This window comes from Tasmannia lanceolata, unplaced genomic scaffold (genome assembly GCF_043159265.1).
Source record: "Tasmannia lanceolata isolate RefF3 unplaced genomic scaffold, GAP_Taslan_0.1 ptg000037l, whole genome shotgun sequence".
Taxonomy (NCBI): Eukaryota; Viridiplantae; Streptophyta; class Magnoliopsida; order Canellales; family Winteraceae; genus Tasmannia; species Tasmannia lanceolata.
The window spans coordinates 58,593,879-58,850,808 of NW_027518714.1; the positions used below are offsets into that span (position 1 = coordinate 58,593,879).

Here is a 256,930-nt window from a genome sequence, read left to right on the forward strand (position 1 = left end):
CACAACGGCGAATGTTACAGGAAACACATTTTTCACTTCGACCAAGTAATTTTTTGCTTCGACCAAGTAAATTTTGGCTTCGAATATCCTATTTTGGCTTCGAGTACCTGTTTTTGCGTTGAGAAGAAGAGGGGGAGATCTCGAAACCCTTTTTAAGAAAGATTTGACGAGGCAGAAGGTTGATGGGTCCAATTTTGTGCATTTCAAGCAAAAAAAACCTTTGAATTCCCTAAAAAATGAGAGAGAGAGAGAGATGATGTTAGATGGAGTTTTGAAATATATATATATATATATATATATATATATATATATATATATATATATATATATAGAGAGAGAGAGAGAGAGAGAGAGGGAGAATGAGATTTCAGGCTTACCTTCTTACGTATTGCCGGAGAAAAGAGTAGGTTTCGCCGGAGAAGAAGCACTTCAACTAGGTTAAAAACAGGGTAAAAGTAAAACTGTAAAAAGAAGAAGGGAAGCAGAATAAATGTACTGAGGTGCATTTTGGTCCTAAAATTTTGATTTTTTATAAATCAACATTTATTCATTTTTTTTCTCAACAAGTGACATTTTTATGTCAATAATGCAACTCTCTGACACGTAACAGTAAATAACCCTTCATATTATTCATACCCAATCTTTAGGTCCTCCACTTAGTTATAAACTGTCATTTCAGTTCAGTACAACTGTCATTAGCCTACAAACTAATATTCCCTTTCTAGTAATCCTAAAAGACATCATACTATAGTAATTACCGATGATTTTCATTCTAATTACAATTAGCCACTAATGTAATCTTTCATCCACGCAGGTTGCTCCCTCATCCTCGGTTCCTTCTCCTGACCCTATTGTCCCACTTGGTTTTCCACTTTCTCAGTAATCTTCTACCTCCCCATTACCCTGTTTCATTCCTTGCACAAACTCCACTCTATCGCTATCACATAGCCACTAAACTACCTAAGCATGCATGGCTGTACATGCACCTTTAATGGGATTTTTCAAGTCATTGGGGGGTCATGCCACCCTCATGCTATAGTGCCTCCGCCCCTGTACACATCCATGGAGAATTAGTTTAATTTGCTACTCATCCTTTTTTTATGGTTTCAACTCCTTTTGCTTCCTTTTTCCCGTTGCATCTTCTTTTGTCTCTCTCCCTTTTCTTCTTCTCTTCCCACACTTGAATTGTCTCTTTCTCCTTTTCCCAATCTTTCATTAGTCTTTTATTGAGTAGTTGGCAATAACACATCAACTTCGGTGTCCCACTCAACTCACTTTTATTTGATATGAGAAATTTTCAAATGTTAGGGGTATATTCGTCCATCACCAAAGCTTTATATTCAAGCTACTTAGCATTAATTGCCGTGCAGTCGAAAGTGGCTCGAATAATGATATTTATGCTTTTAGTGAGTGGCTTGGCTTGGCTTGCCGGGTAGAGCGCGCCGCTAAAGCCGCCAAGTGTCAGGTTCTTTTAAAGAGCCGTGCTCCTCCCGCAGTGGAAAGCGAATCTGTTCCCTGTAAACCGAACACTTCAAATATGTGGGACCCTCGCTTCTATTCTAATACAGTAATACCCATCTCCGCCTGAATAAGTAGGAAGCATGGCGTCTAATTTTTCACTAGGCCTTTTGTTGACTACTTACGAAGTTGGTAGGTTATAGGCATCCAGTAATTTTTTTACTAGGTTTAAGTATTTAGTTTAAGCCATGAATTTCTTTTCACTATGTTTAAGTATGGGCAGTGATAAATCTACCCCCAAAATGATAAATCGACTCCCCATGTGTGTCTATCTCTCTCCTCTTTCTCTCTCTAACCCAGAGGAGAGAGAAAGACACATGGGGAGTCGATTTATCACTCCCCTTAAATATTTAGTTTAGGGAAATGATAAATTCGCCCCTTTTCTTTACATGGGACAGCCAGCTCTGAATGTGGCAATCAGGCATTAAGGCCTTGTTTGGCAACCGTGAGAGAGGCATAGGGAAAGTGAAGGGGGAGAGAATTGATCAGAGGGTATGACTGTGAGGAGGGTGAGAAGTGATTGAAAAACAAGGAAAGAACTCTCTCTACACTCATGCTCTCTGAATTCTCTCCATCTCCCACCACTTGATAAACTTTTATTTCGTGGAAAAAACTTTCAATGGTGCAAAAGGTAACCTGTAGGTCCAAGGGGTGATACTTAAGTGTGGGTAAATCGTTTTAAAGTAAACCACAACCGGGGGCTGTTCCATTTTATAGGAGATGGGGAAACTTGTACTAAAGTTTTAGTATTCCGGTGGCTCAGTGTTCTAGAGGGTAAACGTATAGCTTTTCTTAATTGTCCTTGTATATACTTTTTTTTTTGAAATGGCGAGATTTTATTATTAAAAGCGACCCCGGCAATGGCAGTCGTGGAGGCAAGAGATAGCATACAAGAGAAGAGAATGAGACAAATACAATATTCCTCAAGGGGGTATAAAGTTGAATATCTCTAGCGACTCTCTAGCCACTCCTTCGCAGGCAAGGCAATCCGCTTCTCCATTCGCCGACCTCCTTATATGATTAAAACGAACCGAGTGGCCCTCAACCCGGTCTTGAATCTCATTAATGAGCTCTGAAAATCTCCACGAGCGAGGAGCGGTGCCTTACAACCATCTAATAACATTGAGAGAGTCACCCTCAACAATATCTCTGTGTGACACCATTTTGATACCTTGGTGAATTGCCCTCACTTCTGCTTCATTCGAGTCCTTGAAGCCAATCGGACATGAGAAGAGCCACTTAGTGATGTTGCTCTCATATCTTAAAACACCTCCTATACCGGAGGGCCCCAAATTCCTCAAACTAGATCCCTCAAATTTTAGTTTCAATATCGAAGGATTTTTGGGGAGAGCTTTCATAGAAAATGCTACGCATCCTATAAAAAAATTGCTTAAAAGGCCCTTAGCTCATAGAAAATGGCTAAGTGCCCTTATCTCATGGAAAAGACCAAAATAGTCATATTTCGATAAAAATGACTAAAACATCGTATTTTATAGACATCCTATTTTAGATAAATGTGCTTTACACATTTTTTTATGAAAGGGGAGTGATAAATCGACTCCCCATGTGTCTTTCTCTCTCCTCTAGGTTAGAGAGAGAAAGAGGAGAGAGATAGACACATGGGGAGTCGATTTATCCATTTGGGGAGTCGATTTATCATTGCCCTTTATGAAATAGGTCTTTTGGCCATTTTCTATGAAAAGGTACATTCATGATCTTTTCTATGATGGGCATTTTGGTCAATGAGATAAGGGTGTTTCAGTTAGTTTCCATCATTCCATGGGATAAGGGTGCTTTAGTCTTTTTTCAATGAAATGAGGCACTTAGGCCCTTTTCTATTAACAATGGGTATTTGCTTATTTTCTATGAAATAGGAGTGTTTTGGTCATTTCCTTAGACATTTGTACACGTGATATTTAATCTTGAGCTTCATTTCCCTTGTATTACATCATTTAATTGGTTGTTGAGAGCATTTTGAGAATTGTAATAGGCTTTGATAGCTTGTTAAGTAACAAAAAACAATGCGAGTTCGTGCTATTATCAAAACATGATCGTGCGACATTAGTAGCAAAAATATTGATTTATAGTTACTTCAACTGATAAAAAATAAATAATAACAATAAAATTAGATTATTCGCGAAAAAATTTTCATTGCTATTTTATAAGCGACAGACTATTTTTTTCAAATGGTAAAGAGTTAAATTAATAAGCTCCGGAGAACACCCGAGCGATCGAGATGAACAAGCATACAACGAAAAATACAAAAAAGGAAAACACCAAAATAATCGGCATTACAATATTATCAGCGGATTATAACCGTCGCTATTGTCTAAGACATATAACCCCTTTTTTTGTTTGGATTTTAGCGACGGACATTTCCGCCATGGAAAGTGCGGTTACATGCAAATATGCGTATAATAAGTCGGTAGAGAATAATAGTGATGATTATAATCAACTTGAGACTTTGTTTGTGTGAGGAAAAATTATTTTTATTAATAAATTTTACATGACATAAAATTTCCTTCATAATAGATGCAAGGGCGCCCTTGCATAAAGGGCCAGAAAAGGGCCCTTGATTGAATCCACATGACTTTCGGTAACCTTTTAAAATCAGTTGAGGAAGTAAATTCGATTGCACTTAATGATGTGGATCCAATCAAGGGCGCTTTTCTGGCTCTTTATGCAAGGGCACCCTTGTATATATATCATTCGTAAATACTCTATTATTTACAATATAAATAGTATTTTTGTGCATTAGCCACCTCTAATCTGATCTAGGACGCTATGACGATTTTTGTGGGAACGTATGGGTCCATTCCTGTACGATTCTGAATCCTAGGACATGAATCCGCATCGTGACCACTGGATCTTGTCTTTTTGCCCAAGTCCTGTCCCATTAAGTTTGGAAGGGTCCATTGTCACCCCTGGTTATATGGATGCATTTATTTGAAAAATGAGGGTGGGTCAAATGGGAAAATGGGGTGGCGAGTGTCTACACTAGACACTAGTGCAAACCAATGAAGAACAAGGTATGGAGTTGTTAAAATTAGGAATTGGAATCGGCATCCTATTAATATATCTCTTGAAATGGAATCGAAATACAACTAAAATAATAAAAATCTAATTCTAGAAATTTCTAATAAGAATTTCATTCCAACCGGAGCAAAAAACCAATTCCAACATTTTCCCCATGTAATTCCTATGTACTTTTAACTATCTCGATACTAGTCTTTCAGAGGTGCTCCCCTCTGTTTTAATATATTTAGCATCATTTAAAAAAAAAAAAAAAAAAAGTGGAGCAGAATCATAATAGCCGGAAGCGCGAAGAACAAGTCGAGGTTGATTAATTTCAAAACCGACCGGGATAAATCTTTGAATCTACGAAGGGGTGTTCGACGAATCCACGAAGAAAAAAAGTAGAACGTAAGAAGAAACAACTTCTTCCTTTACTGTTCCGGAAAATAAAATTTATTCAAATAGTCAAAAGCGTGCTACAAGCCATGCACGATAGCTTTAAATAGAATGCAATACTTTTACTCTAAGTAAGACTCCTCTTTGACCATAGATCTAATCTAATGATAGAGATTAAACTCCTAAACAACTTAGGCATACTTGTACTCAACTTCCATTCCTAAATTCTAGAATCATCAACTATTCCAAATATATCAGAACTCTTTTTTTACAAAGCAAAAGAAATAAAGAAACGTAATGGCATGCTAAGATTTAGGAACGATAGGGTTTTTTATTTTTATTTTTTTCATCCTTATCCTCTTGTGGCAAAGAGACGTGAGGTAAATGGAAATTTGGCCACGTCATTCCCTCCACTTGTGGAGAACTTGACCTCGAGTTCGTTGGTGTTGTCTTTATAGCATCTCCAACCTCAAAGACTTTGGCACATTGATGCTTGGCCTTTTCTCCACTGTACCTTACATTAGCTTCAATTGGCTTCTTTTGCTTCTTCTTAACACCTTTATATATTTGCTTCTTCTTCTCCTTCTTGGATTTAGGAAGAGATTCCTTTATCGTCAAACACGATTGCCCCTCCACTTGAGAAGCTTTGGAGTCATTTTCATCCGCCAAAGGCTGAAGTGCATAACTCTTGTTTTTTTGACGAACAACGAAGACGTTATCTCTCCCCTTATAACTTGAATCCCTGTCAAATTGCCAAAGCCTCCCTAACAAAAGACGACATGTATCCACATTGTTAACATCACAAACCATTTCATCTTTAAAAGCACCAATTTCAAAAGGGATTTGACATTGTTCAGTTACCTTTTTTTGTTACCCTTTGAAATTCATTCAAGCTTGTAGGGAGTAGGGTGTTTCTTTGTCTTTAACTTGAGCTTCTTTACCATGTCCTTTGACACGTAATTTCCATGCTACCTCCATCAATGATGACGTTGCAAACCCTTTCTTTGACCATACACTTGCATCTAAAGAGATTGTTGCGTTGTCTAAATTCCTCTACTTTTGATGTGCACATCACACGATGTATCACCAAGGATTGCCCAGGAGCATGATCGTCTGTAATTTCTTCCTCTTCATGCTATTTTTCATTTTCTTCATGTTTGTCACCAATGACTAGATTCGTTGTACGCCGGCCACCTTGGGGACAGTGATTGGATTTGTGACCCACTTGGTTGCACTTATAGCATATGATCCGTTGCTCGAACTGTGACTCGTACGGATCCCGTCGTGGAACTTGGGTCGCTCTCGAAGTACTAGGGACATCCCCACGTCCTCTTCCTCGTGTCGAGAATGCTTGAGCAAATTTACCCACCCCAACATGAAGATCCAAAACCACCTTCTCTTTTGTCATTGAAACCGTCGTCTGCGATGTCTCTACAGCGGTCTAACTCACGTAAAAATCTCTCTAAGGCGAACGGTTCAACATGGTCTCAACTTGTTCGGTCATCTTTACTGCCTCAAACAACGTCCAAATCGGGCGGAGAGCAATTTGATCATGGATCGCTTGATGAAGGCATCCTTTGTAACGTGCTACTCGTTGTGCCTCGGTCTCCGAAATATCATTTCTAGACGATAGCCAGTAGAATTCTTCCGTATAATTTCAAACCGATCTACTACCGTGGCGACAATTCTGGTATTGTTGAAAGAGTACCTGATCATAATCAATGGAAGAAATCTCTCACGAAGGATTTGACACATTCGTGCCCATGTCCGGATTGGTCGCTTTTCCATTCTTGTACGAGAATGTTGTAGTTGTTCCCACCATGCCGAAGCACTACCCTTAAGCTTGATGGCCACAAGTTTTGTCATTTTCTCCTCGGGAACCTCCATGTAGTCGAAAAATCTCTCGACCGCCGCGAGCCAATTAAAAAAATCTTCGATGTGCAGTTGGCCATTAAATTCAGGCAAATCCACCTTAATACGATATTCGCGATCACGAGCCGTTGTTTGCGGAATACAACCACGGGCATGTCTTGGGTGGACGATGTCGTCGAATTCCTCCTCGCTAGAGTAATCATCATCGGGAAAATAAGTAACTCTTCTACGGGGACGTTAAACTCTATTTAAAGCTTGAGCGTCCCGTTGTCGATCACCGTCATCGATTTGGGGTTACTCGCACTCAATAGGATTCAACTGTGCCAATTGCTCCGCTATTTGATTAACGGTAGCTTGTAGAGCGTTGAACATCTATACCATCACGGTCGATTGATTTTCTCGTTCTCCGTGGGAAGCCATAGAAAGTAGCAAGGCTTTGATACCACCTGGCGTAACCGGAAGCGCGAAGAACAAGTCGAGGTTGATTAATTTCAACACCGATCGGGATAAACCTACGAATCCATGAAGGGGTGTTCGACGAATCCACGAAGAACAAAAGTAGAACTAAGAAGAAACAACTTCTTCCTTTACCGTTCCGTAAAATAAAATTTATTCAAATAGTCAAAAGCGTGCTACAAGCCATGCACGATAGCTTTAAATAGAATGCAATATTTTTACTCTAAGTAAGTCTCCTCTTGACCATAGATCTAATCTAATGATAGAGATTAAACACCTAAACAACCTAGGCATACTTGGACTTAGGGCTGCAACTCGGGTCGGGCGGGTAGGGTTTTGGAGAACCCAACCCTACCCGAGAAATATCTCGGGTCGGGTCGGGTCGGGTTTTTTTCGGAAAACCCATGATTCCCAAACCCGGCCCTACCCATGATAAATCTCGGGTCGGTTCGGGTCGGGTCGGGTTTTCTCACGTTGACGCAAATTTTTAAGGAAAATTCTTGTTTGGCAAGGCAACTCAACTCATAGAAGCAGAAATTACACTCACATTACACTTGACTCAAACAATGATGTAATTACACTCACATCACACTTGAATCAAACAACGATGTAATCAAACAATGTTGTAGCTACAATCAAACAATGCTGAATCAAACACTTGAATCAACTCAACTCATAGAAGCAGAAATTACACTCACATACAGTAACAGTGGGTGCGTGGGTTTTCACTTTTAACTTTGGGATAATTACATTTACACCCCCTCTAGTTTCTGACACATCCACTTCCACCCCTATAGTTTAAAACGTGACAAATAGACCCCTGTAGTTTCAATTTGTTTAAGGTTTGCCCCCTCAGCTGAAGGTTCGTCCATAGATTGAAGGGTTAGGATGATCCGATGGAGCTGATTTTTTGGGCACACCATATCTATGTCAGGACCCATCAAATGAACGCTTTGGATCATCCAAATAATGTGGGCCCCTACCCGAATCCAAACACTACCAAAAAATCATCCAAATAATGTGGGCTCACATTGTGTGGATGATCCAAAGCGTTCATTTGATGAGTCCTGACATAGATAGGGTGTGCCCAAAAAATCAGCTCCATCGGATCATACTAACCCTTCAATCTATGGACGAACCTTCAGCTGAGGGGGCCTACCTTAAACAAATTGAAACTACAAAGGTGTATTTGTCACGTTTTAAACTATAGGAGTGGAAGTGGATGTGTCAGAAACTAGAGGGGGTGTAAATGTAATTATCCCTTTAACTTTTAACTAACAATAGAAAAAAATGTACATACTATAACTTATGTAACTCGGGTCGGGTCGGGCCCCTTCAAACCCGGCTCGACCCGAGATTCATGCGGGCTTTTGAATGGTGAACCCGGCTCGACCCGAAACCCATGAAACCTAAACCCGACCCAGGCTATTTTCGGGTCGGGTCGATGCGGGTCGGGGTAAACCCGGCTCGAGTTGCAGCCCTACTTGGACTCAACTTCTATTCCTAAATTCTAGAATCATCAACTATTCCAAATATATCAGAACTCTTTTTTTTACAAAGCAAAACAAATAAAGCAACTAATGGCATGCTAAGATTTAGGAACGATAGGGTTTTTTATTTTTATTTTTTTCATCCTTATCCTCTTGTGGCAAAGAGACGTGAGGTAAATGGAAATTTGGCCACGGCACCGACTTAAGTGCTTGATTCTGGCAATCCAAAAGCACCTTTCCAAAGTACCTTCTATCTAACCCATTGATTTGAAAGCGATAGGACCCACTTTTGTTTACTCATCTTCCTTTAGTTGTAAGAAAGAAAACACTAGAACAGAACATGAAAGCTGATTTGTTTTATCTGTGCTTTATACCATTGTCTGAATAAAATCCGAGATCTTGCAAGATCCTCTTGTCTCACCCTGAGAGAGAAAACAAGAATGGGGATAAAGAGGATATAGTTATTAAAGGTCCTCTCATTTATGTCATCATCTCCTATTCTCTCTCATTACTGTTTCTCTTTGAGGGTTGCATGTCTCTCAGGCATAGGTTCGCCTCTATTACTGTTTGTTTTTCTTAGCTCAGCATGCATGGCTCAGAGAGACTTGTCCTCTAAGGTATGCAACACCTCATCTTCTTACACGTACACGTGGCTAAAAGGGTATCCGCCACGTGTACTTGGCTTGAATTTTACTCTTCCAATGGAATGTAAAACGGGAGTTTATTACTTATCTTTTCAGTCGTAAGAGGCGTGCCTTGGAGAGGTTTAATTTTTCTTTGTGTTTCACATGCAATGATGGTGATTATGATGACGATGGAAAGAAGAAACTTTCACGTCATGTGAGTGAAATTTATTTTCTCGGAAAATCGTTTCCGTATTATTTTTCCTTTAATTTCTTCCTAGAGATTTCCAATGATTATAAGTAAGGGGAGGCGAAATTGGCCGAACCGAACCGAAACCAAACCGAAAATTCAAATTTTGGTTCGGCAGAACCAAACTGATTCAAATTTCGGTTTGGTTCGGTTAAACCGAACCGAAACCGAACTGTTGCCACCCCTAATTTTAAAGGAGATATATCTTGTTACTAACCCCAACTTTAGACACCCATAAATTTAGACATACCGGAAAATGAGATTTTCACTCCCTTTTTGTTGTTGACTTTTCCTAAAATGAAGTCATTTCAGTGAGAAGACAAACAAGAGAGTGTGGAAAAGCAGTGAACGGGTTTTGAATATCAGTTTCAGTTTCATGGCATTAAAATGATAAAAAATCCCATTAGATTTGCATTGGGCATATTTTTGTAATTTTTCATGAGCAGGGTATTTTAGACTTGTAAGATTTGAAATCCAAATCCAAATCCAAATCCAAAGAGCATCCAAACAAGAAATTTTTTTTGAATTTAGATTTGAAATCTAAATCTTTACACGGCAATCCAAACCACACTATTTATAAAGTTATGAATTTTAAGATTTCGGATTTCAAATCCAAAGATTGTCGAATTCCAAATTCAACTCTAAATCCAAATCCAAGGAGTCCAAACGGCCCTTACTTTTCATGCCTAATGTAAGTGTTCGTATCAATCTTTGTTTCATGGGATTTGCTAGCTTGTCTCCATTCACGCGGTGGCTGATCTGACGTGCGACTGACCAGCTGCGAAATGCCTTTTGCTATGGACCCTAGCAATTCCCCTGTTTCATATATTTGGTTTTTCCTATCAAAGGAAAGGAAAGAAGATGGCATGAATAATTGCAATCCGACGTCAAAAGCCGTCCTATCAAAGGTTAGGAAAAAGGCTAAAGTTAATACCGATTCACGACATGATTTAAGACAATGGAGTGGGGAAAGAAAGAACGTACACAAAAATGAGAGTGCCGTATGTCTTTGACCCAAAACAATATTAAATGAAAGGTAGATCGTCCTCTTCAAACTTTAAGGAACCAGAGTTATGTGGTGTAAATTGAATACATCGCCAAGACAAAAAAGGATCTCGTTTTTGTTGGTTGGTTAGAACTTAGAACTCGGAAGGAAAGGCCTTTTGTCGTGTTCAACATGTAAATTTTCTAAATTCAAGAGGGAAATTATATTCTCGCCCCCCTATTGTCAATAATGACACCCTTCTCTTTGTTTCTCGCACTCCTAATTAGATAACTATTGGGACTGTTTGGATGCCTGGAAATTTTATCTCTAATTGATGTATTCATTGAGAAATGGAATAGAATTTTCCTTGCTTTAGGCCCAATTTGGACACACTAGAGACTGGAAAAGTGTTTTTTTATATGGAAATGGTTAGATTTTGCTATAAAAAAAAAAGATAAAAGGAAAGAAGGTTAGATTTTGCACAACTCACAAAATCCTAAAAGTAGCTAATGAAAGACGGGTTTAATAAAATGAGGGTGTCGTTGTCTAAACAAGATTGACTATATCATTTTCTTTTTAAGAAAGCAGACAATAAGGTGCTCAATTTACCTAAAAAAATAGGGGACTGATATTCCCCCCTTCCTTCTTACGAATAAAATCTCCCTCCCTCCCCTCTTTAACGTTACCTTTTAAGTTTTGAAGGCAGAGAAAAACATTAAAGGGGGTGAATTTATCCTCAAGTACTGAATCATTCTCAAACCCTAGCTCTGTTTGGTTGCCCGGTTTTTTTTTGTTCCTGGGAGTTTTGTGGGAGAGTAAGTTAAATTTTGGTCCCATCCCATGTTTGGTTGCCTTTTAGCACTAGGTTTATTTTAATCCTACTCTTATAATGATTACTTGTGGGGTGAATTTTTTAATCCCACTTTTGTAATGATTTCCTTTTCATCCCATCCCAAGATAACCCCAGGAACAAAAATAAACTCAGGAACCAAAAATAAGCTTGAGAAGATTTTTTTTCTACCCAACAGTTCAAGCAACCAAACAAAGGTTTTTTTTTTCCCACCATATCTCCTAGGGTATTTTTTTCTCCCACATAACCAAACATGGGATTTTTATTTTATCAGGATACTTCTAGGACTTCTTTTTTTCCCACCTATCTCCCTGGGTATTTTTTTCTCCTACATAACTCCCAGGAACAAAAAAAACCCAGCAACCATACAGAGCGGGGGGGGGGGGGGGGGGCCTTACATAGATAGGGTGTGTAGAAAAAAAATCAGCCCCATAGGATCATCCTAATACCATTTGCAGAGGTTAAAAATGGATAGATTTGTGGGAGGTTTATATCTGTCCATCTTAACCTCCAGAAATGGAAGGGTTAGGATGATTTTATGGGGATGATTTTTTCTACCCACCCTAATTATCTTTAAACCATCTAAATAATGCTTTGGATCATCCAAAAAATGTGGACGCACATTGTTTTTTGAGCTTCGAGCGCAGATAAGCTATATGTGTTTCAGTGCATAAACAGTTTTCCAATAGGGTTTTGCTAAGGGCACTCGTTAAGGAGCATTTAAAGCACCTATTTTCATGTACCCACGCTTTTATCCTCAAAACACATTTATTATTAGAAAACAGTTTCCCACAATTTCATTTATCTAGGGAAACATTAAATTTGTTGTTTATATGCCGGAAATACAATTTCAACATGAGAGGTATGTGCATTGGGGGAGGGTCTAGTTTTTACAAAAATACCCCATTATGAGAAAATAACAAGAATACTCCTATCTCATAAAAGATAATAGCCAAAGTACCTTAACTCATTTTCCATGAGATTGAAATATTTTATTATTTTATATGAGATAAGTTTATTTTTGTCATTTTTATGAGATAGTGTATTTTGTCATTTTTATGAGATAGCGTATTTTGTTCATAGGATCGATGATCCTAACCTTCCAAACTATGCATTTTTTTTTATATTGTGGTGTCCATTTTAAACTTCCTCAAATCAAAGGGTTAAGATCATTCTATGGAGAAGATTTTATGGGCCCACACTATCTACATCAGGGGCCAACAAATGAATGGTTGGATCACCCAAACAATGTCGGCACTAGTATTTTTTTCATTTGTTAGGGGTGTGCCTAGAAAACATTTTTCATAGGATGATCCCAACCCCCAGATCTATGTTGTTTTTTTAATATTGCGGTGTCCGTTTTAAACCTCCCAAATCAAAGGGTATCATCCTATGAAGAAGATTTTATTAGAGAATAAAATTAGATATGAATTAGAGAATAAAATTAGATCTGAATTAGTTTTTACAGGCCCACACTATCTACGTCAGGGCCCAACAAAATGAATGGTTGGATCACCAAAAAAATGCGGCCACCAGTATTTTTTTCGGGTTGCATGTACGTGCAGAGCCGTCCACCATATAAATTCTCTTGCATTAGATAGGGTCTTTTTTTTTCTTTTTTTTTTTCTTTCTATGAGATATAAGTATATTGTTATTTTTTATGAGTGAGTGGTACTTTGATCATTTTCTATGAGATAGGGCCTTTTTATTTTCCATGATATATGAGTATTTTTTTATATTCGAAGAGGTAGGTGTATTTAACACTTTCTATGAGATATAAGTATTTTTGTCACTTTTCATGAGATATAAGTAGGGGTATTTACGTTATCATTCTTGTTATTTTGTCATGGTGGGGGTATTTTTGTAAAAACCAAACCCTTCACCACTAAGCCTCTTTTGATGAAATTGTAATTGTGGAAATAAAGTCTGGATTACAATCGTTGCTCATAATAAATGTGTTTGAGGATATAACTATATAAGCGTGGGGGTGCATGAAAATAGCCTTAGCTTAGGGCTAACAGTGCCCTAAGCTAAGGCCACTCGTTAGCTAAACCCTTTCCGATATTATATATCATTTTATAAGTATTCTTGTCGTTAATATACACTGTCTGGTAAATGGCAAGAGTGCAAGACAGGGAGGGGGTTTGTCAAGGAGCTTTCTCACACGTCAAACCCACAGATAAGAAAGTCAGAAAGTGGGTCCCACACGAATGGTTCGTATCTAATAGGCCCTGCGGGAGAGCGGGTTCCACGTGTCTCAATATTACTGGTTTCCTCACTTAAAGCGTCACTTTTTGACGTGAGTCGTGACGCACTTTCCTTTTTTGTCTTTTTCTTTTTCCTTTTCGTAAACTACGGCGTAACACCGTGCCGGCATTTATCGGATTCTCTGTTTGAATTTGAAGAAAAACATTTCTGGTGGAAATTTTATTGTTGGAATTTTTTTTCTTTCTACACTGTAGATGGGAATGATATACTTGTGGTTAATTCAGACCCTAAGTTCCCAACATTGTTTTACGATTGAATTAGCTAATGGACCCTCTGATCAAGGTGTTCTCCATAGCATTGGTCGGCTATTGTTTTACGATTGAATTAGCTAATCTGATCATGTAAGTGAGGTAGAAGTGGGGGCACGATAAGTGTCTTTTAGCCAAGATAGTAAAAGTGACTTTATAAAAATAATTTTATTTTATAAAGGCGTGTTCCTAGCAAAATCCGCTTCAGTTGGATGAGCTTGGGTTGAACTTCGATCCATGCCCATCCTGCACTCAAAGAAAACATTAAAGGTCCCGGAGTTTGGACTCCGGGAAGACCCTCCTGTGTTCAAGTCAGAAATCGGCACAATAGGAAATCCCGGCGCTTTAGTTGTTAGATGCGCAACTTTGAGTGCAGGGGTCCTTTTATAGAGTCGGAGTCTTAGGCATTTTGGAATACTTGCCCATGTTGGAGTCTTTCCTGATTGGTCGACTTCCCTAATAAGTCGGTTTCCAAGGCACTTTCTTCTTTACTCAGAATTACTAATATTGGAGATGAAATGACCATTTTTAACCTCGCCGTAAATAGGCCAGTTCACTTCCCTTCAGTTCAGTGTGGAGGCCACGTGTCATGAACTTATTGGATGGCGGTAATTTTTTCCCCTAACAAGGCGGCGGCGCTTTCCATTTTATTAAAAACATATATGGGAAGTCGCTAAATTTTGAAAAAAAAAAGAGAAAAAATAAATAGAAGAATGCTGTTAGGATATCAATTCCATTTCTATTATCACCTACTATTTGCAAAATAAAAAATAGAGAGAGTAAAAGTTAGCAAAGAAAATCCCATGAATTTAATTACTAGAAGGATTCAGATGTTATTTATCTTGAATTGGGTATTTTACTGTTAAAGTAGGTGTTTATGATTAATCAGATTATGACATATTTCTTAATAGTTAAGGTAGATTTGTTTTCTATTTAAGCTATGTAAGATTTCTTATTTAAGCCATGCAATTTAAATTGCGTAATGCCAATTAAGAAATGTTTACTAAAAAGACAAAAAAATATGAGCTGTAACATTGCAATCTAACTACAGGATTTTGGAATTTTTAGGAATATTATAAGTGTTAATCTATAATCTAATGGGTGCTTAATTTTTTTTTAAATTTTTTAATAGGTTTAAATAAGGCTTCAAAAGTTGGAGTTTTTTCTTAAAGGTTGGAGATGAAGAGAAATTAGTTGGTTATCAGGACCGTCCGATTAAAAACAAAGTATAAGATGGGACCCACATCTAAAAAATGAGAATAGAGGGGTATTTTGGGAAAAAAGAGGTATGAGAATAGAGGGGTCTTTTCTGTTGCTTAACCACAGAACATAACCATAGTTAGTTTGGCCAAGCAAGAAATTAACCACTTTCTAAACAATATCTGAGAACCCCATTTTCCCTTTACAGATAGAAAAAGGCCCGAAAAGAGGAAATTGTAAAGAGAGAGGGGCGACGAACGGTTCGTCAACGCAGTTTGACTGTTATTTTAACGATAAGACGAGTGTAAAAAGGTAAAAATGTCGAGCAAGAGAAGGTGTTCTTTTTTCTTATTTATGTCGTTCTTGTTCTTCTAAGCTTCTTGTTAGAGAGAGAGAGAGAGAGAGAGAGAGAGAGTTTTTTTGTTGATGCGATGAGAACGAGGAGAGGATTTTCATACCCTAAAATCCCACTGAGAGAGGGAGAGATGAAGAGAAGGGAGTTCGTCGGAGAAGAAAATATCGGCCGGAAAAGGACGAGAACGGAGAGTGAAACCGCCGGAATATCCGATTTCTTTGAGGAATTACCGGACGATCTTATCGTCTTTATCCTCTGCAAGCTCAGTTCTACGGCTGGATCTCCTTCTGATTTCATCAACGTTCTCATGACGTACATCTTCTATATCTCCTTTTTCCTTTTCATGTCTTTTCTTTTTTTCTCCTGCTAAGATTGCATAGAGCATTGTTCTGAAAACAGATTATAGGCGATAGAAATTCAAAAAAAAAAAAATGAAAAAGAAAACAGATCATTAGCGATTCTTATCGTTTTAAAAAAAAAAATTAAAATTGTTCTGATTCTTTTGCAGCGGATTTTCATCTTCTAAATTTAGAAAATTTGTTTTTTCTTTCTTGTGATCGGAAAGTTCTAAACCTAGGTTCTCTCTATCTGGAACTAAAGATTTTGTCTTTTCTGTTGTTGAAACACAGATGCAAGAGATTAAAAGGATTAGGCCTCCATCCTATTGTATTGTCTAAAGCATCTCCTAAATCCTTTGCCGTTAAAGCCAAAAACTGGTCGGAATCCTCCCACCGGTGCCTGAAACTCTTTGCTGATGCCGGAAACATTGAAGCCTGTTATACTCTTGGCATGGTCAGTCTCTCTCTCTCTCTCTCTCTCTCTCTGTGTGTGTGTGTGTGTGAAAAAATGGAGTTTTTATATGCTGTAAGCCCTTACAGTACTGTACGAACCACACTATAGGATGATCCAAACCGTCTATGTGAGGATCATCCTTCTGATCTATAGAGGAACTGCATATTAGGTAAGCCTCGTAAGATCAGAGGGCTAGGATCATCCTATTAGAAATTATTCTCAGGGCACAACCTATTTACGTTGTATTTCATCAGATGGACGGTTTGGATCATCCTATGATGCATTCCGAACAGTAATTAAAATCTTCGAAAAAATGAATATAAAGAAATCACGGAAGAAGATTGTCTAAAAAATCGGATTCTTTTGGCGCAGATCCGATTCTACTGCCTGGAGAGCCGAGCGAGCGGCGCGGCACTGATGGCTCGAGCCGCGATCGGCTCACACGCCGCGGCTCTATACTCGCTGGCCGTGATTCAGTTCAACGGAAGCGGGGGAACGAAAAACGACAAAAACCTCCGAGCCGGGTTCGCCCTCAGCGCGCGAGCCGCGTTCCTTGGCAACGTGGACGCCCTTCGAGAACTCGGCCACTGCCTTCAAGACGGGTACGGAGTCCGCCAAAACATCGCCGAGGGGCGCCGATTCCTCGTCCAAGCCAACGCCCGAGAACTCGCCTCCGTACTCTCCACAACTGGCCCACTGATGACGTGGCACCATCCCCAACCTCCGCTCTGCCACGTCAGCGGGACCTTCTGTCCGCTGCTGAGTGATTTCGGCTGCAACCTGCCTGCGGGAGAGGCGCACCCCGCGAGTCGTTTTTTGGCGGAGTGGTTCGGGTCTCGGGCCGGGTCGGATCCGGGCTCGGGCCTAAGGCTCTGTTCCCATTCGGGCTGCGGAAGGCCCGAGACACGAAGGCACGAGTTTCGTAGGTGTTCCGTGTGCGGGGCAGTGAACTATTGCTCACGAGCGTGTCAGGCTCTTGATTGGAAGCTCAGGCATAAGGTCGAGTGCGCACCCATTGAACAGTGGGTCGATGACGCGGACGATGCTGACGTGGACGAAGATGACGTGGAGGATGGAATGCTATCTGACGTGGATGAGGATGACTCCGTCGTTCAGCAACTCGAACGGTAACGGTAACAGTAACGGCGTTTAAAGTTTAAACTGAAGAGATTAGAGTTTTTTTTTTTTTGTGTGTGTGTAGTTTATTTAGGAAAATAACTGAGAGCCTTTTTTGTGTACTTTGTAGAGAATTAGGAAAGTGGAAACCGGAAACGGCGGGTTTAATTAATTTCAAATAAAGTTTTTTTTTTTTTTTTCTTCTATTTTTTTTTTTAATTTTATTTGGGGGGAGGGGTTCTTGGGAAAGGGTTTTAGCAGAAGGATGTTTTTTTGAGAAAGGGTGGCTGTGATAACGACCGCCCTGTAAGCTGTAACACACTCTGCATTTCCATGCCGTCTACCAGACTGGCAGCGAACCTCTTTTTCTTTCTACCTGTAATTTTGAAGTGAATTGAAAACCACACTCTCTTGTTTCAGTAATAGCACTCCTTTGCTTTGTAATTTTTAGATTTTTTTTTCCCGTTAGGCTGTTGTCGCTTCTTTTGGAGTTTCTTTTGGTTTTGGGAGCGGGGAGTGATAAATCGACTCCACATGTGTCTTTCTCTCTCCTCTAGGTTAGAGAGAGAAAGAGGAGAGAGATAGACACATGGGGAGTCAATTTATCCATTTGGGAGTCGATTTATCACTGCCCTTTGGGGGCAAGCTAATGCTTTACATATGATACGTGTGTGCATGCGATGGTAGCAAATAACAAGATCAAGGTTGAAATGGAAAATTACATCAACGGTTCATATTCATTGTGGAGAATGAAGATAAATCGAACCGGGATAGAGTTTTTGGGTTATTCCCTGTCCTCAAATGACACGTGTAAGGTTCGGATTATCTACACGTGGCACGCATGCACTAGATTAGAGTGTGTTAAAGTAACAAATGACAACATTGGATGCCCTCTCTCTCTCTCTCTCTCAGAAAAATGACAAAGGGTTGTGGGGGTGTGCATACCAAAATAGGGGTTGTGAAAGTTTTAGGTGTCTGTGTCTTATTAAATAGATGGTTAAAATGGTATGTGAGTGGCAGCTAATTAGCTTTGCGTTGGGGTTAAGTTAATTGTAAGATGGGAGAAGGGATTTCTTAGTTGGCAAAGAACGTTTTGATATTAAGAAGAGAAAGAAAGTAGTAAAAGGAGGAATCCGAGGTTAATTTCTTTATGAATTATGACTGCCTTTTTACAACTTTTTGGTTAGTCAAAATTCTAATTTGGGAGATAAAAAGAGTGGTGGGAGTAAAGGAGGAATCCGAGGTTAACTTCTTTATGAATTTATCACAACCTTTTTACTACTTTTGGGTGCCTTAAAATTCCAATTTGAGAGTGGATTATAGTAATCAGGAATCGGATTCCGCATCTTTTTCCGAATTCTGATTCCCTTATAAACCAAAAGCAAAAAATAATTTATAATTATGATGAGAAAACGGTTTCTACACACAAGTGTAGATAAGTTATCTACACACTAGCTTAAAATGCAGTGGAGGCTCACATTGTTTGGGTGATCCAAACCATTCATTTAATTGGCCCTCACATAGACAGGGTGTTCACAAAAAATCAGCTCCATAGGATCATCGTAACCCTTCGAACCGTGGAGGCAAAAGATGGACAGATTTGTGAAGGTTTATACACGTCCATTTTACCTCCACAAATCTTAGGGTTGGGATGATCCTATGGAGCTGATTTTTTGTGGACACTCTATCTTTGTGAGAGCCAATCAAATGAATGGTTTGGATCACCCAAACAATATGCCTTCTACTGTATTTTAAGCTAGTGTAGATAACTTATCTACACTTGTGTGTAGAAACCGTTTTCTCAATTATAATTATAATTTAATTTAATCTAGAAAAAGTTTCATTCCAACCGAGGCAGAATCAGAAATACCTCCTCTTGAAGCAGGAAATTGATTTTGGCAATTTTCTCCATTTAATTTCTTTCGTAGGTAAGCTAGGGTTTGGCGGGACCCCTAACGGTTTATTAAATAAAAACAAAGATATTATATTCAAGCATGCAAAGCACGACCCCTATCACATAAACACAAAAGATAAGAAAAACAATAGGAGTCCGATGAACCCAAGTGAAGAATGCTGAGCACTACCCCTATGTGTTTTTCCTCGGAACCTAATGCCAGATTTCTCTTTCTGTAATGCTGGAGTCAAGTGAAGAATCCTTCTCCGAATTTGTTGACATGCCGCCATATAAAAACAATGGGGGGAGGACTAAGTTGTGTTTTGCTTGGAAAACATTGATTCAGGTGGAGCCCCACCTTTGAATATGTGGGCCCCAACAGTTGCACCTGAATTCATGTGCCAATTTTGAAAATAGAAAGACCTAACATGGGATGATTGGAGATTAGTTAGATTTTGGTTGTGATGATTATCTTGTTGATGAATCGAGTCAAAAAAGGTTGATAAACAAAACAATGAAGGAGCAACAACCAATTCCCATATTCTTCATTTACTTTGCATATCCTTCAACTTCATGTCTCCACAAATGTAACATGATAAATGTAAACATTAATATATTATTAGACAAAACCACCACCCCTAAGTGCTTAAATTTTTTAAAATTCTCAAAACATAGTGCACCTTTCATCTAGTGGGTCCCTCCACGTTGACAACGAATTGAAGGGGCCCACCATGTGTGACGAGGGAATAGAAGGGACCCTGCCAGTTAATGAGCAATTGAAGGGACCCGCCACTTAGACGGCCAATCAAAGGAGATTGGAAAGGGCTAAGGTTCTTTCCTGCGGCTCTGACTAACCAAACATGATGAATCAAGCTAACATTATGTGGAGGACCCCGTCGTGCCATCTTTAGACGAAGATACAACCTTTGATAGTCCTTCTTCAGCTTGAATTCGGGACAGGTAGTTTGAATCTTAGAGAAAAACTTAATTTGTTATCTTATATTTGCTTTCTGTGAAAAAAAAAATCAATTACAGTGGATGGTTTCTTGGCGTAGAGCTTGTTTCCCACCACATCTTGAGAAATTAGTAGGGTATTTCTTTACAAAAGTTGTTCTCAATTTCATATGTGGCAATTCCACCAATATCTCTTCGCTAGTTCGGGAAAGAATCAGCAAGAATCAGAATTGAAAGGAGCTGTGTTTGAGATTGTTTCCATTGACACATGTTTTTCCTTGGGGGTTTGTTCCTTTCCACAAAACATAGGCGTAAACAAGTTTTACACGAAATTTCAGAAATGGGCGAAAAATTTGGTTTAAGCCCATTTTACGTTGAAAGAAACACAGCCTCAAGAAGGGATTATTTTGAACATTTAATTTTACGTACCTAGATGGGTCACACTTAGAGTGGAATAAATTAATTTGATTTTTTTTATATAATTTTTAGACTTTGCTTTCTAGTTGTTTGGTATGGGTGGGAGTCTTAGAGATAAGGGTTACAATATCTAGATTGGCTTGAGTAGGAGTTTTAGAGGGAGTGGCAAGTGAGGTTTCTATCTCGAAAAATAACATACAAGTAGCCTTTTTTTAAAGGGAATAAAGAAATGTATCTCGGAAATTATGTCTTTACACACGAAGGAGGATTAACCCTTCCCTCGAAGTCTGTTAAGAGGCTGATCTTCGCTCTAAGAAGATCAATCACGTACTGAATTGATTTAGGTATGTAGCAATTGGTATTAGAGAAGCACGATCCCATTTCGTGTAGAAGAAAATTGGGGGAACAATTGATCAATGGGAGAAGACAATGAGAGAGATCAAAATGCACCTATCTTCTATGAGTTCACCAATGTGATACTTTCGTTGAAATGAAATTAGAAGTACCTACATGTCTAAAGAAGCTAAGTGAAGAGTTCAACGGGAGCACTTTAGAAGGCTTGCACAGTGAAAAAGAATCAACTAAACAAAAAAAAGGGGAGAAAAGAAGAACGGAGAAAAAACAAATAGAAGAAAGAAAAAAATATATAAAAGAAACGAAAAAATATATAAAAGAAATGACATCTATGGTTGGAAAAATCTCTCATACCTCTCAAAACGTCTAATGCAATAAAAAAGATCCTCATACACAACTATCCACGCATCAAAATCTCAATCATTTCAGAAAAAAGCATGGCAAAAGAGCTTTAGTGAACAACACAATGAGGTCAATTCGAAAATAGAGTTGCCTCAACTCTTAATTATGACATGCAAAATGGTACTAATTACAAGACACAGAGATGATGAAATGAGTGAGAAAGAAAAAAAAAAGTGAAGAGAAGAAGATCTCCTCAAACTCCTTAACAATTGGCCATGCTTAATCTCCAAGCTTGAGGACAAGATTGATTTTAAGGTGGGTGGAATGTTGCATGCCTAGATGGGCTCCACTTAGTGCGGAATAAATTATTTTGTGCTTTTACACGTTTTGGACTTTGCTTTCTATTTGTTTGGTATGGCAAGGAGTCTTACAGATAAGGATTACAATATGTAGATTGGGTTGGGTCGTAGTTTTAGAGGAAATGGTAAGTGAGTTTTCTATTTTTCATAAATAACATGTAAGTAGTCTTTTTTTTTCCAGGGGAATGTGGAAATTTATCACATAAATTGTGTCTTTGAACTTGAAAGAGGACCGACCCTTCCCTCCAAGAGGGTCAATATGTTGAACTTCCCTCTAAGAAGATCAATCACGTTGCAAATTGATTTGGGTTCGTAACATTTATGTGCCTATATGATTTAGACCATTATTTTCTTTGGCAAAGATGGAAGTCTTAAGGAACTAAAGAAAGTTATGGTTCAGTTCTGTAATCACTTCATGAAGAGGCTAAGGTTTGAAACCTATATCTGAAAATGTCTTCACTTAATAAGCATAGCAAAACTCAATTTTGGGTGATATTTGTTGGCTGGTTAAAACTAAGAATAGGTGCTTGGAGAGTAAATTGTGTGATGTGGGTCGGTGTTGATTAATTCACGGATTTGTAAGAGTAGGAAAACATACTAGCTTTCTTCGGTTTCAGGGTGAGTCTTTTAAAAGCCAAGAAAGCTGCTTCAGATGACATCTAACATGAGTTAGCCTGGGTTGATTGGTAGTTGTGTTCCACATTTGATTTAAGTGTTTGAGATGGGTTTTGAAGTCTTGACATAGAGTAGCTTTCAAAGAAATAAACAATGGATTATCTTCATAGATGGTCATCCTTAAAATCACATGCTATCAGAAAAACTGCTTAATGTCAACGGAAAAATAAACCGTGGTTATTGATCCATCGCTATTACATATCTATGACAACCTCAAATTTTTTTTTGTCAAGCTACAATTGGCTTTAGCGATAGATCTTTCTTTTGTGGAAACTAATTTCACTAGCAACGGCCTAATTTTAGCAGCGATTATATTCCTTTCTTAATGATCCGATTATTTTCTTCTTTGTTTAAATAAAAATAATCAGTGTTAGCTATTTTCGGCCGCCATTTTTCCATCAAAATTCCATTGCGAATGCCTTTAGGGACACCAATCTTTTCCGTCGCTAAAAGGTGTATTGCTTGTACAACTGTTTTCAGATCACTTGCTTCAGCATTGTGGTATATCACATAGTGAAGATGAAGGGTTTACTACCATGGGTCGAAGGGAAATGCAACAATGGGACTCTTCCTTTCTGTTTTTCGACGCCTAGATGTTAAGATCTCAGCTTGAACGTCATGTTGATCAGTGTCCAGCGAGGAAGATGCCAGGAAATCATCGCATGAACTGAAAACTCAATTGTAAATTTACCTCATGTAATCGACATTTCTCAGTTTATATCTTTTTTATGGCCTCTAATAGAGCTTCATGCCACCTCTAATAGAGCTTCATGCCACCACTTTCATTTCTATTTTTTTTCTTCTATAGTTCTATATGCTTCTTTTTCCTCAAAATTTTGTGTGCCAATGTGGATTTTTGTTTGATTCCAAAAATTCAATGCAGGGGTGTAATCAGTTCATCCCTAGGGTTGAAAAGAAGAGAAGAACCGACTTCTTCCTTGGGCTCTTAGTGCATGTTTGGCGTACAGTTTAAAACACCGTTTGGCGTTTGAAACACCGTTTTGGGGCCAAACGGCCGTTTGGGAGTGTTTGGGTGTGCAGCCACCGTTTGAAACACCGTTTTGAACCCTCAAAACGGCGTTTTGCAAACGGAGGGGGGGAGGTCCGTTTGCAAAACGCCGTTTTGAACGGAGTTTTTGGGCTGCGGGTTTTTACGTATTTGACCTCACCAAAACCCATTTTTACATATATGCATGCGACTTTATGCGTTACGTCAAATACCAAAAAAGTTGGGGTGTTAATATCATTCTTGAGGATACAAATTTGTTAAATTGTTAATATTTAATTCAAAACAAGGGGCTGCTGATATCATTATATGATCTCTTAATTTTGATTTTTTAAAGACAAAAAAATTAAAAGAAACCCTAGTTTCTTACTTTCTTCATCTACTTTGCAAAGTTACAAACCCACTCGTCCGCCTCACTGCTTCAACGCCTCCACTCGTTCGTCAAATCCGGCCGTTAAGAAGAAGAAGGAGAAGAACCCCAAAGGTATAGCCATTTTTTTTTTTGGCAATGATGTTTACTTTTAATAGTGTTTGAATGAGATCCTAATGACCTTTTAATATTGGGCCTAATGAGAGAGTAGTTGAGTTACATTGAAGCCAACCAAACAATGCCCTTTTTGGTCATTTTACCACTAAAACTCCGTTTTGGGATATTTGCAACCAAACACACAATACCTCTGTTTGCCGTTTAAAACACCGTTTTGATCTGGCCAACCAAACATGAAAACGCCGTTTGGCAAAACACCGTTTTGCAAAACAGCGTTTTAAACACTATTTCAAACGGTACGCCAAACACACCCTTATTGGACTTTAAAGAAGCACAAGGCGTAAAGTTAAAATATGTAGGCCTAACACAAAATGAATACAAAAAGGCAAAGTGCGACAATCAAGCACTAGACATTCCGTCAAATAGTAATAAAGACGAACAACCACTAATGCAATTATGGAGAATAAGAAACTAAAAGGAAATGCTCACTGGCAAGGATGATTCCCTTTCTTATAGCGTTCCAGATCCTTGGATAAAACTACAAACTAAGGTAACTTGAAACTAAGATAAAATATATCCAGACATTTTTGTTTAATAGTTAAGGACCTCTTCTCTGGACAAGATGATCTCCTTATCTAGTTTCCATCATAAAATCACTCATAACCAAGGTTTTAAATTTCAACCGAAACCAATATTTTGGATTTCGGTCAACACCGAAACCGAAACGTTCTGAAACTGATATTCCCGAAACGTACCGAATTTCGGTTGAAATTTTGGCAAAATTTAAGATTAAATATTAATTTTTTATTCCTTTACAGAATTTCAGCCAAAATTACCTTAGCTTGAGAGAGAACAGAGTCGTATCATTATAATTATAAAAAAACATATGAGAATTCGTTACACCAGTGTTGAGTTATCTTTATTAAAGGATAGCTACATAAAAAAATCATAGAAGAAAATTCGTGTTTATGAAGAAGTTATAGATAATTAGTACAGCTAATTAGTAAATGGTCCACTTAGAGGTTATTTGATTGCAGGATAATCTAACCTTGAATAAGATTTTGTCCCAAATTACCTATTGAAATCAATGGCTTATCCTGAAATAGTTTTATCTTTTGTTTGTCACCTTTATTTTAAATCATGGAATTATTTATGTTTGTTGTTTGTTAATTCCATGTTGTACAATATCTAAATTATCTAGAGCAATGATAAAGTAAAAGGTGCCCTTGAAGGAGACAACGGTATGGGTGCCCAATCGGGTCACTCACCACAATCGGACCAACCTTAATACACACAAAATGGGCAAAATACCCCTATATGAAAAATGGGACCTATGTTCTTATCTTTCAAAAATGACTAAAATACATTATCCCATAAAAATGAACAAAGACCCCTATTTCATAAAAATTTATCAAAAAAACCCTCATCTCAATGAAAATGGCCCTATCCCTATGAGGTATGGGTGAATGAAAGATGAGGGTATTTTGGTCACTTTCTACGAGATAGGGTGCACGGATAATAAATTGCGAAAATGCCCCTTATCCCTATGATTTTTAAATTGGTCTGGACCCACTGTCAATAATTAATATGAGGTGTATTTAGTGGTTGATCTAAGTAGTTAGGAGTGATAATAAATAACTTCCCAGTTTGATGTATTGAATCATCACAACCCTAATTCTAGTTTTTATGTGGCTCCAAGCATCCGAATGACATTCCCCAGAAGGTCTTGATGCCAACTCGATGCTAGGTTTGGTGACATTTGATGGTGGGTCTATGCAACTATTGAAGTTACTCACTGACCAAAGTGATCATTAAGGGTTATATAGTTAATCATCTCATCCTTATTGAGACATGGACAATTAGTGTACCTCCAAGTTCAATTGATTAGTAGTTTGTTAAATTGATTAAGATAATTAGAGTTCTATTATGGTTGAGACTCTAAAAGTTCTCTATATATAAATATTTTAAGTTGGTCTCTGCTGCTTTCTGAGTATAAGATCTTTACCATCAAAGATCAGGTCAGTCAGAGAGAGTAGAAGATCAAGCCCAATCTGATCTCTACTGTAGCCCATAGCCCATTGAGACATGTTCATAATCCCCCCACGTCGGTGTCTACTACCTTTAATGACACCATATCACGGTAACCAGACTTAATGCACAAGATATAATGATTTGGATGTAGAATCCCATCAAGGAACATGTAACATGTTTACAATGATCAGAGGGTTTCAATTAGTGGGCAACCACTAGGGTTTCAAATGATTTTTCCTGTAGAGAAGGTAAATTGAGTCCACCATTACTTTTGGATTAGCCATTTGCTTTCCCGTTTTCACAGAGCTTTCTGGCGCTTCAATGACTGAAGGATAGGCTCCTTAACCTGCCACAAGGGTCAAAAATCAAACCATAAAAGCTAAATCTACATTTCAACCGTACAAGTTAAATCTACATTTCAGCATTTCCCCCCCTTTTTTTAAGCAAGCAACATGAGACTATGAGAGAATGCAGTCAGTTTTATGCTGGAAATAGAAAATAAAAGTGGAAAATCTCCACAAATAGGAGGGCTAGGATTGCCCTATGTAGGAGACCTCTAGTATAGTAGTATGTGGTAAGGCCTAATAGATGAAGGGGTTTTGATTGCCCTATATAGGAGATCTCTAGTATGTGGTAAGCCTTAATAGATGAATAGTTAGGGCCACTGGACCCCACCAATATTCCCACGCCAGTATTTTCCCTTGAAAAATACAAGTGTACCACCATACAGCTACTTTTCACTTGATCCGAAGTTCCCATCATCGTCTAGAAAGCGAAAAACAAGCTAAGCCCCCCTTCATAGACTGAAGAGCTTCACCTATTACCAAATTTCCCATGGGTGTATCAATACATAGAAAAGTTACCTAAAACAGGCATAAAAGCAAAATTTACGCCCATTTTCCAACTAACGAGGAGTAAATTGTTGAAGAAATTTTGTTTACCAATTGATCACGAAACAAGCCAAGTAGGGGTCATGTTGAGGCCAACCCTAACCCAACCCAACTAAACTAGCATTCCTTCAACCGTAATCCAACCCAACTCAAGCCTCCGGTATAGGAGGGTTAACCTAAACCCAACCTGTCTCTTAATCTCTGAACCCTAATCCATTCTAACCAGTGTATTCAAGGTCGGGTTGAGTCTGGCCTGGATTAAAATAATAATAATAATAAAATATAAGGGATTTTCAAGCATTGTCTGTAGCTGCTGTCAGATGCAACAGACCATCCGCGAAATGCCTTCTGCGATGGACGCTAGCAAATCCCTTTATATAAAAGAACTTATTCCAAATATTTTGAAAAGGGAAATGATATCTGCGCCATAGTGTTTTGATAAACATGCGTTCCACTGACAAACAAGTAGAGCACATGTTTATCAAAACACTTGGGCGCTTAAATCATTTCCCTGTTGAAAATCACAATAAAATTAGGAGATGGGTCGGGTTCAGGTTAGGCTGGATTGCCTGAGGCCTCAACCCTTATCCAACTTGAAATTAAATCGGGTTCATATCTCAATCCAACCCAGTAAGAAAACAAACACCATCAAATAAGAAAGTGGAGGTCTAAAAAACGGAAAATGAGATGGTTGATAGGTGGGAACGTACCGTGCTCGCTTTTCTTGACTTCTTATCCTGCGTGGAGCGACTACACATGGTAGCGTCCGCATCTTCGCCCTGAGGGATCCTACCGTTTGCTCCCTCCTGCTCGTTTCGAGCTACACAGCTCTCTCGAGACACCGCTGGCTGAAGGAACAAAAAAAAAAAAAACACGTACGGCATTAATCCGTATCTAAACCGTTTTTCTAATATGCAACATATGGTGTGCTTATTTCTTTAACATGTAGTTTACGTGTGAGAATTTGAAGGAATAATACACGTTTCATGAGGAGGAATGCTATCAAATTCAAAAGTACATTAGGCTGCTGGAGAGTAGAAATAGAAAGGGAATAAAAGCAGAGAGTGTTGGTTATTAAAACTAACCTGGGCTTTGCTCGTGGGGGTGTTGTTGCCCTTCTCCCGTGTCTTCGTCCACGACGTTTGCTCGCTGCGAATGGATTCGTTCTGGCACGTGTTTGATTTCCCACGTGTGCGGGTAAGATCTGACCCAATGGAGTATAGACCACCGCAAGTGGACGTGTTCTTGTAGTTGCTTTCTAGTGTTCAGAAGACTCTCAGTAAATTATGTTTAAAGATAGAGAAAAGAAAACACGCCTATTTGATAGATTATATTTCCACTCCTCTTGTTTGTCTTTTCCTAAAAATGAAATCCAGACAGGAGAGGCTGAAAACATCATTTTCTAATGTATTGATTTGTGTGTACGTATATACACCAAAACTTGTGTATATACAATCGTCACCACTGTTCATTCACAATTAGGCGCTGTTCGTTTGGGATTATGACAACCGATGGTGAGCCCCCATCCCGATTATTGGACTCAAATTACATTCATTTTGACTCCAATAATCAGTCCGAGCCTCCGAGGGCTCACCATTGCTTATCATAATCCCAAACGAACAGGACCTTAGATGGCAGAGCAGTGTGGACCCATCTAAGCAGAGAGTGCAGACAGCAGTGTGGACCCATATAAGCCATAAATGATCATGTCCGGGCAAGCGTACACTGAATAATTGCTGTATGCACTGTATAATCGCTCATTTTGCTTAGATTTTAGAGCAATTGATGAAAGTCATACGGGTGATTTGTCACATACCCATTGCGGGAAAGTCCAAAACGTTGGCTTTGCTGTGCAGTCCGTTGCTGTTGATCTCCGTTCCCTGGTCAAAAGTGGAGATTTTATGTAGAATTTAACAGATAAATACAAAATAGATAATCACATATCTCTCTCTTTCACTCAAGCGTGCTGCTGTTCATATTGAAAGCAAAGATGTACTCTCTCTAACGCGTGCCTATTGTTCACATTGAAAGAAATTATGTATTACCGAGATTTTGTTGTCTAATAAGGCTTTCTTGACTTCCGTAAGCTTCCTGTCAGTTGAATCAGAGTGAATGACCCTTTTACCTGCAGGACAAAACAAAAAATAATAATCGATTTTCAAACGCATCCCAGGAATAATTGAAGGTTAACGTTAACTTTTCAAAATGACTTTCGCCTTCCGATAGATTAAATTCACTCATTTCCTGAAGTGAGACTAATCCATGAATTTATTTTACATTCATTACACTTACCTAGTCTTCTATTGCTAATGCCCTCTACAAATCCTTCCTGCGCCATCTTATCTATCAGCTTCCGAACAGTATTCACGTTAGCTTCCCCTTCCATCTTGCTCTGTAGTTTCGCTACCGACACATATTCCATGGGAAGTGCATAATACAGAGCCTGCATCCAAGGTTCAATCATTTCATACTCGTAGACAGTTCATGCAGGACATATGGTGTAGTGCACCTTAATTTACCTTCATGTACATGAAATCCTCGTCGATATTCTTGGTGGATTTTTCGACACGAAAGTTGTCTTGCAAATCAGCCTCTTTCTTCACAATTGATGCGTCGAGATCGATTTTCTGATGCTGTAGCTATTGTTAGTGAATAATGGAATTTGAATTAGCGGAATGAAAGAACAGAGAGATGTGATTTAGCACACCTTTCTCCTGTTTATGGTGTATGTATCCCTTCCAGCTCTTGATAGAAGCTCTTCTTTGGTAAGTTTGTCCATGATATCTGAAAGCAAATCATAAAAAGGAAAAAAAATACTTGAAATTCATGTTGTAGAAGGAAAAAAAAAGAGTGTGGATCGTCGATATTTTCTTCGGTTGATTAGATGTAACAAAACCAGTTACTGCAATTAACGAATTGTCTCGTTCTCCGATTACCTTCAGTTAATGCCTGCAAATAATTACTAATAGTTAAATACATTGCTGCGAAAATAGTATGTATTCAAAAGGCCATAAAATGAAAACAAAAAAAAATGATTATAGTTTTATAGAATGAATCCCAAAGGCTACTTGGGTTAATGGTCATCTTTACCACAGATATGTCTGGGAAATCTTACCACAGATATGTCTGGGAAATCTGAAAGAACGTCAGCAAGATCAAGAGTGTCGGTATGCCGAGAAGCAATCCAGTCCCTTACACGAGCCAGCTTTTCTTCGTCCTCCTCAGGGTCTTGAGTATCATCATCTGTCAAAGAAAAGAAACCCAAATTCAAAACATTGAACAGAAACACCAGCTATTATTCCATTTTCACAGGAAAAAACATTTAACCTGTTTGGAATGCAAGAAAAATATTTCTGATGGAAAAACATTTCCCGAGATAAGTTTTTCTTTCTACGATTTAGAAGGAAATAATATGATTATGGTTAATTTAGAGGGATATCATTCCTAAATAGAAGGTCCCTCTAAATAATGTTTGAAATTGAATGGGATTAGTTCAAGTTATCTTTTTTATTGTGTAAAACAATTAGGAAATTTTAGAAATATTTTTTGTTTCCAAACTTTTCCAAGAAAGTTCAAACAGGGCCTGGATCAAGGTTTTAAATTTCAGTTTCGGTACCTATTTCGGACCCCACCGAAATCCGACGAAATTTGGTATTAAGCTTCCAAATTTCGGACTAAAATTCTGAAATTTCGGACAGATATTCCAGCCGAAATTTTGTAACATTTATTTTTATTATTTTTAAATGCCATTTTCTTGAAATTTCGGACTGAAATTACCGAAAAATCTGGTATTTCGCGAAATATCAAATTTCGGATTTCGGATTTCGGATTTCGGTCGAAGTTTAAAACCATGGCCTGGAGTAACAAAATAACATCTGGAAATTTTTTTTCCTCTTAGTAAACTGAAACTTACCTTCATGAGCCATGCCGTTATCTTTACCTGTCCAGAAGATTTATTTAATTACTCCCTGTAAACAAACTGTCGCTGGGATAAAGAAAAGAAAATTACCTATGGGTGCCACAACGTATTGATCTTCAGGTGAATGGTGAACCTGAGAAGCGTTGCAAGGAACCTTTGTTATCTTCCTCTATGTTTTGTTAAACAACCAATAGCTCCACAAGCTTAAGCTTTTAGAGAAAGGCGTTATTTATCTTTTATACTTTAACACTCCCCCGCACGTGTGGCCCACTTGGCAAACACGTGGCACATGTAGTCCCACTTTGGGCCGACCATCACATGTGGATTTTTGCTATCAGGGAGGTTTGAACTCGATACCTTTAGCTCTGATACCATGTTAAACAACTAATAGCTCCACAAGCTTAAACTTTTGGAGAAAGGCGTTATTTATCTTTTATACTTTAACATGTTTCACTTAACAAGAAAGTGGGTACATTAAAAGAATGAGAGAAAATGATCCGGTTTACTAGCAATACGTGAATCTCATCAGAGTTCACTGCAATGTCCCTATTGGTGAACCTTATCAATGTTCCTATCTTGGGTTTTTCTAGAGGTGAGGCTGGATCAAGTGGGCCTACTTTGATGTCCCTATCTCACAATTCATTCCTCTTGGGATGACAAGACTGCGGTTCTTACTGTTCGGAACTGAAAATTTTGTTTTTTCAATCTTGTTTTGCCTTCTAGAAATTCGAACTCTTAGGCTCTAGCTGCAGGAAAAGAAAAGAAAGGAAAATAATCTGACGTGGAACACTGGAAAAGAAAGGAAAAGAAACTGTGAGAAAATTCCTTTTGTGAGAAAATTTCGTTGTTCACTTGGCCGAGAAAGAAAAAGAAAGTATGCAGGCAAAGTGGTTTTCTCAGGAAAGTGATTTTCCCATCCTTTTGGTGAGAAAATTTAGAGGGAAAGTGCAAGAAAGTTGGTTTTCCACGTCATTATTTATATTTTCCACCTATGTAATTCCGCTTTCCTGAGAAAACAAGTGAACGGCGGAAAATGTCAAATCATGTCCAATCACGGAAAAATTTGGCTTACTTTCTTCTCCTTTCCTTTCTCAAGAAGACAAGTGAACAGAGCCTAGACTATTGGGGTTTCCAATTGTATCTTTCTTTGTTCTTTAAGGTTTGTTGAAGTATAAAAGATAAATAACGCTTTTCTCCAACAGCTTAAGCGTACGTTAAGTTGATATCAGAGACAAAGGTCTCGAGTTCAAACCTCTCGGATAGCAAAAATTCATATGCAATGGTCGGCCCAAAGTGAGACCACATGTGCCATGTGTTTGCCAAGTGGGCCACAAGTGCGAGGGAGTTTTAAAGTGTAAAAGATAAATAACTCCCTTCTCGCTTAAGCTTTTGGAGAAGTTGGTAAGTTAACAAGGTTTATTCGACATCTTACCTCGCTATCAGTGGAGGAAGAATCATCTCGTTGTAACGAATCCGCTCCCAAACTGACATCATCGTCTTCTATAGCATCATCATTCTCGTCCTCACAGGGATCAAGAACGCTCTTAACCTGCAGAAGTAACATCGTCAAACACAAAACGATGAAAAACACAAGCCAAAGCTCCCGTCGCTTATAGATTGGAAACAGAAGTTCCCATCGCTTACCTTCAGAGCCAATACGAAATGCTTGCTGTTGACGTTACCCACCTCCATTTTTAAAGGATTTTTTGTCCAGGGATTGCTAGCTTCTTGTTCGGTGCAGCTTCTAAAGAATGGAGGCTCGTAATCTGCTGGCTGAAAGATCACTCAAAAGTTCTTTTGTCGTTAGTAATACAGTACCCTTTGACTGCATGCGCTAAAGCAGATGTACGCCAGTAATGGCAAAATATACAAAGGAGATTATAAATGACCCACTTCGTTTAATAGGACGCCCCACAATTAGTATTCATATCATTATATGAGAAAGACAAAAGGAAAATGAAGTGTAGTGGCTCTTTGGATGCTCATGCATCAATATTACAGTGTGAACGCACAACCTATAAATACAGTACAGGCACGCTTCACTATATTACCCTGAGCACGCACCACCAAGGATTGAAATTTCTGTTTCACTTTAGGTGAAGCCGAAAACAAAACAAAATTTTGGTGGCAATTTCAATTTCGATGAAAATCTTATAATTTCGGCAGAAATTTTTAGAGGGAAATGATTTCTGCACTGCAATGTTTTGATAAACATGTGCTCCACTTTTTTATCGTGTAGTATTTAAAAGGCCGTCAGAGGAATATTACTGTTCTGAAAAAGCTCTTAAAGCCCTTTGAATACTACATGACTGACAAGAATACTACATGACTGACAAGTAGAGCGCATGTTTATCAAAACATTGGAGCGCTGAAATCATTTCCCTTTTTTAATTTTGGTTTCTGTTTTAAATCTCGGTCCTGGCCAAAATCTGAAATTTCAGTCCAAATTTAAACTCCCAGATTTTAAAACCATGCTCACCACTTCATAACAATCTCTTTCTAAACTGCAAGATTTTATATGATGTCTGGCATTATAAAAACCAGTATTTTTAAAAAGTACAATACAGCCAACACCATAGGATGATCCAAACCGTCCATTTGTTCGCAGTCCCTCTATAGATCGGAGGGTTAGGATCATCCAATGAAAAAAAAATTTAGGGCACAACCTAATTAGGTTGTGGGACAACAAATGGACGGTTTGTATCAGCCTGCGGGCCATTTACAGGTTTATACAGCCACACATCCCACAAAACCTTTATAAACTGCTATAGCAGAACACTTGAAGCTAAAATTGAAGTACAAATTAGCTTTTGCATTTAGACATTAAACGCCCGTGCAAATAAAGTCAGTGAAAATTTTGTTCTCAGCCAAAAATTTTAAAAGTTTATGAATGGGCTGGTCGGTCTGTCTTTGGAAAGGGGTGTGTTTAGGTACCAAATTCATCTTTTTCCCCTCATTTTCCAAGCAAGTGGAAATATGTTACCAACAGATGAAAATGGAAAGGTAGGAAGTTATAATACCGTCACATCGTCGTAGTACAGGAGCTTCATTATAACAGTCCGCTGCCAAAAAAACGTGTTTTAAGCATTTTATTCAATTGTAGCTGGAAATAAAGCTCAACCTGTAGAAATTTGTAACATTTTTTTTCAAGTTTTAGTGTTTTACCTCTTCTGGCATGCCATCGAGGGTCCTCATCAACTGAACCAATGTGCGAACCATTTTACAAGCAGAACTCCTGAAAATACAGATATGTCAAAATTGGAAAAAAAATAAAAGAACAGCAACACTAGTTTCATCTGCAGCAAGTCACTACAAGGAAATATACCTCATCTGATTTGGAGTGATATCCATGGTGTTAGACTTGAATGTGGCTCCTTGTTTTTTGTTTCCGATGCGATTGATGTTCATGGACACCTCTTCGCTGTCGGAACTGGAATAACTGAAAGAGACTGCAAATACATTTCTCCTATGCTCAATTATTTTGCTTTTGGTTGTAGATTATCTATGCTACACCCTCCTTCATAAACTAAATATCATCTCTTCTCATTTCCTTGGTTTTAAATTTCGACTTAGGATTTCGGTGAGGACCGAAACCCAAACGCCGAAACCCAAACCTACCGAAACCAAAATTCTCGAAATTTACCAAATTTCGTTTGAAATTTTGGAAATTTGGTCGAAATTTGTGTTAAAATAATAAAATTTTATTCCGTTAAAGAATTTCAAAAAGAAATTACCGAAATTTTACATAATTTTTTGGGACAAATTTTTGACCAAAATTTTACATAATTTCGGTCAAAATTTTGTCCCAAAAAATCGTTTTGAGATCTAATACCAACCCGAAATTTCGGTTTCTAATAAGTCCAAAATTTTAGCAGAAACCAAAATTTAAAACCATGCTCAATTCAACATCTTTAGCCAATGAGACAAAAGTTTAAAAGAAAGTGGGGGACTACAAAAAGGAAAAAGTGCTTTCAGCTTATTATAGCAGTGGGACCCAGAGAGATTGTGTGGGCTAGGGGTGTAAATGGATATTCGGAAATTCAATTACCGTCCGCATCCGAATCCGTTTAAAGCGAATATTATCCGAATGCGTTTCAAGCGGATATTATCCGAATCCGTTTATGAGATATCCGGCTCTTAGCGGATGCGAATCTGATAAATGATATATCCGATCCGTTTAACATCCGAATCCGAGAAGTAAATCCTTTTTATTTATTTTTAATAATGTCATTAATATTTATTTCTAGTAATGACACACTATCTTTTGTTTCTATAAGAAAAGTGAATTTTCTTTTTAGAAAAAATAAAATAATGACAAAAATAGCCCAGACTCATTGCATCAAAATAATCCAAACCCATTCCATCGTATACCAAAAAAAAAGGAAAAACCCAAAGACCACTACCAACACTATCATCCACCCCCATCGCCTCCCTCTCTCTCTGTGCCTTTGTTTTAAAAGGAAGAAGAGGATCTCATATATTTTAGGGTTTGAGAGTTAATTTTGTGAAGAGAATGTAGAGGTCTAGTTTTAGGGTTTGGAAAATTCATTCGAGTAAGTAGGAGAAAAAAGATAAAATGCTGCAATAAAATATTCGAATTTAACGGATAAACGGATACGGATAATATCCGAATTCGAACAATATCCGACGGATACGAATTCGGTAATAGATATTAAATATCCGTCGGATTCGGATTCGGATAGTGTATACTGTAATCGAATTCGGATATAGCCATATCCGCTCTGAATTCGATCCGATTACACCCCTAGTGTGGGCCTCAATCCTCGTACATGTTTCATAACAGAATGCCGAGAAGTGGGCATAAACTTACAAGAATACTCCTCGATCATTGGACCTTCGATTGCTTCACAGACGCAGAACAACAGCGTTTTCAGGTACTTTTTTTGTAACGCGTCGTAAACACCTAAAAGAGGGGGGGGGGGGGGGGGGGGGGGGGCGGCGATGATGAGCAATTTTCACCCGAATCCAAGCATAAAAATCTCAAGCACAGAGAAAACCATCCATTGATCAGTTGAACGATCTCAAATACCTTTCTCCATCCAGTCAATCAACCTTCGAGATTCTGCGTCCATAGGCATCAGCTTCTTGATCTTCATCTCTGTCATCCATCACAAAACTCAAGAAAATTCCTTACGATATTCATTTTTTGTAGAGGAAAACGCAAGGAATTTTAATAAACGAAAAGCTCACCTAAGGCAGGGACCGATTTATCGTTGAAGTAATTCTCTGGAAAAAGACCTCTGATATAGCTGATATTGAATATCGCGATCCTAAGCAGGTTCCTCGTCTGTTCATCACATAAACCTCAGAAAAACGCTAATGAACAATTATTTCCAATAAATCTAAACAGGAAACCAGCTCATCAGTCGATTTTACACTACTCTGTCGCAGGTTTCACAACTGGTGAGAAAATGCAGGGATCGAGAATTTTTCTTCTATTTCAGAAATCAATCAAATATACATAAATCTGTGACTTCGTGAGATGAAATTACAGTAAAAGTGACTCTGTAACTGAGATTTACCGAATAGAGGTCATCTACACATTTTTTTTTTTTGCATCGCAGGTCATCTATACAGATATAAACTACAGATCTGATCAAAGTTCTCGGAAAAAAAATCCACTACAGATAATCTACGATGATTCTACTGAAATTACAAAAAGACAGCTTCTCAAATCGATTAAATCGTTATAAACTTCAGATCTGATGAAAATTTCCGGAAATTGATTGGATAATGGCAATCACGAATATTCAATAGAGATTACCGTAGGCAGAGCTTCACATTCGATTTTCATAAACAGAAATCTCTTAAAATCTGTATAAGCTTCAGATCTGATGAAATTTTTAGAAAACCGATCTGAGAAAGGATGTGTAGAAAATTTGGCCTAAAATTACAATCAACAAACATAAACAGCTGTAATCGGTATTTAAGGCTAAGATCTGGTGAAGTTATGAGGAATCAGAGAGTTTTTTTAACTAAATCACCGCAAAAAAGCTGTCATATATCGAAATTCAAACAGAAAATGAGCGTTTAAACTAGTACATGTTTCCGATCTAAAGGAAACAGTCATAAATCAATCAAATAAACACAAATCTAAAAAGATCCACAGAAAATCATGCAGAAAACAAGCTTCTAATTGAAATTCAACGATCAAAGAAATCAGTAAATGCTAAAGGATCTAATAAAAGAGAAATTCCTTGAATAAATTGAAAAATCCAGGAGTATGTTTACCAGCAGTAGGGAATCCTGTTCGGTTATTTCAGCCTCCTTCACTTTCTGTGCTACAACCTAGACGAAGCAAATAAGCGAGAAATTGAAAACAAGAATAAATTAATGCAGTAAAAGACGAAGGAATGAGAAAACTTAGATAGATTTTTCGCAGCTCACCATTTTTTCGGTTTCTGAAAAAAAACAGAGCGCTGGAGCTTGAACTGAATTTTTTTAAAACTGTAGTAGATCGCGGGATTGGGCGCCAATTTATAGCCCTGAAAAAACGCTATGAATCGGCTGAAATGACATAAATGCCCTCCATTGTGTGGGGGGCAACATTAAGCCGTAGCTTTCATAGTTGTGGGGAATGGGGACCACTTACCACCGAGTGGGTGGTGGACCCTAGTCCACGTAGAACTGAGATCCCATTCACTCATTCAAGGCTACTAAAAATCAAAGGTCAGGAAAACACCCTTCAATATAGTGAGGATTATTTTGTTAGCCTATGTTAAAATTAGCTTGTGGGCCCACACTCTCTATCATTTGAAATGGGCCCTTCTTTTTCTTTTAAGTATCTTTTGCCCATGACTGCTAAGGTGCACCCCAGCTACACTACTTACCAATCCTTAGACCTCCTTTGTAAGGGTGTCAATTTTGGCTCGGGATCGGAGGCTCACTCTAGCTCGGCTCGAATCCTTAACGAGCCGAGCCGAGCCGGCTCACCAGGCTTGTTAAGCTTAACGAGCCGAGCCTAATTTAGGCCAGGCTCGGCTCGTTAAAGGTCATTAAGAATTTAATATATTTAAATATATATATATATATATATATATATATATTATATATTAATTTATACATTAAAAGGGTTGTCCAGGGAGTGAAAGGGGGGGGGCAAAATATGTCACTTCATTTTTGGAACTCCATTTGTTACTAGGACCATCCCCCATAGTGTAAAAAAAGTAGTCAAATTATACTAGTAGGGCTGTCCAGGGAAGATAAGGGGTGTGAACATAATATAACCCGAGCTCGGTAAGGCTCGCGAACCGCTCGTGAGCCTGGCCGAGCCTGGCCAAGCTCGGCTCGGCTCGGCTCGGCTCGGCTCGTTTACACCCCTACTCCTTTGTTTTGGATTTTGAGAATTGATTTTGAGTCAAAAATATGATAATCGGACTCAATATTGGGTTTACTTTTGAGTCCAATAAGCCGTTTTGGACTCAAAATTGATTTATCAAACTCAGGCACATGAATTTTTGCCCAACAAGGCCTAATGGCACCGTTTTGCAAACATTGGGATAATGGCATACATGGGGCCCACTACACATACATGTTTTTGAGATCAACGGTCTCGATTGCAAATAGTGGGACCTTAGCATGGATTAGCAGTTATTTAGCACCATTCATAACAGGTGCAAAAATCGTAATGGCCAATTTGCAAACAAGATCGACTTAAAAATATCTTATTAGGTCCGATTTTGTTGGTATAAAAATAGGAGAATTTTAGATGGTGTGTATTTTTTCAAAAAGTACTGTACAACCCACTCCGTAGGTTGATCCAAACCGTCCATTTATTGAACCATATCGTGAATGGGTTGCACCCCCATAAAATCATTCCCATACGCCCTCCGATCTTTAGGGACTGCACATTATGTAAATCTCTCCCGATCGGAGGGTTACGATCATCCTATGGAGCTGATTTTTGGGAGACAACCTATCTGAGCTGTGGTCCAACCAATGGGCGGTTTGGATCATCTTATGGATAAGATCAGAGGGTTATGATCATCCTAGGATAATAAATTTTGGGGCACAACCTATCTACATTGTGGTACACCAAATGGGCCGTTTGGATATAGCTCTCTAGATCAAAAGGTTATGACATCGTAGGGAACTGATTTTTGGAGCTCAACCTATCTACCGCGTGGTTCAACAAATGGACGGTTTGGATCATCCTACGGAGTGGGTCGTGCAATACTTTTTGAAAAATACGAGACTAGCCACGCAATAGAAGTAGGGGTGCAACTCGGCAACCCAAGGAACCCTTTTTCCAACCCGAACTAGACCCGACTTGAATTCAGCCCGACCCTATCTGAGTTTTGAACTTTAAAAAAAATCGATAAAAAATGTCAGATTACCCAAACCCTCAACCCGAATTCAACTCGGGTTGGGAAAATGTAACCCGAGCCCAACCCAACCCACCCGACTTTTATTTTTCGGGTTGATCAACTTGACCTGAGTTGCACCCCTATCTAGGGGTGCAACTTAGGTCGGGGCGGGTTCAACCCGGAAAAATGCCGGGTTGCGTTGCATTCCATTGAGTCGAGTTCGGCTTGAAAATCCTAAACCAAGGTGCTTCTGGGTTGGGTTCGGGTTGACGTGTTGGACAGCCCAATCCGGAACAAAACCTGACTTTTTTATTAAAAAAAAAAAATCCTAATTTTTCATCCTCCCTTTCGAATGAACGGGTGTCAGTGAGTGGAGAGGCGTGGGAAGAAATAGGGAATGAATATGATTTTCGCTCCGCCTCCATCTCCCATTCTCGTTCTCTGATTCCTAGGGTTTGAGTCTTGAGAGAGCTCAACTTCCACCTCTGCAAAAAGCCAAAAGCGAAACATTAAACCCTAAATCGCATTGTAAAACACCATCCGAGACTCATTTCAAAGTTTGATTCTGTAGCTTTTGGTACGTGCTTAGTCGGCCATAACACAAATAAATAAGATCAAAAGGAAGAATAGGAAAGATGATAGTTGATTAGAGGCAACCAGGACCTCCTAACGGCTCGGCTCGAGAGGAGCCATTACACTCCTAGAAACATAGTTTCTGATTTTGCTGTAAATTCTCTTATCTTTATTAATGATAAACATACCATTTAAATACACCATCTTCACCCACACGTGTATACATTTTAGCGATACGTGAAAAATAGCAATACTAAAAGATAAAGCAGAAATGAGAGAAATCAGGAAACTAACAACAATCACAATCCTAACCGCAAACCACAACTAAAATAAAATAATTAAAAAAGTCTAAAAAGTTGGGAGCGTAAAGAGGGCCCTTGCATCTATCATTCCTCTATGCATTTATATCTAAAACCCTAGATTTTTGACCTAGAAACCCAAAACGAGGGATGTCTTTAGCTGTAATAACCGGGTGAGCCCGACCCAACCAGATCCGACTTGAGAGCCGGGTCGGGTCGGGTTAGGTTTGGGATATTACAGATTCGGGTTGGGTTCGGATTGACCTCGACCCGACGCGACCCGACCCGTCCCACTCGAGTTGCACAGGGTAGACGTGAAAACTAAACAGAAGAAAATATTTTCAGTAAAAAGATTTCGACGGGAAAAACAATTCAGCACATAAGAGGCTGTAAAGGAGAGGAATAAGGGTTTAGGGTTTTGCAGCTTTAGGGCAACAATCTATCGATCAAAAACGATGGCGACCCAAGAAGAAGAACAAGAACCAGCAATACCACCTGCGGTCGATGAAGAACACGACAAGGACGAGAAAAAAGAAGAAGAAGAAGAAGATGAAGAGCTATCATGGTCGTCCGATTCAGAGATTGGAGACGCTCTCGATTGGTTAGATTCGAGAGATAATACCGAAGGGGAAGGACCTTTCTCTCTCGCGTCGAGGCGTCCCAACGCCCACGGAGGCCTCCTCGCTCGCCCTCTCTCTTCTCCTCTCCAACCCCTCTCAAATCGCAACCAGAAATTCACTAACCATATCCGCGCCTCACCATTAGAGGTCAGATCCCTTTATTCTAGGGTTTTTCTTATTCAGACATAGTTTAGGGTTTTATATTGTATTTTCTTTTATAATGTTGAATTGCATCTGCTTGTTAAATGGAGAATTTTTGGTGTAGGAATGGGAGGGAAGGTTGAATATTGGAATGTCAAATTCTGTAACGACGGCGATTAGGGAAAGCGTTCGAGGGATGGCGATTGGGAAAACTCGAACCACTGAGAAAGCAGACCGTGCCACTGTCGAGCAGGTTCATTTAAATTCTCAGTTTTTTGGAACCAGTTTTTTAGTTTTATTTTTAGTATTTTCATTGTTGTTCTTCCTTTAGAGGCAAATTTTTGTTGGTGTCCACTTTCTTTCTATGATTTAGAGGCAAATGATATAATTATGGTTAATTTAGAGGCAAATGATATAATTATGGTTAATTTAGATGGATATCATAATAAATTGATGGGCCCTCTAAACAAAAGTTGAATAGGGTTGGTTTAAGTTATCCTTTTTTTTTTGTATGTTAAAAATGTAGGAAATTTAAAAATATTTTTCCTTTACAATTTTTTTCCAGAAAATTCCTACAATCCAAAATGGGGCTTAGAGACTTTATTATTTCGCAGAAAATTCGAATTCCAATTCAAGATTGTAGTTTATGAGAGCCTGGCTGATACAAGAGGGCTTTATATCATTTCATGGCGTCTCACTGCACCTACCAATGGAAGTGGGTAGGTGAACTAAATGTAGTTCATATAAACAAGGGATCATATCCCATTATCTAATGCATTAGGGAACACAACTGAACTCAGTGAGGCTGTGGATGTAAATTCATGAACTTGATTATTTCAGTATATATCTTGGTACGTATTGAAATTTTGGTGCTAGCAGTGCTATCATCTCCATTATCATCATCCCCGTCATTATGGTCTGTGAGGATTTTCTAAGCATATTTCATGTTAGGAAATTTCCAGAATCAATTTTCATTTCATGAATGATTACTTGCTTAATAAGTCATGTTGAGATTCTAGACTTCCAGGAGATTTTCTGAAAATGAACATCTACTAGATTTTAGTGTGCCAGAGAAGGTGTCTTGAAATGACAACCCAACGCTTCTCCCACTCAAATTCTATTAGCAAGGTTAACTTGCATATCACTACTAGCAAGGTTAACTTGTATGTCAGTACTCTTCCATTTGAATTAGAATTGGCGTATGCTTATATGTTACTATGTTACTCTTCCGGTTGGATTATATTTTTTGAAATTGTGTATGCATATATGTCTGTACCATTCCCATGTCAAATGCTGTCAGTGTCACTAACTATCATCTTTTACGATTTTTTTATATGATTTGGTAATTACTTTTTAGTCAAGGCTACCATCATTAAAGAGTAAAGACTGTATCCTTACAACTCCTTTTAGTTGAACACGGTAAGAGCGACCTGCCAAACATGATTTGATGTCTTAATGGGATATTGAAATCTTCCTCTTATATTTTTTAGGTAAACTTGCATTATGCTTACTCCCCATTTGGATTTTATTTTGGGAATCTGCATATGTCTGTATGTTGTATCGTACTTGTGTCAAATGTTGTCTCTGTATCCTCTCACTATCAACATTTAGGAATTTCTTTTATATGGATTGTTGACTACTTTTTAATCAAGGATGCCATAATCAAAGACTGTATCCTTATATTCCGTTTTAGTTTATCATGGATTTTTTTTTTTTTTTTGTATTTATAATTAATTGCTGTGTTTCACAGGCCATCGATCCAAGGACTCGCATGGTTTTGTTCAAAATGCTGAATCGTGGTGTGTTCCATGACATCAATGGCTGCATTTCAACTGGGAAAGAAGTATGTTTTATGTTACTATCTATGAGTTTGGGCTTCATCTGAATTCCCTGAGGTTCTTTATTGCTTGTTTTTGTAGTCAGTTAAATCTTATGGCAAAGACTGGTTTCATATTTGGTTTTGTTATCTTCATCAATAAAATAAAATAAAATAAAATGCACCACACGGTCTTGGTAGGTCCTCTGCATGTTTGAGTTGCTTTCAGTATGATTATGCTCTTGATATTTGTTTGGACAGGCAAACGTTTATCATGCTACAAAAGCTGATGGCCAGGAGTTAGCAATCAAAATATACAAAACTTCTGTTCTTGTATTTAAGTAAGTTAATTTAGCCTTTTTCTTCTCATCATCACAAATCTGTATTTTAATGTCTATGTAGCCCAGTCATAGTAGGCTAACAGGAAGTGACTGTTACTTCATGTTAAACACTTAATTTTATCCCATGATGCTATGACTCTGAAATTACAAAATTGAAATTTTGGACCACACAAGTATTTTTTCTGTGACCTGACTGTATAAATTCAGTATGCTGTAGTTACCAGCATTGAGTAGTAAATTCTTATTAGTAGTCAAACGACTCAAACCCGCAATCTCTTATTTGGTCAGTACTCAGTTTGAATATAGGTCTGTGCGTACTATTAAAAAAATTGTGTTTTTTTTTGCCTAAATGGTGCAACAACTTTAAAGTAGAGAAAGAAACAAGATGTGACCAAGATGGTCAAAGGAGAACAAAATAAAGGAAAATGCAAGGGCCAACTTAGCCAAGATTCTATCATTCACAACAACAAAAAATGCCCTTGATCAAACATGCATGAATTTCCCAATAAAGTTAGACTGTTGAAGTTTTCAGTCCTTGATTACACAGCCCCATTCACCATGTGTGAGGCACAACTTCACAAATGTAAGTGGGAATGGCAGTCCCAAAACATTAGTACTGCTGTTCTTCCCATAGGAAAATTCCTATTAAAAATATCTCATATGTTTGAAATATTTTAAGATGATAAGGATGAGAAGTTTTTTGTTTTTGTTTCTCTTCTAGTTCTGTAAGGGGGACTCCCTCAGTCTTCTTTATTATATCATACTACCATTCAAAAAAAAAGATAAGGATGAGAAGTATCTGATGTAATATATGAATCTGATCCAGCTGCAAGCATTCCCATATCGAAGAGTCGTAATGAGAGGGGTCGAGTGAAGGCTTTTAGAGGGGTTTATTTATAATCTCATGACATCATATGAACATAGCCAGGGTGCTGTAAATGATAGGGTTTGAGTTGAGTTTTCGAAGGCAGTTTCTTTATGATTTGTATGGATTTTTTTTGTATGTCTAAAGTTTCTGATGATAAGGATGGGAAGTTTCTGATGCAGTGCGCGAACCTCTTCTATACCTAAGATTCCCATGAGAAAAGTCATAATGAGAAGTGCTGGAAGAGGATTTTAAAGGGATTTATCAGCGATATCATCATGAAATCATATCAACATCAGTAGGGGGTTGCAGAGTCCATGGATTGGGCTGAGATTTGATGGTGGTCCAATTATGATTTATTGGTATTTCAGTAAATTGAATTTCAGATTATATTTAAGTAGGTTTCTGTAAATGCTATTAGGAATAAATGTGAAATTGTGTTTCACTTTTATTTCTTGCTAGATAGGAAGTGACTTTTAGTGATAACTGGAGGCTTGCAGGCTAGCATTACAATGCAATCAAGGATTAAGCTTACTAAGAGGTTTAAGTTATATTTTGGTTCTTCATCACTTAGTCCCCACAAATCTCTCCTTGCATGTTAGGTAAATCTGGGGTTTCTCGACTTATTGCACGTGCTGGCGTTCTGTTGGACAGCCAGCATCAACAAGATCCTTAGGTTGACCATTTACTTATCAGACATAAAATCATTATCAATTACTGCACTTTGTCCCTTTCTAGTACCAAGTTTATCGACCATCTATTGCTTCATTGTAGTTTTTCCCGTGAGCTCTAGCATTTTGTTCTTGACGTATTTGGAGTTTGTTGGACTCATGGGCTACATCGTAGACCACATTGAGTCGTGGTTGTTTGCCCATGGCCTCCTAGGGGCAAGGTTTCATGGAGTCTTTTTTTGCCGTTGTCGTCCTCTGGCTGATTTGGAAAGAAAGGAACATGAGAATTTTCAAAGGTATCTCAACGGATGTACGTAGTTTACAAAGGCAATTTTTCTCTGTTGTAGTACAAGGGGCTTCAAATCATCTTTCTTCGAAGGAATCCCGATGGCTTCTTTCTATGGATATTGGGAGGAAACTAGGACGAGTAGAAGCTTAAAGGAGGGCCGAGGAACACTCAAACCCCCCACGCCACAAAAAAAAACACCCACAAGGAAAACTGAAGTTGAACTCCGATGATTCGAGTATCAGTAACTCCGGACTGACGGCCATTGGGTTCCTTTGAGAAAGGATAATGGTTCTACGATTTGGGCTTTCTTGGGGCCAATTAGAATAAACGAGCGGAGGTACATGCGATTCTTCATGTAGTTAAGCTTTTGGATATTTCAAAGTTATTTCAGATGGTCATTGAGGGAGACTCTCTCAACTTGATTAGGTGGCTGAGAGAGGACACTAGATACCTGTGGAGATTTGCAGATCCAGGATTTTTTGGAGGATCATCGAGTTGTGCTCAATCATGTTTGTTTATGTTTGTTGATCACAACTAATTCAGAGGCTGATGCTTTTCTGACCAAGGAGTGGGTTCAACTGATGGAGCTATATGACTTGGTGCTTTTTTAGCCGCCGGGTTATCTTTTGAATACTCCAGACACATGCATCGAATTTACTGTTGTTTCTTTCTTTTCTATTTTAGATGTTATGTACTTGACCCCCTCAGTCATTTGGGCTTCGTCCCTTCTATTAATAAAATTTCATCATTATTCAAAAAACGTTATGTTTTGGTTGTTTTCATGCGGCTCTTATTTAATGTAAGCAAGTGGCTGGTAATTAAGTTACAACCACAAAATCATGATTAAACCTTGGATTATTCAAGTTAATATATTAGGAAATTTTAACCTAATTTGTTTCTTATCAAGATTTGTCCCTAAAGTGTATTTTTTCATGTCTTTTTTCCTTTTCTTTATTTTTACTTCTCATGTATGGACCATCTCGGTCTCTCTGTTCTTTGCAATAAAATTAGTTACCATTCAAAAATAAAATAAAAAAAATCCCTAAAGTCCGTTAATATCTGAAATCGATTATTTAGGCTTTTGCATTTATTCTAATCCAACAACATCAGGATCTGATCTATTGATCTAGCTGCAAATTTAGTGAGTTTCTTCAAATCAGGGTCTGAACAATAAATCACAAATCTTTGAAATTTTAGGACACAACTATTTTTGAGAATCCAAAGACTGCAAAGGATGGCTACTTTGTAAACATGAAATCTAAGGAAATGGAACACAATTTCCCAACGGATGAGTTCAGAACACTGTAAGCAGTGGATCAGTGAACTAAGTCCCCCAAATCAGTCTTAATCTCGAACAGATCCTAAAATCTAGCAATATGGTTCCAAATTCTGTAGGAAACAAGCTTCGTAGATATCTTCAAGCCCTCTACATGAAGAAGAAGAAATCAAGTAGTAGTAGCCAATATCTAGAGAAGAAAAACTCAGCAGAGGATGATATACTTGGCGCTAAAACCAGAAATTCCCTATTGGCTACAATAGGCTTCAAAAAAAGTCCCATAGAGCTTTCCATATCCCATGTTTATATGGCAAATAAGGTATAGGTTCTAGGGGGGCTACTCCTCTTTTTTGTCGATCGAGCCGCTCTCCCTCATTCCACTCGTCCAGCCTCTATTACCCAATAAGAGAGAAGTCTAAAATCCGTAAAATCCTCTCAAAATCTATTGCCAACACATGTTCCAAAGCACACTAAGGGGGGGTTAGTCGCGCGGGATTGTTGGTGACTCTGGGAATGCCTAGGAGTCTAGGACTACGGGTTATTCTGGGAAAGTCCAGGGGATTGTTGGTCACTCTAGGAATGACTGTGACTCCTCAAACAGGGATTTCAAAGTGATCGAAGATTCCAAGTTTTGGGTCCCACTTAAAATGGGTCGAAATATTTCTACTAACATATATTGATTTTATGATAAATTATATGATGGGTGGCCATGAAAACACGTGAAGTTTGAAAAGTATGGTACGGCCCACTCCATATGATGATCCAAACCGTCCATCTATTAGACCACAACTTAAATAGGTTGCGCCCCAAAAATCATTTCTATAGGATGATCCTAACCCTCCGATCTGTATATGTACTGCCCTAAAATCATTTATGGAATCTTCTACAAATCGGAGGGTTAGGATCATCCTATGGAAATGATTTTTGGGGCACAACCTATTTAAGTTCTGGCCTAACAGATGGACGGTTTGGATCATAATATGGAGTGGGCCGTACCATACTTTCCAGGCTTCACGTGTTTTCACGGCCACCCATCATATAAATTCTCCGATTATTATATGAAACTAGTTGCAAACCCGTGCGATGCATGGAGTAAATCTTACATCAAATAGATCGGTTGAGTAGATAAGATCAACCAATTAAAACAATCCTACTTATCATGCCAACCATAAACTCTTTATCACTTATCTGGGAGGAGTCTTAATAAATTAAAACTCTCTATCCAACAGTTTTTTAGTAATCCATTAAAAGCAAATATAAACGTTGAATGGGAGAGAATATAGTGGGGGTGCCACATGTCACACTAGCGCAGGCACTAGCTTTCTCAAGTTCCACCCTTTTCGACAGAATTTGCATCTCGCCTTTTTTGTTAAGCGCCTGGAATTTAGGAGACTCTTTAGGTGAAAATCCCTCCCTCCCGACTACCGCTACACTTGAAAGTGGAGGGGAAAAGTCTTCTCTGACTAAGGGGGTATTGTCCAAGTCCTACGTAATGCACTGAAGTTGCGCACGACTAACCCCCCCCCCCCCCCCCCCCACATAAGCAGGATTTTCAGCCCAAATAGGAACAAACTTAGAGAATTCCAAACAAACTTAGAAAATTCCAAAACATTGCCCATCCCAGATAGGAACAAACTTAGAAAATACCAAACATTGCCCCAAAAAAACTTCACCCAAAAAGGCAAGGCTATGGAGCTATCCAGAGGGCTTGACCCCATGTTGGCCCTCTGTTACGATCAACTGGTATGTGCTGATGTTAGCACGATGTCATCTGCTAACATCATCAATTCAGCACAGTTGGGCCCTCTTTTCTTTCTCTTTTCTCTTGTAATAGGTATTCCTTTCTTGAAGCAGAATTTCATTTGCGTCATGTTATTATGTGATTTTCTGACCTAACAATGTATTTACAAACTTTTTGGTATCCCAACTACTTCAGGGATAGAGATCGATATGTACAAGGTGATTATCGTTTCAGACATGGATATTGTAAGCACAATCCCAGGAAAATGGTAAAGACGTGGGCAGAGAAAGAAATGAGAAACCTTATGAGGTAATATAACCTTTCCTCTCGTATTTTCTAACTGAAGATGCAAATTGTTTTGTAATTTCTATGATGGTCGTGATGGCCTACAGAAGTCTTTTAGGTAAAATAGCCTATCTTCTGTTTTTCTGATTGAAGATACAAATACATTTACTTTGTTTTGTAATTTCTATGATGGAGGTGAGGCTCCCACCCTCTTGTTTCGGCATGTTCCCACCCCGCTATCCATTTTATGCTCATAGGTAACAGATGATGAAAGAAACTGAAATAAAGTGAGACATGAAAGGTAAAAAATCAAGGGGGTGGTATAAGCTTCCTTTAATGCAAACAATTATTGCCAATCCAAGAGGGTAATGCCCATTACATTCAACCCAGATGAAACTATTAAGAGGGGAAATGTGCTGGGCTCCCCTGTCATTTTATCCATTCTGCTAAAAATTTGTTGGTTATGGAGGCTCATCTGGCAATTTTGAAGTTCTAGGCTTTTTCTTGCTCTTCATTTTAGCTTGTCTTAAATGAGTATCTACTTCTGACCTTGCTAAAACTAACATAAATAAACATGAAACATAATTTAATCCCCAACAAACTTCTACGAGTCAGATGATTTTCTATTTATGGTTGCGGTGCGTTATATGGAAATGAAGACCTTTGAGAACAAATATTGGACCAGAAAGAAACGGGAAAAAGTAGAGTCTAAGTGCTGTATGGCAATGAGAGGGTCATGTAGATCTGGCATTTTTTTTTCAATATTTGTCTTCAAAAGATGATACGGAGCGCTTTCATAGAATTTTCCATTCTACAGAGTACAGACCATGAAGGGGAGATGTAAGTAAAAAGTTGTGTTTCTCATAGGCTCCGGCTTATACCAAAGAGTAGGTTCTTCGTTGTGGATAATCTTAATAGATCTGGGGCTTTCCTTTACTGCGAGGACAGCAAGTACAATGTCAAACAGGAAACTAGGAGTTATTGTAGGACGGAGCTCTTGTTTTTTATTATTTATTATTTTATAAATTTATTTGTATCAAATAAAGGTCATGCACAGCTTATATCTAGGCATCCCATGGAGAATAGCATTAAACCAGTCTTTGGTAAGGAGAATATAAAGTGGGTGGTGACAAAACCAGAACCAAGGTTCTTGGGATTCTGGCATTTTCCTGCATGACTGTTGGCTAATCAACTTTCTTTAGAATTGGTCAACACCCCAAGAGAAGAACTTGATTTCCATAGAACTTAAGGTTAGGAAAATTAGCATCCTTGGTTAGAGACAGCACCAACTTCATCTTTAGAAATTTTGGTTATGCCTAGCATGGATCGAAGTACCAGTATTGAATGAGACATCATCTCGACTGATAATTATTCGTATCGGTTGAGACCAATATGATATTAACTGATATTTAGAGGTTATGGAAATATTGCACCATATCCATATCGGTTGTGGCCGATATGATAATCATGCTTAGGAACAGATAGATAATCATGCTTAGGATAGGAATTTCCTGAATTCTTCTATATATGCTAGAAACCCACACATGTTCACTGATCTTTTAGTTTTTTTCGTAAGATATTACAGTGCTTAAAGGAAGGACTCATTTCCATATCTATATGTGACCATGACACTTGTTTAGTGATTTTTTACATAATGATTAATGATTCAACGATTGGTCATTCTGCTGTGTTTTGTGTGATAAAATACTTCAGCAGAATTGCAGCATATTTTTTAGAGGGAATTCTGTTATCCATATCCAGCAATCTTCACAATGCCATCTAATTGTATATGTGAATTCTTGCCAAATACAACATGAGATTCTTTGCAGCAAAAATCTACCTGTAACTTATCCTAATGCAATTATTTTGAGTGTAATATCCCTGCCTTGTTAGTTCTTGCCAAATACAACATGAGATTCTTTGCAGCAAAAATCTACCTGTAACTCATCCTAATGCAATTATTTTGAGTGTAATATCCCTGCCTTGTTTGTTTATTTTACCGTTCTTCTTTGTTTGGAGAAATATGAAGATTTATTACATATAGTTTCATTTCTGAAATGTCATTATTGCTCATTTTTCTTTTTTTCTCTTTGAAATGCATTTTTGTGAACTCTGTAGGCTAAAGGCAGCAGGAATAAGGTGTCCAACACCGTATCTCTTGAGGCTTCATGTTTTGGTCATGGAATTCATAGGTATTGAGTTTCATGTGCTTCATTAGTTTCCTTTTGTTCTCTTTTTTAGTAAGTAAAAAATTCTAATGAAGCCCTTCGGAATGTTCTATTGTATTTCCTTCCATTCAAAGTCACTTGAGATTTAGGATGCCATGGTTGGAACAGTATCACGTTAGTTTTCTCATCAAATTTTTGTTGCTGTGGTTTTATTATTTGGTTAACTTTTTCTTTATTTTGTGAATTTGGAGGAATAGCTTGCAGAAATTGATTGAATTATTAAATGTATTTTTATAATTTTGTGTGATACAGGAAAAGCAGGTTGGGCTGCACCTCGTCTTAAGGACGCGGCTTTATCTGAAGACAAGTTACGTGAAAGTTATGTTGAGGTATGGCCATTCTCTATGTTTTTAGTTATGCAAAATGTACATTATTAACTAATTTTTAGATGATGAAAATGAATAGTTTGAAAAAAATTTCAGACCTTACTATGAAGTTTCAATGAATATGACTGCAGGAGTTTTAGACATTCTGTAAAATTCAAATGAGAAGCATTGATAACTAGCCATTCTGGTAGCCCTGAATTTAAAAACCATTAATGGCTTCTATATGGAACTTTATACGGCAGGACCTTTGTTACATATTATTGAATCCTTTAACCATAATTTGTAGTTCCCTACATGTTTCGGGCTTTGTATGTCATGGAATGACTACTTTATTTTCTAGCTCAGATTCCCTTTTCTAGTATTTATTATTTATATTCAATTTTAATCAAAGCCACTTTACAAAATCATTCAAAAGTAAAAGTTATTTTTTTTTTTGAATGGCATTCAAAAGTAAAAGGTTAACTAGGGATTTCTAGAAAGAAAACTATGGGGTCTCGGGGCAAATTTTTTCTATTAAAAAAAGGGCGACAAAAGAAAAAAGTTAAGTCCTTCGCTTTACATGCAGTTGCTTTTTCTATTTGATTTCCTTCAGGTGAGTGACAAGCATGTAATTTCATTGTTGCTCCTACTTTGGGCTAGTAGCTAGAACCTGATATTATTGTGTTTAAGAAACATCATTTTCTCCATTCAATGTCAATAAACTACAGACATGCTTGTATGGTGCTAGTTTCTATTGTTTGCTACAGCAATAATGGTGTCATTTCTGACGTATCAGAAATAAGTTGGTATTTTGAATGGCAGATTATTATGGCAATGCGGACATTATATCAGAAGTGCAAATTGGTGCATGGAGATCTAAGTGAATATAACATACTTCATTTTGAGGTAACAAGCATTCACTCATCTTTTCCCAGGATGGATGCCACTGCCATTTAATAGTATTAAACCATTCATGCTTCTAAATACTACATTAGTTTCTTCCAAATCCTAGCGGTGCAACTTGGGTCGGGCCAGGTTGAGCTTTTGCTAAAAATGAATTTGATTCAACCCGAAACCGACCGAAATTTATGATAAACGCTCAGCCCGAAATCCCAAAATTGTCCCGAGTTGCACCCCTACCAAAACCAGCAATTTGCAGTATCCCATGGTTTGCAAATGTTTTCCAGGGCCACTTATACATTATCGATGTATCTCAATCGGTAGACCTTGATCATCCTCATGCCTTAGATTTCCTACGCGAGGATTGTCTTCATGTTTCTGTAAGTTGACTTTGACTGGCATGGTTAACAAATTTCACTTTGCAAGCTGTAAAACAGTAATTAATGCAATTGTACAATTATGGCCGCAGGATTTCTTTAAAAAACACGGGGTAGCAGTGATGACAGTTCGAGAACTGTTTGATTTCATAGTTGATTCATCTATTGGTGATGAATCCGTTGACAGCTATCTGGAGAAGGTTCACTTATTTATTGTACCATTTATGGTTTTGTTATTCTGTATCCCATCAAATATTGATTATCATAAGTATAAATAATTTCAGGTTCAGCAGAAGATTTTGGAAAGAGGACATGAAATATCCCCAGAGGATGAAATTGCAGAATCTGTTTTTGTGCAGGTAATCTATATAACATTCATGTCTTTCACTTCTTCCTTATAAGCCAATTGTATTAGTCACTGTTTAAATCTCGTCCTGGATGTTTGCTTCCGTCTCTTCATATTTCCTGGACGCATGCTTCTCTCTTCCGCCATGCTTGGGGTTTTTTTTCCCATGGAATATCAGTTTTATCCGGAGGTGGGAGAGGGAGAGAATTGAGAGCGTATGAGTGGGGCGAGGGTGAGAAGTGGCCGAAGATCAGAGAAAAAGAAAAACTCTTCTCAAAATAGACTTTCCCTCATTTTTAGCCACTTCGCACTATCTCCTCACCATGCCCTATCCATTCTCTCCCTCTCCCACCTCTCTCACCACTTTGTAAACTAATATTCCGTGGAAAATAAATTTTCATTGCTGACAAACATGGCCTTCATATCATACTTCATTACGAAATTTCCTTCCCAGTTTTCAAAATTGAAGTGATATCCCCACTCCATTGTTTTGATAATGACATTCTCTATTATTAATCCCTTTTCTGATTGGCTGGCTGCTGGTAATTGGAACAAGCCAATCAGAAAATATGTAAAATAAAGCTTGGAGTGCCATTATTAAAACAGCCAAGTGCAGAGATCATGCCCCTTCTTTAGAAATGTCAAAACCACTGGTCGCGCAATGCTCATGATACTGTATATATGAGTCCAATGTCGATTTGCTTCAATTTCTTATCTGACCCACAATTGAAATGTAGACTTGCCTAACCCATGTATAATTTGTTAATCTATGTTTCAGTCATTCATTCCAAGGGTATTAATGGATGTGAAGAACTGTGAGGATCACATAGATCGGATTACAACCGGCAAAGACACTGAAGGGATTTACTATCAGACGGTAACTGGCCTCAACCAGTTCCTTACTAGTACTCCACAGCAACAGCAGGATACTATTGAAAACAACACTGGGGAGCCTCTGGTCAATCCATCATTGAAGACTTTGGAAAGCGGAACAGAAACAGAGACAGAAGATGAGAACTCGAGCGACTCGGAAGGGAGCCGATCATCATCTGAAACAGAAACCAAGGCACCTGCCGATAGAAAAGCAGCTCGGAAAGAGAACAAGAAGAAAGTGAAGGAAGAGAAGAGGGAGGCTCGAAAGACAAAAGTCCCAAAGGCTGTGAAGAAAAGGAAGAAGAAGGTTGCTAAATCCAAGCATAAGTAGTACACAGATTTTCGTCGATTCTACATTTCAGCTGCTAAATAGCAGTAGTTTTGAGTAAATTTTGTTTTAAGCCCATTTTACGTCGAAAGAAACAGAGCCTTAGGCCATGTATGGTGACCGTGACGGAATATTAGGTTACTAAGTGGTGGGGTGGAAGATAGGGAGAGGAATAGAGAGGGCACTAGTGAGGAGATGAAGTGGCTGAAAAACATGGCCTCTCTCACTCTCTGAAGTCTCAATTCTCTGCCTTTCTCCCACCGCTTGATAAGCTAATATTCCATGGAAAAAGTTTCATGGTTCTCAAAATTTTCTTACATATTATTTCGAAGCAATTTTGCTCCCATATTTGTTTTGTTAATAACCTACATTGGTCAGTAAAGTTAACAAAATGAGACAATAATAGGCAAGTGATATCTGCACTCAATTGTTTTAATATAGGCGTCTCGTTATATTAAACAGTTTTCCGATTTTCTGTTGATATTTTCTTGGGAATGGTATCATCAAATTGGAAAATGTGGCAATGCCCTTGTTAAAATAAGGGAGTGTGAACATCCCGTTCGTATGATAACGAGCTACAAAAATCAATGTCTTAGGTATTTTTGGCAGAACCCGAAAAGAACCTTGATGGAGATCACCTTAGATCATCCAATGAAAGTTTTCTCTAGGGCATTTGGCCGGACTTGTTGTGGCCGCTGGTCGGACCAACGTATCCGTTCGCGTTTTCACGCAAGAGAGCTGTTGTTTTAGAATTTTTCCTATTTGAAAATAAGATAATTTGAAATTAATTTAAATTATCCTTAGTGTCACTTTGAGATGTAATAATATTATAACCAATATTTGCAAATATGATCATATGTAATGTTGTCTCCATTCACGAGGTGGAGGTGGCTGGTCTGACATGTGACAGAGCAGCCATGAAATGCCTTCTGCATTGGACCCTAGCAAATCCCATGTAAATAAAATCGGACAGAGACAAGCAGGGGCGGAGCCAGGACTTTACACTTTGAAGGGCCGGACTAATTTACACTGCCCCCCAATGGTCATTGTGGGGGGGGGGGGCGCATGGGGTCATTAAAGTAACCAAGCATTAATGTACATGCCATGAAGCCTAAAAGTGATTTTGCATGTCATGGGTGTTGCGTGGGGGGTGGGAATGTCCTCCTCATGCTATATGTGCCTCCGCCCCTCAGACAAGTTTATATGCAAATGATTTTTAGAGGTATTCAGAGAGGCTCTTAATTCTCCCCCAACTTGTGAGAAGATAACAATCTACCTCTGCCATGGGCTTAATTCATGGCTTATTTGTTTCATTGCCCAACCTCCACTTCATAGCTTGTTAGTAATTGTAACAACTAAGAGGGGGATGAGGATATTGGATCAAGGGAATGTTGCATTGCCCAACCTCCACTTAATTGCTTGATAATGAAATTATCATAAAATTCTTACCCTGCACAATTCAGTCCGAATATCTTTGTTTGAAAGTCCTTATTATGTCAACCAGGTTATGGGTTCAAGGCTTCAAGCGCCTATATTATTTTTTTTAAAAAAGAGGAAAATATACCTTAAATTCTACATAGATGATAGAACTTGAAAACTTTGAAAATGAAAAATATTTCTAAAAGTTCCTACTTTTTTTTTTCTACACGAGAAAAGATAAACATGAACCAATCCAATTCAAAGTTTATTTAGAAAGACCTTCAATTTCCTAGTCATATAATTTACTTTAAAATTACAGAAAGATTCCCGAGAAATTCTTTTGTCAGAAATGTTTTTCTCGCAATCCAAAGACGGCCTCTGGAATATGGTTGGAATTTATAGTCTTTTTACGCAGTGAAGATGATCAAGGAGCAAAAAAGTATATTACAGATGCACCTATAGAGATTTGAACATCGCATACCAATCTCCATTTGACCCCCTCTGTTCGTCCTAATAAGCACATTACCATTTGGTTAAGAAGAATATAGATACCCGGCCCTAATATATGGAGGAATTGAATTCCCAAGTGGTTGGAATAGCTTTTTTTTGTCAATCCAGCCATGAGCTTCTCAATGATGTAATAATCCATTGGAGGCAAGAATTCCAAACTCCCATGAGTACAACGGAGTGCAACCATGGATGCTGAGTCTTATTGAGTAGTCATCATACAAGATCGGTGTGGCCCATATGACCAACAATCTGTCTCATGGTAGTACGTTCTTGTCCAGTACTCTGTTGATAGTTAAAATCTCCATTAATATAATGTCAGAGCTATAATTGTAGAATGACAAAGCTGCAAGGTACATCGAATAGGATATAATCATCCATGCTGAATTGTGTGAGAACAAAAGGAAACAACTGAGTAAGAAAAAAAATTGTTTTATATCTATCGAAGTACTGAAAAGGAATTGAATGCTTAAAATCACGGGTTGTTCCTATGAGTAATTTTTCTTTCTTTACTTTGTCTTGGGTTAGCAAGAGTCCCATTGATGTTAAAAGTTTTATTTTAAAACATTTAAAATGATGGATTTATTTCCTACAATTTCTATCTTTAATTGCCAAAACTGCAGATATGTTCTCCAAAATAATCAGCTGCCCATGGAGCCATTGAAGTAGACAGTGATGTTGGGATAACCAGCTGTTCACTTTGATTTTCATCCTTCATTCTTGTAGAAAATATGTCCCTCCCTTGTTTTCATTTGACTTTCAAGTTCCATTTTTCTACTGTTCAGCATAGTATACACTAATTTGTAACATTATCAGTCACAGAGCTGGTCCAGGGCCAGCTGGAATCCTGTCTCTTTTAAGTGTTGATGGTATAGAGAGGAAAATTCATCTTGTAAAAAGGTGTGTGTCTAAACTTAAAACAGAGGCGATAGCTTACGGATCATAGTCTATAGACATGATTATGAATGATGAGATGAAGGTCCTGAATGTCCAGTCGTTCCGAAGACATTAACCATTAAACCTATGTATGAAGAGAGGAATGCTAGAGTTTTGAGTACTGATCTTAACTATCATCCCCAATTAGGAGATAACTCTAAATGTATCAAACTCCTCCACATCACAAATTTTCTTAGAACAGTGGAGGTTGCTTGGACATATTGAATGTGATGAAAATTTGGATTAGGATTTTTCAGAATTATCCCACAAGGTTAAGGCCTAGAAATGCTTGGAGGTTTCCAAATAGGGGATGCATGAAACATAATCTTTACGACAATAAAGGTAGCCCAGCAAGATGGATTGGACACTTCCGCTCCAGGGCAAACCAATTCAGCAGTTCCAAAGAGAGAGAAACAATTCTGCAAACCATGGAACTTGACCTTCTATGCCCGATCCATATTTTTTAAGCGAGTAAAACAGTACTTTCTTACCTGCATCAGTTTTCAATGGTAGAAATATGGAGCTGCTCTGCCGACAATTTTCCCCAGTTTGCATCCACAGTGAGGAAGCGTCTCCTCATGAGTGTGTTCTATAAAAGTTTGGGGAGATTCATTGATATTGACCATTCTCATGAGTGTGTTCTATAGAAGTTTGGGGAGATTCATTGATATTGACCATTGGTGTGAGTTGAGTTTGCAGGGTTAAGACTTAAGAGAGTAGGCATAGGTAGGAATTTCCGGCAGAGGCTGATGACTTCCTTTCAAATAAAAAAAATATTCAAATAATGTAACTCAAACTAAAAAATAAATTCATTAACAAATAAATTTATTACTTAGGCCCCCGATGTATTCGGCTTCGAATCATGTAAAGCAACATGTTAGTACGCCAGAAAAGCATGAGTTTCGTTGGACGTAGGAAGACTAGGCGATAGGCAGTTGGCGATAACCCAATTTTGGCTACAGGTTTGATCAAGGGATACTCTAATAAGCGACACCAGTCCTCGAAAATTGGAAAATAACCCAATTTGGCTACAGGTTTGACCAAGAGATGGGATACTTTTAACAAGGGGCACACTGTTAGCGAAAGACGTGGAGGTCGGGACCCGGATCCCAAAACCTGATGGGGAAGATGTGGAGCTTGGATGGATCCCAAAAACCTTGGCGTAAGGTTGGTTCCCCGAAGATTGGGGAACTTGTCATACATCTCTTTCTCTAACTTGTCATACATCTCTTTACTAAACTGTGGCGCGTAATATTCCTCAACATATTGCTTTTCCTCCAAATCAATCTCTACAGTGCTCTTCCTCCAAATCAATCTCTACAGGTGGGACCGTGGGTCTGTTGAGATTAGGAAATACGGCCAGAGAGGGTTGAACTGCAGGCTGTCTGGAAGTAGAGGCCTTGCCATTGATCTGAACTTTCATATCGGCTATTTTCTCTTTCATTCCTGCCATCTCTTGCGTAAGGTTCTTTATCATCGCTTGCATGTTTACTAGGATATCAGCTGGGTCAGATTAACTTATGGTAGATTAGGTAACTCAGACGAAGAGAGTAAGGGTATTCTAGGTGTAACAGGAGAATCAAAGTGGCGGATGAGTCTAGATACCGAAGAAGGTCTAGACCAAGCAGGTTTTCATTGAATATCTCTTTTCGGAGCGATGATTGCTCTCGTGATCAAAGGGCTAAGATGAGCTTTGGGGTTACGTTGGGGCAATCCAAATAAATGGTTTGGATCTTCCAACAAGGTGGGCCCCTAAAAACTCCATGAAAATGCAGAAAAAATAAAATGATATAGAAAAAGGATGAGAAGGAAAGAAAAAGTGAGAGATTGCACAACTATAGATAAGCCACGCCCCCCACACATTATCCCCATCACACGATTTTGTTGTTTTCTGCATTGTAAAAATCTTCAGAGAGTGGAGGGTTAAGATTGTCTGATTCGTGCAAAGCAAATGAGTGGCTCGAGTCTTTAGAAAAAACATACTATTGAAATTTAAATTATAATATAGTTGGGGCGATGATATTTTCACGCCTTACAATACGCATGCGTACTGGGGGATATCATCTCCCTATAGTTAAGTAGGTAACAATTCTTTAACTTTGTTTTTTTGATTGGCAAGTTGGAATAAACAGGACCCCTACCAATGTACTGGATAAATAGAAATACAATCTAAGATACTGACTCCGAGGTGTCCATTTGTACAATCTTAGAGGGGAGAAGGAATGAGAGAATGGGAAATAGTCTCTTCTTTACATAGACATTCATCCTTTGACAAGTAATCAGCAGCTTGATTTGCTTCCCTCCATGTATGGGTTTTCTTGCACACAGAGTTGAGTGAGTAGCTCACATGTTTTAAAGAGAGTGGGAATTTTCCTCCCCCATTGACGATTTTAACTGCAAACATAGAGTTCGACCCGATCGATGGGTTGGTTTTTTTCCTCCCATTCAAGATCGTGGATGGTTTCTACAGGAACAGCTTTGGAGAAGAGGACAATTACCTCACTGTTTGTATCTCTGAAAATCTCACTAATGGATGCTTCATCTCCCACTAGCGAAGCTTCAGTATTACGCTTGAGGGAATCTCCATCGGGTGGGTTCCAATTACATTGTTTTGGAGGGTAATCTTTTTTGGAAGAAAAGAAGACCCAGGTTTTGATCGATCTCACTGTCAGCCTCACTTGGTTCATCTTTTTACAGAAGGTTGAGAAGACGCATGTTTTTCCGCAGCCTCATCTCCTAATTATTACACCTATGAAATCTGGTCTTTTTTAAATAAGTTTCATGCGGTAAAAGATTAGAAATGGCCGCATGTAACCAGACATGCAGTTATTAAACCCCTGAAGTCTTTAGGGATTTGGGTATTACTTTGGCAAATAAACACACCAAGTTCCCAAATCAACTCAACAAGTCAACCAGACTCCCATTGGGTCATCTACGCCTATGTACAACAGGTATGTTACCTGCACAATTAGAATTACCATGTAAAGTGGTTTCTAATCACTGATTCCAATATTAATTGTTCGCTATTATATTTTTTTATAGGTTTGATGTATCCCGAGAAGCTCTATTTTTCCAATAGACATCCACTCCAGAAAGCCACCACGCAGAGAGCTATGAAGAAGTAGGAGTGTGCTGCCAGTGATTCTGATGGGTTTTGATGCTTTTGCAAACGCATAGAGCCAAGGGTGGCAAACTGGTTTAGGAGTAGATGACCCTCAAACATGAATCTGGACGTGTCTCATGGATGCTTGTGAACTATTTTGGCTCTGAGGCTGCCCTGGGTTCCTAAATAAATTTAGTGTTAAAAAAAAACCCTATTTCATCTTTGCTAAATTTGGTGCTGGGAGTGTTTGGGGGATATTTCAGTGAGACTGAGACATGGGAATTTTCCTTTACACATTACTCAATCAGTTTTGGAATCAAAATTGCATTTAATTTTGAGCCTGAAAAGTAAAATCTATTTTGGGACCCAAGTAATTCTTGGCAAAATTGAGCGAATGCTTCACAGCCGCAGAATCAATTTTGGACTCAAATTGATTCTACATCCTAGCAAAAATACACATTGGGAGATAGAATTAGCTTGAGTCTAAAAAGATTCTACACAGCGAACCCATCGCCTCATTTTGCCCAAGAATCAGTTTGGAGTTTGGACTCAGTAATGAATCCCTGTGTCTGTACATACAAAGAATTTTTGTCTGTTACACTCTCCCATCTCTTTATTTATTAGTTATCTGTCCATCTTTGTTCCAATCAATTCTGAACAGAAATGAAGAGGATGATCAATATGGTACAACAGACATCCAAATTGTTTTCTTGGGCTTCATGTAAATCTTCTCTGCCCTCCATTTATTACTGGATCATGATTTTCAAACATAATTACAACGGTTTGGGCCATACCCTTTTTCGAACATGTACATGCACAGAATCGTGATACATTTTCACGCACGCATAATTACCTACAAGTAGGGACATCAATATTGGGAATGTGAGCAAATACAATTGAGAAGGGAGCAACATCTGATGAGTTAATCTTTACAGGATGCAAGGAAGGGATTTGTCCATCCAAAGATACATCCAAGATGTTGCCATTTAGCAGCAAAGTTTCGTTGTGCAAGTCTCCATCCTATAGTAATCAGGATTTGGTTTGAAGGTGGTTGTGTTGAGAAGCCCAAGTTTCCACCAATTAAACTCTATCTGCAATATATTTTGGTGTTGTATGTTGATGACCAAGATTTTAAATTTCGGTTTCGGTACCTATTTCGGACGGATTTCGGTGAAATCTGAAATTCGGTATTAAGCTTCGAAATTTGGGACTGAAATTCCAAAATTTCGGACCTAAATTTTGTAACATTTTTTTTATAAAAATATGCCATTTTCTCGAAATTTCGAACCGAGATTTCGGACTTGCATATCTTGCATATCTCCTACATAGTAGTTTGGTACTAATGCATACACATGCACCAGCTCCGGCTTCTTTTGCATCTAGGTCCTTACATATTTATAGCAAGAGAGTGATGGGTTGTACAAGTAAAAGCTATGCATATCTCCAACACACGTAAGTTTAATAGTAATAACTTGCATATCTCCTACATAGTAGTTCGTACTGATGCATACACATGCACCAGCTCCGGCTTCTTTTGCATCTAGGTCCTTACATATTTATAACCTACAACACAAAACGAAGCAAGAGAGTGATGGGTTGTACAAGTAAAAGCTATGCATGTTTTAAAATAATGTCTTGTACCTACGCATTTAGATTGTCTGGATAGAGAGTGATTATCTCGCATTTACTAACAGGCGAGACTTCGTTTCAAACGACAGTTGTGCTACATAACACCAGTGTAAGAAGAAACGAGGATACCAGTGACAACGATTTATTAGTTGACTATTCCCCCACACCACTTTACTAATTATCCGAATGAAAGCAAGGACAGGCATCCAATAACCTGTTATTATGCAGGAAACCCCTGCAGCAGCAGAATTCAGTGCACCGACGTTCATGTCATGAGTACTCAACGTTGGGTCGAGGAAAGTCCTTCTTTTAATAGTTCGAGAAAAGCCTTAATCAACTATGTTTATTTTGAACCGCCAATAACAGATGGACAAAAGATTTTTCTTACTGTTTTTATTGTCGAGGTCAACATGGTTGGACGGAATTGTATGGCGTTGGGCCTTTGTTTCAGCTTGATGCCATTTAAATGCACAAGCCCCTCTTGAAAGCACTAGATAAACTATGGAATTCAAAGTCGAGGACATTTATTTTATATTAAGGAAGCAGTTAGTCCCGTTTAAGGTTATTCTAGTATCTAAATCTTGCTATCACGGAGGTTGATGAGATAGAGCTTCTACCGACTCAAGATGCAAATGAGGAAAAATAAACATTCCGTTCAATACTCCCACTATTGATTGTGACCCCTACAATTTCATCTACCTCCTCCCTACGTGTCATCCAATGCTACCAATGATTGAGAATCTTTTAAACCAAATATGTATTCCAATTCTAGTTACTTAATCCACCCTACTTGCCTAATCTACCGTACAAGCAATCCAATAAAGATCTCCTAAATCCAACTGATTTATTCTACTGTAGCGGGACCCACTAGGCACGTAACATTCCACCTGCCTTGAAATCAACCTTATCCTCAAGGTTGGAGATTATACATTCGGCAGTTGGTGAAAAATGAGATTTTACGCAGGACTTTCCAAAAATCTTGTCTCTTCTCTTCTCTTTTCTCGCTCTCTTTCTTCTTCTTTTCGTCTTGCCATTTGTCATCATTTCATATGTCGTCATTAATGGTTTAGGTAGCTCCATTTTGAAACCGATCTTATCATATTGTTCATCAAAACTCCTTCGGTGTGCTTTTTTGGAATGATTTGGATGTTGACGGACGGATGGTAGCGGATGTGAATCTTTTCGATGGCGTTGGACAGTTTGAGAGGAACGATGGACTCTTGGGCGACACCATTTCTTTTGTTGGCTTTTCACCTTTTTTCCATCTGATTTTTTTCGCTCTTCTTTTCTCCCCTTTTCCTATTTCCTCTTTTTTTTCATCACAAAAGCCTTCTCAACGTTGCTCCCGTTGAACTCTTCATTCAACTTCTTCAAACATGGGGCTCTTCTATCTTCACACCAAGCGATACTGCCAACTTGTTGAAATTAGCATTGGCATTCATATAAGCTAGATGCCTTTTCATCTCCTCTTTTATCTTTATCCCATCGAGGATCATGCCGCTCTGATACCAAATGTTACGAACCCGAATGGTTCGTAACTTGATTGATCTTCTTAGATGGAAGATCGGCCTCTTGATCCGCTTCGAGGGAAGGATCAGTCTAAACATAGAAAGATCTAGAAAGATCTTAAGATAACAATGGAAATAACTAAATAAAGACTAATCTAATCTTGGCTAGTATCCAAATTAATTCTAGTTACTTAATCCACCCTACTTGCCTAATCTACCGTACAAGCAATCCAATAAAGATCTCCTAAATCCAACTAATTTATTCTACTGGAACCCTACCTGCGCAAAACTGGTTTCCTATTGGTTATAAAATGCGGGCCCCCTTGAAAACCAATATATCTTTTTACTTTAGAAAAATGACAATTGAGCCGAAGGTTTTTAAAGTAAACAAAAGATTTTACTATCGTGTCCCCTTAGCTTTTAGAAAAGTTATCGGCTTTAACTTTGACTTCTCCACGGTTCTCCCTCTTCGACTTCTCTGGTTTCCTTTTTTAACTACTATCCAGATAACCCAAAAAAAATGAAAAACATAGAGAACAGAGATATAGGGTTTCAAAATAGGCACAAAGGGTTTCAAGATCTAGGGTTTCTTCTCTCATTCAACAAAAAAAAAAAAAAACACAAAGAAAAACAAAAGGATAAGAAGCTGGAGCAGATCTAGGGTTTCCGACCTCATTAAAAAAAACAAAATTCAAAATAGGAACAAAGGGTTTCAAGATCTAGGGTTTCTTCTCTCATTCAAAAACAAAGAAAAACAAAGGGATAAGAAGATGGAGCAGATCTAGGGTTTCACACCTCATTAAAAAAACAAAGAAAAATAAAAGGAGAAGAAGATGGAGAAGATCTAGGGTTTGACGAACTTGATGGTGGAGAAAATGGAGAAGATCTTGGGTTTAACGAACCTGGGGTATTGAAACTCCCTACTTTTTTTTCAATACACGACAGGTTAAGGGGACACGACTGTCATTTTTCAAAAGTTAAAAGATATATATCTGTCATCTCGGCCCCGTCGTTTCAGTTAATCGACCTCTTGTTGTGATGTCCCACGACTGGACAATGAGCCATCTTTCCAATTAAGATATTAAATTGAATTTATCAGAAGGAAAAAATAATTAATTTCAAGAGTTACTTATGAAGTCAATATTCAACATATAATTTAAACTGAAAGGTAAAGACATTTATACCAGATCGGGTAAATGATCGCCATGGCTGGGGGAGCAATGTCGTCGGTAGTCTAACATAAAGTAAGAGAGATACATAAAGTAATATATGAAATGAAATTATTATTTACAAGTGATAAAGAACAAAACTAAAGACTTACATGGCTGAGGTTTGATGTCTGTAAATAAGTTAAGACTTCGGCTAACGTTTTATCTGTTTGCATCACTGCTTCTCTGTCATCTCGGCCCCCTGTCGTTTCAGTGAAACGACCTCTTGTTGTGACGTCCCACGACTGGACAGTGAGCCATCTTTCCAATTAAGACATTAAATTGAATTTATCAGAAGAAAAAATAATTAATTTCAATAGTTACTTATGAAGTCAATATTCAACATAAAATTTAGACTGAAAGGTAAAGACATTTATACCAAATCGGGCGAATGATCGTCATGGCTACCAAGAGTGCAAGTGGTCGGTCGTGGGGGAGCAACGCCGTCAGTAGTCTAACATAAAGTAATATATGAAATGAAATTATTATTTATAAGAGATAAAGAACAAAACTAAAGACTTACATGGCTGAGGTTTGATATCTGTAAATAAGTGAAGACTTCGGCTAACGTTTTATCCGTCTGCATCACTGCTTCTCTGTCATCTCAGCCCCCTGTCGTTTAAGTGAATCGACCTCTTGTTGTGACGTCCCACGACTGGACAATGAGCCATATTTCCAATCAAGACACTAAATGAAAGTACTCAAGTAAACAAAAAGCCCTAATATCCTATGATTTGTGGACACGGACACGGAGTGTCGGACACAGCAAGCTCCCAAAATTTAGAAACGGGGACATGGCTAAATTAGAAAGTACATATAAACATAATTTGTGGAGGCGGATTCGTGTGCCGAGTTTGGACACGGATACGAGGCATCTGACATGGCAACCCTAAAAATCTAGAAATAGTATCACACTCTTACACATGCATGCATATAATGTTCTACAACCTGTAATCAATGAGTCGAAATGTTGCGGATATTCTATTCAGTATATTCTGTCCTACTTAGCGGTTCACAAAATTTGTTCATCATGGCGCTTGCGCTTTACTACGAAGTTGATGGCTTCTTTTGAACTATTTGGTTGAAGGGTTGGAATTGTGCAAACCATCTCTGCTATGTTTGGTTTAAAGTGTGAATGAAATCAGGAAAAGAAAAAACATACTTCTATCGTAGGAAGGGGATGGGACATTCAACATGTGAAAAGAAAGTAAAACAGGAAAGTAAAAACACAGTTCTTAAAATTAAAAAATCCATATTACATCAGAAACATTAGCATCTCCAAGACTCCTTTTATGGATCCAAGAAAGCAGAAAAGAGCAGAAACCATAAAAAAATTTGATAAAGTATCATACTAACCTTAATTCTAAAAAAACTATCATCATCGTCTCACCCGCACCGAATATCAACATATGATCACTGATCTATAGGGGTGTCAACGGATCCACTTCGGGTCGGATCCACCGATGTCACAGTCACGATCCATTCAAATTCCCTATCGGTCGGGTCGGATTCGGATGGTTTTTCGGATCCTACTTTCTACGTCAAGATCACGATCCATTTTAATTCGGACCGTCCATCGGAGTGTCCTATTTTGTCCCACTAAACTAAGTAAACAATTAATTTTTAAAAAAAAGAGTTCGAATGGCAGTCCTCTTTTAGTGTGTCTCTATGCATTTTCTTCAACTAAATTAAAATTTTATCTATGTTTAATCTTTGTGTAAAATATGCTTGTAAACAATAAAACTAATCAAAATTACATACACGAATATAATGTATAACTATTATCAAAGAATATGATGCATGACAATAACATTCGGTAATAAAAAAATGATGAACTAATAATATATTCATGACGGCATATATGTTCAGTAGACTGGCATGGTGAAAGTAAAAACTAAGAAAGTGATCAGGAAAAAAAGACTCACCATGATAATCCTCATCAACATGACGTGGATCCATCCAAAAATAGTATTGCTCTTTTAAACCGTTTCTAAATAGTATTTCATTAAGTGATAAGAGAGGTTTTGACCAAAATACCCTTCATAAAACGGTTAGCACTAACAAAATTTCATTAAGTGATAAGAGAGGTTTTGACCAAAATACCCTTCATAAAATGGTTAGCACTAACAAAATTTGGAGGGTATTTTTGCAAAACATTTCGGATCGTGACTATCCAATGGGCATATGTGGCGTGCCCATACCCAATCCGAAATTTTTCGGATCCCAGATTTGATGATCCGAAATATGCCCATGGATTCCATTCATATGGTTAGATCCCATGGATTCCATTCATATGGTTAGATCCCGTTCATTAACGTTCGGATTCGGACGATCCATCGAACGATCTTGATCCATTGACACCCCAACTGATCTAGATCATGCAGCACAAGGCCGTTCTTATGATGTCTTGATTAATGATTACAATGTTGTCCGGGAATATAAGCATCAAAATTTCCATAATTATCCAAAAAATTTGTTTGAATTGACAATCCAAATACATTTTACAGCATCTAGTGAAACCAGAACATAGTCATGCAGAAACAAATCCAACAAGAATGTCATAGCTTTGGATTTTGATATCAATTGGAATATTTGGTCTCCAATATCAAGAATTGGAATACCTCAGTATAAAGAATTGCAATAAAATCTTGAATGCAAATATATTTTTCATTCTATACTTCGAAGAAAAAAAAATTAATCCTAAGAAAGAAACTATTAGCAATCTGTTCTTTTACAGATAAAATAATCATTTAGAAATGACCTCTTAGCGTACTGTGAATCCGCAAGTCTAATGTCCTTTTTGAGAAAAAAAAAGAAATCAAAGAAAAACCCAAAACTATATATATATATATATATATATATATATATAGAGAGAGAGAGAGAGAGAGAGAGAGCAAAACGTGATTTCATATGCTAATATATATATATAGAGAGAGAGAGAGAGAGCAATGTGTGATTTCGTATGCTAATATATATATATATATATATATATATATATAGAGAGAGAGAGAGAGAGAGAGAGCAATGCGTGATTTCGTATGCTAATTTATAGGGCGGAAAGGGGAAGAAGAGTTATATGTGATATGGGAAATGAAAGCAAGAAAGAAGAGATGGAAGAGGGTTGTGTGAGATATAGAAATGAATGGGCCTTGTTTACAACCACAACAAAAGGGTTATGTCCACAAAAAACACCAAGAGCCTTGAACAATAGTGTACTCGAGGAGTCTTCATAAAAAAAACAACTAAGAAAAACGCTCTGACCAATCCCATCTTACCTTGATGTAATCAAGGATCTAATTCCTAACTCTACAGCCGATAAATTTGCCTTTGTTTTCCATAATTTCTCAACAATGGTTCTGATTTGGAAGATGATAATTACCTTTTTATAAGTAAACTTTCCAATTAAGACATTAAATTGAATTTATCAAATGAAAGTGCTCAAGTAAACAAAAAACCCTTATATATCCTATGATTTGTGGACACATGGACACAAGTGTCGCGTGTCGACACGGATACGGGTGTCGGACATGACAAGCTCCCAAAATTTAAAAACGGGGACACGGCTAAATCAGAAAGTAAATCATGATTTGTGGACCGTGTGCCAAGTTTGGACACGGATACGAGGCATCTAACATGGCAACCCCTAAAAATCTAGAAATAGTATCACACTCTTACACATGCATGCATATAAAGTTACTGCAACTTCTAGCAATACATTAAAAGTGTCTAAAGGAGTGTCGACAAGGGTGTCGTGTCGGACACAACACGACGAAACGTGTGTCGGCAATAAATTCAAAGTGTCGGCCAAATCATAGCTTATATCACTTCAGAGCGTCTCTAACACACTGATTTGTAGATGAAAACAATATTTAACCACCGACATTCGGGCTTATGCAAAAATATTAAGCAGCTCCCTACTGAAAATAATATAATTTGTTAACAAAATCACAAAAAATAGAAAACAACTCTGCTCATCAAAGCATAAAAACAGAGAAAAATCATACCCTTTATTTTTTTTCCTATATCACCTGTTCCTTGGAGAGGGTACTCCTGAAAAAAAAAAAAAAAAAAAAAAAAAAGAAGCAACCAACAAAGAAACAAGATGGTATTCCACCTGTTACTTTTGTATCATACGAGGACACAGAAAAGAAACACTTCATTATTAAAATAAGATGGAAAATGTAAATCCCTAGGGGTGCAACTCTTGGCCCACTACTATTGTATCAGATGCGGCACGGTAAAGAAGCTCTTCATTATCAGAATAAGGTGGAAAATATAGCCAACCAAAGCGACCAATCATCCAACCCTATCCTGACCCGAATCTCAACCCGATGTAAGAAGACCCGAGAGATTGTGAGGATACAATCACAAGGCATGAGACGATAAAAAAAGCAGTTGATCATGATCAAATCTTTAAACCCAATTGGGTATTAAGCATTTACATGTAAGAACTGAATTCCTTGCAATGGAATTCAGATGAGAAACAACTACAAACTAAAAGAGAAAAAACAGAGAAAGCAACTACAAACTAGAGCATTCGATCAGAAAAACAGATACAAACTAATCTCAAAATAGAAAATGAATAAAATTGGTTCTTAAAAACAGGAAAAAAAAAGGACGAAAATGTAGAACTTACTTACTTTCTTTCTTTTTCTTCTTCTTCTTCTTCTTCTTAATTGCAGTGGGTTTGGATGAAGGTTGAACCAAGCGACGGATGATTGAAGGATGGTGATCGAACATCAGAGAGAATTTAGAGGCAGAGGGGGTCAAAGGAAGGAAGAGGGAGAAGAGTGAGGCGGCGGAATGCAATTAGGGTTAGGGAATGTTGGAGGATTTTGGCTTTTATAGTTCTATTACTATTTCCAACTGCAACTCAGGTCGAGTTGAAGCCAACCGGACCCAACCCAAAACTCTAAAACGGTCAACCCGTGGTTAGATATTGGATTTCCTCACAATCGTGGGTGGATGACGAGAGAAGGAGACAGTCTATCATTTTCTGATTTGAGTAGGAGATTGCCCGGATTTCCAGGTTTTAGAAATCTCAGGATGGGCTCCTAAATGAATTGTTTGGATCTTTCGACAAGGTGGGCTTCTAAAAACTCCATAAATGCAGATATATAAAATGATTTAGGAAAGAGGATGAGAATGAAAGAAGAACAAAGAGATGGCTCAACTGCAGATAAGCCACGGATGATCCTTCGCTTTTATTTTCGTTGTTTATAAGTGGATGGTTAAAATGAAAAACAATCGTCTACCTTCAACATAAAAATTAGGGCTGGCAACGGGGCGGGTCGGGGCCGGATGTTGGGGTCTCCTACCCCTTTCCCTCTGCGGGGAATTTCCCCCCTCCCCTTCCTCTCCCCTCTGCGGGGATGGTGGGGAATCCCCCTCCCCTCCCCGCGGGAAATATCTAATCCCCTTCCCCTCCCCGCATCCTTCGGGGACAAAATCCCCGCCCCAACATTACCCCCTCTTTAGTCATTGATACACTAATGCTGGGTGTCCCTAATCAACTTGATGCAATTTCAATATATAAAAATGTTATAAATTAACAATCGATAGGCTAACTGTTAATTAAATTAGCAAGAGATTGGTATAAGGAGTTTGTCTTCTCTTCTTTATATATTGATTGAAATGCTGGGCAGCAACGAACGTCCAGATTTCACTTGTTTGCTGTGTTTTTTTACTTGAAGATTTAATAAGAGAGGGCAGATCCATATTCGGTATTTGTGTGTGGACGATGGATGGATGGACCCATTGGACCGACAGTAGCTGTTGTTGGATGATGGGATTTCCGCACATTGCTAATTGGATTCGATCCAACTTCAATTTTAGATCAAGTGGTATCATAGCCTCCCACTTAGAGTACCCAACATCCAAACCCCATTTTGGATCATTAATTTTGGGAAATGTTATGAGCACTACTGTATTCTGATGATCGCACTCCTGACTTTATTAAAAGTAAGGTATGGCCCGCACCATAGGATGATCCAAACCATCCATTAGATGGTGCACACCCTAAATAGGTTGCGCCCAAAAAATCATTTCCTTAGGTTGATCCTAACCCTCCGATCTGTAGAGGTACTGCATGATCCTATTCCTCTATAGATCGGAGGGTTAGGATCAACCTATGGAAATGATTTTTGGGGCACAACCTATTTAGGGTGTGCCCCATCTAATGAATGGTTTGGATCATCGTATGGTGCGGGCCATACCATACTTTTAATAATAAAATGCAATTTATTTTGGCTACCGATGTTGGCACTACGATTTTTTGATAATTGCATACACTCACTCACTCAGCTTGTCTTTATTATTTCAACATCTATCAAAAGGTTATTATAGTTCCCAAAATGCTCTCAGAAGCTAATTAAAAGGAAAAGACAAGCTAAGTCTATGTTTGGGGGAATCTTGTAGCCGATCCACAGAGTTTCTAGTAGTTTTCCTAAAAAAAAAAACACTTAAAAATATACAAAAAATGGCATTGATTAACGGGGCGAGGCGGGGCGGGGCGGGTCGGGGAGGGGACAACTCCATCCCCTTCCCCTTCCCCTCCCCGCACCGGGGAATTTTTAAAATCCCCTTCCCCTTACCCTTACCCTCTCAAATCGGGGAATCCCCTCCCCAAACGGGGCGGGGCAGGGCGGATCCCCGCTTTTTCGGGTGAAATTGCCAGCCCTAATAAAAATCTTCACAAATCGGAGGGTTAACATTGTCAGATTCGTGCCCCGCAAAAGAGTGATTGAGTCTGAAGAAAAAAATATACATTATATATATGACAATGATAAATTCGCACCCCTGTAACATGATTTGACCCACGTACCCTCCTTTGAAGCGGTGCAAATTTACCTTCGCCCTGTGCATATAGTATTTGATGTTTAAATTAAAATATAGTTAAGTAGCTAACAGTTATTAACTTGGTAGTTTGTTAATTAAATATTATGACTTGTATTTTTAAACACACATTATTAGATTAATTATGAGCAATGATAGATGAAAGGGAGCCCTTGCATAAAGACCCGGAAAAGAGCCCTTGATTGGTTCCACGTCATTAAGTGTAACCGAATTTACCTTTTCAACTTATTTGAAACGGTTACACCAATCAAGGGCCCTTTTCCGGCTCTTTATGCAATCGCTCCGTTGCATCTATCATTCCTCATTAGATTATATATTATATTTCAAAAATATTTCTTTACAAAATATAAAGTTTCTAAAAATTATAATTAAATGACTTATTACAAAAAAAAAATCCAATCTAAGATTCCAAAAAGGGATTTGCTAGCGTCCATCGCAGAAGGCATTTCGCGGATGGACTGTTGCATGTGAGCTCAACCACATCATGAATGAAGCCAAAATCTGCTGATAAGTGAGCCCCTGTGGCTGCTCTCAGCCTCTCACATGCAACAGCCCATCCGCGAAATGCCTTCTGCGATGGGTCTAGCAAATCGCTTTCAAAAATCAATGATTTGGATCCTACCACTAGTCAGAGTCATGGGGGAGAGTTACAGCAGAATCCGAGTATAGATCAGAGTGAACCCACATCTAATGTTCCTATAGTTGATGATATTGTATTAGAGCCTCAAGTCAGAAGGTCTAATAGAGAACGACGGCCCTCCAAAAGATATCAAGAAGACTATGTGATGCTTACAGATGGAGGAGAACCAGAATGCTATCAAGAAGCCATAGAACACGAGCAGAAGAGTCAGTGGCTGAAAAGTATGTAAGAGGAGATGAAATCCTTGCATGAGAACAACACTTTTGAGCTGGTAAAGCTGCCCAAGGGCAAGAAAGCACTCAACAATAAATGGGTATTCAAGGTAAAGTCCGAAGAAGGAAATCCATAGCCAAGGTACAAGGCGAGACTGGTTGTGAAGGGTTTTGTCCAGAAGAAGGGTATAGACTTTGATGAATCCTCTATTAGAGTTGCCCTCAGTTTAGCTGCTTCCCCAAACTTGGAGGTTGAACAACTAGATGTCAAAACGGCATTTCTCCATGGTGACTTGGAAGAGGAAATCTACATGAAGCAACCAGAAGGGTTTGCAATGAAGGGCAAAAGAGAATCTTGTGTGCAAGTTGCAGAAGACAATGGTACAGGAAATTTGATTCATTCATAAAGAATCATGGATACACAAAAACAAATTCTGACCATTGTGTTTTTGTTAAGAAATTTCCTAGTGGTGACTTTATTATTCTTTTGCTCTATGTAGATGATATGCTTATTATTGGGCATGATACTAACAAGATTGACAGGTTGAAGAAAGCACTTAGCAAGTCTTTTGTAATGAAGGACTTGGGCCCAGCAAAACAGATACTTGGCATGAGGATCTCCAGAGACAGAAAGCACGGAAAATTATGGTTGTTACATCGAGAAGGTGCTGAAAAGATTTGATATGAGCAAGGCAAAATCAGTGAGCTCTCCACTTGCAAGTCATTTCAGACTTCGTTCTAAGCAAAGTCCTACAAGTGAGAAGAAAGTGGAGGAGATGAAGGGTGTCCCTTATGCCTCCGCAGTTGGCAGCCTAATGTATGCTATGGTGTGCACTAGGCCTGATATCACTCATGCAGTTGGAGTTATCAGCAGATTTCTCTCTAATCCAGGCCATGAACACTGGGCAGCAGTGAAATGGATGGATTTTGAGGTATTTGAAAGGTACTTCCCAAGGATGTTTATGTTTTGGCAGTGGTAAGACCATACTAGAAGGCTACACAGATGGCATGTGACGTCGATTCCAAAAAATCCACATCAGGGTACTTGATGACTCTAGGAGGAGGGGGCAGTGTCCTGGCAATCAAAGTTGGAGAAGTGTGTTGTGCTATCTACCACAGAGGCTGAATATATTGCTCTCACTGAAGGGGGCAAGGAATTACAGTGGATGAAGCAGTTCTTGAAGGAACTAGGTCACAAGCAAGAGAAGTATATTCTTCACTGTGACAGTCAAAGTGCTATTCATCTGAGTAAGAACGCTACCTTCCATGCAAGGTCCAAGCATATCGAGGTGAGATATCAATGGATTCGGGACGCATTGGAAAAGAAAAAGTTTGAGGTTGTGAAGATCCATACAGACGATAATGGTGCTGATATGATGACGAAACCATTACCCAAGGAAAAAGCTTGATTCTTGCAAGCGGACAGTGGGTATGGTGGAGTCCTCCACCTAAGTCGGGAGGGGGAGATTGTTGGGCCCGGTCCCTCCTTAATGGAGAGCCCATATGTTTTGGCCCATCTTTTTTGCCGTTAGAGATAAGCATCTCTTTTCTTATCTCTAGTGCACACGGAAAAAAAATGTGAAAAGTAGCGAGAATAAGAGAGAGAAATAGAGGGAAGAAAGCGGCAAGCTTTGCCGGATCACCCGACGGTCAAATCAGCCCCGATTTGGACGAGATTTCAGTATGTTGTTCCTCGCGACAAGGGTTACAAAGTGAACGGTCCAGATCGCCGAGAAGTCATCTCTAGTGGGTAATTCTATAAACCCACTTTTGGTGAGATCTATCTACTTTCTCTTTAATTACTGTTGAAATCCACCTTTGGGTGAAGTGTTCTATCATTATGTTAGCCTCTAGTGGATCTAGAGAGAACTTTTGTATACCCAATATTATTCATAGTGGAGATTTGTTCGGACTACGGTCCCGTGGTTTTTTACCCCTATAATGGGGTTTGCCACGTAAAATATCGTGCCTTTATTATGTGTTGGTTTGATTGTGTTCCTCATGCTTGATTACTATTAATATTTAATATCTTGTTTGATCTACATAAAGATGGAAAAATAAATCTTGTAATACAGTGCTGTTCATTATATTTTTCCACTGCGTTTGTGAATCCGTGTGTTCATGGCCAACACTGACTAGAGGTATTTTTCCCAATACTTCCATGGGGCATAATTAGACACGATGAAATGAAACCGATGATAGAACAAACACCTGCTAACTTTACCTCAGTAATCAGAACCGGGATTTGGTGTTCAGGGACGGAGCCAAGGGGGGGCGATTGGCCCCTCCGGGAAATTTGAGAAAAAATCTAGACGTTTTGAAATTACCAAAAATGCCCTTTGCACTCATTAACTTTTCAATTAATTTAGTCTTTAGAAAGGGCAGAGGTCGTTTTCCGAAGGACATATTTGGAACTAGGCTGCACCTGTAGCCCTTTGCCTAACAAGAAACCTTGTTATCCGGTCAAAATTGAAACGATGCTCCCTCGTTGGTTTTAAAAAGGTGGTTTTTTAAGGTCTTAAAAAACACCTCTGCTATAGATCGGAGGGTTAAGATCAACTTATGGAATGATTTTTGGGGCCCAACCTATTTAGGCTGTGGCCCATCAAATGGACGGTTTGGATCATCCTATGGTGAGAGCCATACCGTACTTTTAATAAAGTGAGGAGTGCCATCATCAACATACCGTAGTGCTGATAACATTTACCTAAATAAAAAGGCTTATTATTGGTTCCCTGATTGATAACAGCACTCCACTTTTGCTAAATTCAACACACTCAGTTTTTTTATAGTAACACCTTGTTATTCTGTCAAAATTGACCAATACTCATGGTCATGGGTTTTAAAAGTGGGAGTTTTTAAAATCTTTAAAAACACCTATGCTGTTTTTATAACAGCACCCATGTAAATAAAAGGCTTCTTAATGGTGTGTTGATTTTGATAACAACACTCCACTTTTGTCTTATATGAAAACATCACATAAAAGTTGATTTTCAATGCTGATTTTGGATCCATTTTTGTCTAAAATTTTAAACGCGGATCTTTGTGATTGTGGTGGATCATACAATACCATTTGAGCCTGGAAATTTTTCTAGCCCTCAAGCAGTTCTGCAAGTTGTGATTGTGTGGAACTATTCTTTAGGCTTCGTTTCTTTCGACTCATAAAATTTGTTTTACGTCCATTTTACTTGAAAGAAACGGAGCCTAACTAAAAAATGAGCTTGAAAACTTAAAATATCTGAAATCTCCTACATGGGAACTGTAATTGAGGTGCACAAATTTGATGAGTTGTTTGCCCCCCCTCGGACAAATCCTGGCTCTGCCCCTGGGTGTTCTTATCTGGGGGGCGGAGGAACATGAGATTTTGCCATCCCAACCCACATAATGATTCCGGCAGCGAGGATCACGCAACCTAATTTCATATTTAAGATCACTGTTTTTCTTTTTCTTTGAAAACTTTAAAAAAAAAAAGCAATCAAGAATAATAATTACAGTGATGCCTGAGCTGACCACAAATCAATGCATGAAATAAGGGATAAAGGGTCACGGAGAAGAAATGCAATAACATGTATGGGCAAATGCAACAGAAATGAACACAACTAGCCTTTCAGGAAATTACGCTAACGTGATGAGGGCTGCTAGAAGGACACCAGGGCCATTAGGCTTAGCTATAAACTTCATAATCCTTGAAGTTATAGACGTAAGTTTGAGGGCTCAATCCAATTGATGGGCTGCATATTTCACATGAGGCTCAGAGGATGACCCTTAAACTATTGTGCCTTCCTGAGCTTAGGAGTAGCAGGCCTACCACCCAAGTGTTTGGTACATTTCCATGTTGTGAGCCGCCCAACATTTTTGCCAATTTACGAATCAAGGTAGGATTTTTACTCTCAAATCTCAATGTTAATAGAAACACCCATTCACAACATCAAATACACATTTTAGAGGAGACAAGAAAGCTTTACTAGGAAAGAGCATTTGAAAAATACAGTACCATTCACTGCCAAAACATCATCTTTCCCGTCTTTTTCTTGGCACCATCTTTGTTTATAAAGATGAAGGGTTGAGAGGCCATACAACCAACGGACCAACCTGTCCTCATCAATGACTGTTGATGGTTGAGCTGGCAATGTTATGGGTTGATTCTGGCATGTCATATATATCTGCATCTACCATATCTCATCTTTATACAAATTGGAATTTCTCTTCCCCTCAAAATGATTGAATTCTTCTTCTTTTCCTTTTATTTTCATCATCAATTTCAATCCTAAAGAACCCTTGTTGATGACTATGGCAAGTTGGCAACCATGCCTTCTCACCTCTGTCGATTGGTTGCATCTATACTCTTATCTGCAAATGGCTTTCGAATTTAAATATGATTATTTGCAAATAATGGTGGTAAGATAAAATTAAAATAATCTTATTTTCAAATAAGGAATAATTTTGTTTCCTTGCAAATAATGGAGTCAAGACATTTATTATAAGCAACCCCACAGATTCAAACAAACCCAGAGATTCAAACTCAAAGTTCCCTGAATGCAGAAGAAAATGTAGTTCTCACTTATTTGTATTTTTACAGTGAAAAAGGTAAATTTTATAGGAAGAAGACATATGCTGTCCAACTGATTTATTCGCACCATATGCTTTGAGAGGCCTGCAAAAAAAAAAAAAAAACAAGCAAAAAATGAAGTTTAATGGAAAATCAAGCCATCAAATATGCAATGAATTTGGACTTTTTTATTTACTTGATCAGAAGGTGAAAGCTTAATGAATATGAAGGGATTGAGGTTTGACATATCCTACCCAGCCAAAATAGGGTGCCTTCTCGCCCTCACTTTCCCTCTTTGAGGATTTGTCTTCTTCATTGCTTTCCTCAGTATGCCACAATTCCCACAAGCCTTCAACATTCTAGATTTTTTATAATAATTGAGAAAAATAAAACTAAGATATCAAATTCCACAAACTTGTGTACAAAATATAAACATATAAAACTATAAAAGTAATAAAAGAATTACAAGAACATAGTTATACACCATACCAATCGAATTGTATGGGGATCTCTGCCTTTCAACACACCATCCGAATCCTTTTTACTACATTTTCACATCGCAGGTAAGAAAGATACACAAGGCAGACGAAGCTGAATGGATCCCAGAGAAACACAGGTAATGAGCCATTTGTTTAATACATAAAATGCAATACATGCCGAAATTACCCACAAAACCCAAATTTAAAACCTTGCCAGTGAGGGCACCCTTGAAGTTGGTTTTTGCAAGGCCACCCTCCATTCTATCATTATAGAGCAGTGATGGAATGAAGGACGCCATTGCAAAAAATAGCTTCAAGGGCTCCCCAAAGTCAAACTCGTTTCCACTTTTGTGGTGACATCCACTTTTTTCGGCCTCATTATCATAAATGTACTTTGCTGAAATTGACCAATGGGAGCACCCTTGAAGCTGGTTTTTCCGAGGGCGCCCTTCATTCTATCATTCCTCATATTTTTAAAGTTTTCCTCATATTTATAGTTGCGCCATATCCGTTGCTTTTTTTGGAACCGAACCTAACCCGGTTTTCAAATCACAAAACCCAACCGGTTTTTTTATTAGCCAAGTTCCAGGTCACACCCTTCAGAAAGACCCCCGATATGAAGGGTGTAGCCCCTCCCTCATGCTATAAGCACCAATTTGACTGAAGAGATGACTTGCTACTCTAAAATATAAAAGACCAAGTAATAGTCATATGTTCTACCATTTCTAGTAGCGTCTGTTTGGATACCGGTAGCTACCTTGTAGATTAGTGGTATAAGTAGTCAAATAGGTAGGAGACAAACATTTGATTTACCTAGAATTTACCTTGTAGAATAGTAATAAGTAGTGTTTGGTTGCAAACCTCATAGAGCAGTGGGAAGGGGTGTCATTACCAAAATTTTCCAAGCCAAATTCTTCCCTTTTTGATAAATTTTGCTTGGAAAGTATGACGAGGGAACATCGATGTCACATCACCCAACTAGGGCTGCACATGGTTCGGTTTAGAGAAAATCCAAACCGTAATCGAACCGATGAGGCGTATAACAGAACCGATTTTGATCGGTTCGGTTTGGTTTGATTCACGGTTTATCCAATTTTTGGTTCAAATGAGGCTTTTATGTTGCATTTATATCTAGGGACTAGGGTTGATACCCTTAGGCTCTGTTCACTTGTTTTCCCGGGAAAGGAAAAGAAAAGGTTTCTCGGGAATCTGACGTGGCATTAGGAAAAGAAATCCAGGGAAATTGTATAGGTCCCGCGCCTGTTCACGTGCACAGGAACTTGCAGGAAAAGGTTTTCCGAGAAACTGCTTGCCCACCTTTTTTCACTAGTTTTCCCGGGAAAGCAAATCCGACCAAAATAGTGGGATTTGGTTTCCCACACTTGTGAGAAAAGAGACATTTCCACATCATTTTTAACAATATCCATGTCATTATCTGACATTTTCCACCTAGGCTTGTTACTTTCTCAGGAAAGCAAGTGAACACTAGAATTCTGTCTTGTCAAGGTCTTGTCAAGAAAAAAAGAGGTTGTTTTCCAGGGATTTGCTTTCCTGGGAACGCAATTGAACAGAGCCTTAGGGTGACTACAATGATAGAGTTACCTAGACTACCGAAAATGGCAAAAACGCCCTCTAATAAGGAGACAAAAGAAACGAGGTGCAATTTTGAGTTAAGGGGGGCGGCCAAAGATGGGCATCTATAGGGGGTGGCCAAAATGGGGTGTCTACAGTTTTCCATCACTTCGGCTCGGTTCATTTTCGGCTTAAAACTCAAAAAACGTCAACCAAGCTGATATGCATATCGGTTCGGTAAAAGTCTTAACCTTAACCGAACCAATGCCTAGAAAAACCGAACCGAATGGCTGGGTTCGGTTCGATTTATCAGTTTGGACGGTTTTTTGTGCAGCCCTACACCCAACATACAATTATTAACTTTAAAACTCGTATGGTAGTCTCAAGGGATTTTGATGCTAAATTGGCTACCAAGCACCATAAAGTTGAAGAAAAGTGCATTTTTTTTCCTTGGGAAATCCTTGAGGATCCCAGGCATGTGGCAACCAAACACAGCCGCATGGATTTGCTAGGCTAATTCTCGAAAAACCATTTCACAGCTCACTTTTGTTGGAGAGAACAACGAGCATGCTTAGTTTTTTAAAAAGATTTACTTTTTGAGCAAATTTTATCTTGTTAATTTAATTAATCTGAAGTGGTGGTTCTTGCTAGGCTAATTCTCGAAAAACCATTTCACAGCTCACTTTTGTTGGAGAGAACAACCAGCATGCTTAGTTTTTTAAAAAGATTTACTTTTTGAGCAAATTTTATCTTGTTAATTTAATTAATCTGAAGTGGTGGTTCTCTCCTACAATAGTGTGCCGTGAAATTGCGTAGCAAATCCCTTTCTAATAACACGGAAAATATTAGAAAAGAGAGAGAGAGAGAGAGAGAGAGAGAGATCTTATATGATCTTTGAGAGTGTTAGAATATGTGGGATCCAACGGTTGGATTGGGTTAAGATCTCACCATTGGATCATATTGGAGGTAGATTGGGTAAGTTGGCTAAATGAACCAACTAGATAAAAAAGGCAATGGATAATTTCTCAAATTTACTAGAGAGTACTTGCACATATTTTTCAAGAAAAAATAGCGTGGCCCACCTTGTATGAAGATCCAAACCTTTCATATGGATCACTACAGCGTAAATAAGTTGGGATCCAAAAATCATCTATAAACGATGATCTTAACCATCTGATCTATAGAAGGATGGCACATTATAAAAACCCTAGAGATCAAGGGTTGAGGCCATCCTTTAAAGATGAGCTCTGGGGTTACATTGGAGCAGTACAAATTAATGGTTTAGAACTTCCGACAAGGTGGGATTAGAACAAGATGAACTGGAAAGAACAACAGATGGCACAACTATACCACCCCGGCGCCCCCCCCCCCCCCCCCCCCCCCCCCCCCCCAAAAAAAAAAAATCATCCCCATTGGATAATCCTTCCCTTCGATTTTTGTTGTAAGTGGATGGTTCAAAATGAAAAATCAATTGTCCATCTTCAACATAAAATCTTGGGCACAACCTAAGTTGGTTGGGGTGATTCAAATCAATGATTTGCGTCTTACGAGGGAGAGCCCCACCATACTTTCTCTTCTTTTTTTTAAATACATGCCCATCATAGTTAGCAAAACTCCATTCGGCAAAAAAAGGATGGGAAAAATTCAAGTTCATTTACAAAATGTTTTCCTCAAAAAAGGAGTTTTTCACTAAGGGGCCGTTTGGATACTCGGATTTTAGAATCCAGATGTTTAATTTGAAAGCAGCGTAAAAAAGGGTTCATGATCACGCTGTTGTACGCTGTCCTGACAGCGTTTCTTGGATTTTAAATGAGAAATTCAAGTTTTAAAAATCTCTCCTGCATCTTGAGATTTCTAGAACCCTGGAAATATGGGAGGATCTACTACTCTTTTGCTGACGGAAAGAAGGGCGTGTAGTAAAAAACGAGTCAAAATGATGGCTGGTCCACTTCTTCTCTTGTCTCTTAGCTACAATTTTGAAGAAATCCCAAATTCTAAAATCAGCGTATCCAAACACGGCAACTAATTTTTTTTTAAAACTGTATTTTACACAGACAACCCATAAAAAACAGCTTTTAAAACCGTGTTATGCTAAACTATGGTGCCGAGTCTCCACATCTCTTCTTTCTCTCCTCTCGACTTCTCTCTCCTCTCGTTAGAGGACCAACGCATTGGGCCCCAAGCATGCTCCCCAGGCATGCTTCCACTTTCCCGAATACCTATTCTCTCCTTTTTCTATTTCTCTCACCTGTATATCCTGTAAGGCTGTAATGTATATATCCTCGTAACTACCATCCTTAGTTCCTTACCATCATCTTTATTACCATCCCATTTGCCACCATTTAAGTATTGAAGTGAGGCCTCTTATACTTTTTTGTTACTGAGGGTTGAACTCACTGGCTATGAATTCTCTTGTTGCAACCTGCAAGAGATTACAATGAATAACCGGTGTTTAAAAAAAAAATTATTGTGAAAAAACCTAGTCTCTCCTCGTTTTGGCGCCTCCAGCTCCTATTGTCGTCTCAGGCAAGAGTTCAGCGACCGCTTGCCTTCTTATCATGGTTTTAAGTTTCGACCAGAAGTTTCGGTTCGGTCCAGACAGAAACCGGGTATACCCTAAACGTTACAAAATTTCAGTCGAAATTACGGGAAATTTCGTATGAAATTTAGGCCACGTTTGGATACCCACAAGATTTAGATTTGGATTTAGTTGACATTTTGAACTGGATCAGATCCTAAAAATTTCCAAATCAGCTACGACAGTGCGAAAAATTCCAATTTTCAAATCTTTTTTCCAAGATATTATTTTGAAATCAATATTTGTGGCAACTTCCTTCACCATTGCTGCTCCTCGACGTTGCTCCAACAGCAGCGAGACATCCCTCCTCTCTCTTTCTCTCTCTTAAAACATGTTCATGAAGATGATGGATGTATTTTGTATCCAAAACTCAAATCCAAATCAAAATACAAATGCATGAGGTATCCAAACGTGCCCTTAAGGAATTTCACCCAAAAATCACGATTTTTTCATTATTTCCGGTCGTCGAAATGTTGTATGAAATAAAATATTATTTTATAAGTTTCATCAGATTTTAACCAAAATTCACCGAAACGCATTCAGAAACCGAAATTTGAAACCATACTTCTTAGTTCTTACGTCTCCTCTCTCCCTTTTCGTTACCTCTTCTCTCTCCCTTTCCCCACTCACCTTCCGGTTACGAGCCCCTCATTCCCCTTCTCTTTTCTCTGTCCCACCCCCTATATAGGCACTGCTCCCTTCCCTCTCTCTCTCTCTCTCTCTAGCTCTCTCTCCTTTTGCTTATTACCTCCAGTTGGACAACCAGGGCGTGCCAATCCCAATCACAGGCACAACTATAGTCCCCTGTTCATTTCTCTGTCTCTATATTTGCCCTCTCATCTCGTTCCCCTTCTCGTTTACTACATTTCTTTTCTTTCCATCAATATAAGGCCACCGATACCGGCACTACAATGCTTTAAGAAATGCACAAATTCAGCTTGCCATTTCTTCTTTAATTGGTTTACTGAAATCATTTTGGGAACCATAATAACCTATCTCATCTATTTAAATAATAAAACGCAACACTGTGCTTGTGCGATTCTTAAAGCATGGTAGTGCCAACATCAGAAGCCTAATATCGCACAAATTTTTTATTTCCCCAAATCATTCCAGAATTTTTGGATGCTTTATTTCAGAATCTGAACTTTGTGCCCGTGCATGGAAAACCTGAAACATCAATGAAAGAAATATTAAAAAAACGCCATTTGTGATTTCTGTAATAGCCAATGTAACAACCAGTGCCATGCTCAAGTCATTCACATCTTGGACATAACATAACTGGAGACATCATCAGTGGCTTCTGATCTCCATAATCACTAATCACATCTCAGCACAAACACAAAAAAGAACTTACATTGAGCATTGAAAACCAAATTCACATAAAGAACAGGAACCAAAGACTTCCTGCCATGGAAGAGAGCAGAATTCACTAGATGTAAGGGAGAGATGGATAACCTAAGTAATCAGGTTTCAACCACCTAATTGATATTATTGAACCATCAAAATAAGGCTTAGAGGGGTTAAATTCCATGGGGCATCCTTTCAGACTCAAAATCGAATCCTGCAATGGATATCTCAAACGCCTGCTAACTTTAGCTCAGTAATCAGAACAGGGGTTTGGTGTTCTTATCTGGGAGGGGGTGGAGGAACATGAGATTTTGCCATCCCAACCCACACAATGATGCCGGCAGCGAGGATTACCCACCCTAATACGTCATATTTAAGATCACTGTTTTTCTTTTTCTTTGAAGCCTGAAAAAAAAAAAAAGCAATCAAGAATAATAATTAGAGTGATGCCTGAACTGACTACAAACCAAGGCATGAAATAATGGATAAAGCTTCACAGAAAAGAAATGTGATGACATGTATTGGCAGATGCAAGCAACAGAAATGAACGCAATTAACCTTTCAGGAAACTACGCTAACGTGAAGAGCTTAAACATGTGGGCCCACATGCAGGGCCTGCATGAAGAGGCTCCCGGGGCATTGTTGTGTCATTTTTCTAACTTAAATATCCAAAAAATAAAAGCATTCCCTCACAAACAGTGAATCTGCAGAGATCTAAACTTCCGGTCAAAACAAACATTCGAATGTCATTATTCTGGAAATAATCTATTGCTGGTTATATTACAAGAGAAAAGATGTTCAATACCTACAGACAATGCATTCATAAAAAGTGAATCTGCAGACAAACAGTGAATCTGCAGAGATCTGAACTTCCGGTCTAAACAAACATCAGAATGTCATTATTCTGGAAATAACCTATTGTTGGTTATATTACAAGAGAAAAGATGTTCAATACCTACAAACAATGCATTCATAAAAAGTCGCAATAGCTGTCTTAATAAGACCAGAATTAGCATCTCAGATTAGAATGTCTAAACAAACATCAGAATGTCATTATTCTGGAAATAATCTATTGTTGGAATTTGTTGTTTATGTTACAAGAGAAAAGATGTTCAATACCTACAGACAACACATTCATAAAAAGTCGCAATGGCTGTCTTAATAAGACCAAAATTAACATCTCAGATTAGAATGTCCCAATTTGTACCCCAATTCTGTAGCATGAGATGTCACTAAATATCGGTGAATTTTTTTATGTGTCTCATGATACAGCAACGTACTTGTACTTGGGCAAGATGTTTTATGTTGCCGAGGTTTTTTGTTGGTAAGTAGGCAACAAATAGGCTACTCATGTCTGACATCATTATAATCACGCATCAATCATCAACTATCAAGAAAGAGCATAAATTGAAACATGGACTTAGCCTATTCCCATTTTCACATATCAATTGCAACTTGGTACAAGAGCAATGGAAGGCTTGGAAGCAACGACTGCACTTCTCGCTGCAAAAAGGTAAGTTAATCATTGCTAACGCCACTTGGCCGAACTGCTGATATTAGCAAATTGTACAGTCAGGTTTTCCTAAGAAAGGTCGATTCGGTACCTGAGTAAATAGGCTGATTTATCCTTCCTTTTTTTTGAAGATGCGTCACTTAGGTACCTGAGTAAATAGGCTGTTTCTGGAATTTTTTGAAGCCGGTTGAGATGTCTTGAGGCCCTTCAACAGTGGCAAAAATGCCTTACAGTTTGTTTTTTTTCAGAGATGTGTCAGACCTATTCATGTCGTTTTTTATGAGAAATATGCAATGGAGGTAGCCTCACGGAGACCCCTAAAGTGTTGAAGGAGCTGGATCATTTTTACAGTCCCCATATTCCACCCCCCCGCCTCCAAATCATATCTTTTGCCCTACTCCCATTCCGAACATATTGGATGAACATGGAATATTGTTGTGTCTGAAAAATACGATGGCTGAGGATGCTGGACTGTTTAATGGGTATTGCTGCCATTTGTTTATCATCTATCCTTGGTACTAAATACCCTCAAGCTGCCACAGGGGGGCTCTGCAAGGCCTCGCCGACTGAAAGGACAGCCATGTCGTGTCAATGGAGAACTTAGTTGATAAAACTTCATCCTTATCAGATCGGTACAAAATCGTGTTTTGATTCTTGGAACGGGACCATTTTAAAGAAAGGAGTCCCTGGAAAGTTATTGCGACCTTCCAGATGTCCTGCAATCAGTCAAAACATGGATACATCTGCGGTTAGAAGTAATCCTAGTGGTGGATCAGTCTTGGGAACCCATGGTGATAATCCAACTCAACAAATCACTAATGTGAAGCTGTATAAGACTCATTGAATCATTGATCATGGCTATAAGGAAGTTTGTATCGAAGGCGACTCAGGTGGTTATCAATTGGCTGGAAAAACGATTTAAACCTCCTTGGAATTTTACATATAATATAAGTATAGAGAAAAAATGAATATCATATTTGGTCTCCATGATTGTTTTTTTAATCTATCACCCATAGAGAAATAAATCTTAATTATTCCTTATCTAATTTTGGATAATCTTATAGAGATTTTATCGTATGGCATTATATTTCAATTTTTCAAAATTGTTTTAGTTAAGGTCATTTTATTCCTTTTGGCTCTTTCTTGAGCCCTCTTGCAAGATCTATTTTCCTACCTTTTTTTTTTGAATGGTAAGGAATATTATTATAAGAAAGGAGGGGAGACCCCGGGCGACTGAGATGGTCAATACAAGAGAAAATAGTAGCAACACAGAAGAGATACATAAAATCACGAGCCCTCAAGATAGGAGGAAGTCATACAACTCTACTCCCTCCCTATGCACACCGACCCTGACTAGCCTATCTGCATCGCCGTTCGCGAACCTCCTTACATGCTTTGTTAAGTGATTAATGATCCTGTTGTTGGCTCATGAATCTCGCCAAACGAGTGCGCAAATCTCCACGGATGTGGGTGACTCCCCTTCAGCCACCTAATAAATTAAGGCCCTCTACTACCAGTCTGTCCATCATGTTACCTTCTATGATCCTTACGCCTTGGAGGACCGCTTGCACTGCCGCCTCTTTGGAGTCCATGATCCCAATAGGACTTGAAAAGGTTTGATGTAGTTACACCCAGTTCATCCCTCCGTACTCCTATTCCTGTTGGCCATTAATAAGGCTAGATCCATCAAAATTCAATTTCATTTTACCTGGACCAGGAGGGTACCCAAGCAGGGGATGGAGTCATCACTTGCTTACTACTAGTACACATTTCCCTCCATACATGCCAGAGGTACAAAACAATTCAAAAAAGAAAAAAAAACATGCCAAAGGTCAAAAGCTCATACAAACCTGAAACTCGGTAGGGTCTTTACCCAAGCAATGGTTAGGGAAATCACCATAGTATAGATAAATTGCAAAGACTTTACAAAGCCCTCAAATACCCCAAAGTTCCTTTCCTACCAAAGAATCCATAACGGTGTTGCCAGCAATACCATCTTCCAGAGACTCTTTCCTTTCAATCGTTAGGGGAAATAAAACGAACTGTCCAATAGGTTGCTCAACCTTGCCAGAAAGACCCACAATAGGCCAAATCTTCTCAAGATCTTGCACCAAATTTCTCTGCAGTGAAGAAACATATGGTCTACTGTCACACCTAACTTCACACATAGAGCACAATGGTTCACTATAAGCATATGACGATTGCGCAAGTGATATGAATGCCTAGCATACCAATCCCAATCCTTTTTCTCATACCGATCCACACGCACCAGAAACCCTAACTAGGTAAACGGAAACTTATCCACTGCACTGCCAATCTTTCAATTGACTCAACAGGGATATGAATGCCTAGCAGCCTGGATTGGCGAAGTTTGATCTCTGACAGGTTACCAATGAATCACATTAAAAACAAAAAAAATCAAGAAATAAACTCCTCACATATGCATAAAGACCACCCTCCTTCTCATGAAGCCTAACACGACTGCCAACTTATGGTATTTTTTCAGCGGAACTAAGAACATAAGCAGGAAAAAAGAGAATTTTGATGGGGACCACATGCATGAAGAAATTAAGGTTAGCAAGTCTTTGTCAACACGTAATCTTAACCCTTAGTAAAGTCCTGAAATGAAGACACAAAAGATGGAAGGCCAGTTTTGTCAATTTTGACTAGTTTGTCCGTTGTCAAAAAGTCATTTGTGACAAAAGACCCTTTCTATAGGTTTTCATAACCCTAGGACCACAAGTTGATATTTAATTTTTATTTAAAACTCCTTCAGAGTTATCTTAGGAAAAACTATTATTAAGAGTCAGTTTCCTATTCGATTTGTTTCTTATTTTGGTTGATTGAATTAAATACGGTAGTTTACTATTTCCTATTGTCTTTTGTTAGAGAATATTATAATCAGGAATATTAGCCAATCCATCAATTGAATCCAGCTAGCTTGTCAAGTCCGGCTCTAGCTAGTAGATCAGCCACACAATTGGTCGACCTCCAAGCACTATCATTGTAGTTGTCTTCCCTCCATGGAGATTTAGGAGTACTTATTTAGAGAGATGTGGGATATGATTTTGTGGAGCGTACTTTTTCTCATATCTACCGTGAAAGGAAGTCAAGAGCTGTCACGCTCGCTAATTTTGGAATCTCGTGTACAGAGTTGTTAGTATGGATGAGATGCCAAGTTTGCATCTTGTTGGATGCACTCTAACTTTCTCATTTTTTTCCATTTTTGGTTCCTCGCGTATCTCCTTTTTTATTAATATAAATATAGGTTCAAAAAATTACCAAACTAAGAAATCCCAACAACAGTCTATTATCCAACAATCATACCACTTCATTGTAATTGATAATGAAGAACAGTCCGGAGAACCATCTCAGGATAGTTGCATCAGAGTAATGTGCTCTAAAATAACAAGACATATCCTCCATTGATTATAAAAACTGATTATTAGTTAGATAAAAGTTCCAAAAGGATCAATCTTTCAAAAAAAAAAGGTTCCAAAAGGATCAAATATGCAGCAAAAAAATACAAGCCACCTTCTAAGGATCAAATTATTGGCTTTGCTGCCATGGACTGGAACTTTTACCTTCACATTTGAAGCAGAAGATCCTGCTGCTGCTACTTGTTGATTGAAACCTTGCCTCTGAATCTCTAAATGCAACTCAGGAGCCTAAATAGATGAAAGGACTTGTCAATTACAATTTTAGATATTGGAGGTGCAATAAAAGTTCCCAAAGGATCAAATATGCAACCGTGACAGAATAATGAGGTCATAAGTCTATAATTCCATCGAATGGGGACATATGGGTATAATGTGTGTGTGCGTGTGTTCATCGTGTGCACAGGTAAATGTCTATGTGGATAAGAGCATATATCATGCATGCAAAGAATTGAGTCATACTGCAAGATAACGTGAAGCAAATGCATATAATAAACCAATATTTGGTGCAAGTAAAGCAAATGATAATATATAAACTGAAGTTGAGAATATTCATATGAGTCTACCAACCCAATACCAAAGCACTATAAACATGCCTAAAAGCAACACAGAGCAGATTAGGATACAAAAGATAACTGAGATAATCTGTGAGCCCCAAATAGCTTTTGACGACAGGAGCAAGATAGCATCTAAACAACTTTTGAGGACTATAATTGCCGAAAATCTGTGAGCCACTAAGAGCTACACCTAAAGACACCTCACAATCTCAAAATTAAGCACCTAGTGATGGCCAATAGTTATTTTTTGGTAGGTAAGCTGGGATTGAACCTCCGACCTCCAGGTTGAGAGAGAGAGAGAGAGAGAGAGAGAGATCCAAGAAGAAAGCTGTATTTTTTCCTGAATGAAAAGACCATTCAACTTTGGGAACTGGTTGAATCTTCAGGCATTTCTAGCTCAGGTGGTTCGTAACAAATACTGAAATACATCGTATGGCTTTGAGATTTTTTTTTTCAATGGTTATCGGCTTATTGCAGTGAGATTTGAGAAATCAGCCCTCTAAAGCACCTGGGCTGACTTTTGACTGGATGGCGTTCAGCATAGCGTCATATAAAAAAAAACTATTAAGTGTTGATGCAGTCAAACAGCTTCCAAATCTATTTGATTTGGCCCATTTAACCTAATTTAAGCCACATGAACTCATGTAGAGAGCTCCCTATAGTAATGCTCTATTGACAAGGTTTTGGTTAATTGTAATGCGGCACTAGAGGGGGGAGAGGATAGAGAAACATAAATTAGACCTCCATTTTTATCCATCCCAGAAGGCTCCAGTTTGGACGTTCTGGGAGGAATGATACAGCAATCTACAATAAACCCAGTTAGCCTGTTGATCTGCCATGTGGCTGTTACAAAAGATTCATGCAACATGCATAAACAAGTTTCACTTATCATGAATTCTCATTACAAATGCTTTTTGTTTCCAGGATATGTTGAAACTCCGGAACATCTTGGACTTATCTTAGACACACTTGACTAGAAAATTTGCCATAAATTTTATTAACATGAGAAACATAAAATGTAAAACAATAGTAGCTAATGATAACATGTTACAAAATATAGTATATAGCATCACAATAAACCACAAGAAGGATCATGAGATACCTTTGCTGATACTTCTAAAGACTTGAGGTAAAGCTCGTTGGTAGGATCCTATGAGAAGAAACACTACTTTAAGTTCCTTTACATATAAATATGCAATAGTGAATGTTTACATGACCAATAAAAATAGATAAAAGGTGTAATACATCAGTATATAACTTCAGAAGGCTTTAAGGATGCGTATGACAAAGCAAATACCTCATCTACTGCTTGCTTGAAATATTCAGATGCCTTATTAAAAGAAACTCTTGCTGCATCAAAATCAGGAGTAAGAAATGCATGGGAAGTGTAAGCATTGCCTAAGCACCAGAGAGTATCGTGCTTCCTTGGGCTAATTTCCAATGCCGCCTCCAGCTTTGAAATAGCATCTACATAAGTATTTAAACAAAAAAAAATTAGTAAATGAAAATGATAAAATATATAGAGAAATTGATGTAGGGGCAGACCTTCATCTCAGAGGACTGAATGAGTTTCTTTTATGTTTACATTTAGGCCGTGGTTTTGTCTGAGTTTTAATTTTGTTCTTAGGGTTATGTATGATTAGTTGTTGTTTAACTGGTGGGGACCATCAGCCCACTTTATAAGTTAAGTCACTTAAGATATAAAGGTGAGAACCATTATTACACTACTTAAATCACTTTAGTTATAAAAGTGTGGAGCATATCACATAAGTGAAGTTTAATTACGTAGTTTGGGACAAAGGTTTTGTTGAGTTGAGTTGAGTTGTGTTTTTATTTGGGGGCTTCAATTTTGAAATCTTTAGATTCGTAGAACTTCTTGGAGATCTTCCACCAATAGAATATTCTCACCATTGCCAAAACAAATAGATAGGCGGGAGGAGAAATATTGGAACACAGTCTTCCTGTTTCTCCATAAAAGGGATTTATCATCCACCAATTCCTCGAGCCTATGACATATGCCAGGATTTTAGTATTTGGAGTATACAACCCTAACTCATAATTTATCATTGTTGAAAAGTCTCCACCACCATTTTGCAAGAAGAGCAAAATTTTGGGTTCTAATATTCTTGATAACAAGACCAACAACATAGGACAATGCATTGTCTCTCAAATAAACATATGATCTCTCATTAAAGTTTAATAACCATTTCATAATTTCCGAAGTATCAAATTGATTCTATCCTCCACAAAAGGATTCTGTACATGGACAGAAAATGGGTTGGAATGTTAGATGGAGACGCGTGAATTAAGGTGAATCTTTCGGGGAAAGAAAGGAACTTGCATTTCCAGAATTCAAATAAGATGATTCTTAAAAGCTATTTAATCAAAAGTCGTCTGAGATTTAGAGAGCATTTGGGCTTTACACCACAACCATTCAATGTAATCAAAATATGTATGTTCACTTTGGAAAATTCCTATGAAGGCAATTCAATAAGGGGTGGACTTCTATAATTCAGGATTTCTTTTGCTTTTTTTTTAACGGTATGATTTTTATTTTTTTTGCTCTTGTTTGTACTTTGGTTTCTTCTTATATTTGGTTCAATTATGCTTCATTAAACCAGTTCATAACTTCACACATAATTCCTGATATAATGGGAAACTAACAAAGTAACTGATTCTAACTTCCAGTTATTAAATCAGTTCAAAACTTCACACGTATGCCATCTTTTTTCGCATTCTTTTGAGCCACTTTGGAGAGCATTAGTGTAGTATTCTAATGTAAGAAGAACTGTCTCATAGTAGCATGTCTACTAAGAAAGATTTGGCGTGGAAACCTGTAATGAATGTGTAGGAAAATCTTAAAGGATACATTACTTGTAAATTTTGTGATATGCAATGAATGGAAGGCGTGAATGACCTCAAAGGCTCAAACATCATTTCATCAAAACACACCAAGTGATATGATCATGTAAAAAATGTTAATCAGATGTTACAAAGACAGTAAAACAAACTCTTATCTGATTTCATAAGTAAAAGACATCAAAGAAATGAACCGGTTCCAATATTAGAAGAGAGCCCGTGGAAGGAATTTGTATCCGCACGTAGTCAAGTCTGAGGATCCAATGAATGGTTACTACAATTGAGATTTATATTGGGTAATATATAGAACCAAGCAGAAATGAAGAAGGCAACCTAGTAGAGATTAATACAGGGTATCTTGAATGACAGGGCAAGGTGGTTGTCGCTTGTGTAATACCTACTGCCTACTCGAATGACACTTAAATGGTAACACATTGGGATGTGATTAGGCATCTTTTACAATTAGAGACTGGCACTTTGGATTTAGTGCAATCTGCTGAACATCTTTAGATGGCTATGGCCTATGAGGCTTTTCCCCCTAGGCACTTCCCTCCAGAATTTCAGATATAGACCATATATTTTATTTCCTATGCTGGAGATCGCATTCTAATATACCTAGGAAAGGGAAATTAGAATGTGGATAAACTTTCTAACCTCGCGTGGATTTGGAAAGTCCATTCTCCGATCATAGAAGTATATGTTAGAGTTGTAATAGGGATGCATTTTGGATCTTAGAAATCTAGGATGTTTTCTTCTTTCTTTTGTTAGTAGAAATATATTCCATTTGATGAAATAGAGGCAATTTATACATCAACATCCAGATAGAGAGACATAGAAACTAGGCATTTTCAATAAATAAATAAATATTTGAAAAAAAATTATTGAAAGAATTTTCAATAAATTATTGAGTATGTAATCTACTGCTAAGCAGTCCATTTTTCACTAGTGTCAGTGACAGAATGCAAAAAATTTAGAAATAATAAGTTGATTTTTTCACCCCCAAGACTACCAAACACTGAAAGCACAAATTGTTCAGCCGACGGAAAGACTAATACCTATCATCAACTTCATCGACTCGGCCATGGTCTGAAACTGCGACAACTCAAGAAGCGCTCCTCCCCACCTAGTAAGGTTCTGAAATAAATAAATAAAATAAAATTCAGAAAATTTTCAAAACTGATAAAACTCATAGATAGATAGATAGATAGATAGATAGATAGAATAAAATAGAATAGCCTTTGCATAGGACGTGGTCATTGAATCTATGTTGGGTTTTTTTCCTTTTTGCTTTCTTTGGCAAAGCCATGTTTTGATATTTGCACAAACTTCCCTTGTCTTTTATTATTTAAACAACTGTCAAATGTTATTTCGGTTCCCAAAAAGCTCTCAGAAGCCTATTAAACAAGAAAAAGACAAGCTGAGAAATTATAAAAACATGGTAGTACAAATATAAATAGCTACATATAAATCGATAGATTAACGTTTGCATAGGACGTGAACATTGAATCTTTGTTGGGTTTTTTGCCCTTTTACCTTTCTTTAATTTTTATTTTATTTTTATTTTTATATGTATGTTACGGTTCTATTCATGTTTACAAGTTTCAAAAACACACGGAAGCTGCTAAAGATTATTTCGTTTTTTTGTATGCTAGGGTTTACCGCATGTTTTCAGGTTTCAAAGATATGAAAACTGTTGAAGAAGATCTTTAAAAACACCAATCCTGAAAGCAACTGACCGAAACCCAAAACCCTAAAACATAAAACCTAAACCCTAAACCCTAATCAGAGGAATGAATGTTAAGAGTCAAGAAACGGAAGATTAGAGAGGGAAAAGGGGTTTGTACACTTACTTCTGCATCGAGAGGGTCTTTGGCGAAGCTGGCCTCGGCGGCCTTACGAGCGTGCTCGAAGAAGAAGAGACGGTCTAAGTCGCTCTGTGGTATTTCCATGGCTGCCCTGAAAATAGCACAGACAAATTCTAGGGTTTTTGGGAGCAATCGAAGGAAAGGGATTATTTTTAGTAAGAAACACGGTTTGGACACGTGGCTCTTACTTGGGGTTGGAAAGTGGAAATGTTCGTTCCTGCACTACTATCCTTTGTTTGGTTGGAATGGGAAACGGAACATGACTGTCCCTGTTTAGCCTCCCAGGATGGAAATATCCCTCGGGGAAGATTTTGGTAACCCCAGTATTCTTCCAAAGACGGAAAAATCCTCGAGGGAATATCTCGTAGTTCCCATGTTGCACCCCCATGGATGGGATGGGTTTATAAGGGTTTGGGCACCCTCCCTTAACACTTAGCCTTTTAAGGGTGAGTTCTACCCGAGTCCCAACAATTACGGTACTAAGTCAGGGCCAACCAAGATAAGGGACTAGGTGTGACACAATCTGGTATATGGGACAGGCTTTGAGGGCCTAGCCTAATGTATTCAATCAATCCTGCGGGGTTTGGTGCATTGGTTAGGTACCACACATTTGTTACGGTCCTAAGTGGGACCTAACCTGGTATGGGATACAGCTTTAAAGGTCTTAGCCTAACTCTTTTTCACTAGTCTTGGTGCTTTTGGCATCAAAAAATCAAGGGAAGTGATATATCAGCCCCTTCTGACTACTTGGGACACCCAACAACAGTGTATCAATGACTTCTGATGTACTTCATGTCAGAAGGATTCGATGGGGCTGATTGGGCGGGTGTCCCAAGTAGTCATAAGGGGCGGTACTACCCAAAATCAATTTTGGACTCACAATCAATTCTCAAAATTCAAAACACACCGGGCTTAATCCACAGTGGAACTCGATTATTTGCTGTTCAAGTCCAAATGAGATGTTAGAACTGGGTGAGTGATTCTGAACAAATCATGTAACTTTTTTTTCTGATAGGTAAGATGGGATCAAACCCACAACCTCAAGGTTGAGATACAATGCCTCAACCATTGAGCTATAGGTCCAGCCCTGAGTACATGTAATTTTAGTGGAATGGGAACCCTACTGGTGAGTCACGAGCCTAGTAACTGATAATTGATTGGATCAAGTGATAACATAGTGACCAAAGACATGCCTGCCGAAGTGTTGACGCCCCTCTTGGTTCCTCACTGAAAATGTGTGTTTCAGTGAGATGCCTTCGGTGCTAGCAATGAGATGCCTTTGGTGGTAGCAATAAGAATGGGATTGTCTTCTATGGAGGGAGATAAAGCTCCTTGCCCGGATGGGTTTTGTATGGCTTTTCTCCAATCTTGTTGGAAGTATGTGAAGGGGGATGTCATGAGATTCTTTCATGAATTCTTTGATGGGCTGGAGCTAGATTGTGGTACATGTTTGACTTTTATCGCACTCATTCCGAAAGTAAAGGGTGCGTCATCTATTGGAGAGTTTCGCCCTATAAGTGTTGTTGGATGCATGTATAAGCTTTTGGCTTACAGATTGAAGTTGGTGATGCCCTTCATAATTTCGGATGTTCAGTCGGCTTTCGTTTCCAAATGTCAAATTCTTGATTGTTCCCTTATTGCTAATGAGACTATTGACTTTTATGTTAAGTGTGGAAGAAGTGGTGTTGTATGTAAGCTGGCTATGGAAAAAGCATATGACCGGGTGGAGTGGCATTTTCTTGATTATGTTATGGGTAGAATGGGCTTTGGTGGGAAGTGGAGGGGTTGGATGGCGAAGTGTATATCTTCTCCATGGTTCTCTATTCTTATCAATGGTGCTTCTTTTGGATATTTTAAATCGTCAAGGGGCTTAGGCAAGGGGACCCCTGTCCCCTTTTCTCTTTGTTATGGTTGCGGAAACTCTCAATGGTTTGATTGCGAAAGGGAGTGCTAATAAGCTTATTCAAGGTTTTTATGTTGGGGATAAGGAAGTGGAGGTTACTCATCTTCAATTTGCGGATGATACCTTGCTTTTTTGTTCGCCGGAGGTCAAGTCGGTTCTTTATCTCAAAGCTATTATCAGGTGGTATGAGCTGATTTCGGGTCAGCGTGTTAACTTTCACAAGTCAAAGTTGTATGGTGTTAACTTGGATTATGAGCTTTCTCTTTGTTTGGCGGGTATTATGGGCTGCAAGTTGGATTACCTCCCTTCTTTTTATTTGGGTTTACCATGGGGCTCCGGGAGACCTAGCAAGGCTAGTTGGGTGTCTATTGTTGAGAGGGTGGAGAGGAGATTAGATTCCTGGAAGAGGAACCTTGTCTCTCGGGGTGGTAGACTTATATTAATTAAAGCGGTGTTGACGAGCATCCCGGTTTGTCAGTTGTCGGTCTTTAGATGCCTGGTGAGTATTGAAAAGAGAACCGAACAGATTCAGCGGAGATTTCTTCTTTTCTTTTTCTTTTTTTTTTTTTTTTTTTTGGGGGGGGGGGGGGGGGGTTACTCAGAAGAAGCAGGGAATTTCATTAGTGGGCTGGAAAAAGGTTTGTTTACCGGTTAAGGCAGGTGGTTTGAGTATTAGAAGAGTCAGAATTGAGAATCAGTCTTTGTTGGGCAAGTGGTTGTGGAGGTTTGTCGAAGAAGAGAGTGCTCTTTGGGTGAGAATAATTGATAGCAAGTATGAAGCAGATGTGTCTCAATGGGAGTCAAAAGATAGATTTGCGTGTAAAGGTTGTACATTATGGAGGGACATTTTGGGCTTTTCCTTGGAGTTTCACAAGGGTATCAGATTCAGGGTGCATAATGGTGATCGGGTTAGATTTTGGTTGGATTTGTGGTGTGGTAAGGATCGATTGAAAGACTCTTTTCCGGATCTATTTCTGGTGGCGCCGGTGAATGATGTTTTGGTCAAGGATTGTTTTGTGCGAATGAAGGGGAGAGTTATATGGGCGTCTGCTTTTAGGTGTAACTTCTTTGATAGAGAACTCTCATCGGTTGCCAGACTGTTTGATGTTCATGAGAGGTGTTATATTAAGAGGGATGGGGTAGATGTAAGGGTATGGATTTGGAGCACTTCAGGTGAATTTTCATCTAAATCTTTTTATAATCATTTGTTACCTTCTCCTGATGCTCCTATTGCTAGAGTGTGGTCTATCCCAGCACCTCCATCGGTTGTCGTTTTTGGGTGGGTGGCTATTTTGGGGAGAATTCAAACAATTGACTTTTTGAGGGCTAGGAAGATGATCATTATCAATTTTTGTACCCTTTGTCATGAAGATGGGGGAGTCTGTTAGCCATTTGCTTCTTCATTGCAATTTTGCGAGAAAGGTGTGGGGTTTGGTGTTGGAAAGGTTTTGTGTGCGATGGGTGTTTCCGAGAGATATCTCCCAGGCTCTCGAGAGTTGGCAATATGCTTCGTGGGGACCGAAAGGGAAAATTCTTTGGAGGATATCTTTTCTTGCCATTATATGGTCGCTATGAAGAGAAAGGAACGCTAGAACATTTAGAGGAGTTTCTAAAAGTGCTGCCTTTGTTGCTTCAAAAGCTACGGCGTTAACAATTTCTAGGGCTAAGTCATTGCCTCTTTTTAGTTTTGTATCCGCCTATGACTTATGGTATGCGTGGTTAATGGTGTGCTCTAGTGTTGAAAGCACTAATAATATTCTGCAAGACTGGGTTCCACCGGAGTATGGCTCGAGGAAGGTTAACTTAGATGGATCTAGCTTAGGTAATCCCGGTCTGGCGGGTATTGGAGGGGTTTTAGGGGAGGTTATTTGGTCATTTGCCGGTTCTATTGGGATTACCGATTCGAATGAGGCGGAAGTGTGTGCGGCTCATCAAGGAATTAAGCTTCTTGTTGGGGATCAACTTAATAATGTAGCGGTGGAAGGAGATCCCATTAATGTTATCCGGTGGTTATCGGATTCTCATAAGTTTCCATGGAGATTCGCGGACTTTTTTAATGAGATTTTCGATATTATTGGTGAGACTCGGGTGGCTTTCAAGCATGTTAGAAGGTCGGCTAATGAAGTGGCGGATTCTCTAGCTAGAAGAGGGGCTGGTTTAGAGTCGGTGGAAATTAATGATTTTCTGCCTCCTTGATGTTGTTTGATTTGTATATGTATCTCTCCTTTGTACTCTTTGACCACCTTGGTTTTTTAAAATGAATTTTACCATTCAAAAAGAAAAAAAGAATCCGGGTACAATTCTTCTAAAAAGATGTGGTAATATCAACCCCATTTAAGAAATGCCCCACTCATTGATCAAGGGGCTCTCTGTATACCTCTAAAAAAATTGCATATGCAAATGGTTTTGAAGTTAAGTATGAATATTTAGTTTTAGAAATTTCATTTTGATTTGCTGTAAAAATTAACTTCTCCAACTAAAATGGGCATTGAATAACAATGATGTTTCAGTATAATTCAGTTGACACTGGCAATACGAGCAAATGTAGAATTAAAATTAACGAAGGATCATTCGTGTACTTTAAACAACATGACAGAAGACTACATTTGGTAGACTTCAACCTCCGATATTCAGCAATTCAGTAGAGAGAAGCATCACCTCCTGGAAGAGAGACATCAGAGACATGAGAATGTAATTACTAAAGGCCCTGTTTGTTTTGGATTTTGAGAACCGATTATAGGTCCAAAATGGATTATTAAACTCAAAATTAAATGTAAATTTAAGTTCAATAATCAGTTTTGGAATCACAATTGGTTCACAAAATCCAAAACAAGCAGGGCCTAGAGTGGCAGAAGATACATTCATGTCGCTACTGATTATCCATGCAACGAGGTCAAAGTGCAGCTGACACAAGAAAAGTTCGGATGCGTTGTCACAATTCGGCCTTTATTGAATCGGGTGCAGATGCTGCATAAACAAAGACATAAAACTTATCAACTGAAAAGCAACATAAAGGTAAAATAACTTTCAGGATGAGAGCTACTACTACTTGTAAAGTACATTTGCACATGAAATGGATATTAACTAGGTAGGGCTGATAAAAAATTTTAAAGTGACTTGGCATAGTAGGATCATCTGATCGTGGCATCTATTTCCAACCCTAAAGCATGTGCCTTTCTACCAAGTGCTGGTCAAAGGGGGATAGGCACCTTGTATTAATGTATAAGTTTGCAAAGTATGGTGGGGAAGAGCTGTTCTTGTTAATCGGGGAAGAGCTGTTCTTGTTAATGAGGGTTAACGCTTCCCCATAATAGAAATCCTACATGAACATGGGAATAGGTATAAGTATGCATATTCCTTGAACGCACACATACTATATATAAATATATGAACATGGTATTTCCACCCTCATTCAAGCCATCCACCCCATTCTTTTTGCCTCCTTTAGATAGTGACTGACTAGAGCACAAACCAAAAACCTTAATTAGATATTTCCAATCAGTGTCCCCAAGGTGGCCGGCGTACGACAAATCTAATCATTGATGATGAACATGAAGAGGACGATCAAGAGCATGAAGAAGAACAAAATACAGAAGATCCTATTCCTACTACTTGTGCTCCAGGGCAATCCTTGGTGATACAACGCGTGATGTGCGTATCAAAAGTAGAGGATGACCCCAAAGCTTTTCAAGTGGAGGGGCATTCATTCTTGATACTAAAAAAATTCCTTTGCCAAATCCAAGAAGAAGAAGTACACATACAAAGGCGTCAAAAAGAAGCAAAAAAAGCTTGCTCAAGCTAATAGTAAGTACGATGCCGAAAAAGCCAAGCATCAATGTGCCAAAGTCTTTGAGGTTGGAGATGCTATGAAGACAACACCAATGAACTCGAGGTCGAGTTCTCATCAAGTGGAGGGGAATGACGTGGCAACATCTCCATGTTGCACATGTCTCTTGGCTGCAAAGGATAAGCGCAAGAGGGAGATAAGTCCTCCACGTTAGTAATTTAGGAATATGAGTCTAGGAATGGTTGCTAACGATAGATGATTTTAGATAGGAGTCAGTAATAGCTTTTGGATCAGATCAAATCAATGGTCAAAATTTATCCTAGTTAGAGAAGGAGTTAGTGGTAGGAGTTTAGAGTTTTGTTTACGGTAGGAAGTTAGAAGCTTTATTTATAGCTACGTGAAAGGCTTGTTTTCACGAATTTACACTTGTTTTGAATACTTTCTTCTTTCTTCATTAGAAAGTAGGTTTATCTTGTTCTTTGTGGAATCAAAGAACGGCTCTTCGTGGATTCGACGAGCACCCTTCGTGGATTCGAAGGTTTATTTCGATCGGAGGTCGACGGCAATCAACCCCCGACTCGCTCTTTGCGCTTCCGGCTACGCCACTAAATGGTTGATGAAGAGAGGTGCTCATGATCCATAGCCATAAACCCAAAATTGTGCCATAGGAAGTTTATGGAAGGATTTTTTTTATGGGTTTGGAGGATAACATACTAAAATATGAAAGCTAGGGACTGATCTGTACATTTTTGTAATGTTTAGTGATAATTGTTGAATCAGCTGCTTTTAGTTCTATACACACTATGTTTTCTACAGGCAAGACCTATGCCCATCTTTTGCCCCAAGATAATGCTACTAAATAAAATGGACATAAAATTTGTTTTTATGTTGTAAACATGAAAATAAAACAAATTTTGCGTCCATTTTTACGTTTCGACATAAAATGAGCTTCGATGTAAAATGGATGCAAAATTTGTTTTACACCCAAAAAACACATATTTCGAGCTAGTACAACAAAGTTAAGGCTCCTACTTGTAAGTTGTAACCACTTCAAATGTAAACATTTAGCATCCACAAGCAACTCTTGCACACAGTTTCTTACATGATGCCCTATGATTAATGCATAGAAACAGGAAAAACTCAGCAACTTCTCATAAGGATCACTAGTAGAATCAATCTACTTCTTTGATGAATTGGATCATAGCTATTGAAGACCTTGGGCATGGAGACTGAACCTTCTTTTTGCATAAAACCCCAATTAGGGCCAACTCCGGCCTCTCTCTTAGTCTTTTTTTCCTTTTCTTAATAAGAGCAGACTCCCCCCTGAAAAGAAAGGAAATTGGGCTTATTTAGAAGAAAATGACGCATAAAAGAAGCCAAAATGGCTAAACTACCTTATGTAAAAGACTAATAAACAGAAAAACACCAATGACAAAACCAAACTACCCAACATCATTGGTACTAAGGAGTCACAAAGCCGGTGCACAGATTCCCAGGGGATGCTTCTGCATCAGCCTCGAACCCTCAGACACACGTACATACATGTATATGCATTTACGTAGCCAACAAATTTGAATTTCACATGTATGAATGTATGTATGCTTGTAAGAAATAAAGGAATCCATAGTTATATCTTGTAATAGAGGAATTACTGGACCTTTCTCACTATAATGGGTCATGAAAGTCCCAAGTTTAACTATATTATTGAACAACAACAACTACCGCCTTACGGTTCATGATGAAGGAACGAGCTCCTCTTTCTCACGGATCCCAAATGAGTAAGCACTGGTGGGTCACTCGAAGAAGATTATGTACTGCACCTCGAGTAAACGAACCAGCTTTCTTGTAGCTTCATTGTCTTGTTTCCACATGTTAAAAAACATTTGTCATTGAAAATTCTACAAATTGAAAGGTTAAGAGAGGATTTTTGCGGAACCACTTATGTATAGAGGGGGGTGGACCAATAAAATAATTGTTTGGATAAGTGGATCATCTAAATGCGTTAGGTCCACCCCCCTCTGTACTTATGTAGAGAGGGGGGTGGACCTAATTTTGGTATCCAAAGAGGTTACGGTTCAAGTCACTTAACGCATCATGCATTGGAATGGGGAAAAAATATGGAAAAACACAATACCGTGGAAAAAAGGTTCTAGGGTCTAGTCAGTTTGCAATTTTCCTTAAAAACTAAGAAAACTTTTTATTTTGAAAAACATTTCATTGAAAATTAGTTTACAAAACACAAGAAAGTTCATTTTCCATGAAAATTTTTCCCACTCAAGAAAGAACATTTCCTCATCACTGCTACATCACATGCAATTATACCTAGCTAGGATCCTGTCCATTGATCTTGTAGAGGCTACTTTAATGGTCTCGATCCCTTCTCGAACGGGCAACCCATGCATAGGATCACGACAGAGGAAATCAATGCTCCCTATTCTTGGCAGAACCCAGAATGAGACTTGATGAATCAAGGGACTAGGATTATCCGGTGGAGGAGAACTCAATACCATTTGCCTGTCCTTATTGTGTCTATTTGGATCATCGGATCTGATCCTGTAAACAAAATTGCAAAATTCTGATGGGATCAAGGCCATTGCTTATGGTATAGGGTGGCATGTAGGTGAGAACTGAGAAGAGCATCATGAGGCGACTCAAATTGTCTTGATCCTGTCTCAGAAGGACATCCCATGCGTAAGATAATGGACAGGGAGAACCAATGGGGACCCGTTCTTTCCTGACCCTGAATCATTTGATCAAGGTGATCTCAACCTCATTTGGATGGCCTTATGTGACGATCAATTTTCTTCATGGAGAATATATGACTCCTTTTGCCTGGACCTAGGTATGCTTATGGAGCTGCTTCAAGCTCTCGCAATGCTCAAAGGAAATTAAGGGATATTTCATATTTCTATGCAAACATCTCCAAAAATTTACTAGTGAAAGATACCTTCGTGGTCAGTCCCCGTGGCTGGGACTTTTCAGACACGCTTACACTCATCCTATCTGTGTATATTCAGTGGTTTGTGGTCTGAGATGGGGTGAACAGCTATCCTATGATGTGGTGGTTTAATAGCTAATCGACCATTCCTTTTCTGTTTAACTAGTAGGGAGTAACCTTATGTTCTACTATTTCAAGTATGCTCGTGTGCCTTAAAGCTCTTCCGCAATCCCATTATCTGCTTCGACAAAAACAACTCCAGTTTTTATTCTGAGACGACTTATATCCAAAGGCACTGGAAATATTGTGCTTTTATCTGCAGAACTTAATGAGGTCATTGGTCGAGGCCTCGTGAGGCCTTGATTATAGGAGATATAAGGCTTTCTACAGTGTGTTGGGAGTGTGAGGTTAACCTCAAGCAACTTGGGGATTGTCGCGATTCCATTTAGACAGGAGCTGCCTTTTTGCTGAGGCAATTTCCATCATTCATGGATCGTTACAATATTAAATGTGACTTGATTTTAGGAGATTGATGTCTGTGATGTGGGTTATTCTGGCATGAAATTTACAACATTACCAGTTTCTTCGTCGCATTTGTTGGACCATACTTGTTATTTCTAGACTTTTGTGATGGGCTTATTGGAGTTGTTCTGCATTCCAAGTTCATAAGAGAAGACGTAAATAATGGACTACTATGCCTTTAACGGCTGGAGGCACGTCTTATGTTTTTCTTTTAGACATACCATGTTTTTGTATTTAAAATTTATGTTTGTGCTAATTTACTGGGATAGAAGCATCTTTTTTTTTTTTTTTTTTTTTTTTGAGATGTTCATTTCAAGTTTTAGGGGCCTAGCCTAACGCGTTCAATCAGTCGGGGGGGGGGGGGGTGTGCATTGGTTAGGTACCAAACATTTGTTAGGGTCCTAAGTGGGACCCAACCTAGGGTGGGATATAGCTTTAAACCTAACTCTTTTCACCGGTCTTGGGGTTTTTGGCATCAAATAATCAATTTTGGACTCACAATCAGTTCTCAAAATTCAAAACAGACTAGGCTTAATCCCCAGGTGAACCTCTGCTGCAAATGGAATGAAAAACGAGAAAGGCAGCGTTGATTGCAGCCCATCCCTCGATTGAAAGCTCGGATCGAACCCACAACCTCAAGTTTGAGATACAAGGCCTCAACCATTGAGCTATAGGTTCCAGCCCCGAACACATGTAATTGTAGTGGAATGGGACCCCTTGATGGCGAGTCACGGGCCCAGTAACTGATAGTTGGTTGGATCAGGTAATAGTTTCAGTGAAATGCCTTTGGTGCTAGCTAGGACTAAGAAACCGGGTACAATTCTTCTAAAAAGAAGTGGCAATATCAATCCTATTTAAAAAATGCACCACTCAATGATCAAGGGGCTCTCTGTATGTCTATAAAAAAATTGCATATGCAAATGGTTTTTTGCAAATAATTGTCACAATAGGTTTAGAAATTACATAAGTGCTTCCAAAAAGGTCTTAATGTCTCATTTGTAAATAAGATTAAATTAAAATAATCCTATTTACAAATAAGAACCAACTTTGATCAAAATGCATGCAGGCCCAAATTTTATCCCATTCATCTTCATGCACATGTACCTTGTCTCAACATAAATATGCTAAGGGGCCTTTTGGATACGCAGAATTTAGAATCATGGGAGACAAGGGAAGAAGCAGAACATCAGTTTCGCTTCTCTTGAGAATTCTGGATTTTAAGTAAGAAATCCAAAATTTAGAAAGCTCTCCCCATCCTGAGATTTCTAAAACTTGAAAACATGAGATGATCTCCAACTCTCTTGTTGGCGAAAAGAAGGGCGAGAAATCAAAAAACGACATACGGTCTCCTTCTCTCTTCTCTCATCCAGGATTTTGAGGAAATCCAAGATTCTAAAATTTGCGCATCCAAACAGCCCCTCAATGTTTATCATCGAATTAGTACTGATGCTCCCGAGTCCACTTCCTTTGACCTAGGCCGAGTTCTCATTGAAATCTGAATTTTCTCCTATCAAGTTAATCAATATACCATTGACTCGGCCCCCAACTAACCAAAACTGACCACATCAATCATTGATATGACCTGCCTGTGCCTGGAGTCCTGGAGTCTCCTCTTTGCGTGTGGCCAAGTTCTTACCAGAGTGTGACTTAAAACAATTGAAAATACAGAAAAGGAAGTTAGATGAATGCGAAGCATGCTCTCCAACCCCATTTTTGGTTCAGAGGTTATCTAGCCACCATTGCACCCTAGTTCCTCAATCCAACAACCAAAGGGTTATACAACTTACATCACGCCCTTCCAAAATTCGAATGGCCGACTTTAGTGAAAATAAATAAATAAAAGAAGAAAAAAAGCAAATAATACATGCATGGGAAGAATTTGACATTTACACAGAAAAGATTGTGAAGCTTCTTGAGGTCCCAACATCCAATAGCCTGAATTTCATTTTGATCTTCTTTAAAAATTTACTTCTCCAACTAAAATGGGCATTGAATAACAGTCTGATAGTAAAATTCAGTTCACACTGGAAGTAATCTTTCACAAGCAAATGTCGAAATTAAAACTAATGAAGGATCATTCATATACTTCAAACAACATGACAGAGGACTACATTTGGTAGACTTCAACCTCCATTATTCAGCAATTCAGTAGAGAGAAGCACCCCTTCCTAGACGAGAGCCATCAGTGACATGAGAATGTAATGACTAAAGGCCCCATTTGTTTTGGATTTTGAGAACCGATTATGAGTCCAGCACTGATAAATTAAACGTAAACTTAAGTTCAATAATCAGTCTTGGAATCACAGTCGGTTCTCAAAATCCAAAACAAGCAGGGGCCTAACTATACCAAGAGAATGGCAAAACATACCTTCGTGTCACTACCGATTATCCATGCAACGAAGATCAAAGTGCAGCTGACACAAGAAAGGTTCGGATGCGTTGCAACAATTCGGCCTTTATTGCATCAGGTACTGATGCTGCATAACAAAAAAAAAAACAAAAAAGACATGAAACTAATCAAATGGAAAGCAGAATAAACATTACAGACATTTAAATCGAATCAATGTATCATTAACAGTTGCTTCTCAAATGAGGCCTCATGTGAATGCATTGCGTGCTTAATAAGTTTGTAGCCAATTCATCATGTAAATAAATAGGGTGTATTACCAATGGACAGAAAGTAGAATTAGAGGATATGCAATCATGAAAAGAAATTATTGAAGGCAAATGAATTGCTTGCTTAATAAGTTAGTAGGAAATTCATCATATAAAATAAATGGGTGTATTACCTATGGACAGAAATACAGTACAATTGGAGGATGTGAAATATTATTTTTGAAAAGTTATTTATTGAAGGCAATGTCACACTAAGTAAAATAACTTTCAGGATGAAAGCTACTACTACATTTGCCTAAATGGATATTAACTAGGTAGAGCTGATAAATTTATTTAAAGTGACTTCGCATAGTAGGATCATCAGATCGAGGCCGCTGTTTCCAACCCTAAAGCATGCTCCTTTCTACCAAGTGCTGATCAAGGGGGTAAAATCATCCAAGGTTGATAGGCACCTTGTATTAATGTATAAGTTTGCAATGTAAGAGGGCGAGCCTTGGCTCAACGTTAAGGTTGCTCCATTGTGACCTGGTGGTCACGGGTTTGGGTAACGGAAACAGCCTCTCTGCAAAGCAGGGTTAAGGCTGTGTATATCTAGCGCTCCCCAGACTCCGCAACGGCGGGAGCCTCGTGCACTGGGGCGCCCTTTTTTTTGCAATGTACGGTGGGGAAGAGCTGTTCTTGTGAACGAGGATTAATGCTTCCCCATAGAAGAAATCCTACATAAACATGGAAAACAGGTATAGCCTATAGGTATACATACTCCTTGAACACAAACATCAACTTAACTCAACTCAACTAAGCCTTTGTCCCAAACTAGTTGGGGTTGGCTAATGAATCCTCGAACACATACATACTGTAGATAAATATATAAAGATGGTATTTGCACCCTCATTCTAGCCATCCACCCCAATCTTTTTGCCGCCTTTAGATAGTGACAGACTAGTGCACAAACCAAAAACCCTAATTAGATATAACAAAGAAAGAGCATCAAACATGTATGTTTACTAAGCAAAAATAATATAAGAGGAAACATGAACCCAAGCAGCTCAGAGAATAGATGGGAAGAAAAAATTCTTGATTTTCACAAAGAAAATCTTCCAAAAGAAGTGGAGATGGTAAGAAAGAAAAAGGTCCCAAGAGGCTCAGAGAATAGATGGGAAGAAAAAAATTCTTGATTTTCACAAAGAAAATCTTCCAAAAGAAGAAAGAAAAAGCTCTCTCTCTCTCTCTCTCTCTCTCTCTCTCTCTCTCTCTCTCTCTCTCTCCCTCTGCATATCCTACCCCTACCTCATGGAGGAGAAACTGACAGCTACAACAAGTAGCAAAAAGTGCATCCAAGAAAACTCAGACGAGTTGCCCAAAATGAAATGCCTCAAGACGAACCAGTTAGACATCGTTGAAAACTGAGATGTCACCGGCAATGAAAACCAAGCCCTTCAAAAGACCTCGTGGTGCAAATAGTAGGCCCAATAAGAGGCATATTTGCCCATTTGTATTTATTTACATGTTTTAGTTTTCCATGTTATTTAGTTTCTAGGATTTTATTTCCATGTTTTTAGTTTTAGTTTTAGGATTCATAGCCGACCCCAACTAGTTTGGGACAAAGGCTTATTTGAGTTGAGTTGTAGTTTTAGGGCTTTTATTTTCCATGGAATTTTATTCCCATCCCAATGCCTATATATAGGCCTCATTGTATTAGGAATGGGAAGTTTTGGATGATTAATTGAATTGAGATTCTCCCCTCTAAATTCCTCTCTTTTTCTCCCATCTAATTCTTCTCTTCTACTACTTCTAGTTCTACTCTTCTTCTTCTATTCTCTTCTTCCCCTATTCTTCTCTTTCTTCTACTTTCCCTTCCCGGCTCTACATCACCTCGGCTCCACCACGAAGAACTTTGAGGAACAGATGCAATCTCCCAATGAGAACAATAAGACCAACACCCCACGCCACGCTCCAACCAACCCCTCCACACCCCCCCCCCCAACAAAAAAAAAAACGCACCCACGCCTTCCGCCATCTTGGTTGAAATTCGTCGAATCCCAGCCCATTATCAGATACCTTCTAGAAGCCTCTAGCGACAAGCTCCACCTGTCTGCCTCCCACCTCTTACAACTACGACGTGATGGAGTTTTGGGATCCATGAGGAATAAAAGAACAACAAAGCCGGGTTTGGATTTTTTGAAGGCCCGATCTACCATCCCACACTTGTGTAGGCAGTCTGATTTTTAAGAGTTTTTGTGGCAACCGAAACCAGACCCGACGATGTAGGGACACCAAAGTGCCATGTTTTCTTTGCCCCTTATAGGGTCTCTGTTTATAAGAGTTGTAAAATTGGAAACAGGAAAAACAAAAACAAAAAATAGATAGAATCATTCCTAGTGAATTTCTTTTTGTCTTCATTTTTTATCAGCCAAAAACTTATGGATATCATTATTTTCTTAGTTTTTTTAAAAATTTCATTTTTCAACCACTTAGAGCCGAAGGAAGAAGAACGTATAAGAAAAGGGAGAAGGATTGTTGTGAGGATGTCTATGCAATTACAGTCCCTATAAAGAGAGAGAAACAGAGAAACAAAGAGAGGGGGGAGGGAGAAGAAGAGAGTGTGGCTGTAATCTCAAAACTCTTTTCTCGGTATTTTTTTTATACGAGGAACAATGATCAACAAATCATGCTCATGAGCTTTGATTACTATCATGGCAGAGTAACACATCATCTCCAGTGATAAGGACTCAATAGAATTTCCAAAACGTTAAGTTCTAAAATGGGTTCTGGAACACGGCTGTGTGAAGAAAACTTTCTGGCCACATATAAATGCCCATCGAATACATGCAAGCAACATAGACCGCAAATGTTTTGGTTATTTCCAAAGTACGCAGGGGATAACTAACACCGAATGATGGAAACTTTGAAAACATGAAGAATCATTCACTCATTTCATAGGAGCAGCTATAATTTGGTATTTCATTCAAATTCAGTGACTTTCCATTTACAAAAGGAAGAAATAAAGTAAATCAGTGACATCAAAAAAATTAGAATTAGCTACAAAATAATGCAACTATTATTTGCAAAACATCCATGCTTAAACGAATGGGGAAGGGACATAACATAGCAGGTACATCAAGCAAAGAGCAAAGGGGATGTAGCAAAAGGAAAAAAATGATAGATGTACAGATGGGAGAACTATAAATGAAATTGTGAAAATAGGCGCTGTTCACATAAATGTGAAAAAAGGTAAATGAATAGTCACCTCTGCCCTTTGGGGTGATTACATGTACAAGGTCATCCACTGTAACATTATTTCTTCCTTTCTTCCTAATAAAGGCCCTAATAGAAGACAATTGTACTTTGAGATGTTGAGAATAGTATCAAGCAAAATAAATATTATTTTCTCCATGTAGTTAGAAACACCAAGTGCAATAAATGCTGATCCATAAAAAGGAAAACAGTTAGTTCAGAAAATGACAATTTTCCCACATGCAATAAAACAGTTGTTTCTTTCTGTTGAATATCATGTAAGAAATGACTTCATTCAATTAAAGGCATTTGCAACTTAAAAGAACGGTTGGGTATATGGATATAGTGAAACGGAAATTTATGGAATTTATATTCAAGGTTTAGCTAGTTCAAATGGCTTTTAGCATTTTACTAGCAAGTGTCAAGTTCTAACTTCTAAGTTGTCAAATTCGTTTCGTTTCGTCCGAAATGGATGAAACTACTCGTACTATTTAGGTAGAAAGACCATAAATGAAATGTATCAGTTAGAAATTCATTCTATACCAGTATAATTCATTCTATATTATCCATTTTGGTCAGTTTCGGTAAAAGTCTGATTTTTTTTTTTTAATTAAGGTTTTGCGGGTTTTTTTTCTATTTAAGCCTTGTTTATAACTGTTCTAAGGATATTCTGTGCCTTTTGCCCCCTCAAACATATGAGAGAGTTCAACGCATGAAATTCCCACTATATCAATAATTCCCAAAATACTCCTAAAAACATTCTACATTAAAGTGAGGAGTTGTCTCTAACAAATTTTCATATTTTGAATTATTTTTTTTCCAAATGTTAACTATATAAAAAAAAAAAATTGGTAGTAGTGTCTTTTTTTAACTTGTTGAATTTTCATGCTAAAAAGATCAAAGGCCCGTGATCGAGATGGTTGAGAAAACAGAAAACAAAGCAATAAAATAAAATAAAAATATCTGCAGCAAGAAAGATCAAGGCGGTAAATAATAAAAATCCCCATAGTCGATCTATCGACTCACTCAAGCAAGAGGCTCCATTCCATGACCTTACTCTCGATGAGTGTGTATCCTCCTCGATGAAGTCTTTCTATTGGTTTATCAAGAAAATTCTGCTGAAATTTTGTATACATGATACAAGGTATCAACTTGTTTACCCCTGGAGGTAGGAAGGCAGAGAAGACAAACATAAGCCACAAGTACAATATAAGGGATTAGTGGAGAAGGTAGTGTGAAAGCTGGCATGTTATCAAATTAATCTCTTAAGGTAGTCAGAGATATTCAATGTGCATCTCTCTGCAGTGTGATTAACAAGCTTGTTCCCTTCTGTGAAAATATGTAAACTTTTATAATTTTTCTTCGACAGTATATTCATAATACCGGTGTATGAGAAGTACTCTCTCTCTAGCATCCATAAATATATTGTCACAATGTGTTTGATGTCTACTTTGTAGATAAGTTCTTAAAAAGGACCCAAATTCCCACACACAAAATCAACAAACTTTTCTACTCTTTCGTTGGACATTTCAGAAATGTCATTCCATAGACATAAACCCCGATGCATGGAAAAGCAATACTATTGGCATTAAGAACCAGTTGCAGAAATATTGCAAGTAACCCTTTTAAAAATGGACAAATACAACCCAACAACGTGATAAAATTTCTGCAGAGATCATGCATGTCGCCCTAACTCTGAAAAAAAATCCATAGAATAAAGTGGGAGCTAGTCCTAATTCATATGTATGTATGTGTGTGTGTGTGTGTATACATGTGTGTGTGTGTGTGTCTAATATCTAATACATATGTATATATACTCTGATAATAATCAAAATTCTAATGCGACATAGAAAACAATAAACTTGGAAAGGAAGAAACCTGCAGTGAGCTTTCATTTCATCCCTCCACCCGCATTCGATAAGCCTTTCCCTTAAAAGCTCCTTCAATTTCTCCTTTTCTCCACTTTCGATCAACTAGGAAAACACCAAAATCCACTTCATAAAACCAACAAAACCAATCAAGAAAGAGAATGAAAAACCATAAGGGCCGGTTTGGACGCCGAGAAGATTTTGATTTGGATTTCTCACATTTGCAGCCCTTTTTGCATTGTAATTTGGATCGGATCAAATTCTTGGATTTCTAATCCAGCAGCTAACAGTGAAAAAAATCAGATTTCTAAATTTCCTGTGGAAATAAGAAATTGGAAATCCACAGATCTGGCAGTTTCCTTCACCCTCTTTGCTCCTCAACCTCTCCCCTCCACTAGGAAGTACCCCCTTCCCTCTCTGTCTCCCTCTACATGAGCTAACCGATCTATTCAATTTGTATTCGAAACTCAATTCCAAATCCAAATACAAAATGGGAGGTATCCAAACGGGCCCTAATCTTAATTCCAGCATCTTCAAAAAGTCGAAAATGTCAGGAAAATATAGCTTATTATCATTCTCTCTATTAGGTAGTACTAGTATCCTGGCATAATAAATAAAGAAAATAGATAACAATACTCTGAATCCTGAAGTAACTGAAAAACGAACAATAGCTTGTTTTCTTTATATGATCTCTCTTTAATTTCAAACATCTAAAAAACACTAAATCCCGGCTAATTAAATCCACAAAACTGATTAGGGAGAAGGCAGAAAACCCATAAGCTCAATTTAGTACAAACTTAATGATCTGGGCCTTTCCAAAATAGGAGATAAGAATTATAGCTAATCATTTTTCTCTTCATTTTCAATCAACCTGAAAACCCATTAGCTCAATTGAGTACAAACTTAATGATCCGAGCCTTTCCAAAATAGGAGATAAGAATTATAGCTAATCATTATTCTCTTCATTTTCAATCAACTGAAAAAACATAACTCAATTCCTAAAACCAAAAAAAAACATTAATAAACAAAAAATAAATAACCTCAAAATAAACAAAATCAAGCAAACCTCATTCTGGCGAAATGAAAAATAAAAATAAAATCAGAGCCTTCTAAAAAAATTGGAATATCAAAAAATAAACCATATTTTCTTTCTCTCATCTTTACTTTCCATCAACTAAATAGAAACACAAAAGATTAATTCATAAAACCCAAGAAATTAAATGGCAGTTTCCATCACCCACAGACGCTAAACCCAATAATATAATTCCCAAAACCCTAACCCCAATAATATAATTCCTAAAACCCTACCTGTAATTTAACAATTTGAGTCGTCTAAAAATCAGAAGATGAGATAAATGGGTTACTTTCTTTCGCTTCTATTTTAATCAGCTAATGGAAAAAAACACCAAAACCCAATTACAAAATCCATAAACCCAACTGAAAAATAGATAAGACTTGGAATACTAAAACTGAAAGATTGAGGAAAATATGTAGAAAAGAAAACGAAAAGAAGTAGAAAACAAAACAAAAACAGAGCAATTCAGGGTCTTTTTTATTTCTTTATTTGTTTTCTTGATTCGGGAGAAAATCAATAATCAAGACCCCTTTTTCATATTTTGGAATAAAGTACCTTTATATTGACGATTTCTTGAAAGGTTGGCTCCTGTTCCCGATCATCATCGGCATCGGGCGTAGGTGGGCGGTTGATCGAAGCCCTCCTTAAGAAAGAACAGAGGATGATTTAGAAGATAAAAAAGGGTCCATGTGTTCTATAACTGAAGATACAATAGCAACTTGAGGCAGAGAACTCACATCTTAGAAGAAAATCTGTGGATGCTGGGAGAGGGTTTTTGCATTCGTTGTGGAATCGTATTTCTGATGTCAGCGCATTCGTGTTTTTATATTTGCACGGTCCTATCCTGTAAGGCTGTGACTTCCTGTCTTTTCTTTTTTTACTTAGCTCGTGAGAGGTTGGTGTGAACTAGGGGTGGACATGGGTCACGGGTCGGGTCCAACCCGAAGAAGAAACGAACCAAACCGGCCTATTTGGTTCAGTTCGGTTCTGAAAATAGGTGATTCGGTTCTGCGTTCAAAATTTTGGAACCATCAGTTTTCGGTTCGGTTCTGGGTTTGTGATCCTGATACCCACATAACCAAAGTGAAGATGGTTACAAGTTTTGGGATTATTTTAATTTGCCATTTACAGGTTTTATGATGGGCTTTACGACACAAGATTGCAACTCTTAAATTCACTGGCCATAAAAAGAGACGCACTTTCAAGGACAACTGAAAATCTTCAAAGCATGATTGATAATTTTGATTCGAGAGTACCAGATGCATGGCTGAATCCATACCTTTGGATATCTTTACTAGTTGAAATGTCTGATGCTGTTAGAAATGTTATTCAACCAAAAACAGTTGGGTAAACCCCGTATCAAACCGTCGGTTCATTTCCGTGATTCCATGGTTCTAGTACTAGTTCCTAATATTGGGAACCGATGGGGATTGGTTCGATTATGAGGATACCCCGGAACCAAATCATGTCTACCCCTATTGTAAGCTGTAATAACCTTTTGACATACATTTAAATACTAATAAGAAGCTTTAGCGCTGATATCAAAATATTACGTTGCTGATATCATCTCTCTACAAGATATCGAACCCCCCCCCCTCCCCCAAATACACACAACGAAAAAATGAGGATTTTTTAAAGGACTTAAGTGTAATTTTCTAATTTTTAAGGATTTGCGTCAACTTGGTAGCTCGTTCCATTGGCATCTATTCATAGTCCTTTTGAATCAGACGATGTATGATTCCATTGATCCATTAGGTTGATCCTAACGAAATCCATAATGGTTAGCTCGAGCTCAGTTCAGCAAAATTGAGAAATGGAAGACATACTCCATGTCTGTCATGTCTTGATACTGTTGGGTGTAAGACTGATATACCAGTTAGAGGACATCCGCTGTGAGTGGGTTGAGAAAAAACAGAAGTTTGCACACTTCATGGCTTGCCTCTCCACACTAGGCTATGAAAGCAGCCTACGTGCTCATGGTAGATTGATTGTTTTAAAACGGGGTAAATTTTAAAACCTTGAATTCACGAGGGTGCGGGTAGTAGGTGCCATACCGGTCATGGCACATTTTCTCATATACCGACCTATTTAGCAATCTGAACACTGGAACGAGTTGTTATGGCAAATTGCACTTCTTTTTTGTTTAGATAAATCATTGATTAAAACAGATGATCGTGAATGGTTCTTCTTTTCCCCCTGCAATCGGAATTATCCAAATGACGGCTGTTCTAAGAGGGCAACGGAAGCTGGGTACTGGAAAGCAACAGGAAATGATAGTTTAATAAAATCCTGGTCAGCTGGAGTGAAATCCCGGTCAGCTGAACTGACCTTGATTGGGATGAGGAAAACACTTGTTTTCTACAAAGGGCGCGCTAAAAAGGGTAAAAAAGGCGACAAGAATATCGGGTTACTGAAAATGCCCTGGTTGGTAAAAGTGATGGTGCACAGGTGAGAATTCTCTTGCATTTTCTTTTCTTTTTTTCAAGGAAAATTGAATCTTGTGCTTTGATGGTTAACTCTAATTGGTCCTTATGGTGGATCTTCATTTCAATTGGTGAAAATTTTAGTTCAAGCAAATCTTGTTGCAGATCTCTTCTTATGGTGGATCATTTCAATTGGGCTTTCCATATGATTAATTATATTTTTATTTTCTTATCCCCATTGTATAAAACTCTCTCTGTGTTCTGTATTTACTATTGTTTAGGTTCTGATTTATAGATTTCATGATTATTTCACTATTTCACAGGCTTTCATTCGTTCTCCGCTTTGTGCAGGGAGTTTTTGTTCTCTGTCGTCTATTCGATAAATCGGATAAGAATCTTGTCAATTCAAACTGTGATGAGATGGATGCGAAAAATGGAGATTCAGACTTTGATAATATAGAGCGGAGTGACTTATCCCCCACCACCTCAACCATGTCTTCTTCCGAGGAGACACAGAATGCAGGTGGTGCTGTTGTGCAGTTTGAAGCAGCATTAAATCAAGGAATTCCAGTATTGGATATTCAAGAAAAGCCACAACCCTTGCCCGGGTCAATTGCTGAGCAACCAGTTAATACTGAGATGTTGCTTGCACATAAGGCAGATAACAGCACTTATAATCCTTCAATGCCGGAAGAGATCCGGTATGAAAAAAATATGGCTTCTGATGAAAAAAATTAATGAGGCCGATGTCGTAGCAAGCGAGGTGAGGAGAAATTCCTTAATATATTTTTCAGTTTTACCATTTTTCAGGGGTAATTTTCTTAATTTCAAAACAAGCTAAGATTTTTTTGAGATTAGGGGGCAATTGCCCACTCTGTCCCCCCTTGGATCCGTCCCTGCTTAAAGCATTTAGTATTTAACTAAGATATCTATTATAATATAGCTGGATGCGGGTTTCACTGTTCACGCCCACGTGGACAGCTCCCCCATCCCGCAATTATCCCACGTGGCATCTTTTAGATTTAACGCACACAAGAAAATAAACACCAATCTCCTATTATCGCCTATAAAATTGTTTCCTTCTGTCTCACCTACCTCCTCACAACAGCCACCTTCTGCCTCTTCCTCTGACCAATATCCAGTACAAAAAAGGGCAGGTCCCTTCGTATTGGTATCAGTTCTTTTTTTAACTTTATTTTTATTTCCGTCTTATTTTTTCCCCAGTAGCATCTCATTTGGAAAATTATTTTACAGTTAGAAGAACATTGGTTTCCTGATAAAAGTATTTGTTGCAAATAATATTGAAGCAATTCGAAGTGGGTAAAGTAATATCTTGGATTCCTTCTTATTTTTATTCCTGACCTTCCATCTATTAATTATTTTCCCTAAGCTATTGTCGATGAATCAGTTTGATAAAAAGAAACAGATCCTATCACAAATAGTTTGCATGTTATATGGTTTTTTTTTATGATATTTAGTTTGAAGGCATCGTCATGCAAGGAAACATTGGGAGACAGTGATGGTAGGAGGTACAGAGGTTTCTGTGCTGATGAAATCCAAAATTAAACCCCTCTCTCTACGCCCTCAGGAAGATCCCTCTATTTTACTGTCGTATTTTCTTCTTCTCAATAGTTGTAACTCTCTCTCTCTCTCTCTCTCTCTCTCTCTCTCTCTCTCTCTCTCCATGGAGGTATCTATGTGTTACATATAGTGCATTTCTCTTTTGTAAATTGCTATTTTAATTTGATTTTATTTATTACTCTGTCTGAATTTTTTCCATCCATAGTTGGATCAAGGAAACGTCCTGCAGCACCTCCTACAGGCATTTTGCAGTCTTCGGGGGTCGCTACCAGTTGTTCTTAAAGTCGTGGTCCAGGAGGTGAAAGAAAGGAAGGATGTTTTCCAGGTGAAGATCGAGTGATTTAGAGAGAGACAAGTGGGTTTTTTCCTTCCTTAGTCATTGTTTCTCTTCTCCAATTTGCTGCTCTCTTTTTTGTAGGATTTAAGGTGTTTTTGGTTTGGGAAGTGTAGGTTTTGAGAAAACCAGTGTTGGGTTTATTGTTCCTGAAGCTTCTAACTTTCTAACTGTAATGGAATTATATAAACTAAATGAAAAGATGTTTTTCTTAATCCTTTATCTTGGGTTTTTCTGTGCAAAATCCATTTGCTATCAAGCTCTGGTGGCATCCCATAGGTGGAACTCTCTTTTGACAAAAAAACTATCATATTGTAAATAATGAAGTGCAAAAATCAAAGCATAGGATTGGGGACCTGTGGATGTCTTCTCCCTTAATATCACATTAATCCAGTATGTGATTTGTTAGCGTCCATCGCAAAAGGCATTTCGCGGATGGGCTGTTGCATGTGAGAGCAGCCACACAGGCTCAATTTTCAGCAGATTTTTTTTTCATTCACTAGGTGGCTGCTCTCACATGCAACAGCCCATCCGCAAAATGCCTTTTGGGATGGACGTGAGCAAATCCCATCTAAGATTTAATTTTTTTGAGTTTTAGTTAATTAATGGAAAACACATACAATCTGCTCAAAGCATTGGCCTGTGGTGATTATCTCCCATTCATAACTACTAGGCTCAGTACAAAAGCATTATAGGCCATTTAATCTATTGTTTTTTAATTTAGATCATCACATAAGAAAACATAATTTTTAATCTATGAAAGTATGGACATGTAAGTGGTCCTAAACTCCTAATTACACTTTCAAAAGCTTCATTCATCTGCTTAATAGCAGCTATAAAGCTCCATTGGTCGCAAAGACAAGAATACCTTGGTTGGCTTTTGCTAGAGGCCGTCTTCCATGTAGTCGACGACTAATGTTACAAATTGCATCAATTGTATGTTCCAATTTGTCCGAAACAGAGGTCTCTATCTTTAGGTAGAAGAAGAAATAAATGTGTCAGTGACTGTCATGTTGAATGATGCTCTTCATTTGATTTTGCGTCCTCAGGTAGCGAAAGTTGTAGCAATTTTTTATGGAATCATTTACCCAGAACATATGAAAATGCTTTGGAACCGTTTGAATTGGCTATTGTTCTTCCTTGCATTCTCTTTGGCCTTTTGATTATAGAACACTACAATGGGATTTATGCATATAACAGTAGCTCAGCTCGGTATGGATTACAAGACACATGAGGAGATCTATATAAGTAGCAGTGGGTCCATGCCAAGTGATGATTGTTTCCCTTAACAAAACAATGATCATTCAAGTGAGTGTCCTCTTTTCATCATTGTATATGTCTGCATGCATGTATTTACGTTATTGTTTATGTATTCATATTTGCTCATGTGTGCGTCTGCGCGCACACACAGCTTTTAGAGCCATGAAAGGTCTGGCACAAGATATCATAGAGAAGCAGCATGTTCAAGCAAACCTATGTTTAGTTCCACTTTCCTTCACATTGCATGTTGCTATGTACACCCAGAATAGAAGGGAGTCATATCTAACACAACTAAAAAAGTTGACTCTATAAGAAATAAAAGGTCACCACCATATGTGCTTTTATCAAAATCAGACCAAATGCATGTATATAGATAGGATATATTGGCCCTCTCAAGGCTAAATATTGTGTGCCGCTGCAGTCGAAATTTGCAAGTTGAATAGCTTGGTCCTGTCAAGTCATTTTTTTAAAATGGTTGTCATGCCTTTTTTTTCATTTTACTAATTTTTAATTTCATCTATTTTTAAATCAGTTCTAGGATGTGGTTTTAGTGTTTGCTTACTTGGTTCGTCGCTCTTGGTTTTTTTTCCTCCTTCTCTTTTCTTTTAGAGTATTTGTGCTTGACCTATTCCTTTTCTTTTAGGTTATATCCTTTCTCTTTGTAATCTTGAAAATTTGTTATATTTAACTTATTTTTATGGTAGAAAAATGTTTTTATCTTACACTAATTGCTCCACCCATCTGTTTTGTTATTTAATCAACTTTCAATTTCTATCTAATCTTAATTAACTCCCAACCCGTGCATCCCACGGTTGGTCCCACTAGTAATATGTATACACACATATGCACATATATGCATTTTATTAAAGAAATAACGTCGAAAGTGTTTTATGTCTAATGGGAAATGCCTAGACAATGACACAGAAGCACACCATGGCCGATAGGACAATTACTCGTGCACCCTGCAAGCGGACCCAAACGCGTAGCAGAGGTCTAGTTTCCATGCAGTGCAAAGAGGCAACGATCATTCCACCTATGCTGTCCTCCTGCGAGATCCAACGTCTTGTCATCATTTTTTCTTTTACATCCCAGACATGTCTGGCTACGAGGATTAATTTTAATCATAGATTAGTGTCTCTAAGTGGTGAGAGAAGGGGTAGGGCGAGTGGGACAAGGAGTGAGATATGGGCATGGTTTAAAATTTCGGTTTCAGTAACCGTTTCGGACATTCGGAAAACCGAAATTTTGTAACGTTTTTTTTTTTTAAAATAAAAATTGCATTTCTCGAAATTTTGGCCGAAATTTGGTAAATGGCGAAATATTTAATTTCGCCAAATACCGGTTTCGGTCGAAATTTTAAACCATGGATATGGGAGGTCACGATAGAGATGAAGGTGACAAGTGATTACAAATCAGGAAAAAGTCGATCACATTTTGAGTAGAGTTTTTGATTCATGATTCTAATTTAAACCACTTCTCACTCCCAGAGGCACTAATTTCTTGACTTTTAACCACTTCACCTGCCCCACCCCACCCTACCACTTGGAGACACTAGTTTATCATGAAAAAGAATTCATGGCAGCCAAAGCGTGCCCTTAAACGGACTCTTTAATGCTCTGTTTGGTTGCCGGGTTTTTTTTGTTCCTGGGAGTTTTGTGGGAGAGTAAGTTAAATTTTGGTCCCATCCCATGTTTGGTTGCCTTTTAGCACTAGGTTTATTTTAATCCCACTCTTGTAATGATTACTTGTGGGGTGAATTTTTTAATCTCACTTTTGTAATGATTGCCTTTTCATCCCATCCCAAGATAACCCCAGGAACAAAAATAAACTCTGGAACCAAAAATAAGCTTGAGAAGAATTTTTTTCTACCCAACAGTTCAAGCAACCAAACAAAGGTTTTTTTTTTTCCCACCATATCTCCCAGGGTATTTTTTTCTCCCACATAACCAAACATGGGATTTTTATTTTACCAGGATACTTCTAGGACTTTTTTTTTCCCACCTATCTCCCAGGGTATTTTTTTCTCCCACATAACTCCCAGGAACAAAAAAAACCCGGCAACCATACAGAGCATAAAAGAGTTTTCTAAAATTGCCCCTTGCTCCCTTTGATTTTCAAAATGTTTAAAGATGGCAAGAGCATATATTTTTATCTTCATATAACTACTATATGGGACACCAGTGTATTTTCATGGACAATGTGTAAAAAGCCATTAAGGCCACGTTTGGATACCTCATGTTTTTGTATTTGGATTTGCATGAGTTTTGTATACAAAATACATCAATCATCCTCATGCTTATGTACGAGAGAGAGAGAGAGAGAGAGAGAGAGAGATGTCCCGCTGCTGCTACATCAAGGTTGAGGAGCAACAAGGGTGAACGTAAGTGCCACAAATATTAATTTTCAAATAATATCTCGCATAACTGAGTTGAAAATTGGATTTTTTTTAACCGTTATAGCTGATTTGAAAAATCTAAGGATCTGATACAGTTTTAAATCACAACCCCAAATGTGAAAAATCCAAATCTAAATCTTGTGGGTATCCAAACATGGCCTTATTTTGTTTCCTCTATGGACTCAACACCATGTGTACGGTATGTGTAAGGTCGAGTTTTGTACGGTGTTTCTCTGTTGTTCCAACAGTCAGATGCAAGTGCAACCCTTGATGTTTGCTCCCGCGATAGCTGACTTTAAAGAGACTGGCTGTGTACGGTCTGTGTGTAAGGGGCCACGCACATTGTTCCCTATCTTTTTTCTCATCTCAATGATCCTATTGACCAAGGACAGCCAAAAAGGCCTATTTTATAATGCACACAAAATCCGGATACCCGAACACCAATGCCACGTGTACCGTGCATTGTAGCCGTTGTTTGATTCATACCGCACCCTTTCCCCTATCAATACATCATGGTAAATTCGCACCCCTTGTAAGATAATTCGCACTCCTTGTAACGTTAATTGTGGCAGACTTTACGTCAAATCACGTTAACAGGAATGCGAATTATCCTAGACGGGTGCGAATTTATCGTTACCCATACATGAAATCTAAAATAGAAATAACGTGGGCAAATCTGTAATTTCACCCGCCTCCAAAAACCTACAAAAGGCCAGGTTCGGAGTATATTTATATAATAGTAGGGAAAGCCACCCCTCTCTCTCTTGGCATGAGAACGAAGAGAAAATGTCAGAAATCTCCATCCAACCTCCTCAAGATGAAAACCCTAATCTCCCAATCCTCCCTCCTCTTTCCGATTCTCAGACACCAGAATGGGAGAACAGAGCTCAAGCATGGCTTTCAACGCTTCCCAAGCGTCGGAATGTGACGACCAACAAGATCGAAGCCTGGTTAGACTCCAATCACTCATCCCTCCCTGAACAAATCAAATCCCTCCCTCGATCAGACCTCCACGCCCGCATTCTCGCCATTCACAAACTCCTCCGTCGCCCTAATCAGGTCTTAATTCCTTTGTTTTGATAGAAAATGCTACTCTCTTTCTTTTTGGGTGAAAATTCCACAAAATATAAACTAACAAAATATAAACTAATTCAGTCTCCCCTAGGTGGGACCCATCTAGGCACGTAACACATTGATTGGATCGTGGTAGCTTGTTCGGAGTTCAATGACATGCCATGAAAGAGGCTTTGAATAAATGGTGGGGTGTCTTTATAAAAAATAGGGGGCGTGGATATCATCTCCCTTTTTTTTATGGTGGTCCAATCTGGAATTCTCTTTTGATTTATTGACCTCGACTATGAAATCAAACCTGTTTCCAAAATTTTGTGTGGATTAATTTTGGTTTCACTGTTGCAACAATTTCACTGCTACTTTATGCCTTCTTAGACAGTAAATAAATATGTTTACTTTTTACCTATCTTTTTATTTCTGGATTTAAATGTATTTTTTATGGATTTATTTATGGTAGTAAATGTGAATTGTGAAGCCTAGAGTTTTAGATCGAGGACTTAATTGCTACCTAAAAGCATGACGTGAGCTTTGGTAATCACCCGTAGCGAATCTTGACGAGTGTTATGATCATAAGATCAGGATCAGAGTTATCATAAGTGGGCCGCAGTTGATTTAATATTTTTATTGTTGGTCGCATTAAGTAGGTCAGTCAATCATGGTTTAACCTGCATTATTGTAATAATTAACTTCCATTTTTTGAATTTTATGAAAATATTGTAATTAAATTGTATTTTGACCTGCATTATTTTTATAATAAATTTTCATCATTACTGTTTTTAATCTTTCTCTTCTAGTTTATTTTCGTTTTGCCTTTTAAATTTGGCTGGAATCGACTTTATTTGGATTTTTGGAATTAATGTTGAATTGATTATGCGTTTTTCGCAGCTTTGTAAGATTTATGATTGTTGGCCAACGTGAGTTGTATTGACTTCAACACCCCATCAAAAAATAGAGGGTGTTGATATCAGCTCCCTTTTTTAGTGGTGATTCAAGATGGTTTTGTTTGGATTTGAGGAATTAGTGGTACATTGAATACCTTTTTTTTTCCTTGTCAGCTTAATGCGCTTGAGAATGTTGATTGAAATTGTGTGGATTAATTCTGTTTTCATTTTGGAAACACTCTTACTGCTACGCTATGCTTTTGTTGGTCAGCAACTAAATGTGTTTACATATTTTCATCCTTTTATTTTTGTATTTATTCGTGGTAGTAAATGTGAATTGTGAAGCCTCGACTTTGAGATTGAGGACTTAAGTTCTACCTCGAAGCATGATACGAGCTTTGGAAATCACTAATGGTAAATAACCAAGTTGTGAAACACTCGTAGCGGATATTGATGAGTGGTATAACCTATGATTTAGCCGACACCTCGAATTTATTCCTGACATGCATGTCCTGCCGTGTTCAACACGACATGCGTGTCCACCTGTGTTGACACTCCTTTAGACACTTTTAAATGTACTACTATAAGTGTTAGACTTAATGTGGGTGTGTGGACACGTTTTTGTGCCGTGTCAAGTGTGACATTCTGTTTTATTATTGCATATTGTGTTTACCTCTTTTATTATTAACTCCTCTTTTATTATAAAGTATTTTTAGCTCTTCTTTAACTAGTATTTGGTGCTGGATCATATATATACTTTCTATTTTAGCCGTGTCACCGTTTCTAAATTTTGGGGGTTCGCCGTGTCCGACACTCCGTGTCCGTGTCGACACACGACACCCATGTCCGTGTCCACAAATCATGGGTTATAACCGTACGATCATGATCTTAGAGTTATCATAAGTGAGCCACAGTTGATTTAATATTTTCGTAGTTGGTAGCATTAAGTAGGTCAACCACGGTTTAACATTCATCATTTTTATATTTAACTTCTATTTTTTAAATTATTAGAAAATATTATAATAGATTTCTATTTTTACCTGAATTATTTTTATAATTAATTTTCATCATTATTTTTTTGTCTTCCTTGCCTAGTTTCTTTTGGTATTGCCTTTATGTGGATTTCGTACTTTTTGGTCTTGCTTTCTATTTGTATAATTTGGTTGCAATGCATTTTTATTTGGATCTGAGGAATTAATGTTGAATTGATTATGCTATTTTTTTTGTAGCTTTGTATCACCTATGATTGTTGGCCAACGTGAGTGGTATTGAATTCAATGTGTGAAAGTACATGGACTTTGTATGTTTGAGTCAGTTCCTTTCTTGTTAACTTGGCAATAATCTTGATGATTGGAAAAATAAATTGCATTGCATTATAATTGTTTTTTGGGTTGATAGGTGAATATGATCACCTTCCTTGTCTTTTTGACTGGCCCGGCTTATGGTAATACATGTGGAACCTAAAGTTGTTTTTTTCAGCAATCATCTATGGAAAATTTATCAAAATTTTCTAAGAGCAGATCATATGACCATCTGATCAGGATTGGGAAATAATGGGAAACGAACAGCACTTGATTTAAAATTAATTTTGGAGCTGGTGGACATATGTAGGGCCAGCGTTCATCATTCTGATCTTGATTGGATGGTCATAAGATTCACATACCGATAGAATTTACTATGGGATTTTTTTTTTTTTGAATGATTACTATGGGTATTTCTCATCAGTTCATTTCTTCCATTTATTTCTTTATTCGGCATTCAAGTCACTTCGATTTCTTAGGTCACACAATTGTTGTTCTATTTCTTAGATCACACAATTTTGTGCATGTGAAGAAAGTGTATCATTGATTCCTTAAGGCGTTATGGTTTTCCCTATAGTGTACTGGTTACTCATTTAAGCACAAGTGCTTGAATTTATGTTTGTTCACATATGAAGATTATATTTCATTAGTAGTCATTTGCTTTTGGTTGCAGGTACAAGATGAACCTCCGCAGCCTCGCTTTCAACGTACTGATCAATGGCGACCAGTATATTCCTGGTTGGAATCGTTGGATACAAATGAGGTGGTTAAAGCTAAAGAGATCGCTGATTGGCTATCTGAAAACCCTAGGGTGAAAGATCAGTTGTATTCAAGACATTCTCGTTATCATTTGATGCATTACATCCAGAAATGTCATCTAAAGATATTGAGGAGAAGAGAGAAATTGAAGGTATTAGTGACAAGTTACCTTTTTTCTTCACTGCCTTTATTTTCTGCTTTAGCAAAGTGATCTAGTGATTAATGATGCAAGAGGTGCATTGAAAAGGTTTCACTGACACCAGTACAATTTATTGGTCTATGCTGTGTATGTTTAGGATTTTGAAATCTATGCATGGGACATATATGAGTGGCCTAAGCGAAATAACAAGTTGTTGTTGACATTCAAATGCTATATAGACTTTCACAATTCATCTGCACAATGTAAATAGTATCTCGACAAAGATAATCACATGTAAGGGGTTGACATTATTGTGGCCTTAATACTTTTTGGTTGTGAAGATCCTATATGTATTCCTATTGGTTTTATGTGTATGTATGCATGCAAGGGGTTGGCATTACTGTGGCCTTAACTCTGGTGGGACTCAACTCTAGTCTACAACATGAAAAAGGGAGCAACTAATGTAAAAGGGCAACTTGATGCCGAATTGAGCCCTACAAGTGCTTCAACTCCTTCGTGAAAGAAGTATAACAAGAAGAGTAGGGAAGAAGCTCCTACATGAGCCCCTCACTCCCTCGCAAAAGAAAACCTTGTTGTAATAATAATTATGGGATTGGGGCTGATAGTTACATTTTAGTCAAAGTTGCTTCGTGCATTTCTGCGTCCGCCACATTTGTTGCCGTGCGCACAGGCACAATTTCAGGGTTAAATTGGCGTCATCTGGGACTATCACCATGAAAAAAGGAGTTACTCTTTTGAACTAACCAAATGATTTGGTTTTCTAAAGATTGAATGTGATGAAAGGGGGCTGCTCTAAAGAGGTGTGCTAACAAGCAATGATTCCAAGCTTCACGATTTAGTGACTGAGGATAGAGCTCGTCAAAGGTGGGGATCAGCGGCTTTGTGAGGTGACAAGTGACTAGGACTCATTCTCCAATCCTAGGCCATGAAGAAAGAACAAACATTATTATCTTTTCGTAGGTAAGCTGGGGTTTGGCATTCCCTTACTAGTTTATTAACGAGTAAAAATATTACAATCGATTGTATAATTCTTTTGATCGGCCAGTGATACAATACTAAGGAGACGCGGGGGGGGGGGGGGGGGGGTGATTGGGATGGGGATGCTATCCCCCTTACAAGGGCAATCCAATTTTGACAGGTAGTCAGCTGTGGAGCGTGCTTTCCTCCAAATGTGCATGATTTTCCATGCTTTGAAGTTGCGGAGATTTTCTTTGATTTCTTATAGCAATGGGGTTTTTCTCCAAGGGCACTTTTAGTCGCCTTTGATTACATTCACTGCAAATAGAGAGTTCGGTTCTATCCAAATGTCTTCAATTTGATACTCTAGGGTGAGGCGTATCTCATTGTGAATTGCGTTGAGCTCCAAGTCATATATTTCCTCTACGCTCGTGCTCGTTGAGAACATGCCCCTAACACATCCTTCATGGTCCCTAATTACCCCTCCTAATGCTTCTTCCTTTCCTTCAAGAGAGGTGTCAATGTTCAGTTTGAAGCTTCCTTTTTGTGGTACAGGTGCTTCTTTTCTGCTCTTATACTTTGGTGATTAGCCTCTTGCTGGGTTCTCTCATTATCCTTGTATTCGAGCTTTAGGTGGCTGAGTCTGGCTTTCACATTTGCAAGGATTTCTACTAGAACTTCCTTCTTATGCTTGCTTTTCTTTTCAAGGATCTGGGTGTTTCTTTCAAGCCAAATATCATAGATGGATGCCGAGAAGGCAAGTTTTTTGAAGATTGGACGGGCCGATATATGTATTACGGATCCAAGAAACATTATTGTAGGCAGCCATCAAGTGGTTAATGACTGACAGGAGTCATAAATGTATTTGTAGTATCAATCGAACTCATTGGGTCCTCTTGGTATCATGTTTTAGTTGTTGAAGTTGAGTGAGCAGCTGCAAGCTGCGTGCTTAAGATTGTTTGGCAAATTTGTGTTTTAAACTCATCCATACTCCAACAGTCATTGCTTAACAACTTGAAGTAGAAGTTCCTCACTAATACTTGCCATAAGCCAGCTAAACGCTCTGTGATTATCATTTTCATACTAGCTGAAGAACTTAAGATGGGAATGGGGGCTTTAGAGAAGGTATAATGAAAGATGAAGGATGCTCAATGGTTCCGTCAGATGACAACTGCGAAGGAATGGGATATTTCAAAAAAGGTAGTTGGATTTTGTGCCTCGGAATAAAAGAGGACACATATTGGTGAAAATGTAGATGAAGAGGATGGAAGAAAATCTTTTATTTAATATTTCCTTTTCCGCGAGCAGTGTGAGGCTATTTTGGCCCTCCTTTGTTCTTGCTTCTTGATATCTCAACGAAGTTATCTGGAAAAGTTGCTATTTATTATGAAGAGAGGGAGGGAGGATATGATTCCTAGATCATCACAAATTAGTGGGACAAAACCACAACGATGCATTAAAAAATAACACAATACTACACGACAAGAATGCCCCTGAGTTATATGCACAATTCTGCACGGGTTTAGGATAAAATGCTAACATGTGAAACAATTCACAAAATACAAAGATATAAAAATAGGGGAATGAATTCTCACACCGGCAATAATCTCGCAAATTCAATTGTTGTTTTCCACCATTCACTGATTGGGGCAACCTAGACGGAGGAGGGAGGGAGGGAGGGATTGAGGCCACCTCTCCCACAACCAACCTCTTTCTTGCCACGTCTCTCATAGACGGTCTCTCTTTCTCTTCGTCTCATTCCTTCCTTCCAAACCCATTCTCATTTCTCCTTTTCTCTCTACAATGTTATTCTCAAAACCTTAGAAAGACGACCTGCACCGCTAAAACTCCTAATCTCTTTAATTGCTTCTCTTTTCTCTCTTCAGACTACGATGAAACCCACTTCTAGAGCTGTTTCATTTTCTTCTTTTCTCTTGGTGAAATGTCACACGAATCCAAGTGAAATTTCAATGATGCGTTCTTCGAAAAAGGTTGAATGCGGACAACACTCAAATGGACAAACACGGATCCCTTCGTCTCCGGCTCAACGATCTAAGTCTCCGCCACCCAAATTGGAAACTAACAACTCCTAGGAAATCTCAATCAGATATCCATAACCTAATGACTCTGACTCAGTTGGAGCTTTTGTCTAACCAACTCATAGGTCCTCTTCCGACCATGAATGGTGGGACTCACTTGTAGATCCTCCTCCTCAACAACACTTCTCCAATCTTTTGGCACTTCAGGCCGTTTTGTTGGACAACCCTTTCTCATCTTGGGAAATTTCAGCAGCCTTAACAATGCTCAGATGAAGATGTCATATGTATGCATCCTCGGTGGGGTCTATCGATCAACACTAGGGAGGAGAGATGGAGCTTGAGACAGGCGTGAGGAAGAAAGAGGGAAAGAAGTAGAGTTAAGAGGAGAGGAGGGAAAGGAACATGAAAATCGGAGTGAAGGAAAGAGAGGTAGAGAGGAGAATGGAAGGGGAAGAAGAGAGGAGGGAGAAGAACAGAGGAGGCATTTTCCTATCATTATTTGTTTTTCTTTTAACTAGCTAGGGAAACTAATATCGAATTTAGGGGAGGAGATTAAAGATCATGAGATTCTAGTGGTGGCAGCGTAGCGGCTCTGTGAAATAGGGCAATCGGAGGCGATCTGATTCTTAGATCGCTTTGAAACATGGATGAGTTGTAGGAAAACACCTAAGGATAATATCATCTCAATTTGGTGTCAATCGGATAACACAATCTCAAATATGGTAGGTTTAAACTTTTGTAGAGTATCTAATAACAGATCTGAAAAAGAGATCGTATGACACAATCTGACCGTTGAATCTTCATGTTTTTTGGATATTGGATGACTCATCATATCAAATTTCTGTGCAAATCTGATCTTCCGATCTTCAATTTGGGTTAGCGCTTCCCGTCACTTAACTGTCCCAAGGAAGTTTTCCTCTGGGTCTAGGTTTCCCACCTAGAAGAACAAGCTTTACACTTGCAAGGAAAATGGGTTTCACAATTCACACCACCATACAATAAAACAATTTTTTTTCTTCATCAGCTCTTTTGAAAAGTGCCTTAATGCCTTACATTGATGGGCATGAGCATCCCCATAAAAATGATATTGGAGTAGGAGTAGGTTTCCTACCCATACATGTTTTTTTTTTAATTGAAGGCTACCCATACTTGCTAACCACTTTGATTCCTCGTTGAACTCAACTCCTCTAGTTGTAATCAAGTACTAATTTAACTGAATTTCCAAATAATTCTTGGACTTTTATTTAAAAACTCTTCAACCTCCTAATTAAAAGAAGATCTCTAAAATAACTCCCGTACACTTCAATTACACCAAGTGGACCCTCATATATTTTTACAACACAAAAGAAAAGTCTCCTCATTCTCGAAAATTTGGCCTAGGCCAAATTAAAAAAAATGCTAATTCTGTCCCGCTCTTGCTACTGGATTGTGGCATTAATGCTGGGTAGGTGGTCCACATGGGCTTTGCTTGGTTGTGAACATGCTTGGCACCGCTGGGTTTTTTCTTCAGGTTTTGGATGGTCTTCAATCTTTGGTTTTCAGGTGAGCATTTAGATCATCTTTTCATTCATTACGTGTTGACCGAATCCATTTGGGCAATTGTGCTTCAACTCTCTGCGGGTGCCTGTGCAATCCCATCTCATATTGAAGACTTGTTCGAGGGCTGGGGGTTTGCCTCTTGTCCTAGAAGGGAGTGGAAAGTCTGGACTTTATCCCTTCTAGCCTCTATGTGGGTTATTTAGAAGGAAAGTAATAACCTTATCTTCAAGGGATAGCCAAAAGCAGCCAGACATTGCTCCACCAATTATTCTCCTTGCTAATTCAATGGGCCAATGCCTTTCCAGAATTTAGAAGCATTGGAACTTGAAAGCAACTCTCTAAGAAGATTTTGGTATGTCATTCGCCTCAGCTGGATCCCTCCGACTATGGTGGCTCCCAACTTGACCCTCCCTCACCCATGTTATGTTAACTGTTAAGCTTACCTTTGATGGTCGAGTTTGGGGAATCCAGGGGCATATGGGGTTGGAGGTCTTTTTTGTGCGAGTCAGATGGTGGGACCAAATGGGCTTTCTCTGGTCCTTTGGATCGCTTAGATTTGACTAATGCAGAAGTGCTTGCTGTTCTGACTGGCACACGTCTTGTGGAGGAGGCGGACCTTAACTGTGTTATTGTGGAGAGAGACTCCCTTAATGGAGATGCACAGATGCGACACTAGCCATTTTGGACCGGTTTAAGGGGTATTCGATCATTATGCATCATGTTTGGGGGTCATCCAATAGTGATTGAGACAGGCTTGCTTGAGCTGGAGTAGTGGATAAAATCTCGATTGAGCTGTGTGATTTCTCGCTCCTTGACTTTTTTTCTTTGTTTTTCTCTTCTTCCTACTTTTTGTTTGTCTTGCACCTTGTCACCTCAGTCTTTTTTATTAGTAAAATCATCACCATTAGAAAAAAAAGAGTCCAAAAGAAACTTCTTGGTTATCCATATACATTGATTCATGCATATCTTTGTACTGTTGTGTATGCTTATCAGGCGTCATCCATATTATACATGTAATGATAACTACAAATCTATGTACTCTCTTGTATACGTATGTGAGGCCTCATACATACTTGCATATACATATGTTTACATGTTATATGGTTGTGTGCTTTACATACCTATGCAAACGAATGCAGTTTAATACTGCATGACTTTGCACTGCTTAGAATTCTGCAGTGAGTTCAACTTGTAATTGACATGATAAAAATTTATTTCGCATCGGATTTGTCATTTCAGACCAGAAGTTATTTCTTTTGATGTTATTATTCATGAAAATGCATACTAAAGGGAGGATTCAGGGATAAATGTATGTTCTCTTAAAGGCTCTCCTTTGTTATCATTCAAGATAAAAATTGCTTCCTCTTTCATTTGAATTTCTACAGTGTTTGAAGTTTTTGTTGTAAGGTGTATATATGTGTGTGTGTCTATATATATATATATATATATATATATATATATATATATGAGGAAATGGTTTGTGAGCAGCTGCTCAGATAGCTTATCCGAGCATGGATTTTTAAAACAAGGATGGGCCCACATTTTGGGGGTGATGATCCTAAGCATTCATTTGGAAGACCCCATCATGGATGGGGTGTGTACTAAAAATCAGCTCAATTGGATCATCCTAACCCTTCCATTTGTGGAGGGAAAAAATGGACAAATACAGTTTGTCCACAAATCTGCCCATTTTTTCCCTCCACAAATGGACACCCTAAGATGATCCAATGGAGCTGATTTTTGGTACACACACCTATCCACGATGGGGCCTGCCAAACGAATGCTTAGGATCACCCCCTCACCCCCAAAATGTGGGCACACCCTTGATTTGCATGATCCAAAGCATTGATTTGGATGGCCCTTACATAGTTAGGGAGTGCACAAAAAATCAGCTCCATAAACCTTCCATTTGTGGAGGGTAAAAATGGGCAGATTTGTGGAGGTTTATAGTTGTCCATTTTTAACCTCCACATATGGAAGGGTTAGGAATTAGGATGATCCTATGGAGCTGATTTTTTGTGCACACCCTATCTATCTTTGGACCATTGATGTGGCCTAAGGTTGGAGAAGTAGAGGATAGAAGGGAAAAGAGAAGGAGAAGGGGAAGAGATTAGAAGAAAGAAGAGGGAAGACAAGAAATTAGAGGGGACAAATAGGAGAAGACGAATAAGAGAAGAAGAGGGATAGGGGAGAATCTCGGTTCTCAATTCATTCATTCATCATCAAAATCTGAAAACCCTAATACATGAGGGCCTATATATAGGCAATTAAAATAACATGGAAAATAAAATCCTAAAAGTTCCTAGAAACTAAATGGCATGGAAATAAAAATCCTAAAAGTTCTAATGGGGAAATATGCCACTTATTGGGCATACAATACGCATAATTATCCCCTTATTGAAAAGAACTTGCCTCGAGTTCTAGTCCGCCTAGATCAAATGTGTAAATGACCCATTCGGCATTCGGGCAATAGGAGTAGAAGGTCGTCGAAGTCATATCTGATATAGGTCATCAGAAGCGGTCCATCCGGATAAGTCCGACAGACAGGAAAAATGGCAACCCGGTTGAGGTCAATCATAGACTGTAAATGGTCACTCGTGGTAACTACATGAAAGATCTCGGCCTTATCAAATGTAAAATCCACAGGCATCACCCTATCCACATGAACGTCTGCCAAAATCTTCTCTGTAATAGTGTGACCATATGTAACATCGGTATCCCCATGCACCTCACATGTATCTATATGTGTCAAGCCATCACCTGCATCCTCAAGATGATCGTCCAGAAGGTCATCACCCACAGCTATCTCATAGGGCTCTATGATGTCAAACTGGCAATCCTCATGATGATCATCATGTGCACCGAAATCCTCGGTCTCAACCTCTACAATCATCTTGATTGGAGCATCGCCTGTAAAGTCAATATTGTCACTGTGCTCATCTACTATAGAACCGGCATCCTTAGTCGCAATGCTCATCATGGCCCCGATGTTTGCAATCTCTGCAATAGTCTCAAACTCAGTACGCCTAGTAACTAAATTATCAACCTCATCACCAAGAACATCTGGACCATCACTAGCATCAACTGTGTCTGGCATATCGTGGGACGACATCGGTCGTGGCATTTTCCTCCCCTTCTTGAGATGTAACCTCATCAATAGAGGAAGAAGGAGACGGGTAGGTTGAGCATGAATTCCTGGTAGTCATGGCCTCCCTAGGAACCTTAAGCTCAAAATGCTTGTTAATTCGATTCAAGGTTACCATCATATCAGTCATCATGTCTAAGTGCTGATCCAAAGTAGCTTGAATGTGTCGTTCCCAGTCACCTCAGGGTTGGACCTGTCTTTGCCTTTGATGATATCGATAATAAGCCTTTCGAGCATATACCTTCGCCAACTCATCACAGACATCTTGCCATTGACTAAAATAAGGCATGCCTAATGCACTGCGCTCTCGCAAGAACTGTCTCCATTTCACCTTGGCATCTCTGCATATTGTATCCTTGACTCGACATGGTCATTTGATGATCATAACGATAATACATTAATACTTATGGTATACATCAAGAGGCTTGATCCATTGTAGGCACACAACATCGTAATCTCCATAGGGACAGTAATAGCAATCGCAACCATAAAAATATGGAACCCATGGTGTAGTCATGGTGGGGTGAATCAATGTTACATGGCCCAAGATGGAATATGTGGGAATCAGCTGCAAGATATGTCGGCGATGTCGAAAGAAAACAATGCTTTTCGCGGATCGTCGATCGGATGTCGGAAAGTTGCCGATCAGATGATGAAATGTGATCGACGACTGAGATTTCTCCTGAAATTGTGTTGAAAGTCGCTGTCTGTGGCTGAAAATGATATGGATGTGCTCTCCTTTCTACGTGGAACAACTTCCGTGTAGAAGTCACCGACAAATTTCGAGCGAAAATAGCAAGAAAGTAGAGAGAGAAACTAGATGGAGAGAGGAGAGAGACTAGAGAGAGAAAAAGACAATCCAATTTCTGTGTTTTTTTTTTCTGATTTTTTCCTTTTTTTTTTCTTTTTCTTTCCTTCCTTATTTTTTCTCACCTTTGTTTCATGTGAAAGAATCTGTCACGTACAAATTCTGCCACAAAAGTGAAAAGAAAAGGGGCCCGGGGGGGGAGGGTAATTACCTTATGAGTTACCCTTTACCCAATGGGTGTTGAGAGTACCTTTTAACCGGATATCTTGCCTTGCTTTAGTAGCTCTTGCTATGCAAGATATTTCATAACTCTATGCTCCTTTAAGTAGAAACTTGCCCTTTTATTTCCAAAAGCTAACTTTTTTTTCTTCAAAAAGTCAACTTTTCCCTTTTTTCTAAAGGCAGATGAAACTTGCCTTTTGTTCTTGACAGCTGGTAGGACCAACTTTAAAGACCACTAAATAAGATACGGTAAGTTACCTTTGGGCAACTTGTCTTTTTTTTTAATGCTAAAATCTGTCTTCTTTCCACTTTCAGCACACAACAGCAGTGCAAACCCGAAAATATACAGATTTCCGGATGAAGAATGCCATATGAGATGGGAGGTTTCTTGGTGGGAAGGTTTGAACTAACAAGGGCTGAGGATACAAGAAGGAAACTGGACTGATTTATTGGGGAAAGGTTGCTGTTTTTTGGGTTTTGGGGACTGATTATAAGATAGCTGATAATGAACAGGGCGATTGGGGTTTAGGGTTTTAAAGACTGTGGTGGAGGGGTAGTTGTATTGCAATCGGTTTGGTCTAAAACTAATGGGACTGGGGGTAGTTTAGGAAGTAGTTTTGGGTTGATCTATAGAGGGCTGAAACTTGTCATGTCTGGCTATCAATTTGAACCATGAAATTGGTCCTTGGGTATCAGATTTTGGGGGCAACTTTCAACCTGATGCGAGAGATAGGTGGAGAGAAATAGAACTGAGTTCTTAGGATCTTTTGCTCTGATACCAATTTGATGTGATCCAGAGAAGGGAAATATAAGGGAAGAGAATAAGAGTAAAAGGGAAGACAAGAAATTAGAGGGGAGAAACAGGAGAAGAAGAATAAGAGAAGAAGAAAAAGGGAAGAAGAAGAGGGATAGGGGAGAATCTCGGTTCTCAATTTATTCATTCATCATCAAAATCTGAAAACCCTAATACATGAGGGCCTATATATAGGCATTTAAAATAACATGAAAAATAAAATTCCTAAAAATCTAAAGCATGGAAATAAAAGTCCTAGAAACTAAATGGCATGGAAATAAAAATCCTAAAAGTTCTAATGGGCAACTATGCCACTTATTGGGCATACAATACGCATCAACTGTCCAAATGAATGCTTTGGATCATCCAAAAAATGTGGGCCCACATGATTTTTAAAGCTCAAGCTCAGATAGGCTCTCTCTCTCTCTCTATACACACACACACACACACACACACACACACACATACATATATATATATATATATATATATATATATATATATGAGGAAAAGGATTGTGAGCTTGAGCGTTGGAACATATTCGTGAGCTTGAGCTCAAAAACCATTGAGGCCCACATTGTTAGGATGATCCAAAGCATTCACTAGAAAGGGCCTTACATAGATAGGGTGTGTACAAAAAATCAGCTCCATAGGATCATCCTAACCCATCCATTTGTGGAGGTCAAAATGGACAGACCACAAATCTGCCCATTTTTGCCCTCCACTTTTGGAGGGGTTAGGATGATTCAATGGAGCTGATTTTTGGTACACACCCTATCTATGATAGGCCCTTGCAAATGAATGGTTTGGATCCTCACAGAAATTGTGGGACCCATGTGATTGGTGCACTCAAGCGCACCATTCCTTATTAGAGCTTGAGCGCACGAACATATTCCTATATATATATATATATATATATATATATACATAGAGAAAAGTGTTGGTGAGCTTAAGCGCCCCAATCACATGGGTCCCACATTTTCTGTGGTGATCCAAACCATTCATTTGCAAGGCCCTATCATAGATAGGGTGTGTACCAATAATCAGCTCCATAGGATCATCCTAACCCCTCCATTTGTGGAGGACAAAAATGGGCAGATTTGTGGACATATAATGTCTGTCCATTTTGACCTCCACAAATGGATGGGTTAGGATGATCCTATGGAGCTGATTTTTGGTACACACCCTATCTATGATAGGGCCTTGCAAATGAATGGTTTGGATCACCACAGAAAATGTGGGACCCATGTGATTGGGCTCTTAAGCTCACCATAAGTTTGGTGAGCTTAAGCTCACCAACACTTTCCTCATATATATATATATATATATATATGGGCTTACTGTTCCTGTGCTTGAGCGCATCTGCGCTCGAGTGTAGAAACAGGGTGGGCGACTCTCTTAATAGATGGGCAGATTTGTGGACAAACAGTATCTGTCCATTTTCCCCTTCACAAATTGAAGGGTTAAGAGGATCCAATGGTGCTTTTTTTTTTGGTACACACCCTATCTATGATGGGCCCCATCAAATGAATGCTTTGGATCCCCCAAAAAATGCCGTCCCTGTTTTCTGCACTCGAGCGCAGATAAGCCATCTGCGCTTGAACTCAGAAACAATATCAATATATATATATATATATATATATATATATATAATATAATAGAATATAGTGGATCATGCAACATCTCTCATTTTGAATAGATTTTGTTGAAGTTATAAATTTCTCCAGTATCTTGATAACCACTTAAGGGGAATCCATATTGTGAATAATTTTTTTCTTATTGAAACAGGGTGCTCCACTCCAGGGTGCTCCACTCCTCACCGCAGGGATTCCTATGCAGGTCTCTAACAATAGGGTGACGACTCCAGAAGTTCCTCTTCCATGTATGGTGTTGTGTTTTATGTTATACATTGAACTGTTCATTTTCTCCTAAAACTTGTTTTTGACATGAATATATAATTACGATGCTGAGATTTTATGTTGTTTTTCTACTGCTTTTCTAGTGCCCTAATGACTGGTTCTTCTGAATGTACTATTGCACGATTGTTGGTTTCGCCCAAGTCAATATACTGGTGTTGGGAAACTCATGAATTGGAATCATTTTTGTCCAACATAGAGTCGTGAAGAATCTTTAATGTTATTCCTTTGTTGAACTTTTGGTGAAAGAATTAGTTTTATCAGAAATTGTACATTAGGATTTTAGTTTTGTGGGCATTTTCAGGGCCCATTGGTTTCGTCCAAGTCAACATACTGGTGTTGGGAAACTCATGAATTGAAATCATTTTTGTCCAACATAGAGTCGTGAAGAATCTTTAATGTTATTCCTTTGTTGAACTTTTGGTTAAAGAATTAGTTTTATCAGAAATTGTACATTAGGATTTTAGTTCTGTGGGCATTTTCAGGGTCCATTGGTTTCGTCCAAGTCAACATACTGGTGTTGGGAAACTCATGAATTGGAATCATTTTTGTTCAACATAGAGTCGTGAAGAATCTTTAATGTTATTCCTTTGTTGAACTTTTGGTTAAAGAATTAGTTTTATCAGAAATTGTACACTAGGATTTTAGTTCTGTGGGCATTTTTAGGGCCCATTGGTACTGCAGATGCAAGTGAAGCTGAAGTGCGAGCGGTTCATCCGGGGTTAAAAATCTTGGCTAAGGAGGATCTGAATAGGGTATTCGTTGAGGGCGACTCTCTTAATACCATAAGGTGGCTAAGTGGCTCTCTTGACCCACTGTGGAGATTTGCACATTTATTTGACGAGATCAAGGATAAAATTGGAGGTTCGCTGATTACCTTCTCCCATGTTAGAAGATCATCTAATAGTGTGGCCGATCAGTTGGCCAGAGAAGGAGTCATTAAGCAAAGCTTAGAGTTGTTCGATATTTTGCCTCCTTGATGTCTTCTCTTTCTTGTTTTTTCTATCCTTCTTTGTATTTTCTGCTTGCTTGTATTTTTTGGGATGACTTTCTTGGTCATCTTCTTTTAAAATGAAACTTGCTACCATTAAAAAAAAGGATTTTAGTTCTGTGTGAAAACGATTGATCTAGGGTTTGGAAAAATGCAAAATAAACGTAGAAAATGAAAACACGCACACACAAGAATGCAAGATTTTTATGTGGTTTGCCAATGGTGCCTACTTCCATAGGTGAAAACAATCAATGAGCTTCCACTTTGTGAAGATCACTAAGTTACATCAAAGGTCTATATAACTCGGTTTGTATTTAATATTCCAATCCTAATCCCAATATAGATATTTTTCCCTAACATGAAAACCATGCGAATTTCACATTACGAAAATATCCCTATTATGTGCTATGGGGAACTGTAATAGACACCCTTGCAACCTTTATACATGTGCCCTTCGGGCACATATTGTAATTGTTGGGGGCCACGGGAGTAGGCGTGGGATAAAATCCAAGACATAAAAATAAAAAGTTCTTTGTGTGCCCAAGAGAGTGCATTTTCCCAAATATGAGTATCTGGAGAAGGCTACCCGTACTAAGATTACTGTATTTGATGCAAAGCTTATGATCTTGTAATAAACATGAGAATCTTTGCTTAGGTATCTTCTTTATAGCAACATGCTTCTCCCAACCTTCCTATTGGTATCCTCTATCTTCTATTTGAGAAGTTATATGGTGTTTGTGCGTGTATTTATGTGGAAATACAGGTGCAAAGAAATTATAGTGGTCGAGTGGGACTCACCCATTTACTTGATCTAAGCAATTTATTTATTGGTCCTCACCGTAGATAGGCTGTGCTCCAAAATCTTCTCCATTTGATGATCCTTACCCTTTGATTTGTTGAGATTTTTATACTATTGTTTTTTGAACTTCTTCAGCCATCCATTTTACACCAAATATTTTAGAGGATTTGGATAATCCTATGGAGACACGACCTATCTATGATTAGGAGCAACCAATGGATGGGTTAGATTATCCAACTAGGCACTGTTGCCGGGGTCACCATACTACTTTCCGACCCGCGATCCGGGGTCACACAATTCCAAACACGGTTCTTTTGCGTTCCGGATTGACAAAAATGACGACCCATGGGAGAGAAAGAGAGAGATGTGCGTGCGCGCGCGCCCGCAGAGAGAGAGAGAGAGAGAGAGAGAGAGAGAGAGAGAGAGAGAGAGAGAGAGAGAGAGAGAGAGAGAGAGAGAGAGAGAGAGAGAGAGAGAGGTGTTGAGGTGTCCCATTTGCAATTCACAGATGATACTCTTCTATTTTGTTCTCCTCAAGTTTCTCGGATAATGAATTTAAAGGCCATTCTTAGGTGTTCTGAGTTGACCACTAGTCAAAGATCTAATTTCCATAAGTCAAGAATGTTTGCATTGAATGTTGACCCTCAAATGGCATTTGGATTAGCTGGTATTATGGGTTGTCAATTGGACCAACTGCCATCTACATATTTAGGTCTACCTCTTGGGATGGGCAGACCTTAGAAACAAAATTGGGATCCAATAGTTGAGAAAATTGAGAAACGATTAGATACTTGGAAGAGAAATTTGGTGTCCTGGGTGGAACAATTACTCTTTTTAAGGCCATACTGGCTAATATTCCCATATATCATCTCTCTCTCTCTCTCTCTCTCTCTCTCTCTCTCTAAATGCCCCATGAGCATCGTGAACAGGATTGAGAAGATTCAGAAAAGATTCCTTTGGGGGGGGGGGTCGGGAAAAGATTCCTTTGGGGGGGGGGGGGGGTCGGATGAGAAGAATTGCATTCCTTTGGTTAAGTGGGAAGATATATGCAAGCCCATCAAAAGGCGGTGGATTGAGAATAAGAACAATCAGAGGTAAATACGTCGTTTCTGGGAAAGTGGCTATGGATATTTGGAGAGGAGCAATCCCAACTTTGGGCTAAAGTGATTGGTAGAAAATATGGAGCCAATCCATGCCATTGGGAACCCAAAGACAATTACAGGAAGCAAGGGGTTACGGTTTGGCGCGACGCCATGCGAAGCAGACACCAGTTTAACCAAGGATCCGGTTTCTGGGTTTATTTAGGAGATCAGGAGATCTAATCAGGTTTTGGAGTGAGGAATGGTTCTCCTTTATTCCTCTAAAGGAAATCTTTCCCAGTCTGTACGAAGCAGCGTCGCACAAAGAAGCTTTAGTGAAAGACTGTTTCGAAAGAAGTGGGGAAAAGGTGATATGGAAACCGAGTTTCAGGAGGAACTCCTTCGACAGGGAAATGGAACTCGCGTATAGGCTTCTTGAGATTTTTTTTTTAATGGTAGGCTTCTTGAGATGTTAGAAAGTCGTTACATCAAGTTGACTGGGTAGACAAAAGGGTATGGATCTATGACTGTATTGGGGTGTTCTCTGTCAAGTCTTTCTACATCCATCTTGTGCCGTGCTTTGCACCTTCCATCAAAGCTAAAGTGTGGAGGATCCAAGCTCCTCCCAAACTATGTACCTTTAGCTGGGCTGCCTACCATGGTCGGATTTAGACGCTTGATTTCCTAGTGGACCATTGTTCCTTGTGTATAGAAAGAAGGGAATCGATCAATCATATATACATACACTGTAAGGTAGCTAGATTTGGAGCAGTATTCTATTTAAGCTTTCAGACCTTCTGGAAGGTTGGGGGTTGGTGCCATGGAAGGAGAAGGGAAAAAGTGTAGAAAGACGTCCATCGATTGGTATTTTTCCCTTGTGTATATTCAAATTCTTTGTGGTTCGTCTCGGCTTTTGACCTATGGGAGGGTTAGAGGGAGGTGTGTCAAAGGATAGAAAGATGTTCATCGATTGTTCAAAATTGGGAGGCTCCAGCTAATGGGTTACCGAAACTTAATTTTGATGGATCTAGCATGGGTAACCCAGGTAGCATGCATAGGTGTTGTGCTAAGAAGTTCTAGCGGTGATGTTATTTGGGCCTTTTCAGGTCCTATTGGCGTTCCAGGTAGTGAGGCCAAGGTTAGAGGAATCCATCAGTGAATAAAGTGTTTGAACCCCGATTGGATGGATAAGGTGATATTGGAGGGAGACTCCAAAAATGTCATTCGGTGGCTCAGAGGATCGGTTCTTCCTCCCTGGAGATTTGCTCAGTTCTTTGACGAAGTTCAAGACCGGGCGAAAGGGTCGTCAATCATATTTATTCACACTAGACTGTCTGCTAAAGCAGGAGTTGGAGATGTTTGATTTCCTCCCCCCTCGACTATTGTCTTCTTTTGTTTTCTCGTTGTATATCTAGTTTCTCTATGTGCTTGCTCACTGTACTGTTTGGTTGACCTCCTTGGTCTTCCTTTTTTTTTTAATGGCAAACAAATTTTGTTGAAAGAGAAACAGAGACCGACGGGGCCCCTGAAATTACATTTACAACGCAAAGCAAATAAAGGAAAACATCGGCTAGAGAATAAGAAGAAACAAACTAGGGAGGGAGGAAATCAAAGAGCTCTAGACTGTCTTTTCTTGGTCTTCCTTTTTATTCGTATAAAATTGCAAACATTCAAAAAAAAAAAAAAAAAACATTGCAGACCAGGGTATCAACAATAAAAGAATAAAATGGAATTTCATTTTCCAATCGAGTATTTCTAATTCTTTGATGCATTGAATATATCATTGATTTAGTGCTACAGATCTAATCTCTGTTGGCATGATTCCAATCATTTCTTACTCAGTAATCTTTTTCCTGCCCTGTTGTTTTCAATGGAATGTTCTGTTCTGGTATTGCTTTGGACTTGAGAAATTAATGCCAAAAGAATTGCGTGAACATAAAAATTCAGTTCAAGTCTACAGATGGTGCCATTTGTTCTTGGTAAGCTTGTGTTAATGATTTGATGGGCCTAATCATAGTATCATTATTTGCAGGCAACTTTTCAAGCAACGTGTTAAAAGATAATGACGTTTCTCTAACTAGAAAAAAAGAAGCTTTTCTGAGATTTGAGCTGTAAGTGAAAAGGTCAATATTTATTCTTTTTATTTAACTACAATACTTGCATTCACACTTACTATTTGATACTGTGCAGTTTAACTGATCTGCAGAACCAGCTGATCGACCTACTTTCAAAACAGAGAGAAGCAAACAGCTTTAATGAATCTGGTAAGGAGGAAGGAAATGTCAAAATTATCCCTGGAGGTGCATCTAATTCCAAGGAAATAGAAAGCCTCTCGGTTGCGGGGCAGTCAATGCCTGTATCACCAATAAATTTGAAAAGTGAGAGGAAAAGAAAGAGGAGTGTTGACATAATGGTTACAGCATGGTCAAATTGTGAAGCATCAGCTGGTAGGTAGATCTCTTCATTTTGTGGGATTTGACCATTTCCCCAAGCGAGTTTAGTAAACTCAGCATGTCTCCGGATGTATTTAGGGCAAAAACACCTTGTATCTTGCATATGTTGGAATTGGAAAAGCCTTCACGGCAAGAATCTCCTGATTTAATTTTTCTTTTCTTGTAAACTATGATTCTGCAGTGTTATCTAAACGGTATTATTGTTTTTTGCCATAAAAAAGGTATTATTATTTTTTCAGTTCTTGGATTGGTTCTGAATTCTCAATATGGAAAGCATTGTGTTTATTTCTATTATTTCCAAAGCTACATGATTTGTTAATGATATCGTAGAGGTTTGATGGTCATGACATTATTAATAATTGAAGTATTCACATAAATGTTTACTACCTCTTGAAAAAATAGATTTTATTTTTCCTTTGGAGTAGGTATTTTAAAACTATTTTAAAACTCGTAATCCAGGCTTAAACTCCAGTTACATGGGTTCACTAGAAGAAGAGATGAAGAAGAAGGAAATGGTTACCAGTTAGCAACACCAAGGGTTTTGTCTCCTTCCATCCCTCCTTGCAGTGAGCTTTCTCCTTCTCCAAGGGATGCCCCATGAAATTGAGGGTTGGTGACGTACTCTTTTTTTTTTTCCCCGTGTGCGTGGCTGATGCAGGTGCATCTCGCCATAAGATCAACGGCTCACGTTGAATACTACATTTAGGAGTTTTACTTTTATTAGGATTTTTTTTTGAGAAATTTTAGGTAAAGGTAGAGTTACAAATCTTGATATCTTTTAGAGATTTGCTTTAGAGAATTTATAGGAGTTTTAGTTTGAGTAAACGTTTCTCATTGTTTTAGTTAGAATAGGATAGAAATTCATGTTTGTTTAGGATTAGTCTTTTCTAAAAGCCTATATATTGGCACTCATGTAATCGTTTACATTATTATTGGAAATAAAATTTGGTTGCTTGCTTGCCGCGTTGACGTCGGAAATCACTCGAAAGAGCCATCCGCTGCTCTTCTTCAACCCCAAAAAGAGCCATCTACTGCTCTTCCTTTCCTTAAATTAAGCCCCCATATTATCACCCTATTTACACCTATTTGTTGATGCCCAATCCAAGCCGACAATAGCCTTGCCTCATCCCTTGACTCCCATCCTAAGAAGCACGGGTACTCTCCGGAGGCCCACGCACCCGTGTCGGGTGTGTATCGGGTACGGGTGCTCTTGGGTACTCTTTGGGTGCGTACCGGGTACGCGCCCAAACAACAAACAAAATGAAAATCCAGTTTGGGGGTTTGGGTACGTATCGGGTGCACACCCAGTTCGAATTAAATAAAAAATTATAGATTTACAATAGAGGAGCTGTCCCATTAACAAAAGGGGGGTTGAATATATCAAAATATCTAACTACTGAGAAGTAATATTAGATTTTGGTGAAGTAATATTAGATTTTTGTGATGTTAATGTTATTTGCTTGTTCTCCAATTAAATTGTTTGACTTCTTTAACAAAATATGTAATTTTTTTATTTTTAAAAATATATAATAAAATACAAAATTTATTATTTTCAGCGTAACCAAACGTACCCATATCCTTTTTTTTTTTAAAATCTCGTATCCACATACCCATATCGTGTCGTACCCGCACCCCGTACCCGTATCCGTGCTTCATTGTTCCCATCTACCCTACTGCCCTATTCCTATCCTTCTGATTCAGCCACAATTCTCTTACATAATTTCAGTCCACATACCACCGTTCCATCCTCTAGTTTTAGTCACCATCAATTTTAAATAGTTCATAAACCATCCGTTTGATCCCAACCATAGCAGCCCACACCAGTCCCATACCCTTAACACCACCTTTTGTTATTCCTAATCCTTCCTAGACTTAACCGAGACTCCCTCTCTGCCCTTCTTAGCCAAAGCTCTTAATTGATTTCAATCAAGAATTGGTTCAATTCTTGAATAGCCTGATGTAATTCGTCTCCTCCTCACCTATGTTCTTGAACCTAATAATCCTTGTGGCCTACACCGCACTCTTTAACTTCCACCCACATCAATTAGATAATCTTTCCCTTTAAAGACTTAATTAGTTTTAAAGCTTCCGCTATCCGCCCCTGCGTCAGTGCCTCATATCATATATGTAGGCCTAGACGCCTAGGTATCCCGAGCATAGTTGTCAAACTCTTACGATTCGTACGAGTCTACTCCCGAGTCGAGTTCGAGTTGCTGGGCTTTCGAGGTGAGTTGCATGGGTGACTCACATATTGTCAAACTCTTACGACTCGTACGAGTCTACTCCCGAGTCGAGTCGAGTCGCTGGGCTTTCGAGGCGAGTCGCATGGGTGACTCACCTCTGTTGAAGACTCGTCCAAGTCGTCTGGTGACTCGAATGAGTCGCTGGGAGTCGACTCGGAAAAAATAAAACTCTTACGAGTCAAGTCGCTGGGCATGGGCTTTCTTGGTTTGATGGTTGAAAACTTGGAAGTTGGAACTTAGAACTTAATTATTTTTGTGCATGGAAGTTACATGCATATAGTTATTTATATTTTTGGCTTAGTGCTCTATCTATATGCTATCGGGTTATATTTTTTACATGATTCATCTTTTGATATATAATTATATTTTTTTCAACTAAATTTCTGTTCCAATAAATTTTTTTAGAGTCCCGTGTCATAAAATTAAGAAATCGAGTCACGGGTTGACAACTATGATCTTGAGTTGCAAGTTTAGAGTGGGATGTTCAAGGCTTCCAACTTTAGGGTGTGTCGTGCTTGAAGTCGAATACAATGTTATTACTTAGGCAAAAGGAGCCCCACAAATTCAATCCCTTCAAATTAGCTCCCTTGTTATTAAAACGTAGGACGACTCAACTAGAATTAAAGTCTAGCACTGTAAGTCCAATAGATTCCCTAAGTTGGACATTGATGAGGATACCTCTTCTTGCAGAATTCCTAGTCTGACCTTCAACCATCCAATATTCTCATATGGGCCATTAGGGTGTGGAGTAAATGTCCTTGTCCATTGCTGGTCCACGAAATTACTGATGTCGCATCATCAGTTGGACTCCCAAAGCATTCGTAAATCTCATTTACAAACGACATGACATATAATATAGTATATAGATTGAAAAAAAAATTGTTTGATAAACCATTTTTATTGAAACACTGCATGTTAGGCATCCACATTATCTCTGAGCCAAGGGTGCATCCTAATGTACTCCTTTATATCATCCACATTATCTATGAGCAATCAAAGCTACACAGTCGGCCCACAGAAAAATATGGACCCTCAGATCTAGGGAATAGCTATACCTAAAGACAGAAGTCAGATCAAACCCTGTTAAGGACATTGATATCCACTGGGTGGGTTACATTGATTCAATTTTGTTTGTAAACTCCCTTCACACGCATGTCTGCTAGGGTCTCGACTGCAGTCTGCTACAACCATGGTTTTAAATTTCGACCGAAACCGAAACTACCTGAAACCGAAATTTCGGTCATGAGTCCCAATTTTAGGCCAAAATTTCAGCAATTTTGGTCAGCTGAAGTTTACTTTTTTCTCCAAAATTTCAGCTGAAATTTCAGCACAAGTTTGAAATTTGGTTTTTTTACTGAATTTCGGCTGAAATTTCTGTTTCGGCCGAATCGTCATTATGTTATTCTTACTATATTGTCTAAGGAACCTTGGTATCCGCATCGTATGTCATCTGAATAAAGTACCTGTAATAATCATGATAGTGTATAAATATAGCCAAGGAGACACCCATATGTAATACAGGAAAGGATGAAGGGTGAAACCCAAATTTGTCTTCTAAGGGCACAAAATGCTAAAAACTCCCTGTTGTACTTGCCCAAATGATCCTTATCATTGTAGGATGTTTCTCAAAAACCTACTTGGTCAAGGCTTTGGTTAAGGGGCCCACGACAGTATCCACAGCTCAACCTTGATAGTGCCTTAGTGGTAACGTCTTTGTAGAGAGCACTACACCAAGTTCAATAATGAATTTGCACAGGTTGGTAGCTTCCTAAGCATCATCAAATGTGGCACTACATCACATGCAACTATACCTCATCACGTGAGGCTTCTAATATATCATATTATATATTTGAAATGAGCTTCTACTATATCATATATGGCCATGGTTTAAGGTTTCAGCCAAAACATATTGGTTTCGACCAAAACACTTCAGTTCCAATTGCAGCCACCATGAAAACCAGACAGATTCATGTCACATATGGCCATGGTTAAAGGTTTCAGCCAAAACATATTAGTTTTGATCGGAACACTTCAGTTCCTATTGCAGCCACCATGAAAACCAGACAGATTTGTGTCAGTACATTTTTTGGGTCGATATTTCGGCCAATTCAGACCAATATCTGTTTCATTTCGGTCATGTTGACCAAAACCCACAGATCCAATAGCAATTTTTTTTCGACAAATATAAAGTGAAAAGGCACAGAGTTGAGGTATATTTCAAAAAATAATCACAGAAAGACAGACATATATGGTGTATAATGGGAAAAAGAAAAAGAAGGTGGGATTTTTACTTACCATTGCAAAAAGGGTAAGAATTTTACTTGATAATCACAATTTTTCTTCGTATAAAATAGGGCTTGAAGGTGAAGTCTATTCTTCTGCAATCCAATCTTGTTCCATATTTCTTTTTCTTTTTTTTGAAAAAAAATCTTGTTCTTTTCTCTTCGAGCTTGCTGATGCATTGAGGTTTTTGTGACGATGAGCTTACTGTCACTATCATGGGTTGCCATTGGCATAGGTTGTCGTTACTGCTGCAGCCATTCGACGAGGAGGGAGAGTTGTTGCCGCTATTCACGTGAGGAGATAAAGAGGCGAAGATGAAGACGTAGGTCGATTTGAAAAAGTGCTTTTACATTTAAACCCTAAAAAACCTAACCTCTTTGTTTTTTTCCTGAAAAAGGTGGTTTAATTTAATTAGACTATAATTATCCTTTAAGACTCTAAGCTGAACTAAAAGCTACTTAAAAATCCTAATGAGGCTTGATGAATCCTCCAATCAGTGTGTTATCAATTACATTTGGCTGGACTTATTGTGTTTTTATAGATAAATAGATTTGTTTACATGTACACGAGTCTGAAATTTTTTGATTTAAAAAAAAATTAAATCTTTCTGTGATATCAAGGCCGTTGCTTTGGGTGTAGGGTGGCACCTAGCTGGGATCATGTCCATTGATCTTGTAGAGCATTACTAGGATACTTTAATGGTCTCGGTCCCTTCTCGAACGGGCAACCCATGCATAGGATCACGGCGGAGGAAATCAATGCTCCCTATTATTGGCAGAACCTAGAATGAGACTTGATGGATCAAGGGCCTAGGATTATCCGGTGGAGGCGAACTCAACGCCTTTTGCCTGTCCTTATTGTTTCAATTTGGATCAACGGATCTGATCCTGTAAACAAAATTGCAAAATTTTGATTTTAAAAGACTTTAAATCGATATGTGCAATCAAGGTCATTGCTTATGGTATAGGGTGGCATGTAGCTGAGAAGAGCATCACAGGGCGACTCAAATTGTCTTGGTCCTGTCTCAGAAGGACATCCCATGCATAAGATAATGGACAGGGATAACCAATGGGGACCCGTTCTTTCTTGACCCTGAAATGAAGCTTGTTGGATTAAGGGCTTAGAATCATTTGGTCAAGGTGATCTCAACCTCATTTGGATGGCCTTATGTGACGGACAATTTTCTTCATGGAGATCGTCATTGGGAGGTATAATATGACTCCTATTGCCTGGTATGGTGACTCTAGTCGTCAATTCTGACATGATGGTATGTCGGCTTTAGGAAGCTCTGTGGTCTTGGAAAGCCAATTCTGACAGTGCTACATATGGAACTGCTCCAGCCACCTACGCCGACTACTACAACAACTGCTACCGCTTAGTTCTTGAAAGGTATTAAACCGAATGAAACGATGCCGAATATAATGGATAATGGATCAGGATATCCTACTATATCTACTGGACCTAGGTATGCTTATGAAGCTGCTTCAAGCTCTTGCAATGCTCAAAGGAAATTACAGGATATTTCTATGCAAACATCTCCAAAAATTTACAAGAGAAGTGAAAGACACCTTCATGATCATTCCCCATAGCTGGGACTTTTTCAGACATGCTTAAACTCATCATATCTGTGTATATTCAGTGGTTTGTGTTCTGAGATGGGGTGAACAGCTATCCTGTTATGTGGTGGTTTAGTAGCTAATCGACCATCCTTCTCTGTTTAATTTGTTGGGAGTAACTTTATGTTCTGCTCTTTCAAGTATGCTCGTGTTCCTTAAAACTCTTCCGAAATCCCATTATCCGCTTCGACAAAAACAACTCTGGTTTTTATTCTGAGACGACTCATATCCAAAGGCACTGGAAATAGAGGCTAGCTGTGTGCCTTTATCTGCAGAACTTAATGGGGTCATTGGTTGAGGCCTCGTGAGGCCTTGATTATAGGAGATATAAGGCTTTCTAGGGTGTCTTGGGAGCGTGGGATTAACCTCAAGCAACTTGGGGATTGTCGGGATTCCATTTAGACAGGAGCTGCCTTTTTGCTGAGGCAATTTCCATCATTCATGGATCGTTACAATATTAAATGTGACTTGATTTTAGGAGATTGATGTCTGTGATGTGGGCGAGGGTAAAAGAGTTGATCCTGTGTATCTCATCTTGTAGGAGTCATACGCTTGCCATATACGAATTATTCATTTAGAAGCTTCTGTCGCCTGGCAAAAGTTAATTTTGAACGTTAGAATAATTTTAAGTTTATGTGAATTTGTATTCTCAATTCTGTAATGGGAAATCTGTATTACTCATATTTGCGTCTTACTCCTCCAACCTTCAGTTGTTTCTTATTCATGGTGGGTTATTCTGGCATGAAATTTACAATACCAGTTTCTGACGCATTTGTTGGATCATGTTATTTCTAGACTTTTGTGATGGGCTTATTGGAGCTGTTCTGCATTCTGAGTTAATAACAGAAGAAGTAAACAATGGACTACTATGCCTCTAATGGCTGGAGGCACATCCTATGTTTTTTTAGACATATCATGTTTTTGTATTTAAAATTTATGTCTGTGCTCACCTTTCAAAAAAAAATAAAAAATTTATGGTTGTGCTAATTTGCTGAGATAGAAGCTTCCTTTTTTGAGATGTTCTTTTTACTGATGAGCCCTCATGTTCACATTGTGAAGAAGCAAAGGAAAAATCTATCTGGAGTGGTGATCTAAACTCTTCCTCAGGTCAGACGTCTCCAGTGGGGATATCTGTTTTTTTGAAACAGTATCGGCGAAACATTATCACATGCTTGCAGGGGCGAGAAAAGGGTTTTAGCTGGCCTGCGGCAACTCCATGTGGTGGTTATGCAGGAAGGCATCAGGAGAAGTGGACTCCATTTCTTCAAGGCATGCCCTTTCTTCCTCCATCATTGGCATGTATGTATGTATGCATGTATGTATGTATGTATGTATGTATCTGGAGTACTATGCACTTTATAGTTCTTAACAGATACTTTGGTTAGTTTTCTAGACATACATGGCAAAGTTTGGTAGGAAATACCGGCAGTGGTTTTCCTGTTTGCTTTGGCCTTTTCACCTTATTTATTTAGTGCCAGGCTGGAAATCATTTGAAAGACAATTTGTGGGACCTGCTGTGGAGCTTGAAAGGAGAAGTTATGCTTCATGGATTCCTACCTGGTGTGCCTACACATCAAGTGTGGCTGTCGTACAACCTCTAGGCAGGATAGATGTATGCCAAATTATTCTTTTTTAGTATCATTGATTGATTTAAGATGAATATTTAATGGGATTTGCTAGCATCTATCGCAGATGGCATTTCACGAATGGGCTGTTGCATGTGAGAGCAGCCACCTCGTGAATGAAGACAAAATCTGCTGAAAAGTAAGCCTGTGTGGCTTCTCTCACATGCAACTGCCCATCCACGAAATGCCTTTTGCGATGGACCCTAGCAAATCCCATATTTAATTGGTTGTTGTTTCTGTTGCATTTTTCATCCTAAAAGGTTAAACTATTGACTGTTTTTTTTCCATTCTAGAAGGATTGTAAATACAAGCTTGTGACTTTGTTTTTTTTCAGTGAAACGCTGGTGCTTAAGTATTTTTGGCATGAATAATGCATGCAGACATTGAGAAAAAATTCTTTTCTTAACCTTGTGCAGATTTTCACATGCCAATCATTGCTCATTTGGTTTTAGTGTCCAGTCTTTTGAAAAATTGGAAAGTTAGAAAAAATAAGAAATGCAACTGAATTTGGAATGTTAGGAAAAGTAAGGAAAAAAATGAATGATAGGAAAATTAGGAAACTAATTCAATTAATTAATTTTGTAGAATTCCGAAGTTAAATGCTATTAAAAAATAATTAATTATGTAGAAACAAATGAATGTGTAAGTTTAAATATGTTCTTATGTTGTGCGGACACCTTGGTTGCCAGTGTTGTTTTAGATATACATTTCTTGTTATTATGTAACACATTAGGGGTTTAATAGTATGCACCTTTTCTACTTAACTTTGTACCTGAAAACCATCATTAAATTAACAACTGACAAGAGATAGCCATTAATTATTCCAAGTCCGAACCCACAGTTATCATAAATCCGTTTATCATCAGCTTAGTTCGATATGATTTTTTTTTTTCTCTCTCTTTGTTTTTTTTTACAACAGCTGATCCGGTTAGTATTTTTCATTTTTCCATCCTTTAACCGGCCAAGTACTGAAATTGCGAGCTTGAAAATCACAAAGTCGGTGCTGTGATTTTGGTTGCTACCATATTTTAGTTGAAGTTAGATAGTTTTTTTAAGACAATTAGTTGAAGTTAGATAGTTAAACTGCTCATCACTACATTGTTGCTAAAACACCAAATTTTCTTTAGAATGCCAGGGGTTTACTCTACAAAATTAATGACTGATACTGAGTTCTGTTATAATGTATGGTCGGGTGGAGGGCTCGTTTTGATGATGAGTCTACACAATCCACCGTGGGCTACTAGGGTAAACTTGCAGTGGAGAAGGTGAAGGATTCATAGAAGCAAATGAGAGAGGAGGCGGCAGTCAAGTGTCATGTAGAGGATCAGCCGAAGAGTCAGAGAAGGGGTAGTGCCAAAGAAAGTAACCTTCGCAGAAACATAGACCTTCGGCAAACGAGGACTGTAGCACTCATACCCCTTCTGGGTACGTGAGTAACCAATGAACACACATTTGTCAGCACGAGGGTCTAATTTGTCCAAGCAAGGGGACAAATTATGAATAAAGCAGACTCAATCAAAGGCATGTGGGAGTAGGAGAAATGGATTCCCAGATGGCTGTAAGACACAGTAAGGGGTCTAATTATTTAAGATAAAGGAAGGAAGACGTTCAAAGCAGGCAGTGAGGACAACATCACCTCTGTCTACACCATTTTGGTGGAAGGTGTAGGCACAAGAGGACTGATGAATGATACCATGACTCTTCAAGAATGTCTGGAACCCATTACATGTAGAAAAATATTCATGTGCATTTTCAGTTCGCAAACATCCAACGGAACATTGATATTGATTACAGATCTCAGAATAATATGTATGAAATGCAGAAAAAACTTCCTAACGGTCTTTTATTAAAAATAGCCGTGTCATCCTTAAAAATCATCGACAAATACAATGACATACTTAAAACCAAATAAGGACGTCGTCTAGCTACCAACTGAGCTCCCATAGATGTAGTAGTCAATCAAGATGGGTGTTGGACATTCAAAGAAGGCACGACCCCTTCTTCTTCTCGGGAGCAAACGGGTGGGCTCGGCTCTGAACTTACTCAGATAGGGGCCCTCCATTAGTCAGGCTAGGCCGGAGTAACGCGTCTGACATATGCCCGAGACATTAGAATGAACTAACTCAGATGGACGAGAGGCATGATTAACAACTCTAAAAGGAAATGGCACCTTCGGGTGTTTACCTAATTGATAGGATTAACATTTGAAAGTGACTGACTGGACTAGTTCTTCATTGAGGGGTGGCCCAGACGGCAATACCACTGAAAAGAGTTGACCGAGCTCCGTAATGCTGCCCCAATGCTTCCACGATCGAAATAATAAAGTCCATCAACCTCACGACCCGAACCAATCCTCCTCCCAGTTTGCAGAACCCGAAAAACGCAATTGAAAGGAGAAAAGTTCACAGAATAATGAAGATGCTTAGTAAGCTGGTCGATAGAAAGCAAATTAAACGGAAACTGAGGTACATAAAGGACAAAAGATAAAGAAAGACTGGAATGAGAGGAAGCTACACCAACTCTGGAGACTGAAGATGTAGCCCCATCAGCCAAAGTGACACTAGGACCTGATGAAGAGTATGACTGAGAGGAAGAGAGCAAACAAGATTTACTAGTCATGTGGTTGGAGGCTCCGGAATGAATGAGGCAAGATGTAGAACTAGTAAGATAACAAGAGGGGGTGCCACTTTGCTGAGTTTGAGTGACAGTAGGGTGCTTGGCTTTGTCCTTGGATCGTAAAATATTCATCATACTCTGCACATGAGAATGAGATAACCAAAGAATCACCTGCTCGATCTGCACAGAGGAAGTAGGTGTAGAGCTCTCGGACACAGTAACAAAAGCATGATTGGCATATCTAGATAGACTCAGCTCCGAATGCAGATTGAAACAAAAGTCTATGGAGTGACCCTCCATACAACAATAAGTGCAAAATGGGGATCCACGATCTGTAGAACTATGGCCTCCCCCGAGTCACAACCACCTCCACGGCCTCGACGACTTCTTCCATAGCCAGATCGACCACCCGACCAGTTTAGTCTCCTCCCAACTGAGCAGCGAGAGCTGAACTGCTCAAGAGTAGACTCACTTGATTCCTGAACTCACATAGAGTGCTGCTGCACACGAGACAACACCTCATCGAGGGACGACAGAGACCCTAAACCAACAATTTGCTGGCGAATTTAGATGAATTCTGGAACCAAGGCATCGAGGAACTGAATGACCCGCAATTCCTGCTGATTCTTGGCCAGAACTGTAGGATCCGTGGTAATAGGCAAATAAATATCTAGCTGCTCGCAAAACGCCAAGAACTGAGAGTAGAAGTCGGAGTCCGACTTGTCACCACGCTTCAATTGCAACAATACCAAGTAAACATCACAAATACGAGTCATATTGTTGATGCCTAAATAGAGGGTTTCATCTCGCTACGAGATGTTCTTAGAGGACTTGAGATTCATCATCAGACCAGCAACTTTTGATTCCATACCATTCCACGGTAGTGCCCATATCACTGCATCTTCCTGTCTCCACTTCTCATAGGACTTATCGTCATTGGGTGGAGGATCTCGCTCGATATACTCAACCTTTCCTCGGGCGACAAGGAAAGCATCAATAACCATATGCCGTGGCGGATAGTTCAATCCATCCAATTTGATGGATATCATCTAAATATTTTGGTTATCCATAGTGGACGTAACCGAGGATGTAGCCATAATAGAAAATACTCAACCAATCACCAAAAACAAGAAACCAGACCGCAACAAAAAAGGGTTTCGGGAAGAAGGGGGGCGACGGAGGTGGCGCAAGGAGGGGGTTGGGGCGGCTCTGAGAAAACCCAAAAAAGGGTTTTTTGGGCTTTTTTGTTTGTTTTCTTCTTCACTACTTCTGGCAGTACCTAGAGCCCTAGGAATCTTGCCTAGGGCTCTGATACCATGTTCGGGGTTTCATGGGGGGACAGAGAAAGATGAGAGAAATGAAAGAGAAAGAGAAAGAGAGAGAAATGTATCTTCTGCCCCTCACAAAATATATTATATATGAGTCACTAGGGGTATACATGAAAGGACCAGAAGACCCCTAGTTGGGTATGGGCATGGGGATTGAGTGACTCTTCGACGAATCAAGGCCTGCCGTTGGCACTAACTTGGGTGCACCCCATGGCTTGCACCATCTGCGCAATCGATGCTTTCATCACTTGCATTGATTGCTGGTTTACATTGGAAGGCCCCTAATGCTGCTACCGTCATGGCTTGATATCTCTGTGCACCGTCCACGGAGTTGTAGCGATCAGATCCTTTGGTTGCCATTGAATCAAGGAATACCTCGCTTTGATACCAACTAGCATAGAAGAAATCACAAAAAAATCACGAAGTAAAATATCGCATATACAACCTCAAGCAGACCATGAATCCACAAAGAGAATAGGGCAAAATCATATTGTATGAGAGAGAGAGAGAGAGAGAGAGAGAGAGAGAGAGAGAGAGAGAGAGAGAGAGAGAGAGAGAGAGAGAGAGAGAGAGAGAGAGAGAGTAGTTTTGTTATGTGGTTACACTGCAATAAACATGAATCACAAACTCCCAAAACCCTAATTTACGCGACTTAGTAAATCTACCAAAAATAGAAAGTCGTAATGCATTTAAAACTCTTTGTTCGACCTTAATATTTTAAACTCTACTTCCTAAAAAATCAATTCAAAAGCCTCAGAATCTTCGAAGTTAGAAACTTACTAACAGTAGTATACTAGACTGAAAAACTGAAATTTAGCCATCAAAATGTTCTTTTTTTGCGATAATCCGGGATGAAACTGACAAAGTGGGTTTGATATCTCTGGTGGGCTCGGCAAGATGATTCCAACGATATATCAGAAGCCTCGGTCCAATGATTGGATAAAAAATTATGGTAACCCTCTGACTTGCCTAATTTTGATTTTGGCAGTTGAGAAACTGTTGCACAACCTATTCTGCACTGGCAATCCTGTAGCCATGTGACTGATGACCTACAAATGGATGATTAGAAAAAAATGTTTAATGAGTCACATTCGGTGCACAAAATCCCACTAGTCAGATGGTTAGGATCATCCAATCAGTGTGAACCTGTATCGTCCTCTCAGTCGGTGACCAACCCCCTTGGACTTTATCGTGTTTGACCTTAGACCGCCTCACTAAATTTTCATTGCATCTTCGTATCTTTCCTAAAATCTCCTTTTAGAGTCATCAGGGTGACATCCTCTTGTCCTAGAACTCAGTATTATGTGCTAGACTAGAAGTGGCACAGGGATTGCGATCACTTTTATTGGAAGAGGAGATTGTTGAAGAAATTTCTTATGAAAGGATCAAGTCGGGACACTTCTTATCCTTGGTGGATGTTCTCTATGAAGTACAAGATACTGTACATACTATTCATGCTCTCTGTGTGATGGATTTGACATAGCCACCAAGCAGAAAAGCTTGCATGCTTTGGGAGTTGAATGGTAGTATTTGACGAAGTAGTGTATATGGCTGTTCTCTACTACTATGATTTGTCCAGTCTTTATCTACTTCAATAGAATGCACTCTCTTTTACTTGATAAGAAGAAAGAACTAGAAATATCCAAGCCATTGTTACCGGCTCGTATTATGGGCTTCCAGGCAAGCTAATGGTGGATTTATGTCAGCGCTCTGTTTTAGCCGAATTCAGTTAATTCGTGTTCACTTTTAATTTATCTGCAGTTCGGGTTGAAATTAGAAAATTGAGTTGCTTAGTTTGACTGCTAGATTGTTGTTGATTCCAGTTCAAGTTTGCAGTAAAATAATTATGTTTATTATACTTAAGCTAATGCATCTTTTAACTATCGTTTCAATAAAAATCTTTTGTCTACTATATTTATTGCAACTGAGAAAATTATTATGATAACAAATCACGGTTTCTGATTTAGCAGATCAACATTCTGAACTCAAAAATTGACAATGACCTAAGCCTACCCTTCCGAGTTGGATTCATTGAACTATTTTGTCTTGTATATTTATTGCAACTGAGGAAACTATTATGATAACAATCCAATGCCCCTGATTGAGCAAATCAATAATTTTATGTTATTTTTTGAATGGTGAAGAATTTATTAAGGGAGCAAAGGCACCATGACCGAGATGGAACAAAAAAAAGGATCAACATTTTGAACAAAAAAAGGGCAGTGATAAATCGACCCCCAAATAACTTAAATCGACCCCCATGTCTCTCCCTCTCCCTCTCTCTCTCTCTCTAAGCACTGCCCTATATGGGGGTCGATTTATCACTGCCCCTAAAAAAATTGACAATGACCTAACCTTAGCCTACCCTTCTGAGTTGGATTCATTGAGCAGTTGACAAATTACAAATTGCAAACAAAATCTAGGTCGGGGTGAATTGCGAATCAGTTCACTATGATCCGGGATCGGTATTTTGTTGGAGGAAAAACCATATTATGTAATCTTTATTACACATACATGGCGATAATTGATAATATCTAGGCATGAGTGCAGGTTTGCTGCTTCTTCAGAACCTGAATATGAGATCCCTTTACGATGTAGTTCATCCGTATCATATGATCTCCCTTTATGATGTGGTTCATCTGCGAACTCCCTTTATGATTAGTTTATCTGTATCATATGATCCCCCTTTATGATGTAGTTCATCTAATCACCAGTTAGCATACTGGTCACAATTTTTATTTTATGACATAGGGTATCCCCACGCTAATTTTTAGGGTGGGACAATTCCCTACGGATGCAAGAGTGAAGATAAGAAAGAAATTATAACAATTTCTTTCTTTTTTATGACATACTGGTCACAATTTCTTTCTTCTAAATGACTTGCAGCAAGGTGTACAAAAGGTTCTTGATGTAAGGTTTCATCCTGATGGGCTAGCTCAACTTGTTTGTAGCTCCAATGAGGTCAGCATTTGTTACAGAATCAAAACCTAATTCTTGGGTCTTGATCCATATGAAGATTCTTAATTAAGTTTTTCTTTTTGGTCATCAAAATCCTGTGCCGTCCTTATTCCGCCAAATACCATTATTTAGCTTGATGTCTGACATTAATATGAATTGATTTTTGGTTTTTAAACTCCATTTATATCATTTGAGAAGGGGTTGACTATGTATGCAGGCACCAAATGAGTTGTTATTGTACAATCTTCTTTCTGGAAGGGGAACTGAACTTAGTGGTCACAACTGCCAGGTAGGTGTCTCTGTTCTAACTGCTTTTTATTCTTAATAGCAATACACCTTTTATGCACATAACTATTAAAAAACCTGAAAGAAAAAACACATGGTCCAGTTATGTACAGTTGAACAGAGATTGTATTCCTTGGTTTGTTTTGACATAATGTTGGTTCTTCTGTCCGTTTGATACAAAATGTGATCAATTTAAGTAGCTTCCTACGATTGGACTATTGGAAGTGAGATGGAGTGTAATCAGATGGTTTAAAAAAATTGACACAGCTGTGCCTAGCTTCCAACTAATTTGCAGATAAACTTGCTAGTTTGGAATTTGTTGCACTGATTTAAGGGTTTTGAATTTCAAACTATATGCCAAATCATGATGCTTGAATATGGCTTGGGGAGCTTTAGGATGTTGGGTTTATCTATTGTTTTAGTTTTTCATATGAGAAAGATACGTCCATCATTTCCTTATATGTAAAATATGCATGTGGGTACTATTTTGTTTGTGCATTTTTGTGGAGTTCTTCGAAAGAGCTTTGGTAGTAGTTTGGGTGTGTATTTATGTGATTATACTGCGTAGTAATTATCTGCTGTTTTATACTTTTATTTACCGTCCGCTGTTAAAAAATGTTGTGATTCTTGAATGCATTCTCTATATGTTGATGGACAGATCCAAGCAGTTGAATATGCGGTGAAGGGTGCTAGTATTGTATCCTGTGGTGGTAACGTGTTAAAGGTGCTCTTTTATATTTTTGCAATTAATGTCACGACTTAAATGTAATGGATGATTTAAAATGTTTTGATTGGTTGCACTTGCGCCTTTTCTTATGAACTCATTTAATGGTGGTGACAGGTATGGGACTCTACAACCGGTGCTAGTCTTTTTACTTTGGGCCCTCAAAATGATGATCAGTGCTCTCTTGGACATACGAAGAAAATCAATGCTTTGACTGTTAACCAATGGCAATCTTGTATGTTATCAGTCCGTGCCAAGGTTTTAGGTTTCAGTTTCAGTATCAATTTCGGCCTTGATGGAAATGGAAACATGTCAGTTTCAAATGGAAACTTTGGTGAAAATCCTGTAAAATAACGGAAACATATGGAAACATATGCAAATGATAGACATTTAAGATGAAAAAGTGCTTGAATAAGCACAAATAAACACTAAAAAATCATCACATAAGCAAAAAACTACCCATAATAGTTTAACATCATCAAACATCTAGTGACATGGGCTGTCTTGTATAACACATTTCACAGGTAATTCATTTTTTTAATGGTTTTCACTGGTAATTCATATAAATATTGATGCATTATACATGCACTGCATTTCACATGCAATTTATATAAATATAATTATGTAACACGTGCATGTCCGGTTTCTCTTTTGCTATGTGTTTTGGTTTCGGTGAAAGCTAAAACTATGGTCCATGTTGTATTTCTGTTAAGTTCGCAACCTGGGTAGGGTTTTATCCGAACCACATTGAGTAAACCTTAGAAGCACGAAGCAGGTGCGGGGTGGGTGCGGGGGCGGGGGCGGGGAAGCGTGGGATCTAGAAGAGTCTAAGTTTGAGAGCGCCATGGGAGCGTGTAATGTAAAATTTTCTTTATATATCTTTCAAAATTCAAGTACATAAAAAAAATAATAGTTTCTAAGCATTTTCATATGTATCTTTCAAAAGTTAAGTACATCAAAAACCAATAATTTCTAACCATCTTTGAAGAGTAATTTCTAACCATCTAAGTTTGGGAGCGCCATGGGAGCAACTTGTTCCTCCTGCCCTCTGAAGATGCATAAGCCTTTGTGCTTGCTCCAATGAAGTAGTTTGAATAGTTGGAGGAGTTTGATGCAAGAAAGTTGGTGATGGTGGGACTTACGGAGTAATAGAAGCAGGCTGAGATCGTCATGGGAGCAGTTCCCACTTTTTGGGGTCGCGCTCTCTAGAAGCTCCTTCCTAAGGAGCGCCGAATCGAGGTTCCGAGGTGGGAGCGGCACCCCGAGGGAAGATTCCTGCTTCTAAGGACTGGACCTGAAAATACCCTGGGCCAGGTTCGAAAATCATGGATCTTGGGTTGGGTTGAATTTCAGGATGAAGACCTAATCTCGGTTCGAGTTGGGTTTAAAGAAAAAAACCCGAAACCGGGCCCTACCTGAGAAGGTGGAGGACTGTTACTTGTGAAGGAGGACTGTTTTTTTTTTAAATGAATGTCGGGGGACCTGTTATATGTACATGACAACAGAGATCATCAAATTATTCATGTTTTTCTCTCGCTATTGTGCATGTTGCATAAAATGTGGTCTATCTTTTTCTTTTCATGCTATATTCTCTTTATCTCCCTCCCTCTAGTAATGTTTGCAGATTGTGTAGTGTGATTGGTTGCTAGACTTAATCCCAACGCAGAATTCGAGAACTAGTTTCTGGATTTCGTTTAGTTGATCAAAATTTGTGCAATTTGAATTCCTCTATTGGATTTCAAAGGTTCTAGTTGCAACAGTTTGGTACAGGAGCAAGGCTTATTTGTTTTTTCTCCATAGGAGGCTACTGATTCTAAGAGGATTGATGCCATTGAGCTGATTCTTTAACAAATCTTGCAAGAATCTGGAAAAACCTGACCCAACTATCTCGGGTAGGGCCGGGTTTATCTTGATAAAAAATCCAACCCTACGTGCCCCTACCCGAGATAGTTTCTCGGGTAGGGTAGGGTTCTAGAAAATCACCTGAGTTGCAACCCTAATTTCTGCATCATATGCATAGCAAATCATTTTAAAACTAAAACACTCATATTCTTTGTTAGCGCATGTGTCATTCCGAATTGGAAAGTGCTTCTTTTGTCCTTTAAATGTTCAAAAGAGATATGATATTGTCTAAAAGTATCATGCATGGATAGGGACATGGACGAAATGATAATACTATTTTAAATGTTACTTTCACATTGGAAGTGTTAAAGTATAAAAGATAAATAACACATTTCTTCAACAGCTTAAGCTTTTGGAGAAGTTGGTAAGTTAACATGGTATCAGAGCCAAAGGTCTCAAGTTCAAACCTCCCGGATAGCAAAAATCCACATTCGATGGTCGGCCCAAAGTGGGACCACATGTGCCACGTGTTTGCCAAGTGGGCCACACGTGCGGGGGAGTGTTAAAGTATAAAAGATAAATAACGCCTTTCTCCAACAGCTTAAGCTTTTGGAGAAGTTGATAAGTTAACAGGAAGAGCTGACTTACGGCCTACTTTTCAATTTTGTTTTGATCGGTTTTCAAGTTTTCTTCTGGAATGGAACATTTTGGTGTTCCATTTATGAAAACATGCGAAAAAAATTGCAAGTAGTTAAAAATTTTAAATTGGAATTAGTAGTAGAAAAATACGATAAGAACAATGGAAAAAACTAAAGTAAAATGAAACTTCATATTTTATTAGACCTACAGTTATTAGTATCATGATTACTTCTATCTAAGATCGACATATTGTCTGAACCATACGTATAATCCATTTAGACACTTTTTTGTTATTGTTAACTCCCGCCATTTGATTGGAGATGTATTTTTAATCCATGTAGAGAGTTTTTTTGTTATTGTTAACTCCCCCATTTGATTGGAGGTGTATTTTTAACTAAATGCTTTTTTTTATATGGAAAATGATAAATTGATATAAAAAAAAGAAAGAAAAAGTAGTGGTCGGAACAGACCAGAACAGTCGGAATGACTTGAATGATTGGAACAATCCGGAATTGACTGGAACACATGCTGCTCGTTCTTGTACAATTTCTGTTCTGGTTTACTTCCCAGAATGCAACATTCTAGAAATTCTATCCAGAACAGAATGAAATTGACTAGTAATCTTACCCTTTCCAGTGCTATTCTACTTTACACCAGAGATTATGTGTTTTCCATAGCACCATATTCAATATTGAACATTGATCTGTTTCATTATTCCATTTTACAGTTAAGTAAGAGTCTTACTCGAAGTGCCATATGTTTAGAATATGTTTTTTTTTCTTCACTTCAACCAAAATATTGGCTTTCTGCATATATTTATCGTGTAATACTGTGTGCATGTATCCAAACAAGCTTTAGGGTGCCATGTTTCCTTATTATCATTGAACAAGCACCTTTCGTACACAAGCATCTCTCTTATTCTGAAATTAAAAGGAGTGATGGATTTCATATGTGGTTGCCATGATTCATTTGTAACCCCTAAATGTCTTTTGGATCTGCTCATGGAAAGAATTGAAAAAAAATTTGGCGTCCAGTAATTCAGTGTCTTTATAGCCAAAGTGGGAATGGAAGTTTGCCATTCCCAACAACCTTTATAACATGTTGATCTTTTATCTATTCCCTTATGTTTTTGCATGTTACGAGCTCTCTTCTTTTCCTTTGTGGTAAGATATTTTCCATTATTGATCTTTTTCCTCGGAAAACTTTCTGTTGCTGAGCTATTTCCTCAGAAAACTGTTATTCTTCCTTTGTTCTTTGTTCCTAAAGAAATGCTCCACCTAGGTCTTGTGGTCACCAGTGGTGGGGAGGGGGATGGAAAACTTCTTTTGTGGAATGCTCTGACAGGGGAATTGGCTGCTGATATAAACATAAATATCAGGTATGGTACTGTTCTTCCTCTTTGGTACCAACATTTTGATGGTCCTGCTTTTGACTTTTTCTTGCAAATCAAACAGATGTATTAGCAAATTCATGTACAATTGATCTTTTTACTATATGATTTGACAATTGCTAAAAAGCTTTTGTTTATGCTCACTGTCTAGATGTGTATTTTGGGTGCTCCCCTCTAATGTTACTTGCTGTTGCGTGGGATTGGTGTCAAGATTCTCTAAAACATGCTTGCGTTTGCATGCAGTTGGCTTTAGTATTTTTTGTGTGGAATATTTCCTGGGGCTTATATATAGTTTTGGTTTCAAGATGTGTGTGTTTTGCACTATTAATACATGTCTGAAATATGAAAGGCTAATCGTCATTTGGAATAAACAAATTACACCATTTAGAAACCCAAAACAACCACACCAGTTTTGGTTTGCCCTGTATTCATCCAAATAGTACCATAGGTTCCATATGTTATATTGAGAGAGAGATCCACCTGGGAAAGCCTAAATTCTATACCATAAACATGGAGGTTATGGGAGGAGAGTCAATGCCAGATCCATTATTCGCCTATGGATCAGAGGTAGCGGAATTCTTTTCAGCAGTATCAGGGCCAAAACTAGACCTGTACAGCTCATATCATAAAAAAGCCTTTTTCCTCCTGCTACAGGAACGGATGTCAAATTCGCTGATGGGCTAGACGGACACCGATGAATCGATTACATTTTGTGTACCAATTAACTCGTTGGTTCAGATCCATGATATATGGCAAGAAGATAGGGTTAAAGATGTACCTGATAAGGTAGTGGTAGAATGGCTCCTACGTGCTTGGTTTGCCACAGCCTGTGGTTTATTGATTAAAGCCAGCAATTGGTGAGGGCCGGTATCCATTTGGGCCAGAACATACGGGCGTGATTGGGAATTGCACTCTAGCTCGAACCTCACGCGAAGGTCCAATGAACTGGGGTTTAAGGGGGTTTAAGGGGGCAATGATCCTGTAGAAACCATAGAAACCAGATACAATTCCTACCTTAATGATCCTGTAGAAACCAGATACAATTCCTACCGTAATGATCCTGTGGAAACCAGATACAATTCCTAACCCAACCTGTTTTGAGTATAAGGAGTTGGTTGAGAGTGCATAAAAAAATACGAAAAAGATCTGAATGGTAATATTCCATTCCTTGAAAGCAAGTGGATACTAAAGCCATTGAAACGGTAGTTACCTCTTACACTGTTTCCATTTATTGGTCAATCGCATCATTATCCAGTTTGAATTTCTCCCGACCCGACTACAAAACTATTGAGTTTGAATCAATGCAACCGCAACCCTCAGGGAATTCATATATCTATATAGATAGATATAAATACAAAGTATATTTTTGAGATAACTATCCGTAGAAGAAGAAATAGGTCGTACCAACTAGGGGGGCTATAAAAGGAACAGCTTCTACGATGATAGATAGGGGTCAGGTTTGGCATCTAGGCCCCCTGCCCTCCAAACAGTATCGGAGCCTTTCAGCTCGTACTGCTGACACTCCTAGATCCTCTCGGCATCTCCACCATAGTGTAAGCTGGGAGCAGATCCGAAAAGCTACTTTAGGATGTAGTGGAGAGTTTGGGGGCGCTCGTTTGGGTAACCGGCCACGCAGGCTCTACTGGTCCTTGGCTTCTCAATCTCTTTCTTTACTCGAAGAGCGGCAAACTTTCGACTGTGATTAGGCAGGGACAGTATTCGAACCTGCAGTCTTCAGGTCATGAGTGCCATCCAAGCAAGAGATGCGATCTTTAAATTGTTATTGCCATCCATTTAAAATGCTGGCCATGAAAACCTAAATTCTATAGAATATAGATGCAAGTTATGGGAGGAGAGTCAATGCAACCCATTTAAAATGCTGGCTACCATTCCTGCCTTGAAGATCCCACCTTTCTCTTCCTTTTTCACCAATGCCGGTTCGGTTTCTTTTACTAAAGAAAAAAAAATTACCTGTTGGTTGAGTGGGTAATTTTATGGAGAAATTGGATCATAGTGTAGATGAAATGGGTTAATTCTTGGCAAAGTCTTTTCATTTTTTTTTTGGGAGGTTCTTTTCATATGTGCCTGATGTAGATCGAAGCAGAGGTACTTCAAAGGAGAATATTGAAGGAAGGGAACTTAAGTGAATAAGGGCATGGGTAGATTAATTTTTTTTGTCATGGATACTTTAGGTAAGTTAAGAGTGTAGAGAGTTTAGGGACAGTTTCATTAAGATTGGGTTGTGTAGGGTTATTTTCATTGTTGTAAAAACTTGCTTTTTTCGGTAGGCTTTGTCTAGAAAGTATATTTTGTTTAGTTTGTGTTTTGTTATTTTAGAGTACTCTTTGAATGTAAGAGATTTAGAAAGTTGGAAACATTTCAGTTTCGGTGGAAATTTTGTAAAGCCATGAAAATGTATAGAAACTTATGCAAGTGATGAAATTTTTTAATATTTAAAAAAAAAATACGGAAATGATGAAATTTTAAGATAAAACTTTGGGAAATGCTAGAATAAGTGCAAATACATACTTAGAAACCATCACATAAGCAAGAAAGCCATCTATAATGGCTTAATCACATCGAACACCTAGTGACATGCGTTGTCACACATGTCTGAAATAGTAAAGTCAATAAAGATGTACAATGTAATGAAGTATAAGAAAGTACAATGACCGGTCTCCCCTCTAAGGCCCCAACCCTATGTCAATACTACAGAGAGTTACGATGTATTATTGGTCCCATGCCGACGTGACATCCCATGCATATGATATGCTTACTTTGCTGTGCAGTTCAATGATGTGGCATACCAGATATCATTCTCTACATTAATGAAATGAAATGAAATGCCACATGTCTGAAACAGTAAAGTCAATGTAATGAAGTATAAGAAAGTACAATGACCAATCTCCTATGTCAATACCACATAGAGTTACGAGGTATTATTGGTCCCATGCCGATGTGACATCCCATGCGTAAGATGCGCTTACTTTGCTGTGCAGTTAAATGATGTTGCGTACCAAATATTATTCTACATTAATGAAATGAAATGCAAATAATAACATCTTTCCATTTTTTTGTCGTTCAAACCATTTCGGTTGAATTTCGGGAATTTCGAGGAAATAATGACGTGGAAGGAATTCATGTAGATTTCGTTTCGGCGGCGATGGAAATGGAAACATTTCAACTATTTTGGGGAAATTTAAAACCATGGTGTATGCCTCATTGGAAGATTTTTTTTTCAGGATGAAACTGTTGACTTTAAAAATCAATTTGTTGCTTTTCCCTTTCCCTTTTCACACAAACCTATTCTAGTATTTACGTTAAGGTGGGGTTTTGGGGTTATAAAACCTATTTTCCCAATGAGTCACTGATTTGAGATTTATGGTCGAAATTGGGGTTTTCCGACCTAGGCTTTGGGACATGAATATACTCGTTATCCTTTAACTTTTCATTAAAAACAAAATCTGAATCTTTCGTAATATTTTCATCAAATCTGTCATTTCGATGTAAACTTTCTGAGGAGCAAGCACAAGAGAATACTGGAGTCATATCATGAACCACAAGAGATTAATATTTTCTTGCAATAGACAACAATTTGCTCCGAGTATTCAAGTGTATTATGAGGACGGTGATGCTTTGTAAGATGATGTGAACCCTTGTCATGATTTGCCTCGCTTAGTAAGTATAGGATGATTCAACACAAATTTCTCATACCCTTGGCTGCAATAAGAACTTGGAAGTGAACTTGGAAGTGAATTTTCAAAAAAAAAAAAAAAGGAAGATAAGAACTTGGAAGTTAAGGATCACTTGTAGGAAATTGTTGGAGATACAATATAGAAAAAATATCTTGATGTGGAGCTAGATAACCGGAAAAGGCTTTAATCCAAGGATTGGCTTGTATATTTTACTTCACAAGATATTGAACAGCTTTAGAAAGGAGGAAAAAGAGTGGGCTTAATACATTGGGATTGGCTCTTCTATTTTACTTCTTATAGAGTTTTGATTGGACAGTTTTTTGTGTTGGAGATCTTTGAGCTCGTTGTTTCCCTCTCCTTATGTCTTAGGGCCGACAACTAATATTCATGTATTCCTCTTTCTTCCTTTCTCAATCTCTCTTTCTTCATCTCTATTACTTTGTAAGTGTGGCTTTGTTGTCGGGGTGAGTGGTCTCAACTAGTTTGGGACAAAGGATTAGTTGAGTTGAGTTGAGTATATTTTGGGTTTCTGTTTTGTGGCCATCGTTTCATTTATTTGGTGCAACATAAGTTCAACACCGCTGATTATTACTGGGTGTGATTGTGAATGCTAGGTTTCTAATTATGCGAACATTTTCTCCCACTATTTGGTGCATTTTAACATCTGATTGTTTTGTTCTCTGGCTATGCACTTAAATTTGCAATTGCTACTCTTATGCATATACTTTCACTAGGAAATGTTTTTCTTGTATTGCCTTTTGTTTTAATTGTTATATATTCTTCATCTGGATCTTTTTCTCTGTAATTTGATGTGTAGAGCTAGTGAGGTGCTTCCTTCCATTGACGCAATGGAGTTTTGTAATCAAAACATTCTCGTTTGTGGAAGCGATTCTGCATACGGAGGTCCAGCTTTAGTGCAATTATGGGATATTGAAATGCCTCAAACTTGTCAATCTTTTCCTGCAAATGACTCCGTAAGTCTTTCTTGTGAATATTACAAAACTGAAGTATCCACGAATACTGACAGATGCTATTTATTCAGTTCATTACTTCTCTGAAAATAAATCCAGCTTGCAACACCATAATAACAGGTATTATTTTATGTTTTCTGTACCTGATCTGATCTCAACTTTATTGTTATCTTTTTTATTGTTCTTTGAAAATTGTGGTGGTCCTAATGGAATTTATTCTTTTTAAATTTATTGTATGTGTGTAAAGGTGCGGGGGACGGGACTGTTGGATTATTTGACATCAGGACCTGTGGTGGAATTTCTCGCCTCTCGGTGGGATCCAGTTATGAGGTAATTAGTCTACAAAACTGATCATTATAGGGATTGTGTGACATAGGCACATGTTACTTTCTTGTATTCCTCAAGTTGTGTATGTCTTTATGTATAGTTACTGGTCATGTGCACGTGCCAGTTATTGTCGGCAAAATGCTTTTGTGCATAGCTCGGAATCAATTCATTGGTTTTGGGTTAACTGCTTGTAATTTTTATGCAAGTTTTTGAGATTGATTTAAACCAATCACAAGATAACAAGTAATGTTGAAGAAAAATACAATAACATTTCGAAGTTGAAAACTAACAGTAAAATCCAAGGCACTCTTTAAACCTGAAGAACAAGGAAGAAGTACCTCCTCCAGGGTTGTTGGACTGCTAAACGGCCGAAAGTGAAGGTCCTCACGTGCAAAGATGTTGTGAAGAGGCTTCAGATGAAACCCCGTAGCAAGGAGGTATCAACAATGCATATTTCCGACATTGAAATCCTTCAATTCGCTGTTGTGAAAAGGGAACACCAACTAAATGGATGGAGAAGATGAATCGTTCCATGCTGTCTTACTGCAACAAGGGGATTGGAATGGCCCATAGCTCAAAGTTTTAAAGTCTATACACACACAAATATATATATATATATATATATATATATATATAGAGAGAAGTGTTTCTGCGCAGCTGCGTAGAGAGATATCTGCGCACTGCCATTAGCTTGTAATTGTCATATGTCAGTTGTATTTTCTTTGTAATTGTCATACTTTGTCACCCTTTTTTAGTAATTTTTCATTTAAAACTTACCATTTCTATCACAAATCTAATAAACCGTAATGATTACTATTTTTTTTTCTACTTTTCCTAGCAACATTTGCACCCATTTACTTCTTCCAATCGTTGCATCCGGACGGGCCACAAGCCGAGCAAGTGGAATCGGCGAAGGTGGCTAGCAAATTCCTGTAAAAGAAAAAAGGGAAATCTTATCGGCACTACTTATTTTGATGAGGGCACTCTTACTTTATTAAAAGTACGGTATGGACCGCAACATAGGATGATCCAAACCGTCCATTAGATGGGGCACAACCTTTTATTAAAAGTACGGTATGGACAGCAACATAGGATGATCCAAACCGTCCATTAGATGGGCCAAAACCCATATAGGTTGTGCCCCAAAAATCATTTCCGTAAGTTGATCCTAACCCTCGGATCTGAATGTTAGAGGGTTGATCCAACCACCTAACAATATTGAGGGTACCACCTTGCACTGTGAGATTGTCCATTTCTCTTCTTCTTGCCATCAATCACGGTTGCCATACAGGGGTGTGAATTTATTTTTCTCCTAAAAAAGCTAGTAAATTGGGACCTTCTTTTTCTATTGCATTACGAATCAAGATTTCGCACCTAGTATACTTAATCAATGTCCTTGAAATCAAGTAAAAATCACATTTTTTTGCAACGAATCCTGTGAACCCTTATTACATGGTAAAGATGATTTCGGACATTTCCAATGGATCATATATCTCATTGTATTTGTTTTGTTGATTTTAATCATCTTCTTTGTACTCCTGATTTTAAAAGAGAAGTGAAGATCTAACTAAATGTGAAAAACCTTATGAAATTTTCAATGAATGGTTTGAGTTGTGTTGCTGCTTATTCTCTTGAATGGTTCTGAAATACATGTTACTAGAGTTGAGGAATATGGTACAATGAATCGTCCACCTTGTAACTAGGCTCGAATTGCAGCAACACTAGTTTGTTTTTAATCAAATGGAGCCTTGTCAAATGGAATGCAAGTACACAAAATGGAGCCTTATGAATTTTCAGCCAGTGTAAATTTGGTGGCCAAAAACGTCCTTCCAGATAAAACCACTTAATCAACGTGTCTGGGACTGGGAGGAGTACCAAGAGATGTGGGATCTTATTTGTCAACAGACCACAATGTAAACTCTTTCTGTGTCAGCACTCAGGAGAGACAAGTAGCTTCGTCAAGGAGTCTAGCATTTAAAACAAAAGTGGAGACATGGAATCCATTTGAAGGAAAACAAAAACAAATAGATTAGAAACCCAAGTGAAGAAGAAATATAGATTAAAAGGAAAAATAGATTTAGGAAAAAAATGAAAAAAAAATAAATAGCTGAGCTTACCTGGTTTGGATCCTCGTGACTGGAGAAGACGATTGACGAAGGGGAAGAACCTATAACATTTCCCTTTTTTCTTTTACAGGAATTTGCTAGCCACCTTCGCCGATTCCACTTGCTCGGCTTGTGGCCCGTCCGGATGCAAAGATTGGAAGAAGTAAATGGGTGCAAATGTTGCTAGGAAAAGTAGAAAAAAAATAGTAATCATTACGGTTTATTAGAAAAAAAATAGTAATCATGACGGTTTATTAGATTTGTGATAGAAATGGTAAGTTTTAAATGAAAAATTACTAAAAAAGGGTGACAAAGTATGACAATTACAAGCTAATGGAATTGTGCGCAGATATCTCTCTACGCAGCATATATATATATATATATATATATATACATACAAGGTTTAAAATTTCGATTTCGGTACCGGTTTCGGACTTCCGAAATTTCAACCGAAATTCCGAAATTTTGGACCGAAATTTGCTAAATGGCGAAATTTCTAATTTCACCAAATACCGGTTTCGGTCCCCACCTTAGTTATAAATTTCGTTCCGGCCGGAATTCCCTGTTCCGGTCGGAACGGTCTAGAAAGGCCGGAAAAAATTACTAAAATGCCATTAAGGCCGTTGGGGAGTGTATTTTACAGATTTGCCATCGTTTTATGACCGTTTTATAGTTGTTGGGAGGGCATTTTCGTCTTTTTCCAAATAAATTCGAAAAAAAATTAAAAAAATCCAAAAAATTACATAAATTCATTTATGGCTGTTGGGGAGTGTATTTTACACATTTGCCCTCATTTTGTGACCGTTTTATAGTTGCTAGGAGGGCATTTTTCGTCTTTTTGCAAAAAAATTGAAAAAAATAAAATAAAACTCTCAAAAATTACAAAAATGCCATTATAGCTGTTGGGGATTTTTTTTTACACTTCTACCCTCATTTTATGACCGTTTTATAGTTGTTGGGAGGGCATTTTGCGTCATTTTCACCCCAAAAGCTATAAATAGCCATATAACCATTGTTTTTTCACAACTCATTTCCTCTTCAAATCTTCTCCTACAACTACAACTTTTTTATCTCCTACACTACACTACATACAACTACATCTACTTCTCCTACAACAACAAAGATCATCTCAAAGGCTTTTAAACCAATTCCACTACAAGCTCAAGAAGATCAAAGGCTTTTTTTATCTCCTACAACAACAAGCTCTACTATACTAAAGACAAGGGCTTCTCTTCTACAACCTAAGTCTTCTTCAACTTATTCTCTCATCCAAAAGGCGTAAGGAAAGTTAAAGCTTTATTTGATTTAATTTCCTTTCATTCCCTATTCTCTTTCTCTCCATTTCAACTTAAAAAATGAGTTTTTCTGGAGTAGCCTCATCTATTGGTTCCGCACCCGCTAGATCGGATGATCCGGCATGGGCTTATGGCCTAGTAATTCCGGGTCAAAAAAACTGTGTTAAATGCACCTTTTGTGAAAAACTCATAAAGGCTAGAGGTATAACCCGGTTTAAAGAACATCTAGCGGGTGTTCCTGGCGATGTAGCGGCATGTAAAAAAGTCAATGCCGATGTAAAATGGAGAATGTCACAAATGTTAGGCGAAATGAGAAAAGAAAGGGCTAGGAAAAGTGTATCAAGGGCAGAGGTGGGTAGTTTTTATGCCGCACCAGAAGAAGAAGATGTGGAGAAGGGGGAGGGGGATGAGGACGACGAACCGATGGGACCACCTCAGCCTAAGAATAAGGGGAAAGCAGTTGTTGTAGGACCGAGTGGGGCAAAGAGGAAAAAGAAGGGTCTTGTAGGGGGGTTAAGAGATTTCTTTGCACCACGAACAACCCCTGGATCCCAGCCAAGCATTAAGAGTGCTTTAGCAACAAAAGAAACACTTGATTGGGCAAATATGGCAGTTGGCATGCTTTGCTATGATGCCAACCTGCCTTTCAATGTTGCTAATACACCATATTGGCAGCCAATGTTTGATGCCATAAATGCAGTAGGCTCAGGTTATAAAGCGCCTTCTTTTCACGATTTACAGGGGGGGGGGGGTATTGAAGAAAACTGTAGAAGATGTAAACAACTACTTGGGGGAAGTTAAGAATTCATGAAAAACTAGTGGCTGTAGCATTATGGCCGATGGATGGACAGACACCAAACAATGTGCCTTAATTAACTTTTTGGTGTACTGTCCTAAAGGAGTAGTTTTCCTTAAATCTGTTAATGCATCTGGCGTAGTGAAGAATGCTGAGGCATTGTTTGCAATTTTTGATGAGATTGTTTGGAGGTAGGTCCGGAAAATGTGGTGCAGTTTATAACTGATAGTGAGCCAAGTTATAAAGTTGCTGGGAAGAAGTTAGAAATCAAATATGCCACATTCTTTTGGACTCCGTGTGCAGCCCATTGTTTAGACTTGATTTTAGAGCACTTGGGCAAACCAGATGTGTTTCCTCTCATAGGAAGCACAATTGACAGGGCTCGGAAGATTACGAGGTTTATCTACAACCACGCAGCTCTATTGAACTTGATGAGACAGAAATTGACGGGTGGGAAGGACTTCTGTCGTCCTGCGTGGACTAGATTTGCTACCAATTTCATTAGTATACAAAGTCTGGTGCTTCATAGGAAAGCCCTACAACAGATGTTCGTGTCTGATGAGTATGCTGCTAGTAGGTACATTTGACATGGATTGAGTGAAGAGATCGTGAGTACAAAGTTGGATAAACAATTTTGAGACAACTGCAAGCATATTCTAAACATCAGCGAGCCATTGGTGAGGGTGCTGCGTTTGGTAGACCGGCAAGACAAACCAGCAATGGGTTACATATATGAGGCCATGGATAGGGCCAAAGAAAACATCAAGGCTAGGCTAAAGAACAAGAAGTCAGATTATGCTCCCCTCTGGAGGATTATTGACCAAAGATGGGACAAACAGCTTCACAGTTTCATCCATGCAGCGGGATATTTTCTTAACCCTGCTCTCTTTTTCAGTCCTACATTCTCCAAGCATCATGAATTCACCCGAGGTTTGATTGAATGTATTAATCGACTAGTACCTGATGAAGTTACACAAGACACCATCACCAGTCAGATTGAGAACTATCGGGAGTCCACTGGCATGTTTGCAATGAAGATGGCAATCCGCAACCGAGGCAGATTGGGACCAGGTATATTGGTTTGTTCATTTAATTAAGTATATTTTATTTAAAATTTCCACAGGTAAATGCTTAACTATTATTGTTTACTTTACAGTTGCATGGTGGAACCAGTTTGGAAATGACGTCCCGGACTTACAGAGTTTTGACGTCAGAATTCTCAACCAAACCTGTAGTGCTACTGGATGTGAAAGGAACTGGAGCACTTTCGAGCACATCCACTCGGCAAAAAGAAACAGGTTGGAGCACCAGAGGTTGAATGACTTGGTATTTGTCCATTTCAACCTCAAGTTTCGAGAAAGGTATGCTACTCAATTGAATTGGAATTAATTTTCTCATATTTCACCACGTGCCTTTAAATTTTAAGTATTACTTACTAATTTATGTTGGACATTCTTTTCAGGGACTTAAACAGAAGATCTTCTACCACTAGCGACCCACTGAGTATAGATCACCTAGATGTTATGATGGATTGGGTTGCGGAAGATGAAGATGTCATTCTGACACCAGACGACATTGGATGGGAAAATATTGAAGCGCCTTCGAGAGTTGATACCGCCGCCGCCGAGGACGATGACGCAAACCTTAAGGACACTCCTCCAAGAGGTGGTGGTGACGACGATGATGAGGGCTACCCGTCGGTTGAGTATGCTGATCCTCAACCAGATTCACCACCATTTTGATTTAGATTTAGAGATGATATGAGATGTGGCTGGCATTATGTATTTGGCTTTTGTTCTTCTATGTTCTACTTTTTTATGTCTTAGTTGTATTAAACTTTGGTTTTTAAGTAATAAAGATGTCTTTTAGTTCATTTAAGTGTTTCTTATATTTTTCTAACAATTTCTAATTTTTTGGATTTTTTTTCATATTTTTAACAATTTTTTTCGACCCGAACGGAAAGTTTCGACCGGAACGCCGAACGAAACGGCCGAAACACCGGAACGGCGACCGGAACGGAATTTATAACTAAGGTCCCGAAATTTAAAACCATATATATATATATATATGAGAAAACGGTTCCTACACATGTGTAGATAAGTTATCTACACACTAGCTTAAAATACAGTGGGGGCCACATTATTTGGGTGATCCAAACCATTCATTTTTAAGGCCCTCACATAGATAGGGTGTCCACAAAAAATCAGATCCATAGGATCATCCTAACCATTCGAACTGTGGAGGCAAAAAATGGACTAATTTGTAAAGGTTTAAAGACATCCATTTTACCTCCACAAATCGTAGGGTTGGGATGATCCTATGGATCTGATTTTTTGTAGACACCCTATCTATGTGAGGGCCTTTAAAATGGGTGGCTTGGATCACCCAAACAATGTGGGCCCCCACTGTATTTTAAGCTAGTGTGTAGAGAACTCTCTACACATATGTGTAGGAACCGTTTTCTCTCTCTCTCTCTCTCTCTTTCTATATATATATATATATATATATATATATATATATATATATATACACTAGTAAAAAACCCCGTGCGATGCACGGGCCGCAAAGAACTGTACGGACCACATCATAGGTTGATCCAAACCGTCCATGTGATGGAACACAACATCAGTAGGTTGTGCCCGTAAAATCATTTCCATAGGCTGATCCTAGCCCTCCAATCTATAGAGGTTTTCATAATCTGTTGTTCGTCTGAAGGTACCCAGAATTTGTAAATATTTTTACAGGTGTACGGAATTCGTAATATCCTCAAAAAATTAATAAGGAAAAGTAGTTTTTTTCGTAATTGGCATATTTTGATACCTCTTCTTTGTAGTTTTTTCCGTAATTGTCATGTCCAAGTACCCATTGTCCGTAATTTCCCTCCCAAACTTTACTACGTAATGATTATTATTGTTAGCTTCTTTCTTTACGTATTCCCTCCCAACCTTTCAAGAAATAGTATTTCTGTGCAGTTTTTCATCACATCTAATAAGACAAATCTCTGAATACATACAATTGCAAATGATGGGCGAGACATAGCGTTTGGAGAAGGTGGCTAGTGAACATTCATACCTTTTTTACCCTCACATAGATAGTATGTACAGATATGTGGGGAGGGCAAAAAACGGTAAAAATCATCCATATTGACGTGTTAAATGGACAAAATTCTCTCCTTTTCTCTTCTGCTATATAGTAGTAGATATATATAAATGGGAGAAACTCAATAACATTAGACTGCACAACAGGGTTTTCAGCCTAACGTGCATCGGAGTTAATAAGAGTGTGTTCTGTAAGCCTATCAAATCACTCAATTATTGTGCTTGCATGTGCATTATGTTAGAATTGGTGCCCATGTGAAAGCTCTTTGGCATTTCTTGCTTACAGTCCTAATTTGAAAGACAACGAGAAACTACATGATGGAATACTGTATAGGTGGGTTTTTATTTTTTTGAATGGTAGCAGAGTTTCATTAAAGGCAAAGGGAGGACCAAGATGGTCAACCCCACAAAAAATACAATAGCAAACTAAATACAGACATATTAAAGTACAGGCAGAGAAAAAATAAATCAAGGGGGAAGATAATTGAACATCTCTAGCCCCTCCTTTTCTATCCCCTTCCTCGCTAGGTTTTCCGCCGCGCTATTGGAAGACCTTTTGACATGATTAAAGAAAATTGAAGACCCCCCCAATCGGTTTTGGATCTCATAAAAAAACTAAGTGAATCTCTATTCTCTAAGGAGGAACACGGGAACCTCTTAGCCAACGGATGACATTGAGGGATCTCCCTCCACTACCACCCCATCCAAGCTATATCTGTCCAAGCACTTAATACCTTGATGGACTGCTCGAACCTCCGCCTCACTTACATCAACAACTCCAATGGGCCCTACAAAAGCCCATAAAACCACCCCTCCAGTGTCTCTAAGAACTCCTCCAATTCCTTCTGGGCCTGGGTTCCCCAAGCTTGTCCTATCAAAATTAAACTTCAAGGAGACTAGAGCAGGGGGTACCTAATTTCGCACAACCACACTACACTTTGCTATACTAAAGCAGATCTCCCTCCATTCATTCCATAGGTAAAAGGCTGAAACAAACTTAAAGGAAGGGGGTGATTTCACCCAGGCTATTGTTAGGGCTATTACTTTCATGAACAAGAATGAACAGGATTTAGAGACACCTTCAAAGACCCTATCATTACGTCCTTTCCAAAGCCCCCACAAAGATGCTGGAAGACAAACACTCCATAGAATCTTGCCTTTCACCTTAAGAGATCTAAAAGCATAGAGGGGAATACCTAACACATTCCAAATCTACATAGGATGCTACTCCACACTTCCCAGGCCAACCTGCAATGAATGAAAATATGGTCAACCGATTCCCCTGCCATGATACAAAGTGCACAATGGTCTACTATCAACCGTCTGAATCCAACCAAGCAAAGCGGCCCAACCAAAGGTACATACTCTTGGAGGCGCTTGGATCGTCCACACTCTAGCAATTTTAGGGAGCACATGACAAGGCACAAGCTGATTGTAGAAAGCTGCCCAACCAAAGGTATATACTCTGGAAGGCGCTTGGATCATGCACACTCTAGCAATTATAGGTGGTTGCAAGAATGGATCATCAATTCATCCTATAAAGCGTGAACTCCATAGTAGGTGGGTCATGGCATCTCGTCCAATAGGAAAATTCATTATTTACCGTGTTAACTAATGGTGTTTATTACTCATTAGTCTTGACGTGTGGATAGAGTTTCCTAAAGTGGATCAGGTTCACTTCAATTTTTGTTTTCATTTTCCCTGTTGTGAATTAGTTGTTTTTTGTTGCTATGTAGCCTAAAAATGCCAAATTTGTGGGTCAAGACTCAGTACTCGGGAATCACTATATTTTTTATTTACTTGCTAGTTTAAGATATTCAAAACATCTTTGTAATCGTTTAATGGGAGATGTCAATGAGAAGTAAACACTGTCTAGTAGTTGAGCTTTACTTCAATTCATTCATCAATGAAACATGTATCCTTTGTTCGCACTGTTCCAAAGTATTCACTCAAACACCCGCACAGACATGTACACTAAAACAATGATTGGCTCAAAGCACCACTCTTTATTGGTGTCTCAGGGCCAAGCATATGAAGGATTGGCCTGGGCTTCACTATCAAATTATTGACAATCATACCCAAGGTCATGTTTTTTTCTGCAGAGTTTTTTGTACTTCCACGCGGATTTTAATTGGTTTCTAATTATGTTTCAGGTGACATCTGTTTCATTTAGCAGTTGTGGTACATATTTTCAAGCTTCAGGTACATCAAATAACACGTTCATATGGGATACAAGATTTATGCCAATGAATCATGGGCAGATGCCTTTAGAAAAACCTCTTCCGATTAATGATTCGAGGTCAATGAGGCCTCTGCACTGTTTGAGCCATGGAAAGCAAATGCCAACAGCAGAGCACACTGGTCAACTTCCGGGGTGAGTGTGTGAATACAATCTAGCTGCACTTATTTAAGAAGAAAATTTACGATGACAAACTATAAATAAAAACTTTTTTTTCTTGATCTTGAAGCTTCTAATCTAAGTTATTTCCCCTGTACATGTCTACTCGCCGATATAAGTAGATTACTATATATGAGTCTGTTTTCTTTCAAATGTCAGATTTTGTATGAAATTTAGTGAATGTTTCAGTCTGAAAAATGTATTATTTTTATGCACTTGGGAGTTTGAAGTGCTTTTATCTTTCATTTCGTTTTTTTCCATTCGTTACCATCACTTTCAACATGCAATTTCTCTCTCTCTCTCTCTCTCTCTCTATATATATATATATATATATATATATATATATATATATATATATATATAGGTGTTTCTGAGCGGCCCCTCATATAAGCTTATATGAGGTGACGGCTAGAAACACAGTGGGCCCACATCTTTTTGGTGATCCAAACCATTCATTTCATAGGCCCTGACATAGTTAGGTGTGAACAAAAAATCAGCTGCATAGGATAATCCCAACCTTTCGAACTGTGGAGGTGAAAAGTGGAAAAATTTGGGCAAATTTATAACTGCCCATTTTCATCTCCCCAGTTCGAAGGGTTGGGATGATCCTATGGAGCTGACTTTTTGGGCACACCCTATCTATGTTAGGGCCTATCAAATGAATGGTTTTGATCACCCCAAAAATGTGGGCCCACATGAGTTTCTAGCCGTCACCTCATATAAGTGAGTATGAGGGGCCACTCATACTCACTTTTCCCCATATATATATATATAACTGTCCATGGTATGTATAACCTTAGGGCCTGTTTGGTTGACAGGAAAGTGGTGGAAAGGAAAACTTTTTTTTTTCCAAGTTTTCAGCACTTTCCTTTGGTTGGTTGCACAATGAAAGCCTTTCCAGGATGGAAAGACCCTTCCATCTGGAAGGAAAATACCCATTTTTGGTCCTAAAGTTTCCCAACTTAACCCCTGGATGCATCTTTCCTTTCCTCTTGGAAACAAATGTTGGGCATCATCTGCACATGTGGGGTCCATTGGTTTTTGGTCATTATTATATGACTTATTACGATGTATGCGGGCCCATTGGTTTTTGGCATGAGCAACTTCTTCATAGCCCTACTAGTAGACATTGATCTCTCTCTCTCTCTCTCTCTCTCTCTCTCTCTCTCTCTCTCTATATATATATATATATATATATATATATATATATATATATATATATATATATATATATATATATAAGGATTTGCTAGGGTCCACCGCAAAAGGCGTTTCTCGGAAGGCCTGTTGTGTGAGAGAGCAGCCACCTCATGAATACTGACAAAATCTGTTGGAAAGTGAGCCTATGTGGCTGCTCTCTCATGCGACAGACCTTCCGAGAAATGCCTTTTGCGATGGACCCTAGCAAATCCCACACACACAGATATATATATGAGGAAAGTGTTTCTAGTCGGTCGGCTAGAGAACCTTCTCTAGTCCGCCGACCAAAAACACAGTGGGCCCATATTGTTTGGATGATCCAAAGCATTCATTTGATGGGCTCTGGCATAGATAGGGTGTGCCCCAAAAATCAGCTCCATAGGATCATCCTAGCCCTTCGATTTGTGGAGGTTAAAAATGGACAGTGGAGGTTAAAAACACAGTGAGCCCACGCTGTTTTGATGATCCAAAGCATTCATTTGATGGGCCCTGACATAGATAGGATGTGCCTAAAAAATCATATATATAATGCGTGTGTGAAACATGAAGGACCTTCTTCTTGATTTCATACCCATATCTCTAACAGTACTCACACTCTCACATCGTGGCATACTTTTCTTAATGTTTCATATTTAAGTCCCCCTGCCAGGAATCACAGAATTCCAATTTCTTATTATTTTGTGGTGAATCTATGTGTTTCATATATGAAAGGTGTAAGATAGCCATTTTGAAATCATATATTGTTGGGTCCCATCATTTTGATTAGATAAGGAAATGTGTTGTCTTTGGTTTATATGGTTGCCTTATTCTTTAAAATTTCATTGTCGAGCCTTGTTGATGAGCGTGACCAAGGTGTTACTATTTCTTGTTTTTGTTTTATATGGCCGCCTCATTCTTTAAAATTTTATCATTGTCCAGCCATGTTGATGAGGGTGACCAAGGTGTAAATGATGCTCGTTGGCTTCACAGAGAGCCAGTTTTGGTCACTGTGAGTGGTGATGGGAGGTAAGGATGTGCAAGGTTTAAAATTTCAGTTTTGGACATAGCCGAAACCGCAAGGTTTAAAATTTTAGTTTCGGACAGAGCCGAAACCGTAATTTCGGCCGAAATACCGAAATTCGGTAAGAAAACAGATTTCATTATTGTACCGAAAATTCGGTATTTTCGACCGAAATTTTGGAAAAAAAAGTTTTAAAAATTACATTTTCCTGAAATTTCAGAAATTTCGGCCGAAATTGACATTGGCTGAAATTTCGGATTTAGGTGGGTTCAGTGCTGGTGTCAGTCCCAACCGAAATTTCGGTATTTTGGCCGAAATTTAAAACCATGAGGATGTGTTCCTGCTTTGATTTTTATTCCTTGTTTGTGAGAAATTGATTGGTCTCAATTAATCTGGACATGTGCAGTATAGCCATGTGGGATGTCACCTTAGGTCAGCCATGTGTCAGGCATTTGAGCAGCCATACTCGATGTGCTAACACTGTATGTCAGCAATTTCTTCTAAGTTCCTAATGGTTGCGATAAATTCATCTGATCATCCTTTTTCATGTACGTTATTTGATGACGATGGATGATGTATTTAACTGAAAAGTGCAAATTGCAGGTGGCTGTGGCTCCGAATGATGAATATTTATGCAGCGGAGGGGATGATCAGAAAGTTGTATGTTCCTTTATCCTCTTAAGACATAGATATATACATATCTTGTGCATGGAGACAATTATTTGTACCAGTGTTGAAAATTCAAAAAAGTTGTGAGATCATATTATTGGTAATTTAAACAATTAATAATATATGGTCACTATGGAAGATTGGAATTCTTAGAAACTGTACCCTTATGCTTCGTTTGGTTGCACAAAAGCTCGGCAGCCATCGGAATTTGGTTTGGATTTGGCATGCCATTCCATGTTTGGTTGCCAAAATAGCATTGGACTCCCTTGGATGTCTCCCATGTAATAATTACTTGTGTAATTATGTGGATTCCTTGTCCCCTCTAAAAGCAAATCCTTCCAAAACTAAAGAATTTTGGTTGAATTTTCTAGGGAATGATGCTCTCTCTTTCTCTCTCTTCCATCTCTCTTTCCTCTATCCCTATATTGGTAATGACACCCCTACTTATTCGCCTACTTTCTGAGGATATGCCATGCAACCAAACACTGCTTCACTATTTTCCGAGGTAATTCTAGACAAATCAAAATGCCCGTCTCTTCCCATTTGACTTCTTTTGACTTCATATTCCACTACTTTCCGAGCCACCCCGAGCAACCAAACGGAGGATTAGGGTGTGAGGCCCACTCTCTGGTGAGGGTAAAGAGGGGGCACTCACAGTAGCACAGGCGGGTGAATTTACCATAGTTTTAAAACTCCCCCGCATCATCATGGACTCCCCCAAGTCGATTCCCCTTTACCTTGGCCTCGTTCCGCATTTTGCCCCCACGTTCCACGTTTTGCCCTACGGAGTCAATAAAAACTCCTTCGACCTTCCCGAATTACGACCGCGTCAACCGAGAACTCAGCCGGGTCAACCGAGAAGATAAATCCTGCCGGTAGAATAGTTTGTGTTGTGAAAGTAGTGTTGAGTTTGGTGCTCACCAGATAGGCTGTGCTAGAAAATTATGTCAGTAATAATTAGGAGTGGTGGTGGTGCTTGAATATTTATGTTGCTAACATGACACAAGGAGCATTAATTATGTATAATCCTAATTGTTGGTGGATGTGTTTCTTTAAGTCTAGCTCTATCTTTTGCTAACTCGATATTCAAAGCATTAGTTTAACGGTGGAGGATCATGGCTTTTATTTTTCTCTAGCTCCTTATTTTTCTACTATGATGGACGGAAAATTGATCTTTTATCTCCTTGTTGAGGGTTATGTTTCTATATCAAGTTGTGTCTTTCCCAAAGTTAACTTTAATGAATTCTCACCCGCACATGTATACTTGTGCACAACACGCACCCACCCACGCACACGCACGGATACACATACGCACATGCTCAAAGCAATATCCATGTCGTTTTGTAGACGGTTAATGCTAGATCATGTCATTACCATTTGCACGCCCAGAATTTCCTTGTTGACTTTTTTTCACCAAAATTGACAGGTTTTCTAATTTGGGGTTGACAGGTTCTGTATCATAACTTAAGGGGAAGGACACATGCAAAATGGCGTCTTACACACCCATTGTCTGAGACAGATTGAGCATGGATTGAATTTGGTAAACTTCTTTCTCCAATAATCAAATGAGTTGTCGTCAGTTACAGCTCAACGCAGCATATACAGTAGTTAGAAAATATGCAGTCACAAAATGATTTTGTTCTAATTCACAATAAGATATTTTCAAATATTTCTTAAGGTACCCAACAGGGCCTTTGTTGTAGATGTAATTACATTGGTATTCTAAAACTGAAATAATGAGAAGCTGTATTTATTTGTTTAGCTCTTCTATTAATTCCCAAATAACAATATTTCTCTCCCTGTACTGTGAATTTTGCGACCAAGGAAGACAAATAAAAATAAAATTAAGGTTTCATATAGATACTCGTATGACTAATTGAAGAATCAAGGAGATGATGGGCTCGAAAATGTTGGGGAGATATGTCAAGCTATATCCTCTTTAAGGCAAGACACATCATTGTACCGTGCATGCATATTTTGTCCTTGTGCTTTCTTATATTCCTTAATGAATGATATGCCTTCGGAGGCAGAGTTTATACTTTGTAAACCTTTGTGTTGGATCCCCATAGAAAGCCTCCTGTTTCAAGATATAGCACTGCCAAAACTCCCATTTATGCTTCTGTCCGAAAGGCGGCGATTGCTTGCGCCCGGCCTTTATCCAAATAGATTCTCTTGTTCGGCTACCACCTGACCCTGCATTCTCTTCTTTTCCTGTCGAAGAGACCACCCTCATCAGTGTAAGCAAACAAAGAAAAAGAAGGTAATAGTGGTACAACTATTATTTCTGTTTTCCAAAAAAAAAATAAAGAAACACTAAAGTGCACCCATTTGTTGAGAGTTGGTATCTATGACTGCAAAGGAATGAAGTGACCTGATTGCCACGTACAATGCAGCTGGGTGTCCCAAGTGATGAAAAGGGGCGCATTTATCATTTCCCTAAGGTTTTAAATTTTGGCGGCAGATCGCTCCAGTAGCTGATGGAACTCATCGTACACAAGCTAAATGTAAGGTGGAAATTGGACAATGGACATGATGGCCCCTGGACTACCAAAAAGTCCCAAATCAGATCTCTCATGCAACAGCCAGCATTGAAATGCCTTTCCTCGAAAATTCCTAGCAAATCCCATATGACGCGGTTGACTTCTGCATGAGAGAACAGCCACACAGGCTCACTTTTCAGCAGATTTTGTCTTATTCATTTAATTCATCTGAGGTGGCTATTCTTTCATGCAAAAGTCAGTTGTGAAATGGCTTTCCGCGCAATTCCATAGTATAGATAAGAATGAGAAAATGATACTAGCACTCTCTTGTTTTACTAATGCGGATGCTTACTTTTCTTAATTTTTAATTAGTTGTTGATGACTTTTAAGAAATTGTAATAGCTTTTAATTAACTTAGTAGAAAAGTAAAATGAATAGAAAGTAGCAATAAGGGAGTGATGATATCATTTGCCGACAAGGTTTTAAATTTTGGCTTCCGAGATAATTTAGGACTTAGCCGAAATCCCGAAATTTTGGCCGAAATTCGGTAAAGGCACATGAAATTTTGATTTTTTTGGGCCGAAATTAGAAATTTGGGAAAGGAATTAAAAATTAATATTTGTTTTCAAATTTTGCGTAAATTGACGAAATTTCCTACGTTTCGCCAATTTCGGTTTCAGACTCTTTCGGTTTCGGTCTTCACTTTGGATTTCGGACAAGATTTTCGGGACATGGTTTTTTCACTCCGCATTAAGATAATGCCCTGCCCGCCCCCCCCCCCCCCCCCCCCCCCCCCCGAAAAAAAAATAAAAAATAAAACTTGAACTGGGGGCGCATTATCCTAAAGCGGAGTGAAAAAATCATCTCCCTATTCCATGGAATATGTGTGTTATCCTACCACAAGCGGATCCAATCATCATACAACAAGTAGGCGACATGAAAGTTGGGTGCAATTATGAAAACAAGGGAGTGTGAAAATCAGTTTGTCAAAGAAAACGAACTGGGAGCAAAGCTTTACCATACCAGCGGCTGTGGACTCCAAACGTGCGCGACTACACAAAGAAAATAAATACAAACAATGTCCAAACAATCTCTCTCTCTCTCTCTCTCTCTCTCTCTCATATGGCCTCCCTCTTCCTTCTTTCTTCTTACAAACCCTCGCCTCCTTCTCCGAATTCAATTTCATCTTATCCATCTCATTTCCTTTCTTCTTCTCTTCGATTCCGTTCGAAAAAGAAGAAAAGCTATGGAGTTAGGGTTTCTATATGCAGAGCTGCATCCGTAGCCTTTCGCGATCTTCAACCCGATGATTTCCGCCATCCTCTCGACCAGCAGGTTTGAAACTTTGAATTTACACTCCTTATATCGTAATTTCAGAATGTTTTAACATGTAGTTCTTGCGGAATGAATTGGTAGTTGTATTGCGTTCTTTTCATTGTGATATTGATTTTATTTTGTGGTTTTGGATTTTAGTTGTAAGATTGGACTGGAAGTTTAGCATCAATTTTATTAAATTTCCTGTTTTCTTGTCGTGAATTTTGTGGCCGAGTTTTCTTTGTTCTTGTGATTTTTGGATTCGGTTTAGGTATTTTGTAATCTGCTTATAGTATTAGGTGCCGTTTTTTTCATTAGTGTGTATACATCTTTTGTTCTTTAGTATGAAAATGATAACTTTTTTTTTAATGTTTATTACTATATTTTAAATTATTGAGGGTACTCTGTTTATATAGGGTTGTTCAGAACTAATGATATATATGTTTTTGCAAGTTTCCTGGAACTTAGATTACATTTTCTTAGGCCATTTCTGGCATTTTTTTCATGATAGATTAGTGTCACCAAGTGGTGAGATAGGGGTGGGGGGAAAGACTAGAGAGCACGAATGAGTTAAGGGGGAGAAGCGGGTAAAAATCAGGAAAATTCGATCATATTTTGAGTGGAGCTTTTGTTTCATGTTTTTTAGGCTTTTCTTGCCCTCTCCTCGCTCAGTCCCTCTTTTAACTTTCCCTCTCCCACTGTCCCTCACCATTGCGTAAGCTAATATTCCAAGGAAAAAAATTATGGTAGCCAAACGTGCCCTTAGAGAAATTTTGCATTTTTGTTTGTTGGGAAATGATACAGTGTTGGATGTCAATTCTGAAGAGTTACCCACCGATAATCCTCAGCCATTAGTTCAAAAAAAAAAAGGAAGGAGAAGAAGAAGAGGAGGGGGAAGAAGAAAAAAAGAACTTTACTAGCAACTGATCATGAGGACATGAACTGGGCCCACTTACTTTAACTTCTTAGGAAGTGATAGGATCAAGTGGAACCTACTTTTATTTTTAGTTATTTTAATTTGAAGGAACCTACTTTTATTCACCGGACAATTTTGATGAGATGGTGATTTTTTTTTAACAAGTGAGGTTTGTTTTTAAAAAGTACACTGAAGAGACCAGCAAATAAACAAAAAATAAAATAAAATAGGAACAATAAAAGAAGCAAAGGAAAAGCTACAATGACATCTCATTCCATACAATCAGACTAGACAATAACTCCAAAATTTGCCAAGCGATCGACCAAGGGGTTGCCTTCATGGTGAATGTGGGAGAAGGAGCAATCCAGCCCCCTCAAAATATGAAAAGTTTCTCTAAACAAAGACCTGAACCTCATTAGGGGATAAGCTTCCCTTCTTATCCAGTGAATCCTTTTAAGTGAATCGACCTCAATCCACAAATTCTCAGCACCACTCCGAGCCAATAATCTAACTCCATTCTAGATCGCCCAAACTTTGACCTCCACGACATTGCAATCGCCGCAAGGTCCTTACTAACAGGGTTATAAGGATGGTGGCAAGGTCCCTACTAATAGGATGGTTATAAGATTCATCAATAGTGACTCACTATCAGTGATTCAGTGCTGATACTGAATCATTTCCCATTACTTATGCATTGGCAAGATTGGTAATATGCTCTGCCTTATTCCAATTTTATTTTTTCGTTGTCCTTGCAGAACACAATGCTTTTGAGGACCATTCCAGGGCTAAATGAACTTGGGAAGGCTTTATTAGGTAACACCTAAAATTTCTTAATCAGCCCACACATCACATCTAAGAAAATTGTATTTTTGTAGTCTTGTTAGAGTTCCATAGTTCTGCTTGGTGTTTTTTTTTTTTTTTGAATGTTAGAGTTAAAACTTTGGTACACTTACACTCCAATTCACTTTTTTTAATGGCCAATGACACTCTTCACTTAACCAAATCACTCTTTTTCATCCTTCTTGTTGGTGATAATTCCATTTTTACTTTAATGAAGACTTCTTTCGTGATTAATGTAAAATTTGTACTTGAAAAGGTTTCAAAATTTACTGAGTCGATTGCTGGAATAGTATTTATAATTCCATTTTTCCTTTAATCAGGATTTGTTTCCTTGTTAGTGTGAAATTTGCACTTCAAACTGTTTCAAAATTTACCGAGGCTATTGCTGGAATTGTATTGTCATTGCAGGACCAGTTACAGAGCAAGTCATGCTTCTCGAGAATATAGCAACATCCGTTCTTGTTGCTGAAAATCAGGTAATTAAATTTTCCAACAAAAGGCTGTATGTGGAAGACATGTTTATTTGGAGTAGGTTACATTATTTTAATCTTGCCTCCTTTGAATCCTGAAAATGACCTAAGCATACAGGCCTACTTGCTTTTAAGCAATCAAGGATGCTACACGATCCATCTACTTGTTTTCATGGTTATTATGGAAAGTAAACCTTTTGGGGGAATTGAAGGGGTGTTTCTTCTTGGTTGTGAGAAGGAAAAGCACTATAGGAAACATGATGTCAACCAAAGAAGCTCATGACTACTATTGAAGCTATATTTTTCTGCGCCAGTTTGATATCTGAAATTGCCCCTGAAACAATCAATAGTAATACTCAGTATGAGAAGAAATGAATTACTATTAAGCCACAGAAGCATTGGAGTTTCAGAATTAAATATCTTGAAATGAATAATTTCTATTTTCAGAATTGTTATAGTTTAACCTTATCCTGTTCTTGTTACACTTTTGACTAAATCATAGAATTAATAGCATGACTACTTTTTTTGATATGGTAGCATTATATTAATAGGAGAACCGAGATGGTCCTCAAAGATACAGCAAATAGCATGACTACTATTACATAGGAGACAATCAACAGTTCAGTATATAAGGAATTGGTGATCTATCAACTTTCAAAGATGAATCATTTTCATTTAAATCTTTGGATGGGGTTTGAAAATTTTCAGTCTAAACTCTAAAGCCACAAATATCAAGTGGTTATGATTGTCTCAAGGGGCCAGAAATCACCTTATACCTTGACCGTTATTACATAGGAAACAATCAACAGATCAGTATATATGTGGGAGATCTGCTCAACTATGTTAAATGTGTAACTTTTATTTTCCTTTTACCTTCTGGCTGACCATACTTCCTCCACCAGCTATTTAATTTCGTGGAAAGATGAGAGTATACTCTAATTGTGACTGTGTGTAGAATCTCATATGGACTGCAATCCTTAGGATCTGTTTGGATGCCACATGCAAGGGATCCTCAAGCAATCCGTAAGCAAAAAAATGATCTTTTCTTGAACTTTATGGTGTTTGTTTGCCAGTGTAGCATATCAAGTGGTTATGATTGTCTCAAGGGGCTAGAAAGCACCTTATACCTTGACCGTTATTACATAGGAAACAATCAACAGATCAGGATATATGTGGGAGATCTGCTCAACTATGTTAAATGTGTAACTTTTATTTTCCGTTTACCTTCTGGCTGACCATGGTTCCTCCACCAGCTATTTAATTTCGTGGAAAGATGAGAGTATACTCTAATTGTGACTGTGTGTAGAATCTCATATGGACTGCAATCCTTAGGATCTGTTTGGATGCCACATGCAAGGGATCCTCAAGCAATCCCTAAGCAAAAAAATGATCTTTTCTTGAACTTTATGGTGTTTGTTTGCCAATGTAGCATCCAAATCCCTAGAGACTACCAGACAAGAAACATGTGTAATAATTGCATGTCTTGTGATGTGGCATCACTTGGATTTACATATGAAATATCCCAAAAATGAAGAGATTTCTAGGTAATCTCTCTCTCTCTCTCTCTCTCTCTCTCTCTCTCTCTCTCTCCTGTTTTACTTCCATCCAAACAGAATAAAGAACATGGCTTTACCAGGGTTTTAATTGCATCCAAAATCCTGCCCTCCTTCATAGACTTTACTTCCCTAAAGGATTCTTAAGCATCCAAACAGATCCTTATGGACTCTTTCAGGTAGATGACCAGAGAAATAATCCTGCAACCGGAAGATTTGAAACTTATAATACATTGAACTGGTGTACAACCATACATTTGAGTTGGTTATCTACAATACTTGTTCATCTAGCTGCAATGCAGATGTTGATGACAGGGATGTTGAGTCTTAATATGATTAGTTAATTTCGTGTTCTTCTTATTATATATGATAAGCAGATGCCTTTGCCAAGACAAGGTGGTATATCTTAGCTACAATATTTGATAATATGTTAGGGAATGTTTGAAAAGTTCAGAACCAATGATCCCAAATTTGTTTTCTCTTATATTACAGATATAACATACTATTATTTTATTTTCCGTATGATAGAAGCCTTCTTTTTCAACCATCTTAAATGTTTTCCCGGACAGCTCCTGTGAAGGCTTAACCGAGTGCAAACCAACTAGGAAGAGCGTTTATTTTGAATTTGGTACCATGCCTTCGATGATGTTCACCAACCCACCCACCCACCCCCCCCCCCACCCCCCCCGGCAGTACGCATTCGCCCCCCCTATAACCTTTTTGACGTCAAATCATGTTAAAAGTGGGGTGAATGCATACTGCAGGGGGGTGAAAATATCACCACCCTAATTTTATTCCAAGAACGATATTTGTGACTTAGGTTACAAGGGACCTGCTTCACATTTTGCCTTTTCATTTATTTGTCTTTTCATTTCTACTTTTTTTTTTAACCTTATTAATTCAATTTTGTTATCTGTTTCAGCTTTCTGATCTTCATAAATTAATGGTCGAGGCTGCAGAAATACTAAACATTGAAGCTCCAGATCTGTACGTGCGTCAAAATCCTGTTCCGAATGCATTCACTTTAGCCATCAGTGGTAAAAAGCCATTTGTTGTTGTGCATACAAGCCTTGTGGAGCTTCTGACCAAGAGAGAGCTGCAGGTCTTCACTCTTTCCCTTTTTTTCTTTGTACACATGCTTCTGCATAATTATCACCTCATCTTCTAGTGTTTGCTAACCAAATGGATTCAGATTAACTTATGCCAGTTTTCTATTATGTAATGGTCTTTCATTGCTTAGAAAGAAGTACAAAATATTGATAGCATCGAAACTTCATGTCAAAGGATCGTAAGAACCTTATGTCTTGTGCTGAATTAAGTCGAAAAGATCATAGCTTTCAATGCCATGTTTTGCTTAATTGTTTCTACAGTGTTTCAACAATTGACATGTCTCATATTGTAGATCAAGTACATTATTGGAATTCAAAAAATGAGGAAACCAACTATGCGAGCTAGAAGAAACATGACCAACACGTGAATGTCACAATATTGCCCTGTCTTTATTGTTGACGGATTCTGGATGAAGTGCCATTCGATTCGATGGTCAAACTGGGTTGAGGAGATACAAACTACTGCCCATCATCTTCCTCATTTTCAAGTCCTGAAAGACACAAAACAAAGGAAAGAAGTTACATTGTAGTTTAGATTTTTTGTAAGATAGCTATAGATAATAAATTTGAAGAAAATGAAAGGACGTTAAGAACGAAAGGTAATGTCAAGGAAGAAGAAACTCTGAGTAAGGCTTCCTTTTCTAGAAATAAAAATAGTAAATCCATTTACAATGTTCAAGTTATCTATACTCAGACATGAATAAAATTAAAGGAAACCATCAGTTTTACCAATCATATGGTCTAACTCTGAGTCAATTACCTAGGAGTTGAACCGAGAAGAAAAGAAAGTCTGATGTGTGGAAGCATGAATACATGGCTGGCTCACAGTGGTTTTGGAACCTGATGATCTCTTTAGTAAAGCAAGACACTTTCAAAGATCATCGATGAGTTGGTCTCTCAATGAGTGTCCCGCCCGTCTTAGTCTAGAAGGGCTTCATGAGCTCCCTTGTCTCCATAGATATAGAGATCCCACCCTCTAGATATTATCTCAGCACCAGGACCCCTAAAACTCTGTCATATATGAAAATGAAGATCCCAACACATCTCTCTGGTGTGACTCTTTTTGCCATAATGAGTGCATTTCCCCTTGTCTCCCTTAGATGTTGTCAGACCACCACTATCTGCTTCTCTGCTTGAGCTGTCATCTTATCTCGAATTAAATACTAGAGTTGATTGCTAGTACTGAGATGCTACTACTCTAGGGAGCTTTGAGTTGGCTCTCCTACTTCCCTCTCCTCTGATGTAGTTATTTACCATCTCAACGGATGGTAGAGAATCCTTTCCTAGGACTTGAACCCTTTGAATTGAAGCCCAAGATCTGTGTTTAGTCCTATTAGGAACCCAAATACTTCTCTATATGTCTGCGCATATCCTCAATACTGGGAACAATGATTTGTAATGATCCAACTCTTCCCATTTGCTCCAGAGCATCCCATAATACTCCTCAACCGACATCTCCCACTGATCAAGATTTATTGTTTTCTGGTGTAACTAATACACTAGCACTATCATGTTTATGGGAATATGTTTTCACTTTTGTGCCTCATACCTCTTTGGCAGTTCAAAGAAAGAGTAGTCCCTTGTTGATACTTGGAATCATGGAATGTAGCAGCCTTGACATAACCGTAATGTTGGCTGTTTGTGGCGATTCCAAATAATTCTATCCGTCCAGTCTAACGGTCGTGGGCTGAACTCTAGGGTGGTACATGTAACTACTTCTGCCTGACAATGCACTTTCAGATGTTTCTTCAGCCTTATGTTTTCCAAGAAACATACATAAAGTTGCTTATTTGACTCCACGTTCATTTTTTTCAAAAAATCCCAAATACTACCTCCTTGTACAGCTGAAAAATTCTTCAAAAAATCAGTGTTAGCACCTTCAGTCGAGATCTGACCTGACTATGCTTAGATCTAATAAAAATAGGCCAGATCTGATATCTATGTTTTCAAAAGACTCAAACTGAAAAATTCATAAATACCTTGAAGATGATACCCATCAAATCATTGAATCCTTTTGCAGATCTAAGGGATAGTGAGTCATATTATGATGACATCAGCAGTATGGCCTAAGTATGCCTCTTTTTATCAAAGCTGGCCTAAGGATGTACCTTTTCATCAAAGCTCCAAGGCCTCTTTGATCCTTTTGATCTCTATTAGGTGTAGAAAGAGATCAAATCTATTCTTTACACTTGATCTACACCCACGCTGATTCCATGTAGTTGATCGAAATAGGAAGAAATGATGGAAGAAGAGAGAAAGAGAAGAAGAGAAAGTGGATTAGAGAATTCGAGGGAATGAGGGTTATCTCTCATCGTGGGGCATACCTATTTTATTAACTTAAGCAACAAAATAGAAAATGACAAGAATGCCCCTTACGTACCATGATAAAAGTTGGAAATATATCATAATCTCTAATACGGTAAAACTTGTGTGAGGTAATACCGTAATACTTCCGGGATCAGTGGGATGGTATTAATATAGACAGATTATTAACTCATCTAGGAAGAAAGTTCTAATAGTCAGTGATTATTAAATGGTACATAACAACTCTTTCAATGCAACCGAAGTGTTTCATTTTTTTGTGGAAAATCAAAAGAAGGCATACCAACCGTTTGAGTCCATTCGAACACCTTAGATAAGTTCTTTAAGTAGTCTTAGTAAATTTTCTCACATTAATATATAAAGCATTGGGACATGGCAAATGTTTGGAAACATTATTAAATAACAAGTTATAGAAGTTACTTAGGCTGGAGACCAAAGTAGGGACCGGTAATTTTTTTTAAAGTTGACAATTTTATTGATGCTATAAAAATTACAATGGAGACCAGGGGTCCCAACTTGCATTACATAGTATCAAGTAAGGTTGGCCAAGGGCATACCCCTTGGCCAATAGAACGAAACAAAAGCTACTGTTGTGAAACCGTTAAAGATAGATGAATACTTCCATGCCCTCCCACTATGCTAGTTCGCTATGTCCCTTCCCTTTCGAGATCTTCATCTACCGTATTCAAAGAGAAACCATCACCATACTTTAACCTTTCCTTTGCATTACCCAATGGCGTGAGAAAGGGACTAAAAATCCCCCATGAGATACTTCATATGAGTGCCTTGAAGAGAAACTCCAGGCCCCGGAAAGATTCCAAAACTATATACCTCCTGTACCACCCCCTGCACATCTATCATCACTAAACAAAATCCCAAATCTACATCCTACCTATACACTAACTTAAAGAGGTTATTAACCGGTAATTTTCTACTACAATAAAGAGGTTATTAACTTATCCAGTATTAGCTAAGAAAGGTTTTACTATATCTTTCGATACATATTACATCTTTGGAGGTTAGCCTTCTATCCCAGTCTTAGAGTTGCTATCATGAACCCAATGAAGCACCTGCACATCTATGATGAACCCAATGAAGCACCTGCACATCTTTCTATAGTTCGATCATAGTTCTTTCTACGATTGTTTATTAACTCTAAGTTCTATAACTATTCTTCACCAATGCATTTAAGCACAAACGAATGCAACGTGCAACATATAATGTCTAAAATAATTGCTGTGGTGGTGGGTTCTCAATGACACTTTCGTTCATGGAAGGTTCAGGCCGTAACATTTTGAATGTTCTGGCAGAGATTGTAAATTGGCTCATAGAGTTGTAAATGACTGGCATAGGATATCTTTATTTGTTCTAAATGATATGAAAATTTAATCGTTAGGGATCAATTTTCACCATCTAGTGTCCAGTTATTTTGAAGAACGGAGTCTAGTAACTTTTTTGAATCGTCGACCTTGTGGATTAACTGGACTTGAATTTGGATTTCCCCTGCTGATTTCTTTGTATGTAAGATGACTCCATTCACTTATTTGTTAAGATGTTCGCTCCAAATAGGCTGTTCTGGCTCATGAGTTGGGCCATTTGAAATGTGACCATGGTGTATGGCTTACATTTGCAAATATTCTAGCCATGGGAGCCTCCTCTGTGCCCGGTAAGTCTTTTGTTTTCTTATTCTAGAGATAAAATATTTTCTTTGGAAATATTCTAGAGCTGAAACGTATGAGAGATGTTATTTCCAATACCATCAGTGCTCTGACTTAGTCTCAATGCCTTCTGATATTCACAGGGTTGGGTAGATTTATTGCTCGGAGTTTGGAAGAACAGATATACCGGTGGGTCCGAGCAGCCGAGCTAACTTGCGATCGGGCAGCTCTTCTTGTTGCTCAAGACCCTAAGGTATACTATAATGAAGCCCACTCATTTCCCTATAAATTGTGGAAGGAAAAAAAAACCCAAGAAACATTTTTCCGTAAAATGTTTTTCTTGCCATCCAAACATGGCCTTAGTTTAAAATAAATTCCAAAACTTGCTTTCTTCTGAAATGACATGATATCACCTTTTCTATGGCGCCCAGTGTACACTTAATTTCTTATTGGCTTTGGAATATCATTTTAATATTACCAATGTTACCGTATCTTACAGTCAGCGACAATGCATGATAAAACGTGGTCGTCCATTGCTCCCTAGCTGTGTTCCCATGCCTGTGAAATCAATACCCTTTGTTCATCTCTTCAGAACCATAAACTCACTTGAATAGGCCACAAATATTCCTATGCTGTTCTGTTGTTTCCAACTACCTGGCTAGGGGTTACTAAATTATTGCCTGGCATTTGCCTAATTGTAGGGTTGCTAAGGAATGGGCAAATGCTGGTCAGTCACTGATGCTCAGAATTGTTGATATTTCCGGTCCAGTTGGCCAATTAGACTCTGAATAATCCTATTCTTTGTCAAATTACTCATCCTCTACTCCTTGGCATCTATTCTTTGTCAAATTACTCATCCTCTACTCCTTGGCATCTTTTTTTTTTAAATTTTACACACACACGTATATTTTGAATAGCAATGGTTAATAGCATTGGCATACCCTAATTTTAATAATCGTGTTTTCTTGTCACACTCATATCAAGAGGTGGTCGTCTCTGTTCTGATGAAACTAGCTGGAGGCTGCCCATCTCTAGCTGATCAACTTAATGTAGACGCATTTTTGGAGCAAGCTCGCTCATATGACATGGCTTCTTCAAGCCCTCTGGGTTGGTATATAAGGTGAGAATTTGCTTATTTTTTACGTGGGATGAAATTCGAGTGTTAATTTACTAGGCATGCAGAAACTGATCTGGGAAGTCTTTAACTGATCTTGTTTCAGGAATGCTCAGACAAGGCAGTTATCTCACCCTTTACCTGTATTGCGTGCCCGTGAAATTGATCAATGGTCAAGGAGTCAGGAATACCAATCTCTTCTGAGACGTGCAACACGACTCAATTCTGTTCAGAAAACACAACTCAATTCTGTTCAGAAAGTTTAGGATTCGCCTTATTATATAGGATTACAATCCACCTCGGGCTGAATCAACACAGATCTATAGGTAAGCCTCCAAGTTATGCTGCCCTCAATTTCGAAGAACCTTTTACATTCAGAAGCCATCGTCTCCTTCAACTTTTATTGTTTACCAATATAGGATTGCTATATATGCTGGAACGAAGGAGATGTGAATGAGAACCCTTCTGAAATTTGATACAGAACCCTTATCTAGTACATCACAGAACCATAAAATTACATGTTGAAACAACACCACGGCACGATGACTGAAATATAGATTATTCGCCTTAAGATGGTGGTATACCAATCTGACTCTTGAAGTCAGATGTTGTATTTTCTTTTTATATGATTTGTAATTATGTTATTGAGCACAACATTTGTAGACAGACTCATCAAACTACATATTGTACAACATCACTTGTGTATTTACCAAAACAAAATCTGGTTAACGGTATTAAATTTGCGTCTGCAACAACAGAATATTTAATATAAGGCGGCTTTTTAAGGGCTTATTTTTCTAGCCTTGCTGGCCTTGCTGTTCATATAGCAGACATTTATGTTGATTGGAGTCTTTGATTTGGTGGGCTACCATGTGTATGCACTATTGCTTAAAATTGTGTCGAATAGATGATCTTAGCAATCAGAGCCAAAATGTAGACCTGTTGTTCATTACTGTTTTGAATTTGCCATTTATACTCCACCTTTTCTTTTTATATACTAGTAAAATGGCACACTGCTATGGTTGTGGAATGGCTAGGAGTCTTAAGAGAGAGGAGACACCTATTGTCTTATACTTAAAACAAACAAAAATAAATACAAAAAGCAATAGAAAGATGAACTACTTACTTTTAACATTTCATTTAAAAATCAAATCTTAGGGATTTCTGTTTTAATTACCATTAGTTATATCACTTAATGTTGTATCAATACTTTTTATTTATTCACTTGAAATCGAGTTATTTTCGCCTTTTACTTTATTGATTCATTAGTGTTAGTGATATTGTTGCACTACCATGGTTTAATAATTGCACAAGCTCAGATTGTCTTTTCTTTTCTAAATTGGCTTCCAATAGCTTTTTGGGGACTGAAATAATCTTTGAGAGCTGTTTAAATAATAAAAAACAAGACGAGTTAGTGCAATTATCAAAACATGGTAGTGCCAACATCAGTAGCCTTATATATTTATCATTATGTACAGTAAAGAAACTATACACATGAAACATACATGATGCTATAATAAATGTGGGGTTTGTATCTGTAGATATAAATTATGAAATGCTTTACAAGTTTACAGATTTATACCTCCCATGTGTTGAATTTTTCATAATTTAAATTATTCTTTAAATAAAATAGATCTCGACCACCATTAAAGATAGGGATTTGCTAGCATCCATCGCAGAAGGCATTTTGCAGATGGGCTGTTGCATGTGAGAGCAGCCACACAGGCTCACTTTTCAGCAGATTTTGTCTTCATTGATGAGGTGACTGCTCTCACATGCAACAGCCCATCCACGAAATGCCTTCTACGATGGACACTAGCAAATCCCATAAAGATTTAAAAAAAAAAAAATTACCGGTGGACATTGTATTAGTTGGTAGTGGCTTTACCAATGCCACATTAAACAGCAGATTATTGACCACTAATAATCTACCGAAATTGGATTAATGGATCATCCAATCGAAAAGGCGATTTTGATTACCCCAATGTTTATCCATTTCTAAAATATTGTTGTAGGGTCTTTGTAAGATAAGTATGGAGAATTCTAGTTTGATGTTTCTAGGATGATCCTAGAATGTTGGGTGATTGTAGGGTGGCATGACATGAGAGGAGGGAGTTTATATTTAGGGGCAAACTTCTTATTTGCAAACCACCTCTTTCAGAACTTTTGTGAATTTTTTAAACCTGATAGTATTGAAGGGTTAAGCAGAAAATTATAAATAGTTTTGATGAGAGGCTAGATCAACTTCTATTTTTTTCACTTGTTTATCAGGAAAGCTTGGATCATTCAATAATGTGATTTATGAGGGATTTGCTAGCGTCCGAAGGCATTTCACAGATTGGCCTGTTGCATGTGAAAGCAGCCCCCTCTTGAATGAAGACAAAGTCTACTGACGAGTGATGCTCTCACATGACCCTTAAAGAATAGTTAGTTTTAAAGAATTGGTTTTTAATAGCTAATAAATGTAGACTAAAACAGAGTGAAAGTATTATTTTATGAGAAGGGATTTGCTAGCGTCCCAGAGAAGGCATTTCAAAGACAGACTGTTGCATCTGACAGCAGCCACATAGGATCATTTTTTCAGCAGATTTTGTCGTCATTCACAAGGTGGCTGCTGTCAGATGCAACAGACCATCTGGGAAATACCTTCTGCGATGGACACGCTAGCAAATCCCTAAAAACAAAGCTTGCCCTTGCTGAAGGATTTGCTTTGTCACTTTTAACCTGCCTTTTGCTAAAGAATTTGCTTTTTTTACCTCCCACATCACATGCACACACCACTGGCTTCAAATCATTTGTACCATTGGGCTCATAGTATTCCAAAGTATCCACAGAATTCAGATATCTACCTTTTGCTTTTTCAGCCGAAAGAACCCACCCATATGACAAGATTCTTCTTCTTTTCCTTTAACCCATTTGACTGTCTGGTGGGAGAAGGAAGAGGGAGGATTCTTATGGTGTTTTAAGGATAAAATTGTATATGGGTTTATTACAAAGACTCTATTTCACTTGAAAGGTCATAGCGGATTGTTATATAAGGCGCTCGATTGAGGGGAACAGCATAAGATCACATAGCAATGGAAGAAAGGAATTGGGAGTTCGGCATCGAAGAACAACTTCTTCTAGGAGAGTGACTATCAAAACTGGGAGGATCTGCAGCGATGATAGAGATAAGAGATTGAGCCGTGGATTTTGAGAAGCAGCATCGGTCTTTGGATCATGAGAACAGGGATTTGTGGAAGAAACAATCAATTTACATCTTATGTTAGAAATCGTGACAGTAAGGCTTAGGACCAGTTGATCTAGTTCGATCCTTGCTATCATGGGAAGCTGTAGTTTGATTCTTATGTTCTTCATGAATATCAAATTCAGTTCTCTATGATGGTAAGGACCGAACGAGACGAATTAAGGGTCATATGTCTTACTGTTGTGATTTCTAACAAAAGGCGGCACTATGTAGATAGATCGTTTGTTCCAAAAATCCTCATTCTCATCATCCACAGACTTAATGTCACTGATGAAATTCTATAACCCAATTTCTTCTTTCTGTCATTGTTGCTTTTTGCACCAGCACTGCCCTCGTCTTCACTGTTGAACGTGAGAAGCTAAATTGGTCGATCTCCGTATATAATTGTAATCTTTGATATTTCATGATTTAGATGCCCATATGTAATTGTAAACTTTGATAGTTTGATGTTTTCATGATATTTTGGTTATCTTGCCGAGGCTTTATCTTAAAGACTTTAATTTCCCCACTTATATACAGGTGCTAGCTTATGCAGGTGGCTACCGGGAAATAAGTTTCGAGGGTACAATGCCTACACTTAGAACAAGATCTGCACCCCAATTTCAAAGCCACAAGCATGCTTGTTCGTGGAGAAAAAATAGGAGTTAAGGAGGAGAGTCATGATATGTTTTTCATGATTTCGATCTTCTTGTATAATTGTAATCTTTGATGTTTTCATGATTTCAATCTCCGTATATAATTGTAATCTTTAATGTTTTCATGATTTCAATCTCCTTACATAATTGTAATCTTTGATGTTTTCATGATTTCTCAGGGGGAAATGGAAGAATGATTTATTCGCTTGTAAAAGAGGAAAAAAGAAGCAATACAAATTGATACTTGGCTGAATTCGCATATAGAGAGAGAGAGAAGGCATAAATCACGGGTTTTAATATTTTGATTTTGATAAACATCTCATCGGATACTTTCCTTCTAAGAGAGGAGAAGATATTCTTCTTCTTAATGACAGGGACTTGTACTGTAACTACTGTTAATAATTATATAACAAGATATGTGCTTTGATCCCAAGTTTTTATGACAGACTTGTAATAGGATCCAAAAAAAATTTATAAATGGGTCGGATCTGAATTCAGGCTATTGATTTTTTTTTACTGCCTAATGCATGATTAATTCGGGCTCATCATGACATGGAGAATAGTTTGGAGGATCATAATGAAGTTATGCCCATGGTTTTAAATTTCGACCGAAATCCGAAATTTTGGATTTCGGCGGAGACCGACACCGAAACCACACAAAACCGAAATGGTCATTTATTTCGGCCGAAATTTCGGTTTCCGAAATTTGACACAAAAAATCTGTTTTTTTTTTATATTAATTTAATATTTCACCGAAATTTTGTTAATTTCGGCTGAAATTTAATAATGAATAAACTTTTATTTTTATTTTTTTTTGTCCAGATTTCGACCGAAATTTTAAACCTTGGTTATGCCTAGGATTTTTATTTTATTTTTTATTTTTATTTTTATTTTTTGAACTTTTTGTGTGTGATGGCGAATCCATATTGATTGAGCACACATTATATACCTTAAGGAAGTTCTCGGACGCCAACAACAGAATATGTCGTGAAGTGGAGAGGCCTACTAAAGTAAGAAGCCATCTGGGAACCTATAAGAAGTTCAGCCTACGAGAAAACTATGTTCAAGAGTACTTGCAGAAGACATTGACGCAATTGAGTTGGAGAGCTTTACAACCATTTCAGCAGGAGATAGCTTGCTTACTACTTGTAGAATATAATATAATAATGCAATATTGTAAATACTAGGAGCACCGTGTCAAATCATGTTTCTAAAAATTATGATTCCAAAGCACCATTAGAGGGCAGTGAGCCACTAGGTGGTTAATAAATTTAGGGAGACTACTTATGTAAATCCCACCTAAGAATGCTTTAAGGGCTGTTAAACAAGGTGTTTGTGGGATAAGGAGAGAAGATAACTCCCTCTCATAAGGACTCTTAATAAGGATTGGCGAAGAGTCAGAATATTGATGAGAAGAGCCTGAAGAAGCAAAAGACTCAATCATTGGGTTGATAATGAATTTCTAATTGAAAAGTGGGGAACATTATTTTGTAGTGTTACAATGAGGTTGTTCCCTACTAAAAGCCTCAGTTCCATAGAAGATGAAAAACAGAGCTGCTGATTATTTAGCCAACTTCTCTGTGTGCATAGTTATCCATGCTAATGATGATGGATTAGGCCTTGCACCCCTACCACTCAGTGCCGACACCGTTTCAAATTCAAACAGACCAACAGTGTGTGAAGATAATGGGTGCTCGAGCGCTGAGATGTAGATAGAGAAAAAAAGGTTTCCGAATGGCATCATCACCCACAGCTTGGAGATTGATCCCAACAAATAATCCTTCCAAATCGCATGATCATCCAAATGAACCGTCCGTCTAATGAAAGATTTTTCATCTATCCCTCCCCTTAATTCAGTTAACACTGCTACTCCAAGCAGCATATCATCCTGATATATACAAATCCGATTTCAGTACCATAAGAATGCTCACATCATCTAACCTTCAGTTCATGTCTGTGGCAGGTTTGTAATCTTGGCCTCTTGGTTTAGCTGTTTCGGATCTGCCTCATCTCCCTTTTTGTATTTTAGTTTTTCTTTTCAATGAAGTTTTGCTTACCTAGTAAACATAAACAAGTATGCTCCATCTTGACATCTGTTTCATAGTTCATACCGTTTGGTGTATCCACAATGTGTAAGATAGTATCTTTGGCATGTGAAGAAGGCAATCAATGGTTTCACAATGTTACACGGCGCTTACGAAAAATCCTCAACAGGCAAAAAAAACCATTCCTGTTTACCTCTTATTCTTTTACACTACTTGAATTATACAACAATGAACTCCTCTTCTAGAACAATTGAAATTAATCCAGATGCTTGCTCAGCAAATGAGGCGATGCTCAATCAAATATAGCAATATGCAAGGAAGAAAAAGAAAATATTATCGAGTCTCTAAATTTCAAAGGCAAAACTCAAAAGCAATTTGAAATGATAATAAATAAATAAAATTTGGCACCAATAACAACTTACCAATTCTCAGTTTGCTAGTACTACAAAAGTCATCTCTGTTCTTCCAACTATAAAGGGTCTCCAAAGAGACAGCATGTACAGATTACCTATCGCCATCTACAACACTCCATCCTGGTATCTTTTCTAAACCCCCATCTCTCATCAGCTTCCTCACCCTCATAACATCATCCCACCTGCCTGCCTCTGCATACAGATTAGACAATACAACATAAACACCATGATTACGGGGCTCTAAATCAAGAATCGCCTTCACCATTCTTTCCGCAATCTCAATATTCCCATAATTCTTACAAGCCACCAATAAAGCGCCCAAAACCACCACATCAGCTTTCCACTTCATCCCTTTAATCAACTCCTCAGCCTCTTGTAGTCTCCCACTACGCCCGAGAAGATCAACCATGCATCCATAATGCTCAATCTTAGGCTCAATACCATATTCCCTATTCATTGAATCAAAAATTGCACAACCAGCTTCAAGCAAACCAGCATGGCAACAAGCCGATAAAACCCCAACAAAAGTGATATCATTTGGCACAACTTCCCCTCTCTTCAATTCTTGAAAGAGCTCAAGCGCGCCCTTAGCATGACCATGCATTGCTAGCCCACATATCATCGCATTCCAAGTCGCGGTGTTTCTCTCAGGCATTTTATCAAACAAGTTTCGGGCCATTGAAATCGCACCATTCTTTGCATACATATCTACTAAAGCAGTGCCAAGAATAACTCCCACTTCAATTCCCTTTTCCTCTAAAAAAACATGAATCCTTTCACCCAAATCCAAACCCCCTGACCTAGCACACGCAGAGAGAACAGAGGCCAGAGTCGCACTATTCGGTTCAAGCCCCTCGCCAATCATTTGATCAAACAACATTAAAGCTTCATTTGAACAAAAATTTTGGGCATACCCACTAACCATAGTGGTCCAAATTATCAAATTCTTGTCAAGACTTTCATCGAACGATTGGCGGGCATCGAGAATATTACCACAACAGCCATAAAAACGAATTAAACCATTGACCACATACAAATCTACATCAAGCCCATTTTTCACAACATGGGTGTGGACTTGTTTACCCCAAAAACCAGAGTGATCACCAGTACATGCCTTGAGGAGGAAAGGAAAGGTGTGTTTACCAGGTAGAACGCCCTGTCTTTGCATTTTTATGTAGAGATAGATTGCATTTGAAGGATTTGGGCTGTTAGAATGGGCTCTAATGATGGTATTCCACATGAAAGAATTTGGGTCGTGGGTGTTGTGGAAGAGCTTTAGGGCATAATTGAGATCACCATAAATGGAGAGAGCACAGAAGGACATTATACGGCTAGCGGCGTAGTTGTCGTGGATGCGAGCGGAGATGATCATCTGGGCATGGATTTGTTTGAGATGTTTCATGGAAGTGCATTGATCTGCAAGATAAGAGAGAGATTGTGGTTTTCTTGGTATGGTTTGGGGAGGATTTGGGTTTAGAAGAGTGTGGAATGGAGAGAGGAAAGAGAGGGAATGTGGGAATAGGCAGGGTTTTGGTTTGAGCATTTGAGAGGCATAAATTAGCCGTTGGAGAGTTCAGTGAAATACCAATGCCCCTCTCTCTCATGGTTAGTAGTATTTTTGGTGGGACCCACTAATGGGGCCATCGTTTTGGGAAGTGATATATTCGTCTCACTTTCTTCCCTGGGCCACCCCCTTGTAGTCACCAATACACTAGATGAGATGGCGGGGGGGGGGGGGGGGGGGAGAAAAGGGGGTGAATATATATCATTTGCCTTTCACCCATAAGGAGCCTTTGGGATGGGTTGAATGGGCCGGCAAGTGGTATGGGCCCTTTCCTTCCATTGACTTAAAAACTTGTCAAGGCCGTTAGCCTTTTTGGGCTTTAACTTATCTCCTATTTTCACCCAAATCGTGTTTCCCTTGCAAAGGGGAGGAAATGATGTCATTTTTACTCTCCCATCTATCCCAGTGAGGAGGAGTTTGGTTACAAACTCTAGTTCAAACAAGAGGAGTACACCATGATAACGTGCCTTAGCTGATATGCACACTGAACTATCTATATGGCTATGAGGCACCACAGCGCAATTATCAGGAGTGTGCTCTTTCCACTTAGCTAATAACCGTGAGGGCGTCCGGTCTACCTTTTCTTTACTTAGAAAATGACGTCATTTTACTCCTACGCAACTTGTATCCAAACAGACCCAGGTGTTAGAAAAGGAGAAAGAAAAAAGAAGAGTGTTTTGGAGTCTTTGGAGGGACTAGTGTCAAGAGGACATTATACCCACTCATAGTCATAGCAGATTATACTTCTTTCTTAATTATTGGCATTGAAATTTTCTTTGCCAGTATTTGATCGTGAATCTTTCCCTAATTTGGGGTTTAGCACGTTAAAAAATCATTGTTTATCTTGTGACAATTACCTGAGGAGAAACAGTGATAACTCATCAAAGTTACCACCTCCAGTTACAATTAACATGACGAGAGAGAGAAAGAGAGAGAGATTCAAATCTCTGAGATAATATCGATCTCTGGGGATAATATCGATATTGGCAACCACTTTTCTGCTGATGATCACTAAACGAGAAGAGCGTAAGATGGCATGTCTTCGATCCGAAGGACGTCATCCAGTAAAAGTTCTCTCTCCAGTTGAGCTCGAGTGGATTTCAAAATTTCCTATATACAAATCAAATTCAACTGATCAACACCAGATGAAGTATAAAACAAATCAAATTTCTACATTGAAACATGTTATGAGGATGGGATGTTTCTACATTGAATTCCATGTACGAGGCGTTCTTCTCCAGCCACTGTTTGTCCATTACCATGAAAGCCACACAGTAAAGCAAATCGAATGCCCACTCATTCTCTGAGAGCGCAGATCACCATAAAATTAGAAAGGCGTAATGGAAATTTCAGATTCTTTTTTCAATTTAAGAATGCTTTTGCAATTGACTGCTTCGATCAGATACAGTTAGAAGCTCACCTGACAGCATCTGGATGAAAACTGTTCTAGTAAATGTCCTTGGCTTCACTGCAGATGGATAAGCCATCCTACATTAGTAAGAGTTCCTCAACCAGATAGCGGTTCAATTTCTTATAGGTTTAAATGTTCAATTATCTAATAACAATTATAATATGCAGAGGCTATTGATCAGATTCTTACAGGAATTTAGATCTAGCATTTGCATGATCATGAATGTGATATTTACACCAGCAACGGCAAATGGATACTCCCAAGTAGCTCGCTTTCCTCCCTGCTTATTCAGTAGTTGTTGGAAAGATATCTGCCATAAAGATGAATTTGTTCAAACAACTTTTCCAATTAATAAGCTTCTTTGACGAATAAACTTAGAAGGTTACCGGCAAATGATAAGTGTAAAATAAAGGGGTGCCAATATCAAACAAGTGGGTGCATATATCGACCTCTCAAATCACAACTTCTCATATAAATGATCAAGGAACATACATTATTCTTGACAATCAAGAGCATGGTTGCCACAGTGGGAAACAAGACTGCGAGAAGCGATGCGGGAAGCAAGGTGTTTAGAAAAGAGAAAATGCGGGAAGCGAAAAGCGAAAAGCTCTAAAGAAAATAAATAGAAAATTTGTGAAAATCTTCATTGAAAGTCAACATGAATCATGAGATAACCTCATTGTACGCGAACAAGAAGTACATAAAAAGAGTAGGATTGTAGCAGGTTAGGCAGAAAGGGTTAACATATGTAAGGATTACATGTAGAAAAGAAGTCGCATGTAGAAAAGAAGACTTCGTGACTAATTAGAATCACAAGTTATAGAAATTTATAGTTTCACATGTTTTATTCATTTATATTTAATATTAAGTTTTTGGGAAAAGATCCACATAATTTTCACTTGAAACTTAAGATGAGTTTTCAAGTTTTATATGTACTATTTTTTTAAAAAGAGGAATCCTAAACTCAGGGGCGCCCTTGCAAAAAATGGGCTGAAAGGGCGCCCCCATTGGCTGCATGTCACCATTGTGCATTTAAGAGCGCCCTTGAGTTTAGCATACCTCTTTTTTTAATTACACTCCTTCAACATTATCAAAGGAGAAAATATTCTTTTAAGAAGAAAAATCACATAAATAGGAAGCGTACTCTTAATTAAGAGTTAAGAGGAAACAAGTAGGAAGCGACTGAGAAACCCCCGCTTCCCCAAAATTTGAGAAGCGAGAACAACTCGGCGTTTCTCTGTGGCTTCCAACTTGTTTCCTCTTAATTAAGAGTAGTAGCTTCTGAAGAGAGTTTCCGAGGAAGCGATCTTCCCATCCAATTAGGAAGTTTCTAGTAACTATGATCAAAAGTAACTAGGTAGGCAAAGTACATTAGCCTAGTTGAAAGAAATTGCAAGCAATCTAAAAAAGTTACAGGTAACAGGGAAAGATCTTACAGAGAATGTCTTTGCGAAGAAGAGCAAGTTCTCCAAAGAAATGAATCCAGCTCCCCTATTCATCATGAAAGATTACTCAATCAACAAATAAATACTGCCAAAAACACCACCAATTGACTATAGAAAATGAGAACTCAGAACTGGATGAGCGATAAAAAAACCTGAAATCAGTTGATGGGTCTCTTCCCTGCCATCCCATTTCCTTCCATTGTTCAGATATCAAACTATGGAGTTCCTGGTCAGGGTACGTAGCATACCAAAGAGCTCTCAAAGCTTCCTGTCAGAATGAGGAGGGTTACATAAGTTGTTGATAATAAAAATTGGGAAATGACCCCTTTTCATCACTTAAGACACCCACCAGCAGTGTATCAATGACTGCAGAGGGGCTGATGTACTTCACGTCAGAAGGATTCAACGGATTTGATTGCCACGTACACTGCTGCTGGGTGTCCCATGTGATGAAAAGGGCGCATTTATCATTTCTCTAAAAATTAAAAGCACAACATTTCATGTGGTCACCGATGTGTGCTAAACTGTAACACCGCATGTTTATTAGTGAGTTATTTGAAGTAATCTTCTGGGAGTTACTTAACGTAGTCTTGAAGTAATACTAAAAAAAACCACTATGTTCCAGCACTAACTTAGAGCAGGAAGTTAGGATCTACTCCATAATGGCACCAGTTTCTTACTTCGCAATTCAATGGTGTTATCTTCTTGCACTTCAAATATTAGGTAGTATCTTTAGAAAAAGCATCACTTTTTACGAAGCATCACTTTTTATGAAGACCATGTATAGAAGAAAAAACATCCTAAATTCTCTTCTTAAAGATTGTGTGGGCCTATGACACTGCTTGCATCATAGTTTTCTAACACCATATCTGAAGTCAAGATAATTGCACATTAAGATTCATTAAACTAAGTGCACCTGGTGATCTGGCCTAGAAGAATCAAAGTAAGCCTTTGTACGGAGCCTCAATCTTTGCAACCTTTCTTCCTGCAATATTTCACATACACAAAGAATTGTGGACTACAATTTTAACAAATAAGGGACAATCTGAAATTCATCAGGCAAATGACATGTCAAAGATCAACCCAGGTAGTAATGTCTCTTCAGAATTCTAGGACTTAGAAGGCAAATTAAAGACCGTGCAATATGAATTTATCACTTGGATAGTTTTGTATAAATAGAAAACATTGGTTTTCATGCCCATGCCCCCAAGGTATTTAAAACCGCACACATGAAAGACAGCATGAAAAAAGACGAGAACATATGAAAGAAATCTGATGATGTGAGTAATCAAAATGGAGAACATGATGTAACCCTGTGAAATGATATTTTCAAAATCCTAAAATGCTGGTATTATCATAGCTCAATAATCAGAGAAAGCTACCTGTAAGGGTGTCAAATGGTTAGAAATCCTTTCGTAAGGTCCTTTTCGCTTAATGCAGACGCAAGAAAGACCCTTTCCCATCCACGTGGGCGACCCACACCTTGCATGATCTGCACAGACACGGAGAATGGAATTCGTCTTTTCATCATACAACAACAAAAGCAAAGTTTTCAATCACAAGTCAAAGAACTCAAAAATGGTCTCTAAAGTCTATACTCTAAAACAAGCACGTCACTGTAGGTGTTATGTTTGATACTCGTTAGTTTAGGTTCATGGGGGCACCATTTGAAGACTTCTGCTATTCGCCTCAATTCAGCTCCAAAAGTAACATATCTAATTTTGGCAAATTAAAGAGGAATTCCAGTAAGTCTCTTGAAGCCAAATTTCAAAACAAAGTGATCCAAAATGTTCATTTTGGAGGGCCCATGGCTGTCCCACCTATGGCTTGCAAACAGAGTTGCCAATAAAACCACATTCGATAGGTCCCCAAATCATACAGTTAAGATTGTTCAATTGGTGGGATTTTGGGGAAATGTCCTAAAGACAGCTTGTGTCGAGGTTCCTAGCAAGGCTCTGCTTGTCATTTTATCAAAAGTTAGGACACTTCTGTTAGAGAAAAGCACATTGTTGAAAAAGAAGGCAAAAAATCGGCTGAGAGGGTGCCTCGTTGGATTCAATTCATCCAATCGCATTCAAAGAGGCACTGAAAATGCAAAATTAGAGGAATGATAAATTAAGTTGGGTGAAGTGGATACTAGGATGGGGCGCCCTTGCGGCTGGGTTTTGGGAAGGGCACCCTTCACTTTAGCATTCCTCCGAAAGGGCAGCCAGGGCCATCAACCTTGATAAAAGAGTCAGGTTAAGTCCTGATTGGGCTGATGATAAAATATTGTGTACATTGATATTTGTTTATTATGCACATGTAAAATATAATACTATTGGAGCTCTAATAGTTAATATTGTTAGTGGCCACATTTTTTATCAAGCATTAGAAAGTATTAATTATCAGATTAATGTTGTCCATGATCCTCGCCTCTTACCATTAGTCACATTGTACTTTCTTCATCCAACGTTTTTTTCATGCATAGCTCACATTATAGTGCCACTAGTAGTGCCACTAGGTTTATACCTATCTGTTTGGCAAGAAGAAAACACAACCACCTCCTACTATGTCCATTGCCTGCGTCTTCCATTAGTGTCACTATCATTGTCACACACTATCGTGGTCACACCAGACTCCATGGCTATTGGGACCACTACAATAGATTCTACCGAAGAGATTAAAAAACATATAGTATGTACTTTGAACAACATTAATGTTCGCCTACAAGTATTTTGAACATGGTTTCCTAAGAAAATACTCTTATATCTTATGACACTGAATTTTTGTATTAAGTATTAGAAATAAGAGTTCACCCTATAGATTTTCACCGAGTCAATGAGTTAGCAGGGGCTGTTCGCATATAGGGACATTTTTTATTGGAAAATTTATGAAAAATGATATTTTCAATGTTTGGTACCTCATTTTCTATGATTATTTTCCAAATCGTAAATATTGTTTGTTTTCAAAATAAAATAAAATACCAGACCCTAGAATTTTATTTTCCATATAAATGGGTCTTGGCTATCGTGGGTACCTTAAACAAAAATTAGAGGCCAGCAAAGAGGACAGCAACCATCTTGGGGAAGTTCCTAACAAACCTTTATCTTGCCGGACATGTGCAATGGACATTTAATAGATATTTCTCAGTGACAAAAATACCCCTACTTTTTGTACAAAGGACAGACATAATTCTAATTTGCTACAAATGGCAAACTTATATCGACTATTTGGGACGAGAAACCTAATTAAACAAGCGCGTGTCTTTTTGTGTAATTTTCTGTGATAATAAATTCACCATGTGTCCAGATTAGTCCAAGGACCGGCCCTCGAATAAGAGGAACAAAATAAATAGACTAAGGGTACATTTGATAAACTAATATAAATCAAGGGTAGAATTGGAAAATGAAAAACCCATCTATCGCCCATTTGCAAGAACATCTGATCTCCCTAAAAATCTTTTTTCGTATTCTCTCTTTTACTGACTTTTCTTTCCAATATTACCAATATAAGGATTCTCTTTCTCTCTTTAATTGCCTCCTCTTTCCTAAATTATCCCGGATATGGTGTGACGCGCGCGATTCGGTGCGTGCAGGATAGATGATGTCTCTGTCACGCACTCACGCGTCTTTCCTCTTTTCCCCTTTTCAGAGAAGAGAATCAAGAAAGAAAAAGAAAGAAAAAACTGAAATCTCATCAATACATTTCGCACTCCATAATCATCGCATCGCACCTAAAAATTCCATTTTATTCATTTTTACACAGAAATTTCCTTGAATATTACAAGAAAATTGAAAAAAAAAAAGAAGAAATTATTAAAAAAGATGGAAAAATTATTTCATCGATCAAAAGATCGAGATCATCGGATTCTTATTTCTTAATCAGTAGAAATCAAGGAAAATTTTGAGAGAAGAATCAGTCTAGGTCAAAGAAAACTATCAACATAAAAAACGAAATCTGATGCGGAAAAAAGAAGAAAAGAAATTGAGAAAAATCAAAGAGAGAAAAATAATACCTGAAGAAGCAGAGCTGTATTGGAATCTGGTGGGAAAAGAAGAGGAGGAAGAAAGAGATCGTATTCCTACAGAGCTTCCCTGCATTCTCTCCACGCTCATTTTTACTACTACTTTTCTTCTTCTTCTTCTTCTTCTTCTTCTTCTTCTTCTTATTAGAGAGAGAGTAGTAGCGGGAGAGAGAAAAAAAACTAAGAAAGAAACACACGTTCGTCGTTTTGTTTGCGGCTTTTCGCCGAGAGAGAGAGGAGGACTTTGGTTTTTAAACATAGAAATTTAAATGACGTAACTACCCTTGAATTTATTTTTCTTTCTTCCAAACGTCAATTGTAATTTGTATACACGTTTGGACAATTGTGGGTCTGGTTCAGAATTTGGACGTCGGTCTGGTTCAGAATTTCAGCCTGAAAGATCACGACCCTCCGTTAGATAGACAATTTCCCTTGGGCCATGATTTTTTCACCCCTTTTGTAGGATTATGCGCCCCACATATCAAGCGATTTGACGTCAAAAAGCGTTAGTCTGGCGAAATTCACGTGACCAGGGGGCGTATAATCCTGTGGAGAGGGGGGGCGAAAAAATCATTTCCCTTTCTCTTTACTTTCCTACTCGTTTTGCTTCTCTACTTCGGCTTATTTGTAACCCTACTAGGGAAGGATATTTCCACCCCCTTTTTGGGCATTACCTAGTGGTGCAACTTGGGTCGGACTCAACCCGATTCGAGTTGGGTTGGCATTTTCTCGGGTTGGGTTGGGTTGGGTTAGGGGTTGGGGTTGGGAAAAGCCAAGCCGATTTAATTTCAGGTTGGGTTAGGGTGTGAGGCTTTGGCAACCCGACACGACCTAACCTCCGTCCTCTAATTTTATGATGATTTTCTTAGGATTATGTTTTTTTCTTGTATTTTCTTATTTGGCCCTAGATGAAGCCGAACCCAACCTGACTCAACCCAACCCGATTTGGAGGCAGGTTGGGTTAGGGTTGACCATCTCAATCCAAGGCTCGGGTTGGGTCGGGTTAGGGTTGAAGGAATGCTATCTCGGGTTGGCACGTTGGGTTCTGGTTGGCCTCAACCCAACCCCAGTTGCACCCCTAGCATTACCATATATTCTGTTTGTTCTTTCCTAAAAGTTATTGTATTCACCATCTTTTGTTTGTCTTTTCTTGAAAAAGATGTCATTTTCGGAAGGACAAACAAGAGTGGTAGAAATGTTGAGAAAAATAGGGGTAGAAATGTCATTCCCTTTTCCAGCATTTCTGCACTTTTGTTCATCCATTCTTTACAATGATTGTATTTCCATTTTCTTTTGTCTGTGTTTCCTGAAAAAAAAAAAGTAATTCTTTAAAAGGACAAGAAAAAGGGTGAAGAAATGTTAGGAAAGGGAGTGGAAATATCATTCCCATGTAGATAATGCATAATAATTCATGGAAAGAGAATGTGGTTTTTATGACCATAGAAGGCATTGTTAAGCTATGATTCTTATTCTATTTTATTTTTATTTTGATTCTTGATTTTGTTTTTTTATTTTCAATTCTAAAGAATTAGAAACATGTCTAGCAACTGACAGAGAAAAAAACTAATGTTCCTATTTCTAGAACAGAATCATGTGTGGCTAATAATAGCGACAAGAAAGTTCTGCCTTAAGTTGGATACAATAGCACAAAAGAGAAAACTTTCAGTACAAGTGAAGTTTAGATAAAAACAAAAAAATGACAAGAGTAAGAATAAGGTAATGCCTTACATTCACAGAAAATTTACTTCTCTATTAAGGCTCACGAGAGAGAGAGGGGCCCAATAGAGAGGATAGGACATGCCAAACACTTAGACTTTCCTACAAGCTCGTTAGATATTATGACAACCAATGGTGAGCCTCCAAACTTAAGGAAAGTGATATCACGCCTTCAAGCAACAGTATTTAGCTTCTGTTTTCTATCACAAATAGTACTCTGGAATTCTCCAACAAGAGGGAGGGTGCCCATTCCCATATAATCCATCCCCGTCTATTTCACTTATCCAGTGTGGGATTATTTGCTTTTTGCGTGGAACCCCAACAAAATGCCCTAGGCCCTGTGCATTCGAAAGAGAAGAATTTCTACCACCAACTTCTTGCCCAAAGACCCAGGTAAAGATCCAAAAACCCTGAAAAAAGGTCTCTGCCTCCCTGAAAGAATTGATAGCCAAAAACACGATGAAGAAACCGATGAGTCAGAGTGACGCCCCACAGAATCAACGCCAAAGATTTAATTCACAGTTCAAGAAACTTCATTCTCTTTAAATCCATGATAAAGAGCCACGGTGCTTAGGGTGATGAGCTCTAAACTTTGAGGCTTTTCCTGCTTATACAACTAAATTAATTTGGACAAATTAGGTTTTAAATATAAATGATTTTAAAATAGCATGATTAAACAAATATTCCAAGGCGTGAAACAAGGCTTTGATTTAAAGACCGGTACATATCGAGCTAGAATGGTGCCTAACACCTTTGTTAGTTGCAACTAGGTAATGAAACCGATCAATGGAAACACATATTGTGATTTCAAAGCCACGAGTGCGCGTGGCCCTAGGTCCTTCATCGACTCTAGTCAAACCCCACGAGATTTTGTTTGGAATTTCTTGGGAAAGGCCATCCTTCCGTCAATGTTTATTAACGGACAGATTGCCCTTCAAAAGAAAAGGAGCCAAAGGCCTCTAAGAAAAAATAATAATAGATAGAAATAAAGAAAAGCCAATAAATGAACCATCTCCGAGAGAGTGGGGGCCAGATCGTGGGAGCCCACAAAACAAAAACTCTATTTTGAGTAGAGAATTTCGTTCATGCATTTTCTTCATGCCCTCACAATTCTCCCCCTTCCACACCACTTGATAAACTAATATTCCATGGAAAAATCTTTCATGGCTGCCAAGCATGACCTTACACCTACTATAATTCTGTTACAAAAGAATAATGATATGGAAACGAAAACCGAGTTGGGGGTGCTGGGACCTAGAGCGGAACCTAACAAATAGCCTCTTAACATAGCAATCTTTCACTTGATTTTTGGCTTTTTTCTCCTTGAAATGGCAAAACTACCATCCCATGCCATATGGCATGTGTGGATTTGTTAGGTTACACTCTCAGTCTCCGCTCATTACAAAATATTCCTTATGAATGGCCGGGTATAAGCCAGCATTCGCAGTATGCATGCATGGGTGTAAAATGATAGGCCCACACCATCAAAATATGTGGTGAAAGATGGTGGCCTCACCCTAATGCATATGTTAGGTAGAGATGGTGGACCCACCTCAGCAATAACATTAGGGGTAAAATGGTGGGCTCCACCATATGCGTAGGTTTGGGTAGAGATGTTGGACCCACCCAACAAAACCTGTTGTAAAATGGTAGGCCCCATCCCATAAAAAACATGTGGTGTAATATGCTGGCCCCACCCTATGCATGGGTTTGGGTGGAGATGGTGGCCCCACCACATCAAAACATATGTAAAAAATGGTGGGCCCCACCCTTACTACGGCATGCTTATAAAATGTTATGCTTCTGCCCCACCATATGAAGTATAGGGGAAAGGTTTTTCCAATAAAAATTTTGTCCTGAAAAATGTGAATGAAAAATGGAAAGAAACATGCTTAGTATACATTACGTTCAGAGGATTTGCTAGCGTCCATCGCAAAAGGCATTTCGCATATGGTCTGCTAACGTTGCATTTTAGACCAGCCACCTCGTGAATGAAGACAAAATATGTTGAAAAGTGAGCTTGCAACGGGCTTCTTTGGTGAGCGACAGACCATCTGCCAAATGCATTTTGAGATGACGCTAGCAAATAAATGCCTATGTTTAGATTATAGATATATAGATGAACAAAATACGAAGGATACTTTCCGCAATCTCCATTCATATCTATGATGCTCCATCGAAATTTATGACTTTGTTTGGGTGACATTCACAATCCAAAATAATTCCTGACCTTAGGATATAGGTCTAATAGACTCGGACTGATCCAACTGTTGTGCCCTAATCCTGGCCATTAATGTTTGGATCCATCGGGCTATCTAGGTCCATTGAGACCGTACTTTTCTCTCTCTCAAGGAAGCATAATTCCTTCCCCAGGTTTGTTCTCTTAAAATCAACCCCTGCCAAATCTGATATCATCTCTGCTCATGTATACATGGGACTATGGGAGAAGGAATCTACAATATTTAATCTGAAATGGGCCTGATTTCAGGTAACCAATAAAAACCACTAAGCCCAACAATGATGGGCCTTACATAAGTCCATAAAACAAAATAAAATGCACGACCATTGATTGACTCTGCCATGGTGCCATCCTCTCGAGCATAAGAGAGAACAAAAAGGAATATACTATGTGAAATGGGCCTATTTCATATAACTTATCAAAACTTCAAAACCCAACAATGATGGGCCTTAAAAAGCCCACCAAACAAAATAAAAAAGAGACGACCACTGACTCCACGCACACGTTGAGCATAAAAAATGTTCTCCTACAAAAGTACGAAATAAGGGACAAATATAAATTCGCACCCCCGTTGGATAATTCGCACCCTTTGACGTGAATCGAGTCAATACTCACAATTGACGTTAAAAACTAAAAAGAGTTGAAGAGTTGAAGTCCGCCACATACGGTCGTCTAGAGTGGTGCGAATTATCTTTCGGGGGTGCGAATTTATCATCAAACGCACCCCCTCATTTTTCGTAAAAAACACTGTTCAAGGCTCTTCTTACACAACCCAACACAAGACAACTCCACAATTCCGTCGTTTGCAAGAAAAGAGAGGCGCATTCAAGGTCACCACAAGAGCCCACAGCCGGCCAAAAGAAAATCAAAATTCCACCCCTCTCTGTGTTGGTAACTTCGGAAATGCGTCCACACCTGGTGGAAATGGCAATGGAATTCATTTCCCACCCCCTCCTCCCCCAAACCCTAATATCAAAACCGTAGAGATCCAAAAAATCAAAGGTCAGTACTTTTCTCTTATCTCTCTCTCTGTCTCTGTTTTCATTCCTTTTTAGTTCTGGCTTTGTATACAAATTCCATCTTCCTATCTCCAAACCCTAAAATCGAAACCCTAGAGATCTAAAAACACAGGTCAGTACTTCTATTCCTCTCTTCTTCTTTTTCTTTCATTTTTTGCTTCTCTTGTATAAAAATCAGATCTTTCTACTCCTCAAACCCTAAAATCAAGAACAACACACAGAAAACCCTATCTGTCCATGGCGGCGACTGTGGACGGAGAAGAGCGGGTAATGGCCGCGGCACAACAGATCCTAAAGAGTCTCGGCACTACAAAAGCTGATACCAACGACATGATCCTAATCCTCTCCACTTTTGACAATCGCCTCTCTACAATCACCGATCTCATCCCCGATTCCGGAGATTCCGGCACCGGAGAAAGCCCAGAAAAAAACGAAACCCTCCTTGACGCCGCCGAGAGAATCGTCCTCCGTTACGGCGGCGCCTCCCCTTCCCCTAACTCTCTCTCCCTCCCTTGGGAAGATTCCCCTGAAGAAGCCGCGGAGTACCTATCCGCCGTTGATGACATCCTCCGCCTCACCGAAGATCTCTCAGATCTCTCCCTATCCGATCACGCTCAAACCCCTGTCGCCGAAACCCTAGATCGCGCCGAATCCGTCCTCCAACTCGCCATGTCCCGATTGGAGGATGAGTTCCGCCACATCCTTATTCGTAACACTGTCCCCCTCGATGCCTCTCGCCTTTATGGTTCGATCCGCCGCCGGGTTTCGCTCTCATTTGCGTCAAATGATGGAGATTCTATTTCTGTAGTGGATGATTTTGAGTCCTCATCTGTTGATTTTGACCACCATGATGTATCTTGCGAGGATCGCCGAAGTATTGGCTCCTCTGATGATCTCTATGTAGATTTAGTACACCCAGATGCTGTTTCTGACCTGAGAGAGATCGCTGATAGGATGGTTCGATCTGGGTATGAGAAGGAGTGCTGCCAGGTCTATAGCAGTGTACGTCGGGATGTTTTGGACGAGTGTTTATCCATACTTGGGGTTGATAGGTTGAGTATTGAAGAAGTACAGAGGATTGAATGGAAGGTGTTGGATGAGAAGATGAAGAAGTGGATCCAGGCGGTGAAGATCATGGTTAGGGTTTTGTTGTCTGGTGAGAAGAGGCTGTGTGATCAGATCTTTAGTGCGTCGGGGTTGATTAGGGAAGTCTGTTTTTCGGAAACAGCCAAGGGTTGTGTTATGCAACTGTTGAATTTCAGCGAGGCAGTTGCAATTGGGCGAAGGTCATCGGAGAAATTGTTTCGGATACTCGACATGTATGATGCACTCGCTGATGTGTTGCCGGAACTTTGCATGTTGTTTCCCGATGAGTCAGGGGATTTCGTGTGTAGCGAGGCGGAGGGGATACTGAAGGGATTGGGTGAGGCTGCGAAGGGTACATTTGCGGAGTTTGAAAATGCGGTACAGTCGGAGACGTCGAGAAAGCCAATTCCGGGCGGGGAGATTCATCCGTTGACTCGTTATGTGATGAATTATGCGAGATTGCTTGTTGATTATAGCGAGACACTTAATATGCTTCTGGGGGAAGGGGCTGATGTGGTTCACCCGGAAGGTGATGAGGATGATGCTCAATATTTGAATGATATGTCTCCACTGGGCCGTCGCTTGTTCTTATTTATCTCATCTCTCGAATCTAATCTCGAAGAGAAGTCAAAGCTTTATGAGGATGGGGCAATGCAATATATATTTCTGATGAATAATATCCTTTACATCGTTCAGAAAGTCAAAGATTCCGAGCTCAGGGCGCTTTTAGGGGATCACTGGGTACGTAAGCGCCGAGGACAGATACGCCAGCATGCAACAAGTTATCTGCGAGCTTCTTGGACTAAGGTCTTGTCTTGTTTGAAGGACGAAGGGTTAGGTGGTGGTGGAAGTTCGAGTAATGTCTCCAAGGTGGCTCTCAAGGAAAGGTTTAAAAATTTCAACCTGGCCTTTGAAGAAATTTATCGGAACCAAACGACTTGGAAGGTTCCTGATTCTCAGCTTCGAGAAGAGCTTCGTTTATCTATATCAGATAAAGTCATTCCGGCCTATCGCTCATTTATGGGGAGGTTTGGGGGTCATCTAGAGAGTGGAAGGCATGCAGGGAAGTACATAAAGTACACACCGGACGATATAGAGAATCTCCTGTCGGATTTATTTGAAGGGTCACCTGGACCAATGAACCACCATCCAAGGAGAAAACTGAGTGTGGGTGCGTAGAAGACTACATTCTTGTAATCGGTAAGCCTATGTTCTCGCCGGGGATTTGCTGTTGGTAATTCAGATCCCTCTCTGAATTTAAACTTGATAGTTTGTTTTCCTTTTTATTCCTGATGTTTATGTTATTATAATCACAAGATATTTAGGTACTTTGTGCATGCCTTCTATGTACTGTAATGTAAATGTTACATGTATTATACCTCCTCGTAAGTGTGAATCTTGTCAGGATTTGATGAATATGTGGTTAACATCTGAATATTGCAGTCATGATTGAATTGGTTTTTTGGTCATAACTTTGTATAACTGATGGGCCATTTACCAAAACATCCCTGTTTTTTGGGTAGCCAAGTTTCTAGAGTCTAGACTCTTATTTATGCCGCTTTGGCTCTTTATTCTCTGAATCTGATGCTTTTGACTGTTTGAAGTTTGAACTGTTGCTCCGTGTACTCTTTTTAAGTGTCAATTGGATCTCTTGTTTATTTGTAGTTCTATCTTCTTGTCATAAACATGGAAATCATAAAAAGTATTTGTTTGTAACACATGAATCCATGAATAATGATCCCCCCTTTAATATTTCGTACTCAGACGCTGGAAGGCCATCATTTGTATGCATGATAATGGTAGTTCTGTTTATGAATGCCTTTTATAGGTTGTAGTTGAAGTTCAAGTTGTTAGATGTTGGAAGTGCTGGTTAATGGACCGAACAATGTTTTTTGGGCTGAATTAGATTGTGTACAGAGCCAATGGCAACATCCATTTCTTTCCCTTCATTCTCTTGTCTTCTATCTTTTTTCCGATGGGTGGGTGTAGTATGTAAGGTGATCATATTCCGCTGAAAGTAGAGGTTGAAGCAGAATCACAACTAGCATGAGCATCTAGGCAGATATGGGATTGTTGACTTAGCAAATACGTAGTTACCCAAAACCTAGTGATCAAATACGTAGTTACCTTGCTGGAAAACAAATTCGGGAAGCGAAACGTGAAACAGAAGCCGGGAAACATGGGAAAGAGAGGAAATGAGAGACGGGGAAGCAATAGAAAATCATATGAGAAATGTATTGAGAAACGTCCTAGGAAACGTGTTAGATTCATTTCAAAAACAATAGAGAAATGTCAAGCGGAACACATATGAAACACAAGGGGAACAAAGTGAAATGTGTGAGAGAAATTCACCTAATATATTTTTATTTTTATTTTAGTTATTTATTAGCTTCTGAATCTATTTTTTTCTTTAATTTGTATTTTCATTAGTTTTTTTTTTTTATGTTTGTGTGTTTATAGATTTGGAATTTGAAATTTAGGCATTACTTTTTTGATAGAGAGATCGACAGGGTTGCTTTGTTTCTGAAATTTATCAATTCATCTTACATTAAGAATACATGTAGCGATTAAAGGGTTTGGATTTGGAACTCATCTGGAGTTTTCATTGTTGTGTATCACAAAATTGTTCCTAGCCCATTTTCATTGCGTTTGGGCAAATTCTGGAGTATCCCTGCGCCTCGTAGAGTTTTTGTGCTCTGCTGGCCGGCATTACAGGATAAGATTTTGACATTTGACCATCTGCACAACCTTAAGATTCTCATTCTCGATCAGTGCATGCTATACGTAGGAGTGCATGCTACACGTAGGGTAGGGGAATCAATGGATCATTTGCTTCTTCATTGTAGGATAGCCAGAGATGTTTGGAATCACAGCATAAGGAGATTCTGGGTGTCGTGGGTGTTCCCAAGGTTGCCAGAGCGGGAATCGAAAGCGGGAATCGAAGGCACCCAGGGAAGAATCCTGCTTCCTTGGGTGTTCCCTTTGTGGTTGATCAATCTTCTGGACAATTGGTCATTTGCTCCTTGGCCAAGGAAAGGGGATATCCTTTGGAGAGTAGCATTGGTCGCCACTGGAAGGAGAGGATTGGGCCCTCTATTGCGTATTTTTCCCACTTGGACCAGAGAAAGCCCATCTGGTGTCACTTTTGTCATTTCTCAGAACACTTCCCACGCCTTTAGGACCCGGGTTTCCAATGCTGGAGCCATCATAGTTGAGCTTTACTTGGCTAGGGCTCGGGTGTTCACCCTGTAGAAGGAGGATTCTCCATTACTTTGCTACTGCGCACACCTTCATTTAGTCACAACGAATGGTAGACTCCAAAACTCCTTTGAAGCAAGGAAGAACTACCGGCCATCTAATGACCGACGTAGCAATCTGTGGGAAAATGGAGGTTTGACCTTTGGTCACTCCCTTAAATATTTGTCTGTTCCTTTCTTTGCAAATTGTTCGACACACTGCTAGAGGGGCCAATGACCACAACATTCTTCCCTCATAGGCCAAGCGAGGTTCCAACCCACAAAGAGATCAGACAGGCTATTGGGGAAGACATAGGACATAGCAAACATGTTTAATACAAAACTCTAAATATTGCTGGCCAGCCTGCAGTGATGATCAACTGATTCTCCTGCCTGGAGGCATAAAGCACAATGATCCACTATGAGAACCTTACGATCCGCAAGTGATCGACAGTTAAGATTTTATTGAGGGCATCCATCCAACAGAAAACACATACTGTGGGAGGGGTATGAATCCTCCAAATTCTAGTAGCTGACGAGGAAGGCAAAACTGGTAAAAGGTGGATCTTAAGAGACGTAAAAGGTGGTTCTTAAGAGACAGGCTGATCTGGAACTCCGTCGGGCTGTTTAATGTGAAATCCTTTTACCATCATCTCCTTCCATATGCATCGTCTGACACTTTGAGAAGAGTTTGTAGTATTTCAACTCTTCCAAGAATGTCCATCTTTGGATGGACGGCTGCGCTGGATAAAATTATGACAGTCGGCCATCTTTGTAATCGAAAAGTGCTGATTGAGAATCACTGCAGGTTATGTTCTTATGTTTAGAGGTGGGGGAAGCAGTTGATCGCCTTTTCATTCATTGTAGTAATACTTGGTAGGCATGGCATCGCATTCTTTGACGGTTATGTACGGTTAGGTTTTTGCAGCTCGTCTAATCGATCTCTTAGGGAGCTAGATGGACGTTTCCTGGCCTGAAAAGGTAGGTCATGTGGAGATTGGTTATATTGGCTATCGCTTGGGTAATTTCGTAAAAAAGAAATAGCTAGATCGTCAAAAGCGTCTCAAAAAGGTCTCAATTCATTTATACAAAGGTGATGTATTTGACTTGTAGATATGCACAAGTACTCCCGTGTTTTAGGGTCTAGCTACGTTTTGATCCATTTCAGGATAGTGTGTAGGAGTTCGGAGAAGATCGATGCCTCCTGTCCTTAATGAATCTCGTAGGACCTTGGGAAGCCCAAACTCAATTCTGATAGGTCGAGTCTAGGTAATCTGGGCACGTCAAGAATTGGAGGGATTCTAAGTAGGGGTGTAAATGAGCCGAGCCGAGCCGAGCTTGGCCAGGCTCAAGCTCGGCTCGGGCTCGAACCAGGCTCGGGCTCGGCTCGGCTCGGTCAGGCTCGCGAGCCTTATCGAGCTTGGGTTATATTAAATTCAGTACAACATTTTTTGGAAAAATTCTGGATTATACGTGACCTATCAAATGGACGGTTTGGATTATCCCAGTGAGAGTGCCCTCGTAAGAAAACAGTAGTTGATAACATTTCCTTCTTTTTTTTATAGGAATTTGCTAGCAAACTTCTCCTATGCCACTTCTCGGCATGTGACCATCCTTGGTGCAAAGATTCGCACATGGCAAAGGTGGTTAGTAAAAGCAAAAATAAGAAAAAAAAAATCATTACAAAAAAAGTAAAATAGCTGAAGGTATAAAGTTTTAAATGAAAAATTACCAATAAAAGGTAGAAAGTTATGACAATTACCAAACAAATACCAACAAAAGGTAGAAAGTTATGACAATTACGGAAAAAATTAATTTATCACGAGAATTAACCGTTTGATATGCATTGCATTCCGAGAAAGACAAAACCTCGTGATGTTGACAACACCAACCTCATGATTAGGGCCTTAGGGGTGTCAATTTTAGCTCGGGCTCGGAAGCTCGCTCGGGCTAGGCTCGAATCCTTAACGAGCCGAGCCGAGCCGAGCCGGCTGGCCAGGCTCGTTAAGCTTAACGAGCCGAGCCCGAGTTAGGCTCGGCTCGGCTTCTTAAGGCTCGTTAAGAAAACCCGTATAAAAGAATAGTCTTAAATATAATACAGTAGGAAACAGCTGGAGGCATAATCATTATCATGAGGTTGGTGTTGTCAACATCTGTTTTGTCAACATCACGAGGTTATGTCTTTCTCGGAATGCAGTGCATATCAAACGGTTAATTCTCGTGAGAAATTATTTTTTTCCGTAATTGTCATAACTTTCTACCTTTTGTTGGTATTTGTTTGGTAATTGTCATAACTTTCTATCTTTTGTTGGTAATTTTTCATTTAAAACTTTATACCTTCAGCTATTTTACTTTTTTTTGTAATGATTACTTTTTTTTTCTTATTTTTGCTTTTACTAGCCATCTTTGCCATGTGCGAATCTTTGCACCAAGGATGGTCACATGCCGAGAAGTGGCATAGGAGAAGTTTGCTAGCAAATTCATATAAAAAAAGAAGAAGAAGGAAATGTTATCAACTGCTGTTTTCTTATGAGGGCACTCTCACTGGGATAATCCAAACCGTCCATTTGATAGGTCACGTATAGTCCAGAATTTTTCCAAAAATATTGTACTGAATTTAATATAACCCAAGCTCGATAAGGCTCGCGAGCCTGGTTCGAGCCCGAGCCGAGCCTTTGAGCTTAACGAGCCTAGCCGAGCCTGGCCAAGCTCGGCTCGGTTCGGCTCGTTTACACCCCTACTCATGATGATGATTATGCCTCCAGCTGTTTCCTACTGTATTATATTTAAGACTATTATTTTATACGGGTTTTCTTAACGAGCCTTAAGAAGCCGAGCCGAGCCTGGCCTAACTCGGGCTCGGCTCGTTAAGCTTTACGAGCCTGGCCAGCCGGCTTGACTCGGCTCGTTAAGGATTCGAGCCGAGCTTTTTTCGAGCTGAGCTCGAGCGAGCTTCCGAGCCCGAGCTAAAATTGACACCCCTAATTCTAAGAGATGAGCAAGGTTAGACTAAGCAGGCGTTTTCTGACCCAATTTGAGTTAAGGTTTCCAATGAGGAGGAGGTGACAACCATCTTACAGGGTATTAGGCTTATAGAAGGTGTAGAGACAGGTCATTTGATTGTGGAAGGACACTCCACGATTGTCATATAAGATAGTTGGATCATAGGAGTCCGCATCCTTGGAGATTTTCTAACGCTATTGAAGAAATCTGGGGCTGATTGCGAGGGCTGGAGATCATTTTTCGGTGTGTTAGGACTCAGGAGATTGGCCAATTTTGATGCCAATTGGCTAGCTTGAGCAGGAGTTGAGAGAACCCTTGGAGTTTAATTTTTCCGCCGTACCTTCTCTCACTAGCTTGTTTTTTGTGTTCTGTTGCTGTTTTTGTCTTTGTTTTCTTGTATTTGACCATCTCGGACTTGGGGCTTCCTTATCTTTTTATAAATTTCTTCACCATTCAAAAAAGAGTGACAAAACTGATCCTTACAATTCTTGTGGCTTTTCAAGGGCTAATCCCTTGGTGCTCACCTCGTTTGAGGGTTCTCGTACAGCTTCACCTCCTACTCGTCGTGAAGATTCACCATTGCTACCAGTTTGTGAGAAGGGAACTTATTGTGTATCAGTTCGCGGGAAGGCTTCTTCTCATCATATCAGTTTGCAGGAAGAGAGTTGGTAACACATCAGTTCGCAGGAGAGTCATCTCCAGCGTGGATCGAAATGTATTTACAGCTTTTCTTCCTTTGTCCCATGCATTTTCCCTTTGCACTTAGATATAACAGCCCTTAACTCCTCTTGGATATGCCTGATGTGCTCAACATACGCCTGTCCATCATCTCTAACACGAGCATCCTGCAATGGTAGAACTCAGTGTTTTAAAACGTGGATGCGGGCCAAAATGCGGCCTAAGTAAATCCTACTTGATTCGGCACAGCGCGACGCAGTACTCGGTCGACGCATCGGGGTACTCAGTTATGCGGTCATAACTTGAGAGAGTCAAAGGAGTTTTGATGGAATTTGTAGGGGGAAATGCTGACTTAGACAAGAACACAACCAAGTTAAAACTTAAAAGGGAGTCGACTCGGGCGACAACGATGACACAAGGGAGTTTTGAAACTGTGGCGGAACCAGGTTGACTATGTGTTGCATCTTGTGCCCATTTTGATTTCAAATCTTCTTGGTAGTTATTTTGACAGAATTGTTATAAGGATATCCTGCTTGTGGCTAGACCAAATCCTAAATCTTCACATGATCACCTATGATACAACGAGGTAGATTCCTTAAACCTATTAATGGCTTCTGTATGATCAATCAATTCCCCTGTCTAGAGGCATAAAGCACAATGATCCACTGAGAACCTTACAGTTCCCCAGATGATCGGCAATCAAGATTTTATTGAGGGCGTTTGTCGAGTCAAAAAACACACTCTGGGAGGGACATGAATACTCCAAATTCTAGCACACAGAGAGGAAGATTAAAACTGGTAAAAGGTGGATCCTAATAGAAAAGGCTGATCCTTGCTATTGCTGTGGTTTTTTAAGGGCTAATCGCTTGGTGCTCACCTTGTGTGAGGGTTCTATCTCAACTTCGCCTCCTACTCCTCGTTTGTGAAGCTTCACCACTGCTACCAACTCACGAGAAGGGAATTTATTGTGTGTTGGTTCATGGGAAGGCTTTTTTTCCTCAAATCGGTGTGTGGGAAGAGAGTTTGTAACACATCAATTCATGGTAGTCATCTTCAAAGTGGATCCGAGTGGATTCACATTTCTTTCTTCCTTTTTCGAATCCATTATAAGATGCATCATGTTTTGATATTTCGAGCTGTTATTGGATAGTTGTCTCAGGCATTTTCAAATTGTGTTTTTATCTCATTTCTCTTCGATATAGCAGCCCTTACCTCCTCATGGATATGCCTAATGTTTCCAATATGCGCCTCTCCATCATTACTTACCAGAGCATACTGCATTAGCGGAACCAAGTCAACTATATGTTGCAGCTTGTGCCCATACACGACTTCAAATGGAGTTTTCTTAGTAGTTATGCTGACAGAATTATTAGAAGAAAATCCTGCCTGTAGCAAGACCAAATCCCAGCCCAGATCATCACATGGATCACCTATGATGCAACAGAGTAAATTCCTTAAAACTTTTTAATGACTCATTGTGCTAGGATATTGTAACCCACCCCTCCTCTCGTACACCAAAAGTGACCCACAAACTTATTTCACAATCTCGTTGTATGTACACAATGTAAGCATACAATCCGTGCTGTCGTTTTTATTTAGGGGGTAGAGGTGGATCAATAGAAGTTAAGGACCGTTGTGGAGTTGCCAGCATTGGAGAATATAAGGGAAGTGCAAGTTTCCATAGGCGTGCAACATTTTTTGGCTCCATTATTTTTCGGTAACAAAATGCATGAAAATGGTCCCTCCAAAGAATAGGTATAGAAGAAGAATTTTGATTTGGTTGTGATACAAACATTTGAGGGCGAGCCTTGGCGCAGCGGCTCCATTGTGACCTGGTGGTCATGGGTTTGAGTCACGGAAACAGCCTCTTTGCAAAGCAGGGGTAAGGCTGCAATGGCGGGAGCCTTGTGCACTGGGCCACCTTTTTTTTTTCTTTTTTTGTGATATAAACATTGCCCTAATCGAAGATTAATACTATTGGCCTACATTTCACAAAGATGCGGAGAGATAGTAAAGTGGAGTCGAACATGCGAACTGGCTAAAGGACAAACCAGACTTTTCATGATCCAGTAGAACATCTTAATATGGATTATAGGTTTGGCTCATACATGAACGAGGTAAATAAACTTTGCTATTGTAGACTGTTTCTTTTGAAACAGCCCTTGTCTTTCCATGCAAAGATAATTATAAATGCTTTTCATGTCGTTGATGAGCGGAAGACTAAAGTTACAAAAAGATGGTTGGACTATTTGCTACAATATTTGGCAGGCACCAAATATCATGGATACTATTTTGCCCTAACCAGTGTTTGCTTATTATGGTTTTTGTTTCTCGTACTTCTTTTTGAGATTGCATGTAGTCTTTCACCAAACCATAATTTATTGTGGTGCATTGCAAGTCCACATTCAATGAGTGGATGTGGAAACGTGTCGTCTTTCACCAAACCCTTGCATTTGGTAAGGAATGCCATCCATAATAGAATATTTCCCTTTACAAAGAGGACAGGGGGAAGTACATTGTGATCTATCCTGGGCCTGTGCGTGGGCACACTTGGAAGGTTGATCACCTAATTCACTGAGGCTTTCAGATTATTGAGAGATGTTCATTGTGTTTGCTGGTGGAAGAGTTAGTGAACCATGAAGACTTGTGCATCCATTTGTCCTCACCAACAGACTTTGGGACTTGATGTTCGATCTGTTTGGATGTTGCTGGCCTAAAATCGTAGATTAAATGGTTGCTTGGTATTTTGGGTCATAATAGGAAGAAAAGAAACGTTCAGATTTTATAGGCAAGAAGAATGTTGAGAGACTATTAAAGAATACAGAGGCAAAAAGCTTTAGGCTTGCTATGTGTAAAAATTCTAAACTTCTATGGAAACGAAAATTAGGTGTCTATTGAGGATCATATGGATAAGGTAATTGAGGGATGCATCATTCTTCTAGTGGTTCCCTTATGCTCAACTTTAATTTGAGCTCTCTGGGTAATCTAGGCTTTTAGGGATCATGTGGGACACACTCAATGGTGTTATTGTTGCGTAGAGGTATGTGTAGGCCATTTGAAATAGAACCAGATTTGCTTTATGTGGTAAGATTGGTTAAGAAAAGCAGACCACTATTGGAGGTTACCTATAATTCATCCGAGAAGTCATTTGTTTTCATTTTTTTTAATGGTATCATTTGTCTTCATCTTTATCTTCCTTTTTCTTTCTCTTTTTTCCTTTTTTGAAAAGTAGCAGATTTCAATTCAAAGTGAAACAAGAAATACAAACCAGGGGACAAGATGTCCCCAAAGTTGACTACATGTAGAACAAACCCAACACAAATTACCAAAGATCCAAAAGAAAAACAAGTCCAAGAGGAACCAAAGGAAATCTAAAGCTCCCACTATTTAGGGAGAAGGCATTGGGTTATCCAACACCCTCAATTGGCATATGAATGGTAACATCGACTGGTGCCAAGTTCATACCCTCCAATCTGTCAGCATACTCATTAGCGGATCTTCTCATGTGTTGAATTTTAGGACAAATAATGCGCACCAAGTCACGAACTTCCCCAATAATGTTTTCAAGCTTCCAAGGTCCATTGCTCTTGTTAGATGCCCCGAGCCAACGCGTTTGATGAGAATAATGAGAGGGCCCAAGTTGTGCTCCTCATACCATCTTAAACCGAAAAGCAACTCTCTAGCCTCGGCTTCGTTAGCATCACATAAACCAGCCGGGCCCGAAAATGTCATAACCACTCCACCCATAGTATCACGGACAAGACCTCAAGTGGACTGTCATAATAGGAACTCACAGGACCAGCTCATTCAAAACCTTTTTCTTTCAGTAACTTGTTTTAACGCAATTAAGTTCCATAGTGATGCTCATCATGACTTGATTTGGCTTCAGCTCCATAGCAAGAAATAATGTCATGCTTGGTTTCAAGCAGATAAAATTCTCCACATCCCCACCCCAACATGCATACATCATATTCAACAATTGGTTTTTGATTGTCTGGGATCTATCCCGTTTCCTTCAAACAACCAGTACTGGTAGTGCTCATGCAAACAACCAGTACTGGTAGTGTTCATAATTCCACTTAAGCGCTTTAATTTCCTTTACAAACTACCATTCAAAAAAAAAAAAAAAACTTTTACAAACTCGTATTCTATATGCTGCCAGACATTCCACATTTCTAAAATGGATCCATTTCATGTTAGCATTTAGGCGGATAGATCCCTTAGACCTAGCAACTTTTCCTACAGAGTCTTTTTGGTTTCCTAGGTTTTTTTTTTTTTTGCTGATAATTCCTCTTAATTGTCGTGAGATAAAGTTTGTCTTCTGTCATCCATATAAACAAGTCGGAGAAGGGACCCTAGTTTGAATATTAATTAATGTACAGTGCAGTGCCGGTCATGTTTAGATTTCTCAAAATCTGGTAGATATATTATTGCACATGGTGAACTAGGTATAAAGAAGTGTTTCGTAGCCTGTGTATAGCTTCCTCAGCTTTTAGACTTCGGTCATTGCTGTATCTTTCTGTGTCAACCAAAATAGGAGTTTCAATGTATGCTTCCTCTTCAGGGTGATTGCGGTGAAACACAATCTTGACATCATCTATTTGGAAACTCTTCCAACATCCACTAAAGGAATGCTTGTGATGATTTTGTTTTTTCAAGAGAGACTTCTCCTAAGAGTCGAATTTATGCTCTTGCATATCTTCTATGCAGCTAGATGGCCTTTTTTTAATGGTCTTTGTATCCATAGTTCTCTTAAGAGGCTGAATTTATGCTCTTGCATATCTTATATTCAGCTAGATGATCTTTGTATCCTTCAATACCATTAGGTTTTGCCTTAAGCTCCCAAGTCCATTTGTAGCTCACCGATATCTCGTCTTTGGGAAGGCCAAACTAGTGCCCAAGTTTCTTCTTTTTTAAAGCATCTACTTCTCACATTGCTTGGTATCATCATGAAAAAGGGCCTCGTAATTTTCCATGGTACATTAGCTTACCTTCTATTTTTTAAAATCCATACGTAGCACACCAATTCCTAGGATCTCTGGGATGGGGTCCCAAACTTCTTTCCTCGATGTCGTATATTTTGGAAAACTTTTCCTTAAGATCAACTGTGGCAGGTGTGCCGAACCGAGATTGGTTCCCCTCACCCTTTACCTATATGTGCCATACCATGGTCTGGAAATCCAAACTGCAGGCCCCTTCTGTACAGGCTAAGATCCAACATTTAACACTGATTGGACAGTCCTTATTGTCCCTTCAATTGAGTATCTGCCTATAGGATGTGGATTGCAGGCCAGTGTTCCACAGGACGGTTAGGATCTTCTGATTTTTGAATTTTTCGAATCATTGTGCCAGCCACCTGAGATTGAGGAGGAAAGAACTGCTCTTCAGAGCTGTCACTGGGCAAAAAAAGGCATCAATAGATTATATGGAAAAGTTCACATAACACAGGATTGAATGAAATTTTCTTAAACTCTATATTTTGCCACATTAATGTTGTGCTCTGAGATAAATATATAGATTGATCTCTTGTCATGGCAGCATGTTGGTGCTCATTTTGCTTGATTCTACAAGTGTTAGACATGTTTTACTAGCGTTGTTCTGATCAAGGTAGCTGATTAAGATTCCTTTGGAATTTGAGTATTTATCAACATTAGGGGGTGTAAATTTCATTCACTATTTGTTTGCTCAGGGACAGAGTGCATACCATATCAGTGACTTCAATCATCAACACATCACTGGTTTGCCAGCAAGAAAACAGAAAATTGAGTACGCCTACACCCCTCATAACGGAAAATTGAGTACGCCTTGCTTGTGAGCGCGCCTACACCCCTCACAACGGAAAATTGAGTACTCGGGGTTGTTTGCATCCAGGCCTCCAGGGTATATATTATCTTGGAAAAATGAGTTTTCAAGTGTTTGTCTAACACATTTCAATGGAAAAAAAATTTCATGAATAAAAAAATCTACAATGATTTTAGGAAAATTTTAATCCTACTGGACTGGAATTTTTTTTCTTTGAAAAATTATTTTCAGTAGAAAATTTGCCTTAAGGATAGATTTGAGAATATTAAAGTGTACTGCTAAAAAAGAACAGCCAATTCTTTGTGCCCTACGTGGCATGATCTGATGAGCGTCGATGCGATTTTTATAGGGTGATGCTAGTAGCTTGGTACACATAGTGGGCTCCCGGTTTGGTTCATCCTAACTGTTCATTCGATAGGCCTTATGTTTGAGTTAGAGTGGCTAAAAAGTCCTACATTAGGGCAGTCCTATCTTGCCCCGCCCCAAAAATATATTTTTGTCAAAATAATTCATTACTACAGAAACGACCATTGTGTATAAATCAATTACCTACCTCCTATTAGGCTACTGTTCTAGGTGAGAAAATATCATTCGAAAGTCACTTTATTTTTTAGAGTCACCCTCAACCTTTCTTTTGTGGGTAAAGGTGGAGTCCGTAGATTTGTGGGGTAAAGATAAAGTAGATTCGACAAAAGTAAAAAATTTCACCAAAGAGTTATATAATTTACTAATTTATGGCATGTTTGGCAACCACAGAGAAAAATTCCGTAGAATAATTTTTTGGCCTATGTGAGAGGGGCATTGGGGCAGGTGAGCTTGAGTTGAAAGGGGGGTGGGGGGGGAGGGGATTAGTGAGGAGAGCAAGTGATTGGAGTATGGGACTAGAAAATAGAAATCAGAAAATTCCTTGCATAGATGATAGAACCGTGTTTTGTATTTGGGATTTGCTAGGGTCCATCGCAAAAGGCATTTTGCGGCTGGTCTGTCGCTTGCCTTTTGCTATGGACGCTAGCAATTACCTTTGTATTTTACCCATTTTCACCAATAACACATGCTTTGCTCATTTACCACCCTTTCAAATCTCTCCTTCTTTTCCCCCTCTTTGCCCCTCCCACACGAGGTAAATCAGGATTCCATTGTTTTTTTCATGGTTGCCAAACTTGCCCTTTGGGTATTTTTCACCTTTTGACTGGAGGTATTGACTCATATAGCTTAGTAGAGGAGCAAGAAATGTCATTTTTTTCATGAAATTTTTTTAAAAAAGATTTGACTAATTTTTTCGCGCTTTGACTTTAAGTGTAAAATTGTGGGCTCCACCATATACACCGCTGCTCGAGTGGAGATCGTGGGGTCTATCAAAACATGAGGCAAAATGGTGGGCCCACCAGATGCATGGGTTTGATTTGAGTTAGTGGGACCCACCTCGTGAAAACATATCGCCGAACATTATGGATATTTTGGTCTTCTTACAACGTAATTTCTGGACATTTTGGTCTTTTAAACATAAAAAAATAAAAAATATAGGGAAATGATTTTTGCACTCTTTAAATGCTGCACGACAAACAAGTGGAGCGTATGTTTATCCAAATATTGGAGCTGTGATATCATTTCCCAAAATAAAATGGGGGTGATCAACCCTCTACATGGGCTTATCAAACTCTCAAAAGGGGGGTTATCAACCCCCTCTTTTGACAATTTTTGAAAAGTGTGTCCCCCGTTCTGCAATTCTCGTATTTTGGTGTCCCCCATTGGCAATATTTTCTAAGATAATTTGGTGGCATAACCTTGATCTGCAAAATTCACTCACGACACTCGTTGCAAATTCTAATAGTAAAAGGGAAATGTTATCAGCACTACTGTCTTTTGGGGAGGGCACTCCTGACTTTATTAAAAGTACGGTATGGTCCGCACCATATGATGATCAAAACCGTCCATTAGATGGACCACAATCTATTTAGATTGTGCCTTAAAAATCATTTCCATAGGTTGATCCTAACCCTCCGATCTGAATGTTAGAGGGTTGATCCTAACCCTCCATAGGTTGGAGGGTTAGGATCAACCTATGGAAATAATTTTTGAGGCACAACCTATTTAGGCTGTGGCCCATCTAATGGACGGTTTGGATCATCTTATGGTGCGGGTCATACTGTACTTTTAATAAAGTGAGGAGTGCCCTCATCAAAATACAGTAGTGCTGATAACATTTCCCTAAAGTAAAAATCTGTTTTTACAAATAAAGCAAAGCTAAAAGTGTAAGACTTCATTTGCGAAAAAAAACCCTAAACCAGAAAACCCCCGTTCGCGAGCTCAAACCACGCTCGTTTTCCCTCTCCCGTCCCTTCTCTTGCCCTACTGCCGGAAAAAAACGCCGTATTCCGATCGACGAAGAATAAGACAAGCGACGGAGCAGGTACCTATCTCAATCTCCCTTTTCTCTCTTTTCCCTTTATATAATTCAACCAAATCGAGAAATCGGCCCTCTTCTCATTGATCTTTGTATTGTTGTTCTCAATTTCTAAGATGTCTGTGCTACAGAAGATATTGATAAACTGTCTTGTCTGAAACTTATTTTTAGATAATGCCAGGAAACTTGTTAAATCTCTGTATAAATACTCTCATGGTTTTTTTTTTTTCTCAATACTGGTGCTCTCTCTGAAGTTCTCATGCTTGACTATCTCTACTGTTTTGCAGTCACGGTTACATAGCAATCTGTTGTTGAAAATAGCAGTTAGGTCTTCGATTTTATGGGGTTGAGTGGGGGGAGTGTCTATGAGATCAAGGCGAAGAAACAACAAGATGTAAGTTTATTTTTTATTTTCCCTTTTCTCTCCATTTACCTTATTTTGCCTGATTGTTTTGATCCCGTAAGCCCCATTTCTTGAAAAAAAAAAATGATTTCAGATAGTTTAGGTCCTCTCATTTGTAGAATTGTATACATTTGAAGAATGGCATATGGAATGTTCAATGAATTTCAGAAAAGAAGTAAGCTTCATTATCTATGATTAGAATTTCCAGCAAGTGCTAAATTTCATGCCGTGACGGTAGCATTTCTATGTTTCCGCTTATACCGTGTTACTTTATCTGAATGGCAGGTGTATACTGTGTTAATTTATTTATTCACACTTGTATTTCAAAATTTCATACGTGTTCGGGACATGGAGTCATTAGAAGTTATCCTGAAGTTTAGGTTTTACGTTTTGCAATATTTCAATATTTCAAACATCATAATTGGAGTGTTTGATGAATCGCATTAAATATGTAATTGACAACATATCAGAACCACATATACTCAGTTTTTTAACCTTAAGTGCCACTGATGAATCATTTGAAGAGCTATCCTAACAAAGCTTGTTTTATCTTTTAATTAATTTAAGAACTTGTTTACCAATGAGAATAAATAAATTTGCAATTTCATTCAAAAAAATAAAAAATAAAATTGCAAGGTACTTGTAGTTGTGATTGCTTTATATGCTTACAATGAATACAACTGAATTTTGTAAAATACGCATGGGCCATTCACTTTTAAACTGCAAGTTCCATTACTTATATTGTTCAGTTCCATTACTTGCACTATAGGTAGTGTGACCTGATTAGAAGTGAGTTCATACCCTAATCATGGTTTTCTATTTCAGGAGGCCTTGGAACACTTGGCGTCAAGTGATCTAATTGAACTGTGCAGAGAAGCGAAAGTTGAGCGTTGCCGGGCCGCTCGAGACTTGAGGAGCTGTGGACGCTATGTGGAACATGTGTTAAACTCATGCGGACATGCCTCGTTATGCGCAGAATGTAGTCAACGATATGATACATGTCCAATTTGTAGGATTCCCATGCCAAAGAATGGCAATCGACTCCGGCTCCGTCTTTACTATGAATGCATAGAGGCGGGTCTTATCTCTAAAAGGTACTCTGACAGACTTCAAGAAAAAGAAGATGGTGGGAAGCAATTAATGGCAGATGTTCAACGCCTTTATTCCCTGTTCGATGTTGCCCTAGAAAACAACTTGGTTTCTTTGGTTTGCCACTGTATCCTTTTGTAGGTTCTGCAACTTTCATCTAAAGAAAATCATAATGGCAGTTCTTCTATGATCTCAATCATGGTTTGACATTTCGGTGGAAATCCGGAAATTCCGGATTTCGGCCAGGGCCGACACTGAAAGTACATGAGTCTACCAAAATCCAAGATTTCCACCGAAATTTTAAAAATTTTCACCAAAATTTTAAGATTTCCACTGAAATTACCGAAATTTTGGCTTAAATTTCCACCGAAATCTTGTAAAATATCGAAATTGTTTTCCGAAACTTTACATGATTTCGGCGGAAACCAAAAAATTCCTGTTTTGGTTGTGCCTGAAACCGACACCGAAACCGACATTTAAAACCTTGCTCTCAATAGCTTTCACAATCTTTTGTACTTGTTAGCGTTATCTTGGTAGAAATTGAGGCTTGCACTGGTGGTGATGAATTGAAGTGCATAACATTGTAACTACAAGAAAAGTTATCCTAAACAAATTGGACAGATGTTACGGATGTTTGCATGGATGAAAGTGCGGTGTCCAGCGATCCTGTTCTTGCATTTCTTTTAGATGAAGTGGTTGTGAAGGACTGGTGCAAGCGGACATTCAGAAATATCACAGCAGAACTTGGTGGAATTTGTATCCTGAAACACTTTATAAGTCTTTACATCTGAATAGAGTTACATTTACATTGTATTCTTTGCGTAGGAGAGCTTCTTAACATCTTATATAGATACTCTTGGAATTGAAGACATTAAAATGAAGTTGAGTTTCCTTCTGAAGTTTGCGATGCAGCTAAGTGGAATATCCAATGTTCTTGAGGTTTTGGAGTCATCATTTAAGGAAACTATTTCTCCCCAGCTTCAGGATTTGCATCACCTTTCAGAGAACATATTAAAGGCTAAGCAGGTTTATTACTTTAAGCTCGCTCTTGTTATTATGAGTTAAATGGACTAGTGCAAATTTCATTTACTAGTTCTTTGTTTCTATCTATATTTTGAGACTTCAAATTGATAAAATCATCCTTTCTTTCTTTTTTTCCCCCCCCTCAGCACTTGATGCTAAAACCCAGTTAAAGCTAATCTAAACTTTAGTCGAAAATTACAAAAAATCCTCTAAACTAATAGTGGCCAGGACTGCAAAGTTTCAACCCGAATGGGTATGGGTTTGAGCCTATGTAAGTCATGGAATAACTTGTTAGAAAATCACCAAATTGCCATTCTTCCATTCTCTTTGTTTGATTTATCTTCTTACCGTCTGGCTTAATGGACGCCCTTGAGTCAGTTCTCCCGTACGTTGATCTACTTGCCTAGTAGTTCTACTTTATTATCTCATGTGGTTGTTTTGCCTTCTAGTCTGGACACGAACACCTCTCAAAGTCACAATGGATTGCAACGTATAATCCCTGGAGCCAACTTGCTCTGCTCCTAAATTGATGGAAATAAACAGGAGAGAGAGAGAGAGAGAGAGAGAGAGAGAGAGAGAGAGAGAGAGAGAGAGAGAGAGATTCTTACAAGAACTAACCAAGAGGAAAGGTCACTTTTTATCCAAATTCCAAGGTTGTTGCTCGAGTCTCCAGAGGAGGAGAAGCCAACCCATGATTTCTGTTCAAAACTAGTCTAAAATCAAACAAAAGTGACTATTTATGTGGGATATCACATCCTTCCTTGACTTGACCCGAAAGAAATCAAAGCAAAGGTCCAAAATTTCCCTTTTTAAACAATAAAGAGTAACTAAACAGAGGATTTTCTGTACGATCCATACTTGGTAACGTTAACTAAACCCAATCAAACGCTCCCGAAATCCATACTAGAGAGGCTAATAACTGCTGTCGGTGCTCTCCTCATCCATAGATCAACAACACCTCTTGACATCTTGCTACTATCATTGTGGTATCTTGCTGACATCTCCGCCCTGAAATCTGGCCTCATGATTGTATCATATCATATGAACCATAGTAATACAATATGGATCCATGTGAAACAAGAGGTTGGACAAAGCTTCCTTCCTTTTTTTTGAATGGTCAAAGCTTCCTTTCTAATTTCATTCTGCTAGGGAGTGAGAGGTTTTTTTTGTTTTTTTTGTGGGTGGGAGTGAGAGTTGTATTTGTTTGCTTCATAAAGTGACTCCTGCTACAGTTAATTTTAAAGAGGAAGCCGGATATTTGAATGGATAACTTCACAACTTACACCATTGTAATACTTCTATTTCCTGAATTGAGTCTTACTCAATGTCGCTATCGTAGAAGAATCATTTTGTTGCATTAATGCTTTGATTACAAACTCGATTATAGAGAAAAGAAAACATAATTTTTATGTGTGGACCTCAATGGTGTCTACAAACAGGGACGGACCCTCGATTTTTGCCGAAATTTTTTCCTATGAATTAGGATATGGCACAGACGTTACTTAAATATCAGATTTAAAGAAGCCAATTTTTTTTCCTTCTATAAACGAAGCATTGCGGATTTGTGATTGTACAGAATATCTTTTTGATAGAAAGGGTTTTTGTTCTTTCCACATATATTGCCCATATTTTATTACTACAACTACAAAATTGTCCTCATACAAGAAAGTCTAAAATTGGTAATTGGTTTAAGGAGCAATTTTGAGATTTAAAGAGGGACGTTGGTTGTGCTCATATTTTGTAACTAAAACTACGAAGTTGCACTTTCCTTGGTAATAATTGTGGGATTTAACAAGGGACATGAGTGAACATGTCTATGAAATCAAGACCATTGATCTTGTAAAACATCATCGGGTGACTCACACGGTCTTAATACCATCCTAAATGGATACCCAATAGGTGTAATGCAAGTGATTACAAAAGTAAGAGTTAACTTTTTAGTGGAACAGCCTTGTTGGTTTTTGGATTTTGAAAATTGATTTTGAATCTAAAACTGATTATTGTCCTCTGTTTTGGAATTTTTTCTATGGTGTCATTTTTTTTACACATTATGCATAGCATGGGTGGGGCCCACCATTTTACACATGTTTTGATGGGTGAGGCCTACCATTTTAATTCATGTTTTGATGCTGTGCATGCATCCCACTATCTCCACCCAAGCCCATGCATAAGCTGGGTCCCACCATTTTACAGCTATGGAGCAGGGCCCGCCATTTACGCATGATATTTTGATTTGGCGGGGCCCACTATTTTCACCTCATGTTTGGGAAATGATACATTCGCCCCTTTTTCTGTTACTTGGGACAGCCATCTCTAGTGCATTAGTGTAGCATAAATGCAATAGAGGCGGCTGTCCCAAGTAGAAAAAAGGGGCGGATATATCACTTCGCCTCATGTTTTGATGGGGGCGGGGCCTATACTTTTATAGTTACTCATAAATCTTATGACTTGTGAGAGCTTCAAAATTAATTTGGAAGACAATAAAGTGAGTAAATTTTTTGTGGGCAGAAAAAATAAATATAAATAATTTTTAAATTGAAAGTAATCTGAATTAAAATTTGTGTAATTTTTTTTTTTTTTTTTACTTTAAGATAATTTATTGATTATTGTATTACAACTATTTTTTGCCCCCCGTGGGGCACATTCCTGGCTCTGCCCCTGTCTACAAAGATAATTTATCTTATTTGCACATTCACTGGCCTCTGCAAAGATAATTTTATCATCCACATATGTTGGAGATGAATGCCTACCACTCCTTATTCCTTAATTATCTTTCCTGCCTATGTTCTCTCAAATTGAGCTTTAAAGGCAGCTGTCTGCTTCTCACCTTGGAGAAGAGCACCTCTATGTAGTGCATGTGCATCTATCCCTATTGATGCTCATGAAGTCTCTTGAATGTATATGCATATGTAACAATTAGATGTGCGAAATTTGTGGAAATACCCGATGATTGCTTGGTTCCTGCTTTGGCTTTTGTACTTCTAGTTGTAAATCATCACCTTAGGCACATTCTTCTTTGGCCCACGAGCTGTGTCAGTGCAACAGGAAGAAAAAACATGAGTTCCCTGTCTCCCTCAGCTAGCCAAGTTACCTTGACCTTGGAGCTTTTGCCACGAGAAATATATTCTCTTATCGTGGATGCACAATTAACCAATTATGTCGTAAAGAGATTCTTTTGACAATCACATAAAGAGTAGCCCACACATGTGAAGCCCCTTGGCTTGGCCATTAAGGCTAGCCTAGGGAATAAAGTATAATATTTATAATATAATATATCTCAACTCAGCTCAACTAAGCCTTTGTTCCAAACTAGTTGGGGTCGGCTTATAATATATAGAATGTAATATTTATAATACATCAATCAATAAAAAAGAGAGTAGCCCATTCTCTCGGATAGACAACTGAATACGTCCCTCTCTTGTACCTTCTATGTTATAAAAGATCTCATTACTCCATTTCCTGGTTGTCAAAATATGGGCTTTATGGTATTGGACTATTGGTCTGTCATTGAATCTTTTCTCTAACCCATGGATGTTTTATGTTTTATTTGCACAAGCTCATCTTCTATAACAAGTAATGGCATAAGTCATTGTTGGAAAGCTCTTATTCTCGTCTCTATGTTTCCCTTCCATAGAGACTGGATAAAGACTAAAGAGGTGATAGACAAAGTTATAGTGGAAGGGGATTCTCTTAATACTATTCGTTTGCTAAGGGGATCATCAGTTCCCCCTTGGAGGTTTGCTCAGTTCTTCGATGAAATGATGGATAAAATTTAAGGGTAGTCGATAACTACTAACCATGTTAGAAGATCGGCTAACAACACGGCGGATTGGTTAGCTCGGGATGGAGTAGATTGACTCTTGTTGGAGTTTTTTGATTTTCTGCCTCCTTGATTTGGTGGCTTTCTTGTATTTTTTTTCCTTTTCTTTTCCCCGTTTTTGTTTTCGATGTATTTTTGGGGTCGACATTTTCTGTCGGCCCCCTTCGTGTTTCAATATAATCTTGCTACGATTCAAAAAAAGAAGTCATTTTTGGCAAGCATGCAACTGGTATCCATTCCCACATTCCCATTTTTTGGGAAGAGATGTAGTAAGCACTTAAGCTTGTTGACCGCATGCTTATATTTTATGTCTATAATAAAGATTAACGTGCAGGGAACATTTATGTTAGCAAGAGCTCTGCTTTTACATTATAAATTTTTCTTACCTTGTTTTAGCTTGGATTTTGCTGGTTTTTCTCAGCATTTGGAGGTCATGACTTGGTGCGTGAGACATCAGTTTCTTGAGGATGTCAGTTCACGTTATCCTAATTTCGACAAGTGGCGTTATATTGTCTGTGAAAGGAAGTCAGCTGCAACTAAGCGATCATGGCCCCGCTTTACAAGTGATCCTGTGGAATCTGGCGGACATGATGAGTCAACACTCTTCATTGAAGATGCATTGTCGAATCTTGGGGTAGAACTGGGATACAAGGAGGGAATTGGAGAAGAACTTGGAGTGACATGCTTGCAGGATGAAGGATCGTCATCATTATTCAGGTCCAAGATAGATGAGGTGGCAGGGTGCTATCCATTTGAGAATTTGCGAGCTGCTACTGATATTCTTTTTTTACGTGGAAGTTCTGATCTTGTAGTGGCAAAACGAGCAATTGTATCCTTGAAGTCCTTGGTTTCTGCTTTCTTATGGTACTAAGTTCTGTAGTATAGAATTTTGTATTTTGTTTCACTTAACTCAGTATGCAGTTTCTATACTACTTGTTCGATCGGCATTGGTCAATCACTGATGCAGAATGGAGACCTTTAATAGATGATTTTGCTGCTACCTTTGGTCTAACTAGATGCTCACTACTGGAATCTTTAACTTTCTATCTTCTGGATGACCTGACAGAGGAGGCTTTGCAAGTATGTTTTCCTATTTTTTCTTATTTTTTCCTTAGATTTTGTCTATGTCAAGACTTTTTTCTTATTTTTTTCTTTAGATATGAAGTTTACATTTTGTTTTTGTCTAGACTCTTAATGATATAAAAAAAATTCTTGTCATAATTTTTATGAATTAAAAACTTGGTTTGACATGCTAAAAAAGCTCTGGTTGATTGGAGGTTCCACATTGGAATCTTGTGGTGCTTTCTTCCAACTCATTTATTCCTTGGTCACTTGATAATTACCAAATTTTGTTATAACTGGCATCCTGGCTACTTTATGAAGTGCAGTGGTATATGGATATGCTTGGCGGTACACATGCTTGACAAGTTCTGGCACATTAGCACGATACTGCTTATGTAGTATGGTATCTTAGGGTTGAGCCTCTAGCTCAATTGGCAAAGACTATGTTCTTCAACTCTGAGATTGGAGTTTCAATCCCAGCTTACCTGCAAAAAAATAAAAAAAGTATGCTATCTTCTTTTTTGTATAAAATAAGTCTTTAGAATTTATTTGCTCAGTGCTGCTACTTCCTACTTTTACATGCTCACCAAGTTAGCATGGAATCTATACCTTTACACGTCATTTTAGTTCCAGTGATAACGAGTAGCCTACCTTTGAATTTGAATGGCTGATAGATATAGTTGATACAGCAAAAACTATTACTTTGTACCTTTATAGACTCTATTACAATAGCAAAATAGTATGACATCCAAATTACAATCTAACATTTGGCCATAAAGGGAGCCTTGGTTAATTGCGAAAAATAAGAGAACATCAACTTGAAGAACGGGTTCTTAAAATTTTCCGCAATGCTATTTCATTCAAGTTTCGGAAAAGGCCTAAATTTGTCATCAGACTTCATATCCCGAAGTTATCATAAAATTAGAGTAGGATGTGAGAAATAAATTTTCTTATTTAGATGCTTTCCTTATTTTTGTTATTGCCATATTATATTAGGTTTCCTTATTTTCCTTTTTCTATTTTGCTGATTTCTATTTCCTTATTTTGCACCCCGTAATTTCTATATAATGTAGATGCCGTGTGGCTATAGAGCAAGGAATAATCAAATTTAGTGCAGTTAGCATAGTGGAGGCCGAGTTTCCTTGAATTAAATCATTGGAGGCCTGAGCTTCCTTGAATTAACTCACCCTTTTCCCTCTTCTCTATCATCTTCTTCTCTATTTTCTTTTTTTGGTAGAACAGTGTTTTATCAAGTTGGTATCAGAGCGGTTTCCTAGTGGATGCCTCTTACACACCGTCAAAAGAACGAGATTGGTATCAAGGATTTGAAGGCTTGTTCAGTGGTTACAGGAAACAAGAATGGGTTGTCCTCAGAAGAACAAGCCTTGGAAGCAAAGTTGGATGCGAGGGATGTGCGTATCGAATCCCGAATCCAAGCTGTTGAAGCAAATTTGTTAAAGATGTTTAGAGAATTTCTCTCTCAAAACCCCAATCCTTCCCAACTGCCGTCACTTAGCGTGAAGTTAGAGGAACCTCCATGTCTGCAGAAAAGTGAAGAGTTCAACGAGAGCACCCTCGATAAGTCTTGCACAATAAAAAAAGAAAGAGAGAAAGAAATCAGATCGAAGAAAAAGCAAAAAAGCCACAAATGAGAGGGGTCACTGATCATCAGCGTTGTAGAGTCTGGCAAAGTCGACACCCAAAAAATTGTCATTCCTCTCAACTTTTACAATGCCATCAAGAAGGCAACCATCCCTGCATCAACATCCTAATCATTCCAAAAGTATACGGCAAAGAAGCTTTGATGAACGGCATGATGACTTCTTTTTTCAAATAGAGCAGCTTCAACTCTTGATGATGACTAATTAGAAGACAAAGAAACGAAGTAAAGGAGGGATAGAGAAAAAAAAGAAAAAGGAGAAGAGAGTAGAAAATTGGAAAGTCTTACACAAGATCAATCTCCAACCTTGGGGACAAGGTTGGAATTAAGGGCGGGGAATGTTAGAAATAATTTTTTTTATTCAGATGCTTTCCTTATTTTTGTTATTGCCATATTATATTAGGTTTCCTTATTTTCCTTTTTCTATTCTGCTGAATTCTATTTTCTTATTTTGCACCCCCTAATTTCTATATAATGTAGATGCCGTATGGCTATAGAGCAAGGAATAATCAAATTAAGTGCAGTTAGCATATTGGAGGCCGAGTTTCCTCGAATTAACTCATTGGAGGCCTGAGTTTCCTCGAATTAACTCACCCTTTCCCCTCTTCTCTTTCATCTTCTTCTCCATTTTCTTTTTTGATAGAACGGTGTTATATCATAGGATATCTTGATTGGGTTGGGTAGGGTGAATAGAGGCAGTTTACCGAGTCTGCTTTTAGTTTCTCTGCTTTGGGGAGGATAGGAGATTACCTAGCTCCTGGCTGTATGGTGTTTACACTTGTGGGATGACTCTTTCCCTCTGTTGTATTACTATTGCAGCAATGAATAAAACTGTTACCTTTAAAAAAAATCATAAAACTAATATATATTTCCTAGGTCTTGGCTTTACTGTATACATTTTTTATGCTTTTGTGAAATTTTTTTGCATATGCATTTTCTGTTTCCCATTGTGAGAATTGCTTGTAGAACTCGCTGTAGTCTATCCTGGTTGCTTCCACATTCCTCTTCCTACTTCAGCCATCATCACTGTTATAGTTTTATTTCAGACAGAATTATATTTATGATTTATCTTGGTGGTTGCTTGTGCTGGAAAACAATGATAATATTGGACAGTCATGTTAGTGCTTCTTTGATGATAAATGTGCCCAATGTCTGCTAAGTTCAGTTGATTTGTTATTTTTGTTCCATGGTAACATTTATATTTATGATTAGATTAGCTCAGAATGATGTAGCATTTCCTTTTAATCATGCTGTTCATGTACCCTGCATTATTTATGTATCTCAAAATTTTGGTCTCATTGTGCCCAATCTCGTGGTTTAAAATCAGACAATCCTTTATCAGTGGGTATTGTTAACTCAAACTGTATAGTCAATCAGAGATTATATGTTTCCACCCTGGATGATAAACTTAAGTTTCCTGGCTATAAGGAATTGTCACTCCTTATATATTTCCTAGAATGTTGTCTGCCACAGTGTCATGCTTTTAGCAGAGGTTTTAGGTCTGGATGGGCCGATCTTTAAGATTTATTTAGCGTTTGAGTTCAGGGCATGCCAGTGGCTGTGGATTCTTGTTTTTCTAGTGTTTGTGAAGACAATATTGAGGATTCTATGGAGTTGCTTACTATTGAAAGCTGGCTGTTAGCTATGTTTTCAAAATATCACGTTTTTATGGCGACATTTTGATAAAACGACAAAATCCTGAAATAATCCTGAGATTTTAAAAATATAGCGATATTTCCATTTTTATCGTAAAATATCGTGATAATATCACAATATTATCTCAATATTTTACGATATTTTTATTTTATATTTTATATTTAATTTTTATATTTATATATATTTTTAAATAATTTTATTTATCATTTTTTCCCAGATATAAACCTGGAAAAAATAAAAAATAATAATATATACCAAGATTTTCCCTTGCCGAGAAATTCCCGAGAGTCGAGAACGATATTTGTGACATATGCTGTTAGTTATTGCCTATTGGTATTTTGCTTGCTAATAATTCTTTCCACCTTTTTTGTTAGGAGGCCTGCCGCCTTCTCCCAGAAATTGCTGGCCCATCCACACATCCTAAGATTGCTCAAGTTCTATTAGAAAGGCAAAAGCCCGATGCTGCACTGATGGTCCTGAGGTGCTCTGGACGTGAAGGCTTGTGTGCTTATGCAAATGCTGAGAATGGCGAAGCACAGTTAGTCTCACTTGGTGAGGCTGTGACAGCTATTCGAGTCAGAGTTGAGTGTGGACTCCTAACCGAAGCCTTTATGTACCAGAGAACACACTGCTTGAAAGTGAAGGAGGAGAAACGGAAACATGGATCTGTGTGGGCCCTTTCAAACAATTTAAATTGTGGATACAATGATTGCATAGAACAGATGGATGTTTTGGTCAATGAAATTTGTCTTCTCTGTATTCGGAGAAACTTACTGGATAGGATGATTGAGTTGCCGTGGAATTCTGATGAAGAAAAATATATCCACAAGTGTCTCTTTGATAATGCTTTGCAAGACCCTTCAACAACTTCTGGTAGTCTTCTTGTTGTGTTCTATCTCCAGGTGACTCTCTCATTCCTTCTATTTCAAAATTCTCATCATATGTCCTAATTGTCATGTGGTGGCGTCTTTTTTTTAGCTGGTAGACCTGTTGAGTATTGTATTGAGATAGTGATTTTTTATGTTATTTTTTCATTGTAGTACTTATTTTTTTAAAATTTTTGGTCCATTAGAAATGAATGCTTGAGCTCAATATTTAGGTCCTTAAACCATGTTCTCCATTTAACAAGTTTGACTTCTTTATGGGTAAGTTGGGATCCAACTCATTACTTATGGTTTACTATTTTATCACCTTTAATATTAATTTCTCTTCGTTGTTACTGTTTTGAGCTGATACTTTTGTGAATAAATTGAATTGCAGGATTAATGGATCACATTTTTGACATTTTCAAATCATTTTTTTTGTATGACGAAATGTCTGGAAACAGTAGATGGGTTGAGTCAATAACAATCGTATTATTTCATCGAACTATCTTTTCTGTATACCCATGCAAAACAAAGTAAATTGTATATTATTAACTTTCCTATAAGGCCATATACATGGAAAGTGTGTGGTTTTGGTCACTGTTTAAAAACTCCGAGTCAATTATTGACTCGCCCAAGTCGACTCCTTTTTACCTTGTCTGAGTTCGAGTTTTTGCCTATCAAGTCAATAAAGACTCCTTTGACGCAGGCGATTTAATGAAAAATTGACTACATCAATCGTTGACACATCTGAATCGACTCTTTTACCTTGTCTGAGTTCTCATCCATGTCCGAGTTTTTTTAGCACTGGTTTACGTGTGCTTATTAAGAATTTTGAGAAAGGAGGCAACATTTAGCAAAGGAAACCATTGGGTTGGTTTCTTTTCTGATTTTCAATTCTGTTAGTCTTGAGAGGAGTATGTTAGAGAATTTGGAGAGGCAACTCAAAAGGCTGTTTCCAAGGCCCTATATGCTTTTCCTATTGCTTTCTTTGAAGTGTTTTGGGAGATGTTAAATGGTGTGGTATTAGAAGTGGTGGAGTTCCAAGAGGTGGGAAGATTGACTAAGGGGGAAAATTGCACTTTCAACTCTTTTATTCTAAAAGAGAAGGTGCAATTTAAGAGGGGGACTTTCGACTTATTAATCTTGTAGGCAGTGTATACAAGGTTGTCGCTATGACTCTTATCTCTCTATCTGAAGTTATCTTGTGACGCATCATTTACCCCATCTAGTGATCTTTTGTTGAGGGTGGACACATCCTCGACAACATATTTATCGTTAATGATTGTATTGATTCTAGAACAAGTTGGGTGTTCAAGCATATAAATATAATTATGCATTACATATTGATATAGTATACCACTAATGCACTTACTATTTTGGTTTCGATGTGTTTCAGTTTCTGTATCATTTCTGTTGAAATGGAGATGGAAACATTTCGGTTATGTTCTGTCTGTTTTAATGGAAATTTGAAATCATGCCTTCGGTGCATACGAGCTGGGGGTGGACATGGTTCCGGTTCAAACCGAGGAACCGAACCGAACCGGCACATTTGGTTCGGTTCGGTTCCATATCTACATGGTTCGGTTCTGGTTTTGATATCCTGGAACCGGTGGAAATTCGGTTCGGTTCTGGGTTTGGGATCCCAGAACCGACCCTCACCTTAAAACCCAATGCCTCATTTGATAAAATCACCCCACGCCCTTTTAATTCACCCTTTTTAAATTTAGGGGGGTTCAGAGGTGGTTGGGTAAACCCGGAATATTGGTTTGATAGAACTGTTTATAGTTCATCTATAAATGTTATATAATTGTTTATATAACTGTTTATATAACCCTTGCTCTTATATAACTGTTTGTAGTTCATCATTGAGCAGAAAACCACACGGAAATTTTGGTTTGACAGAACTGTTTGTAGTTCATATGTAACTGTTATATAATTGTTTATATAACCCTTGCTCTTATATAACTGTTTGTAGTTCATCATGGAGCAGAAAACCACATGATTAGGCAAAATATCTACATTTGGTGAAGGTTGGGTAAACCCAGAACCGAACCGAACCGAACCGATCAATTTCGGTTCTGGTTCGGTTCGGTTCCAAACATGTATGGTTCGGTTCTGGTTCCAATTTCCGGGAACCGATTATATATGGTTCGGTTCCGGGTATACCCCAAAACCGAACCGAACCGAACCATGTCCACCCCTAATACGAGCTGCAACCCTATTCCTTGCTATACTTCATGTACATGCCAAGCCTTCTCACCATTCTTTGGCTACTGCCAAATTCCGACCCACAACCTGCTGAGTCTAAGGAGATGAAGTGTATAACAGAAAGCCAACCGGGTTTCCCGTGGCACAAGGGACATTTTCGATAGAACATCTTAGATATTTTATATGTTTCACAGGACATTTTTATTTACCAATTAATCTAGAATTATTGCATCTTTTCCATAATTTACTCCTTTGTTGATCTTGATTTTTCTTGCTATTGAAATCGCCGAACCTGCTGATTCTTTTGCTTTCTATTTTGGTCTGTAATTCTGGTAATACATCTTTTATTTCAAATTTAGAATGGGTCTGCTGATTATTTCTAGTTTCATCAACTCTCATTTCTGAATTTTTCAGCGCTACCGATATATTGAAGCATATCAAGTTAATCGTAAACTTCAGGACTTGGAAGAGGACAATACTTCAAAGATTATGAGTGAGGAACTTGCTTCTAAGATAAGATCAACTAGCCAATGGAGAGCAGGATTAGTTGTAAGTGGCTTATGACTTTGCATTTCAATGAAAAGTCTCTGATGCTAATTGTTAGTATCAAATCATTCAAACTCGGGGATAATCGCATGCTGGGCCCTTCATTTTGTGTAGGGCTGGATGATGTGGCTAGTTAAACTTTGCACAAACCATGAGACAGGCAATTGAATTATTTTCTGTTAGGAAACTCAACTGGCCTTTACATGTGTGCTGGTGGGTAAATGGGATTGGTGGTATTTAGTATGTTAGCATCCCTGGTTGTCTAATTTATATACTGGGATTGGCTGTGTTCGGTGTGTGCATCCGTGGGTGTCTAATTTATATAGTAAGATTATGTCATGTCAAATGCCAAGAATGTGAAAGTTGTTTCTCCTTAATTGCAAAACGCTGTCTATGAGAGTATAAAATAGAATTTTTTTCAAAAAAAAAGGAGAGTATAAAATAGAATTTGATGCCATTTAAAAAAAATAAAAAAATAAAAATTGACAGTAACTTTGTAAAATATGTTTGCATCACGAAACTACCAGGCAATATTAGTGCAAATGAGTGGATACTTGTATCTTTCATGTGCATGTTTAAGTTTTTTGTGATGGGTCCATCTACATATGTTCTTTTGTGTATGCATTATTTTCCGGTACACACATGAAGAGACTTTCATTGGTTGATTTCTAAGTTATCTTTCACCGCTTGCAACTTTAAATTCATTGCGTTGTGTTCTGAAACGAATTCTTATCTGTGATTTACATGTTTTCAACAGGATAAATGCATTGAATTACTGCCTGAGGTACAACAGCAACAGGTAAAAACTGGAAACTTGCCTGACTTTAGTCATTTTTCTACCAAGGAAGTTGAATTGCCGGCAAAAGATGATTCCCCTGGGGTACAACAGCGAAATCCCACCCTTTTACCAGCTGACTCAGCTATAAATTCCCCTCTTGTACTTGGAATGGATACTAATCCCCCCTCTAAGAAAATAACCTCTGGCACTTTCCCTAGACAAAGTGGACTGGGCAATAGATCCCAATTGGAATTTAGTAACCATCGGCCTCCTACTCACCATGGGAGATTGTTCACTTCTATTGAGGGTCCATCTACACCCACCACTATGGATTCACCAGTTGATAGATTCGCCACTAATCCTCGTCACCGGGATAGTTTGGCATCAACCCTCAATTTTCCCGGAGAATTAAGACATCAAATCGGCACCCGGCGACCCTTTCAGTTTGATGATGCCTCCAGTGTCCCTGGAAGTAATCTCCTTGGTTCTCACATTACTCCCCTGAAAGAGCTAAACAGAAGTTCATCAAGAATGCTTCACAATGAAAAATCCCCATTTCAGTTGGAACCAAATGGGTCCATTAACCACGTTGAAAATGCCCGTCCGTTCATGCACGGTCCCACTGCCAAAGATCAGGATGATCAGACTAGCACCCCAGGCAGCTACGGTTTATTAAAATTTCCAACTCATGATCCAAGCACAGCAGCTTCAGGCAAAAGAATTCCATCAGACAGGCCTTGGACTGCGGTGTCCTCAGACGAAGCATTGGAATTCGCATGGAGGTAAAAATGTGGCTGTATTTTAACTTGTGGGGTTTCATTTCCTGAACCGTAATATCATTGTTGCGTATTGTTAAACAACTAATTAAGTATTGTTCAACAACCAATTACACCCCCTCACGTGTGGCCCCTCTTTTTTGGGTTGGCCATACACGTGGCACATGTGGCGGCCTCTCTTTTGGGTTGGCTGTACAGATGGCTTTTTTAATATCGAGGAGTTTTTGGGATTTGAAACCAGGACCTGCCGTGAGACAATAGCTCTGATACCATGTGAAAAAACCAATTACTCCAAAAGCATAAGGTGTTAGAGTTGGTGTTATTAATCATTTATGCTTCAACACATAAAAACATAATGACCTGCATTTTCTGTCCTGATTTTAGTGGCTTCAGCAAGAGAGATTCCCCAGCTGCGGACCTGAATGCGAATGGTGGGCCACGTTGGAGGTCTGACGAAACCAGTGAGGATGAAGAGGACCCACATCCAGAAAGGATTATAAGTGGATTTTCTGTTGTGAATCCTGCGAGGGAAACAAGACGAAGCAGGTTTCGCAGGAGATAAATGGAGAGCTAGTGGGTTTTGTAGAAGATGAATCTGTATGTTTACCATCATGGGTTATGCTTCCACTCTGGGCGCAAACTCAGTTATTTCAGATGGTTGGGGAGTGAATGGAGTAAGTTACAATTTATTAATGGCGCTGCTTTGTTTTTTGTAGTTGCGATACTGAAATTTCTTCTCATTTTTCATGGGCGAGCAGTGACTAATCCCCATCATGGGAATACAAAGTTGTTTACAGGTATGCTCCTGAGCTTTGTGAAGGTTATTTTCATTTCTTCTGCCATGATAGCTCTTTCAACTCTTTCACATTTTCAGCTAAGTCTATTTTTCTTCTTGGAAGAGACATTTTGATAATCTTTGGTTCTCCTAAGAATTGTCAAGAACCAAAAAGAGATTTGCTATGTGGAACCTCATAAGGATCTTTTTATTTTTGGGAGATGCAGGTTTACTGTACATGTGAAATGAGTGGTGATTGGAGCTGTTGATTCAGTGGGCCACCACATATATGCATCTCCATTCCCTTTTTTCATTTCAGGAAAAACAAAGGGGGTGGAAATATCACTTCCTGGACCCTGAACACCACTTTACTATTAGGGTCAGTCATCCTAAAAATTAACAGACTTAAGCATTCATAAACAACATATCTGTGGCCTACAAAGTGAACGGGTAGGATTTAAAAGTCCATTCATTTGGAGGCCACAATCAAACAGGGGAGATGAAAGCAGTTTTGAGCCATTAGCAATCCATCCCCACAGATATTTGATGTGGAAAATCAAGAACAATGCCAGAAAGTACAGTGCGACCCACCTTCATAGGATGATCCAAACCGTTCATTTAATGGGCCACAATGTAGATAGGCCGTACCCTGTAAATAGTCTTTAGATGATGGTTCTAGCCCTCCATCCATTGAGGTTTCTGTAATGTACAATCTATCATCTTCAGAGAAAATAACTTGATTTTCTTTCTATTTTTATGAACTTTTATTTGTCATCAGTAAGTAGAAGATGAAAAGAAAAGAAATCATAGAACACATTTCAAATGTACTCATAAGAGTTACTATTTATAAAAGAAAATGCCATACAATAAATTAAGGGAAATGATTTCAACACAAACATTTCTGTTACAAGACGCTCATGTTTCTTGTCTTTTAGTATTTAAAGAGCTGTAAAAGGATTTTACAGTTACCAAAAAGCACTTACATAACAATTAAATACTCAGAGACAAGAAACATGAGCGTCTTGTATCAAAACCTAGTTGTGCTGAAATCATTTCCCTAAATTTAAGGTCCTTTAGAAGAAATAAGATAACAAGTTTATCTCCTTCAGATGTAGGCAATCTTATCGAACCATCTAAATTTTGTCTTTGTAGTGTGACTTGTGATTTGTTTAACCACAAATTTATAGGAAACTGAGGCGGGGCCTTTATAGCAGAGGTTGCCTAAGAACTTAGGACAATCACTTAATAGACTAGTATTGAAGTGCATTGTAAATTTGCACTCCCCCTCGTATACTTCGAGATGGGGCGGGCAACAGAAAGCTCCAATTCTCTGAAGGAATACTGATTTCTGTGCCTCTCTCTCTTTTAGGTTCCCCAATTGTTCGAAATGCGCTATTATAGAGAGGGGCTGAGCATTATAATAACTTATATGGTCATTTGTTGGGCCACTCCATAAATCACCTCCTTAGGATGATCCTAGCCCTCCTGACGTATAAAGGTTTATACAATGCTCAGTCCCTCTCTAGGTATAAAGGTTTATATAATGCTCAGTCCCTCTCCAGATCAGAGGGCTATTATAATCCTATGGAGATGATTTATGAGGTATAACCCATTTATGTTGTGGCCAAACTAATGAAATCGTACTAGGTTGGACTCTTTGAAAAATACTGGACTTCACGAACACATAACATATAAAATGTACGTCTACAATCAGTTCTCAAAATCCAGAACAAAATGTGCATTAAAATTCAGCTAGCAAAGAGAACGAATTAGGAATGAATAGTTACAACATTTAAAACCTCCGAGGGGAGCTAAAGAGTGAGAAGCCTGCGAACATGAGAAATGCTCTGGGTAGTAAGATATCAAATTTGAAGAGAGAGAGAGAGAGAAGACTTACTTCAATACTAATCTATTAGTGTTCTTGGGCAAACTATGTTCATTGGAGTAATTGGTTGTTTCACAGAAGCTAGGACCTTCTGTGAGGCAATAGCTCATTAGCTCTAGTACCATCTTAAACAACCAATTACCCCAAAAGCTTAAGTTGTTAGAGTTAGTGTTATTTAATCCTTTATACTTCAACAAAAAGTCCCCAAAATTGGGTCACAATCAAAATACTAACATTAATTTTGAAAAAAAAACGATAAAAAACTCAAATGCTAATAACGTTTAAAATTGCAAAAATCTCCTATCAGACAATGTCATGTTATATCAGGGGCGGAGCAAGGATTTTGCTTATGTGTGTGTGTGTGTTGGGGTGGATGCTTGTCATAGCATGTTGGGGCCCACCATTTCACACTTCATGTTTTAATAGATGGGGCCCACCTTCTTCCCCTTACCTATGCATAAGTTGGGGCCCACAATTAACACCTCATATTTTGATCTAGTGCGGCCCAATATTTTACACCAACGCATATCATGACCCCATAATCTTACTGATTTAATAAATTCAAAGCCCCCAAATATGGATTGCTTTTTACCTTGAAAATCCCAATTAATTCTCGATATTTTATATGTTTGCGCGTGTAGTCTAGTATTTTTCCCAAAAAAAAAAAAAAAAAAAAAAAGAAAAAAAATACTACGGACCCACTTCATAGGATGATCCAAGTTGTTCATCTGTTGGGCCATAACGTAAATAGTCTTCCCCACACAAATAATCTCCATAGGATGATCCTAACCCTCCAATCTAATAAATCTATAGAGGTTTCCTTAACTTGATCCTAATATTGCAAAACACGTTACGTCCTCTTGCTCCAGGTCAAGTTCCTCCGTATAAGCGTATGCTATGGCCATACACTTGAATTGCAAAACTAAGCATTCCAAAATCTACTTGAATATAAAAAAAGATACACCATACGATTTTAAGAGCAGGCCATCATCCTTTTAAGGCAACTTTAGATATATATGGCATGGAAATCACCATTCAAGTCCAACATATCACTCTAAAATTTAATACCCGTGAAGAGCTTAAAGTTTGAGAGTGGCAATACCAGCCCTCTCCTCTTAAACCCATCAACTCTCTCAAACACTATAAATACATAGGGACACAGCTCCAAAAATCACACTATCAATTCATATTCAAAAGCAAGTTTGTTTTAAGAGGAGATGGCCAAGTTTGCTTACTTCCTCCTTGCTCTCCTTGTCATCTCCTCAGGTTTCTTTTCATTTTTCTCTATTTATTTCTTTCTCCTTACCTCTATAATAGTAGTTGCATTGATTTTCTTTTATTAGAATCTAAAACATGAATATCTATTGATGGGTTTTTGTTTATTTGTTGTGAGTGGCAGTTGAGAAGATGGTGCCCATGGTAGAAGCAGCTCAAAGATGCTCAAAAACTTTGAACCCTAATAACTGCGACCTCTCAACTTGCAGGCAGCAGTGCTTACAACAGCTTAATGGGAATGGAGTTTGTGTTGAAAACGTCCCAGGTCAAGGTGGTAGCTACCATTGCTCTTGTTTCTACAACTGTGGCTCCCTCAACTGAGGATTTCAATATGAAGACTATGTTGGTTCCTAAAAGATGAGACAATGAATAAATGATTGGGTTTTTTTTATGATACCCTTTTTCTTCTCTTATATTATTCGTATTTCTACATATTTGGTTTGTTATCCTGACAAGGATATTGAACATTTGGTAAGTTTATAAGGAACCAAAGTGCATGTAGGGGTGTAAACGGATCGAATTGGGAGCGGATATGGCTATATCCGAATTCGATTACAGTATACACTATCCGAATTCGGATTCGGATTCGACGGATATTTAATATCTATTACCGAATTCGTATCCGTTGGATATTGTTCGACTTCGGATATTATCCGTATCCGTTTATCCGGTAAATTCGAACATTTTATTGCAGCACTTTATCTTTTTTCTCCTACTTACTCGAATGAATTTTCCAAACCCTAAAACTAGACCTCTACATTCTCTTCACAAAATTAACTCTCAAATCCTAAAATATATGAGATCCTCTTCTTGTTTTTAAAACAAAGGCAGAGAGAGAGAGAGGGAGGCGATGGGGATGGGGATGGATGATAGTGTTGGTAGTGGTCTTAGGTTTTCCCTTTTTTTTTTGTATATGATGGAATGGGTTTGGGTTATTTTGATGGAATGGGTTTGGGCTATTTTTATTTTTTATTTTTTTTTTCTAAAAAGAATATTCACTTTTCTTATAGAAACAAAATATAGTGTGTCATTACTAAAAATAAATATTAATGATATTATTAATAATAAATAAAAAGGATTTACTTCTCGGATTCGAATGTTAAATGGATCGGATATACCATTTACCAGATTCGCATCCGCTAAGAGTCGGATATCTCATAAACGAATTCGGATAATATCCGCTTGAAACGGATTCGGATAATATTCGCTTTAAACGGATTCGGATGCGGACGGTAATCGAATTTCCGAATATCCATTTACACCCCTACGTGCATGTAAGGTAACTACGGTGAATATTGATCATTAGGGATTTGCTAGGCAATTTTGCAAAAAACCATTTTCCAGCTCCCTTTTTGCAGGAGACAACAGCCACATAGGCACACTTTTAGTAAATTGTCTTATTCATTTACTTCATTTGAGGTTGCTGTTGTCTAGCTCCTGCAAAAGAGATCCGTGAAATGGCTTTCCACCATATTGCCTTGCAAATCTCTCTCTCTCCTCCCTTCTTCTCTTTTTCTCTCTCTCTCTCTCTCTCTCTCTCTAAACGAGAAAGATGGTTGTCTTTGAATACGGAAGCCTCATTTGCTTTAAATTTTGAGAACCAATTGTGAGTTCAAAATTATTCAGGGAAATGATAAATGCGCCCCTTTTCATTATTGGATTCAAAATTAGACATAAATTTGAGTTCAATCTCTCAAAGGTAACTGGGGATGCACTCTATGAATGTCAAGATTTTGGGAAGCTCTTATCTCCTATTAAGACTTTCCCATTTATTCACACCATGCACATTCGAGGGGCCCACTTGATGAACATTTCCAGCCACTAACGTGGTCCCTATGAATGTCAAGATTTTGGGATGGTCTTCTCCCCCGTTGATTAGTAAACTCCCATTTATTCTAAGTAGGGGTGCAACTTGGTCGGGCTCAACCTGATTTTTGCTTAGGTTGAGTTGGCTTCGGGTTGACTTGATTTAATTTTGGGTTGGGTTCGGGTTAATGCCTTGGCAACCCGACCCGAACCGGACCGCCGTCCTCTATTTTTATCATGATTTTCTTTAGGTTATTGTATTTTTCTGTTTGGCCCAAGGGAACCAGAACCAACCCTACCCGATTTCGGGTTAGATTGGTTGGGTTAGGGTTCAGAGATTTAGAGGCGGGTTGGGTTAGGGTTGACCATCCTCATCCTGAGGCTCGGGTTGGGTTGGGTTAGGGTTGAGGGAATGCTATCTCGGGTTGGGTTAGAGTTGGCCTCAAGCCGATCCAACCTGGCCCGAGTTGCACCCCTCATTCTAAGGCTCTCTCAATATCTCTTTTTAATTGCACCTCCGCCGAATCAAAAGTTATGGCTCAAGCAATATTTTACGCACATGAGTGTCCTAATAGGGGAATGATATTTCCCCCCTTTGATGGATAAAATCCCCCCTTTAACGTTATCTGTTAGCTTCAAAGATCAGAAAAGACTTAAGGGGTGAATTTATCCTCAAGTACTCAACGAATTTTGTTAGCTTTCAAAGGTCAGAAAAAATGTTAAAGGGGGTGAATTTATCCTCAAGTAGCAATACCAGCCTCTCCTCTTAAACCAGTACACATGAATTCTAATATCAAGGAGTTGTTGGGTTTGAATCTAGGACCTTGAGTTAGGCAACAGCTCTGTTACCATGTGAATAAACCAATTACCCCAAAAGCTTAAGTTGTTAGAATTGGTGTTATTTAAACATTTATACTTAAAAGTCCCCAAAATGGGGTCACAATCAAATACTTATATTATTTGTGAAAAAAAAGATAAAAACAAAAAACAAAAAATACCCATAAAGCTTAAAATTGCAAAAAACTCCTACCAAACGATGTCATGTTGCTGGGACATTATCAAAGCTGATGTATGTGCAACTGTTGAGGACTTTTTCAAAGAAGGGCAGCCTCCCCAACAAGTAGACCGGAATAGCTAGCTTCTAGTCTAACTAGCTTATTTGAGCTCCAGCCCAAGCCGGTGTCGGAGACATCTTTAATTTATCTGAGGAGGCTTCGTCGTCCGGCTCCTCATAAATGATGTTAGGATCGGCCTGCTCATCCTCGGAATCCGAAAAAAGAAAACAGAGACAGAACGAAATCACTTTCTTTCTTTGGCATATCTAGTCGGACTGAATAGGATTGGAGGCGCTGTCACGATCATTCACATCAGTTTCAGCTTCAAAACAGAAGCACGACATACAAATAAGAGCGTTTATGGGGGCCCTCTCAGATGATTGTTAGATCAGGGGCGGAGCCATGAATTTACCAGGGGAGTGGGATGCTTGTCATAGCACGTTGGGGCCCACCATTTTACACTTAGGCTCACAATTTACACCTCATATTTTGATCTAGTGGGGCCACTATTTACACCTCATGTTCGGATGGGTGGGGCCCACCATTTTACACTAGGGCTGCACATTTAACCGCCTAAACTGATAAACCGAACCGGACCGGGCCTTTCGGTTTGGTTCGGTTCGGTTTTTTGTGGCATCGGTTCGGTCACGGTTTCGGTTTTCCATAAACCGTTTGGATCGGTTCGGTTACGGTCTAGGAAAAATTTCAACCGGAAAAACTGAACCGAACCGATGGACCGATGGTATTTTTGCCATTTTTTTTTTTTTGTTATAAATCATATATATCAATTTTCTTTACTTGGCACACCCAAATCTAATGTATTTAACTCGAAAGAGAAGAGACCGACCAAAATGAGTGGTTCCAAGTAAATAAATGGGCGGAAATATAACACCAAAGACCAACAGAATAACTTAGGCAGCAATCCAACTCAAGGAAATCGGATAAACCGTGAACCGAACCGAACCGATCCGGTCAAGATCGGTTTGGTTCGGTTCGGTTTGACCCCCAAACGGTTCGGTTACGGTTTGGAAATTTTCCAAGCCGATGGCATCGGTTCGGTTCAAGAAATCCCCCAAACCGAACCGAACAGAACCATGTGCAGCCCCATTTTACACCAATACGACCCAAGAATCTTACTGACTTAATAAGTTCCAAGCCCCCAAATAAGGATTGCTTTTTATATGAAAATCTCAATAATTCTCGAGATTTTATATGTTTGCACTTGTAGTCTAGTATTTTTCAAAAAATATATATAAAAAACTATGGACCCACTTCATAGGATGATCCAAGCTGTTCATCTGTTGGGCCATAACTTAAATAGGCTGCACCTTGCAAATCATCTACATAGGTGATCCTAACCCTCCAATCTATAAAGGTTTCCTTAACGGGCAATCCCATTATGGATTAGAGCGTTAGGATCATCCTATGGAAATGATTTATAGGGTGTAAATTGTGGCCCAACAAATGAACAGTTTTGGATCATTGTATGAAGTGGGCAATCTCATAAGTAATTAACCAGCTAAGCTGTCATTCCTTGTAGGGAGGGACAGAGATAATTAGACACCGATCAATTAGAGAGAGAGAGAGAGAGAGAGAGAGAGAGAGAGAGAGAGAGCCCCTGTAACGTTATCTGTTAGCTTTCAAAGGTCAGAAAAAACGAATTTATCCTCAAGTAGTGATCCATTCTCAACGAATTTTGTTACCTTTCAAAGGTCAGAATAAACGTTGAAGGGGGTGAATTTATCCTCAAGTTCGTTGAGGATATTAAGATGAGTAGCAACAATACCAGCCTCTCCTCTTAAACCCATCAACTCTCTCAAACACTATAAATACATGGAAACACAACTCCAAAAATTACACCATCAATTCATATTCAAAAGCAAGTTTGTTTTAAGAAGAGATGGCCAAGTTTGCTTACTTCCTCCTTGTCATCTCTATTAGGAAGTTTGTGTCGTTAGGAAGAGTTTGTGTCTTTGTTTAGTAGATTGATTCTTGTCTTGGAAAGACACATGCTCTTGCAATATATGTATAGTGTAATCTTACTATTGTCTTTATTAGAAAGACAGTAGGTTGTATATAGAAACAAATCCCATGGTGGAGGATTCTATACTTGGCAATCCCATTGCAATGGGATCTATCATTACTGTACTCGTTCTTATTGTTTCGTATCAATGAAAATTGTGAGACTTCATTCTCTTAAACTTCACGGGTATCAGAGCAGGGGCGTGGTAACTCCCGGGAAGATCTCGGTAAGCCCAGTGTGCCTCTGAGGACGGTGGAATTTCCTTGGAGAAGATCTCGTGGTTCCCACGTTGCTGCCGCGTGGAGGGGTGAGATGGTCCATGTTGCTTCTGTGTGGAGGGGGAAATTGTTGGGGTTCCACGCAAAAGCAATAGTCCACATCAGACATGTGAAATGGATGTTGATAGGTTATAAGGGAATGGGCTCACTCCCTCTAACAGCTAGCTTTTCGGAGCGAGTTCTACCCGGTTAGATTCATTTCTTTTCATTTTTCTGTAATTCTTTGTCCTAACCTATCTAATAGCAGTTGCATTGGTTAGATTTTATTTTACTTTTTTTTTTTTGAAATGGTGAATTACATTAGAATGGCAAGGGAAGCCCGAGGTCTGACAGCCCAATGGAACAAATTACATGATAAGAGAGCAGAAACAGAAAATACACAACATCAACAGACCAAGACATGGCTGATCAAGGGGGGAGATGATCAAACCATTGTAAAGAGTCACTATTCACACCCCTCCTGGCTAACAGATCTGCCTTCTCATCGGCAGCCCTCCTCACATGCTTCAAGACAGCCGATGACCCTAATGTAATCTCGTGGATCTCATCTATGAACGGCAAGAATCTTCAAGGAGAACAAATTGATGCATTATACCTCCTGGCTAACAGATCTGCCTCAACCCGAACCCGACCCGCCCGGCGCCCGAGTTGCACCCCTACTTGTAGCACCCGGGGAACACCCTTGAGCAAATATTCGAGGCCAAAGCCCTCGACCACCATTGTGCAGACGTTCTAGGGGACTGCTATGTTTACCATGTTCTGGAGTACTTTCACTATTTGTATATTCTCTGGAGGGCTTAGTTATAGAGTTATAGGAAAATAACTAGAGTTTTGGGTTCTTAGAGAAATATTCTATAACACACATTGCCGAACCATGTAAATCTTGATGTGTTCTATGTTCCTGCTATATTTTCTTCGCTAATTTTGTGGTTTGATCTCTATATATCGGAAACCTTGTGACTTTTTTTAGGTATTGATGGCTACAGCAGCAAGGCTGCAACTAAAAATGACAGAAAATCAAGACCACAAAACTGATTGATAACAACAGAAGATACAGATACACAGAAGGATCACTTAAAAACAAGCAGTGGATAAGTCACAACAAAGGTTCAATCCATCAGCTACAAAGTTTTAGCATAGCAGTTAGAAACATTACCTCCTGCACTTCTTGGTCAGTCCATCCGAACAGATAGTTTCTCTCGTTTCTCAATTGGCCTTCGATGATTTGGAAATCGATTACGTGTCATAACATGAAGGCTTGCAGTCCGAAATTCATCAAATTTAAGAGCTTTCAAACCCTGCTACTTTGGGGCAGTGGGACAACACCATCAAAGAAGTCCCCAAAGTAACCAGGAGGCTCATGAACTAGCTTTGAGATTATGTCTCTGAGCGTGATCACCCCCTTCAGATTCTCTTCCTCATCGACAACATATATCCTGTGTATCTTATCAGAGTCAAGCCTCAGAATTACATCTTTGATGGTATCATGTGTTCGACACGTAATCGTCCCAAGCAACATGGGTGAAGCCTCTTGATGCTCCTCAAGATAGTTTCTAACAGCAGTGAGAAAGTTCTTAGCTGTTATGGATCTGCATACACAGGCAAAACCACTGTTTCAAAATACAGGTGCCGTGCAAAATGCGGCCAAAGAAAATCCTATTTGACTCGGCACAGCACAATCGAGAACTCTGTTGATGTGGTCATAACTCGGGAGAGTCGTAGGAGTTTTGATATGACTGTGTAGGGCAAAACACGGACTTAGACAATTATGCAGCTAAGGTAAAAGAGCGTCAACTTCGTCAAGTGAACGATGACATGGGGGAGTGCTGAAACTATGGGGAAAACAGCCACTTAGGTCTACCACTAATGCAATTTTGTGCGTTGAGAAAGACTACAGCACTGAAAGAACGGATAAAATAAAAGCACAGACCTGTAGTCATTATATATTTCAGGTGTGGTTAGAAGGAACTGAACATCTCTGATGCTTATATTGCCAACTGACTTCATTCCACCACATTCCACCACTGGAAGCCCACCAATACCCTTTTCTCTCAACAGTTTAAATGCCTGCAAAACAGGCTCATCCTCGCTCACCTGAAACAAAAGAACAAGAAATTGAGAACCATTGTGATTAAAACTTCAAGGACTTAGTCAATAATTGAAAAGCTGTATGATGCATTCTCAGGAAGTTAGAATGTAATATTATGAACACTAAGCTTGGAAACTTCTATGGCACATGTATCTGTTTTCCCTTTTGCTGAAATGTGTGGACATCAACGAAGGTATGATATTCACAAGTGACATTATCCTCATTCTGATTTTTCAGAAAGTGGACTTGCTAAATCAATGGATAAAATACAAAAAATCTCATATCCATGTGGAAGAAAATTTGATTGAGGAAACTGAAAAGTATTGCCACCTTTAGAGTTTATTCAAAAGACATTCAAACTTGGACTTGTTCCCTCCTTTGGAAAGTTTTTTGAGAATGGGTAATCCTGGTTCCCTCTAATTTTTTGAAAGGTAACGTTCCTGCTTCCGTCTTCACCTGCAACTTATTTGTTGGTCTTCATTTAATTCATCCATAACTTCCCATTGAAAACAACACTTGAAAACAAATCTAGGAATGTGCTGTATGCCACAAACACAAGTACGTGACTTCTGCCACAAGGAAATCCGTACACAACACCATAGTCAAAAGAAACTTGTTGGGGGTGAACTAAAGCCCTAGTAATCTGGCTCAGCATACATTCCCCTAAAATTGTGTTACTATTCCTAATGAGCAGGAGAGAAATAAGAGATAGAAACCCATGTTATTCCTTGACCAGTGAAGGTATGAAAATTGTGCCGTATCAAATTGATCTCCAAGTCATCACATTATATAATTTTCAGATGTAATACAAGTCACCTTAAAAAAAAATCTTCATGACTACATCCGTGCATGTTTTGTTATATTGCCAAAGTGAACTTTCTTTCCAAATAAAGACAGATTGAGAGGCATCAATAATAGTTTCTTCCACTGTCCGACTTTCATTTACTCTTTATGTTTCATTTTTTATAGTGATACAGATGAACACACTGCAGAGCATCTTCTTCTTTTCTTTTTTTTGAATGGTTGCAAATTTCATTCATAACAAGGACGATCGAGGAGGTCAACCCCAACATTACAAGGAAGTAAGAAAAAGAAAGGAAAATACAAAAACTGAACAACAAAGGCCTAAACTCATTGAGGCAAAAAATAAAAAAACACCAAGCCTTCCTTTTCTACTCCTACCCTAGCCAGGTGGTCAGCCACACTATTCACTGATCTCCTAATGTGCATAAAATGACAGATGATACTTTAATTTTATCTAGAATCTCTCAACACACTGCAGAGCTTTAATGTTCAAAAGTATCCTGGTGGTATTTTTCATATTCTTTAAAGAATCAATAATCAATAATAAGATGCAAGATAATAGAGGATGAGAAATGATATAGCCATTCAAAAAAAAAGAATGAGAAATGATATCCCAATGTACCAGCCATTTTGATGTGCTTTGATATGCTGAAATGGTTGTTGCAGTCAATGGGGCTTCTGACATGTCATGAAGTCAGAAGTGGTCCACTGATTGCACCAACCATGTCAGCCCGTTGGAGCAGATCAACGTGATTAACACACTGGGATAGCTTTCTTCATGGACAGTTCCACTAAATGAAACAGATAGTAGAAAACCTTCACTAATTGATTGGGCTTCATGATAGGAAGGCCCAGTTCTGAAAGTTTCTTTGTGCCCCAGTTTTCAAACCAAGGAAGTCCAACACATTCTGCCAGCATGTGAACAACGGCAGATTGTGTGATGATGTTGTCAATTTTCCCTCCACCTAGATCAACCACAGGAAGGCTCTTCATTCTGTATTTGGATAGAAGCAAAAGCATGGTAAGAAACGAGTCAGAACTCTGCACAGGAAGAAATGGGGCCCAGCGGAATGATCCTGAGATGTCTCGAACCTGTATAATGTCATGTAACATGTCAAAACCAGAAAATCACGAAATCAATAATATAATCATATTTAATAAACTTATTGAGTCTGTCATGGAAGAAAAGCAACCTTGGTATTCTTATAGAAGTCGGATGAAGTCAGAACTTCAAAAAAGCTTCCACCCATTGATCCGGTCATCATACCAAGAGCTGCAACTTCCGACTGCACGGAAAAAAACAAATAGGTTTATTTTTTTCAGTTTTCGTGCAGGAACAAACAGATACAGTCATCAGGTAAGTGCCAAGAAGATTAGCAGGCCAAATGGTTTGCCATTATTCAATATGGCATGTAGGATGTGCAATATTAAATTTTGGCGTGATGGCATTCAACTTACGTAATGGAGCATGTCATTAATACCCTTGGACAACTAGGAATGCCCTATGACTCGAATACCTTTGTACAGAGAGTCAGAGACACGTCATGTTTGGTGATCGGCTAACACAGATGTTGATGCTTTAGCACAATTGGGAGTTGGCAGAGATGGTTTTTCTTTTAGATCACTTACCATCTTGAGAGTGAATAGCTTGGTGGTAGTTTCTGTTTTTTGTGTTTCTCTGATTCTCTTGTATATTTTCTCTTCTTTAATTTCCTTTCATTTCGTTGTGTTGCGCAGCGCCTCTAGACCATCTCGGTTCTCTCGGTTTGGTTTTTTAAAAAAATTATTTGCCATTCAAAAAAATAGTCAAGTGCATTTAATATTAAATTACTAAACTGCATAACTAGTACATCGGGCTGTTAGTTTTTAAAAACATTCTTATAAATTAAAAATTAAAATATAAAACACACAAAGAATACATAGTCCCCTTGCTCCTTCACCCCTGTGTCTCCCTCTCCCCCCCTCTCCTTGCACCAGTCGTGCTTGCCGCACAAGACACTGATCATCTCAACAGAGAGGGCCACGACCAGAATGGCAATAACGGTCTAATGGCGAGCAAGAAATGTTACTATTGTTTTGGATCGTGATGTCATATTCAAGAAAACATTGTGGAAAATGATCGGTCCGACAAGGTCTGGGATAAAACGAACCTGAAAACGAGATGTGACGTTATGATATAGAAATAGTATCATAATGTAAATACTGTGCATTTTATTTTTAGAAAACCATACATTGTGTGAAATACAGCTAGATATGCAAAAATATGCTTTGTATACAACTTGGAATACTTTAAAATCGGGAGAAAGGTAAAGCAGAGTTCCATGTCAACATGTTGGTCAATGAGATGTGCCTAATATAGTTGCGCAAGGTAATGCTTGAACTTTTAGGATGATGTAGCCTTACTAAATTACGAGGATAGAAAATTCACAAATTTTCAGCTGTAGCTAGTACTTTAAGGTTAAATTTAGATCACAACTTGTCAACTACTTGTTTGAATGGCTCGCCGTAGAACAGATATTTGAAGAGTTCAGTAGGTAATGCAAAAGGAGAAAAAATACCAAAGGTTCTACTACCAGAGTACTCCGTTTGCTAGTGTTCATATTTGGATTAAAGAACAAATTTACAAAGCCACTCTCGTGTTTCCTGAATCAATAAACCCTAGTTTTGTGGAGATTAGCTTCGATAATTTTTGTTTCAACTTCATGTTTCCAGAATCCTCCACTTATTTGAAAGATCTTGCATAATCTTACAGAAAAATGTTGATATTTGGAATAAAATCATGTTGTACTCTCAGCTAGAACAATAAGGGCATGTTTGGCTACCATGAATTTTTTTTTCGTGATAAATCGGGTGTCTCCAAGTGGAGATGAGGGTGAAGTGCCTAAAAATCAGGAAACAAAAAACAGGAAACTAGTGTCTCCGACGATGAGAATCAGCAAAATATCACGAAACAGTCGATCGGATTTTGAGTAGAGTTTTTTGTTTCCTGATTTTTTTGCCGCTTTTCATCGCCGGAGACACTAGTTTCCTGTTTTTTGTTTCCTGATTTTTAGCCACTTTACCCTCATCTCCACTTGGAGACACCGATTTATCATGGAAAAAAAAAACATTGGCAGCCACACGTGCCCTAAATCTTTCAACAAAAGCGAAAGCCATTTCCACTCTATTGTAAAGGTTGGCATGCAAACCTGATGCAGAAGCCATACAGAAATTCCTGCAAACTCTATAATACCAATGTAT

At 38.6% G+C, this 256,930-nt stretch overlaps 12 protein-coding genes, 2 long non-coding RNA genes and 1 pseudogene across 32 annotated transcripts in view; 8 read left to right on the top strand and 7 right to left on the bottom strand.

Moving 5' to 3' along the window:
• Window positions 1-15,539: 15,539 nt before the first annotated feature.
• LOC143860744 (F-box protein At1g67340-like) lies at window positions 15,540-17,638 on the top strand. Its single transcript, XM_077371557.1, has 3 exons — window positions 15,540-15,838; window positions 16,156-16,318; window positions 16,691-17,638. The coding sequence occupies exons 1-3, from the start codon at window positions 15,603-15,605 to the stop codon at window positions 17,447-17,449; spliced, it is 1,158 nt and encodes a 385-aa protein (XP_077227672.1). The 5' UTR covers window positions 15,540-15,602; the 3' UTR covers window positions 17,450-17,638.
• Window positions 17,639-26,023: 8,385 nt separating this feature from the next.
• On the bottom strand, window positions 26,024-37,219 carry ASY1 (DNA-binding HORMA family protein). Its single transcript, XM_077372527.1, has 22 exons — window positions 37,171-37,219; window positions 37,015-37,071; window positions 35,974-36,070; window positions 35,813-35,881; window positions 35,594-35,686; window positions 34,088-34,211; window positions 33,928-33,997; window positions 33,783-33,824; window positions 32,407-32,535; window positions 32,195-32,311; window positions 30,853-30,895; window positions 30,757-30,783; window positions 29,959-30,086; window positions 29,740-29,792; window positions 29,551-29,659; window positions 29,363-29,476; window positions 29,136-29,286; window positions 28,889-28,968; window positions 28,660-28,723; window positions 27,929-28,101; window positions 27,554-27,691; window positions 26,024-26,299 (listed from the first exon to the last, which is right to left on the bottom strand). Exons 1-22 carry the CDS (start codon window positions 37,171-37,173, stop codon window positions 26,252-26,254), a joined length of 1,929 nt encoding a protein of 642 aa, XP_077228642.1. The 5' UTR covers window positions 37,174-37,219; the 3' UTR covers window positions 26,024-26,251.
• Window positions 37,220-40,299: 3,080 nt separating this feature from the next.
• LOC143862641 (uncharacterized) lies at window positions 40,300-53,799 on the top strand. The gene is made up of 12 exons (XM_077373710.1): window positions 40,300-40,728; window positions 40,847-40,975; window positions 42,473-42,565; window positions 42,800-42,879; window positions 47,917-48,030; window positions 50,125-50,198; window positions 50,487-50,563; window positions 51,362-51,445; window positions 51,727-51,819; window positions 51,909-52,016; window positions 52,101-52,175; window positions 52,941-53,799. The coding sequence occupies exons 1-12, from the start codon at window positions 40,417-40,419 to the stop codon at window positions 53,364-53,366; spliced, it is 1,665 nt and encodes a 554-aa protein (XP_077229825.1). The 5' UTR covers window positions 40,300-40,416; the 3' UTR covers window positions 53,367-53,799.
• A 10,372-nt stretch (window positions 53,800-64,171) lies between these two features.
• Window positions 64,172-68,667, bottom strand: LOC143862644 (uncharacterized). Its single transcript, XR_013240401.1, has 3 exons — window positions 68,314-68,667; window positions 67,678-67,723; window positions 64,172-64,328 (listed from the first exon to the last, which is right to left on the bottom strand). It is a non-coding gene; the product is annotated as an uncharacterized LOC143862644 (long non-coding RNA).
• Window positions 68,668-81,748: 13,081 nt separating this feature from the next.
• Window positions 81,749-92,300, bottom strand: LOC143862643 (mitochondrial import receptor subunit TOM20-like). The gene is made up of 6 exons (XM_077373715.1): window positions 92,122-92,300; window positions 91,327-91,405; window positions 88,710-88,879; window positions 88,515-88,562; window positions 87,003-87,086; window positions 81,749-82,310 (listed from the first exon to the last, which is right to left on the bottom strand). The coding sequence occupies exons 1-6, from the start codon at window positions 92,218-92,220 to the stop codon at window positions 82,185-82,187; spliced, it is 606 nt and encodes a 201-aa protein (XP_077229830.1). The 5' UTR covers window positions 92,221-92,300; the 3' UTR covers window positions 81,749-82,184.
• A 10,895-nt stretch (window positions 92,301-103,195) lies between these two features.
• LOC143862642 (transcription/mRNA export factor) lies at window positions 103,196-111,141 on the bottom strand. 3 transcript variants are annotated; one of them, XM_077373712.1, is made up of 6 exons: window positions 110,817-111,141; window positions 110,635-110,722; window positions 109,015-109,109; window positions 107,150-107,226; window positions 103,655-103,763; window positions 103,196-103,450 (listed from the first exon to the last, which is right to left on the bottom strand). In XM_077373712.1, the coding sequence occupies exons 1-5, from the start codon at window positions 110,858-110,860 to the stop codon at window positions 103,690-103,692; spliced, it is 378 nt and encodes a 125-aa protein (XP_077229827.1). In that variant the 5' UTR covers window positions 110,861-111,141; the 3' UTR covers window positions 103,196-103,450; window positions 103,655-103,689. The 3 variants fall into 3 exon arrangements, with proteins under 3 accessions (XP_077229827.1, XP_077229829.1, XP_077229826.1); XM_077373714.1 differs by having other exon boundaries at window positions 103,196-103,541; XM_077373711.1 differs by having other exon boundaries at window positions 103,196-103,454; window positions 110,817-111,137.
• A 991-nt stretch (window positions 111,142-112,132) lies between these two features.
• On the top strand, window positions 112,133-114,504 carry LOC143862645 (uncharacterized). Of its 2 annotated transcripts, none has more exons than XR_013240402.1 (3): window positions 112,133-112,527; window positions 112,854-113,265; window positions 114,289-114,504. It is a non-coding gene; the product is annotated as an uncharacterized LOC143862645 (long non-coding RNA). The 2 variants fall into 2 exon arrangements; XR_013240403.1 differs by lacking the exons at window positions 112,133-112,527; window positions 112,854-113,265 and adding exons at window positions 113,594-113,673; window positions 113,757-113,822.
• Window positions 114,505-118,822: 4,318 nt separating this feature from the next.
• Window positions 118,823-177,849, top strand: LOC143862640 (uncharacterized). Of its 7 annotated transcripts, none has more exons than XM_077373702.1 (20): window positions 118,823-119,131; window positions 121,999-122,235; window positions 133,536-133,629; window positions 138,565-138,643; window positions 138,723-138,979; window positions 146,187-146,426; window positions 146,600-146,739; window positions 153,583-153,657; window positions 153,872-153,943; window positions 154,598-154,663; window positions 154,781-154,898; window positions 158,426-158,522; window positions 163,047-163,203; window positions 163,272-163,320; window positions 163,448-163,530; window positions 172,975-173,195; window positions 175,338-175,424; window positions 175,826-175,901; window positions 176,023-176,079; window positions 177,538-177,849. In XM_077373702.1, exons 1-20 carry the CDS (start codon window positions 118,859-118,861, stop codon window positions 177,610-177,612), a joined length of 2,553 nt encoding a protein of 850 aa, XP_077229817.1. In that variant the 5' UTR covers window positions 118,823-118,858; the 3' UTR covers window positions 177,613-177,849. The 7 variants fall into 7 exon arrangements, with proteins under 7 accessions (XP_077229817.1, XP_077229819.1, XP_077229820.1 ...); XM_077373704.1 differs by having other exon boundaries at window positions 146,606-146,739; XM_077373705.1 differs by having other exon boundaries at window positions 146,187-146,396; window positions 146,606-146,739.
• LOC143862362 (uncharacterized) lies at window positions 166,362-169,554 on the top strand. The gene is made up of 3 exons (XM_077373397.1): window positions 166,362-168,794; window positions 168,880-169,084; window positions 169,186-169,554. Exons 1-3 carry the CDS (start codon window positions 168,443-168,445, stop codon window positions 169,463-169,465), a joined length of 837 nt encoding a protein of 278 aa, XP_077229512.1. The 5' UTR covers window positions 166,362-168,442; the 3' UTR covers window positions 169,466-169,554.
• Window positions 177,850-179,595: 1,746 nt separating the features above from the next.
• LOC143861024 (Peptidase family M48 family protein) lies at window positions 179,596-194,248 on the top strand. 5 transcript variants are annotated; one of them, XR_013239853.1, is made up of 10 exons: window positions 179,596-179,903; window positions 181,554-181,611; window positions 182,047-182,114; window positions 184,584-184,763; window positions 188,662-188,758; window positions 188,894-189,003; window positions 189,737-189,870; window positions 189,971-190,190; window positions 193,631-193,809; window positions 193,926-194,248. XR_013239853.1 is itself a non-coding variant. In XM_077371909.1 (8 exons), exons 1-8 carry the CDS (start codon window positions 179,691-179,693, stop codon window positions 190,128-190,130), a joined length of 1,020 nt encoding a protein of 339 aa, XP_077228024.1. In that variant the 5' UTR covers window positions 179,597-179,690; the 3' UTR covers window positions 190,131-190,664. The 5 variants fall into 5 exon arrangements, 1 of the variants encoding a protein (XP_077228024.1); XR_013239854.1 differs by having other exon boundaries at window positions 193,631-193,754; XR_013239852.1 differs by lacking the exon at window positions 193,926-194,248 and having other exon boundaries at window positions 193,631-193,911.
• Window positions 194,249-196,112: 1,864 nt separating this feature from the next.
• Window positions 196,113-197,902, bottom strand: LOC143861023 (pentatricopeptide repeat-containing protein At5g56310 pseudogene; annotated as a pseudogene).
• Window positions 197,903-198,493: 591 nt separating this feature from the next.
• On the bottom strand, window positions 198,494-204,944 carry LOC143861197 (ELMO/CED-12 family protein). Its single transcript, XM_077372129.1, has 9 exons — window positions 204,622-204,944; window positions 202,007-202,116; window positions 201,541-201,609; window positions 200,777-200,892; window positions 200,616-200,670; window positions 199,369-199,489; window positions 199,189-199,236; window positions 198,977-199,071; window positions 198,494-198,878 (listed from the first exon to the last, which is right to left on the bottom strand). Exons 1-9 carry the CDS (start codon window positions 204,887-204,889, stop codon window positions 198,780-198,782), a joined length of 981 nt encoding a protein of 326 aa, XP_077228244.1. The 5' UTR covers window positions 204,890-204,944; the 3' UTR covers window positions 198,494-198,779.
• A 4,395-nt stretch (window positions 204,945-209,339) lies between these two features.
• EXO70F1 (exocyst subunit exo70 family protein F1) lies at window positions 209,340-223,499 on the top strand. 2 transcript variants are annotated; one of them, XR_013239739.1, is made up of 2 exons: window positions 209,340-211,924; window positions 223,297-223,499. XR_013239739.1 is itself a non-coding variant. In XM_077371193.1 (2 exons), the coding sequence occupies exon 2, from the start codon at window positions 209,842-209,844 to the stop codon at window positions 211,867-211,869; it is 2,028 nt and encodes a 675-aa protein (XP_077227308.1). In that variant the 5' UTR covers window positions 209,340-209,587; window positions 209,826-209,841; the 3' UTR covers window positions 211,870-212,106. The 2 variants fall into 2 exon arrangements, 1 of the variants encoding a protein (XP_077227308.1); XM_077371193.1 differs by lacking the exon at window positions 223,297-223,499 and having other exon boundaries at window positions 209,340-209,587; window positions 209,826-212,106.
• A 2,158-nt stretch (window positions 223,500-225,657) lies between these two features.
• On the top strand, window positions 225,658-243,230 carry HOS1 (ubiquitin-protein ligase). Of its 5 annotated transcripts, none has more exons than XR_013239828.1 (13): window positions 225,658-225,819; window positions 226,101-226,207; window positions 227,042-227,432; window positions 227,927-228,061; window positions 228,156-228,331; window positions 232,570-232,977; window positions 233,070-233,228; window positions 236,901-237,428; window positions 240,015-240,149; window positions 240,904-241,706; window positions 242,085-242,297; window positions 242,417-242,497; window positions 242,703-243,230. XR_013239828.1 is itself a non-coding variant. In XM_077371727.1 (12 exons), the coding sequence occupies exons 2-11, from the start codon at window positions 226,154-226,156 to the stop codon at window positions 242,260-242,262; spliced, it is 2,967 nt and encodes a 988-aa protein (XP_077227842.1). In that variant the 5' UTR covers window positions 225,658-225,819; window positions 226,101-226,153; the 3' UTR covers window positions 242,263-242,297; window positions 242,417-242,613. The 5 variants fall into 5 exon arrangements, 2 of the variants coding, with proteins under 2 accessions (XP_077227842.1, XP_077227841.1); XR_013239827.1 differs by having other exon boundaries at window positions 225,659-225,819; window positions 242,085-242,374; window positions 242,459-242,497; XM_077371727.1 differs by lacking the exon at window positions 242,703-243,230 and having other exon boundaries at window positions 242,417-242,613.
• An 8,587-nt stretch (window positions 243,231-251,817) lies between these two features.
• KING1 (SNF1-related protein kinase regulatory subunit gamma 1) overlaps window positions 251,818-256,930 on the bottom strand; it is a 7,174-nt gene continuing 2,061 nt past the window's right edge. The window contains exons 2-6 of the mRNA XM_077373689.1: window positions 256,879-256,930; window positions 254,884-254,976; window positions 254,507-254,782; window positions 252,728-252,891; window positions 251,818-252,386 (exon numbers count right to left, since the gene is read on the bottom strand). The exon at window positions 256,879-256,930 is cut by the window's right edge and continues 121 nt beyond it. Of these exons, the coding sequence (XP_077229804.1) occupies window positions 252,089-252,386; window positions 252,728-252,891; window positions 254,507-254,782; window positions 254,884-254,976; window positions 256,879-256,930 (883 nt within the window). The 3' untranslated portion in view covers window positions 251,818-252,088. The remainder of the gene's footprint in view (window positions 252,387-252,727; window positions 252,892-254,506; window positions 254,783-254,883; window positions 254,977-256,878) is intronic.

Excerpts from the sequence above, each read along its gene's own strand:
- LOC143860744 (XM_077371557.1), top strand. The coding sequence starts at position 15,603 with ATGAGAACGAGGAGAGGATTTTCATACCCTAAAATCCCACTGAGAGAG. Across the intron at positions 15,839-16,155 it reads TTCATCAACGTTCTCATGAC|ATGCAAGAGATTAAAAGGAT; the intron begins GTACATCTTCTA and ends GTTGAAACACAG. Across the intron at positions 16,319-16,690 it reads CCTGTTATACTCTTGGCATG|ATCCGATTCTACTGCCTGGA; the intron begins GTCAGTCTCTCT and ends CTTTTGGCGCAG.
- ASY1 (XM_077372527.1), bottom strand. Across the intron at positions 33,998-34,087 it reads ATCACTCCAAATCAGATGAG|GAGTTCTGCTTGTAAAATGG; the intron begins GTATATTTCCTT and ends CTGTATTTTCAG. Across the intron at positions 29,287-29,362 it reads AGGATTTCATGTACATGAAG|GCTCTGTATTATGCACTTCC; the intron begins GTAAATTAAGGT and ends CCTTGGATGCAG.
- LOC143862641 (XM_077373710.1), top strand. The coding sequence starts at position 40,417 with ATGGCGACCCAAGAAGAAGAACAAGAACCAGCAATACCACCTGCGGTC. Across the intron at positions 42,566-42,799 it reads GCATTTCAACTGGGAAAGAA|GCAAACGTTTATCATGCTAC; the intron begins GTATGTTTTATG and ends TTGTTTGGACAG. Across the intron at positions 48,031-50,124 it reads GAAATGAGAAACCTTATGAG|GCTAAAGGCAGCAGGAATAA; the intron begins GTAATATAACCT and ends TGAACTCTGTAG.
- LOC143862643 (XM_077373715.1), bottom strand. The coding sequence starts at position 92,220 with ATGGAAATACCACAGAGCGACTTAGACCGTCTCTTCTTCTTCGAGCAC. Across the intron at positions 91,406-92,121 it reads AAGACCCTCTCGATGCAGAA|AACCTTACTAGGTGGGGAGG; the intron begins GTAAGTGTACAA and ends TATTTATTTCAG. Across the intron at positions 88,563-88,709 it reads TCAAGCAAGCAGTAGATGAG|GATCCTACCAACGAGCTTTA; the intron begins GTATTTGCTTTG and ends TTCTTCTCATAG.
- LOC143862642 (XM_077373712.1), bottom strand. The coding sequence starts at position 110,860 with ATGCAAAAACCCTCTCCCAGCATCCACAGATTTTCTTCTAAGAT. Across the intron at positions 110,723-110,816 it reads CACAGATTTTCTTCTAAGAT|GAGGGCTTCGATCAACCGCC; the intron begins GTGAGTTCTCTG and ends TTCTTTCTTAAG. Across the intron at positions 107,227-109,014 it reads GAAATGAAAGCTCACTGCAG|GGCCTTTATTAGGAAGAAAG; the intron begins GTTTCTTCCTTT and ends GTCTTCTATTAG.
- LOC143862640 (XM_077373702.1), top strand. The coding sequence starts at position 118,859 with ATGTCAGAAATCTCCATCCAACCTCCTCAAGATGAAAACCCTAATCTC. Across the intron at positions 122,236-133,535 it reads GGAGAAGAGAGAAATTGAAG|GGTGCTCCACTCCAGGGTGC; the intron begins GTATTAGTGACA and ends TTATTGAAACAG. Across the intron at positions 153,944-154,597 it reads TTAGTGGTCACAACTGCCAG|ATCCAAGCAGTTGAATATGC; the intron begins GTAGGTGTCTCT and ends GTTGATGGACAG.
- LOC143862362 (XM_077373397.1), top strand. The coding sequence starts at position 168,443 with ATGGGTTACATATATGAGGCCATGGATAGGGCCAAAGAAAACATCAAG. Across the intron at positions 168,795-168,879 it reads CCGAGGCAGATTGGGACCAG|TTGCATGGTGGAACCAGTTT; the intron begins GTATATTGGTTT and ends TTTACTTTACAG. Across the intron at positions 169,085-169,185 it reads AACCTCAAGTTTCGAGAAAG|GGACTTAAACAGAAGATCTT; the intron begins GTATGCTACTCA and ends CATTCTTTTCAG.
- LOC143861024 (XM_077371909.1), top strand. The coding sequence starts at position 179,691 with ATGGCCTCCCTCTTCCTTCTTTCTTCTTACAAACCCTCGCCTCCTTCT. Across the intron at positions 179,904-181,553 it reads GCCATCCTCTCGACCAGCAG|AACACAATGCTTTTGAGGAC; the intron begins GTTTGAAACTTT and ends TTGTCCTTGCAG. Across the intron at positions 188,759-188,893 it reads GGGAGCCTCCTCTGTGCCCG|GGTTGGGTAGATTTATTGCT; the intron begins GTAAGTCTTTTG and ends TGATATTCACAG.
- LOC143861197 (XM_077372129.1), bottom strand. The coding sequence starts at position 204,889 with ATGTTTAAAAACCAAAGTCCTCCTCTCTCTCTCGGCGAAAAGCCGCAA. Across the intron at positions 200,671-200,776 it reads GACCCATCAACTGATTTCAG|GGGAGCTGGATTCATTTCTT; the intron begins GTTTTTTTATCG and ends CATGATGAATAG. Across the intron at positions 199,072-199,188 it reads TTTCATCCAGATGCTGTCAG|AGAATGAGTGGGCATTCGAT; the intron begins GTGAGCTTCTAA and ends CTGCGCTCTCAG.
- EXO70F1 (XM_077371193.1), top strand. The coding sequence starts at position 209,842 with ATGGCGGCGACTGTGGACGGAGAAGAGCGGGTAATGGCCGCGGCACAA.
- HOS1 (XM_077371727.1), top strand. The coding sequence starts at position 226,154 with ATGGGGTTGAGTGGGGGGAGTGTCTATGAGATCAAGGCGAAGAAACAA. Across the intron at positions 232,978-233,069 it reads TAGTGGCAAAACGAGCAATT|TTTCTATACTACTTGTTCGA; the intron begins GTATCCTTGAAG and ends CTCAGTATGCAG. Across the intron at positions 241,707-242,084 it reads GCATTGGAATTCGCATGGAG|TGGCTTCAGCAAGAGAGATT; the intron begins GTAAAAATGTGG and ends TCCTGATTTTAG.